The following is a 222,566-nucleotide window of genomic DNA, read 5'->3' on the forward strand; positions in this document are numbered from 1 at the left end:
TGTAGGTTAAGCACCATCAAAACGACAAGACCCAGATAGCACACGTACGTCTGCAAGATGTCTGTTAAAGATCACGTGGTCTGGAAAGCATCTGCTGTGTACAAACACCTGACAGATGTCTGTAAGATGTCAGTTTTACATACGTTTTTAATCATAAACATCTTAAAGACATCTAATAGACGTCTATTTGACATCTGATAGGGACCGTCCTATAGACGTGCTGCAGATTACACTGTAAAAAACAATTTGTTGAGTCAATTTAAAATAATTTGTAACCTGGCTGCCTTAAAATTTTAAATTCAGTCAACTCAAAAAAAGTTTATGCAACTTGAAATGTTAAATTATACTGAGTGACAAATTAGATATTTGAGTTGAATCAACTTCAAATTTTAAGGCAGCTGGGTTACTTACCCATCTGTTAAGTTTAGCAAACACAAATATCTAAGTTGTTACTTAGTACAACTTAACATTTCAAGTTGAATAAACTTATTTTAGTTGACTGAACTTAAAATTTTAAGGCAGCAGGGTAACAAATTAGTTTAAGCTGACTCAACAAATTGTGTTTTTTATTTTTTACAGTGTAGCAACACGTCTTCCAGTCGGCGCCGATAGCCTTGCGGGTAGCACGCCCAACATACAGCGCCTTTGCGCTACGGGCGTCCCGTGTTCGAATCCTGATTCGAGGACCTTTCCCGATCCCACCCCCCCCCTTTCTTTCTCCCACTTCATATCTGATCTGTCCTATACAATAAAGGCAAAAATGCCAAAAAAAAAATACATCTAAAAAAAAAATTAATAATAATAAAAAATACATCTTCCAGATGTAAATGCATACGTCAAATAGATGTCTCTGTGACGTATGTGTGCTATTAGGGGAGCTTCGGACCTTCCAGTGTTTCTCTATAGCGCTGAAATCTAAAGATGTCTGAGTTCCAGTCTCTGTGCAGCTTATACTCAACTGGCATTGGCTCATCTGCGTTCGAGGGGAGGGGCTTACCAATAGGTCAGTTCCTTACACATAATTGAACCTAAAATAATCATTCATAAAGCTCGAAAAGGTTAAAGCGAATTACAAGGATGTTCACAGTGGGTTGTGTTTACATTAATCTCGCATCGTAAAAGCATTCTGAGCCGAGGTGCAATTATATGACGCTAAAGAAACACGTATTCACTATTAATTATGACTTTTCCCTCAATAAATTCCTAATTTGCTGCTTATTAATAGTTAGAAAGGTAAAAGTTTAGGTATTGGGTAGGATTAGGGCTGTAGAATGAGGTCATGTAGAATAAGGCATTAATATGCGTTTAATTAGTATTAATAATTGGCTAATATTGAAGTAATATGCATGCTAATAAGCAACTAGTTAAGAGACCGTAAAATAAAGTGTTACCGAGACTTTATATATCTTATTATATTATACTGTTTTCATTCAGTGCATCCAGTGGATGTTTTACACAAGGTATCTGAGGTCATGCTATAAAATATATCCTCTCTTACCTTATTGCTTAAATGTAATCTGTACAGGATTATATTTTTTACAAGATTAAATAAGTAATCGATTTTCTTTTTCTGTCCCTTTTCCTTTGAGAAAATAGTGGAAGACTTTGAATATGAATTCTCTCTCCCTTCCTCTGTGTAACTGTGTGCTTTGTCAGTCTCTCACAAGTCCATCACTATTCCTCCCCTCTGCCGATCTCAGATGAAATCTTGCCCTTTGTTCCTCCATCTATCAGTCCATCATCCTTTTTCTCTTCTTCCTCCTATCATTCTTCCAGTCTGTTGTTGCTGACTTCAGGCATATGTTAAATTTATGCGCGTCGACTGAACTCACGGGAATAAAGATCTACACACACACTCGCACACTTGGCCTTACGAGAGATCAACTGCATGCATCTAAATGCATCTGCCCCCCAAAACAGCTGGATGAAAGAATACACTTCATCCTCTATCCGTCCGTTCATCTGCTCGCTCAGCTTTTTGACCCCTGCGGCGATATGCCGAAGTGAGGCTGCACTGACGTTAGCGTTGCCATTGTCGGTTGATACGTTGACAATGGAGGCTTTTGATTGGTGGTTTAGTTGAACTCAAGAGAGCTTCTTGTGTGTTGGGTTTATCACATGACGCAAGCCTAACATTCCTCGCAATAGTCCGATTCATATTCATTCACCTCGCAGTGCTTGTTAACTGCTGGATTCTTTCAGTTGGCCTTATTTTTTTTTTTTCTGATTACCCTCTGTTTTCCCTTTTCCTCCATTTTTTATGTCCTCCAGCTGGGCTTGGCCCAGACCCCAACATGCTCTCCCTATCTATAACTCTCTGAGTTTTTTCAAGGTTCTGCCCGACTGACTCATCCGCTCTAGCAGGGCAACCCTGTGCTGTCATATGTTGGCGCGGTCCGCTGCCCTACATGACTTGGCTCAAGAGGGACCAGGCAGTGTGTTGAGGGGTGGACAGCACGGATGTTACTGTTAACTGACCCCATGTGGTAACAGTACCCCCTTTGCCATCTAAATCCACTTGGAATTTAAAGAAACCCTATTATGCCCCTCTTTTCAAGATGTAATAAAGTCTCAGATGTCTGCAGAGTGTATCTGTGAAGTTTCAGCTTAACAGATCATTTATTACACCATGCTGTATATGCATTTTTTTGAGTGGAATCAAAAACGCACTGAAGTTGTAAATGTAAAAAAAGCATGGGATGCCTTTAGAGCTTAAATTTTACTCACCCTCATTCCAAAACTGTATGGATTTCTGTGGAAGGTGGCTATGAAAATAAATCTGGAAGGTTTGTCCTTTTGATCTTTCATTCAACAAATTCACAAAGTTCTAACCTATCATTGAAGTAAAACAATGAAAAGTGGGTCATTATGAAATAAATGTTTTTCTCTAGTTCACATTGGCCATAATTGGCCATAAACAGCTCTGAGTTTTCTCCTATAATGCCTAGTGAGTTTGGAGAACATCTGACAAGAGATCAGAGACCATTCCTTGATACAGAGTCACTCCAGATCCTTTAGATTCACAGCTCCATGTTGGTGCTTCTCCTCTTCAGTTCAGCCCACTCATTTTCTATATGGTTCAGGTCAGGGAACTGGGATGGCCATGGCAGTGACACCTTTTCGCTGTTTGTTTAGCATCTTTGTCCTGATTGAAGATCCAGCCATGGCCATTTACAAGATCTCTTACAGAGGCAGTCAGGTTTAGATTTGTCATTCTGGTATTTGATAGAATCCATGATGCCATGCATCTGAACAACATATTTAATCATGGGCATGGAGTACTTTTTATCCCTCTTTGAACCAAATCCATCTGGTGGGTTTGCTGCCAAAAAGCTTTTTTTTAGTTTCATCTGACCATAGAATCCAGTGCCGTTTGAAGTTCTAGTCATGTCTGACAACAAAATATGCGTTTGTTTTTAAAAGAGCGAGGAGGATTTTTTCTTTAAACCCTCCCGAACAACATGAGGTGATATAGGGGCTGTTGGATAAATATATTTTGGGATTTTCTGACCCCAAGACTCAACTAATCTCTGGAATTCTCCAGCTGTGATCCTTGGAGAGTCTTTCGCTACTCAAACTCTTAAATGATAGACACACATCCTCTTCCAGGCAGATTTGTAACATTTTTAGTTGAATGGAACTTTGTAATTATTGCCCTGATGATGGAAATGAGGATCTTCAGTGCTTTAGCTGTTGTCTTAAAGCTACTTTCTAGTTTGTGAAGCTCAAAAATCTTGTTCTGCACATCAGAACTATATTCTTTACTCCTTGTGATGGATTATTAATGGAATTTGGCCTTTGTGTTCCTCATATATTTATAATCCTGTGGAACAGGAAGTCATGGCTGGACAGTTTCATGCTCCTAGTCACCCTGGTGCGCTAAAAAATTTAAATATGAATATACTTCAGACATATTTTATTCAGAAGAATCTTTAGGGGTGCCAATAATTGTGGCAAACATGCATTGGAGAAAAATATTTATTTTGTAATGTTTCTTCCCACTTTCAGTTGTTTTCCTTCAATGAAAGGTTGGAATTTTGTTTTTTTTTTTTTTTTTAAATGAATGAATAAACAATGCAGATTATTTCCTCAGCCAGCTTTGCTTATATTTACCAAGGGTGCTAATATTAGTGGAGGGCACTGTAGATTGTACATTGACATATTTTTTGTCATGCGATGAAAGTTAATGGGGAAAAAATTGCACAGAATGAAAAGGGGTTTGCTGGTCTTAGCTGGTCTCTCAGTCTAGCCAAGCTGAATTAGTTGGCCGGCTGGCTGGTCTCCCAGTCTGAGCAGCTGAAAAGTGACTAAAACCTCTTTAAAACCATTAAAAAAGACCAACTTGGCCAGCCTGAGAAGCTGTGGTGTGTGTGTATGTATGGATGGATTTACAACTAAATAATTCTACTTTCCCTCAAACTGGTTCCCAAGAGTGCAATGAACAAACAGCTTATCTGTCAAACAGGAAATATAAAATCTGCAACGCTTTGGGGAAAATGCTTTTGTGGTTGATTCGATCATAAGTGAACAGTGCTAAAAAAAAAAAAAGTATGTGTAAACAGAGTCCAATATGTCTTGTGATCAAATCACTCAAACACCATTCAGAGTTGGTCAGGGATTGTAACCACATTGTATTCAGAGTAAAAAGGCCAAAGTCTACTCACATTAGCAGACAACAGCAAAGGAATGTCTACTAACATATCACACTATCATTATTTTTAGCAGTTCAAGTGCATAGCGCTGAAACCCTATTGTAGTTGTTAAAACTACAAATCATAAGTCGTAGTCGGCCTGACTCACTACAGCAATCAAGAGTGCAAAATCACTCATAACTCTTAAATCGTTTGTCATAAGGCTCAAGACACAAAACAGATTCGTCTGCCACCTGACAAAATTTCTGGTATTTTGCATTTTTTGAAAAACCTACTTTTGCAAACTAGTCCTAGGTTTTTCACCTGATCAGAACCTAACCAATGCAAGATGATTCTCTGGAGAGTGAATATCAATAATTATCAAAAAAAGTTGAACTTTCAAACCATCTGTCGCAAAGGGACACCAAAACATTTGAAAGGGACAGGACTGCCTTTATTAACATGGCTATAACTTTTGATCGGGAATGAGATATTTTCACCAAACTCACAACTAGTATGTAAGAGCTGAATCTGAGGCCATGTGAGAAAAGTTGCGGAGCTTGGACACTTAATGGGGAAAAAAAACAACAACATAAAAATGGCCATAACCTTGCAATTGTTTGTCCTATCAACATTAAAATCAGTACACACGGTCTTGGTCCAAAGTGCCACAAGTGGCTTTGAGAACATATGCATATCTCAAAAAACATGGCTGCCATAGGCTGATGAACTTTGAGCACATGTTAGATTGGAATGAAACTTGGTGGGCCTGTTTGACTCACAATTCTAAAGGTCTGTGAGAAATGTGAAATAAATCACCCACTGGTGGGGCGATATCGCGTTTTTTAAGGGCGTAATTGTAAATGATTGTATATTGCATATTGCAATATTGCCATCATACAATAGACCTCTTCATTCCAAACAACTTTGCCTACTGCTGTTAATCAAATCGTTTGTTAAATGATTGAGGAAAAAATAAATACTTCTGCAAACTAGTTTTGTGGGTTTTTCACCCAATCTGGAAAAAAACACTGCAGTGCAATTCTCTGGACTCTCTAGGTCAATAATTATCAAAAAAATAAAATAAAAAAAGTAGAAGTTTACCCTTGGGAAGTTAAAACAGGGTTGTTTAGAAAAGGGGCCTGTCCAAATATACCCAAAAGCCTATAAAGCCTAAACAAAAACTCAAAACTTCACAAAACTTGGTGAGTACATGCAACAGGTAATTCTGAACAAGCATGCAGATTTAGGGAGATCAGACCACAGCTGGCGGTATAACAGTCATAAATGTTAAAAAACATCCTATGAATGACTTGTATTTGCCAAAAATGCTTTTTTAAATCAATGATTTAGGTGGTTAAATAATGTTTTTTTATATGTGCTTACATGCCTTAAAGCGTTTGAACCCCGATAATTGCTGCTTGCAGATATATAAATATTTGAACAGTAGTATCCACCTTATTTTTCCCATAAGAGTGGGTGCAGCCATTTGTAATTTTTTTGTGTCTGGTTTCCGGTCTCATCCACTTCCAGCTATTTTTAGCTGCACAAAAAGCTCATTTTGCTGCTTGATATTGCAAACTGGTGTGTCTTACCATATTATTTTAATGTATTATCTTAATTATGAACACACTGGTTTGTAGTGCATACTGTTTTACCGTTTACTGCACTTCGATATTCTTCTCGTTATTTCCCTATGGCGGATTATGAACTGGATGTCTAACACATTACCAGAAAACAGCTTACTTCCGCACTGAAAAATAAGGTGGATATATACACATATATACACTCTCCAGAATAGCAATTTTACAGTCTATGGTTAATAATACTTGAAGAAAGTTTCAGATTTTGTTTGATAACATGCTAAATTAAATACAGTCACAGCTCAAACCAGAATTCCAATACTTGTTTTGAGCTTTAATAACATAAGTTGCTAAAATGTTGCTACATAAGGACTGCAGCGGGTGTTCGATTAATCTGGGACTTTAGTACACGCTCTTGAGGGAGTTGTAGTTTATTTGTACTGTAATTTACTTGTTAGCAACATCTTCAAAATTCACATTTGTGGTGCAGCAGTATGCAATTAATGTTGTAGAGCAAAACAAATTCATCAAGAAATGTCAGCTATATCATTATTTTACTTGCAAATTGTTAGCCTAGCCATTGCGAATTAGCCTTCCGGGTTGGCCTAAACTGACGTTATGACTGAAGAGCTCTAAACATCTCATGTCTGGTTGATAAACGAAAAAAATGAATGAAAGGAAAACACCTGTAAGGAAGAAATGTTACAATAGGATGCAAGGTTGAAAGAGAACAAGGATCTCTTTCTCTCTCTATCATTCTCACTCATCCTCTCAGAAGAATTCTCATCATTATCCTGGTATCTAAAAATACCACTCTGTCTTTCTACCTCTTTTTTCTGCTTTCTGGGTCACCCTCTTCTTGCCTGCGCTGCTCCTGTCAGCATCTCACCAGCTGAGCCTCATACACGCAGCCTTCAGCAGCACACACACATAAACGCTTCCACGCCTCATCGTCTTCATAAGTCGAATCCTCACACCTAAGCACCCTGGTTTTGTACAGAAATGTGTGTGAGAGAGCATTATAGAGCGAATGCTGTCATTTTATCAGCAGGATATTCTCAAAGGAAGGAGCATGAACTTTATTTGTAGTAGACAAAGTATTACGTTCATCCATCCTCAAATATCAGATTAGGATATCAGAAAAGGTTACCTATCTCCTCTCTCGAAGCGAACAACAGCAGGCTGCTTTACTTAAAGGTTACTCGCATCGGAAAAAATTACACGTGATCTGTTCTTCTGCAGGAATATACTTTAATTGGTGCTGTTGTGGTTTTATTGCAGTCAGTGCTCTTTAAAGGTGAAAAGTGTGTTATTTTTTATTTTTTTATTTATTTTTTTTTTTTTATGTTAAAATTCTTTCTTTTATAAGTAAACCATTTTTAAGTTTTTTATCCCAAAACTGTATCTCAGCACTATCAAAGCTCTATTTGATGTTTGTTTTTCAAATTACACAGCAACAGTAACAACCAATGGTGTGCGTTTGGGTCGGGGCTATGACTTTATCTGACCAATGGCAGACAGAGGGTGTGCTCGTGAAACTGACATTTTTTTTGCTATTCTGTTTGATGACACTAGTGGTGGTACACACTTCAGCTGTAAGTATACTGGTGGAAAAGTTTTGCCTCTGGCAGCTAGGGGGCATTATGCATAGTTTATTGCTTTGTGGGAAGAGTTTATGCTGATTATACAGACTGGAGCACACATTTGTGAAAACAAGATGTGAAAATAAACTGCCAGTAAAATACATGTTTTTTTTTGTTTGTTTTTTTTTTAAAGGCAATAAAGAAGACCACATTAAAATGACAGAGTGAAAATGAAACGAACGGTTAAACTGCCATAGAAATTAGTGGAGTTTATTGACTGGAACATTTAACAGCAGAAATGTGGTAAATACTGTAACTTTTTAAACTAAATAGGCACACTATTTTGCTTAAATGTAATAAAAAAGCATAAGGAGGAAAAAAAAACATTTGGGCTACATCTTGGAAAATGTGTTGAAAGTGGCACGTCAGACAACTATTAATAGAATCTGACAAAAACTGACAAGAACATTCCTTTTTCCACCTAAAAAAATAAAAAATAAAATAACAATAATAATAATTAAATCATTAAAAATGAACTAAAATAATAATAATAATAAATAAATACTTTTTTGCATATAGTTAAGTCTATTTAGGCACCTTTTTTTTTTTTTTTTTTTTTTTTTTTTTTTTTTTTTGCATTGTTAATTAATCTTGATCATTCCTAATTTTTTATTAATTAAAAAAAAATGTTTTTTTTTTTTTTAATAATAAAAAAAAATGTTTTTAAAAAAAAAAAAAAAGATCCTTAATTTTCACAAAAATCCTAAATATGACCCTGGACCACAAAACCAGTCATAATGGTCTTTTTCTTTTTCTTTCTTTTTTTTTTTTTATTTTTAATTGAGATTTATACATCATAAATCATGAATAAATAAGCTTTCCACTGATGTCTGGTTTGTTATGATAAAACAATATTTGGCCGAGATACAACTATTTAAAAAATCTTAAATCTGAGTGTGCAAAAAAATCGAAATACTGAGAAAATCAAAAGTTGTATTACTAATCAAAAATTAAGTTTTGATATACTTACGGTAGGGAATTTCTCAAATATTTTCATGGAACATGATCTTTACTTAATATCCTAACAAGAATTATCATTTTAACCCATACAATGTATTGTTGGCCATTGCTACAAATATACATGTGCTTCTTACAACTGGTTTTGTGGTCACAAATTAGGTTTTATTATTAATTTTTGATCATTTTCATTATTTTTAGTGACATGTGATCTGTACATTTCACTGTGAGATTCACCTGGTTAGAGCATTTCGTAATGCTACACTATATTTATAACAAATGACTTCATCACTGCAAATATTAGAATAGAAATAAGTATTTTAGCATTAATACTTACACTTATCAGCTTTAACAACACTGCATTTATATGTACAGAATTCTAGTTTTCAGGCTGAAATGGTGAAAAAAATAAAGCTAAGAGAGACAGTAAGAGCAGTTATATGGTAGTTCTTTGTAAGAGGTGAAATACAGTGTGTACGCCTGTGTGTGTTAACAAGCTGAAAGTGTGTGTGACTCACAGCCCTCACTTTGTTCATCAGTGTAAAGCACGTCTGAAGAGCTGTGCGCACAAGTGTGCTCACCTGGCCAACAGCACACTCTAACCAGTGAGAGACAGAGAGAGAGGTTAGTTGGAAAATCAGAGCTTTTATAAAGTCCATTACGCGAAGAGAGAATCTGAAGCTGATTTCCACATGCGGACCGCAGTGCCAGACCCCTGTCTTTTATTTTTGCACTCCGAAAAATCTGCAATTAAGCTGTCAGCACCTTTGAAAATCTGTGATGTGACATCATGTTTTCAGAAAACACCGGATGCATTAAGATACCTAAAGTTAATTCATTGTTTGTTACCCCCAGTTCAGGGTTAGTCATTCTTACTGCAGAAAAGCCACCTACACAGATCAGGCATAACATTATGACCACTGATAGGTGAAGTGATTAACACTGATTATCTCTTCATCACGGCACCTGTTAGTGGGTTGGATATATTAGGCAGCATGTGAACATTTCATCCTTAAAGCTGATGTGTTAGAAGCAGGAAAAATAGGCAAGCGAAAGGATTTGAGTGAGTTTGACAAGGGCCAAATTGTGATGACTAGACGACTAGGTCAGAGCATTTCCAAAACTGCAGCTCTTATGGAGTGTTCCCAGTCTGCAGTGGTCCAAGGAAGAAACAGTGGTGAACCAGCGATAGGGTCATGGGCGGGTAAGGCTCATTGATGCATGTGGGGAGCGAAGGCTGGCCCACGTGGTCCGATCCAACAGTCGAGCTGAATTGCTCAAGAAGTTAATGCTGGTTCTGATGGAAAGGAGTATACACAGTGCATTACAGTTTGTTGCTTTCAGCGCCAACAGTGGGCAAGTGAGCATCAGAACTGGACTATAGAGCAATGGAGGAAGGAGCCTTGTCTGATGAATCACATATTCTTTTACAGCACATGGATGGCCAGGTGCGTGTGTGTCGCTTACCTAGGGAACACATGGCATCAGGGTCCACTATGGGAAGCTTTGGGCAATGTTATGCTGGGAAATCTTGGATTCTGCCATTTATGTGGATGTTACTTTGACACATACCACCAACCTAAGCATTGTTGCAGACCATGTACACCCTTTCATGGAAACGATATTCCCTGGTGGCTGTGGCCTCTTTCAGCAGGATAATGCACCCTGCCACATGGTTCAGGAATGGTTTGAGGAGCACAACAATGAGTCTGAGGTGTTGACTTGCCCTCCAAATTCCCCAGTTCTCAATTTAATCGAGCATCTGTGGGATGTGCTGAACAAACATGTCCAATCCATGGAGGCCCCGCCTCGCAATTTACAGGACTTAAAGGATCTGCTGCTAACATCATAGTGCCAGGTACAACAGCACACCTTCAGCGGTCTAGTGGAGTCCATGCCTCGATGGGTCAGGGCTGTTTTGGCAGCAAAATGGGGACAAACCCAATATTAGGAAGGTGGTCATAATGTCATAATGTTGTGCCTGATAATAATTCTTTGTGGCATTAAGTCAAAAAGGTGCTGGAAACATTCCTCAGATATTTCAGTCCATATACCTGCTACAGATTTGTTGGCTGCACATCCATGATGTGAATCTCCCATTACTCAATTCTCAATTTCCAAATTCTTGAGTATGCGGAACTCAGCACTGAACAGATCTTCTGTGTTTTGAGTGGTGAGTGTATTCTGTCTTGATTGGACATTGTTTTAAGAAATCAACAGATATGTCTGTGACCAGGTCTGTGACCAGGCCTATGACCAGTCGAGATAATAATATGAAAAGCACCTGCCCCACAAGTAGACGAGATTAGTAATGAGAAGTCTAGTTTTTAAAACTTTTCTCTTTTTTTGTGTAAAGTTTGTTTTAATGCATCAGTTACCAAAAAAAGCTTCACCAGTTCTTTTATGTCCTCACATTATGATGGCATTCGCAATGGCATAATGACATCAATTCTATCATCCCGGTGGATGAAAATACACATTTAAATATAGTTAGTAACCATAGATTCCTAAGTAAGGAATAACTGACTCCGGGCCGTTGAATTATTAGAAAATAATGCACACCCGAGGTAGTAATACATTATTTTCTTATAATTCAATGGACCGGAGTCAATTATTCCACTTATGCGATGGTTACCACACCTTCCAGTACAACATTGTTCAATGTTGTATTTAAAGACATTCGTCAGTCAGACATCTTGTGAGCAGGATTATTTTTTTATGCATCTCATCCAACGCCTTTGTTGCTAATTTCAAAACGTCATTTTATACCTATTAACAGATGTTTAAGCCATTGCTCGTAGGCTAATGCAGTTATTAATGCTAACTTCTGTCATGAAACTCTAGATGGGCAGGCTGATGGGTCCTTAACGCAAACTGATGGTATTCAAATCGTTAAACTACTTGGCACAAGCTGATTGGTTCTTGTTGCATACACAGCCAATGAACTTGCTGCTTTAGATATAAATGGGTGGTTAGCATTTACTAGAGCATTTTGCAGCGCAAGTTCCTTTGAAACCCTCCACCTCCCCAGCTCCACCTGTATAGATCTGCTACAGGTTATATGCAAGTGCATGTCTTAAATAATCTTAGTATCGTATCTGCTATGTATTGTCAGTAATAAGTTCCTGTACTTGCTTTGCAGCAGCTGCTTAGCAGATCTATTGTGCCAAGACCAAATACATTAACATGTAACTTTTACCATGCTAAAATCTTACCATAAAAGAAGTTACTACCTGAGCCTGTGTGTCTTTCAACAGTAATCGGCAGCAGCGTGTCTGCTTATAGTAATCTGTAAGTTGATCTGTTTCAAGAACAGCGACAAATTTACCTCGCTTGTGAGAAATGACATCTAGTTTTGAAGTTATTGAGCTATTTTATTGATAATGCCATCAGAGTAGCACAACACGTTTCTGTGCATGTGTATGTTTCCGTATGTGAGTGTTTGACCATATCGTATGTGCCTGTGTTTGTAAGGAAGAGAGAGTGGGAGAAATAAAGTATGTGCTTTCCTTACATAATGAAACGTAAGTTTATGGCAAAAACATGGAAAAATTTTGTTGTGTGGATATTTTACATATTAAAGATATAAAGTGGATAAAGTAGTCATCAACTTTTTACAGAAACCAAGATCTACATGACCGGATTGGTTTCTCTGGTAGTGAAATGTGTGTTTTTTGTTTTGTTTTTTCAAAATGAAAAAAATTGATTTTTAAAATGTGAAGCTTTTCATATTACGCATCCGTTTTGACAGCATGCCTTTGCTATCTAGGAAGGTAATACACAGCTAGCATCACAGTGTTACTTCGAGCATTTTGTAGCAAACGTCTTTACTCCAGATGCTGATGTGCCGTTTTGGCTCTGTACAATTTTGTCGAGATTGATTTGGGGTTTGCCTTGTGCTGTTTCTTTCTGTCGTGATGTTTCGTGCTTTGTTTTGGTTAGCAGGATATTTCTCCAGAGAGCTAGCGTGAGGTTTCCTCCAGCTAAGTTTTAGATCAAAGTTTTATGAGGGGTGGTGGAGTGACTGGTCAACTGTGTGTAAATGTGTGTGTGTGTGTGTGTGTGCCGGATCCGATCAGTGGTTGTTGGAGTCTGTCATTAGAATGTGAAGATATGTATCACAGCACCTTGCACTAACACCAGCTCCACAGGTAAACATATCCTTAATAGGATTCCTGTGAGACAGCCATATGTGTGTGACTGTGTGAGGAAAGAATGAGGGAGATGGGGTTAGGGTGAAGTTTACCGTAACCTCAATCTCACTCCTAATCCTTCCTAAAGGGAACATGACGGAACATGATTCCAATTCCAAAACCCAACTCTAAACAAAACCACACAGAGCACTGACCCCTCTCTCTCTCTGTCTTTCTCTTCCTCTTATCTTCTGAAACAGGGCGCCACGTTAAGTTGTTATAATAGCCAAACTGACAGCTCAGTGAGGTCTGAGTACCATTTCTAGAACCTAAACTTGTTTTATTCTTCTTGAATGTAGACATGGTAGGTTGATGCCATGGCAGATGTATATGAACTAAAGTGACTGTGTCCTAGGCGAGATGCTATAAAAATGATAAAAGCAATTTTTTCCTTGTTAATTTAAGTAATGAATCACATTGCATTACAGAGATTTGAACAGGTTTCACTCCCCACGTCCATCAGGTTTGAACAAAGTTTTTTTTTTTTAAAGCTATGATGCAAATTGATGCAAGAGATTCTTATAATTTGGAATAGCTAATAGCTAATTGGAATAGCTACAGTTGCAGTGGCACAAATAGGAAACAACACTCTTTAACTTTGTTTTAACTATGTGACTATGCTTTTTAATTTTAATTAAAGACACATATGCCTAGTAAAGTAGTTTATTATATTTAATAGTTATTATAGTTGTATTTTACAATGGGAAAACAAAGCCAAAACCCAGACACTTTAGGTAATTTAGAAAATACACCCATGACCACAAGAAGCAATGCATGGTCACTTGGTTCTTATTCTTGCCAATGATTTTTCATAATAAATTAAGCAATAAATGTGTTCTGATTGGCTGAGATATTACTGTAAAAACATTTTTGATCAAGTACAGTTTTATGCGAAAGTTTGGGAACCCCTTGCAGAATCTGTGAAAATGTGAATAATTTTAACAAAATAAGAGAAGTGCATGTGTTTTTTTATTTTTTTTTTATTTAGTACTGTCCTGAGTGAGAGATTTTACATAAAAGATATTTACATATTTACATGCTCCAGAAGGAAACACGATGCATTAAGAGCCGGGGGGTGAAAACTTTTGAACAGGATGAAGATGTCCAAATTTTTCTTATTTTGTTGAAATATGTATTTTTTTTCTTTTAGTACTGCCCTTCGGAAGCAACAGAAGATACTTGCATGTTTCCCGGAAGACAAATTATATACAATACCTTGATCTTCAAATTCCAAAAGTTTTCACCCCCCGGCTCTTACTGCATCGTGTTTCCCTTTGGAGCATCAGTAAATGTTTGAACCTTTTTAAATAGATGTGTTGAAGTCCCTCAATTGTCCTCAGTGTAAAAAAATGGATCTCAAAACCATACAGTCACTACTGGAAAGGGTTCAGATATGCAAAAGATGCTGGAAACCTGAAGAATCTGCAGGACCTGGAGGATTTTTCTGAAGAACAGTTGAGTTTAACTGTTCAGAACAAACAAGGGACTCGTGAACAACCATCACAAAACAAACAAAAAAACAGTTGTAGATCATCCAGGTAACCACGCACAGTATTAAAAACCAAGGGTTCCCAAACTTTTGGTAATTTCAGCTATTTTTTGGTCTTGTCGACTATATGTACATCTTTTATGTAAAATATCTTCCTCAGGACAGTACTAAATAAAAAAATAACATGCATTTTGTATGATCTCTCTTATTTTGTTAAATTATTTACATTTTCGCAGATTCTGCAAGGGTTTCCCAAACTTTTGCACAAAACTATACATGTAGCCTTGGTGAGCATATAAGACTTTTTTGGATTAGTATTCTACTGTATATGTATAATGTTATTATACACTGTGTATGTGTGTGTGTGTGTTTAGAGTATTTGAATTAGGATCTGTTTATAGTATTTACAAGTAGCTTTAAATAAAAACAATACTAGACCATTGTATGCCATCATTCAGATTGCAAGGTAAATGGGTGGGTGGATGGATAGGAGTGTGTGGGAGTGAGTCAACCTAGCTTACATGCCAAGGGCTGTTAAAACTAGTATGTTTGCATTTGAACCTTGAACTCTTGTCGTCCTAGCTCTGCTATGCGCCGAACATCTCTCTATCTCTGCTGTCAGTCTGCTCCTATATACAGTGCTAAAAATGAGAGAGCCAGACTGAGAGAAAGAATGGAAAGACGACTGACGCACAGTTTAAACACTCTCACAGCGAAACTCTACATTTATAGAGGCACTTAAATCAAGTCACGGTGACCTAAAACACACCGCCAAATACTGCAAAACATGCTTTGTGTGTGAGTGTGTGTGTGTGAGTGTCAAACACAGGAACTGTTCCAAATGCTCACAAGCTCAGAAAAGATGATGGGAAGGATTCCACGCTGTAATGAGAAACAGATGACCACTTACATCAGTCCGTGTGTGTGTGTTTTGGCTTAGTTCTCACACATCATTATTACGGCCATTTTATTGAACTGAAAAATGTGTAACTGAATGTACTCATGGTTATTCTACCCTCGGTCCCCGCTCGGTTTTTCTTGTCTTTTTTTTTTCTCCCACAACACCCCCTCCTCCTGCCTTCTGTCTCTCGTCTGGCCTCTGATTGAACTTACATAAGCTTAAGTGTTTTGTGTCTTTCTGTCACTCTCCCCAATCGGTTTAGTCTTACTTAGGCCTGAAGCATATGCAAACACAAATGTTTCTAGATACACAAATCCAATTTGTGACGTTCACTTAAATGTTTGAAGATATGTGAAATTTTTAATTGTTAATCAATTTCAGTGTCGTTTTCGCATGCATTTAATTTAACATAATTGTTTCATTTGGAACATTTAGAGGTGATTAGATCAGATTGTGAATAAAAGCTACAAAATTAGTATCTTCCAAGTTGATTAAAGCAGTAAGTGACTTAAAGCTGTTTGTTACAACTGCATTACCATCGTTAATGTTTATTCTTATGTGTAACATGAATCAGAGTGTATAAACATATAGAAGATAGATAGAAAGAGAAGAGAAAAATGAAAATTACCCCATGATTTACTCACCCTGTACACTGTAAAAAATAAAAAACACAATTTGTTGAGTCAGCTTAAAATAATTTGTTACCCTGCTGCCTTAAAATTTTAAGTTCAGTCAACTAAAATAAGTTTAGTCAACTTGAAATGTTAAGTTCAAGTTGACTAAGATGGGTATGTAACACAGCTGCCTTAAAGTTTTAAGTTGTCACTTAGTATAATTTAACATTTCAAGCTGAATAAACGTTTTTTTTGAGTTGACTGAACTTAAAATTTTAAGGCAGCCAGGTTACAAATTATTTTAAGTTGTCTCAACAAATTGTCTTAGCCATCCTATGTATATGTCTTTTTTCTTTCAAATGAAAACAATTGGAGTTATATTAAAATATATCCTGACTCTTCCAAGCTTTATAATGGCAGTGAATGGTGGTCAAGATTTTGAAGCATTTTGTAACGCATCCATCCATCATAAAAAACACTCCACATACCTCCGAGGGATTAATAAAGGCCTTCTGCAGTGAATCAGTGCATTTGAGTAAGAAAAAATATCCATATTTAAAACGTTATAAACTCAAATTTCTAGCTTTCACTAACTATCGTACACACGTTCACGAGAGTGACGTTCCAGTGGATAATGTAGGATGTTTGTCACTTTAATGACAAAAAACCTGGTGAAAAGATAATCCTGCCCCAAACTAACACCATTGGTTGAGAAAATGTTGCTATTGGGGTGGTCAGAAAGCTGCAGTTTTTGTACAAATTCCATTAAAAAAGTCATGTCGTGGACATCTGAAGGTAATGTCATCACCCCTAGAGTATTGGAGGTTTCACCTATTTTTAATTCACAGAGTTCATCATCGTTTCACTATATGAGACTCTTCTTCCTCTGCTGGGGTCATTTAGAGCCTGCTGCATTTAAACTGCATTTTCGACGCTCAAACTCACAGGGCACCATTGAAGTCCACTATATGGAGATAATTCCATGTTTTCCTCAAAAAACGACTGAAGAAAGGCATTAACTTCTTGGATGACAATGGGGTTGAGTACATTATTTGTACATTTTTGTTCTGGAAGTGAACTAGTTTAATGCCTCAGTAATACTATAACACATGTAAAGAGGTATAACGTAAAGTTTCTAAAACCCTCTTAAAAGTAACAAACACTTCTCCATCTGCTGTTGGACATCCAATAAAAAAAATAATTCTGACCCAAACTGACACCATTCACTAATGTTGACATGCTGGGACGGTCAGAAAGCTTGTGAATACAGCTATTTTGATAGCACAACAAACACTTTTCATGCAAATTGACCATATGCGCAGAGTGTTCTTCAGAACTTCCCCATAATGATAAGCCAGCTCGTAAACTTTCGGTGAAGCTGATTTTATATATGCTATATATAAGTGGAGACTCTTGAGACTCCTCTCCTGCCTCATTCTTATCAGAAACTGAGAAAAAATAATAACTGCAACATTGTAAATAATGATAGCGGCATGAACGTTCAGTTTCATGTTATTTAACAACATATAAATAGCCTGGAAATCCCAAAGGAGTACCTAGACACATAGTTGTACATTTAAATTCTGACAGCTAAACACTATCATAACTGTTTAGGCTAATGTTACGTAACTAACGATGCTTCTCTTCAGTGACATCTTAATAGTATTCTTAATAATCAATAACTTTCCTTCATAGTCATGAACACATTTTTAAAATCTTGTAGTATTTTAAAGCCTTTTTCAACTCCACAGCTGTGCAGTAATATTCACTTCAAAGATTCACTTTTCATTCATAAAGACGAGATGAAAAAATGTATTTTCGTGGAAAACAACGACTTTTTAAGATGAAAATTATATGAAATTACCCTTATAACTAGAAGATGGCAGTAGAGGATCACTCATTGGCTGCAGCTGCCATTTTAACTTCGTAGTTTTTTCAGTCCTGCTTTTCGATTTATTATAAAATTACTAGTATAACCAATTTCAGTACTTTTACTGCTCTTAGGTATATTGTATAGCAAGTGCAGAAGGTCAATAAATAAATAAATAAGTTCAGACACAAACAGACTATAAGGGTGAATTATTTGAATACTTCAATTCACTACAAATTAAATAAGTTAAATATTAATGGTATAAGAATTAAATACTGCATTCAATATGAATCAATATAAATTTGAAATATTTCATTTAATTTAATAACTACATTTTTTAAGTTTCATCTTAAACTGTAAAAGCTATTAAATAGCCTATATTTAACCAACACACACTTGTTACTGCTATAGTTTTGTTACTCTGAATTTAGTCTGAATCATTTAATGCACATCTCTGTTTTTTGATTGTTTGGTTATTGTTGTCAATCATAGCAATGACTCACGCATATTTAGTGGATTTACTTGCATGATTTGTTACACTCGCGTTTGTCATTCTTGAAACTGAATACATGAACGTTTGGTCCTCTTAGACAAACAAAACCTTTCTTCGAATTGTGATTGGATTATATAGAGAAAACAAGCAAAAGACACTCCTATTACACCACAGTACAGTTGACTGGAAATGACTGTGCTGGCTTGTCTAAAACAAGGAAGTAATTCGTGCATATGGTCAATTGTCATACGAATGGCTTAAATATAAGTGAGATAGCAGTGTTTAAACTTTTTAAACTGCATCAGCCTGACATCTGAAATGAACTCTATCACCCCCTTGAGTATTGGAGGTTTGTTAATGCTTCAGTAATACCGGAACACACATGACTAGGTATAAAGTAGGGATGCACGATATTATTGCACCGATATCGGAATCGGCCGATAATGGCTTTAAATGTAAATATTGGCATTGGCTGGATATGAAAAATTATGCCGATAAGAGGAACTCACATGTGCTCATTGGGTATGCTACCGATTAGATCACGTCAGCAGTGTGGATCATTCTTGAAGCAAAGTTTTGCCTGAATGATGATTAGATTCACTGTTTTGGATCGCTGCATTTAATCTGGGAATGCACGGACAGAATGACACATTAGGTGTGTGATAGAGGAAACAGTAATAGCACATGGATTGGCAAGCCTCGGCAGCCTCCCCTTGGGTCCTAATGCCCGTTTGGTAAATAGTTTTAATTCTGTAGGGGGCACTGTGTTTCTGATGAGTATATTTTGATTTTAACATCAGAAGCTATAGCTTACATGTATAAAAAAATCACAAACATGACATTTTATGTACACTGCTCTCCAAAAGTTTGGAGACCCCTGGTGAAAAAATGTTTTGATGCTGGTTTAAGCTGGTCCTTTGCTGGTTTATGCTGGTCCTTTGCTGGTGTATGCTGGTCCTTTGCTGGTTCATGGTGGTCCTTGACCAGCAACATGACCAGCAAAAACCAGCAAAGGACCAGCTTAAACCAGCTTTTCACCAGGGACGCCCTAGAAAAGTGGGGTTTTGGACAATATTGGCATGAATCCTTTTTAATTTGTGATCATTTTTGTACTGATAAGAGACAACACAAACTACGAAAACATATTTTATTACATAAACAGTTTATACATAGAAAAAGCGTAACTTTTCGATTCATCAAAATATCCACCATTAGCAGCTACTGCAACTCTGCATAATCTGGGCCTAAATTCATTGTATTCTAAACTTAACTGGCAATCAATTGTTGACGCTATTAAGGTGTACTGACCCAAAAATCTTTTAAAAACCTGGGCCAAGTTTAAACCAGTAACCAGGCATCACAGCTGGCAAAGGGGCATGTCTGACTTTGACATGTATATATTGCCATTATTATGTAATCAAAATGAAAATTATTATTGCTGGTCTTCAATGATAATGTCAAGTTACTTTAATGTATTTGCACCAAAAAATGATAAGGATTTATGCTGATATCGTCCAAAACCACACTTTGCCAGGGGTGTTTCCAAAATTTTGGAGGGCAGTATATACTGATTTATTCATTGATGTAAAATTATGAGCTCTAAAAGATTTGCAGTGTAAATGCAGCTATTGATAAATAGTTTATTTGTTGTTATATATAGTTATTTATAGTTACTATAAACAGTTATTTATAGTTATTTTCAAAGCTTCAATGTACTGTCATTATAAATTAACTTCATTATTGTTTATTAAATTCTAACAAATAAGTTCTTGTTAAAAGCTAACCAAAATTAAAAAATAATTTGTTAATAATTTCCCCACAGAAGAGACAGTATCGGTATCGGCATCGGCTATTAGCCAAAATGAGTTGAAAAATATCGGCATATCGGATATCGGCAAAAATTCAATATCATGCACCCCTAGTATAAAGCAACATTGCTGAAGCCCTCTTAAAATAACAAACAATTCCCATTCTGCCATTGGCCAAGCATAAATAAATACTGACCCAAACTGACAGTATTTGTTCCGCCAGTGTTGCTATGCTGAGCCAGTCAGACAGCATGCAAACAGAGCTGTTTTGATAACGTGACAGGCATTTTTCGTACAAATTATCATATGAATTACCTAATTATTGTTGTTTCTGCATATTAAACTGAAAAGTGTAATGTATTGCAATTCAGCTTATAGCCAATGTCACTGACATCTTAAGGGAACTCTATCGCCCCCTTAAGTTCTGGAGGTTTGTTACGGCCACAATAATACTAGAAAAGTACAAAAGTACTTTAATTTTGCATTTGCGTACTTACAAAACGTATGTTTCAGGCCTTATCCATCTAATTTACTCTCTCTCTATCTTTTTCTCTGTCTCTCTATGAGGGGATTAGACCCTGAAATGTCATTACTATATAACACCACTGAGAGGAGAGCTTTGTGAGCATGACCTGAAAAAAAAAAAAAAAAAAAAACAACAATCACACACACATCATATCAAATATATCCATTCCTCTTTTCCACTACAGCTAAAACATCCCATTTCTCCCAGAGCAGAATATAGAGGTTTACCTCCAAACCTTAACCTCTGACCCCCGAACAAATATGTGTGTGTGTGTGTGTGTGTGTGTGTGTGTGTGTATTCGTTGTGTGTATGTGTTGGATCATTTTGAAAGATATGAGATTGTTATTATTGCTTGTGATGCCCCGGAGTGATAGGGCAGAGGATATTTGCTGCACACAGAGTGTTGGCATGTCTTATTGTTTGTGTGTGGGTAAGTGTTTGCAACACCCGCGGGGTAGAGATCTTGTATGGTGACTCAAGTGTTTCCTGTTTGGGCCTTTCACATGGCATCTTAACTGGTTTTAATAATGACACACGGAGCAATCCCCAGTGAACTTTTGTCCCTCAAGCAATATAGATACCCTGCTGCATACAATCCATTTTATAAAGTGGGCGATTGTCCAAAAAACGTTAAAAACATTTATCTTTTGCTTCTCAAAACACTTTCTAATAACAGTAACCACCTCCGTGACTGTGTCCCATTTTGCATTAAAAGTGTTTGGTAATAGTTTCATATCTTATTTTAGAGTTCTATTTAAGCAGTGTGTTTTATCTGATCACAAACTTCCATAATCCATTTTATAGAGAGGAATAACATGAGTTCAGGGGGCTGAAACGACATGATATGAAACTTCCCTGCTGAGGGTGAGATGAGCTAAGACTGACAAATTGTTTCTCTCCAAAACAGGAAGTGAGAAAAAAATTCACTTCCTGCTTAGGAGACAGTTGGGTGCATAAAACCCACTGAGACAATAGAGTATCAAATTCCTAGTTTTTACATCTGTTTTACAGTCTTTCACTCCCTGGATCTTCTTTTATTCAGTTATGTAGAACAGAAGCACTTTTTTTTTCATTAATTTGTCACGTAATACTTCAAAGACTGTTGTTACACCATCTATCTTTGTCTTAAGTTCTTCTTCATCATTGCACCATCCTTCACTTGTTATTGGTATTTGCTACTTTTTTTCAGAAAATCTCTTCCTTTTCTTGATGGTTTCCTTTGTTCATTCATCACCACACTTTTCAAATAAGATTGTTATTAAGCACGCAGTGGCTGATATTGATACGCGTAATACCAAAAACTGGAAAAAAGACAAATCTGAGACAGCAGTAATCATACTTTTAATGTTAGTACGTCCTCTGCTAATCAAAACTGTCGTTCAAATCTGTAAGCGATTACACGTTAACAAGACACTATGCACCCTACACTGTAAAAAATAATTTGTTGAGTCAACTTAAAATAATTTGTAACCTGGCTGCCTTAAAATTTTAAGTTCAGTCAACTCAAAAAAAAAATGTACTCAACTTGAAATGTTAAATTATACTAAGTGACAACTTTGAATTGAGTTGAATCAACTTCAAATTTTAAGGCAGCTGGGTTACTTACCCATCTGTTAAGTTTAGCAAACACAAATATCTAAGTTGTTACTTAGTCCAACTTAACATTTCAAGTTGACTAAACGTATTTTAGTTGACTGAACTTAAAATTTTAAGGCAGCAGGGTAACAAATTATTTTAAGCTGACTCAACAAATTGTGTTTTTTAGTTTTTACAGTGTAGAAAAATAGTCTTTATTATTTATGTATTCCACACTTTGAGGTTAGGGTGAAGTATTTGAAATGTGGGAAGTTTCATTTTAGCTAAAACAAAACTTTTCTCTAAGAGTGTGGGAATAAGATGTTTATCATAAATGTTATTTCTTAATCATTTCTTTTTTGTACGATAACAGTAGACTAGATTTCAGTTTCTAAAGCTAAATTCAGACAAAGCTAAATGCAAATATTAATATTTAATTAGTTATAAGATGCCTAAATAGCCTTATCAACTCTAAATGAATGAAAAACACATTTCGTGTATGAAACTTGTTTCAAATTTTAGATTTAATTACCACAACTTTTTTTTCTGTGTTTGACTGCCATTGTAAAATATGGATCCTGGAGCAAAACTAGTCGAGAATTGTAAGACTAAATAATGGCCTGAATAAAAAATCTTAGAGATGGAATACTGCCCCTGTTGTTTGTTTGGTTAATATTAGTCTGGTGCAGTTTATGTACTTCATTAGTTTGTAATAACGGTAGTAAAAACACAATTCATTCTCTCCTTCGCTCCGGCCAGCTCTGTTATTGATTATTTTCTCCATATGTTCCATAACCTCTAATTTCCCAACAATTGGCTTAACACAAGAACATCAGAGGTCTAATTCAACCTGCAAACGATCAATAGCTGTGATTACACAGAGAAAGAGCTGAAGGAGGATGATTTTTGGCAAAAGGAATGACTGGAGAAGTCTTACTGTCAACAACAACACTTGCATATATCCAGGAGACATTTTTCTTATGTTTTTTTGATTTATGTGTGTGTTTTCTATTTAAAGGAAGACATGTGGCTCAGATAATATGTAATAAAGGCAATAAAACTTGCAGTATGAATTAGTGTAAATACAGATCACACAAACCACAAAAGTTATTTAGCTGGAATCGCACAGATATTGACTAATCTCTGAACTGCAAAGCCAGACTAAACCAGCTCAGTATTACTGCAGTCGAGTTGCATCTGGCTTTGTTTGATGTGTCTGTGCAGCAGATTTGATGTGATACGCAATAAAATAAAAATAAATCAAGTTTTAACATTATTACTTCAGATTTTAAGTATATAAACCTGGTGTGATAACAAGAGGATTTTAACGTCATCAGAATATAATTAGATGAGGGTGGCAACGACATTTGTACAATTAAGGTTTGTCCCAAAAACAGTATTTTTATTATTAACTTAAAAATAGCAGTATTTTCTTAGCACTGTTTTTTAGATGCTACTAAGTGAAAATAGTGGTAGATTCTATTTACACTTTGTAAAAATAGCAGTATTTTCTTAGCACTGTTTTTTACACTAAGTGAAAATAGTGGTAGATTCTATTTACAATAAGTGTATTTACACTTTGTAAAAATAGCAATATTTTCTTATCAATAGATATTTACAAAAGTGGAAATAGCAATACATATTTACACTTTGTAAAAATAGCAATATTTTCTTAGCGCTATGCTATTTACAAAAGTGGAAATAGCAATAGATTCTATTTACACTATTAAAAAATAGTATTTTTTTAGAGCTATACTATTTACACTTAAGTGAAAATAGTGATAGATTCTATTTACACTATCTAAAAAATAGTAGTTTTTTTAGAGCTATGCTATTTACACTAAATGAAAATAGTGAAAATAGCAATAGATTCTTTTTACACCATGTAAAAATGGCAGTATTCTATTTATACGATGTAAAAATAGTATTTTCTTAGCACAATGCTATTTACACTAAGTGAAAATAGTGGCAGATTTATTTACAGTAAGTGTGAATAGCAATTAGATGCTGTTTACACTTTTCTAGTGACAGAGGCTTCTAGAAAATAGTGATAGATTCTATTTACGCTATTTAAAAGAAACACTATTTTCTTAGCGCTGTGCTATTTTTAACACAAAGTGAAAATAGTGATAGATTCTATTTACACTATGTAAAAATAGCAGTATTTTTATAGCGCTGTGCTATTTACACTATGTAAAAAAAAAAAAAAATGCGACACATTCTGTTTACACTATGTAAATTTTATTTAATTTATTTTTTATTTTATTTTATTTATTTTTTATTTTTTGCCAATAGTGTTAGTTAGATGCTATTTATAATATTTATGCAACTGGAAGATATTTGCACCTCAGTGTTGTAAATTATCATTTTTATTCAAATTATTAAATGGACGCTGCCTTTTTGGGACAATAGAGCCCTCCCTACACTTTGTTTCCACTTTTTGATTATTTCCTTCAATTTATTGAAAATAAATGCCTTTCCAATCTGATATGTGATGTAAAAAGAGAAAAAAACTAATTTGGCAAATGGCAGATTCAAACTCGGGTCGATCACGTCAAAAAGTCACTACTACGCGCTTTACCAGTTCTGCAACTACAGCTGTTGTTTCCCAGCCGTCTTTTCTAATGTCGTCTGGCCCAAGCACACATTGGTGGGTGGAGTTAGTGTAAATATTTGCACTTAAACAGAACTGCACTTTGTTGGTAGTGGACAAGCTTTTTTGTTCGTTTTTGTTGTAGACAAGGCGTAGAGTTTAGTACAGAGTTTTCTTGAGAAGTTTCTGCTTACAAGCTGTAACGTGTTATACAGTGTGTTGTGCATTCAAGTGGTTTTTGTTCATATAAAATGGAAGCAATGGCAATTTCATATTTTCACTTCCCAACGAAGACAGGAAATGAAGAGCAGAGGTTGTGCATTAGCTGTGTAACTAATGCTAATCTGTATATTTTAGCATGTATGTTCTGCCACAAAGAACATTGAGAAATGTAGACACATTCCACAAGTCTGTTGCTTCAGAAATGAAGACTAAATGAGTATAATTTCTAGAAGCTTTATTGTTGTTCTTCCTAAAATGAAACCAACAGGCTTGCACAATGAAACTTATTTATTAGCATTACCAATTAGCCAACACCATGATGCTTTAATTCACATGCCCTCCACTTGTAAAGTCTGGGCTCAAAGAAAATCCAGAGCTTCCCACTGATAATTACAACCTTGGCGGCATTCATGTTTGCTCATCATCTAAATGTGATCATACCGACATGACTTGAAGGCAGCATTAGACAACTGTCGTTGAGAGCAGCACACAGGGTGCTTAAGAAAGACAAAAAACAACAAGTGCAATATACCCTCAAAAGCCACTTTTTCAAATGTAAGCTAATCTTTCAGGCTGTTTATTCACTCTGTCACCTTTTGTCTCTTTGTTTTCTCCTTTCTGTTTTGTGCTTTACAGACACAGTAACAGACCTGTTGGCTTACCGTGATGAATGTGGCCAATAACAGCACATGCGGCTCCTCTACCATTCTAATGTTACATTTACATATGCTTACCCGCAAGGCCAAAACACTTTCTCTTCCTCTCTGTGTGTTTCTCAGTATCTTGTTTGCATCTAACAAAACTCTCAACTGCAATGTAGTGGTAATTATTATTAGCCTAATTACAACAAACTAGCAACTGATACACCTATGCTCTGTTTTTCTTTTCACATGAAGGGAAAAAAATAGGTGTGAATTCATTAGTTATTCTATTTTTGAACGCTGTAATTGAGTGCAGATATGTGCTTCTTATTAACTAACCACCCGCAGTCCAGTAGCAAACTAGCTGCTAAATTTGCAGAAAATAGTAGGCCTAATGCTGTGTTTCATTTACCTCAGAAGTCGGATGTCGGAGCTGGGAATGATGTCACACCCAATTGGACTGTGTTCCAGTAAAGAAGTCAAGAAAGCAAAATGGACGTGTCCATTGTTAGCAACACCAGTAAATTCAAAAAACATAAAAGGCTGTATTTTCCACAGATAATGCCAAAGTATCATGTCTACAAATAGAGATTGGATAGTTCTGTGTGCACTACTGAGACATAGACAAACATAAGTGCTAATAAACAACATATTACTAGCCCTGGTAGCACACATACATCTCAGAGACATCTATTTGACATCTGCATGACGTATTTTTTAGAGTGTTTGCTCATCTGCAGTACGTCTATAGGACGTTCCTATCAGATGTCAAATAGATGTCTATTAGATGTCTTTAAGATGTTTATGATTTAGAATGTATGTAAAACTGGCATCTTACAGACGTCTGTCAGATGTTTGTACACAGCAGATGCTTTTCAGATCAAGTGATCTATAACAGACATCTTGCAGACATACTTGTGCTATCTGGGACAGTTTTTCTTCTGATAAAGCACTGGGCAGCCATATTGGATTCTGAGGTTGAAGTTGTTGCGATTCCTGACTTGAGAGGGTGTTCTAGTTAAAAGTTCATACTGTGGGAACTTGGAATTTGCAACTTTAGCTTACGACGAAAGCAGCATAATTGTTGTTCCGTTTTTGTACTTTTGGCTTTTTGTAGATTCAGAAAAAAAAACATAAGTCTCATTATTACCACCCACATTTTCTGTTGGTCATGGAAGCAAATGATCATCAATGTCTCATGCATTTGAGTAAAATTGCTTATGTTTATTCAGTGGTAAATTGATACTGTAAAGTATGTCAGATTGCAGTAGTCTGCTGTGTCTTCTACAACACAGCAGTCAGAAATCCACAAATTTGGGAATTGCTTCATTTTTTTTTTTTTTGTGGTCAGTGTTGACTATACCATTAACTGAATTGTGTAATTCTTGAAGTAAACTGTATGTTTTATCACCTTTTAGTTCCATAATATGACATATATCAAGTAATTATTTATTTTTCACAAAAATTGGTTCTTCAGTGGTACTTTGGAGAAGTTGAGATGCTATATAGCGTCATTACCATAATAAAGAAACTTTTAAGCCCTGTAAAGTTCTTTAGCGGTTCTTTGGAGCAGTTGAGGCGCTATGTATCACCGCTGCCATAATAAAGATCCTTATTAGCCCAGCATGGGTTTTCAGTAGTTCTTCAGCAGTTCTTTGGAGCAATTGAGGTGCTATATAGCGCCTCTACCTTAATTAAAAAAAAAAAAAAAAACTTTTAAGCCCAGTATGGTTGTTTAGTGTTTCTTTGGAGCAGTTGAGGTGCTACATAGCACCGCTACCATAATAAAGAACATTTTTAGCCCAGTATTGTTCTTCAGCGGTTCTTCAGAAGTGGCTGTGGTGTCGAAATTAGTGCGTTAATGCAGCTGATTAATTTTTAAATTTTAAATGGGTTAAAAATATTTAACGCAATTAATGCAGGGGCGGTGCCAGGTATGGCCACCCCACCCACACTTTATTATTTGAGTCACATTTAAAGGAGAAGTCCACTTCCAAAACAAAGATTCACATATAATGTACTCACCCACTTGTCATCCAAGATGTTCATGTCTTTCTTTCTTCAGTCATAAAGAAATTATGTTTTTTGAGGAAAACATTTCAGGATTTTTCTCCATATAATGGACTGGTATGGTGCCCCGATTTTAAACTTCCAAAATGCAGTTTAAATGCGGCTTCAAATGATCCCAAATGTGGTTGTAAACAATCCCAGCCGAGGAAGAAGGGTCTTATCTAGCGAAATTCATAAAAATAATACACTTTATGTACTTTTTTATTCTCAAACGCTTGTCTTGCCTTGCTTTTCTTGAACTCTGTATTCTGGCTCAAGACAGTTAGGGTATGTTGAAAAACTCTGATCGTATTTTCTCCCTCAACTTCAAAAATTAATTTCAAAAATCATCCTACATCGCTGCAGAAGTACTGACCCAGTCTTTGCAAAGTAAACATGCAAAGAAGATCAAACACCCTCAACAAAAAAGGTAAAACAGCGATATAGGATGATTTTGAAGTTAAGGGAGAACATGAGATGGAAGTTTTTCGACATACCCTAACTGTCATGAACCGGAGAAAAACAATCCAGGCAGAGTAAGACAAGACGAGCATTTGACACTAAAAAGTATATAAATAATATTATTTTTATGAAAATAACCAATCGTTTTGCTAGATAAGACCTTTCTTTCTTGAAAGGTTTACAACCGCATTTGAGATCGTTTGAAGCCGCATTTAAACTGCATTTTGGAAGTTCAAAATCGGGGCACCATATCAGTCCGTTATATGGAGAAAAAAGGCTGAAATGTTTTCCTCAAAAAACATTTATTTTTTATGACTGAAGAAAGAAAGACGTGAACATCTTGGATGACAAGAGGGTGAGTGCATTATATGTGAATCTTTGTTTTGGAAGTGGACTTCTCCTTTAAAGCAGTGTCAGATTCGCTTCATGTTCAGCAGCGGCAGCTTTTAAAGTAACAGCAGCCAAAATATCCTAATAACCAGCTGCTGTGACGTCTGTTAATCAAAGAACCAAATTTAAAACGAGGAAATCAGTAACTTCTGTAGTTTTAAGCTTTATCTTTTTTTTATTTAGATTTTTGTGTTTGATAACTTTAAACTATTAAACTATTAAATTTGGCTATATTTTCTTGTTGAAGGGCACAGGTTATCATGACAGCTATTGTAATGGGTTTATGTGAAAATTGATTTAAGTTCACTTAAATTACAAGTCTAATAAGTGTTAAAATTGAAAGCTCTCAATTATACTGCAATGTTGAATGGCTGTAGTCAATGGTTAAATGGACATCAGTTGGTATCAGTAATACTTGCCTTCAGTCATAAAACAAAGATAGCATTACATATCAAAAATATACTTAATTTACGTTGCTTCTACATTAATTTGAATTTTGAATGTGAAATTATTGCAATATAAAAGTATAATTAAAAAATGTTAGGTTCAGAAAAATGTGCGATTAATTAGTTAATACTGATATATTAACTAATATATTAATATAATATGAAAAGCATTAATTGTGTGCAATAGGACCAGAAATGTGCTTCATTTTCATTATTAACAGGTCATTGTTTTCTTCTTTTTCAGATGATCCATTCCAGACAAGGTCATCCGTCCACACCTCATCCGCCAGGTATGTTTAACAACATATTCATTGATCTTCATCATATTACAAAAGAGATAAGGACATACATTTTATAATTACATTCAAAAGCTCTCCAATCTCTGTTATTCCTGTCCTCCCTGGACGAGCGGCTTTATGAAGCTTTGACTGCGAACAGAGGCAGCACTTTATTTCTGCCTGGTTAGGCAGAATAGATCCTCATCAAATCGTTCTTTTTAAGACAATGTGCACGTGGGCGTATGGCTTTGGGCTTATTTGACAGCATCAAATGGATTTCAGAAGAAAGGAAATATCGTAGTTTATGAAATAATCCCCTCATAGTTATTTCATCCTTGCGCTTGTGTGCGTGCCGTCGTTTTGCGCCTTTCTGTGTCCTTTTCTCTTTTTATTTAGGCTGAATAGATGCTGACAGAGGAAGAGAGGAAGGAATAGACTTTGAAAAGGATGATGTTATACATACTTTATTTAGATTAGACGTGCAGATGATAGGAGTTGTGAATTATGGCTGATGTCTCAGGTCAGTGTCTCTTATTCTGGCGGAGGAGATGACGAGAAAGCGTCCTTTTCTGGTTTTCTGTCTTCGTCTGTCTCGCACACACATCTCCGTGGCTTGAAAAGGAGCCTGAGAGGTGTGTGTGAATGTGTGTAAATATGGTCGCTAACAAGATTACAGGCCGCAAGTGAGTGGATGATGGGTGGAAAAGGAACATGTTGCACATGTTTTAAGAAGCTATGTTTAAGAATAACACTCTCACTCCCACACAAACCCACCGCTTTCCAGAAACCAGGATTCTGCTTTCTTGTGGGTTTGTTAAACAGACCTCTTTGCTTGTTATTTAGCATGATTGGTCGGTGTGGTTGCAAATGTTTTTTAGCTGCTTGTAGCCAAACACTGTGAGCCAAAGCGGTGGACATGTGGCTTTACGGGTGGTTTATGTGCATGACGTAGAAGTAGTCTTCCCTCGTGAAGACGCGACTACGGCACTAACAATTGTGCAACTGAAAAATGTTGTGTAACTGCTAGTAGTGCTAACCACTCAATAGGAATCAACATGCTCAGGAACTACACATGAGGGTCGAAAAATTTCCTCACACAGATTTCACACATAGCAATAAAAAGCTGCTCTGTTTGAAAGTCACTTCTGTGTGAGTTGTGCTTCATTTATTGTTACACTATTGATAATTTAGCAGAAATAGCTGCTTTGAAACAATCTATATTGTAGAAAGTGCTTAGAAATAAAGGTGATAGGAATATATGCATAAAATACCATCTATGTTTGCGAATGTCCACTGTGTTACCTTTACTGGGTAACACAGTTGACAGGTAACTTAGTTGACGTTTTTAGTGTTCTGGGCCTATACTCAACATGGAAACCTAGAACTATTGAGCATATTGTATGTTTAGACATACATTTTCATAAAGAAAACATACGTTTTAATAAAATTGTCTTGTTGAAATGGTCATTCTATAATTAGGGGTACATTTAGAATTTGACAATGTGAAGAAAAAAGTTTTCCTGTTTCCCAAACACCCAAACATGACCTTACATAGCTGCTTTGAAACAATCTATATTGTAGAAAGTACTTTATAAATAAAGGTGATAGGAATATATGCATAAAATACCATTTATGTTTGCTAATGTCCACCGTGTTACCTTTAGTGGGTAACACAGCTGACAAGTAACTTAGTTGATGTTTTTAGTGTTTTGGGCCTATACTCAACATGGAAGCCTAGAGCTACTGAGCATATTGTATGTTTAGACATATATTTTCATAAACAAAACATACGTTTTAATAAAATTGTCTTGTTGAAATGGTCATTCTATAATTAGGGGTACATTTAGAATTTGACAATGTGAAGAAAAAAGTTTTCCTGTTTCCCAAACATGACCTTACATAGCTGCTTTGAAACAATCTATATTGTAGAAAGTGCTTTATAAATGAAGGTGATCTGTAGGAATATATGCATAAAATACCATCTATGTTTGTTAATGTCCACTATGTTACCTTTACTGGGTAACACAGTTGACAGGTAACTTAGTTGACGTTTTTAGTGTTCTGGGCCTATACTCAACATAGAAGCGTAGAGCTACTGAGCGTATCGTATGTTTAGAAATATATTCTCATAAACAAAACATAAGTTTTAGTAAAACTGAAATGTGCAGCAATAATACTTGGGTAACACTGTTGACAGTCAATTAATCCACTCTTGACACAGGGTTGCTAGTTTAACCAATATTAGAGGAAAGAGAGAGAACATAACTTCTAGTGTTTCATCCATGTGTTTCTAGAGGAAATATCATCATACTGTGCAAATTATGCCAGAATGGGAAAAACCATTCCTTTTTGAGGGGGGTTAGTTTGTAACCTAGTTGACAATGGTTTTTCGGACACAAATAAAACAGTTATATCACAATAAACATTTATTATTTTTGAAGCGCACACACAAATGTCTTGATAACCTAATCTAACTAAAAACGAAATGAAATTTGCTTAAATGCAGAGGAGAATGAGCAACTTTACAAAATCAGAAAACAAGGGTTGTATGTGACATCATTTTGAACAAAAGATATGGCTTTTTCAACATATAGTAGTGTGATTGGGAAAAATTTAATTGTGTACTACAAAATTAAGCATCGGGGCTTTATATTGATAAAAAATATATATTAAAAATATACTTCACGGACATGAGATGTACCCACAATTACAGAATGACCCTAATGCTAACCAGTAACATTGCTTTAGCAAACTCACATTTAGGTCTTACTCCATTGTCCTAAAATATGTAACATTAAAAGTAAAATGGGTTGCAGATGCTGTTTTAGTATTGAATTTTAAGATGCAAGAAGTCTTTTGTTTGTTTGCTTGGCTAATGCAACTATAGTCTCCGATTTTATACTGGCGTCTGTTGGCGTAGATGTAGCATGTGCATTTTAGTTATTAATACCATTCAGCCCCTTCAAGATTTCACATTATTTTACTGAATATGCAGTTGTAGTTTTTTTTATTATTTCAAATGTAATTTCAGTATTCAAAAACAATATCCCTGCTTAAAAAAAAAAGGAATAGACACCATCACAAAATTTGTAATGGCCTTACTAGTTACAATGGGTCTTGTATCGCACTGTTCCGGGTGTGTGTTCACGGTGTGTGTGTGCGCGTGTTTGTTCGCTACTCACTACTGTGTGTGTGCACTTGGATGGGTTAAATGCAGAGCACAAATTCTGAGTATGGGTCACCATACTTGGCCACACGTCACGTCCTTTTTACTCCTTTCCTTTGTCCTTTGTATTGGTGTTAATAGAAACTGTGTTAACCAATACAAACTTTAACTGTGTGGTTAAAGGTTCCCTTCTATTGGTGAACGCTACAGAAAAACATTTTTTAATAGTTTTAATGGTTAAAAGTTGATGGTTTGTAATGTCTGTAATGGTATTTGCAGTGGAAAACATAATAGAACAAAAAATCTATTTAAATAATTCAAAATTTACATTAATGTAATCCGTCACCATGTGCAAGCATTTGTCTCACACACTTCTGTATTTTCAGCAACTATGATTGTTTCTATGCCGGTGTCACCATTGGCATGTGATTTCAACTGATTTCAGTAAATATGTGCAAAAATATTTACAGATGACTGTATTATTTTCTGTCACTAACGCTAATTGCATAAGTACATAATGGTTATTGATGGGTTTTCACTACGCAGTGCTGCAAATATCAGCACAATGCAATAGTCAGTCATTTCAGGCTGCATTAATTGTAAAAAAGTCCTGTGAAATCCTGGTGGGACTGACCACTGCAGAAATAGCCTATTTGTCACCTACTGTATGATTTATTCATTCCATAACTGATGTATGATTAATATGGGGGTTAAACTACATAGTTATATATAGTTTGGCTAGTCATGATATCTAAAATCACCCAACGTATGTAAAAAAAAATTGACTTATCTTTATCTTTTAACATAATTTCAAACTTACACATCAAACATACAAAAAGAAATTCTGATCTTTCACTTTTTACAGTTGAAAACATATGTATAGCAGCTAAGTTGTTGGTTCTTATTTTATTGTTGATGTTTCCTACTGTATGTTCTTATATTATTGTGTTTGCCCTTCTCTCCCGCTGCAGTAAAAACAAACCAGAAGGAGTACTCTGACCTAATGATATTGAGTAAGATACACAGGAAACTCAAGCTTCATGCATGTACTCATTTGATCTCTTTATTTACCTCACTTTTATAAACATGCACAAAATGTACAAGGAAACTGACCAGGTATTACATTGTAATGCACACCGCAAGTAGTTTTACTTTCATAAACCTGAATTAGCACACTTCATGTGTGGTAAATATCTGCAGTTAAAGCGCAGACAAGGTGGTAGCCCTAAAACAGGATGTGGTGATGTGTCAAACAGGAAGTAAGTCTTGTTAGATACAATAATGTCACGTGGAATGGGTGTCTGTCTTTTCATTTGACTCACAGACCTAACCGTTTTCTCCCCCCCTTCTTCTTCTTCTCCTCATAACAGTTTGTGACAAAACAACATTTGTATTTTAAGATGGCCATCGGTATAGTTTGCAACAAAATATTTCAAACTCTACCTGTGTTATAAAGTACTAAATGAACTATAATTCAGTTAGTCTTTAGCTGAGTGTCCACAGCAATGGACAGTATCAAGGACATTATGAATGATTATTACAAAACTATTTACTTTGACTAAACATTTAGTTCATATTTTAAAGCACTCTTGTATGTAGCCTAATAAATGCTACAACTGAATGTATAATATTGTGAATAACATGCATTTACTTTGTCATTAGGCCTTTTAGCATTGTTGTCATTATTATTAAATAATTATTAAATATAGATTTTTATTTATATCCCATATTAGATGTCTTATTTGTTATTGTGTTGTGACATTTCAGTTACGTTTTAAACAAATATAAGATGCACATTTATTTATTTAACATTATATTTATATGCCTTCCCTGGTGAAAAAAACAGCATATGCTGGTAGGTATGTTTTGATGCTGGAATGCTGGTTAGGTAGGTTCAGGGGCGTAGCAACCGGGGGGGACGGGGGGGACACGTCCCCCTCACTTTTAGAAACAGGTGATTCTGTCCCCCGCACTTTTTTTGACCTAGCGCCAATATTTCCGCCCGTGTTCTCTGATTTGTTAATTAGATTTGAGTGAACTAACATTTAGCCAATCACAGCGCGAATCTCTTGGGCGTCTGCCATGAGCTTCAAATGTTGTTGCTCTTGTGAATTTTTGTTCGTTCACCCACTTGGCTGTCTGGAGTAAAATGCACCCTAGAAAAAAGCAGAGGATGGTTACATCCTTTTTTCAAACACACAGGGTGAGTATGTGTTACAGAATGTCGCGATAACACAAATCACACGTTTCCATGTTATGATTTAACGTCGAAAGTTAATGGAGAAAATGTTAAAACCTTGTAAATACATTGATTTAGGTTTTATTGATATATTTTGAAAGAATATAGGTGCAATTTGTATACTCATTTAACACTTTTTTTTTCCCCAACTGTTAAGTAGTAAGATAAACATTGTTCAAGTGTAGTGTAAATTAAATATTGTAAATATCATAAAATAACTTTTTCATATAATTTTCTACTTCATAAAAATTAAAGTATAGATTTCCACAGTGGTCTTAAAGTCCGAGTCCTGCAATTTTTTATTTATTTATTTATGTATTTTTATGAGTATGATTTCACAGAAATAGCTTCATGTAAGTTATCCTGGCATGTTCCTCAAATTGCCACTTTGATGCTGTAAAATGCCCATTGTTCTTCTATTTAGAATTTATTATACTGTATGAACACCCTTGGGTCACATCACCATACTGTCCCCCCCACTTTTAATTTGGCTGCTATGTCCCTGGGTAGGTTTTGATGCTGGTTTAAGCTGGTCCTTTGCTGGTTTTTGCTGGTCATGTTGCTGGTCAAGGACCAGCATGAACCAGCTAAGGACCAGCATAAACCAGCAAAGAACCAGCTTAAACCAGTATCAAAACATACCTACCAGCATATGCTAGTTTTTTCACCAGGGTTGAGAGAACTGTGGGGAGTAATGGTGACTAATGGTTCTGCAAAATGTGCAAAGAATTATAATGTACATTTATCCGAGGTCTTGCAGTGACTTTATAACACTAGCCATAACTAGTTTTGCAAAACAGTTACACTGTATTAAAATAACTTAAGTACGCCTAATATGAAGCGTAACCGCGTAAAGTGTTGCTGATAGGCCTGCTTAGCTATTTTAACTGTGGGAATCAGACTTTAAAATGGAGATCAGTGTTTCATTTTCATTTCGTTGGCACTTGGTATCATAACACAGAGTTGTAGAGATCCGCCTCTATAAAAACCTCTTTTAAAATTTCACAAGAAAAGCGCCAGGTATTCATTCGACGGTCTACGGTAAAGGTTGCATACGTTGAGTCGGATATTACACAGAAGAGCTTCGTATAGAGATGAGGCGGTGAGAGAGAGAGAGCGAGAGACAGAGGCAGAGCTGGAGTGATTGTGAGGGGCGGAGGAAAGAGAGCCTGTTCTCAGCGCTTATCACACTCAGAGCAGTGCAGAGAGACAGTCGGAGTAACAGCGCTCACTCACTCACTCAATCAACCGCATTCTGTCCGAGCAAAGCCCGAGCTGCCCGAGCCGCAAGCATGGTCTCTATAATCTCAGACCTGGACCCTCTCAAGAGCTGGAACGTGTTAAGGTAAGACCCGACCCGAACATGCATGCGGAGAGCGCCGAGAGTCTCCATCTCGCCCCGCTCACGCTGAGGACTCGCTCTTTCCCTCCGCTCGACTCCAACACGAAATGTTGTGAGAATTACGTACGGCTGCGTGTGCCATTTCGGCTCGAAAAAGTGTGTGGGGGACTTTTTTTTCTTTGAGTTCGCACATATACTGTCATGTGTCTGACGCATGGAGTGTCTTATTAACCCCTTGAGCGACCAAACCCTCCCCCGAACACACCGGGAATGAGGAGTCTTATCGGACCGGGCGCGTCTCATCTCATCTGTGATGCGGGATGATGGTGCTGATGCTGAGAAGATGCAGTCCGCATCGCTGCGAGATTCATATACAATACTTCATTTATGCACTTTAAGTCGATTAACTTGACATTTTGGGCTGGTACTGTTTTTTCAGTTTCTTTTTTTTAAGTCCCCCCAGGCTTTTAATACGACACATGGTGTGGCGCATCTACAACAAACGCGCGTCTTTGAAGTTGTTTTGCTTTCTTTTTCTTTAGTTTAAACACTTTTGGATATTTATGAGCTGTGTCTTATAACTGAGCTACAAAGACTGGGCATATAAACAGCTGACCCTAAACCTAACCATTATCTTTGGAGATTTATCATCATTTTTTAAGCATCACTGCTGCAAGTGCCTAAAATGTTAAATACGCAACTCGCTAGGGTTTGAGACAGCCATTGTGTTAACTCAGTTTTGAGTTTTTTTTTTTTTTGAGGAAGTATAGAAGGGCAACTGAAACCACAGAAAGCATGTCATGATGTCAAATCGTTCCGCTTTAGTTCTCGGAAATACTTTTAGAGGACAGCATTATGACCCCAAATTGGTATTATGTTAAATTAGTTTTTACAAAAGTTGTTTTTGTGATAATCTGCATGATATAATAAATATTTGACTCGTTTGTTGAATGTCAAGCTCCATCCCTGATGTTCTAGACAAATATAGAGGTTCACTCAGAATTACTAATAGCACTTTAAGCGTCCATGAACATATATTTGTAATGAGGGTATGAAGAGCGAACTATAAATACTCTGGATCTTCATATATAGTTCAGGATTCTGGGTTGTTGTAAATTGGGGCGCCGCTGTATTCCACACTGAATTATGAAAATAGATCAAGGGTATAAAGATGACACGCTGTGCTCTCTTAGAAGAAGTGTTATTTTTGGTCAATTATTTATTCCGATAAGCAGGTCACGGCTCAGATTGCACCAAACTGCATATGTACGTCCTCAAACATCTACATGCAAAAACGCACATTCTGTTGGATTTTTTTTAAAACGTGCAAATCCCATATTGATACATACTAGAATACACACACACACACGTGTGTGCTGTTTTAATAGCCTTACTGTTTAGGTGACAGACTACTGCTGCATTTAAGTAGACATTTCCCGATCGATGTAGCACTATTAGTCAGTATGTTCCTTTTCTTTCTCTCTGACTGACACTCACAATCACGGTTCCACCCCAGAGCCGTCCGGTGCATAATCTTCTGTTCAAAGCGAGCGAAAAGAGGCTGATGGGGGATGTGTGATGGATCGCTATTTGTCTTTTTCTCCTTTATTAGTGTAGAGGCTCTATATTAGCCAGAGGAGCAGCTGCCGGACGGCCTTAATAAAGACCAGCTTAAGTTTCCCTGTCTTTCTTTTGCTTCTCTTTACGTTTCTCTCTTTCTTATGTGGCTCTAGGGTACTCAGTGGCATTCTTTACAGCCTAATGAAGCCACCAGACGACCCAGAACACTGTTGTCTAATGAGCACACACTCAAGAGTGTGTGTGTTTGCGTTGCATCCGATTAACTTTCTCATTATCTCTGCTTTGGTTCAAACCCCTTTCTTCTGTCGTGCTTTATTTGAGTAAAGTCTGGGAAAACGGCTGATGATATGGATCCAGAAATAACTTTGCTATCTATTAAGTTGATTTTTCCAAGCGCAACTTTGACATGCTGCGCAAACAAAAACTCCAGCATCTGCGTTTTCCTCAAGTTTCTACCGAATCGACACCTCTGAGCATCTCGCCGTCAGCTCGCAATAATTTCTGCCTGGTTCAAATACATCATCTTGGATTGCATCTGAATATGACGCATTGTAATGATATCGCATTTTTCTTATGATCCGTGCAGTGGAAATTTCCGACGTGCTTCATTTCTTTTTAGGGCTCAGCTCTCTGCGGGATCACTCTGTCATGATCCCACTTTTCCCTCAGAAGGGTTTGATGCATCTGTAACGCGGATGTCGTTTGAACGACAGACTTGCAGATTTATTTCGGCTGATTTTGCATTCAGTGCATTTTTGCACTTACAAAAGAATGTAATTTGCTACATGCAAATGTCAAATAATATATTAGGATAACAGTGTTCTATCTATGCAATTCTCCATTAATCTAAAAGAATATTCGCCTCGTGTTCACCTCTGCAACTTCTTTACCTTTCTCTAACTTTTGCGTGAACGTCTTGCACGAAAACGAAGCCAAGAGATGCAACTCCGTTCTGTCACTGCAAGCAACAAGAACAAAAATACCATGGAACTCATGTCCGCCCACACAGACACACACACAATGAGTCATAAGCACATGCATAATGTTCTAACACACACATACAGGCACACAACAGCCTCTCTGTCACGCTGACACGCACACACTGCGCTCTGCGCGCTTCGGAAGGCAGGTTGAGTCGGTAATGAGAGGCAGCATGCTTATTAATACCACTTGATTACATTGAAAATTACTTTAAATAACAATGACAAGTTGTTGCCTTTATTGAATTAGCAGAGAGGCAGGCGGGGGAGATGATTTGATTAGAGGCATATTTAAACACGAGACTTGCGTGTTGTTGCGGCCGATGGCAGCTAAACTTGGTATTTTTACATGCTTCTGTCTTTCACTCGTTTTAGCAGCTCGAGAAATCAACTTGTTTTTAGGCCAGAGAGAGAGAGAGAAGCGCTAGTTGAGAGGCAATGGAGTGGCAAGCATCCGTCTTTAGCAGTGGGTGACCTCTGACCTTTGCAGTGTTGGTTTTAATGAACGCTGTTAGCGGCAACGGCTCCGAGTGTGTGTTTAAGCCTCTGCCCAGGACGCATCCGTAATTATCTGGCTGAGTGGCTTTTCTGTGCACGTGTGTGTGGGTGGGCGGCTCATGCCGTTAGCCTGTCCCTTATCCCCGGCATTAGCGGCTGGCTGCAGACAGTGGCGCACAGACGGGCAGCGCAGATGAACGGCATTCCATGCTGATCTCTGCACCTGTACCAGCCTCAGACGCACACGGCAGTGCACGTCACTCCTACCCAACAGGTCTGGGCACTGCACGGGAATGAAAAGGACAAGATCCTTAACTGAGGAAACACATCTAGAATAAATAACGTTCTATATGTCTATTTATCTATCTCTGACAGTCTGTATGGCTGTCTGTCCATCTATGTATCAGTCTATCTCTTTCTGTCTCTTTCTGTCTGTTGAGATAGTCTGATAGTCTGTGATCAGACAGGCAGATAGATAGATAGATAGATAGATAGACAGACAGACAGACAAAAAGACAGTCACAAATACTGAGAGATGGACCATTAGATGAGACTATACAAGTATGCCTGGATAGATAAAATGAAAGAATGAATGCAGAGAGACAGATAGACAGACTGTCATTCACAAATACTGAGAGACAGACCGATATATGAGACTATACTGATTTTTGTATGTGTGGATAGACAGAATAAAAGCACAGTTGCAGAGAAACAGATAGATGGACAGGCGGAATGACGGACAGACAGACAGACTTATAGACAAACAGCCACAAATAGTAAAAAACTGACCGTTAAATGAGACTGTACAAATTTCTGTATGCCTGGATAGATAGAATAAAATAACGAATGCAGAGAGACATACAGATAGATAGATAGATAGATAGATAGATAGATAGATAGATAGATAGATAGACACTCATAAATACTGAGAGACAGACCAAAAGACTTTACCGATTTCTGTATGTCTGAAAAGGCAGAATGAAAGAATCAGTGCAGATAGATAGACAGATGGATGGATGGACGGACGGACGGATGGACAGACATTCACAAATACAGAAAGACAGACACATACATAAGACTATACAGATTTCTGTATGACTGGATAGACAGAACAAAAGAACAAATGCAGAGAGACAGATAGACAGATAGACAGACAGATAGATAGATAGATAGATAGATAGACAGACAGACATTCACAAATACTGGGAGACAGACCGATATATCAGACAGATTTATGTATGCCTGGATAGACAAAAGATAGATGGACGGACGGACGGATGGACAGACATTCACAAATACAGAAAGACAGACAGATACATAAGACTATACAGATTTCTGTATGACTGGATAGACAGGACAAAAGAACAAATGCAGAAAGACAGACAGACAGACAGACAGATGGACAGACGGACAGACATTCACAAATACTGGAAGACAGACAGATATATTAGACAGATTTACGTATGCCTGGATAGACAAAAGATAGATATATTAGACAGACAGACAGATGGTGAAAGACAGACAGATACATAAGACTATACAGCCTAGATAGACAGAACAAAAGAAAAAATGCAGAGAGACAGAGACAGACAGACAGATAGACAGAGAGACAGACTGACAGATAGATAGATAGATAGATAGATAGATAGATAGATAGATAGATAGATAAATAGATAGATAGATAGATAGATAGATAGATAGATAGATAAATAGATAGATAGATTTAGCAAAATTTAATATATATTTATTTTTATATATATATAAAGAAAAATGTGTTCTGTATATTTGTTTTTTGGTTCGTTAGTTGTGTACTCTGGTCTTGTGAAAGCTCAGGGTAATGAGGAAGAGGTGGAGGAAGCGATGTGGCAGTGCAGGCTGGAGGTGAAGACAACATTTGATGAGTGTGTGTGCTGGATCCGCCGCTCTCCACTAGAGTTCTGTATTATTGGCTCGAGTCAGTGTGGCGATGCACTGCCCTCCGCCGTCTAGTCAGTGTACCCATTATACTGTCTGTGTATGTGCGTCTCTGTGTGTGTGACCAATATTGTTCCACAGTCTGACATTTTCGGAGCCTGCATGAGCTACCCAGATGGGTCTGCACCCCTTGAAGTTAAACCCCCCACCCCTCACACACACACTCTCTACCTAGAGAACGTAATTACAATTATCAGCTCACCCATCACAATTACAGCTGAAGGAGAGAGAGAGACAGGGAAATGAATGCAGGCAGAACAATAGATGCTCGAAAGAATGAGACTGCGAGAGATAAAAGTGGAAAGAAGATGGATGGGGACAGAGAAATTGTACTACTTTTTTATATAGATCTTCTGCCGTACCTTCCGTGCCCTAAATAACAGTATCCTTGAAACACATAATCGCCATGCATATCCTGTAAAAAGAATAATATCTTAAAATCCGAATAGTTTCTCACAGACAGCAATGAGATTCAATGGAAAGCAAACTGAAAGTACTATTAGGAGAGAAAAACAATACATTTGTAAAGTTTCAATATGATTCCCATCCAAGTTCTTTGAAGATCCGAAGTATGATATCCACATCATTTATATGTCCAATGTTCGTTCTATATGTCTCATTAGTTGGCTCACATTTGTACAGTTTCAAAAGTATCACCAGATATAACAAAAATTGAGATCTCCATTTGAATTTAGTTATTTGTCAAGTTCTATGAGGATCCACTTTGATGATATCCACTTTTTTATTTTAATTTACTTGGTCTTGTATTTCGTATTTTTTAACATCTTTTTAGAGCTCAACCTCCTGAGCAATAAAAGAGCAACCTTTGAGGCATAGAATTTACTGGTGTTTCTTAATATGGTGCTTTCATATTTCTAGTTATTCTGAATTTGTCCCCCCCACCAGTTGGCTGTTTGACGCAATTGGGAAATGGTCACAGGGTTTTAATGAGAATCTGAATGTGTGTGTATGTGTGCAGTGCATTGTTTAAGTCGTAGGAGAGCACAGGGCTCAGGACAGAGACTCTTTTCAGGCCGCACTGAATGTCCGTGATTAAAACTGGCCTGAACGTCTGACTGTCTGAGAGAGAGACAGAGCCTATTGTCATCTATCTCTCCCTCTCTCTCTCTCTCGCTCTCTCCCTCTCTCTCTCTCTCGTTCTGTGTGTGTAGGCAGTTTTCTATGATAAGGTTGAAATCCAGAGAGGCATATCAGTGCTGGTTTCCTCCTACGCTAGCTCTGAGAGACGAGAATGTGCTGCAGCTATGTTTGAGGAGAGCACTTCAGGAACCATTCATAGAGCTTTCACACACACACACACACACACACACACACACAGATACACACATTTCTACCCATGTAACTAGCACACGGATGTCTCACCTTGCTGTCAAAAGTAGCACTATTTCTCTTCTCAAACACATACATACACACACATGCATTTACATACCAGACTTCAACTGCTTTTAAATGAAGTTATTTATAATGAATACATTTGAGGTTTACACCTTGCAGAATCTGCAAAATGAATAAGAATACAAAATGCATGTTATTTTTTTATTTAGTGACTGACGCTCACTGATGCGTCAAAAGGAAACATAATGCATTAAGAGCCGGGGGGTGAAAACTTTTAGAATTTGTAGATTAGGGAAAATTTAACTTATTTTGTCTTCTGGGAAACATGTAAGTATCTTCTGTAGCTTCTGAAGTGCAGTGCTAAATGAAAAACATAAGATATTTAGGCAAAATAAGAAAAATGTAGACATTCTGTTCAAAAGTTTTCACCCCCCAGCTCTTAGTGCATGTTTTTTTTTTTTTTTTCTTTTGAGCATCAGTGAGCATTTGAAACCTTCTGTAATAGTTGCATATGAGTCCCTAAGTGTGAAAAGATGGATCTCTAAATCATACAGTCATTGTCAGAAAGGGTTCGAATATACAAAAAAATCAAAAAATTGGTCTGACCTGAAGGATTGTTCTGAAGAACAACAGGCAGTTTAACTGTTCAGGACAAACAAGGGACTAACAACTATCCCTTAACGAAAAAACACAGCTTTACTATATGTAAACGTCTTTTATGTGAAATATCTTATTAAAGTCAGTCAGTATAAAAAAAATAACATGCATTTTGTATCGTATTTTGGTAAAATAATTAACATTTTGCATATTCTGCAAGGTGTATGTAAACTTTTGACCTCAACTGTACATGCTAAAGCTAACTGCTAAGGCCTTGTTTTGATGCTGTCTAGCTGCTAAATGCTAAAGTCACTTAAGATTTATATGGCAGTCCCACATTGACCATCCCGCTAAGTTTGGTTCAGAAAATGTTAATTTGACGTTTTCCAAAACAATCCAGTCAGATTTTAAGCACATAGGCTACTGTAAGTATGGCTACATAAACCCACATACACACTCTGTGCTAACATTGTATGCTAATACTTTCAATCAAAACCTTGAATGAAACTTTTATAGTTTTAGCTTAGCATGTAGCATCTGGGAACTTGGAATATTACATTATAAGTGTGCTGGGGGAAATATATTTTGACACTTTTGGCTGCGTATGAACACACCATGCTGTTTATATGTGAGTGTGTGTTGCTTTATAAAATTCCCGGTTAACAGTAAAGCAGGATTATTGTTGAACTGCCTGGATTTCTGTAGCCTCATGCATATTTACAGAGAAACACTCCTCATGTTCACTGCACTCCTTTATTAAAAAGAGCGAAGCGTCTTTCCAGACGCTTTGCTCTGGGAGAGAGAAATGGCAGATACACGCAAGACGGAAACAATCTCTGTCTTGGGCCACACGCTGATATCATTTGTTATGATTTTACGGCACAGTTTTAACAGCTTTGTGGGATGAGGCACGTTAATAGGAAGAGGATGACCTCTATTTTACTGTGACACACAGAAGCCGACATGTTCAAAACAAGTGGTAAATAAGACTGGAAATTAATAGACAGGGGACAAATATAATAAATACTTTTTTTTTTACTGTTCTCTTTACAGAGCGCTAAAATGCGTGACAAATTTATACACATGCTTAATGTGTTTCATATCTCAAACCTCATGAAATGGTCAGACAGTTGACGCATTGCCATTTGAACACAGAGTTCACGTTTTACCACAAGCGTTTTGTTCGTCTTCAGGCTGACACTGATAGCTGAGCTAAGCTAAACATGCTAGCATCCAGTATTTTTTTTCCTCTCTTGTCTCTTTTCTTTCCTTTTATCTTTCGTTGTTCTGCCTCACTGGCTGTCTCCAAACTCCTCTATCCCTTAACCCCAGCTGAGAACACACTTTTTGTGTGTGTGGGTGAGTGTACAATGTTACATTAGCTAGCGCTCACACAGGAAGTTCTCAACTCCAGCTGTGTTGTGTGTGTGTTTAATCTTAATTGTAGCTGTCTTTCTGTACTGTGTCTTATGTTTCACTCCACTGCTGAGAGAAAAACGGGCCTTACGCTTGTTAAAGGGATCACACACACACATACACACTGTCCCCTGGCATGGCCCAGTAACTTTGAGTCCCTCAAGATTAAAAATCCAGCTTGTGGTCCAGTGTGAGAGGCCAGCTATGTGTGTGTGCACGTGTGTATTCATCTAGGTGAAGTTGGCTTACCACATGTGAGAGAGGATTACGGCTGTAATGATCAAATAATTATTTTACCAAATTAAGAGGGATCATACAAAATACATGTTATTTTTTTTTTATTTAGTACTGACCTGAATAAGAGTTTAAAAGTTTACATAAGCTTGATTCTTAATGCTGTGTTGTTACCTGAATGATCCACAGCTGTTTCATTTATTTATTTGTTTATTATTATTATATATTTTTTAGTGATAGTTGTTCACGAGTCCCTTGTTTGTCCTGAACAGTTAAACTGCCTGCTGTTCTTGAGAAAAATCTTTCAGGTCCCACAAATTCTTTGGTTTTCCAGCAATTTTGTATATTTAAACCTTTTCCAGCAATGACTGTATAAAAACTGGAAACTGAGGGACTATAATAAAACTATTACAGAATGTTCAAACACTCACTGATGCTTCAGAAGGAAAAAAAGATGCATTAAGAGCCAGGGGTGAAAACTTTTGAACAGAATGAAGATGTGTACATATTTCTTATTTTGACTAAATATCTTTTTTTTTTTTCATTTAGTACTGCCCTTCAAAAGCTACAGAAGATACTTACATGTTTCCCAGAAGGCAAAATAAGTGAAATTTACCTTAATCTTCAAATTCAAAAAGTTTTCACCCCCCGGCTCTTAATGCATCATATTTCCTTCTGGAGAATCAGTGAGCATTTGAACCTTCTGTCATTGTTGGAAAGGGTTCAAATACACAAAAAAAATGCTGGAAAAAAACAAAGAAATTGTGGGACCTAAAGGATTTTTCTGAAGAACAGTGGGCATTTAACTGTTCAGGACAAAAAAGTGACTCATGAACAACTAAAAAAACACACACAAACACAGAGGATCATTCAGGTGACAACACAGTATTAAAAATCAAGTGTATGTAAACTTTTGAACAGGGTCATTTTTAAAAATTCAACCACATTTTTTTCTCTTGTGGATATGTAAACATCTTTTATGTAAAATATCTTATTCAGGGTAGTACTAAATAAAAAAAAAATAACTCTTATTTTGGTCAAATAATTAACATTTTGCAGATTCTGCAAGGTGTATGTAAAAGTTTGACCTCAATTGTGTTTATATTCACTAAAATCCCTTTATTTGAGTGGCAATATGTGCTTGTGGTTATCTGAAATAATTGTGATCAGTGGATTATGCAACAAGGCTAGAGTAGACTGAGTGTGATCAGTAATGGAACTATTTTTACTTGTCTTTCTGGTTAAAACTGAGACTCTGGTGAAAGTGGGAAGTGTGTGTGAGAGTGTGTTTTGCCAGATGTGCTGAGCTTAGGTTGTATGACGGTTAAGAGGAGTCTTAGGTCTGATTAAAGTCAGGCGACTGAGTTTAGGCCGTGTGTGTGTGTGTGTGTGGTATTTTTTACAGCGTACACTTAAACTTTCCCTTTTTTCTGTTTCCACAGGAAGACAAGTATGTCTGTTTCCTGTCGTCTCTAAGCACTAATGAGCACGCTGTGTGCACACGCTCACACACGCGCACAGCTGGAATCTAGGCAACACCCTGCCATATTTTTACTCTTTTAATTTCTGCTTCTTCGCTCTTCTGTGTTTTTCTCGCTTTGATATAATCCCCGTGTGTGTTTCCGTGGTTACGCTGGCTTAATGTCGTACTGATGTGACTGTATCAGCTACGCATGGCCAACCTCATCAACAAACTTTAGCAAAATATGTTTCTCTTCTTCCTGTCTTCGCCCCACTCTTTCCGCCTTTAATCTGCTTCCCCATAATTCTGCAGCAGCCTGGGGAGCTCTCGCTGTCTTCATCCCCAGGGGTCATCATCATCATCATTAGCATCAGCATCATCAGAATAATTGTTATTGCTGAGCACTTGTAATGATTGAAACACATTTGTATGTGTGAGAGATACCCATGTGTAAAAAGGCCTTGGCGGGAGCCTCAGACGGCACGTCCAAGGACCATTCGCTGGCTGTCTGATGCATATAACGCACAAAAATATCAAGCTTCAGTCTGATTAAATGACTTTACGCAAGTCCTGGGAGACCATGTCAAGCTGGGACGAAAAGTAGTACAAATTCCTAGGTTAGAACTGGTTGCCAGATTTACAACTAAGATTTATTATAACCAATATCACCAATTTAAGATTTACCTGCCCCTAACTATCATGTAAAAAAGTACTGCTGTTTGTTGCTTTGGGGTACATATTTGTTTTCAAGATGGAGAGAATGGAGCAAAACACAATGTTTTCCAAAAAGTAAGATGTAACTTTTAAACAAAATGTGTCTTCTGATACATTTACATAAATCAAAATTATCTCGTCTGAATGTGCAGAATTTCTGTAAATGTCTTAGGTCAATCATTTGCTTTAATTGTCCATTTGTCCCTATGTTGCATGCACAGATTTCAACATGTGCTGTTTCTACTGAACACATCTTCTATGCATATGCCTGGAATTGCCTGCACTGATCGGTGGGTCCACTAGGTGGCAACACTCAGAGTTGGAATGTTGCTTTCAAGAGCTTTTCCAAAATTTTTGGCCCTTGAGGTCCACAGTCCCCTATCAAATGGACCAAACTGAATTTTCAAATAATACTGAATCTTGTATAGTTTAAGAGGACAGCCATTTGTAGTGGTGTCTTAAACTACAGTGGACATTTTCGAGTGGATGCATTCAATCCCATAACGCACTTTAATAAAGAATGTACAACTAATGTACACTCAGCATCTAACCACTACGGTCTTCAACCCTGCTTCTGAATACCCACAGTCATGAAAATGTATTTCTAACCTGCTTTAACAAACCTGTCTGTGATTTTCAAATGACCCTGAAGACTTTGATTAGGATTCGTGAGTGTTTGATTAGAGTTTGAGGTAAACTCTGCAGGACAGCGGCTTTCCAGGAACAGGGTTCAAGACCTCTCTGTAAGAGAATACCCATGCACTCTGCCAAATGAATTCCAGAAGATGTCCAAAGCCTAGTAAATGAGGGTATGGGGTGATTTCAGATACAGCCTGTGATTATCATGTTTGGGCGTGTTTGTGCGGGGTTGGAAACTCCTAACTTTGCAGGGCAGTGGACCTTGAGAAATCATGAACTAGTCAAAGAAAAAGATGGAAAATGATATTCACAAAAGATATTCACGTCTGAGTGACTTAAGTTTGAAAGAGTTTAAAATGACAACTCTGAACTGTAAGTTAAACGTCAAGAAAGATGTTATAGTGTGTGCCGAATATGTCCCTACAAGTTCAAAGGCCAACAAAAAATGCTCAGAAAGACAATACAGCATATGTAACGGAGGCCAGCTGTAGGTGCTGTGCAAGTAAACCTTACTCCCCTGATCTCAAGAGGTGCAAGAGTGACTGGCGCTAGTGGCTGCACTCTTTAGTCTCCTTGTTAGTACGCCCACCTACCATGCCGGAGACCTGGGTTTGAGTATGATTCGGAGCGGGTGCAAGTAGGACCGGGGGGGTTGGATTGGTGCCATGACCCGGATGGGAGTGAGTGTAACAGAGGCCAACAGTAGGTGCTGTGCAGGTAAACCTCACTCCCCTGATCTCAAGAGGCGCATTAGCGACTGACCTTATTGGCTGCAGTTTTTAGCCTCCTTGTTAGTGTGTCCGCCTCCCATGCCGGAGACTCTTGTTCGAGTAGGACCCAGGGGGGTTATATTGGTGCCATGACCCGGATGGGGGTGAATGTAACAGAGGCTAGCAGTAGGTGCTGTGCAGGTAAACCTCACTCCCCTGATCTCAAGAGGCACACAAGCGACTGACCCTAGTGGCTGCAGTCTTTAGCCTCCTTGTTAGTATGCCCGCCTCCCATGCTGGAGACCCGTGTTCTATGAGTAGGACCCGGGGGGGGTTACACTGGTGCAGTGACCTGGATGGGGGAGAGTGTAACGGAGGCCAGTGTTAGGTGCTGTGCAAGTAAACCTCACTCCCCTGATCTCAAGAGGCGCACTAGCAACTGACACTAGTGGCTGCAGTCTTTAGCCTCCTTGCTAGTGCGTCTGCCTCCCAAGTCGTAGACCTAGGTTCGAGTACCGCTCGGAACGAATGCCGGGGGTGGGGGGGTGGGGGTGGGGGGGGGGGGTGTGGGGGTGGGGGTGTGGGGGGTGGGGGTGTGGGGGGTGGGGGTGTGGGGGGGGTGTGGGGTGGGGGGGGGGGGGGAGGGGGGTTACACATGCAGAGAAACAAAGCCTGCCCCAGGCTTAAGTGGTCCTTCTTATCCAGAACGAGCTGCAGTGTGGACCAGACTTTATACCGATAGTCACAAATCTGGCTCTATAAGACTCCCTTGGTGGTAGCAGAACTGTTTACCTTGTCATTTCCAATTTTCTCCAGTCAATCGTTTATACCTTTCCACTGCCACAAGCGAACGATCAAATGCCCTCTGCAGCATATGTACAAGCCTTTGCCAACATTCTGCCAGCAGCCTTGCCAAAACTCAGATAACGCCACTGATTCGATCTTCTCCACAGTTGCCAACGCTTCCCTCTCCGTGCTTCCAAGATCTGGTTAAGTGTGAACACATCTGCGTTCACCCACCCTTGTACCTCCTATCACAGCACAGTTACGCACAGCAAGCACCCATCTTTCCTGTTAATGCCTTCCCAAACATCCCCATAAAAATTACGAGCAGAAACACATTACTGGCAGCGCGCCCCATGTCTGCGTTTATTAGCCTATCAGGCTGGGTTTATATCTGATCACGCCTTTGTTCTAATGAGATCTCTTTATAGCCAATCAGAAGCGCATCTCTTATGTGGCAATGGCCTGATCAAATTTATGGTCAATAACCAGCCTTTTAACGATGATGAGATGTGGAGTGTGGGAGAAATCGGTTTTATTCCTTCACTATTTGCTCTCAGATAGGCGGAAATCAGTGCGTGTAGCGGCCAGGTGCTCGGTCGGATGACTCGCCCTGGCTGAATGTGTTTCTGGCCCTCTCCGAGGGCTACGCGCTGACCTGCGTGCCCAGAGCGAGGTCTCTTATCTGAGGCAGAGCGAGTGAGACGGCCCCAGGAGGCTGGACATTACCAGGCCTTCTCAGATCCTAATTATGGGGGGAAGGTGTGGAATGAAAGTGGAGGGCCACCGAGGCAGCCAAAACCAGACCTCTTGAGTCCCATTACAATTACTGCTACGAGACACACATAGACATGCTCCCGCACACACACACACAACAACAAATGTACACAACCCTTTCGCCCTGACGTGCTCATGTACACACCAAATCACAGCATGTTTCTACACTCTCATTCTCTCTTGTAATTGCAAAAGCGTTGACGCCCGCTCCCCCGTGGCCTAAGCAGTGCACTTCCATCTTTTCTGATAGTCAATGATGCACACATACAAAGTCTATCGATTTCTCTTTTTGTTCTGTGTGCTTTGCCTGCATAGGTACCACACACGTATAATCTCTTGTATTCCAGAAAGGGTTCAGTAAGAGGGAAAACAGATGGAGAACTAACCTTGGATGACATCATAGCATTTGTCACGCAACATGTCCAAATCTGCAAAACCACAATGACCTACACATACAAAGACATACACGTACATCTAAAGACCAGGTGACAATTCTTTCTTTGCCATTGCTCGTAAAGACCTGATCTCCAGCATGACACGCTGACCTAAGGAAAGGCCGTGTGAGAATGAAAGACAGTGGGGGAGAGGATGAAAGGAGTGGAGAAACAGAAAGATAGATGCTCTTTGATGAAAAATGGGTTTATGTAATCGCTATCATGTATGTTCTGTGTCGTGTTACTTTCAGGGACTCAGGAGCTCAAGAGCTCTACAGTTTGTGTGTGAGAGTGTGTGTGTTTCATGGCCATGAAAATCCCTTTCTGTTTACAATATCAGCACTCCCAACGTCAATGTATGTGTCTGGACTGCTATAAGTATAAAGGTAACTCATACGGCATGGGTTCTTTTGCAGACACATTAAAAGTGAAAGAAATTTCTTTTCAAACAATTAATGCTTGGGAAAAGAACTAAAGTAGAAGCGACTACAGGTGTTTGGCAGTAAATAACCAAAGAAGTAGTGCTGTACTAACTACATATTCCAGGTGCGTAGCAGCTCCGCTAGCTTCAGTAACTTAGATTGTACTTTTGTTTCACAAGGGTAATTTGAATTTACTTCAAATTATGAATAGCTTGCAGTTTGTGATGCTACGTACCCAAGTAGCTTCCCCAACACTTCCAAAAACACTCTGAGGAACCATGAATTGCAACTTGTTATTGCTAGTTGAAGCCAGGTGGTATTTATACTTTAAGGAAATGGGATGTTCTCATTCTAGTGAGCGTTTTATTAGACAAAGGTGCACTGCAAAAGATGAGTCATCAGTATTTTGATCTCTACTAAAACTTTTAGGTGCTTTTAGATATACACTAGCGTACAGATTAGCCTCAGAGCGAACAGACCAGACTAAAAGCCACAAATGTTGATTTTATTGGGTCTTGAAAAGGGATTGTTGACCCAAAAATGAAAATTATGTGATTAATTACACGTTTATTACACGACTGACACGTTTAAGGCCAAGTAACTAACTTAGGGTGAGTAACTAATGAAAGAATTTTCATTTTTGGTTGAACTATCTTTTTAAAGATGGTTTGGACATGAATAATTAAAGGATTATGTTAAGAGCAAGATGTTAAAACCTCATAAGGTTTCAGCTTATAAACAACTGGATTTCCCACACACCGCAACATAGCGCTATATTAGATTCCTTTCCCCCGTTCACCATAAAGTGAGTAAAAAAGCGCGCATCCTCACACGTGCGTGTGTGCATGTCCGCCAAGCCTCAGGGTACTGGCACACCGTTCTCTTCGCTGCCACACTCCTTTCATCTCTCTTTTTGAAAGAAGACAGAGAGGCCAAGCATCCGTGCGGCGTTTAGGATGTGTATGTGCGTTCTGGCTTTAAATACATTCTCATGTTAGGCCCAAAAGCACCCTCATTAATTCCTTTGATGCTGTCTGATTGGCCGGGCATTACTAAGTCGCATTAAGAAATGTATTTCCTCGCTTTTACTTAATGATGCTTTTCCAGCCACTGCAATTAACCAGGTCTGTGTGTGTGTCTTTATATATCGCTTCGTGTGGGCCTGTTTGTGTGTTTAGGTGCTCTTAAGTGCAACAGAAAACTAGTTAGACTACAAAGTGTCTAACCGTCGACAGAAAATTGCCCTCTGATAAGTGCAGACCCTTTTAATAGGTCTGAAACTAATGGAATATGTTTCTGCAACATTGGCGGAATATTTTCGGCATGATAAACTCATTTGCCAGTTCTGCCGTAAGTCGTTTAGTTATTTGATGGACGTTTAATGATACGGTTCGATTTAATTTCCCTCTTTATCTACATGTCAGCCAGTATTTACTCCACAAATGCCAAAATGAAAGCTGTGCCCCCCCAAGTTTATGATATGGGTTGGTTGGAAACATTGTGGCTAGACAAGGACATATACCCACAGTTCATTGGCTGACCATCTGATGCATATTGCATACAAAAATGGCAAGTTCTTTGTCAATCTGGCAAGCTCTGATCTGATTGGCTGGCTTTTTTGCGGCTTCTAAGTGTCAAGGCACACCAGCCTGATCTCACGGCAATTCATATGTATTTTACGAGGTGGCGATCTTGTACGAATTTGTACGAACTCACTCGTACAAATTCATATGATTTTAGCTAAGTTGCACAATTCGTATGAATGAATGACCTACATTTAACTGGGGTCACTGGGGTCTATTCAAATCATACAAAATTGTACAAGTGAGGTCATACGAATTCGAACAAATTAGCCACCTCGTAAAATACATACAACTGGTCATGAGATGTGTTGAGGCACACAGGTTTTATTCAGTCTGTTTTTTTTGTGTGTGTGTGTGTGTATTACTGGTAAACTGGCTCCTAAATGGCACATAAAGACAAAACAAGCTGTGGTTGGTCATTTTACATGTCAGTCAGATAGCCGCTTCCTCTCTAAGTGGGCGTATGTTAGCCAGAAAGAAACTGTAAAGTAGACCAGCCTTTACGCCTATAGTCAAAAGGAAATGAGATTGCATTCTCATTCTTGCGAATAGCTCATTACGCAGCTTCTGCAGAGTGTCTCACATAAACATTCGCATACGCCGAACCACCATTAGACATTCTTTGTCTATAGTGAGACACATTCCTGTATGCTCATGTAGACATTTTATACATGTACACACATGTCCTCCAACACGTTGGAAATACAGACATAAATACACACTTGTTGTAACACATGCTGACACAAATCATGTTCTGTCCATGTGAATGTGTGTCTATGCGTAAGCTACACAGGGATGCTGTAACATTTGGTTTCAGTCGGGTCTCATGTGACCTTTAAAACCGCAGATGCCACAATCCATCCTATCACTTCACTTTATGGATGTGTTTGTTGTGTCTAATGTTGCTTCAGAGACCTGCAAGTACATATTTTTAATATTAAATAGTGTTGGTTTGTCATTTTAATTGTAAAATGTAATTACATTTAATTAATGTTGTATACATCCCGTAGTGCCGTGTCAAAAAAATCATGATAATTTCATTGTAGTTAAAGGGAAAGTCTGAGGGAAATTTTAGCTGAAAGAATGTAGAATAATCAGTTTCCATTAACTGTGTACAAATGAGTATTGTGCAAAGATGCTAACACATAAACACACCCTGATCATATATCTAAGCATGGTATGGACTCGCAGCTGGAAGCGTTTTTACGAGGATGTCCCATATGTGCCTTATAAAACCATCACAACTTTTCTAAAGTGTGTGTGTGTTATTACTGTAGGGACAACTGTGTGCTTTTAAGAGAAGGGCTTATTTTTCTGCAATACAATACTGTTGCTGCAATATATAAATAATATATTTTTGTCAGAACACTTGGCGGCTGATATAACATAGTATTTATCGGCGTGTAGGGGGATTGTGGGTGTGTGTGTGGGTGAAAGCGGGTTTAAACAAGTCTGGGGAAATTTATGAGTGTGTCATGAGTTTAGGGCTTTCAAACTCTATCAGAGAGGAAAGCAGATAGCCACAACGCAGCTGGAGTTTAACACCACGGTAAATTTTCTCTGACAGAATTCATCCCTCCAATCTTCCTACAGAGACAGAGGCGGCGGTCACCTGATCTTGACAGAGGCATGTGACCACTAAAGCAGTACTGTAGATGTGTTCAAGATGTGTGTGTGTGAGGGGATGTTTGTGTCTCCATGTCTGTAACATGAGAGGGGGGACCTCTTTTTCCCAGATTTCCTCATTTTGTTGTCATAGCAATAACAAAAACACTGGACTGCTCATGCCTAGAGCTAAGTGTCGTCACTCTGGTTGACTTAATAACACCATTACTAAGATCATTACAGCGTTACAGCCTTTGTTGTGTGTATATGAGAGTCTAAAACAAAATGTTCACTTAACATGGTGCACTGAACATATGTAACTCACTCAACAAGAAAGTCTGTACTCTGAAAAAGACTCCTTAAGGTTACTATGTATTATTTCATGTGAAAATAAAGAATTAGTTTACTCCAGAATTAAAATTTCCTGATAATTTGCTCAACCCAATGTCATCCAGGATGCTCATGTTTTTGTTTCTTCAGTCGTAAAGAAATTAAGGGTTTTGAGGAAAACATTCCGTGATTTTTCTCCATATAGTGGACTTCAATTGGGATCAAAGGGTTAAAGCTTCAAAGCACTCTACATGATACCAGCTGAGGAATAAAGGTCTTATCTAGCGAAACGGTCTGCCATTTAAAAAAAAAAAAAAAAAGTAAAAATTAATATAATTTTTAACCACAAGTGCTCCTCTACGGCTTCATGCATTACGTAATCATGTTGGATAGTTCTTGCGCGATTAGTTCAAAAAGGTAGGGTAGGGCAAAAAACCCTATCATTTTCTCCTCCAACTTAAAAATTGTCCAACATCATTGTTTTACCTTTTTTGTAACGGGTGTTTGACTTTCTTTACACATTCGCTTTGTAAACACTGGGTTGGTAGTTCCGCCTACGTTACGCATGACCTTTCCAATACGACTACATAATGCTAGTGTAAGACAAGTGTTTGTGGTTAAAAACTATTTAATTTTCTTTCTTTTTTTTTAGAAAATTACCAATCGTTTTCGCTAGATTAGAGCCTTATTCCTCTCCTGGGATCTTGTAGAGCCCTTTGAAGCTGCATTGAAACTGCAATTTTAACCTTCAACCCGTTCATTGGTCCCCTGAATGTGGACAAATTCTGGAATGTTTTCCTCAAAAACCTTAATTTCTTTTCGATTGAAGAAAGAAGGACATGAGCATCCTGGATGACATGAGGGTGAGTGCATTTTAATTCTGGAGTGTACTATTCCTTTAAAAAAAGACTGTAATACGTGCATATTTCTTACCAGAGTAAGCAAAATACACACGTGCATCTGCACACTTAAACACACATATGTTCCTCTCAACTGAGAACAAAGCTCTGGGAGAATAATCAGATCTTTATTCCCCTGACCCTCAACACTGCCATTTCCATAACAACACACTGTCGGGGGTAACGCCGTCGTTTCCGGTCACCATCCCGAGAGCTTAGTCTGCTAACTTGATTTAGAAATGATCCGGTCAACTTCGTACACTGACAGAAGCGAGTTGTTATATTCTGTTGACAACACTGAATTTGTTTTCTTGGCAGTTCAGTTGAGTATTATAAGATTTATTATAATTAGAATGAAAACTGCTGTGTTTTGGACGTGGTCTGTCTTTTCGCTGATTCATGAGAACACGCAAGTGCAGGTTTTCCGACTGGAAAATCCAGCTAAAGCCAACTGAAACTCAATGTGAATCACAGTTTGTAAGCTATCCTACCATAACGTAGTATATTTACATGGAAAACATTACATTCAACAGGTATTGAATTGATTGGGTCATAAAAATGTGGACGTCATGAACCAGAATGAAGCAAAACTTGAATGTGTTATCTGGTTATTGATTAACAGTATCCAATTGCTAATGTCACCCAAATGTCATCAGTAGAAAAGTTGTTTTAGAAAAAGAGCAGCAATACATTTTGATTGAACCAGTGAATCGTCCATGTGTAAAAATGTGGCATTGGTAGGTGGTTTTATTTGGTTTGTAGCTAGTTTAGGTGGGGTAGCTGGAGGAGACTTGGACAAGCAATGCACATCCATTCCCCATATTCTAAAGTTAACCTAACCACCTCAAAATGGCGTAATCTGACATTTTCAGCAGCATTTGTTAATTATCTCAGAGCAGAGAGAAAAGCAAGAACAACAAGACACGGAAAAGAGCAGGGCATTAGGTCAGGTGGACAAAAGAATAGCCAAAATGATCCCTACACAACAAAAACCAATAAAATAATGAAACCTGATGAATATTTAACACTCTTTCTTCATCCTTTGGTCTTCAAACTCACCCTGACAAGAGAAAAGAGCAATCAACGCTTTACACTAACATGATTTGGTGCTTCCGGGCCCCCAAGGGCCAGCAAAGGAATCCCTGGGTGAAGGCATTAAAGTCATTACAGGGCATTGTGTTTCTGTCTCCTTCATTAACTTCTCCCAGAGCCATGCAGATCGGCCTGAACGCAAGCACCCCGACCCCATCTGTCTGAAATGTGATCTGGCTTATGAAATCTGCAGCCTACGGCAGCTGTGCAATCACATTACATCCGCGAGATTAAAAATATATTGAATTTTTTTCCACTCCCTCCTCGCGCTCTTGCCCTGATTTTGTTCAGCTCAACGATGTGTTTCCAGTTTTCTTGCTGCTGAGGTTCCGTTAGCTTTCTCTCTGATGTTCTGCATTCCTCTGGATATCCTCTTCTGTTTCCCCTACCGGCTAACTGCCTTAAAGGAATCATTCGGAAAATTCTGTCATGTACATGCCCTAATGTACTATAGTTCCAAGCCTTTTTTTTGTGGAGCACAAAAATAGGTGTTTTGCAGAAAGTCCAAGCTGCTTGTTTCCATTCAGTAATAGTCAATTGCAACCAACGGCTGTCAAGCTCCAAACAGCATATAAAAGTGGTCCATCTGACTCTTGCACAATATTCCAAGCCCAAAAAAACCTGTGTTTGAATAACAAACCAACATTTTTGTTACCCATTTTGAAACCTAGTGCATTCCCGAAAGATTACTGTGAGAGCTTGTTGTGGATTAGTGTCTTTTTAGTCCAACCTATCTACCAAAAAGAGTGGTTTTAAGGTTAGTGAACAATGTAGCTATAGGGAAGGGGTGTTCAATCCTGCTTGTGGAAGGCCGCTGTCCCACAGAGTTCATAATCTGCTTTAAGACTAATTAAATACACCTGAACCAGCTAGTCAAGGTTAGGGCTGCGACGATAAACAAATAGGGTTGGAACAGTTCTTTCAAAAGTTCTTGATCCAGAAACTTGAGATGCCCTACTTGGAAATGCCTTCGATGGCTCAGCTTAGGATAGTTGCCAGTAAACAGTATGGGATGATGTTCTTGAGGTTCCCTCAACCAAAGTAATTTTTTTAATTAATTCCCATCACTATGCTGGAGTGTTAGGGACCCACACAAACCACAAGGTGAGCACCCCCTGCTGGCCTCACTAACACCTCTTCCAGCTTTTCCCAGGAGGTCTCCCATCCAGGTACTGACTAGGCTCAACCCTGCTTAGCTTCAGTGGGTGACTAGTCTTGGGCTGCAGGGTGATATGGCTGCCAGCATTGTCAGGATAACATTTTCCTGTAGCTCCAGAGTCTCTTAGCAGCTACCTCTCAGGTGATTGACCCAAAAATGCAAGAAAAGATGGCAGCATGTAGATTGCGTACATCCGGGGGACAAAATCCAAGCTGAGCAACTGCCTTTGAAATACTTAGGCCCTGTCCCAAATGGCATACTTCATGTGCACTTGCAACTTACAATGGCCGCTGTGTACATGTGTCCATTAAGTCCACAAGTCCTTAGGGCAGCGATAGGCAACGTTGTTCCTGGAGTGCCGACGTCCTGCAGAGTTTAGTTCCAACCCAAAACCTCACTTGCCTGTAGCCCTAGTAATTCTGAAGCCCTTGATTAGCTTGTTCAGGTGTGTTTGATTAGGGTTGGAGCTAAACTCTGCAGGACAGCGGCACTCCAGGATCGACGTTGCCTATCCCTGGAGTAGGGTGTCCCATTCAAAATTTTAGTATTCGAAAGGGTGTTCACGAGCGTCCCCTTTGAGCCCCTTCAGAGCCTGTTAGGTCCGCAACAGACTTCTACAATGTAAAAAATTACAGTGAATTTAACGGTAAAAACTGTAAAAATGCTATAGTAAAAAACGGTTAAATGGTTAACTGTAAAAGACCATAAAATTTACAGTGAATAACTGTAATTGACATTGCCAGAATAATTTTTTACATTTTTAAAAATGTTTTTATGTTGAAATAACTCTTATTATTAGAGTTATTTCAACATGTAAATTAGAGTAAAAAACCATAAAACATACAACGTCGCTACTGTCCAAACCATAAAACATACAACGTCGCTACTGTCGTGTACAGTGTACACAACAGTCTAAGCGGCATCGCATCACGAAAGTGCGGTCTAAAAGAAAGACCGTGAGGTTTTAGGGTGCCATTTGGGAGAGGGGCGTAGAAATACTAATGAAAACTTTCTCCAGGAACAGGTTGAACAATGACAGACGAGGTCCATCTTAGAAACCTGTTTAAAATAGTAATTATTTTTGCAGGTGAGTGTTTCTGTCTGTGTTTCTGGTGGAATATCAATCCTAGTGAACACACCACAGAATTCTCACTGCGTGGAAAGGTAAACCTATGTGTAATCTCACGTTTATTTTTCCAGCGACCCTCTTTCACTCCGTCATCCACCTGTTATCTCCAATCTCCACCTGCTATTCAGATGATGATGTTTATCATGTGTATGTTGTGTATCAGTGCGAGGCACCAACGGTGTAGCGGGCACACATTCACACATGTGTCGTCACTTGCATTTTGGATCTTGGGGGAACAGGGTGATGGCAATTGCATGTAGCGATGCTGATAGGATATGACGTCTGTGTGTGTGTGTTGGAGACGAAGCTCGATATGGATGGCCAATTACTGTCCAGTGCAGGAGAGGACAGCCATCACCTCTTTCTCTCCTGATGCTGTCACCACAACGACCAGACAGAAATCTGCTCCCACTGGGAGTTATTACTACAGCACTCTACAACACACACACACATTTCAATTCCACAACAGTACACACACAGAGACACACAAACACCTCCTTAAGACCTCCCAGCTGCTTAGCAAAACCATAGCGATGATTCTCGCTCGCATTGTTCGGTCAATTTGCTGGAGTGTGTTGACATTTTTCCAAGCTATTAAAAACTCTTCAGTCTGAACGCTAAGTTATGGCATTATAGGTTCACTTTAAGACAAACTTAATAGGCACGTAGTGAAAACTGAACTTTCAGAGCTTATAGATTTGCTCTTCTAATGGCTTAAATGAAATGTCACTCGCTTTATTTCGCACTGTGCTTCGTTTCAACTCTAAGCCACTTGACCAAAGTCTACGGTCCAATACACATCCCACTCAAATTGGAAACGAGCGGTTCAAATACCGAGTACATGAATAAACCACAACTGTACATTCTAATTTATTTGTATTTCACAATCATTTTGCTTAATTAAAAAGTGTGCAGAAAGGCATGACGGCAGCACCTGTTCCTGTCGTTTACTAAGATTGGGTGCTTGCTAGGTAGTACAGCAATCTCTGCTCTGTATTACATGAGGCTTATTATTTAAAACAATGTTTTTAGGGATATAGGAGCAAAAACGTTATAGTAATTGTGACAATCTTTTTTCATCCGTTTTGCAGATACTGTAATAGAATGATAAGGTTGTTATTAGTTTGCAAATTGTTTAGGAATTGAAGGAATAGTTCAAATTCTGTCATTAATTATTCACTCTCATGTTGTTTCAAACTCATAAGACCTTCGTTCATCTTCAGAACACAAATTAAGATATTATGAATGACATCTAACAGATTTCGAGGCCCAGGAAGCTATTAAGGACTTTAAAATAGTCCATCAGTAGTTTAACCTCAATTTTAGGTTAATTAAATAGTTGTTCAATTAGATTTTAGGTTTAGTTCTTAGAGTTAGATTTGCCTAGTCTACATTTACCATTATAGGAAGTAGGCCAGTTTATATTTACAGAAATAGTGCACCTGTACTGAGGTTCCTCTTTGCCTGTGGGGTAAACCGTGGTGTTTGGATCAGCTTTCTCATGAATACTTTACAATACAGATCACCGGCGATGTAGAAAATCTGACCCTAGATCAGCGTGAGTGTTAAAGAAGTGTCATCAGTGGTAAAGGGAAGTGAGTGTTGGCTGTAGACCCGAGATAAGCTGCGATAAGATGCAGCTACACACATTGTCAGTGATGTCTAGAGTTGTTGTGCCAAAATCCATTGAACCGTGATGTAAACTTTCCCAAGGGTGAGGATTCCTGCATGTGTGTGTGCGTGTGTGAGCGTGCTTATCTAAAGGCATCTCCATCTGAAGAGGGCAGATATCTTCAATTCTACCTGCCGTAATTCAGTTCAGACCATGTGCATGTGCAACAAAGCGTATTTGTGTGTGGGTGAGGGTAAGGAGAGGTGTTTGTTTCATTTGCATTATTGTGTGCTGAAGTGTGCAATGCAAAAATTAAGGTTTATGCACTAGTTTGCTAGATGCACAATGCACAAAAGATAAAAAAGACTGCATTAGTGACACTAAGGTTATAGGTGTCAAATCGCAGGGGACACTTATACTAATGCATCTTGAATGCATTTTAATTTGCTTTGACCTTTAAAATGTGTATAAATATGTCATAGATGTGACCTGGTGGGTAGTGCGTACAGTATGTGCCTATATGGTATCTGTGTTTGCCACCTTAAATTGAATGTTCCTGGGAAGATTAATCTCACCTAGATACATTTCTCCTCAAAATCTAAATATATATTATGACATTATGATTTTGTTTTCTTACTAGCTCAACTATGACCATTGCATTACCAAGGTTATGGGTTCAAATCCCATTCCCACACATATGATGAAATGTATATCCAGATTGTACTGTAAGTCAGTTCGGTCTTCCAAATCTGCATAAATATGCATGGTAATATGTCACAGATGTGACCTGGTGGGTGTGCCAACATGGTTTCTGTGTGGGCAATCCTGGTTCAAAACAAAAACATGTCTGGGACACATTTCTGCCCAAAATCTAAAAAAAAGCAATATAATGCACATATTTTGTGCATCTATATATATATAACCAGTCAAAATTTTTTGAACAGTAAGATTTGTAATGTTTTTTAAAGAAGTCTCTTCTGCTCACCAAGCCTGCTTTTATTTGAACCAAAATACAGCAAAAACAGTAAAAAATTTGAAATGTTTTGACGATTTGAAATAACTGCTTTCTATTTGAATATGTTTTAAAATGTAATTTATTATGAAAGCTACATTCTCAGTATCATTACTCCAGTCTTCAGTGTTACATGATCCTTCAAAAATTATTCTAATATGCTGATTTGCTGTTCAAGAAACATTTTATTATTATTATTATTATTATTATTGTTATTATTATTATTATTATTATTATTATCAATATTTAAAACAGTTAATGTTTTTTTCAGGATTCTTTGATGAATGGAAAGATCCAAAGATCAGCATCTAAAATAAAAGCTTAACATTATAAACTATAGCAGGTTTTTGGAGAGATAAATTATATAAATTAATACATTTATTTAGCAAGGATGCTTTAAATTGACCAAAAGTGATGATAAAGACATTTATAATGTTACAAAAGATTTCTGTTTCAGATAAATGTTGTTCTTATGAACTTTCTATTTATCGAAAAAAACCTGAAAAAATTCTACTCTGCTATTTTTAACATAATAATAATAATAATAATAATAATAAATGTTTTTTGGACCAGCAAATCTGAATATTAGAATGATTTCTGAAGGATCACGTGACTGGAGTAATGATGCTAAAAATTCAGCTTTGAAATCACAGGAATAAATTACATTTTAAAGTGTATTCATATAGAAAGCAGTTATTTTAAATAGTAATAATATCTAACAATATTACTGCTTTCACTGCATTTCATTTTCAGACTTAAAAAACATTAAAAATCTTACTGTTCAAAACCTTTTAACTGGTAGTGTATATATAGTGTATATATAACATATATCAATTTGCATGTAAATATATATACCAGTGTGTAATTATGTCATAAAATTGGTCTGGTATATAGTGTATGAGTAGAAATGTTTTCTGTTCAGGAAACTTTAGTATTAGACCCCTAGAAGTGTGAATCTCCCAAAAAAAAAAAAATCTGGGTCATTTTTTTCCCCTCAAACTCTTAAGAAAAAAAATGAAATAATATTTTGAGAGAACTCACTTCTTTACCACTGCTTTTTTTTCACACAGCTGTAAAAGAGAAAAAAAGTTCTGGATGTCATTATGTTATATACCGGTTGACGATAATGTAATGACATCATTGTGTTAACCGCCCGTCCACCTATCATAGCGACTCTTTGGCGTGCATCCCGAAAACATGTGTCTGGTTCTCATAAAGACTTTGAGTGTGTTTGTGCGTATGGAAGGGCCGTGTAATGTTTCGGATTGAGCCAGTTGTATGCTTGCCGATTCTTCCTTGTTATTCATACTTATTTCTCCTGCTTTCTATCATCTTCCTCTTCTCGTTTGTCATTCAGCCTGCATAGTATGTAGATGAGGAGATATCACCCAGCAGCACTGATGGTTGTGTAAGACTCCGTGCTGTGTGTGTGTCAGCAGCATAACTTTATTTTATTACAGACTTACATCAAAATCATCATTAATGATGTATATGCTCAGCCCTCCTGCAGGGAGTGTGTGTTGTGTGTGTGACACATGAAAGTTTGTTTTCTTGTGCACTGGTGTCCCATTTTGGGCCGCTCTACGTGGACTATTTATCACAATCCTGAATGTTTACTTGGGTTATTGCGCTCAAGTCAGAGTGTGTGTGTATGTATGTTTTCCTGGTTGCTATGCGCCTCAGTTGGTGGATTCTCGGCAGACTTCATTAGTTAAAACAAAGCAAGATGTCCATTTTGTCTGCTACTCCACCTTAATTGATATTGATTTGTTCGCGCATCTCGCGGGATTAAAAGTGTGTTTTGTCCCGTCGCCAACGGTTTTTCCTCCTCCTCGCCAGGGAAGTCAGTCAGTGCTTGTTTCTGCGGCTTTTCTCTTCTTAAAACGCAATCCGTTGTCAATCCCATCCTCATTAAAACACCATTAAAATGGTGCAGGTAGTTTATGGATGCCTGTGGCTTCTGCCAAACACATATCTGCAAGAAAACCAAGTCTTGCTGAGTGTTTTAATTGGCAATACAGGAAGATGGGTTGGTAATAAATAGGGTTATTTTATCGTTTTGAATGGCTGGGAAAGTTGGCATGGTGGATTGCTAGCTGTTGGTGCCATTCAAGCCAGAATCACTAGCTCTGTTGCAAACCCTAGTAAGCTGTTTCTGCCATCTGCATAGGTAGTTACCCTCTAAATTAGCATCCTAAACTAAATCAAAGCTCATAAGTAACAGATTTGAAACACTTCCAAAAATATAATGTTAGCATGTTGCAAAGCCAGCAACACAATACTCCAAAATTCCGTTTTTACAACACATTGATTTGTTTCTAAAAGTTTAAATTTTTATGCTGGTCCTTTGCTGGTTTATGCTGGTCTTTGACCAGCAACATGACCAGCATAAACCAGCAAAGGACCAGCAAAAACCAGCAAAGGACCAGCTTAAACCAGCATCAAAACATACCTACCAGCATATGCTGTTTTTTTCACCAGGGTACTGTTTGTATAACTACAGTCTTACTACAAATACTATGGTTAGTAACCATAGTTTTTAGGCTTTATTTGAAGTAAAACAATGGTTAATTTTGGGTTAGCATACTGAATACACAGTTGCTGCCTAATTCTAAATATCTGTGACAAATTTTACAATGCCTTACAAGTGCTGTCTAGTTACACTCTAAAAACTGCTGGGTTAAAAACAACCCAACTTGGGTTATTTGGCAACCCAACGCTGGGTAAATATTGGACAGAACACATGCTGGGTTATTTTGGGTTAAATGTTTTTACCAAACATGCTGGGTTATTTTATTTAAGTCAACTATTGTTTAAAAATGATTATATTGCTGGTTTAAAATGGACTTGAACTTAAAAACACACAGAATTACTAGAGGCAACAGCAATAGTCAAAAGATGAACATTTATTGTTAAGCAAAAACACATGGACAAAATACAAGACAAATGGAATTTATTTGGGTGAATACAGCGTAGTTTACAATAATACATACATTTAAAGTTGTTTAACAAGCATTTTAGACATAAAGAATGTAACGTTCAAAAGTAGAATTTTAATTTTAGTGTATTCAACAGTTCTCTATAATCGTTTTTTACCGAAATAGCGTTAATTCTCATGCCGGCGTGTCGCCGAAATCTGAGCCAGTGGTGGGCTGCTGTTCGCCGGGTTAACTGCGAACTTCAGACCACGGCCTTGCATTTCACTCGTAGCTGAAAGATGCCACGACTGACTCCAAAAACTACCCATAAAAAAGCAGTACTGACATGTTGCGAAACAACCGCTGCTGACCGCTGTTTCGTTAGAGACAGGCTCAACCCAGCGGTTGGGTGTTAAAAATGACCCAACAACTTGGTTACAGAAAACCTACCCAGCACCTGGGTAAAAATATTAAAAATAACCCAATAAAATGACCTAAGAAGTTGAACCCAGCATTTGAGTTAAGAAAATAAACCAGCACCTGGGTAAAAATATTAAAAATAACCCAATAAAGTGACCCAATGCAGCATTTGGGTTAAAAAAAAATAACCCAGCTTTTTTTAGAGTGTAGGAAGTCCACTAAGTTTTGGAATAGAGATAATGTATGTGCTCTTAAATCAATGTGTGATGAGTGTGTGTGATAGAGCAGTCCTTCCGCGCATGCTGATAATACACTAGCCCGTCTGAGGCGTTAGCGGGCTTTTCATCATCATGATTGATGGCGTGCCGACCCGGATCTCGAGCGGTTATGATCATATCAATTTGCCGCCAACCTCATTGACATCTCTTTACAAGCCCGTTATCTTCCATTCTTGCCATAATGACGTCTCGCAGAACGACCGCACGGCTCATCGCCCCCGGTCCTCGGCGGAGTGGGCCGGGATTATGCCGTCAATATGAGGGCCAGATTAAGTGGTAATGTGAGATTAACGCATGGCACGAGTTTATTAAATGGGATTAGCGCTGACATTTCACCCCAGTGGGATACCTCTGACATTCACAATCATGCTCATTTACGCTCTCATTCGGAGAGAGATGACAAAACCGTTACCAAGGCAGCTGTGTGTAACCCCATGAACCGGTGAGACCTTTTGAAGACTGCGTTAACATGCTGTATTGTTTAAATGTTTTTCTTTTCAACTTTGATATCTAAGAGAAACACTACATTTAGAGCCATGTTTAGTAGCAATGAGCTGTATATATATATATATATATATATATATGTAACACTCAGAAACATCCTAATAACATAGGGATCATCAACATTTCCGTCCACATTATACAGTGTTTTGGAGTAATATGGGGAAAAGAGGTTTGAAATGAGTGTTAACTGGAGGAAATGAGTGGAAAATAGACTAAATTTAGGAGGTGACGTATGTAGAAAGGGCGAAAGTGCAAGGTTTTGATCTGGTGAATTGGGAACCACAAAGCCTTGATTGTTTCTAATTATAACAAGAAATCATTTTCTACAATTACATGACACATCAGTCAAACTGGGTGAACGTGTTTGCGCTAGTAGTAATAGTAGTCAGTGTGTGTGTGTAGAGAATGGAACTTTTAGCATTTTTAAGTAATTTTGGTAACACCTTAGAATAGGGTACACTTAATCACTATTAACTACAGCTTTTCCCTAATTTTCTGCTTATTAATATTTAATAAGGTAGTTGTTAAATTTAGATATTGGGTAGGATTAGGGATGTAGAATAAGGTCACGTAGAATAAGGCATTAATATTTGCTTAATTAGTACTAATAAATGGCTAATATTCTGGCAATATGCATGCTAATAAGCAACTATTTAAGAGACCGTAAAATAAAGTGTTACCATAATTTTTAAAAGGCATGTACTGCATATATACAGTTGAGGTCAAAAGTTTACATACACCCTGGAGAATCTGCAAAATGTTAATTATTTTACCAAAATAAAAGGGATCATGCAAAATAGATGCTATTTTTTTTATTTAGTACTGACATAAACATGTTTCCATATAGTCCACAAGAGAAAATAATAGTTGAAATCATAAAAATGACCTTGTTCAAAAGTTTGGATGATTTTTTGTTTGTCTGTTTTTTTTTTTTTGTTTGTTTGTTTGTTTGTTTTAGTGATAGTTGTTTGTGAGTCTCTTGTTTGTCCTGAACAGTTAAACTGTCCGGTGTTCTTCAGAAAAAATTTTCAGGTCCCACAGATTCTTTGGTTTTTCAGCATTTTTGTGTATTGTTGCATAGGGTTCAAATACACTTGTGAACAACTATCACTTCATAAATTCAACTATTATTTACTCTACTACATAAAACTACATAAAAAAATAACATGCATTTTGTATTAACGCTCTTATTTTGCTAAAATAATTTTGCAGATTCTGCAAGGTGTGTGTAAACTGTATATATCAGTGCTGTGAAATCGAATAATTGTGATTAATCGCATGCAAAAAAATAGTTTGTATTTACATAATATGTGTTTGTACTGTGTACAATAAAATGTATATATAAATGCACACACATACATGTATGTATTAAATAAATACACACGATTAATGCGATTCATCTGGATTAAACGATTTGACAGCACTAACACACACACACACACACACACACAGGATGTGATTAATCATGATTAATCGATATACATATCCTTTTTTTTTCAACTATCCCGTTACAACAAGTTTTTGTCTCTGTGACCTGAGTGTGCATTACTCATGCAACACTTTTCATTACAAAACTGAAAGAGAATATTCAGCAGGACATAATGTACTTGAACTGATCGGGTGCAGACATGTTAGGTATATATGATATTATTGGTTAATAATGACAGTTAGGTAGACAACCAAATCTGTCAGGCCGCTAAATACACAGTTTATAAAGTCTGAGCCAATAGACACATCCTATTATCCATAAGTTGTGTTAATAAGGTGTGAGAGCAGTTTGTTGAACTTGTTGCATTTAGAGGTGAAGACTGAAGCTGGGCTTTACAACACCAGCATGACTGAATACAGACCGCTGTGGCAGTTAATGAAATCTTGGAATTTCTGTGGACCTCCTCTCCATTCGTTCCACAGCTCTCCTGTTACACCGCACAGCTGTGGAGTGTGTATATGTGTGTGTCCTGTTCCATTTCAACAAACTCTTATTGCTCAAGTGCTTTAGTTCCAGTGTGGATGAATCTTTATAACACAATTCTCACACGCACACACCTAGAGGAAAGGAAAATCTAAAATTAGATGTCTTTAATATCTCATTTGATTCTCCTAGGCAGCAGTGGGAGCAAATGGAGACTTTTGCTTCAAATGTTTATTGGAGAAAAATATATATATATATCTAGAAACAGGGTCCCACATTGGGCCTTAAATATAGGCCTCGCGCACATCCCATGTTAAGATGTTACTTCCATAAATCCAGCCTACAACAGTAAATCGTTAAATTAGTGATTGTAAAGTAATGTTAAAGTTTATGCTTTTCATTTGATATTTCTGTCATTTTGTATTTGCTTTATTTCATTTAACAAAAACTGTTTTGACTAGTTTAACTATAACAACACTGGTCCTGAGGAATTTTATGAGACGCTAAGTTTATACTTAATTGAACATAACTGAGGGCTCCATGAAATCTCTTGAGCTATGAAAGTGCTAGCTTCGAGTAATCAGATTTAGCGAGTTATTAAGTATTGGATATTAGCATTGCTCTGTCGGTGGCTAGTGCATACATTAAAGAAGAACTAGGACAGTTAATGTAGTGCTCAAACTGTGCGATGTTAACGGCAGCTCCCAAAGGCTCAGCTTCTTTATAACTACACACACACACTTCATCTAGGGCAGATGCTCGAGGCTGCTCAACTCACTGTCATTGATAGTCAGAACAAAGAGGTCAAAACAAAATGTATCACATATGGTGGGTGCGTACATATGTTTTGTGTGTTTTTCCGTAGCAGCATAAGAATTGGTATGTTATTCTGCCGGGTCATTATTTGGCGGAGACACTTTTTGGCAGGAGTGGTGTTTGGCGCCATACCAGCTTTCTGCCATCAGGTGATACACTGCCGTGTGTGTGTGAGTGTGTGTGAGTGTGTGTGAGTGTGTGTGTGCCAGAGCATCTAGAACAGCTGCTGGGGCACATCTGTCTACCAAGCAATACATTCAGACACACACACACAGTGCTGCACTGTATGGCGAACCCATTTCCAAGCATCCAGGGCACTGTTAGAGCCCTTTCACTCAGGATGGGTTCTTGTGGTCCTTCTGTTCTGTTTTTTAATTGTTGATCTGAGTAAACATGCACTAGACAGACGTCTCGGAACCTTGTGATGTGCCACACTGTGTTTTGCACCATGACTACTGTTGTGTTAAGATGCCCTGTCAACTTTCATGTCGAGACCCCTGCATTCTTTCCCACTGTGCTGTGTTGTGTCTAGCTGCTTTGAGTGTAAGAATGCGTCCTGTGTACACTTCTTGAATAAGCTCTGAGCCCTAATTTTCTTTAGAACTTGGACACAGCATTTGCAACATAGACATGAATGATACCTTAAGTCATGCAGATTTTAGAGAGGTGTGGTATAATTTTCATAGCAACCCCATTTACATTTGGCAAGTGAAACAGACAAAAATTCCTAAAGACTTACATAGGACCAGAAAATCATATGGTGCTTTTTCACTGCATGGTATGACTTAGTATGGCTTGGTACAGCTCCCTTTTGGGGGGGTTTCCACCAAGCGAGCCATACGATACCAAAATGTGATGTGTAAATACTGGAAATCACCGATTGGTCACAGAAAATTGTCACTATCAGCGTCATTGGATTTGCAATGAGACAACAAACCCACTAGATTTAAAGTCAGCAACAGCAACAGCAACAGCCATCACAGTATTATTTGTTTTCACAACTTAAACAACTTGCTTTAAACTTTAAAAAAGAAATGGCTGTATCGTGGTCAGTTGACAAGGTGGCAGCACAACTATAGCAATCAGTCTATATCCCACCCGGTTTTAAGCGGTACTAAATTGCAGTGGAAAAGCAAACCTAGCTAAAGTAAAGCTGAGCCGAGTCGTACCACGCAGTGGAGATGCAGATATAGAAACTTTAGAATTGGCTCTTTTGACATGGTCTAGTAAATAATCAATTAACAACCATCATCCAGAACACTTGAGCAACTATTCTGAACACCCAAGAAACCAACTACAATTACCCAAGCAATCAGCTGAATTGACAGTAAACTGATTCCCTGTTCCCCACTCCATGCAGTTGTGCTACTTCCACCAACAGGACAAAATGAATTTGTAATACTGATTTTAACGTGTATAAACACAGTGTCAGAACACTCTAGCAACCACTTAGAAGCTACATATTAATTTACAAAAAACAGAGTAACTACTTTAAAGGGAACCCCAGGTATTAAGATTTGGATACAGTAGCTTAATATAACATAAATGATGTCTCTTACTGAAATATATAGTAGAAAACCATGTAGAAACACTCTAGGAATACTTAGATCATACTAGCAACCAGTGCCTTAAAACTCTAAGAATACAAAAGCATACTAGCAACCAGTGCCTTAAAAACTACTCGGGACACCCTGACAACTACCCGGAACAGCCAAAACAACGCTATAAAACACTTTCGCAATTCTCTAGAGCAGGGTTAGGCAACGTCGATCCTGGAGTACTAATGTCCAGCTGAGTTTAGCTCCAACCCTAAAAAAAAACCTCACCTGCCTGTAGCCCAAGTAATCCTGAAGACCTTTATTAGCTTGTTCAGGTGTGTTTGATTGGGGTTGGAGCTAAACTCTGCAGGACAGCGACACTCGAGGACCGACGTTGCCTATCCCTGCTCTAGAGAGTAGAATAGTTTAGTAACTACCTAAAAACATGGTAGCAACCACAGTCACTACTTAGAACACTCAAGCAGTCACCCTAGCAAGAATACTACAGCCAGACAAAGTCAGCAACTGCTTAGCAATGTGCTAAAACACCTTAGTAACCACGAAGGAATGCTCTAGCAACCACTTAGAACCCCATAAACCACTTAGCAGCACTCTAAAACACACGCAAAACAGCCCAGCAACCACTTAGAAGCACCTTAGCAACTAAATCCCACTCAGAACATCTGGACAACTACCCAGGAGTGTGTTTCCCAAAAGCAACTATGGTCGCAAAGTCCGTCATTGCCAATAGAGTTCGGTGAAGCTTGCGACCTTAAGGAGCTTTCACACTATTTAGTTCTAGAAACTAGCCAGAAGGGTTTCCCAGATTTTTCCCTCAGGACATTTTCCTGGTTGCATTCGCACTGGCAGCAAGAACTCTGAAAGAACTCAATGACGACGACGTCTTTATGCGCAGCATTTACAAACGTCAACAATCGGTGAATGGAGGACGGCGTGATCGGAGCTATTTTTGTTGTGTGTTATGGGTTTTGTGATAACGGAGGTGGAATGCTAACACGCGATTTACATCAAGGGTGCCCAAACTCAGTCCTAGAGGGTCGGTGTCCTACAGCATTTAGCTCCAACCCCAATTAAACACACCTGAACCAGCTAATCAAGCTCTTACAATGCATACTAGAAACTTCCTGGCAGGTATGTTGAGGCAAGTTGGAGCTAAACTCCAGGACTTTTTAAGTGTGTAGCCAGTGTTTCGTATGCGTTTGGCCAATCAGCGTACACTTATGTCACTGGTAGTTCCTATAGAACTGTTTTAGACCCTATTCTGAATTAGGATCTGATGTAGTTCCTCCAAAACCGTTTCTAGTTCCTGCAGTGCGAACAGGCCAAAAAGCACATTCATCCGCCAATGGTTCTAGGAACTATGAAAAGGTACTATAGTTAGTTAACAATGCTTTTGGGAAATGACAGAACATCCAAACAACTACCTCAAAAACATCGTAGCAACCAGCCAAATACTATTCGAACTGACTAAGAACTGCTAGAGAACCATTCATAACACCCGGACAACTACACCCTGTAGCAACCAAATAGCAACACCCTGGCAACCACCTACAATACACATAGCATTATGACAACGTCTTTGGCATGAGCAAGCACCTTTAATTTAAATGTCATAATCATAATTAGGTTGGTGTGTGGGTCTGTCTCTATCTCTATCTCTCTCTGGAGAGATGAATTGATATTGTAGCCAGTTTCTCATTAGCCATGTGTCCTGGGACAGTTTGACTTTATGTATGCCAGTCTCATAAACCAGCTGAGACGACTGTTCTATAGCCACACTGTGTAAGCGTCTGTTCTTCCTCTTGCAGTTCTTTATAAGGTGTACGGCTTCATTTTTAAGTGGTACACATACTGCGTTTATGTTTATGGATTTTTAGCAACAGACTTTAATAGCTCATAATGCCTCATAAACCGAGATCTGTGAGGGCTTGTGGGTAATGGAGCTTATGAGAAAGGGAGGGTGCGGATGATTGATGAATGGTGTTGTCTAATCTGTTGCTTAAGGTTATGTAACCCGCTGTATAACTCCGATGTGTGTAGGATTGATAGGGTCTAGGCTTAGAACAGTAAATTCACCCTTTGAGCAATTCTTGTCAAATGAAGCCTAGCATTGAACTTCCTAGACAAGTTTGTTGTCTGTCCTCTTTCTTGTTTTTTTGTTGTACACTTTCAGACAAACAAATAAAATGAGTAAGGCATGGGAAAAGGAAAGGGGTTTAGACTCTTGGCAGTGATGGACGGTGCTGTCTGAAATGTCTGCATAATCAGAACAACAAAGCAGTCATCATATTACACCAAAACCTCCAGAGTGGGTGATGATATTGTAGATTTCTTTTGTCTTTTTTACGGTTATCATGTGTAAATTTCCCTTTTCACCACCCAAACTAGACCCGTTCCAATCGTTTCCAGCAAGCGATTCTGAGCTGGAAAAAAATGGTTCTGCACTCATTCCAACAGTGAGGGTGTGAGGGTAAAAGATCTCGTTTGAATATATGCAACGTCGTCTTGTGTTTTGAGGATGAAATATTGGGAGAACTTATTGGGAGAGACAGAGTTTAAATCCTGTCAGAAGAGATGAGGGTGAAGTCGTGGGTCAGTGACTTCCTTCCTCCCAAGAGGTTAAATGAGTTTCTCTTGAGTGCCAGTCACCCAGAAAGAGTATCAGCTTCGGTCTACCTAACTCAAATCGGAAAGACATAGCAACCTGAGGCTCGACTGACCACAAAACATACACTTTAAAGACCCCAAAAGAGTGTTTAAGCAGTTTTCAAGTTCACCAACAAGATGTCCAGGTTTGTTCAGTTTGTTCCAATATGAAATTCTTTGTTCATTTGGTTCAGTGGTTCCCAGTCCTTGTCCTGGAGAACCTCCAACACTGCACATTTTCGATGTCTCCCTAATCAAACACACCTGATTCAACTCATCAGCTCAATAGTAAAGACTCCAGACCTCAAACATAAGAGAGACATCAAAAGCATTCAGTGTAGGGGGTTCTCCAGGACCAGGATTGGGAACATCTGTCCCAGATTTTTCAATTTGTCCACTAGCCATAAAGCTTGGTCCTTCATTTCTGTTATTTCACAATGTTCAGAGCCACTCAAAGTGAAGTGAAAACATCCATTCAGTAGGTCCAATGAAATGTGCCTTTACTCTGCTGTTAAATGGTCTTTGCAGACCTCAGTGAACGAAAAAATTGGTAAGTCAATAGAAGTGAACAAGATTGTTTTGTTCATGTTATAGATTTGTTCAAAAAAATGCTGATTCATTCACAAATGAAACAACACTGCAAGGTGTCATGTTATGGCTGGTTCAAAAAAATAATAATTATTAGTTTCTGTTTTCACTGTATCATGCAAGTTCAGCCTACCACTTAGAAATCTCACTGGTCCAAAATAATTTAATATGTCCAATAATTGTATAATAAACATTCATATTCTAATGGGGTGTAACTGTATTTTGTTAATGACGTGAAAACTTAACGCAGTCACTTGCTCCATATGGACGCAAGTCACTTGCTCCATATGGACGCAAGTGGTGCGACACAATTGAGAACCCATTCTAGTCAAAAATAGAGTCTACACTGGATGCAATGCTACAAGACACCAACAGTAAACTAATGCCCCATTGTATTCCTGATATACTCCGTGCACTTGTGCTACTTTCGCCAACAGTACAAATGGATTTGGAACATTCATTTTGACGTGGTGTACCCTAGACATGGTGTTACTCATAAATATGAATTCGCAAGAGGTTGCAGGACATTTTGTCATTCAGGGTGACTTTTTTTCTTGCATTATGCTACGTAGCCCCACTCACATCGTCCAAAACTGTACATACAGTGGAGATCATCGCTCAAAATTTGACGGAATATTAGCTATAGGTTTACCACTGTTCTACTAATATGTTTGACCTAATATTCAAGGCATTTAAAAAAAAAAATTAGAGAACAGTAACCACTGATGAAAAGTTTGGTCACTGCAGAGTGTGCATTCAGTCCGACTTCTCTTAAACATGCCGAGACAGATCCTTATCCTGTTCAGCACTGAACTGGCAAGCAATTCCAGCTGCAGTGTTGAACCCATTCCCCATTGAGATTATCTGTATTATCCTGTCTTTTAGTGCATTTTCACCCCCTTGTTATCCAAGATGATCATGTCTTTCTTTCTGTCTTCAGCCATAAAGAAATTGTTTTTTGAGGAAAACATTTCAGGATTTCTCTGCATATAATGGACTTCTATGCTGCCCTGAGTCTGAACTTCCAAAAGGCAGCTTAAGTGCAGGTTCAAAGGGCTCTAAACGATCCCAGCCGAGAAACAAGGGACTTATCTAGCAAAACAATTGGTTATTTTCTAAAAAATGTACAATTTATATACTTTTTAACCTCAGACGCTCATCTAGCTCTGTGTGAACTCTGTGATGTAGGACGATTTTGAAGTTGGAGGAGAAAATGAAATGAGAAAATGAGTTTTTCGACATACCCTAACTGTCATGTCCGGAATACACAGAGTTCATGCAGAGCTAGACAAGACGAGTGTTTGAGGTTAAAAAGTGTATAATTTATATTTTTTCCTAGAAAATAACCGATCGCTTTGCTAGATAAGACCCTTTTTCCTTGGCTGGGGTCCTTTAGAGCCCTTTGAAGCTACATTTAAACTGCATTTTGGAAGTTCAAACTCGGGGGCACCATAGAAGTCCATTATATGGAGAGAAATCCTAAAAACATAATTTCTTTACGACTGAAGTAAGAAAGACATGACCATCTTGGATGACAAGTGTCATTGTTTAGCTGCAATATTCAAGAAATCATAGACTTGGAATGACCAGCTTCTCTTGCAGTAGCTGAAAGAGTCATCCCTTGGCCTTCATCTAGACAACTTCCTGTCACCCTAGAGCAGCCCGACATTTAACAGGCTCAGTGAAAATTGAAGGAATGCTGCCAGTTAAATAGGGTTTGTTACATATAATTAAATAAGTTAGCACCAGGTGCCAAATTAACACCGATAACTTGGAAGTATCAGTAAGTGTTCTCCAATTTTAATCAGAGTTCTTTTTCAAATACCTCAATTTGAAGTTTTTCTACTGTGCTTCAGAATACAATTTATGAAAACGAACTTCAAATAGGACTAAGCAGTGACCTTGAAATTGAGAAAATTATAGGTTGTTTTCTAATTTTGATGTTTAGCACACTGTGTTAGGAAAAAACATTGAAATTTGAAAAGGCAAATAATCAGAAAAACACCCTCTTATTCCAGGAAGAAACAAGTTCAGTGACTGCTGTCAGCTGTAGTCTAGTCAGGAGTATTTTAAAACACTCCACCTGTCTAAACTAGTGAATTATCACTCAAAAAAACATGATGAATTTCTCAAGCAAGCAAAACACATACTGCAAAACACACTCTGTTGCACAAGAGCCTTGATAAGAGAGAGGATGTGCGTATGTTTGTGTGAGAGACAGATAGATAGACGGAGAAGTAAAGCGCAGAATGAGTAAAAGAGACGCCGGCACACAGATGGTGGGCTGTTGGAGAAAAAGAGATAATGATTACAGATGAGAGGAGATGGAAACCGCACAGTTAGAAAGAAAGAATGATAGATAGAGGCAGAGAAGGAAAGGAGATGTTTCATTTCCATCTACCACCCTCCATTTTTTTTAATAAGGTAATTTTCTGTTGGAATCCGGTGCCATATTAAAGGAGCAAAGTGTTTTCAGACACGTATTTTGCAATGCCAAATAGATACCAAGTTTGTTTATTTATTTTATTGGCTAAGTAGTTCCGCTTGGACCTCCCCATGTCTTTTAGATTACGTTTTATGACACATTCTTGTAATATGTTCCGCCTTGGTGCTCTGGTGGGTAATGCAGGTTCGTGCCCAGCCTGCAACATGCTCTGATTCCAGTGCTGTAAATTTATACAGGGCAGAAAGGCCCCAAAAATACAATAATGAAAGCAAATGTCAGTTCAGAGTGGAACAGGAGCTTTCAAATATATTATCTGTGGTTTCTTAACCCCAATTTCTTAACCTCAATTTCACCTCAGTTTATGTGTATAAGACAGAAAGAAAGATGTTTGTGTGTGCAAACACATCTGGGTTAAGGCCTTGCATAATTCATCCCAGTCAGACTCAATGCGAAAGTATATACGGCAGAAAGCGCGGACAGACCTCTCGCTGCGTGGCTCTTTGAAATGGAAAGTAACCTCCAGCCCACCTTTGCTCTGATCACCAGAGCCGGCATATGCTATCCCTCTGCATCCCTCTCATTTGGGCCGGAATAAAGGAATAATTCACCATTAATAAGTGCATAGCTGGCGTCCTGTTATTCGACAGCGCTGACGGCAGCTGTTATCAAACAGCGGCCGTTTCACCGGAAGCTTTCAGAATCATGACCGCACACCTCCACCCCATTGTCCACAGGGGACCAATTTATTAACATGCCGTGGGAAGCACAGTCTCTTTCTTCACACACACACACACACACACACACACATATACGCACAGCAGGAGCTCCGCGGTTGTGGGACGGAGGGATGAGAAGAAAAAAAAGGACAAAAAAAGAAAAGAAAACAATTTGGAGTGGGCTGTTTGGTGCTAACAAGAGCGGGGAGTTCATTTTGATTACCTGAGCTCGGGTGCCATGTTGAATGAGGGCCAAAATTAGCCGCGGTGAATTGGCCGCAATTGATTTGCTCTTTGAATACAGCATTCCGCCTTTTCACGCCAGTTTTTGAAATGGTACTGGATGTTTTTTCAGGGTGTTTTTCCTGCAAAAAGGCAATTGGAAAGGTCGCACAAAGTGATTGCTGGTTTTTATTTCAGTTGATTTATTCCCAAAAACAGAAGGGGATGCACGTTACCGCAAACGCACGCATACGTGGACGATTCTCATATTTTACCATAAAATCAAAAGCAAAATAAAACTGTATTTTGGATGAATGATGTTATGTGATGTTCGTAAGTATTACCCATTTGAATCCACTTCTTATATTTTGTGGATATTTTCTCTTCAGTATTACACTTTAATCGTTTACAGCGCAAAACCATTTGCCTCCGTCGGTGTAATGTGCAAATTATGATTCATACAGGAACCGGTTGCTAATGAAGTGCTGTATTAGCCATTTGTAATTGTCACCGGGGATGAATTTGAGTTTTCTTGGTGAAATATGTCAAGAGGAGGCTGAAAGAGGTGCTCACAATGTACCATTCCTCCTCTCTCTCTCTCTCTCTCTCTCTCTCTCTCTCTCTCTCTCTTTCTGTCCATTTTTTCATCTCCACTTCTCTTGGGCTCAGTGGCTTGTGACGCTCCATATGTCCGTCTGGTTCTCCTCAGAGAGAGAGAGAGAGCGAGAGACGTTAATACAGGCGCCCCTCGCTTCGTACATTCAACACTCATGTTTTCCCAAAAGCCGAACGAAATGACAGGAGAATGGAGGGATGGGAAAGAGAGAGAGGGTGTGGATGATTGGAGTGAGAGAAAATGTGTGTGTGTGTGTGTGTGTGTGTGTGTGTAATGTAGACAGCAGTGAAGTAAATGTTATCTTACAGACGTTGAATGCACCTGCAGCTAAAAGCATGCATGAGAACTCCCTGCAGAAATAAACACATACACTTGAGTACTATCACACACACACACACACACTCATCTCATTATAGCTGTATTATCACAAACCAAAAAGATGTACAAGCACATACACACACATGCACCTGGGCATATTTGATCAAAATTAAAAATGTGCGGATAGATGGAATGTCAATATTTTCGTTGTATCATGCCTGTAAATAATATGGACACAGAATGAATTTGTTTAAAAATCATAATTATTAAAATTGACTTACTGTTCTTTTAATTTAAAAATGTATTTTAAATATAATAATAAATAGCTACACTTGTCCATTTATTGTTTAGACTCATTTATTTATTTATTTGTTGGGGTGTGTGTGTGCAACAGTTCAGTTCGCAGGGAAGTGTTGAAAGAATCAAAAAGAAATTTATGTCTTGAATGCAATTAGTCAATTTGGACTGTCGAATGCATAAATGTAAATGTAATCGCATAATACTTTCTGGTTGTGTATATGACTTTCACTGAGCTAATGAATTCATTTTCTCTTTTTCTCTCACAGGCAGGACGCAAGTGATCTGACTGGAACTATACAGAGGTAAGACTGTGTCTCACTCTCTTTCTTTCTTTGTTAATCATTTCTACTGAGTTCTGGCTGTTCAGTAGTGTGTTAACTGCTATACTGGTGTGATGATTTTTCTGTTTCACACACATAAAGCTCTATAAACTGAGACCTTGAGATGTATGCTAGATTGTGTACCTGACAGACACACAACACTCAGATATTATAAAGCTTCATAGCTTTGTCCATGTATCATCTCAATAATGTTTAATATAACCTCCCTATATAATAGCAGATGGTCTGATATAAAAACTTAGTGAGCTAAACCTTAGGTTTACTTCCAAGTTCCATTCCAAGAGGTTGGCAATTGGTATGCCATCCCAGAATGCACTGCAGTACACTTAATAAATAAATAAATAAGCTGAGGGACGTCCCTTACGAAAATTAACCATGGTTTTACTACAAATTAAACTAAAAAAAAAACATAGTTACTATAGTTAAACTGTGGTAACCACACATCAACCATGGTTTTGTTACACTAGCCATAGTTTACCAAGGTATTTGTAGTAAAACTGTTTATATAAATGGTAAACAATACGCCAAAAAAACATGGTTACTACACTTTTACTATAGTAAAACCATGGTTAATTTTCATGTTCCATAGTGAGATAGCATCTGTAATGTTAAATCTAATTATGAATGTGCTATTTTCCCCAATATTCATGTATGTTATCTTTATTTGTGTATAATGCTGTTAGCTTAGCAACATGCTAACACAAACCTTTAAAAATTAACCATGGCTTTATTGTAGTAAAAGTATAGTAACCATGGCTTTCGTGTATTACTTACCATTTGTATAACCACAGTTTTACTACAAATGCCATGGTTAAACTATCATTAATGTAGCAAAACCATGATTAATTTATGGTTACCATAGTTTTACTATAGTAACCATGGTTTTTTGGTTTTATTTGAGGTAAAAACCATGGTTAATTTTTGTAACTCTGTTGAAATCAAATCTCTTGTCAAGACTTCTGTGTATTTTATTGCTGCCTACCTAGACTGCTTGAATTCAGTCATTATGAGGATCCATTTTAGGTAGGATGCAGCTGTTTAATCCAAAATGGTGGATGGATTAAGATAACTGTTGACGGTAACATTGTGTACAATTCCAAAATCTTACAAAAGGTAAATCTGACTAAAAAGACCACTTTGTTTGTTCTTCCATGAAGATTTATGCTTAATACAGTTTTGTTTTTAGCTTAGCAACATCCTAACGTCAAACTCTGTGGTAATTAAGAAGTTTCCGCAGTGCTTTTTTTGTATAGGACTGCCTTGTACAATTGTACAGACCATTTTAAAACAATAATTTGTGCGATACCAAAGCTCAAACAGCATCCCTTATGAAAGGAACCATGGTTTTATTGTAGTAAAATTGTAGTAACCATGTTTTTGTTGTATTGATTTGTATATAACCACAGTTTTACTACAAATACCATGGTTAAACTATGGTTAATGTAGCAAAACCATGGTTTATTTGTGGTTACCATGGTTTAACTATAGCAACCATGTTTTTTTAGTTTTATTTGTAGTAAAACCATAGTTAATTTTCATAACTCAATTGAAATCGAATCTCCTGTCAAGACTCTTGTACGTTTTATTGCTGCCTACCTAGACTGCTTGTATTCGGTCATTATGAGGATCCATTTTAGGTAGGATACTGCTGTTGAATCCAAAATGGCGCATCAATTGAGAGAATCGTTGACGATAAATCTGTTCATATTGTGTACAATTCCAAAATATAGTAGCTTACAGTAGGTTAATCTTACTAAAAAAGCCCATTTTGTTTGTTCTATGAAGATTTATGCTTAATAAGGTTTTGTTTTTAGCTTAGCAACATGCTAACGTCAAGCTCTGTGGTAATTAATAAAGACCTGAGTTTCTGAGGTGCTCTTTTTGTATAGAACTGCATATGTAGACCATTCTAAATCAATAATTTGTGCAGTTCCAAAGGCATCCCTTATGAAAATTAACCATGGTTTTATTGTAGTAAAAGTGTAGTAACCATGTTTTTGTTGTATTAATTACCATTTGTATAACCACAGTTTTACTACAAATGCCATGGTTAAACTATCGTTAATGTAGCAAAACCATGATTAATTTGTGGATACCATAGTTTTACTATAGTAACCATGGTTTTTTGGTTTTATTTGAGGTAAAAACCATGGTTAATTTTTATAACTCTGTTGAAATCAAATCTCTTGTCAAGACTTCTGTGTATTTTATTGCTGCCTACCTAGACTGCTTGAATTCAGTCATTATGAGGATCCATTTTAGGTAGGATGCAGCTGTTTAATCCAAAATGGCGGATGGATTGAGAGAATCGTTGACGATAAATCTATTCATATTGTGTACAATTCCAAAATACAGTAGGTTACATTAGGTTAATCTTACTAAAAAGCCCATTTTGTTTGTTGTTCTATGAAGTTTTATTGTTTTTAGCTTAGCAACATGCTAACGTCAAACTCTGTGGTAATTAATAATGACCTGAGTTTCTGAGGTACTCTTTTTGTATAGAACTGCATATGTAGACCATTCTGAATCAATTTATGCAGTTCCAAAGTTCAAGCATCCCTTATGAAAATTAACCATGGTTTTATTGTAGTAAAAGTGTGGTAACCATGTTTTTTGTCGTATTTATTTGTATATAACCATGGTTTTACTACAAATACCATCCCTGGTGAAAAAACCAGCATATGCTGGTAGGTATGTTTTGATGCTAGTTTAAGCTGGTCCTTAGCTGGTTTATGCTGGTCTTTAGCTGGTTTATGCTGGTCTTTAGCTGGTTTATGCTGGTCCTTTGCTGGTTTATGCTGGTCCTTGACCAGCAACATGACCAGCATAAACCAGCAAAGGACCAGCTTAAACCAGCATCAAAACATACCTACCAGCATATGCTGTTTTTTTCACCAGGGATGATTAAACTATGTTCATTTGTGGTTACCATGGTTTAACTATAGTAACAATGTTTTTTTGGTTTTATTTGTAATAATAGGGATATAAAGTACAGTCCAAAGCCTGATATGTCTGTTATGTCTGACATCTCTAAGTCAGCGTCCAATATAAGGACGGCAGCAGCAGGGGATGATGGGATTTTTGGAAAGAAGAAAGAGCAAGCTCAGATTTTGCTGATTTTAACATAGCCTTTTCTGAATTTTTGATTATGAGAGGAGAGCGAGATGACAGGGAAGAGAAATAAAAGAGAAAAAGGTGTTCTCATAGAGTCAAGGGTGCAGAGTTGAAGCTGGTAAAGATCTGTGACTGAGGGCCATTAAACCCAGCCCCACGGCTATGAGACGACACATCGAAAGAGTGAGAGAGAGCGGCTGAGAGTTTTTTGATAAACTGCTGATCCTGAAATAGCTACACCTATTTTTCATCGGGAATTCTGTTAAGAATAAATTGTCACGTCTCATCTGGAGAGGAGCTTTCTTCCTCAGGGCGGCACACACAAACTCAAAGCCACTGCCGGAGTTCGCCACCCTCTCTGTCGTTACAGCGATGCACTGTGGGTTACCGCCGGCTAACGGCTGATTGACAGACAGCCTGCGAGTTTTCAAGGGCACTCGCAAAAAAGGAAAAAATATGTCACTCTGGGAAAATGCTGTGGACGTTACAGTAAAATGAATGAATATGACATGACAAAATACTAAATTTTAAAGGACATTTTTCTCAAAAGTCAACAACTGACTAAAAGTTAAAGGGATATTTCACCCAGAAATGAGCATTCGCTCATCTTTTACACACCCTCGTGTTGTTCTTTTGTGTCTAACATCTGAAAGAAGCTCATAAAGCTTTGAAACAGCTTAAGGTTGATTAATAATAACAGAAATTTTCATTTTTGGGTGGACTATCTCTTTAACTGTAAGTATAGCCCTCATATCATTGTCAAAATTAAATATGCTGTTATTGGCCCTTGACTCCTAGAAAATTGTGAACATGGACTATTTCACCATCAAGATCTGTGTTTTCCAGCTACACAATGATGTAATTGGCATCATGTGTTCCTCAAGTGCGCATATGGGTTTAATTTGCCAAATATTGTTAATCGAATCCCCCAACTTTTCTCTTGTGCACCACACCCAGAATTACCTCAGCGTTCATCTGTGCACCAAAAGTTGTGTGTGTGTTCGCAGCAATTTTAGTGTGACTTTATATGCAGATGAAGTGCAAAGGAACAGTGAAATTCACAAGAATAACAAAACACCTCAGGAGCGAGAGGAAATGAACTAGAGATACAGAGCTGAGGAAATGAGAGGAAAGGGGATTTGGTATTGGTATATTAGCAAAAATTATTAGGGGAAAATATTTTTGTTTGTGTGTAAATTCACAGTCATAAAAATGCTTTATGATAATGGAGATGCGAAGGCTTGGGAGAATGCGTAATACTTAATGTAGTAATGCCTCAGAATGTCAGACAGCAGTTGACCTGAAATGGCAAACTTACAGTAGATGCATATATATATATGCTAATCAGAGCTCTAGCACTCCTTGTGGTAATGCTGAGAATGCAGGTTATGAATAACACTCTGACACATTCAGTCGAAAACTAAAAACGATTGTGTTCATGTACGTGTGTAAAGTATGTTTCAGGCCTAAGGGGAAAAATATATCCCTGAGGAAAATTTTACTGTGCAGACTTTGAGAACAAGGTGCAATCTATAATAAGCCTAATTTACATATAAAGGAGGCGTATTTGTGCTGAAAAGAAAGACAATGACTTAAATTCCCATGGCGCGGTGCAATACTAGTCTCAGGAGACTTGAGGTAGAAGTCTTCATTTGTTCTCCATTTAATATCTAAAAAATATTTAATATTTCTAAAAAATAACAATAGTATTTTGAAGTATAGATTCTCTTAATTTTCTTTTGAATTTGAATTATTTTGAATTTGTATTATAAATAAAATAAAATAAAATAAAAAAAAAATCTGAGACCCAAAATAATTTTTATTTTTTATTTATTTTATTTTTTTTTATGGAAGGCATTTGAAGCATGTTATTTGTTGAATTTTGAGTTATTATAAAATGTGTTGTTAAATTAAATAATGAACATGGCCGTGCTAATTATTAATATTAATTTATTTAATATTATATTAAGATATAAAAAAAAAAATAAATAAATAAATAAAATAAAATAAAATAAAATCTGAGACTGTGACAAAAATGTGTAATTTTTATGGAAGGCATTTGAAGCATGTTATTTGTTGAATTTAAAGTTATTATAAAATGAATTGTTATATTAAATAATGAGCATGATTGTGCTAATTATTAATATTAACTTATTTAATATTATGTGAAGATATTGCAAATAATAAAATAATAAAATAAAATATAGCCAAATATTTATATTTGGAGTCTCTGAGACCCCAAGCAATTGTAATTTTTTTATAGTAAGCCTGTTATTTGTTAAATAAAGCTGAATATTGAGTAAAGGATATAAAGTTATTATAATATGTAAATATCTACAATTACAATATGTATCATTACAGTATAAAATATTAATATATTTACCATTACATTTAGTTACTGTTGAAACCCACTGTAGAAAAATAAAATAAAATAAAATAAAATAAAATAAAATAAAATAAAATAAAATTTAATTATAGATAAAATAAAAAAGTGTTTTATATGTGCCTATATTTGAAGCATGTTATTTATTGAATAAATCTGAATGTTGACTAAAGAATATAAAGAATTGAATTCTCTTTATAATCAAATCTCATAAGATTCGAAAAAGTTACAACCTGAAAAGTTAAGTATGTCTGGGGCCTTTGTGTCTCTGAACAGAAGAACAAGAGGGTTAAAGAGATCTCCTATGTGCTTTTCCTTTCCTGTGGGCTACCATCCGAAATACAGTTGTCAACTTAGATGCAGAGATACTCTAATCTCTCTTTTTATCTTCTTCTTTCAACATCCATGGCATAACAAAAAGAAAAGGAAGTGAAAGAAAGGGTGGCATAAAAGAACGTGTGACTGTGTAATTAGCTCCTGTGTGCAATCACTGATTCCCTCATGCTGAATGACTGACTGCCTCTTAGCTAGCTGCATCAAAACCATTTCTTTCTTTTTCGCTCCCTTTTTTCCGGTACCGGGGGTCTTAACAGCAGCGGGGGGGCCGGGAGGAAAGGGGGGGCGGGGGCGGAATCGGTTGTCAGCTAATTGCATCTCTCCGTGGCGATTATGTTCTCATAGAGAAAACAACCGATAATTATGGGAGCCGGGATGGCAGCGCAAGAGAGCGGTTGCCGAACCGTCATGGCGGCCGTGTGGGACCCGGCCTCATTATCACCACGGAGACTGACCCGCCCCCTTCACCCCAGCAACCGTTCTAATTACCATCCAACCAGACCTGTCAATCAACACTATTTATAATCCAACTCTGAGAGAGGGAGGGAAAAGAGCGAGAGAAGAAACATTATGAAAAAGTCCCTGGGTATCACAAATGTAAACCTTCACCGTTTATTACAAGTATTCAGGTTCGTCCCTTGTGTGGATTGATGTGTTCTGTGAATGTGAATAGGCCTGTTTTTCTCCTTTGTCCTCTGTTTTTCTGTAGATTGATTATTAGACCTTTCGTGTAAGAACCTTTTTAAAAGGTTCACGTTGGAGCAGATCACAGAAAGTCAATTGTACTGAGTAGACTATAGGCCTTAGTCAGGCTAGATGCCATATTTAATGAAAATAGATAGACGTAGCGTTCGTTCAATATGTCATTCCGTTGTTTACCTTGGCATTGATCGTTCAGCTGACAAAACACTGAAAACACATTTTCCAAAAAAAATTCCAGCGGACCAGAAACCTTAGGAATTAACACAGTACTTATTGAATGGATTTTACGTCTACTACTCACAGACTCGTTTTCATTTGGCACACGCAATTTGTGGTTTTGGTTTGTACATCTGCAATATGTTGCTGAAACATTATCAGTGTGTTGTTTTTTAATTTGATTAAATATAGTTGTGAATTTTATGTATATAGTTATAAATGCTAAACGCATTGTGCGAAACTGAGAAGAAAGTTTTAAATCTTGATTATACCATTTTTAAATCAAAATATATTTTAGAAATCTTAACATTGTGTAATAAATATTATTAATTTAATATTTTTTATGATGTACACCCTTAAAAATAAAGTTGCTTTAAAAGGTTCTTCACAGCGATGTCATAGAAGAACCATTTTTGGTTGCACAAAGAACCATTCAGTCAAAGGTTCTTCAAAGAACCATCTTTTTCTTACCTTTTTATAATCTGAAGAACCTCCTTTCGCCACAAAGAAACTTTTGTGAAACACAAAGGTTCTTCAGATGTTAAAGGTTCCTTATGAAACCGTTTAGACAAAAAAGGTTCTTCTATGGCATCGTGAAGCACCTTTATTATTAAGAGTGTAGTTGTAAATTTAAGATGTTACTTTGATTAATTATTACTTTGATTAATTATAGAACATGTAATAAATCTGTGTAATAAAGGTGATATTTGTTCTTTTTTAAAATTGTAAGTGGTAGAAGTTGTGAGTGATAGCTGCCGTTCCAAAAACATACGCTTGTAAAACTTGATTACATAGTTGTAAATTCCGAGTATGTAGTTAAAAATTCTAAATGTATTGTGTAAATATGAGCATATAGTTTAAAATTTTGATTATATGTTTTTTAAATGTAAGCAGATAGTAAGAAATGCATAAAATCTAAAAATAAAATTTTAAATGATTATATAGTTTGCATGTATGTATATATGATCATATCGTTGTAAATTCTAAATATGAATATGTGTAAATATGAATATACATATATACAACAATTTGCATTTATACAACATGATTATATAGTTGTAAATTCTGAGTATGTAGTTTGAAATTCTAAATGTATTGTGTAAATATGAATATATAATTTGAAATTGTGATTATATAGTTTTTATATCCAAGCATATAGTACAAAATGTATAAAATATGGTGTAAATATGTCATTAATTTACAGAATAAATGTAGACATAGTTTTGATTATATACAACATGATTATAGAGTTGTAAATTCTGAATATGTCATTAGAAATTCAAATTGTATTGTGTAAATATGAATGTATAGTTTTATATTGTGATTGTGTAGTTTTTAAATCCAAGCATATAAATATATTTTAAATTGTGAGTATATCATTTGCAAATATATATATATATATATATATATATATATATATATATATATATATATATATATAAACATCTGTGTACATCATATAGTAAAAATTTTAATTGTTGTCATTAATTTGCAATATAGAGGATAAATGTAGGTATACATTTTTTAAATTGTGATTATATAGATTGTGTATATATACATATGCAAACTATATAATCATAATTTAAAAACTATATATAACATGATTATATAGTTGTAAATTCTAAAAATGTAGTTAGAAATTCTAAATGTATTGTTTAAATATAAATATACAGTTTTAAATTGTGATTATATATATATATATATATATATATATATATTTTTTTTTTTTTTTTTTCTTTCCAAGCATATAGTAAGAAATTCTTAATATACTGTGCAAATCTAAATATATACTAAATTAATTAATTTGCAATATACTGGATAAATGTAGATATATAGTCTTTAAATTGTGATTATATGGTTTTTAAATCCAAGTATATAGATAAAAACTTGTAAATTTGTGTAAATATTGTATGAATGTATGTAGCTGCAATTTTTGAGCATGTCCGTTTTAAATTCCGACTATATTGTGTAAATCTGAATATATAGTTTTAAATCCAAGTATATAATTAAAAACTCTTAATATGTTGTGCAAATCTGAATATATATTGAATATATATTTAAGCCTTAACTCAGGGGTGTCAAACTCAGTTCCTGAAGGGCCGTAGCCCTGCAGAGTTTTGTTCTGTGATTAGTTGGATCAGGTGTGTTTAATTAGGGTTGCATCTAAATTCTGCAGGGCTGCTGCCCACCAGGACCGGAGTTTGACACCCCTGCCTTAACTGATGTGGTCATTTTAAAGCTAAGTATATAATTGTAAATTGTTAATATTTTTTGTGAAACCGAATAAATAGTTAGAAACCTTGATAATAAGTTAAAACTCTGAATACACAGTTGCAAATCATAATATTTAATTGTAAATACTGATCCATACTGTATATAGCTGCAAATATATACACAAATGAATGCAGTTACATGAATTACTGAGCCAGACTGTTTCTCGACTTTCTCTTTTTTTCGTAACCATTGTTATTTCACAATAACAATTCCACATTTCACAATAGCCAGCTAGTGTTTGTTTCCACTAAAGAGCATTTTTAGTCATCTGAATGAGCCACCCGAGGTGAGGCCTTGTGAAAGGTTCGTTAGGCAGCCCTCTGAACGAGCTGCACCACAGCACCCCATCTCCGTCTTTAGGGGGAGGCACCTGGACGAGCTCCACGGTGAGGCCTGGTGTAGGCTGAGTGATATGAGGCGTGAGACCTTGGAGTGCTGCCCTACTGTTACTCACAATCCTAATACCTCACAGATGTTCTGGATCGAGAAACAGCTGTCTAACATTACGTACGCACACAAAAACGCTAGTGGCCCCCAACAGCCGGTGGAACGTTGCGTAGAAGCCCCCAAACACAATGTAAATTTACAAGCGTAATACTGGAAAGCCAACAACACCACATCCTACCTACAACGAGAACATCCTTCTATTTTAAGCCGTTAATACCGGCATCTAAAACGCGTAATACTTTTAAACAAACGCTACGTCACAGCACTAATACCCTCACAGCCTCATATTTGCATTCATTCATTGTGTATTTTTGTGCGTTTCACTAAAATATTTGCATTTGTTGTTCATCTACCCCAGTTCAGACACTTTTCTCGAATAAACCAAAGCTTCTAATCAGAAAAACCATGAAAGAGTCTGAATGCTCTGCTTAATTACACATTCGCACACAAAGTCCCGTCCCTCATCCCTGATTGGGTTATTGTCTCCGATTTTTCTCCACTAACGACCGCTGGGCCCCCCCTCGCTCTGAATATTCATGAGAGGAAGTGTCTCACTAGATGGCAGTGCAGCTCAGCGTGGCCATGCTAATGAGCACACAGGGGATTAATATTTATGAGATCTGGGAGGAGGATACTGGAGATGTGACTTGTGCGAGTGTATGCGTACGGTGACTCAGACCTTAATAGCTAAATAAGTCAGACAGCACAGAGTGGCCTGTCACATACACGCAGACATAAAGAAGAAAAGAGACTGCTATTTTACTTGATTTGAGTGTATTTGTGGAGGAAAGCAAGGCTTAGGTGGTTCACAGGAAGATGAGAGACGACAAACACAAAGCATGTGCACCGTATATTACAATCATTTCACATTTGAAGGGATGGTTCAGGCAAAAATGAAAATTCAGTCAGTATTTACTCACCGTCATGTTCCATTTTTATTTCTTCCATGGCACAGCTTTTAAGTATTATATTATATAATATATAAAAATTTAAAACAACAATAGTAATAATTACCTGTAAAACTTACAATTATGAAGTTACATGTTAAATTAAACTTAAGCATTTTATGTGTACTTTTTTGTTAGTTTGTTTGTTTTTGGTTTGGTTTGGTCTTTGGAAGAAACAAGTAACATGATAAATTAAACATGAGCATTATGTGTAAATTTGTTTAGTTTGTTTGTTTTGTTTTGCATTACTTTGTTTTTCTATTTTGTTTAGATTTTTGTAGTCGTGTTTTTCAGTTTTTCAGGCAAAAATGAAAATTTGGTCAGTATTTACTCACTGTCATGTTCCATTTTTATTTATTATGTGGCACAGGTTTTAAGTTTTATATTACATAATTTATAAAAATTTAAAACAACACAAAAATACTGTAGTAATAATAGTAATATTAGTAATGATTGCTAGTAAAATTCACAGTTATGACATCGTTAAATTATACAAGCATTTTAAGTGTAAAGTTTTGTTTTGTGTTTTGTTTTGGTTTGGTTTTTGGAAGAAATAAGTAACACATTAAATTAAACAAACTTTTAAGTGTAAATTTGTTGTTTGTTTGTTTTTTTTTTGTTTTTTGTTGGGTTTTGTTTGGTTTCGTTTTGTTTTGTTGGGTTAGTGTTTTGGAAGAAACAAGTAACGTCAAATTAAACAAACATTTTAAGTGTAAATGTGTTTTGTTTATTTTAGTTTTTGATTGTTTGTTTTGTTTTGCATTACTTTGTTTTTCTATTTTGTTTAGATTTTTGTAGTCAAAAATGAAAATTTGGTCAGTATTTACTCACTGTCATGTTCCATTTTTATTTCTTCTGTGGTGCAGGTTTTAACTTTTAAATTTGGTTTGGTTTTTGGAAGAAACAAGTAACACATTAAATTAAACTTTTAAGTCTAAATTTGTTTTGTTTTGTTGGGTTAGGTTTTTGGAAGAAACAAATAACATGTCAGAATAAACCTGAACATTTTAAGTGTTTGTTTTGTTTTGTTTTGTTTATTTGATTTGTTTTGCATTACTTTGATTTTCTATTTTGTTTTGATATTTTGTCATCTTTGTAGTTTTTTGTAGTCAAATTTTGTCTGTATTTACCCACTGTCATGTTCCATTTTTATTTTTTCTGTAGCCCAGGTTTTAGGTTTTATATAATATATTAAAATTTAAACACTAAAACATTGTAGTAATAGTAGTAGTAATTGCTAATAAAATTCACAATTATGAAAACAAGTAATATGTTAAACATTTTAGTTGTAAATTTGTTTTGTTTTGTTTTGTTTTGTTTTGTGTTTTGTCATTTGTTTGTTTTTGGAAGAAACAAGAAACATTAAATTAAACATGAACATTTTAAGTTTAAATTTGTTTTGTTTTTTGTTTTGTGTTGTTTTGTTTTGTGTTTTTTTTTTTTTTTTTTTTGCTTTGATGGTTCAGGCCAAAAACCCGTCATGTTCCATTTTTATTACTTTTATGGCACAGGTTTTAGGTTTTATAATATATAATATTTTAAAATTTAAAATGACACTAAATGAAATTGTAGTAATAATAGTAGTTATTGCTAGTAAAGTTCACAATTATAAAGAAACAAGTAACATTAAATTAAGCATGAACATTTTAAAAGTAAATGTTTGTTTGTTTGTTTTGGTTTGGTTTTGTGCATTCATATTTTGAAATTTGTTTTATTTTGTACTGGGTTTTTTTTTGTTTGTTTGTTTGTTTTTGTTTTTTTGTGATAGCCTTAAAAATGATATAAATATTTGTAGCTTTCCCCATTTGTTTTTACTTTAAAATGTTTTCATTTTTACGATAATAACATAATTTACAGTCGTCACTAGACACGTCACCAATGACATTCAAAGTCATGACGCATCATGTTTGGACTGCAAGCTCAAAATGAGACTCGAGAACCGTGTGAGGAAATAATTTAATTTGGAATGACATGCTGGTGAGTTATGAATTTTCATTCCCATAACTACATTTCAAGTTTGATATTAAACCAATATTAAAATATAAGTTTTAATTGAAGCTTCCTGTTGCAGTGTCATGACCTGTGGCATTTGCGACTCATTTTAGTAATTGCAGCAGTTAGGTGGTGTGTATATATGGGGGAGCAGAGTTTGTGTAAGAGTGTGTGTGCCCATGTTACATAAGATGTAACTGGAAGTCAAGAGGATGTAGTGTCACAATGAGTGTGTGTGTGTGTGTGTGTGTGTGTGTGTGTGTGCAAAAACATCATCAGTTAAGAAAGACAATGGAGGAAGAGGTCTCTCTAGCTCAGCTACCTCGAAATTACACACACACATACACGCTGTCCAGACAGGTCCATCAATCGTCAAACACCCCTATTGGGTTTGACCAGTCACCGACTAAGCCATTAACCTCTCTCTCACACACACAGACACACACACTTACACAGCATATAGGTACATAGTCCCTAGAATGGTTGCATATTGAAATACACACACAAGGTTTTAAATGTATTCCAAGTGGTTGATCCCAAAAATAGAGCAGGGTATAGTAGGATTTGAGCTATTTTAGTGCATCCCAGACACACGACACACACATATAGACACAGAGCAGATGAACTAGTCCAGACATGAGTGTCAGGTTGACAGCCTCATACCCAGAGGAATGCTTCCTTCAAGCTGAAGAGAGAGAATCGCTCATTCGTTTGTGAGGTACTGGTGAAAGAAATGTGCAATCTCCCTTAGGGTTGAGCCTCTGGCCTCCGCCATCATTGTCATGCATGTGTGCATGCGTTTGTGGAGATGAATTTGACGGTTGTCAAAAAAACTTGTTGGCAAATTGAAATCACTTTCTGACCTTTAACACCGGACACTCAGGCAAAGCACGTACGCCCACGATGTAAATTGTCACCTCATTTTACTCATTGAAAGAAACTAAGTAGCAAAATCTACTGTAGGCTCACCAGACATTTCATTTCCAAACTGTTGTAATAGTAAAACAACCAAGGTAATAAAATATGGCTTCACATTCATCTCCATTCACTGGACTAAATGTTGTAAAACAGCCTAATATCATTTTTCAGAGATTTTGACACAATCACACTTTTCAAATGAGTTAAAAATTCATGATTATGTCATAATAGCTTTTTGACATATGGCCCATATATTTACATATATATATTTAGTATTCAGCAAAGTAGCCTTGTGAAAGCTACCTAAAGGTACTACGATAACTTTAAAATATCGAGTGCTTATGAGCAAAACGATGAATGGGAATGCTAACAGCTAGACTCTAAAAACTGCAGGGTTAAAAACAACCCAACTTGGGTTATTTGGCAACCCAGCGCTGGGTAAATATTGGACAGAACACATGTTGGGTTATTTTAGGTTAAATGTTTTTACCAAATATTCTGGGTTGTTTTATTTAAATCAACTATTGTTTAAAAATTATTATATTGCTGGTTTAAAATGGACTGGAACTTATAAAAACACACACAGAATTACTAGAGACAACAGCAATAATCAAAAAAATGAACATTTATTTTGGACAACACATGGACAAAATATAAGACAAATATAAGACAAACTGAATTTATTTGGGTGAATACAGCATAGTTTACAATATAACATACATTTCAACTCATTTAACAAGCATTTTAAAAAATGTAACATTTAAAAGTAGAATTTAAATTTTAGTGTATTCAACCGTTTTAATTCTCATGCCGATGTGTCGCCGAAATCTGAGTCGGTGAAGGGCTGCTGTTCACCGGGTTAACTGCGAAATTCAGACCACGGCCTCACGTTTCACTCATAGCTGAAAGATGCCATGACTGACTTCAAAAACTGCCCGTAAACAAACAGTACTGACATTAGATAGCTTATTTTAAGATTAAACTCAGTACAATAATGAATAAAATCCATTTATTTTATGCAAGGCAAAAGGAGTTTCCATCCTGCGAAACAACCTGATATTTCATCCTTATGTTGTCTTGCATAAAATAATACAATTTACAGCACAGTAAAGACTTTATAAATGAAATAAAATGTATACAAGCCTTTATTTCGCTGAAGAAGTGCAAATTGTCAGCTCTGAGAACCACTCTCTTCTGTAGAGCACTCAAAAAGCCTGCGGTCTTATTGACTGTAAATCAGCAGCTGAATTATTTCGTCAGAGACAGGCTCAACCCAGCGGTTGGGTAGAAAAAAATAACCCAGTGTTAAAAATGACCCAGCAACCTAGTTACAGAAAAACTACCCAGCTACTAGGTAAAAAAATATCAAAAATAACCAAATAAAATGACCCAAAAAGTTGAACTCAGTGTTTGGATTAAAAAAATAGCCCAGCACCTGGGTAAACATATTAAAAATAACCCAATAAAATGATCCAACGGTTTGAAAAAAAACAAATAGCCCAGCATCTTTTCGAGTGCAGGCAGTTCCTTTAGCTATAAACAACGGTTTAAACTAGTATATCAAATTCCAGAGCATGTGTTTTTGACAAAACCCAGAATAACCAACTTCCTGTTGGGATTAGCTAGTGACATAGAGTGGGAAAGTTGTTCAGCTTGATGAGTTCTATATGTGTACCGAGTTTCATATGTGTAAGTGCAAGTATGTGTGATATATGGCCCTCCAAATTTCAGGGGGCGCTGTAGAGTCCCCTTGCCACGCCCGTGTACCAGTCTCTGCCCGGCCCTAATGGCCACAGATTCCAAGGTGTGTGCCAAGAGTTTTTGAGCATGTTAAGGGCCCCCAGAACCTTGACAAAAAATAAGAATAAGAATAAGAATTAGAATAATCCTAAGAAAAACAATAGGGCCTTCGCCCTTTTTAGGCTTCGGGCCCTAATAACACTAACTAACTAGCTTAGCAAGATTCTCTTCAAACTGATACATTGCGTGATATGAACTTTCCTCTGACGCATTTTGAAATGCAATGACGTGAGGCTTGAAATGTTTGTATTTACATATTTCTGTATAGAGAAAGTGGAAATGGTCATTATGTTGGTTACTAGCATTAAAGATGGACTTCAGAGAATAAAATGGTACAAAAGGGAAGAATTTAGCCTGTTTAACATTTATTGTCATAGTTTTATGATAATTCAGTGCTATGACATTGAAGATGATATTTCATGGCAAAAAAATCCACTGTTGACAGCTTTTTACAGAGAAGGAAATATTTAGATTATTTTGATGCTTCTCAATAGCCAAAAATACCCAGAAAGAAGAAGAAAACACTGTATTTTCTGTCTCTCATTAGCATCCTAATGAACAGATTCTCTACCTTTTCTGTTTTTCTGTCATTCTTAGAGAGAGTGTGCTGGCTTTGAAGTGTCTACACAGACATTTTTGCATCCAAAAGCACAATAGTCCTTATTTCGCTTTGGAAACGCATACATACACACTTACACAAACACACAGACACAGAGTTCAGTCAAGAGCAAATATGGACCTGAATACAATGACAGCATAGAAAAAAAAACACCTATCCAAGCAAAACATTTTCCATATAAATAGTAGGGACAAATGGCTTTTGCTGTGCGTATGTGTGTGTTGGGGAAATAATTGAGGAGACAGAACTCCAGAATCAGGCCTCTAATGGAAGGTGACAAATTAATTTCTGTCTGCTAATAGCTCAAAATAGAACATGCCCGACTGGCTGTCTTATTCTACGTGCCGCTTGGAAGTTCAAGCACGTGTGCATGTGTGAATGGGAGGACAAGGAGAACAAAATCCTCACTGCTATGGCTTAAACTGTTTGTGTGTACAAGCTCTGTGGTTAGATGGACACCCATTATGGGTTAAACCACACACTACCAGTACCAGGTTTTGGCCTGTGTTTAATTACGGATTCAGATTTTTAAAATTAAATTATTGATGTTTAGTTGATGTTTTAAATTGAATAAATCACAAGCATATATCAATATCTGCAAAGAAAAGACAAGCATATTTATCTTTTGCGTTACGCCTTGTTTTTCAGCGCCTTACGCCATGAGCACTTTGCTTTTAAACATACGTTAAAAGAAGTTCAAATTTTAAAAATGCACCTCCCAATTCAGGTACCAACTATTAGCTGTCCAACTTTTTCTTCAACACTGGAAGTAAGCCTATGGGTGAGACTTCCGGTTCAATATCCATTATATGTAAATAACGAAAAGAACAAGTGCAGTAAACTGTAAAACTGTTTGCACTACAAACCAGTGTGCTCATAATTAAGATAATACATTAAAATAATATGGTAAGACACAAATTTGCAATATCAAGCAGTAAAACAAGCTGTTTTTATAGTTAAAATTTGCTGGACGCAGATAAGATCGGAAGCCAGACCCATAAAATGTACAAATGGCCGTGTCCATTCTCACAGGAAAAAAAAGGGGGGGTAAATGACAGCTTAAATACAATTAACTAGCTAGCTTAGCAAGATTCTTATCAAACTGTTGTGACATAATACACTATAAAAAAAAAAAGTTGTTTCAACTTAAAAAAAGTTTGTTTGTGCCGCCTTAAAATTTTAAGTTTAGTCAACATGAAATGTTAAGTTGTACTATGTGAAAACGTGGATGTTTAAGTTGAGTAAACTTAAAATGTTAAGGAAGCACAAACAATTACTTTTTTAAGTTGAAACTACTTTCTTTGGTAACACTTTATTTTGATAGTCCACTTTAGACATTCTACTAACAGTAAGAAATTCTGCAACTGCATGTCAACTAGCCATTAGAGTATTAGTAGACTCTCTGCTTAACACTAGAACCGCCACGGGGTCAATTTTACCCGTTAATGTTATTTAAATGTACATAACAGATTTTCAATAAAACACTCAAGTCTCCCAGTCATTGACTTTTACTAAAATTGTGTAATTTAAAATCCCCTGGTGTTAAAAAGTGTTTAGATAATACCAGCGCGGGTCAAATTTACCCACTATATAATGCGTGTGTTTTCGCACTGTCGTAATCTTGCCGGTTATGTATTTACATTGTACATTGCTAGGCAGCGTCTTTTACTCACTGAATTAGTGGTTATCAGTTTCATAAACAAAGTCAATATGAGTAAAAGAAGGCAGTTTATTGATGCCGAAGAGGTATTAGAAACACTAAATACCATGATTATTGGAGAGTCTGTTATGCGTCCCGGGTCGGCTCAGCATCTCACGGCTCATCTAACTGCAATCTCATATTTAGATGTTTTAGCCTAACGTTACACATATTGTTAAAACTTTGGATTATTTATTTAATTTTTGTTTTGCAATTTTTTATTGTTTATTGTTCGCTACTGTGTTGCTATTTATTCTAGTCTGGCCGTTTCCTGATAAAAAAGAAATCCGATCTATGTAATGAATACAACCTTTTTTTTTTTTTTTTTTTGATTACCCTAAATTTATTTGTGTTGTTCTCTTATTCAAATTATAAATTATATAAGTAAACAAATTAATTATTCATTAGGTGAAGCTGTGCTCTTGAATTTGTCATCGCATCATCATATGCAGTGTGCGCAAGTTATTATTACACATTGTTGTCTATGGGCTATTTTTGTAATTTAAATAACATGAATTGTCTTAATTTATTGAATAATGACAATGAATTCTAATATTACACCACACAATTATGTAGTTACTTCCTTTTAATTCCCTTTGTCAGCGCAGTCTTGTTTATGTTAAATTGGCTGTTATGAAAACGGACTGTAGCCTGCATAAAAATCTATAAACATAAAACAACAGGGCAAAAATATAAGTTGATGACTAGACAATCATTTTTTTATGACACTAGACACTTCTTTATCAAGGCAGTGGCATAATACAGTGAAATAAACTCTTCTTAAGCCATATCAAAACGCTTGTTTGCGCGTGGGTAAAATTTACCCGCATGGCGGTTTTAGGTATACAGCGACCTCTGGCGGTTCTAGTGTTAATATCTTCTAACACAGTTCTAAACTTTGCAAGTATATGCCAACTTATTCTACTAACCCTAAACCTAACCTAACAGTCTGCTCTGAGAGTTAGTAGACATGTACACTGTAAAAAACAATTTGTTGAGTCAACTTAAAATAATTTGTTACCTGGCTGCCTTCAAATTTTAAGTTCAGTCGACTCCGAAAAAGTTTATTTTACTTGAAATGTTAAGTTATGCTAAGTGACAACTTAGATATTTGAGTTGATTCAACTTAAAATTTTAAGGAAGCTTTTAAGTTTAACAAACACAAATATCTAAGTTGTTATTTAGTACAGCTTAACATTTCAAGTTGACTAAACTTATTTGAGTTGACTGAACTTAAAATTTTAAGTCAGCAGGGTAACAAATTATTTTAAGATGACTCAACAAATGGTGTTTTTTTGTTTTTTACAGTGTTGTTGCAAATTCATGAGAATTAGTTGACATGTAGTTGCAAAGTTACTTATAGTTAGCAGACTATCATGAAAAAGTGTAACTTTTTTTTAATAGTGTAGTTAACCTGATAATGAAAACCGGTTATGCTAATGCTCACTATAGCATGTTTACACGTGATGTGAACGTCTTCTGACACATTTTGAAATGCAAAGTGAGATTGTTCTTTCTTAGCTGGAAATGTTTGAAAAAGTTGCGTTACACCTCGTTGTTTTTCAGCGCCTTACGCCATGAGCACTTTGCTTTTAAACATGAGTTTAAAGAAGTTGAATAAAAGAATCCACATAACAATTCCAGAGTTCGCTTCCAAGCAACCTGAAGTTCTTTTTCTAATATTCAGTTGTTCTGTCTCATTTTTGAAAGCAAGAATTTCTGTGTGAACAGCTTGAATTGCTATATTAAACATCCAATGGTAAGAAAATTTCTTATGAAATGGCGCTCAGGTTGAATAAATACGTTCATTTTTTCTCACAATTGTTTACGTTAAACCTATATAGTAATATTAATTTGTCATTTAATTAATCATTTTGATTAATTAATGCTTATAAAAGTAATTTAATTTAACTTGTTTTGCCTACACATGCTTCATTCTTAAGTTCAGTTTTTCAGGAGTTGTTTAGATCCAGTCAAAGGATCTCTTTTTTTCTGTAGCCTCTACTATATGTCTATAAGACACGCACCAACTTTCAAAGATTAACAAGCTTTTCACTTTCTTATGAGCTTCTTTCTTCTCCTTACACACACACATACACACACAGTTCCTGCCAAACCTTTGATCTGCCGGCAACAGCATCATGAATAGTCACGCTGACATTAACGCTCATCGAGCGCTTCACTCTAACTGCCATTCATGGATTGGGCCTTTGTGTCTTTAATCTCTGGTGATTGGTTGTCTTAAAATTAAAAAGGGGCACTGTTTGTATTTGATTGGCCATAATAACATTGTCACAGGAACAAAAGGAGATCTATCTCAGCTCATCCCCGTAATAGGGTTATCCGAACGCCACAAATTTAAGAACAATTCACCGCCTTGCTTTCATGTGGTCCTGTCGTGTGTTTTAAAGATAAGATTAATTCTTCATATCAGCAATCTGATTGTGGACTCGTGTATCTCATGCATGTTTTATAGCAGCTCTTTCTTCCAAACTGCTGCGTCAAACCTTTTCTTTGGGAAAAAAAAAATCTAAATTATTCATCTGTGTTTTGGTGCATTCCTCCTGCAGAACGAGCGAGAGAGGGGGAATGAATTGAGGGTCTTCCTTTTTTCTGAGGGTCCCACGTGGGCTGCATTCTGAGAGGTTTTTTGGCCTGAGAGAAAGACAAAAAGGAGGTAAAATAATCTTGAGAGTGCTGGTCAAAGAGAGCCAAATGCTGTTTTGAATAGGTGAAATGGCACAGAGCTGACGTCAGGTAATCCTTATTTTATTAATGTTAGCTCAAGAACTCTCATATTCCGACAAAACACCTTACATTTCACTCTCGTTGTCCCTCTCTGCACCCGCTGGGATATTCCTTTGATATTCCATCTTTTTAAGGCTCGATAACATTTAATAATAAAGGCAGAACCTCTGTGAATTGCGTCAGCCTGACCTGCTTAAGGAAACAGACGCACACGCACGCACACTTGCAAAGTCTCATTGTTACTGGTGCCACAAATGGCATTGCAGGTCCAGTGCCTGTCATGCACAATATGCCAAAACTGCATCTTTCAGCTGTTCTCAAAGGGAAGGTCATTAGTTTCAGGGCTGTTTATGTCAAGGATGATAATTGTAACTATAAAGGTTTAATAATCATTCCAGATCTATGAGAATACAAAAATCCAGAGCCCTGTTATGATGATACCATGGTTAGAGATATCATTCTTGGTATGAGCAACCCTTTTTTTTTTTTTGCCCTACTGTCATTGGTCTTTCAAATCTTGATTCTGATTGGTCAGTCATGACTTTCAGTCAGATATTTTCTAATATTCACCATCACCCATGACAACTTTGTATAATAGACCACTTATCCGGGTAACTGAAACTGGTGCTACTTTCTTGTCTCTCGACTGTTGTTAAGATCATTTTCAGGTGTTTAGATGTGTTTATTTTTCAATAATGACCAGCTGAAAGTATGTTAACCCTTACATAACTTTGCAGCTTGCCTTTGGACAGTACCGATTACAGCATATTTTGGCCAGAGCAATAATAGTACAGGGCAGATAACATAACTGCAGCGTTCACTTTTAATAAATAGAATGTTATCATCTGTTGGTGTGAATGCTGATATGATAATATATATATCAGTTTTGGTGAGAACAGCCCTATACTACTCTAACACTTTTTAAATACTTGATCCTGATTGGTCAGTCATGGTTTTCTTAATATTCACCATCACCCATGACAGCTTTGTATATTGGACCACTCATTCGGGTAACTGTAACTGGTCTTTCTTTCTTGTCTCGCAACTATTTTGTCTTAGCAGAAGCTTTAAGGTCAACTTTGGGTAAAAAAATACTCAATTTTTGGGTCCTGGTCACCCCACATGTGTTTATTTTTCAATAATGACCAGCTTGCCATTGGACACTACCTATTACAGAATATTTTGGCCAGAGCAATAATAGTATAAGGCAGATAACAATATGCCGGAAAACATAACTGCAACGTTCATTTATAATAAATAGAACATTATTGTCTGTTGGTGTCAATGCTGATATGGTTATAGATATCATTTTTGGTATGAACAGCCCTATACTACTGTTGGTCTTTCAAATACTTGATCCTGATTGGTCAGGCGGGGCTTTCAGTCAGATATTTCTTAATATTTCTTAACATCCATGACAACTTTGTATGTTAGACCACTCTTCCGGGTAACTGAAACTGGTGCTACTTTCTTGTCTCTTGACTATTTTTGTCTTAGCAGAAGCTTTAAGATCATTTTCAGGTAAAATTACTCCATGTTAGGGACCTGATCACCTGATATGTGTTTATTTCTCAATAATGACCTGCTGAAAGTATGTTACCACTTACATAACTTTCAGCTCAGCATTGTACAGTACAAATTATAGCTTATTCTGGCCAGCTTAAAAGATGTAAAGCGACAAATCACAGTCGGTTTTACTTGTTTTTACTGCTTATTACACTATTATTATCATGCAATGATAGATGAATGACTTCAAATATTGCTGCATTTAGGAAACAGAGTCTGAATGAGGCTACGACTATGTTAAAATTGATCTTGTGTCACTGTGCCATTGTAAAAATGTCTTATGTCTTTTTAATATCGTACTTATCAATAACTGGCAACAAGCCTAGTTGTTAAAAACACATCTCAAACCCCTTGTGTTCGGTTGTGTTGTGTTAAAACTGTTTCTGAATTTGAGTATGTGCCCTGTGTGTCTGCTAAGACTGTATTTGGAAGCTCCTGAGGGGACAATAAACCTAGTTTTTACCTGGACATTCCAGGACTATTTTCAGAAGAAATACCCAAAAGTCCAGCTTAGTAACTAGTCGCAATACAGACAGCTATTCAAGACAGTTTGTCATGGGTAGGAGTGATTGGACATTGACCTTTTAATCGCCATTATAGACAAGACAATTAGGCAGAACAGAGTGAGAGTGGGTATTAAACATAAGAGGAAAATAACAATAACGTGTTATGCGGATAAAATGGAATAGAGGATTGAGAGAGTGGGAATAATGCAGGAAAGTGCAGAGGAAGGAGAAGGCAGGAAGATACTCTAACTAGGTCATTTCATTAAACTGTAAATGCAATACAACTACTTGACAGAGAACGTTATGTTTGTGCGATGGACTGTACATGATTTTATAATCGGCCTGCTTTGGCTTTGTGTGTGTGAGTGTGTGTGTGTCGACACACTTTGTCCCAGGGCATTGTCTATACATGCAAAGATCTCATCTCTCTCACCACACTTTTTTTCTGCATAGTTTTTTTTGTCTTGCCTTGTCACTTCGCTATTCTTTTTGTCTTCTCTGAGCTTGTCACTCCTCTGTTCTTCTCTTACTGTTTACTTATCCTTTTATTCCTCTTATCATTTCATTTGTCTTGTCTTGTGTTTTCTTCTTATTTGATCTCATCTCATCTTATCTCATCCTTTTTTCTATATTCTTATCACTTCGTTTTTCATCTTATCTATTCTTTTTTTGATTTTGTCTCATATTGTCTCATCTTTGTCCTATTGGTTTTCTTCGTCTTGTCTCAACTCAACTTATTTTGTCTCCCATCCCATCTTTTTTACTTCCTTATTATATCATTTTGTCTCATATCGTCTCTTTTCTTTTGATCTCATCTTGTCTTAATCCTTTTCTATTCTGTTCTCATCTCATGCATCTGTTCTTTTCTTGTCTTTTGCCAAAATCTAATCTCTCCTCGTTCTAATCTAATTTCTATCTATCAATTTTCTCATTTTGTCTCATTTCGTCTTCTCTCTTCTCAGATCTATTTTTCTTCTTGTCTCATCTAATTTAAACTCATTCCTTTTTCATTCTCTCAACTTATATATACCCTTATATAACTTTGCAGCTTGCAAGATTGGACAGTATACAGCATATTTTGGACAGAGCACTAATAGTATACGGCAGATAACAAAACAGCAGAAAACAAAACTGTAGCGTACACTAAATAGAATGTTATCATCTGTTGCTGTGAATGCCGACATGGTAATCAATATAATTTTTTTGGTAAAAACAGCCCTATTCTATTATTGCTCTTTCAAATACTTGATCCTGATTGGTCAGTCGTGACTTTCAGTCAGATATATCCTAATATTCACCATCATCCATGACAATTTTATATATTAGACCACTCATCCGGGTAACTGAAACTGGTGCTACTTTCTATCTTTTCTGTTCACATCTTTTTACTTCTTTTCTTACCATTTTGTTTTGTCTCTTCTCATTTTATCTCATCTTGTCTCATCTCTTGTCATGTCTTCTTTATTATTTCCTTCACTTGCCTCACCTCATCTTTTCCCTTTTGCCCGGTTTCTTTCATCATGCCTCACCTCTTTTTTTCTTGACTTATTTAATCACTTCCCCACTTTTCATCTTGTCTAATTTCATACGGTTTCTTAGCTTCTTACATTTTTTTTTTATTTTATTTTTGTTTTCCTTATTTCATCATCTCTGTTATTGTCTGCCCTCGTCTTGTCTTTCCCCGTCTAGTCACATCTCTTGTCATTTTGTTTTATCTTGTCTCATCCTGTTTCGTCTCATCTAGATACTTTTTCTTTTCTTTTCTTTTCTCTTCTTTCTCTTCTCTTCTCTTCTCTTCTCTTCTCTTCTCTTCTCTTCTCTTCTCTTCTCTTATATTGCACTAATCACTCGAAATGGGCCCTATGGACTCAACCACTTAAGTGTGATCAGGCAGCTGCCTCAGACTCATCCAATCAAATGCCATTGCCAGAGATCATAAGAAATCAGTTATCACCCCTGGCATATATTTTCTTTTTGGCTGTCTGTAACAGCTTGACTTCAACCCTCATACAGACAGACACGTAGATTTTTCAGTTGCAAAACAATTGCCAAAAAAATACCCCCTGGTACAGGGCTTTCGCGAATTGATTGCTAATACATTTGGCGTTTCGTCTAGCCGTTAAGTTCCCTGCCCACATCTGACTATATGCCTGCCACTCAGAAACACTCGCTGCTGGACAAGCATTACATTTACACTGACTAGCTCATGTGAGACTGGCAGAGGGGCTAACGATAGAGAAAGACAGACAGAGAGAAAGAAAAGGGGGTGGCAGATGGAGCAGAGAGACATTTGGAACTGGTTATTTTACGCTCCTAACCAATTTTATTTGCATGACATCTGCAGTCGGAATCACTACAGTCAGTTTAATGCAGATTCCAGATCAACGGCGAAGAAAAATCTTTTTTAAAGTAATCGGCATCTATTTCAGTAGGTACAGTTATAGGACATTAATGGGGCACCTCAGGATCGCAGGTGTTTGGTAAACAAATTAATTTGGCAATTATTGCAAGTGTTATGAATAATCGTAGCCAAGTGTTGCAAGGTGCAACACAAAATTTTTGTCCTTTAATGAATCGGTGCCCTTGATCCTCTGATGTGTTTTTCTCGCGATGAAACTTTCATGAGCCGTAATAAACACAATGCATTTTTAAACAGGCAGATCTGGAAGACATTTGGAAAAGAGAGAGGGAGTGAGAAACTTGTGAAAGGAGGAGACATTTAAAGAGAGAGGAGAGGTAAATATGTTTTTCTAGAATAGAGAGACTGAGAGAGAGATGGAGGGGTAGGAACAGATGGTGAAAAGAAAGAGCAATGACAAGAGGTTATTTTCAGATGAGTGTGACTCTTTAACAAAATGTGCCCATTGGGAGGAAAAATGGGCTTCTTAGAATTGCACATACAACACTCGCACTCAGAAACCTCGTTTAAACTAATCCACGTCCCTGGTGATTTTCTGCTTTCCCACCGCAGGACTAATTTATCAAAACAATGGTCCTCAGAAAGCCTCTGGTGTTGTCTCAGAAAGAGAACCGCTCTGATGCGAAAACCTAACCCGGAGTCATTGAACTGTTTAAAAACTTGGCGCATTAAATGGAATAAACCACTCAGACCAAGAGAAGACAAGTCCAGTTTACTCTATAACCTTTTCAAAATTGTACCCTAATTTCATTGCCGTGGTAAAGTTTTTAAAGGACAACTTCTTGTTACCCACGCCTAATTTGCGTCATCTGGGTGACTTTTGCAAACAACTCTATAGGGGATGTCTGGGTGCAGATAACATTTACGTATACTACAAACATTGTAGCAATACAAACAATACAAGCAAAGTTATTCTTTAAGTGGACCACCCAGTACGTCCACTCAGTTGCTTCACTTCTCTTTCAGTTCTTCAGCATTGATAAATTATCCAAAGAAGTCTCTATGTTGACAAATAATGTTAGGACAAAGATGGACGCTCTTGAAAGAGACCAGACCAGGGTAGAGTCTTGCCTACTCCTATAAGGTGCTTCTTTAGTTGTTATTCTTGTACAGATTCGAGATACGAGCTGTCCTAAGGGGTGTTGGGCATCCTGGACAACAGCAGGCTTCTCAAAGCTAGCCAGCACCAGGCTAACAGCACTAGCTCTGGCCCAAAAACAACATGAGCTGTCAGAAAGGGTTATCACAGCCCAGTGAATCAGACGGGAGGAGGGAGGGACAAGGGGAAGGAGGAGGGAGCCGGCGAGGGTGGATGGGTGGGAGTGTTACTGCGAGAGAGAGAGAGAGGATTCAGACGCTAGAGAAAGGGCCAGCGTACACCCGCCACAACTGAAAGCACAAGGATCGTGTGCGTGTGTAGTGCGTGCTTGCGTTCGGAGTAACGGCGATGTTGGAGCACTCGTCTGAGCTGGGCTTTGTGCCGAGTGTGTGTGTGGACAGCATGCGATACCCATCCACCGCGAACAGCGCTGTCTCCATGAGGAGCACAGAGGAACTGCTGCTGAGGTAAAGCTGTCCCTGGACAGCACACAAAGACATGCATGCACACACATACACAGAGAACCGAAAGCTTTGCCGTTCATAGCTGCAGGCATGCGGCGAGCCGTTTCAGGAATGTTTGGTTGACGGCAGCCCTGCGGTTTTGTTGGCACGGTACGTTGACATGCCGTTTGTAGGCCGGTGCGTGCATGCAGTTGTGTTTTTGTCAAATTGCGGGACCCTGCCTGAGCTGTACCGCCTGCACTTGTCTTGCCAGCCGTAAAAATGCGCAGCTTGCGACGTTCCCCTCTCTTGTTTCTCTTCCCTACGGTTCGTTCGGAGCCTCTTAAAAGACTGAAGAGTTGATACAGCTATAGAGAAGTGTTTGAAGATGCGCGTGCATGCGTGCGTGTGTGCGCAAGGGAAACGGAGTGACAGAGTGAGGCATTGCATCCTCGATAATAAAACTGTGCTTGGGTGCTCACTTATTGCAGTCGCGTTTCCGCGGAAGCGGTGTTAATCTCTATTAACGCATGCTGTAAAGTGTGCTAGTGTATTTGCATACATTTAAGTGTGCAAACACACTTGCGAGGACCTAAATTCAGAGTTTGTTTGGATGTAATAATCGCATTAAACAAAGAGAGGGACGAGCAGGAGGGGTTAAGCCCCGTCCCGCCGCTAGAAAGATGTCTGCTTTTGTTTGCACGCCTCTCTGACGATTGGATTTAGAAGGGTGGGGGGGTCTGGAGAGGAGTGGAGGGGGGCACTCGGTGCAGAGATGTAGGGAGCGTAGCGCTGAAAGCATTCTCAACAATGGGACGCCCCGACAATGAGGCTGTCACTCACTTCGTGGCTTGTTTTCTACCTCTGTCTCTCTGTCTCTTCTTTAAAAGTGGAGAAGAGTGCTAATCAGGCCGTGTCGGGTTGGTTTTTCTCCCAGGGTTATGGGCGGTTAATAACGCAGGCGTTTAATGTGCAGAGTGTAATGGGGTGTGAGGGCATTAGTTGGGCCAGAGAGGCAGCCATGTTGGTTTAAAGAGTAGATTTATGGCCTTTTACTCATTCATTGTGCTTGTGCTCAATGGCTTTTAAAATAGCCCCCGAGGAACATGAATCTCTCCAATGACTGCGGTCAGGTCTTCTGGTGTAACACACATACACACACACACCTTGGCCATAACTTAAGCTCCTCCAATAAAGAAATGTCAAATGGAACTGTGCCGTACAGGTGTGTAACCATCACACGTGTGCATAGGCAAGCTCATTAGAGAAATATGTCCATATGTTAACAAACGCGGGGCTGAATCTACGGTCTTGAGAATGCTTATCGTTATTTGATGAAAAAATGATTTATGGCGCTACATACATGCCGGGACTGTAAATAAATCTATTGCACGTGCCTCTGGCAGTTGATGTAATGTGTCGTTCGCTGAGGACTCGCATCGATTTATGCCGCTGTGCCTAACTTCAATCCATCTGATGCTGAACGTACTGTAACGATGGCTAGAAATGCAATGACTTTATTTAAGATTGATCGTTAGGTGTAATATTACTGATATCGAACATCTCTGAAATGTCTTTTGTGGTGCCATTTATGTTCCGAAACCTAGTGGGCTGCCTACCTAGACATCAATTTGCACACTACCTACAAATCATTTTTAGTCCTCGTAGATATTCATCAGATCGTCACGAGATTGTCAAGCACAGCCTGCCTGAGTGTTCTTTTGAAGACGCTATTTAAATGCTTTAGCAAAGGCTGAATGTGTTTCTCACAGGAAGTTGAAGGGTTAAGCAATCACGGATGACACCAGGTCAGTTTGCGCTTCACAGGCCATCATAAAAGCTTACACTTTCCTCCTAAAACCGCTTGTACAGCACTGCCGACTTTCCGCTATAAACACAAGAGTTTGTACTCTGCAATTAGTGGCTTGGAAAGCCTTTCATTGCGGTAAAACAAGGCGATGGCGGTTATGTCTGTGTGTGGCTGTGGCGACGGGCTGCTGTCACTGTGCATTCTGGGATATGTGTGCGAACGTGCTGCAGAAATGTGTGGTTTTGTGTTATAGGAGAATGACCTGTCCCTAGGTGCCTACCGTCGAGCTGTGGCTCAGCGAAGCTGTGCGAGTTTCAAATGAAAATAAATGAGAAGCAGTGACCAGCACTCTCAGGGTCCCGCTTTAATGAGGGGAACGGGGGGAGGGATGTTGAAACAAAGGAAGGGGGTGAGATGGATAGAGAAAGGAAAGGGGAAAAAGGCTCCTTAATGAATGTAGGACTTGGAGAGAAATGGCAAATTTATTTAAACTCCAATTTCGCTACCCAAGACCTGTTCAATTAAACCAGTAAGGTTCATTGCACTTGGTAAAAATCACTCTGAGGTTGGCATTCTGGGATAGTGGGAGGCAAAAATGGGCCCGTACTTTCGAATGTTAAACGGTTTTATGATTTAGGAAGCAGATTTAGTTCTGCATCAATATAAGTAGCTTGTGAAATTAATATTTGGGAGTCTAGAGTGACTGCAATGTGATATGATATGCTGTTGATGTTCTGTGATGTCATAATAGCATTACTGCTGGTTGGCATGGTGAAGATGTAAACAACAGGGGTCGAGTTGATGTAGTAGATTAGACAGGCCACTGATCCCAGATTACACTGACAAGCTTACACATATGTACTAGCAAACCACAGCTCTCAAGGGGGTGATAGAGTTACCATTAAATGTGTCATTAAACCGCACCTGTTATTAGGTAGTTAGAACCATGTTGACAGTACAAATTGGCCATAATACTGTACCAATGCAGACTTTGGTCTTCCATTGAGCAAAAAAGTTTACTTTTGAAGAATAACCTGTCTGAAGACTAAGGCTTTCAAGCTTCAATACAGAAGATACCATAGAAGTAGGCCTACCATAAATGTATACAATAGCTTTATTTGAAGAACAGATCAAATTTAAGTCATTTCCCCCTCCATTAAGCTTTTAATCGTTGAATTATTGAGTCACTAGGTTAAACTTTAAAACCACATCAGTCCAATTCACAATCAAATCATTCAGACCTGTTTTCTGAATTGGATCAATGATTCATTGAAAATAACTCAGAGGCCTTAAGCCACCTTTCCCTTATCTCTGACATTGCTTATGATTCTCGACTCCCAAGTGGAAGTTGCACAGAACTTTCAAATTAGTCATAAAGCAGTAATTACCTTCTGCTTATTCACTATGGTAAAACGAATGAATAATAGACGTACAAGTATATATCGGTTTCTCTGATGTTTGGCTTATACTTAAAACATTGTGCGTGTAGTTTAGTTCTTCTGATGTGTAATGACAAATTCATTACATCATCTGTGTATATATGAGCGTGTTTATTTGAAAACAGTATGTTACCCGAGGCAAAGTATCTATAGTATGCAACATAGCGTAACTAAGACTATGCGTATGTATGTGTGTGCTTTCACCCAAATGAGCACGTTCACTGCTTTACATAATCCATGAGTTAATCAAATATTCATGAGCCCAAACAGACTCTTCTGACAGACCGCTGACAGCCCGTCTGTCCGTCTACATGCACAAAACTATATGCTAGGGATGATGTATATACTGTGCAACAATGAAAATGCGTCAAAACATGGCGATTTTGTTATGTACACATAGGACTGACATTAGTTGTTTATATAGTCAAGCATAGTGCAAGTTTCTGCATGGATTTAACTGATACTTGGTGCGCATATACTGGATATTGTTCATCCAATCAAAATTTGGAGTTGGAACGATACGTTTTACAATAAGTATCACTTCTACCAACTCAGACTCATTTATTACGTTGTTTATTGCAAGTTTTGCAACATTCTCAAAGTGAAATGTCTAGGGATTGGTGCTAAGAGAACGGATCCAAAACGCATATGCATGAATCAGGCGATGTTTTATCATTGGTTGTTGTATGTTTCGCCGCTGATTTTCCCGCGAGTGGTGCTAAAAGGTGCACCCACACTAAACCTGACCCTCTAAAACGTGAGATAAAAACACATTTGCTAAAGCAACCTTGCTGTTTTAGCTTGCTTACAACCCAAGCAAGCTAACCCACGTACCCAAACTCTCCGTATGGCAAGTGTACCACCCGTACCGGGTGAGGTACCAAGCAAGTTTACTATGTAACTGGGCACATGTTAGTTACATATGTAAACATATTCGTTTTTTTTAAGGAACAGCTCACCCAAAAATGAATATTTTGTTATTAATTACTCACCCTCATGTCATTCCAAAGCTGTAAGACCTGTAAGGAACACAAATTGAGATATTTTTGTTGAAATCCAAGAGATTTATGATCCTGCACAGACAGTAATAGTACTACCATGTTCAAGGCCCAGAAAGGTTGTGAGGCTACTGATAAATGTGTCCATGAACAAAGGTCTTATGGGTTTGTAATGACATGAGGGGGTGAACTTAAATTAGAACCTTAAAACATTCCTCAAATATGCTTATGTTGACTTCTACAGCTGTTTTGTTTATCGCTCTAAGCGATAGCAGTTATTAGTTCTGGAATTTACACTGGGCTTAGCTGCTCAATTCTAAAAAGCTACCTTACAAAAATACCACAGAGACCAGCGATGGATATATAGAGCATTTGTCATTTTAACTTTATGTATGGTTCCCACAAGTTCCTTCCTTTCCAGCTTCCTCGTTTTTTTTTAAGACCACCCTTAATACACACAGTCTTTTTTCCCGCCCCATATCTGCCATCTTTAACGTGTTCTCCTTTTTCTTATCCCTCATCTATCTACCTTCCCTGCCCCCACCCCTTTCTCTTTCTCTCTCTCTCTCCGTTCGGTTTGAACTCCTGGTGTACTATTTTTGTCTCTGTGCATTGCAGCCTGCCGGGCCTGCCTTTCTCTCTTTCTCTCTTTCTCTCTTGTCTCCTTGCTCTCCTCCTACGTGGTCAATCAATACGTGTTATAGGCCAGCTGGGTCCAGACCCAAGGGGGAGAAGCATAGAGAGAGAGAGAAGGTGTGAGAAAGAGAGAGAGAGAAAGAACACAAAGAACAAGGACCCCAAGAAAATGAGACAGAACAGGGGCGTAACTAGGATGCGAGGACATGGGGAGCTCAACCCAGGGCATTTATGCTGAAATAATAAAGATTTGCTAGAGGTTATCGATGTAATGCACCATGATATGAATCTTAAACTATAAGGATTTTTACATTCAGATATGTCATGTGAGTCTACATGAGGGTATTTGTATTTGGGGCTGTGTATGTTCGCAATGGCAAAATGTTCTACTGTCATTAAAATTACCGCTGTCAGCTCTCTACTCACAATAATGCAAGGCAACAGTAATGCAGTAAGCAGGTTCAAGGCAAGAGAAAATATTCAGGTTATACCCCCGAAACCCCTGGGGAGAAGGTGAGGAAAAAAAGAACAAAAAATGACAATAAAAGAACAGAAAGAGGTAAAAGGCTAACAATAACAACTGCAGAAGGAAGAACAGGGAAACCTTTGACCTGAGAGTGTGAGAGAGAGTGAGAGACAGCGAGGAAGAGACGAGCCCATATGAAAGACGTCTTGTGGCTAAATTCCATTATCTTCTGTGAGAGAGAATTATATCAGCCCTTAAGTGCTTTCATCAGACTTCTTAACCCCAAGAGAAGGACACAGAAGAGGAAGCTAGAAAGATTGAAGGATGTTCGGGGGGCGACATGAAGGTCTGTGGCGTGAGTTCTTGTTCCGAACTGCTTAAGCCGCTTAATACCACACGTAAATTGTCCCCGCTACCTGCCAGATATCAGTAAAATGGGTATCCTGAGAAATCACTCTATCTCTGTTGCCTCTTTTCCACAGACGGGGTGCCAAAGCTCAATCCAGGTGTTTCTACTGCAGTTTTGGGATTGAAAATTGGCTTTGCGTTTGCCCCTAAAAGCTCCTGGGTTTTAGCTCCTTAAAACTAAGTAAGATTTATAGCAAGGCTATAAACAAAGTGTGCTATGTGCTGTTTACTCATAAACAAGTTATCTAGCAATGGGCTTATTCGCGTCATCGGTTAGCTCTCAAGTCAGTTTGGGTTTATTTACATCGTGTTGGCTGCCATGTCTTCCGAGGGCTTAGTTTTGAAGAAACAGAGAAGTTAGCAGAGGCTTGAAAAATATTTGTACGGTATGGAAATGTACCTTATTAAGCAAAAATATTCTCTATTTCACATTCAAGAAGACTGCTTGTGTTAGCACTGTGTGTTAGCAGACTACAATAGCCTTTTCCTTCACGTTCACCTCTATTTCTTTCGTCTAAGCTTTAGCTGTCTTTGGGTTTACTGCTGAGTTTTCTCTCCAAACAGAAGCCCATTTAGTGAATTCATCATCTCCATAACATGCGTAACAGCAATGCCGAGCATTCGTAAATTGCTTCTTTATTGCACAATCCATTATTTAATGGTATATTTGCTCAAGGTAGTAGATATGGCATTGTGCGAGAACAGCGGCATGTTTATAAACCTGTCTAGAACTCAAAAAGTATTTCTTTTTCTGGTTTTTCTCAGTGTAATTGATGCACAAATTGATATTTTAGGGTTGTATAAGTACTTTGTGTTGGTGGTTTAATGCCTACATATATTGACTTGAATAATGCAATGTAATGTTGGAAATTATTGTATATTAACTGCTTGTTTGTTTATTTATGAGTCACCTTTGCTCCACTGTCCAAGCTGGAGGCGGTATTTACAAGTGTTTCTTAGAAGGAAAGATGACCCCAGCGGCTCAGTTTTTGCGTATTATAATAATTTGTGTACAATCATTACAGAAATCTTAGTCTATATCTAAACTGTCTCTAAGGATCTGGCTCTAGGGTTAGTTTTGTCTTCTGTTTTCTCATAAATGTTACAGTTAGAAGGAAATATTGATTGTGCATCCTTGCATACACAAACACCGTCTTTGAGCACTATAGCTCATTGTTGGCTACAACTCCTAACAGACCACAACACGTTTTGTTTATCGCAAATTGCCAAAACTGTTTTCTATGGGTTTAATTTGACTGTTTGTTGCTGGTTATAGCACTTTAATTCTGCACAACTGCTTTTTAATGGCAGTTGAAATCCTTCATTGCACTTGGTCTTTAAAGACAAGCGTGGCCCATTATGGATTTTTGTTTTGTTTTGAGGCTTTTGGCTGAATATGTTGTTATCTAATTACCATGGACAATTTAAACGCATAAACTGCAACGCAATGCAATTTTTTAATGGTTCCTAATTCAGGCTGTATATCCCCAGATCTCTTTATTTTATGTGAGGCACAACGTCTCTTCCCCATCATTTGTGTGTGCGTGTATATATGCATTAAGCATGAGTGTGTTTCCCATGACCTAGTTCCTGCACGTGCTCTGTAGAGCCGCGGCTCGAGACCCCCTTCCCCTGGGGGCACGCGAGGGGAAAACAAAAAGAAAACGCGCTCTTTCATACGCATGAACGGATGAGCGCAGTAAAATGGGGATGCGCCTCGTATTGCATTCATCATTCGATGCAGTAAATACACTGATGCAATAAATCTTCAATACCTAGAGGTTTGTTTATCATCTCTCAACCTCATTTTGATCTACGGATGTTTATACCACGGTAATCTCAATAATTTGGAACAATGCATGTTTCTCCAAGGTTGCTTTTATGGAGAAAGTATAGTTTGCCCTCAGAGATGAAAAACACAGGGTTGTTCATAATCAAGTATGTTCTTCTTTCTTCTGCTGAACACAAAATAAATATTTTGCTCCGTTTATTTCGTCTTGGCTACAATGAAAATAAAAGGGGTTGGAGATGTTTAAAAGGATAGTTTACTCAAAAATGAGAATTCTGTCATCATTTACTCACCCTCGAGATGTTCCAAAGCTGTGTGAGTTTCTTTCTTCTGTTAAACACTAAAGAATATATTTTGAAGAATGTTAGTAATCAAATAGTTGTCGGTAGCCATTGTTTTTCTTAGGATTTTCTCTTTTTTATGCTTTGTAAGTAACTGGTTGCAAGTTTTTGTGTAAACTATCCCTTTAACAAATAAAATAACATCCACATTATCCAATATTCTTTTTTTTTTCAAGTGGCCACAGCCATTTGTAAATTTTATGGGTTTAGCTTCTGGTCTCATCCGCATCCAGCTATTTTTAGATGTACAAAACAGCTTGTTTTGCTGCTTGATATTGCAAAAAGTGTTTTTTAATGTATTATTTTAATTATGAGCAAACTGGTTTGTAGTGCAAACAGTTTGACCGTTTACAGCATGCTGTTATTCTTCTCGTTATTTCCCTATAGCGGTTAATGAAGCGGAAGTCTCATCCATAGGCTTACTTCCACGTTAAAGAATGTACATTTTAGAGCTATTGTGGAGGGCCATATTTTTATGCAAATTCATAATGGACCACTTTTGTGGCATCCCCATCCACTTCCATTGTATGGATAAGAGCTGCTTGAACGTTCCTCAGAAAATCTGTTTTTGTGGTTCTTTAAAGTAAAGAAGGTCTTACCGCTTTGGATACTTTTATTCACCCGTCCATTTATATAAAACCGACCGGCTGATATAGCTCAGGGATGCATTGGTTAAAAACTCGCTGCAGCAGCAGCTCCAGCAGCCACGCCTCTCCCTTCCCGGCGCTTGACGCTCCGGAGCGCTAGTTGTCTGAGAAGAAGGGTTTTTGAGGGGATTGTAGAGGAAAAACACTCTAATGGGTGAGCGGAAAAGAATGTGACAAGCGCAGTGAGTGTGTGCGTGTCCAGTGCCGCTCGCGCTGCTGCACCTGTCCCTCTCCGTCTCCCGCGCCCAAACTCGGCAGGCAGGCAGGCTCGCTCGGAAGGCGGGCGTTATCCAGTCAGCGGCGCACAACACGGTCAGCCTGAACATGACTTCGTCGTACAATTTGGATTTTCTACCCGAGATGATGGTGGAGGGGCGATTGTTGAGCGCCGGAGAAAGGATGTAAGCGTTTAGCTGTTTATCTCATTGCTTCCTCAGCTCTCTTCTGTCATCTTGTTCGGCGAGAGCGTGTTGACAAATAGGGCACGCGGTGGTGTGTTTGCGCCGCGCGTTGTGTTATCAGCAATCAGATAACGGGGCTGATGGTGCTAATGTTGTTTTTGCTTTTAACTGCACTTATTGTGCCGCTGCTCAAACGCATCCTTGAAATAAACACGTCGTGTTTAGTGCTCCGTAATCGGACAGTCCGAATCATGTTTCAGAGTTTTGTTATATTACGTAGACTGATCTGCGCACTGCATGGGCGAAACTGTAGCAGTGAATAGTCAGTGTACTGTGCGAGAAGATGCAGTTCAATGAAATAGTCCACTGATATCACATCTGATTAAAAGTGAATGCAATATAAAGAACTCGGGTTACTTTGATACTCGCTAAACGGAACGTTTATGGCTTTTTAAAGGTAGATTCGATTATAGAACGCAACACAGTTTCAGTTGATTTGCTTGTTTATTTAAGACTCATTCATATTTTATCAGGATCAACTTTAAAACGCGTCTGTTGCTACAAAAGTAGGCTGTGTGTGTGTGTGTGTGTGTACTTGTTTTTGCTACATTGTGGGGACCAAATGTCCCCACAAGGATAGTAAAACCTGAAATTTTTCCTGCGGTGCCCACAATGTTAAAAAATGATTAAAAATAGTAAATGATGTTTATCTGAAAGTGTAACGATGCAAACATGTTTTCTGTCAGGGCTACGTGTAGGGTTAGAGTTAGGTTAGGGGATAGACAATATCGTTTGGTCAGTATAAAATCTATAGAAGTCTATGGAAAGTCCCCACAATTCACAAAAACAAATATGTGTGTGTGTGTATATATATATATATATATATGTATATATATATAAACTGGTTAAATAAACATTAATTACACTATCAGAAAAATAATGGAAAACATCTATTTTATAGCTTTCCATTAACAATATAATATAATATTGTATTTATTCCAAAATGATAACTCAAGGCAGTAACTATTTAAACAACATATTTTATTTATGCACTTATGTTCAGCTATTCTTTTATATCCGATTTTTTGGATCATCAGTCATCAGAATTCTGTGAATATTGTTCACAGACACTGAGATTTCACCAGGCTGATTACTCACTAAAAAATTCCTACAGATAATATTTTCAGTCAGCTTTAAATGTTATTTTGACTTAACAAAGTGGTTATATCTAAGTGAGTTGTTTGTTTATTTATTTGTTTTTATTTTTTAAGTAGTCTTCCCATTTGTAATATTCATTCAGACTGGTATCTGAATGCAGAATGACAGCCGATCATGACCAGTCATATCCAATCATATTGCGATGGAGGCATTGCCTCCCCTCGCGTGAGTTTTCCTCATTCATTCTCAATTACCCCCCAAAAAACTCAAGACACTTTAGTGGGTCTGTTAAAATGCAATGGGCTCAGGGGAGGCGAGGGATACGTTGACTCCCGCTGAAACTTTATTTGTTGGTGTCGCTCTCGGACAATGTTTCTTTAGAGAAACAAGTGATTTATACACTTCTGAATGTTATATTTTGTAATATTGGAGTTGTTTTATTTTTGTAGTGCATTTTTTTTTTCCTTTTGTAGTGCAAAATATTTTGAGACACTGTCTGCCTTGCCTCTGAAAAAATACATAGGGAAAAAAAAATATATATATATATATATATATATATATATATATATATATATATATAGTATATTTAATTATATATTATATTGTATATTGTACTGTAATCATATATTATTAGATAATATATTGTAAATGGCCCATTGGTATAGTTTTTTCCCCTCCATTATATAATAGTTCATGCATCATAGCGATAAATAATGGCTTTACATTTAACGCACATGATCCGCAGCGCAGTGTCAGCTCATGCATGAATAGGAGACATGTGACTGAAATGGCTCGAGCTCGGTGTTGAAAACATGCGCCGCTCCGTCTCTGCTTTTAAACCATCGGAATGCGCAATGACTGACTCCCCTTCTCTCTCACCCCCTCTCTCTCTGTATCTGGGTTGTTTCAAATTTGATTTGTTACGTGGCATGTGTTGCCGAAATCAGATTAGAGCACGCGCAGGACACGTAATTCACTTAAAGTGCAGTGTTGCTGGGCGCGAGGGATAGTTTGATGCAGCGCGGGCTCTTCACAGACGCTGCCGCTGTCCCACTTACGTCCGCTCGCCTTTAACTACCAACGCTTGATGAGCGCTTGTTTTCTGGTGAGAATTTCGCCCCGTTCCGTCTTTTTGCTCCACATTTTCCTCACTATTCCCATCTACGGGCTATTTACAGTTGATAGAGTGTGTGACAGTCAGCTATTTGTTTATGTCTAACGACACTTTTGGGAACAATTTGAGACAGAACGTTCTGAGAGAAAAAACGCCCGCGAAATTACAAACAGCTTATGAGGAGACTAAATAATGACTTCACTCTCTTATAAAAACGTCAAAATAAGTACTTTGGAATATGGGGTGGGGTTACTTTGTTGTAATTAGATTAATTTAAAGACAGAAACCAATATTGATCAATTTATTTGCTTGCTGCTAGTTTACAGTGACCCAGTTCACGTTTATATGTAGTTAAATGGACACAGTCTTAAATAAAAACGCTAAAAACAATAACATTACACATGTATAGCATTAAACAGACATCATATTTGTGATCCTGAACCACAAAACCAGTCTTAAATAGCAGTAGCCAAAAATACATTGTATGGGTCAAAATGATCAGTTTTTCTTTTATTCCAAAAATCAAGTAAAGATATGAAGATATGTTGTCAATTTCCTACTGTAAATATATCAAAACTTAATTTTTGATTAGTAATATGCATTACTAAGAACTTTATTTGGACAACTTCTCAATATTTAGATTTTTATGCACCCTCAGATTCCAGCTTTTTAAATGGTTGTATCTTGTCCAAATATTGTCCTATCCTAACAAACCGTACATCAATGGAAAGCTTGTTTCTTTAGCTATCATGATGTAAATTTACCCTTATAACTGGTTTTGTGGTCCAGGGTCACATTTTTTGTTATTTTTGTTATAAAAAAGTACATATCTATTTAGGAGGGCTGAACGGTTCAGAATTACTGGTGATTTTGACTCATGTGGACATATATATAGATAGATATGTGCTTTATCACAACTAGTTGGTTAAAATCTTGCACCAGGCCTCATCTGTTTATTTCGTTCTGTTATGGTGGGTAATATCTGAATAGGTCTTGTTTATTTTTCCAGTTATACCATGTGATTGCTATCAAAAGGTCTTTTTTTCGCTCATGAATGTTTCTCTTTGTGTAGGGGCCTTTCTGTTGTGTTCAGCTCCCAGGTTTATTCATTTGTATTCCTGCTGTCCCCACGTGCCTCTTTTCTCACATTGAGACTTGTAGGTGAATTCGCTGACGGGCGAGTTCACCATAAGCATGGACTAGCACTTCTGTGACAAGGTGTTGCTATCACTCTCCCATTACACACACACACACACACGTAAGAAGGTGGACGGGCAGCATCCAGCTGGCCCGTGTTCCAGAGAGTGAATACTTGCTAATCTCTCTCTTCACTACGTGATAAGCCGCTCACCTCTCTGCCAGAAAAACATTACACACACTCGAGTGAGAATATAAAACACCTGTCCTTTAAATCCCCAACTGCGCAGTCTACATTTTTGCCTGTCGTAAGCTACTTCAACTGCCAACTTTGTTGTTGATTCTCAATTCTGGCTTTTTGTTTTGCAGTAAAGTGAAGTCATTTGACAGGCTAACTTAATTTTAGATCTGAGAACACTCCAGCGGTCCTCCAGGACACAAAGAAGCTCTTATTGTGTGAGAGAAAGGGGCTGATCAGAGTTCCGGTGTGGGGTTCACTGAACTTGTTTTCCATCCCACTGGAGGATGTGTTGGAGGATCGGTGGGAGGGGACGCTGGCGATTCAGTTATGTTTTTGCAAATGTGATGCAAATTTCAGAAAATAACTAGGTTTTTTCATTTCTTGCTCATCCAGAACTCACCGCCGCAACTTTATATTTCACAATAGGGACTGTATCTCACAATTGACTGTTATTTTAATCTTTATCTCGCAATTACTTTTTGGTAAACGCCGAAAGGGGTTTCCATACTGACATACAAGTCTTTTCCAAGAATGAAAATAAAAATAAATTACACAAATAAGCACAAAAAGAAATTTGTGTCAAGTGAATGTAAGTTATAATTTAGTTTTGTATGTCGGAAAATTACATCGCCAGTAGCTGATTTGATTTCTGAAACACTTACATTGTTTGGCGAGATTGACTTTCTTTTTTTTTTCTCTTCAGCAGACAAGTTATTTTTTTCCACAATTATCCTCACAAAACTCTGGGAAGTCCGTAACCTTTGACTCATGACCTGTTTGAGTGGTTCCTCACATCTGCTGTTAACCTAGAGCATGAGACATAAATGGAAGGGAAGGAAGACAGGAAAGACAGAGGGAGGGTAAAGATGCCTCCAGCGCTTACAGGGTGCAGTTTCATTCCTGAAATCACTGGAAGATAAAGGGATGATTAACGAGTGTAAGGAGCTGTGGCACACACACACACAGTCAGCCAAGCTTAAAGTCATCGTGTAATCAAAATTGACCCTATTTACTTTCTTAATATGCGTTCCTGGTCTTATTGTGCACGATTCATCAGTGCATGTTATTAATATGTTTGTCTTCGTAATCTTTCATCAAAATGCAATAACTTCCTTCTTAAACAGCTGACGTCCCAGTCAAAAAGCCTCATCAAAAATGGGTGGCAATTGTAGTCCTAAACATCCAGAAAGTGAATGCGTGAGTTTTTAAACTCAAGGCCAGCGTTTTTCTTTTAGCGCTATAAAGCGCTTGTGTTTCAGGGTCAGATGTATATGTGCTAGAGGTACTGCATCACTCATGTCTGTGGTTTTTCCGGCCCATATGTGTGAAAGTGACGGATGAGGAGACGATTGATGCCTCCTTCCTCAAGTCTGTAAATCTGCTACAATTGTTAATGTTAACAACAAAACAAGAAGTGCGTTCGGATTCCTTTTAAAAGTAGATTGTTTTTATTTTGCTATTCAGTGCATGATTATAGTTGCATTTTATGATTTGCATTTTGTGTTTGCTTTTTAAGACCCAATCAGAACAGATCTGTGACCCACCAGCTGCGAAACACTTATTTAGAGGACTAAATCTTTTTTTTTATTTTTTACTGTATTTGCCGACTGTTTTGTTGCTGTTCCTCATTTCTCTCGTTTACTCAGTCTCTTCATCTTATGCACACTCTACTCTCTGATTTCACTGAGAGACAAGCGTGTTTCGCTTTCTGTCTATGGTCACGCGTGCACTCGTGACGATGGCTTTTAGTTGCTGAAAAGCTGACTCCAGTCAAGGCAGGAGTGTTTGTCTAGTTCTTTATACCTGACGAATAACATTCTCCCCTGTGGCCTTGGAACCATAGAAATCTCTTGCTTCCTTTCTCACACACAAACTGGAAACAGACGTGTTTATTGGCCTTTCAGTTTTTTTCTGGTCGCTTTGAAAAAAGAAACCCTTTTTTGTCAGTTCAATTTCAGCTGTTCCACAGAGTCAGTTCCAATCTCTGCTATTTGATCATATATTCTGCATTTTTTGCTGTTATAAACCGATAGTTCAGACTCTGATATCTGATTGAATGTTCTGCTTTGAGGTGTTGTAAAATAACTGATAATCAATAGGTTAATGTGGTTTATTTATTACAATTAATGTTTTTTAATAAAACACAAGATTATTTACTACTACTACTACTACTACTAATAATGATGATGACGATGATGATGATGATTATTATTATTATTATATTAATGTGTCAAGGGAACATATTTGCATCACGTACAATTAGGCTAATGAGCTAAATGGTTTGCTAAGGAAAACGTCGGACAAAGTCACATTTACCATCACGCTACAAAATTTTGTGGGCGAATTTAAGTCATTGGTAACCCATGTGATCTGCAATTTTGCATTTAAGTGAAACTGATTTCTGTGTGAACGGTGCCATTTGTCAATGGACCAGTTTTGATAGCGAAACTTTGTTTAAATTTTGCTAAAGTGGCTGTATCCTTATCATTGCTCGTAACTAGGGTAAGTGATGTCAAAAAAAAACAGTAAACTCAAGCAGTTTGGTAGATAAATCATCCTGCAATGTTTGTGACATGACACTCCTGCTTAGGCTAAATAGTTAGGCTTTAGGGTGTTGTTAGTCATTAATTGTAAATGGGAAAGGTTTAGCATTACAGTCGATAAGTCCAGCATGCGGAACACATTAGTCATTTATAGTTGATTTGGTGGCTCGAATGATCAGCAGTCTGGACTTGCTTGTGTATGCTGATGTCTTTTGCATTGGATCGTTCTTTTGTTTTCCCTTTCGATTCTTCAGTTTCTCAATACCCCCTCTCCCCGCCCCATTTTCTCTGTAAGTGATGTGAGATCCCTGTCCAATATTTATTCACTCCATCTGCGTGGCTGTATTTGCCAAAGTCAAGGCTTACCTCAATGAGTCTCCGTGGACCTTTTCCCTCTGTCTTTCCCTGCCTTTCCCCAGCCTTCCTTTTCTTGCTCATTCTGCCGCTTTATGTTTTTCCCTTTTTTCTGTCCTCAACGTTCCATAATCTTTACATCCTCTCTCTGCTTCTTTTCATACCAAACATTGTCATGTCTTCCCTCTCTCTCCCTCTCCCTTTCCCTCAAATGTTTTACTTGTTTGATTGGGCTCTTCAGAAGGAGAGCTCATTATTTGCAGCTAGAGGGAGCGGAATGCAGGATTATGGGAAACATTTGAGGACTTATTTCTGCTGCGTGTTTAAAAGGCAGCCATCACTGCACTAAAAGTCACACAAATACACTTACGCACACAGACAGGGACTCAACAATCTGGCAATCCTCAGCAAAAGCCTTCCAGCTCGGCTCTTGCATTCTAACAGGCTAATCCACACCTCACACCTGTGTGTAAATGTGCGTGGGTTTGTTGGTGTCCAATCCCTTTATGTGGGTTTGTCCTATGTCTCATCAAAAGTATGCTAATAGCGTCAGATGGTTTACTGACTGTCTGATGCATACTAAACACAAAGCAAGAACTTGCTCAAAATGGCAAGTTCCAGTCTGATTGGCTCACAGTATTTTGTTGACCAGTGTTGGCCGTCATTGAGCATCTGTCTGCCCGTTTTGGGGGTATGTTCTGAACTGTTTGTATATGTGCAGTCTAGATATTCCGGAGGCTACTGCCACGTGCTGGTTTGGAGAGTAATTCCTCCTATGCAGGCACAAAATCAAGCTCTTACTAGGCATACTAGAAAATTCCAGGTAGGTGTGTTGAGGCAAGTTGGAGCTAAACTATGCAGGACACCGGCCCTCCAGGACTGAGTTTGGGCGCCCCTGGGTTAGAAAGTTGGATTTGTAACCCAAAGATCACAGGTTCGAATCTCGGTACTGGCAAGGATTGTAAGTGGGGGAGTCTTTCACTTGCAATGCCACAAATGGGTTGAGACCACATTTGTGTCCCCAGTTGTGGCCACTTGTGCCTGGGGCCCATATTTGAGGGTATGTTCTGCACTGTTTGTATATGTGCAGTCTTAGGTCTTTCGCTGACTAGTGCCACCTGCTGTGCCACCTGCTGGACCTTCAATTGGAATGATTTAAACTGATGAGTCTTTTTACCAAATCATACTGTAAGTCATTTGTTTGTGAATCAGGCTACACTGACAAAACTGACAAAATATGTGGAACGGGAATTTGTATGATTGAGATTTACCCAGTAAGGCCCTGCACAGTCAGGTGCAGTTGTGGCCTAATGGCTAGAGTGCCCAAACCTGGTCCTGGAGGGCCAGTGTCCTGCAGAGTTTAACTCCAACCCCAACTAGACACACCCGAACCAGCTTATCAAGCTCTTACTAGGCACTACTTACTTGAAACTTCCCGGAAGGTGTGTTAAGGTAAGTTGGAGCTAAACTCTGCAGAACACCGGCCCTCCAGGACTGAGTTTGGGCATCCCTGGGCTAGAGAGTTAGACTTGTAACCCGGAGGTTGAGGGTTTGAGTCTTTGTACCGGCAGGGATTGTGGGTGGGAGGAGTAAATGCACAGCGCACTCTTTTACATTCAATGCCACAGATGGGTTGAGACCCTTGAGCAAGGGACCACAAACTGCTCCCCAGTTGTGGTAACTTGTGCCTGGGGTCCATTTTGTATGTGCAGTCCTAGGTCTTCTGGTGACTTCTGCCACCTGATGGTTTGGAGAGTAATACCTCCTATGCAGACTCTTGATCAAGGGGCCACAAACTGCACCCCAGGCGCCACAGAAAAAAAAAAAAAGTTTCCCACTGCTCTGGGTGTGTGTTCACAGTGTGTGTGTGCACTTGGATGGGATAGATGCAGAGCACAATTTCTAAGTATGGGACACCATACTTGGCTACAGGTCACGTCACTAAATTAGGGGTGTCCAATCCTGTTCCTGGAGGGCCCAAGTCCTGCAGAGGTTAGCTCCAACAGGGTTATAAAACCAGCCCAATTGCTATTCAAAACTAGCCTAAAACTATTTTCCAATCCTTCAGGGGTCCCCTGTATCAAAATCGTGTTCCGGAGGTTTAGGAGGACTAGACTACAAAGCAACCCTTGGAGACAGTGTATAAGTAGCCCAATTCCACGAGAAAACCACAGACTTGGCAACATTGATCTACAACCTGCTGCAACACACCTGCCTAGAAGTTTATAGTGATCTTGAAGACCTTAACTAGCTGGTTCAGGTGTGTTTAATTAGGGTTCGAGCTAAACTCTATAGGACAGAAGCCCTCCAGGAGCAGAACTGGAAACCAAACAAACGTTATGGTGTGAAATTCACATTTAAAAAGTGTGGTTAGTCTCTTTGCATGTCAGTCAGTCTACCTCTTCCTGTTAAAGTGGACGTTTTTTGGCTAGAATACATCTGCTACACTTTGCAGCTCAATCCCGATAGTCAAAATTCTGACTGTCTGAGACTTCCATGCTAATTAAGCTTAATATTCATGAATCATTTTTCATGTCCCATCACTGGGACCCCCAGCACGCCTTTGCAGTTCTCCTAAATCACATCAGGCCATCAACCTTGGCTGCCGCATAGCCCCCAAACCCTTCAGCCAGCTTCCCAGATGGGCAAACAGCCCGTGGGGCTCCATGCCAGGAGATGCTGTGGGCACAGCGGTAGATCTCAGAGCTGGAACAGGAGACAGACCTCACCTCCTCTGGACAGTTCCGGTACTGACGCCTCTCCAAAGCTCAACCGAGTGTAGCAGTGTATGACACCGATCCCACCTTGCGCTCGCTTCCACTGCGCCTCTCTCTGTTTCTCTTACCCTGAAGAAACTAGGCCACTGCATATGAAGAGACTTTTGGGAGAGCGCTGTCACGGCCAACCTTGACTCTGACCGGAAAATGCATTCTGATGTGAAGGAGGAAAAATACAAGATCTGTGCAAGTGTGCATGCCTGCTTTTCTTCTTTTTTGCTCCCGTTCACTCATCAAACACTTCTGTTATATAAGAATGCAAAAGTGTTTGCTGTGGGGACTATGATGATAGAGTAATGAGACAAAGATAAATGTGTGTGTTATATTAGGTTATAGAATTTGCAGGGTGCAGGGTGGAGGCTCAGTTAAAGTTTGCGCCTGTAAAGTAGGCCTGACTGTTTTATTGCAACGCTTGATCTACTGCAAGCTTGCAGGCCTCTGTATGCTGTTAAGGGCAAAATGGAGCGATTCTGTCTGTGCCTACCCTCGGGCTGTGTCTGAGTGAGAATGTGCTCACTGTATACCGCTGCCCTCTGAAAACAGACACACTGGGTATGTTCTGAATGGAGTTCTACCGTACTACACCAGTACATGCAGTATGGATGCAATACGCAGGTAACCTGCTGCGTTTGCTGAAATTTCCATGTCACAGCACTCAGTGCAGTTTGCTTGACTTAACCATTTTGAGTGTGTCGATTCAACTGACAGTGGAATCCTCCTATTTAGTGAATTTGATAATGAATTAACTTGCATTAATTGGAAGGGGTGGGCAGTACAGCATATATCACAATATTCTGAAACTGCTTTGATAATTTTTATATTGTGATTTGTTTCTTTTTATATATGTATGCATTTATTTGTTTATTTAACATCATTAAAATAACCAAAAATAAATAAATAAATAAATAAATTCAGTTAAAATAAAAAATATAAAATGAATCATATACCATATAAAGTATTTTTTCAAAAATAAATGGTTGGCAAAATCCAGTAAATAATCAAGTAAATGGTGTATGCGTTTAACAAAAAGACTGGAGGAAAATAACAGATTTTTCAGAATCAGCATAATTAACATGGACAAACTGGTAATTTAGTTTGTACCTCATTTGTTTCTTTTTTTGTCATTTGTCTTTCCAATTTTCTTTTCTGTTTAGGATAATGATGTACGTAAGAGACGCGAACACACACACATAAGCCCAGCTGGATAATAGCTCTGCTTTCACATTTAAATGGAGGATCCCTCATTGTTCTGCTACGCTTATCACTGATTGGCTGAGGTCACCATGTGTTGCTGGTTAACCAATCGGCATGCAGCGTTCATTCTCCCTGTGATCCATGGCCATGCACAGAGACACAAATTCATGTGTATGAAAGAGATCGTGCGCGCCGGAAAAGCTGAGCCAGTCTCACTTGGACGCGAACGAGTGAGATTACACGGCTAACATCTGCTGGTGGTTAGGGCTGAAGTTGATTATGTAATGCATCCAGGGAATGCACGTCGTGGGTTCGTTTTCCAGCAAAGTGGAAAAAAAGCCCTCAGAACGTTTAGATCCCTCAAGGCATATCATATCACCCAGCAACTGCCATTGTTTTATTTTCATAACCCGTTTCACAGAAAGAGTTCTCTGATAGCTTTGTGCTGAGCAATATACAAAGGAACTCTGTGGAGACAGAGATAAAGATGGAAAACAGGTGAATGTTGAAGTAAATGAGGATGTCAACGCAGTTAGAAGAACATCTTTAGATGTAGCATAACAGCATAATGACATGTTGGGGTTTTTTGTTGTTGTTTTTGCTTCACTGACCCATCAACTGACTGATTTGTTGAGTATAACTTTTCAGAGTCCCAGAACTGGACGTATGACACATGCACATATTGGATCTGACACATCTAGTGATTTGATACACATATTGATGCATCACAGTATTATAATTGGAAATATGATTGTTGCTGCTCAAGCCATTTTAAAATAATGTTATGGTTTAATTTTAATTAACGGTGAAATGTAATGAAATCCTGTCAGCAAGATAGAATGAAATAGCGGCAAACAGGCAAGGCGCATCATATCCAAAATGCATTGAATGAAAGTATGCAATATGTTTAGTATTTCTTGTTTGCGTTTGTACAAGAAATTAAGAGTTCATTTGCAAAAACAGATAACTCCATTTTTAACAATTTTTAGAAATCATGTTTTTTTCTTATTGTGCATTCCAATTATTCTTAATTAAACTGCAATTAACTAACACAATAAAAACATGATTTATAATAAATTAATATTATAAATTTACAGGAGTTATGTTTTTGCAAATATAGAAGTTTCAGTAACCTGAGAAATGCAGTTTTCATTATTTAGATTAGTAAATTATTGTAAATTATTTATTTTTTTAAAAAAGAAAAACTATAGAAAATTATATAAATATCATATGGATAAATAAAATGTAATTATTAAAAGTAAAAACATTTATTTTTATAAAAAATGTATTGTATGATAGTAAAGTAAAATAAACAAAAACATTAATATACATTTTAAATTCTCAAAACTATACAATACTGTGAGAAATAGAATTGCTGTGTATAGGTCAAAGAAAAAAAAAAAGGGGTTTTCAAGCAGCTAAATATTAAAAGTTTAATACCCTTTTATGCATTTTTCCTACATTAGAGTATGACCTGTATAATTTTATTTATTCTGAGCAAAAAATAATGACTATCATACATTTTTACCATGATTTACAGAAAATGTCATTTAGTGTGTTTAGTTTTCATTCAACTATTTGAAAATCTGGAAACTGAGGTTGCAAGAAAATCAAAATACTGAGAAAATAGGCTTTAAAGTTGTCCAGATGAATGGTTCAGGGTCACATATGTTTATCCACACACAGCCTATTTAAAAGTGAATAAAAATGAAGCAGAAATCCACTGTCAAATTCTGGCCTCATACAACCAATCAATGGACCAGAGAGGTTGGCGAGGGCCATGCAGCCATGGTGACGTGTCGTTTTGCTTTTGCTTCACTGACCTGACAGCTAAACAACACACAGAAGTGAACCACAGAGCAGGACATATGACATATACACACATCACAGGCGGTTTCCTGTATTTATCTGAAGCACTCGACCAGTGAATAATGCAGTAGAGGTGGTTATTGTGCTGGTAGGGACAGTTAGAGAATGTATGCGGCTGCGGACTGATATGACTGAAGCTATGATAATGCTTTACAGCGCAAGGGTGGCTGAAGTGTGTGGGTATTTTGATTGAGAGTGCCGTGCTTGTAGATTTAGTTACTCTAGTAGATGTGGTTGCCTCTCCGTGGGGAATCATGACACATTGCTGTCTGGCTGTTTATGTTGATCGATGTCTGCATCTCATACACACACAAACATTCGCACACTGTTACTCTAGGAAATCGTATTGCTTTTTTAAAGCTCATGGGACTTAAGTTATATCAGTTATGTTACATTAAAGTATCAACTTTGTCTGATGTTTCTCCTAAAATGCCTTAGGAAAAATAAGAATAGCACAAATGAGACAGTTGTTGATGTGCTGTAGGAGTATACAGTTTTAAGTTAATGTAGATATTCCTGAAACTTTGGTTTCATGATGAGAAATTTTTATTTTGAGATTTGGACTTTTGATTGCAGATTTTGGTTTCTTGCCACATCTATCTGAGCAGTTTGATATACAGAACAGACCCATAGCAGTTGTATTCTACATGCTTGAACTCTTCATCAGTCAGTGTGTGTGTGTGAGAGTGAGTTTGTGTGTATTGACTCGTTTTCACTTCATTAGTGGTATAGTTAATCAATGCACTCCATTGTTGTTCCACCATTAAGGCTTGACTGGGTCAACCCAGGGGATGCACAAAGAGAAAAGAGGTGTTGAATGTGACCTAAAAACCCTCAGCACACTTCTGCTTTCATATGATTTAAGTGCCGTTCAGATCCAGAATGCACTGCTTCTACCTTGTCAACAAGATTGTAAATACTTGCTCTTGCTTATATTATTATATAGTTAAAATAAAACATTCAAGTTTGATAGGAACACCACAGTTATAATAACATAAAGAGATAATGTAGTTGGAATAGTTGTTGAATAAAAAAAAAAAAACATTGTCATTTAAGAAGTGCAAGCATTTTAAGTGACAGACCGATGTTGGTATCATAAACTAAAACTATTTAACACTTGCTTAGATTATTGAACTCTATTATGACTGGCTGACGGTACATTATTTCTCTTATTACTTAAGAAATAAATACATCAGTGGACATGAAATACTAATTTATGCAACATTATGTGTTAGTAAAGGGATTCCGGAGTGAAGCAACTGACATGTAAGAAAGGGGGATGCCTTAGACCAGCGGTCAAGTATACAGTATAGCAAGGCAAAAAAGATGGACAATTTCACCAAGAAGCACCTTTGAACACTCATCTCAGGGGTGACATACCATAGACTGCTATTATTTTTATATAAAAGCAAGGAAATGTGTGTGTGTGTGCTCGACTGTATAGATTTAATTCCGGCACCTTTGACTGATTCACTTGTAGCCATGAGGACAAATGCACTACAGAAGAAAGGGAGGCACAGACTGAATAGAAAGATCTGGAAGAGTCAAGGATAAAAATGGGGTGAAGGATGCTATTGAGAGAGAGAGAGAAAGCCAGCCTGTGTAATGTGCGAGTTTGCCTGTAGAGAGAGTAAATGGCACTGTTCAGTGTGCGGTTACACAGAGACCCGTTCATTTAACTCACCACCTCTCCTGACTGATTATACCACTCCAGCAGCCTGCTCCCTCCCTTTATCTTTATCTTCAGCTCTCTCCGTGTCTTCCTGTTTGTCTCCGTCCAGCTGCAAAACCCTAGTTAGCTGCCTACCCAGACAAGGTGACATAGAAATGCTGTGGAAGCAAAGTATATTCCAACAATATGCTGTCTCAAAATGCATTGCACATTGAAGACTGACACGGCAGAGAAGAAATTGTCCAATAAAGTCATTGTTTTAGTTTTCTTTGCACACAAAATGCTTGTAGTTGCAAAACATTATGGTTGAACCACTGATGTCAAATGGACTTTTACAGGTAGTAACAATGTCCTTACTACCTGTAAGTAGGTAAGTGGTAGTTACGTCAAAAAGCTTTCAGTTTTCATCAAGAATATCTCAATTTGTGTTCTGAAGATGAACGAAGGTCTCACAGGTTTGGAACGATATGAGGGTGAGTAATCAATGACAGAATTTTCATTTTTGGGTGAACTATCTCTTTAGTTTTGTGGCTGGCTCGGTGTGTGTTAGCTGACATATCTCTAATGACTCCTCACTGCTGCATTTGCAGTTTTAAATTCTTGCTGAATCACGTCTGACCTCTTTAATGAGCGTGTGTGTAGTGCTCTTATGATGTAACATTCACCGGTTCGTTTTCTGGGTTTTATATGACATAAAAGGCTGTTGCTGTGCAAGTGTGTGTGTGTGTGTGTGTGTGTGTGTGTTGTCGCTCAGTCCCCCAGTGAGTTGATAGCTCATTTCTTGCTGTTATAATTGCCGCCTCTTCTCTGATGCTGGATAATTTGTGTGGCTTGATTAATGTTGAAGCCATGTTTAAAAAATGTCAAATTTACACTTCAAAACTTCACATCAGCACTCACACAAATGCCCCCTAAACACACTCATTTAAAAACTGGCTTGTCATGTTGCCTGGAATTTCTTTGTCAGAATATTGATATTGTCCAGATTTGGGTGTTGTAGAGTTGCAGGAAAATCTTTTAAAGTTGTTTTTCATCAGATCATCATCTTGCTAGGTTTTGACAGTGGTGATGTTATACTTTGCTATGATTGGCAGTAATGCAGTTGTGGTTGGTTGTTATGTTTTAAGGAAGATAACTATTTCACAGCTGTGAGTATTAGTGTGTGCTTTCATACTTCTGTTTTGTTTAGGGGTGTAAATGTCAGAAACTTAATGTTTGTAAGGTTTCCGATTCCACATAAGTGGTTCCAAAGATTCTTTTAGTACTTTTTTTCTTTAGTAATTTTTTTTTTCTTTCTCATCAGTTCTCACTAGCTATGTTTTCATCCAAAGTAGCGAATTTCGGAATGGAATTTCACATAAACATTTGCGAATACAGAACTGTCTCCATTCAGCGAGAAAGAAAACAAAAGTGCCACTTCCTGATAAACTGGTGCCAAATATCACTTCGAAAAGTTAATTTGCAGCAGTAGGGGAAGCCACTGTGGGTCTTTTTTCGTATTTAATAAATTATTTGCGCCTAAACACAATAAACACAGTAATTTTTTGCTGTTTGGGAGTGTAAGTATAATTATATAGTATGAAAATACTTTGACAACAAACTTTGCTCGGGCATTTAGGAATGACAAAAACAACATTTCAGATGCTGTGTAACGAGATTGGTCCACTGGTTAGTCCAATTATGGTGTCCACGTCATGCACAAGGAATTTATTCAGTAAATGATTTTCCATCTTAGTTAATTACCATTTTTCTTATCGGATGAAAAACGTATCCAACTCAGTTAAGTGCTTAAGTTTTTAATGCGGATTTTAGAATTTATGTGCATCTTGGCATTTCCATAGTTTTTTTTTTAATGCAATATCCCAAAATTAGCATGAAAACAGATGGATGGAAACATAGCTACTGTAAACTCCTACCTGATCTCATGACAAAAACATACCTGTGGGAACTTTTTGGCAAGAAACGAAATATGTACCAATAAGTACATATCACTGCAGTTTCCAACATAAATTAACACTAGAGGCGGTAAAACAGCTAGCACTTGTAGTTGTTTTCGTACACTGTTTTGATATGTTTTACTTTCCAGACATTAACAGGTTTGCTCGGTAGCTCAACCGACACGGAATTTGACTTAGGAAGCAGAATCCTTAGCTACGAATCCTGTGAAAAACATGACTGACGATGAAAGAGCTGAAAAATGAGAGATCAAAAAACAAGCTAAAATGGCATGCTTGCAATTGTGTTTTAACCCCACATTCACCTTTGTTCATACTATAGGTTTCGGTGTAGTGCAGATGGTACGTTATTTTAATTGCACTCACTGAAAGCGCTTTAGAAACCGTGTCTCCTCCATGGCTCAGTATGCTTACAACTCGTTTTTTAGTCTCAAGCAAGAGACTATACAACATTCATGTTACATGATTTGACCGGTTTTTTTTACGTAGAAAGGGCAACAGCGCACGGCATTAAACGAAATAAACGTTGATGTTTTCATATCCACTGGCCAAATTTAAAAACAAAACTTTCAGGGGCTAATGATTTGCATCATTATTTTTTTTTCAGAAACTAAAAACAGAACATATATGTGTGGGAAGAAAAAAAAAAACTGTCAGCACTCAGCAGGATTTTTAACCTTTCCATGACCTGTCAGTCATCTGCACAGGAAGACTACCCTCTCCCTTCTTGTTGAATAAAACAGGAATATCATGGAACATTAAACAGTGTTTTAATGAAAATACTTCTGTCTGGTACAGAGGAAAATTACAAAACCTTTCTATTGACTAAAAAAGTGTAACCTTTCCTCCTGGCAGAAGTTGTGCTTAAGTCAAGCCCCCTGTAGAGTGGCAGTTTTAGGACACTGACCTTTTGCATGAACACACACTCACGTAAACTCCCATACATATATGCAACCCAGCAGGTTTGTGACCTTTCCACATACTCACACATAAGTAGACAGTAAAAGGGGCGGACGGCCCCCCAGCCCTCTGTCAAATTATGTGCATGTATCTTTGTGCATTTGCGAGTCTGGGTTTGGTCACGTAAACATGTTGTAGTAAGTGCAAATTTTCACACAAGCTAGTATTTGCATCCCGCAGCAATATTTTAAAGGAACAGTTCATCCAAAATTAACAGTTATCATTATTTAGTCATTCCAAACCTCTATGCATTTCTTTTGTCTGCTGTGAAAGTGAATAGGGTCCAAATCAACATTGAACTCCATGGACAAAACAAACAAACACTGAAAACTTATTCAAAATATCTTGTTTTGTGTTCCACTGAAGAAAGTGTGGAATGACACAAGGGCCAAAAACTGTCCCTTTAAAGACATGTATGGAAGCTTTACTATGAAGATTCTGCAGTAACGCAGCTTTAAAATACGCTTGTGCCATTATTTAGCAGTTCAGTGTTCGGATAGGTCTGTAGATAAATTAAATTTTAATTGTAATCATGATTTTGGCTTTTCTCGGTTTATTAAGCATAAAACTTGGAGTATCACACTGTTAACATAGCAAGATGCTAACATCACACTCCATTGGAATCAATTGTGTGCTGCTTCTCTCTTGCAGTTTTAGTAAGTAGCGCTGTTTTGTTGCCGCCCATGTAGAGCGTTTTAGTCTATGATGAGGTTCCCCTGAGGTTTTTTGAGCCTACAGCTGTTGCTATAGCATAACCCATTCCGTTTTTACCATGCAGAGAACCCAGATACTTGAGAGGGTTGGTAATTGAGTGGAGACACTTAGCATTATTCAATTTTAGGGGTGACAGAACGCATCTGTCGTTATGGTGCCGGTATGTTACCCACAGGCTCGAGAAAGCGCACACATGTGGAGCAAATGTTCTTAACCTTGAAGATCTGTGGCATTCAGAACAGCCTTCCACATCTGGTTAATCACTTCGTCAATCTCCGTCCCACTCGGTTTTTCTTTTTCTCCGGCCTCCTTCGCTGATCTGAAAGTCAAAGCTGATGTACTGGACTGGAGCTCTCTTTGTCTCAGACTGTAGATGCTTCTGTCATTCTGAGCTGAGGTGGAGACACTCAGGGGAAATGTAGCTATTGATTGACGGTGGTGTGAAGTTCAGGGCGGAGGTCAATTTAATGTGGCAGAACTCAGGGAGGAGATGGACAGATCGATGCTTCACGCTGATTGGCCGGAGAGACCGGAGAGGCTCGCGGGTATTGTCTGCTCAGAATGTTTACAGGTGCCGACCTGTGAAGCGACTCTGTTCGAAGAGCATCTTGGAAAAAGTCTTGCCCGATCAGTTGTATTATATGTGAATAAAACAAATTAAAATATAACATTAAAATACAAATATAATAATGATAGTAGTAGTAGTAGTAGTAGTAATATAACTTATTAAGAATTATCTTTCTATCTATCTATCTATCTATCTATCTATCTATCTATCATCGTTTCATATATTATATTATATTATATATGTAAATAATGATGCTAGAATTAATAAAACAATTAATTAATTAATAGAACAATATTATTATATTAATATTATTATACATTATCATACATTATTCATCTATAGACCTGTATATTAATTGCATGATTATTATACCTAACTAAACTAAAAATAAAACCATTAAAAAAAAACAAAAATGAAATAAAATGTATGTTAACTTAAATATAATAAATTTATAGTTACACATATTTTTTCAGCTAGTTGCCCAGGCGACATTTTTCATTTTCATTTAGTTTAACTTGATGTACCAAAATAACGAAAACTTAAATATAAAGACTACTACTACTAATAATAATAATGATAATATACCACACAATAAAACTAAAAATTTAACTGAAATAAAAGGAAAATGGAACATTTAAAAATAAAAGCTAATTTAAAAATATTATTAAAAAACCTATACTAATAGTGTTTTGTTGATTTATTTACTTCCAGTAAATGCCTGGTTGTTTTAAAATAAAAATAAAAATAAAATAAAATAAAATAAAATAATTTATTATTATTTATTTATTTAATTTTTTTTAAATTAACATACCATACAGTAAAGCTAAAACTTTAACTAAAATTAAAATACAAAGGGAAAATATAAAAAATAAAATTAATTAAAAATATTGTAAAATAGTGTTTAAACATTGTAAATGCACAGTTGTTTTTATAATAATAATAATAATAATAATAATAATAATACATTTATAATTTAAAATTAAAAATGTAATAATAATAATAAAAATAACCATGTATTATTAAAAAACCTAAACAAAAACAGTGTTTTGTTGATTTATTGACTGCCAGTAAATGCCTGGTTGTTAATAATAATAATAATAATAATAATAATAATAATAGCCATGTATTATTAAAACTGCCACTAAATGTTTTTAATTTTTATATATATATATATATATATATAATATTATGCCATATTTAAGTACTCTGTAATATCAATAATCAGTAATATCATAGCCTAACTTCCAAAGTCTAACTGAATCCAGATGGGGGAAAAAAATTATATCCTGCTAAATATTTTGTTTTATTGTAATCTGTCACATTACTGAAATTGTAAACGTTCTGCAAATCACATTATATGTTGCCTTTGAGGTAGAATACAAACCAAAATTATAGGTTTTGCGAAATGCAAAACACAGGAGAGAGAGTGGCCTTTTTACATATAGCCCGTGGCGAGATTTCTAGTTAACTACTTTTAACAAAGTGCTCTCCAGTCGATCCCATTGATCCATGTATGTGCCGCTCCACCGGAGTCACTCCATCTTTTCCCACGCTCATCTGCTCTCTAACACACATCTGTCTAAAAAGATCTGTCTTTTTACCCCTCTTTTAGGCCCATCTGTCCAGGGCTCATCCACATCTGCTTTTCTTCTCTGCCTTTAGTTTGTCTCTCTGTCCCGACATGCAGGTGTTTGTGTGTGTGAGATGCTAAATAATTGCCTGCAGCCCTTTTAAACTGAAACCTCATTAATCGAGACCCTGCTTCGTCATCAACAGCCACGCGTGCCGAACACCGTTTTGAGCCAGCTGCCAGCGTTGTATTTACATGTATGTTTGTAATTCAGTACCGTCCGCGAAAACAGTTTGATCCCAATCAGTACCGCCGCCATACAGGTGTCTGACCTTAAGCCCAGGGCCAAGATGCCAATTTATAGACCTCCAATTAGCACACAGCACGCTTAATTATGAGCACATCGAACAGGCCAGAGAGCACGCAGCTACAAACGCACTCCCAGAAATATTTGCATGCTTCACTTTGATGTCGTATGTGCTACAAGCACGAATAACCGTGAGATTTGTGGGCACTCTGTGGAGAAATGATTCAGTCTAATAGAGATCTCTCTGCGGATCCCACACATACACACACACAGAATAAGGTTTATGAAACATTTAGCAGGAGAGAGCCGACAGGAACAGAGGTGCTGTGATCTGTCTGCTGGATTAATCCATGAATGCTTCTTCTCATCTTTCTTTTCTTCTCTTTTTCTTCTTTTCATTCCCTGCTCCCTCCCGGCCCACTGCAGTTCCATTATATATAGCTCACGCTTAACTTACACTAAACAACGTAAAATCAAAATCAACTGTTTACTTCATTACTAAATGTTAAAATGATTAATCATCTTTCTTTTTCAAAGTTTTGTGCTGATGTAATCAGGTATATGTGGGCAGGGAACAATAGCATTAACTAATAATATCCTGGTAAATGATTCATTCCAGTGGATAAAACCAAGTCTTGTCCTACGTTTTTTTTTTGTTTTTTTTTTCACTGAAAATTCATCGTATTATGTAAGTTATAGCTGTTTCATAATGTTTTCGACTGTTACACCTACTCACTATTGTTCAGCAGTTTTTCCACTTCCACCCGATTTGCTGTCAAACCCAATACACAAAGCTGTTTTTATGAGATTCGAACTGATTCATGACTGATTCATTAAAAAAGATCCAGCTCTAAAGACTGTTAAAGTCTTGAAGTATTGTTAAAATGCTCAGTAATCTTTGATTAAAAAAGATTGTTCATTACTGATGAAATCAAGACAGTTTGTGAGGGGAAGAATATAAATAACCAGTAATATTCTGGTAAATGATTCAATAAGATCCCATTAAATCAAAATGAAGATCCCAGATAAAGTCAAGTTCTGTCTTAAAGAGATAGTTCATCCAAAAATGAAAATTCTATCATTAATTACTCACCCTCATGTCGTTCCAAACTTGTAGTACCTTCGTTCAGCTTCACAACACAAATTAAGATATTTTTTGATGAAATCTGACAGTTTTTTAACCCTCCATAGACACGTTCAAGTCCCAGAAAGGTAGTAAGGACATTGTTAAAATAGTCCATGAGGTTCAACTGTAATTTTACGAAGCTACAAGAATACTTTTGTGTGCAAAGAAAGCAAAAATAAGCTTTATTCAACAATTTCTTCTCTTCCATGTCAGTCTTCGTCTTTTTAAGCAAGTTAAACTTGTTGCCAGACGTTCCTCTTCGTCTAATTGTTCTCTTTTTCAAACAGCTCTGATTTTCCATTCTGAAAGACTCATGATTTGATGTCAAAATCTAATGCATGTTTAATGTTTTTCAAATGATATTTGTGACCCTGGACCACAAAACCAGTCATAAGGGTCCATTTTTGAGAACCTGAGAAATTTAAAAACTGAAAGCTGAATAAATAAGTGTTCCATTGATGTATGGTTTGTTAGGATTGGACAATATTTGGCAAAGATCTGAAAATCTTGAATCTGAAGGTGCAGAAAAATCTAAATATTGTGAAAATCACCTTTAAAGTGTCCAAATGAACTTCTTAGCAATGCATATTACTAATCAGAAATTAAGTTTTGATATATTTACGGTAGGAAATCTTCATGGAACATGATCTTTACCTAATATCCTAATGATTTTGGCATGAAAGAATGATAAATAATTAATAATTTTGACCCATACAATGTTTTGTTGGCCACTGCTACAAATATACCCATGCTGTTATATACATACTACTGGTTTTGTGGTCCATGGTCACACATGTTTTTATAATCTGTAAGTATGACTGATTCAGGAATCATTAAAAAGTCCCACCTCAGAAGAGCAAATCTAAAGTCTTACCCCATCTTAAATATATTTATAATAGCAGCCGTGGTGCGGCAAACACTGGTACGGATGTGTATGTGTGTAAGATATAGTGTAAGATATGTTTAGTCTGCTGATACTGTCTGTTGTTCGCTCTGTTAACGAGATAATGGGATTATAATGGAATACATTTCTATATTTAGAGCCTGCAGGTCCACATCACACGCACATACTTACTCGTGCACGCGCGCCGTCAGCGGCTGTAATCTGCAGTCTGTGTTCAGTGCCGTCTCTGATGTCGAATTCTAATGCGGTTGTCTGAATTCTCCGAGCGAAAGATCAATGTGGCGTTTAGACGAGTGCGTGGTCTTTCTCCTCTCTTCCTTTCAAACGCGCTGGGCCATGGATAAAGAGGCACAAACACAAGCAACACGCACCTGTACCACACACACTTATCACAGATCTCAGATACAGCTACGGGCACCAACGCACGCCGTTATGGAGTGTCAGACACTTGAGTGTCAGATAAAAGTGTGGGAGCTAGGGTTATCACGTAACAAAAATGCATACATTTTAGTAGTGATACAGATAGCAAAGAAATATGTGACCCTGGACTACAAAACCAGTCTTAAGTAGCATGGGTATATTTGTAGCAATAGCTAACAATGCACTGTATGGGTCAAAATGATCGATTTTTCTTTTATGCCAAAAAATCATTAGGGGGTTAGGTACAGATCATGTTTCATGAAAATGTTTAGTAAATTTCCTATCATAAATACATAAAAATGTAATTTTTGATTAGTAATATGCATTGCTAAGAACTTCATTTGGACAACTTAAAGGTGATTTTCTCAACATTTAGATTCCCTCAGGTTCCAGATTTTTAAATAGTTGTATCCCAGCCAAATATTGTCTATAAATCTCATGCCCTTATGACCGGTTTTGTGGTCCAGGGTCACATTTATTCCAAAATAACTTTACCCGCTGGTGTTGCTGTTGGACATTGATTCTTTGGACATTTTTGTACTATGAATGTTTTTTCTCATCCAATGTTTTGAGGAGGCACTGCTTCCCTTGTCTCCTCAGAGTAAACACCCCTGATTTTCCCAACCCAGGCTCATTAGAAATACATGCCTATACATACATTTCTGCAACACCGTAATTACGTACCTTACTGCACATTTCGCGGCTGTTTCAAAGTGAAATGTCCATACAGTGGCGCTAAAACACATGTTAAATACGCGACTGTGGCACATTTTTATGACGTGTTCAGAATTCATTTTTATGACATACGTATTCAGAATTCTGTCGGTGCTAATAGCCTTGTGGGCAGCGCGCAACATATAGCGCTGTTGCGTTACGGGTGTCCCAAGTTCAAATCCCGGCTTGAGGACCTTTCCCGATCCTGCCCACTTCGCTTCCTGTCAGCTATGATCTGTTCTATCATAATACAGGCCAAAAGGCCAAAAATAAATCTTTAAAAAAAGAAAACAGAATTCAAATATCCGGGGGAGTGTCGCTAAAGGTAATACTCTGTGGTATCGGAAATATCCCCTACACCAAACCCAACACTAAACGCTAGAAGTGATATAAAAACGCATTTGTTGATGCAGCCATGCTATTTGAACTTTTTTATGCGGATTTGAGCTGTTCTGTCAAACTGTAGTTTCACAGGGTTCGTACCGGAGCTCTTCATCACTCAAGTGCAACGCCGTATCATGTGAGCGACCAAGCAAACCTACTGAATTAAAAAACTCATGCATAGCTGTAAATGTGACGACAGCGTTCAAAAGTATCAGTTTTCAAATCGCACAGGATGTTAAAATTGATTCTGCAAGTAACTGTGTGAAAATTAGGCTTTAGTAATTAAAACTCTGTGTAAATAAAAGGATTAAAAATCCCTGCTGAAAAAACCCCCAAAAACAAACAAAAACCAGCCTAAGCTGGTTGGCTGGTTTTAGCTGGTCATCCAGCCTGGTCTTAGCTGGTCAGCAGGATGGCTTTAGAGGGGTTTAGGCCACTTTCTTAGCTTAAAACAGCTAAGACCAGCCAATCAGCCTAGGCTGGTTTTAGCTGGGGTTTTTTTTCAGCAGGGGTTATCAGCGTTTTACTGCCTCTAGTGTTCATTTCAACTGAAAACTGCAGTGATTCGTACATATACGTACGTTTTTTCAGTTTCGCATTAATGTTTTTCCCTTTTTTTTTACGTTTTGTTTGGTGCATAGGCATCGGTGCTTATAACATCACTACTGGAGAGATAAGATGATAGGAGAGATTAGATGAATTTTGTGTGTGTGCTCGGTTCCCCTCTGACATATTGTCAGCATATGGTGCTTTTCGGGCTACGGCCTCTGAAGCCAAATGTTCAGAGTGTTTCATTCTCTTCGGGTCATAGCATTGTGTTGTGTGTGTGATGCTGCGGTCCTCGCCGGAGTAATTTGGCCAGCTCATGCACACCAGAGCTCAATCACGTCAAGCTCGCTTGCCGCTGTTTATTTTATTGACTCTCGTGTTTTCTTTTCTTTTTCGCCCTGCGTGTGCGTTTATCCCTTCCCTTTTCCCTCTACTTCCTCTTCTCTGCCAGTACCGCTCCATTTCTCGCAGACGAGCGTGAAAGCACGGAGGTGGTTCGTGCGAAGGAGAACTTGAGAGATAGACACCTAGTCTAGTCTCCGCCATCTGTTCAGATGTTAATTGCGACGCATGACGGTGTTTTTCCGTCCCATAAACGGTAATGAAAACGTACACCTCCCCTAATGCGCCCTAATGAAACATTTTCACACACCTCCCTAATAAACAGCATTACGGGGGAAACGTGTTTGTTTATAAAGCTAGTCGCTTCTGAAAGTTCGACACAGATGCTGACTGGCAGTTAGAGCCCATCTTGTTGTGGCTATTTTGTTTTTGATAAACCGAGATGCGAAATTTGCGACGCGGCTCGGCACTGATGACAGACGAGGGGAATTAAAAGCGGAGGGTGGAAGAACAAAAGGGCCGTGAAAGACTAGCTCGCGGCGTTGGCTAATCCTGCCGTGACTCACCGGCCTGATACAGCTACGACGCCCGGGGAAATACGTGCTACTGCACAGCATGTGCGCAGCTTTGTTCATTTCGTTTATTGACGTTTTGAATTAAACCAACATGCTTGAGTCCGTTCCCATTCGCTTTTTAAATGATCGCTCTAGCTGTGTGTTGTATTTGGCTGGGCATGATGAAGTTGGGCCCGGTCTAATTAAGGCATCTGGAGGGGTCTGAATGTCCTAAGAATCAGAGCACCTGCGGAGAGGAAGACATGACCGAACGGAGGGAGGGTGGCACACTCTTCCTCGGAGGAAAGACAGCTCATCTGTTCTGCGTTTTGCAGACGATTGAAGGCATGCATTGTGGTTTCGTTCACAAGCAGGAGTAATTTAACTCCACGTGTCACTGGAGCAAATCAAATGTTTTCTTTTGTGCTCGGCAATCAGCAGAGTTTTCTGCAAATAATCTTCACTCTGTTTAGAGAAGAGCTGTTTAGAGAGGAGTAAACCGAGAACTGTGGGGTGAACGGCATTATTTGTACGAATCACATGGGTCACTGACATGACGCTCGTTTTGTTTGTTTGAACTTATTAATTTGTTCAAAAACAGATTAAAAATGCACATACAATTAATTGAATACACGTTTGGAATGAAAATACATGGAACTGTCATAACAAATCATAACAAAAATTGCAATGAAAGTTTTAGTTTTATTATAATACCTGGGCAATTTCATAAATTTTCATTCAAAATGTGCATTCAAGTAATTGGGGAGAAAATGTAGTTTGGAAAATTAAATTAAATTTAATTAAATTTAATTTAATTAATAAAAGCTGTTTTTATGTTTTATGCTTGATAATATTTTAAATAATTAAAAAAATATTAAATAATAAAATTAAAAATTAATTAAATTTAATTAAATTAATAAATAAAAGCTGTTTTTATGTTTTATGCTTGATAATATTTTAAATAATTAAAAACAATTAAATAATACAATTAAAAATAATAAAATTAAATTAAATAAATAAAAGCTCCTTGTTTTTAATGTTATGCTTGATAATATTTTAAATAATATTTAAAAACGTTTTTATAACCTTTTTATAACAAGGTGAGGTTAGGTATGATTAGAAAAATAATTATAACATGCAGAATTTAATAATTAACAATATTTGTGTAAAAAAAATACTTTTCGAGCTATCATAACAAAATAATTCATTGTAATTAATTATTATTATTATTATTATTATTATGTTATAAATTATTATTATTTATAACATAATATAATATAATATAATATAATATATTATAATATTATAATAATATAATATAATTATATAATATATAATTATAATAATATAATATAATAATAATATTATTATTATTATATTATAAAAATGTTGTTTGGAAACATATTGTCAACTATAATAATATAAAAAACAGCTTAATTAAATTAAATTAAATTAAATTAATAAAATATTTTTTAATGTTATGCTTGATAATATTTTAATAATATTTAAAAAACGTTTGCCTTTTTATAACAGGGCGAGGTTAGGTATGATTAGAAAAATAATTATAACATGCAGAATTTAATAATTAGCAATATTTGTGGAAAAAATACTTTTCTAGCTATCATAAAGTAATTCATTGGAATGAATTATTATTATTATTATTATGTTTGGGGGGAATTGGGGGGAAAAATGTTTGGAAAAATATTATCAACTATAATAATATAAAAAAATCAGCTTAATTAAATTAAATGAAACTAAATTAAGCTGTTTTTTATATTATTATAGTTGATAATATTTTCAATAATTTAAAAACTTTTGCCTTTCTATAACATGGTGGAGTTAGGTGCAACTCCCTAAAATGATTATAACATATAGAATATAATAATTAACAATATTTGTGTAAAAAAAAAAAAAAAAAAAACTTCACACTTTTTTTACCTTGAAAAAAATTTAAAAACTTTTTTTTTATTAAGAATAATAATTAAGATGTTTAAGATTTCCAAAATGAATAAAAAGATTTTTTAAAGATCTTTCTGTGTGTTTTAAACTAGATTTTTTAAAAGATTTGTCCTTTCTTTTATCTTAATCACTGTTATTTGTCATTGACCCACATACTGTAGAAAACAATACTATTATCTGTAGCAAATTTTAATTAAAATGCCATTTATTTCAACAAAAAGGTCTTTTATGAATGTATCTGTAAGGGTGAAGTGTGTAATATTCGCAGCACTGGGAACGCCAAATTGAAGTGTATAAATAATAACTGTTTTAAAAAGGTTTCCTGAACTGAAAATAACGCTCTCCGTTAGCCGATATGACAATTTGAGTGGTGCTTACAAGCTTCCAGCGGTAAAAATGCATCCCGCATTTGACGTTTCAGATGTTATATAAAGGATTTACGGACTGTAAAGGAAACGAAAGGGCGATAGAGAAGAATTAAGAGTGAAACAGTTGAGCAGATGGGGTGTTGTCAGATGAAGGACCTGCCGTCCAGATGCTCACACACGCATACACAGGTGAGCCGCGGGCCAGGATGTGCTGACCTGTGGAAGTTTGATGGTGGTCCAACTCCTGGTCATTATGATTGCTCCTGATGTTTGATATACTCCACCTTCTGCACCTGCTGTCTGCCTGCCAGCGACACACATACACAGCTCGACATGCATGCTGATACCCGAGTCAAACCCCTCTAGTACTGGATGACAGCCCGTAACACAGCATCCTCTTCCTCTGTGTGTGTCATTTGGAGCTGTACGGACGGCCCGACTCAGCCATTCGCAGCATCATCAGTCGCTCGTCCCCAGCTCCACCCGGTTTCCATAGCAACAGGGAGGCAATAAAAAACAGGGCTGTGTTGGCAGGATTTTGGCAATCCTGTCACACTGTTGCCTCAGATTTCCACTCAAGCCGCTTTCAGCAGCAAAAGTGCGTGGAGCTGCGAGTTTAAGTGCGCAGTGTGTAGTGTCATTTGAGGAGCACTTTTCCTCTTAAGCACTTCAGTCCATAAACATCCGCGAGGAAACGCGGCTGCTTTGTTTCAGCACTCCTAAGAGGATGGGACTCCTGTGTACTTTAAGACGGACTGAGTTTGTGTGATGAAAAGACTGGGAAAAAAACACAGCATTAGAATGAACAAGATATACAGTAGCCCTTCCAAACCTGTAAGACCTTCATTTATCTGAAGAACACAAATTAAGATATTTTTGATGAAATCCAAAAGCTTTTTGACCCTGCATAGACAGCAATGTAACTTCCACGTTCAAGGCCCGGAAAGGTTGTAAGGACATTGTTAAAATAGTCCGTGTTGAAACAAAAATATCTAAATTTGTGTTCTGAAGATGAACAAAGGTCGTCTCACAGGTTTGGAACGATATGAGGGTGAGTAATTAATGACAGAATTTTCATTTTTTGTAAACTGTCCCTTTAACAGTGAATCACAATTTTCATAATCCAGTGAGTTATATTGATATGACTTTCGAATATTCAATACAATATTAGTTTGGTAAAGGAGACCATTCACATTCTAATTGTAGCGATTCATTATTTAGTTAATATTTTGTCACAAGCATAAACTTCTAGCATTTTTTCTTTTCTTTTTGCGGCACTTTTCTGATTGAAATAGATGATGGATTGTTGCGTAAACTTGATTGTGTGCATCACTGAAGCTTAAATGAAATAGATTTTGCAATATATGTATTTTTTATGAAATATTACACATTCAAATCAAACGTAATAGTAGTAATTAGTGCTCTCAGTCGATTAAAAAATCAACTCACACATTTTTTTTTAAATTAATCTTGATTAATTGTGATTAATCGTAATTAATTCCACTTAACATCTACTTTTATATTTGAATAATTATACATTCAATCTTCAAATTATTGCAGAAACAGCATAAATATTTACTATGTAACAATATAACAACATAGTATATTTTTAATATTTGTTAAATATATTTATGACTGAAGGGTGAGTATCACTGATACGAATACTATTGATGTATCTAGGAAATTATTTTTGTTCCTAATATTTATCCATTGACTATAGCCATTCAACATTACAGTATAATTGAAAACTATCAATTTTAACATTTATTAGACTTCTAAAAATAGCAACTTCTAATTTAAGTGAACTTAAAACAATCTTCACGTAAACCATTATTTACCTGTGCCCTTCAGCAAGTAGGAAATATACAGAAATTGAATTAAATATGAATCTTTAAAGCTACAAAATGTATTGATTTGAGTAAATAAAGTCATTTTTACTGACATATGGCCTGACTGCCTCTCATCTGACCGCATGTAGTTCCACTAAACGTGTTACCTGTACTTTTCCCGCACTTGTTTGACTACCGTCTGGCGCTGAAGTGAAGTTGGAGTTTGCCTTTGAAAAGTCTTCCATTTGATATGGTCGTAAATAAGTTCTGCGACTAAATAAACACACTTCTTGTCAAGAACAAAAAAAGATGGAAGCAGCAGTTGTGAGTGGGGTGGTCAACCCTAACCCAGTCCCTGCGAGCCATTTTTAACGCCGTTAAACTGATGAAATGAATCACCTAACATAATAATAATGTAAGATGTGGCTTGATGTTATGCATCACAAATTTAATTGGCTCATGAATGTTAGGCTATGATATTATATTGCTATTTTACTGCATTTAATTGCATCAACAGAAATTTTTAGACAGAGGAGAATGTTTCAGAACAACTTTTGTTCTTCAAAACATTACTCATTGATGAAATGTGCAGAATAAGATGAGGAACATTTATCAAGGAAGTAAATAAGGTGAGTTTTGATTTCTTGTCATTTTTAAGATTTACCACCAATGAAAAAGTCAATAAAACTCTTGAGAACCCAGTGTTTATTTTTTGATTTCAGCTTGTCCATTTAGAAATAATGTATATATATCAGTATAGTGCTCTGGTGGGCTTGTCTTTTAAATTGAAGTAATGTAGTTTTTATGGAGCGAGTTAAAAATGTTTCTGGATAAAACGAGGCTGTTATTATTGTTTTTATGGCTTGTGTGTGTGTGCGTGCGTCTCGTTAGCGCCGAAAGACGGCATCTCTCCAGCTCGCTGCTTCATTAGCAAGTGTGACATTTATCACATCGGCGCCTCGCGTTTCAAGAGTTACCATGGAAACTTCTATAGCACCCACCTCCCCTTCACACTTTTAACAAGTGGAGTGATTAACAGAACAGTTTTGTACATCTCACACATGCGCTCGCGCTCGCGCACACGCGCCGATGCCTGTCATTCTTCGCAGTTAAGCTGGCATGTTTTTTCGGCTGTGTGTTTTTGACTGGTTGGAAATATCTCCGCTCAGACCTTGAAAAATGATTCTCTTTTCATTTCATAGATTTTCTTTGTTGTCAACTGACTTTGTATGTGATGTTTACAGGAAGCAGTTTGTCCTAGGTGATATTTTGTCTAAATATAGTCGGGAGTTTGACATCTCTCTGACGGTTGACGAACGTGATGACAGGAAATATCTTCCTGGAGTCACACTGCCTGTCTGACCTTGATGTGTGAGATTTGTGTGCGTGTGTGTGGGTAAGTCTACCTATCTTGGTCAGGACATATGAAAGGACAAATGCTCATCATTGGCTGTTTCAGATCCTGTGAGCTGCCTACTTAAACAGCATTCTTGGAATTCATAAGCGAGTGTGAAGATTGACAGGTTTGAAAGCAGTTTGAACATACTGATGATGTCAAATAATGCAAAAAATACATATTTACAAGTATACCCAACAGTTTTACGATTTTGAAATTCAAGACTTGTATGGCTTAATATAACAGAAATGATGTCTCTTACTGAAATATGTAGTAGAAAACCCATTAAAGATTTACGTTATTTTTCATTTTAAATTCGGAAAATAAAATACTGATACGATGACCTCAGCTACTGAAAGAGCTTACAGGTTGCAGTGGATATAAGCATAGGCTGAAACCATCGATTTTTCCCCACAAGGAGTCTAAACACCCCTGGATATCGAGTGAAATCCATGCTGAGAAAATCTTTCAGTGGCTGCGGCGTCATGACAAGCATTGGCATGTTTACATCCTGCCAGGATGGCATCTAGCGTTTCTTGTCTCTGCCGTTTGTAAGCTCTTTTAGTAGCTGTGGTCTACTAAAAGCCTAAAAGGCATCAGAGCTAAAGTGGAGAGAACAAAGACGCAGATCTGTTGGAAGTTTTATTCGTCCACAGGCATCTTCCCATTCTTTTCTCCTGTTCTTATTGCTAGGAAAAGCAGTGAAGACTTATATCGCTTCTCTTGAAAATTACAACTAAAAAGTGCACAATGTGGCATCGTATTAGTATTTTATTTTACGAATCGTGCATGGCGTCCTCCATAGTCCAAAATATTTTTAAAACTATGTGGATTTCTTAAATAACATAAATCGTTCAAGGGTTTTCTACTACATATTTCAGCAAAAGACATAATTTACGTTATATTAAACTATACAATTCTTACAGGAGAAGTTCACTTCCAGAACACGAATTTACAGATAATTTACTCAGCCCCTTGTTATCCAAGATGTTCATGTCTTTCGTTCTTCAGTCGATAAGAAATCATGTTTCTTGAGGAAAACATTTCAGGAATGTTCTCCATATGGTGGACTTCATTGGTGCCCCCTTGAACTTCGAAAATGTAGTTTAAATGCTGCTTCTAATGGCTCTAACCGATCCCAGCCGAGGAAGAAGGGTCTTATCTAGCAAAACAATCGGTCATTTTCAAAACAAATTGACAGTTTATATACTTTTAATCTACTTCTGCGTGAACTCTGCTTTTTTACCGGTTCAAGAGAGTTAGGGTATGTTGAAAAACTCCCGTCTCATTTTCTCCCCCAACTTCAAAATCGTCCTACATCACTGCAGAAGAACTGACGCAGTGTTTATAAAGTGAACATGCTAAGAAGATCAAACGCCTTTTACTAAAAACAAAAAGGTAAAACTGCGACGTAGAATGATTTTGAAGTTGAAGAAGAAAACGAGATGGGAGTTTTTCGACATACCCTAACTGTATTGACCCGGATTACACAGACTATGCATGTGCATCGCAGAAAAGAGACAAGACGAGCGTTTAAGGTTAAAAAGTATATAAATTGTCAATTTGTTTCGAAAATGACAGATCGTTTCGGTAGATAAGATCCTTCATCTTCGGCTGGGATCGTTTAGAGCCATTTGAAGCTGCATTTAAACTGCATTTTGGAAGTTCCTACTTTGGGACACCACTGAAGTCCACTATATGGAGAGAAATCCTGAAATGTTTTCCTCAAGAAACATAATTTCTTTACGAGTGAAGAAAGAAAGACATAAACATCTTGGATGACAAAGGGGTGAGTACATTATATGTAAATTTTTGTTCTTGAAGTGAACTTTCAAGGGGTTTCGTTTAACATTCGCACAACAAAATGTCTAAAATCTGTACTCTTTGCATGTTGTTACATTCGTTTGTTTCCCAAAAATCATAGAGTTTAAACATTCATGCCTATGCTATGGTGCCCAAAAATGCATACGTTCATGGTGTTCAGATGTACCTGTGAACCAAAAAAAGCATTCAGTATGAATCTTTGTAGATGAAATTTCACATTTGTACAGTTTGACCATTTGTATGTACTTGCTTTGGCAGCTCACTAGGTTCTGAGACAAAGCCATTATGTCCTAAAACCAAATTGCAGAACGAACAGTCTCAGTCATAAATACAAGATTCTAGCACAAATTTGACAGCAAATGGGACATTGAACGTACGGGGTCACTGAACGGATGGTTTCCCCATCATAAATGTGACTGACAAGCCCCGAATGATGACACGATAAAAGAAAGACAGAGAAATAAAGCAGTAGATGAACCATGGAGAAACAGAGATAAATCTTCCCTATTAAGTGTGGATGGATTGAGTATTTTTCAGCGCTCTGAGCAGAACGCCTTGTTTTTATGACCAATGAGATTAATTAGGATCATAAAGCTTAACTGATGAGTGGAATTAAAGCATCACCTGTCGCCAGCGAGAGAGAGATACGACAGCGCAGCTGTCAGACAGGCGGTGTTAACTTCTAGTGATGATTGGAAAAATAAATAAAAATCACTTTTTCGTACTCTTTCTCAGCCTCTCCTGCTTACATACACATACGCACACTTGTCAGCTGTGCGCTTTTTTTAAACCGAGGAAATTACAGGTTTGCGACTTCCCCCCCAGCTGCCTGTCAACTAATGTGTGTGGAATTGGTGGAAGAGGGATTTTGTATCCAAATTAGTTTCATTTTCAGAGTCTACTTGCATTTTATTCTCTCTTTTCGCTCCTTACTTTTTATTTACACACTGTATTTTTATATATCTGTTACGGTAGATGTGTAGGTCCACATACTTGCAGTGTTATTGTGTTTGTTTGTAAGTACATGAGTGAGTGTGTGTGTGTATGTGTGTGAGCCTGCGGACTATCAGAGTTCCTTACATCAGCAATCCTCACACACACACGCCTTAAGAGCAGCCCAGGCTGATGGAAGGTCTAGTTAAGCCATTAAGGCAGACAATTGACTTAAATTGAGAGGGAAGTGGATAGAAAGAAAGCGAGAGAGAGAGAAAGAATGCTATGGCAGGAGTGGATCCACTTGACAACTTAATCTGAGCCTCAGGACTTACATTCAGACAGAAAAAACACACACACATAGACACACAAACACTTTATTTTCACCTTGTGTCTGTTTTTTTTCTCTTTCTACCTTGTCAGCACAGAAGAGTGAGAGAAAGATGGTCCAAATAAAGGACAATGTATTTAAACTGTCACTGGCTGCTCTCCTTAGGCCTTTGCAGGGAACTGTAAGGAATTTAATGATTGTGATTCTACGTAGTGAGTCTGGTTCCTTAAGGATGCATTTTGGCACCACTGTAACTGTGTTATATTATTTTTAGTCTACTTTTATTTTGTGTGTATATTATAAACAAGATCAGAGAGTATGTAAGTGTGTTTGAGGGTCATTTAGGTAATTTCATTAAAAATAAGCAGTTTGTAATAATCATTTTAAAGTCAAAGCAGTAATATTGTGAAATAGTATTACAGTTTAAAAAAGAACTGTTTTCTGTTTTATTCCTTTGATGCAAAGCTGTGATTTTTAATATTTTTTATGGAAACCATGATATATTTTGTCGTGATTCCTTGAAAAAAAATAGGTAAATAATAGAACAAGAAATATTTTGCGGCATTAAAAATGCTTTTACTGTCAATTTTGATCAGTTTAATGCATCCTCTTTTAATCTTAAAAAAAAGTAATTAAAAAAGTGATTTTTTCTAATATATATATATATATATTTGTGAAAACCGTCATATGTTTTTGTCATGATTCTTTGAAAAATAGTTTATTCATAGAAATATAAATAATTTGTAATATTAAAAATATTTTTTACTGTCAGTTTTGATCAATTTAATGCATGCTTTGTTTTTAAAATATTGCTTAAAAAATAAACAGTGATTAAAATACAGTGATTTTTAATATCTTTGTGGAAACCGTGATACATTTTTGTCATGATTCTTTCAAAAATAGTTTATTAATGGAAATATAAATAATTTGCAACATTAAAAATTGTTTTTACTGTCACTTTTGATTAATTTAATCAATTCCTTTTTTTAAATAGTAGAAAAAAATATATAAAATAAAAATAAAAAACTAATTTAAAAACAAAAAAATGTATGATTTTTTTATTATTTTGTGGAAACGGTGATACATTTTTGTCATCATGCTTTGAAAATAGTTGAATAATAGAAACAAATATTTTGTAACAATGAAAATGTTTGTAAATGTCTGATTAATTGAATGCACCCATTTTTAATTTTTTTTTTTAAATAAATGGTAATTAAAAAACTGTGATATATATATAAACATATCAATCTAGATAGATACATAGATATATAAACAAGGTCTTTAAAAGTTTTTTTTTTTTTTTTTTTTTTTATATATATTTTTGTGGAATCCGTCATACGTTTTTGTCATGATTCTTTGAAAAATAGTTTAATAATAGAAATAGAAATAACACTGAAAACACTTGTAACACTGAAAAATGTTTTTACTGTCACTTACAGACAATTTAATGCATCCTTGCTTACTACAATGATTCATTTCTTGAAAAATGTATTCCGTCTTCATTTGAGAAAGAATGTGAACGTTCAGTAACCACAAACGGAAACCAAACGTCATGAAATTCATTCGATTCCAGCATTTTTTTTTTTTTTTTAAAAATGGATCTGTTTCAGAACTGTTTCTTGATTCCCAACCCCAGGCCAGTGTGTGCGAGTGTCCTCCAGCACACTGTTACAGGCTTCCTGTGACTTGTGCCTTTGTATTCCTGCAGTCGGGCCTTGTCGAACGAAACAATTACTAATTGTGACACACACAAGCGCACACATACACGCACAACACCCTGACACTCGCAGTCCCATCCCTCTCTCTGTATCAGAGTCAGTTTCTGGCTCTTGGCCTCTGTGCCTGTGTCATGCTCGCTTTTTTCGCCATTATTGCTTTTTGATCGGCGGAGAGGGGCACCCTTATCACTGCGGTAACTGCCGGGGGATTTATTGGGGTGGGGGTTGAGCTGAGCAGCCGTTGCCGTGGGGACCCGAGAGGGCGGCTTTCCCGCCGCGCATGCAGAAATGTCCTTTAAATCGCTCAAAGACTTGGGCGTCTCCGCGGAGAGAATAGGGTCCTTCTGCAAGAGATGGATGAATCGTGTCCAGAGGTCTGTGTGTCTTCTCTTCTCTACCTCCAACCTTTTCTCTTTATCGCTGCTCTTTAAATCTAGGCCTTGTTCCTTTGAACAGAATGACAAATCACTTCATCGGTTTAAAGAGAAAATTAGGCTTTGTGAATGACTGAGTTAGTGAGTTAGTTCTTTATGCCTGTTTTTTTCACTTCTAGTCTGTAAATGTGTAGTGCATCATGTTTATATACAGTATGTGTGTGTGCGTGTGTGTGTGTGTGTGTGTGTGTGTGTGTGTTTATATAGATATATATAAACACACACAACTGTCCAAAAGGAACGATTCAAAATCTATATACAGGCCTCAGGATGGGTTCAGTTTATTTGTGTGCTGAGTAACTGTTATAGTCACCATATTCTACACTTTTGTATCTTGACTTTAAGTTACAAAAATGTTGTTTTTAAGTACATTTACAGTGTAATTTTAGGTTTCTAAATCTAAAAATAGTCAAATAGTCACTTTCTAAGTCTACTTTTGTTGCTTCAGTTGATCAGTGACTCTTTTTTTTTTAATTTACAATTATTTATGAATTATTTTCTTTTAAATTACAATTATTTATGAATTCAATTAACAATTTGAAATGTCTTTTGTCAGCTTGAAAAGGGATTAACATTTTATATTTTAAGTATTTTAAGTATTACATTCATAAATATTTTTCTTTCTTTCTTTTTTCTTTCAGCCTTTTTTGCAGTTTAGTTTCTCTTAAAATTGTATAATGAGGAGACAAAGTATTTTAAGTAAATTTTAATTCTTTCTTTCTTTCTTTCTTTCTTTCTTTTGGCCTATTTTCTTCAGTTTAGTTTCTCTTAAAATATTATAATGAGGAGACAAAGTCCTTTTCTTTCTTTCTTTCTTTCTTTCTTTCTTTCTTTCTTTCTTTCTTTCCTTTCCTTTCTTTTGGCCTTTTTTGCAGTATTTTGCAAAGTATTTTAAGTATTTCATTCAGAAAATATATATATATATTTTTAAATATTTTAAGTATTTTAAGTAAATTTTAATTCTTTCTTTCTTTCTTTCTTTCTTTCTTTCTTTCTTTTGGCCTATTTTCTTCAGTTTAGTTTCTCTTAAAATATTATAATGAGGAGACAAAGTCCTTTTCTTTCTTTCTTTCTTTCTTCAGCCTTTCTTTTTGCCATTTTTGCTGTTTAGTTTCTCTTAAAATTGTATAATGAGGAGGCAAAGTATTTTAACTATTTCATTCAAAAATATCTTATTTTTCTTTCTTTCTTTCTTTCTTTCTTTCTTTCTTTCTGCCATTTTTGCTGTTTAGTTTCTCTTAAAATTGTATAATTAGGAGACAAAGTATTTTAAGTATTTCATTCAAAAATATTTTCTTTTTCTTTCTTTCTTTCTTTCTTTCTTTCTTTCTTTCTTTCCTTCTGCCTTTTTTGCAGTTTAGTTTCTCTTAAAATCGTATAATTAGGAGACAAAGTATTTTAATTATGTCATTCAAAAATATTTTTCTTTCTTTCTTTCTTTCTTTCTTTCTTTCTTTCTTTCTTTCTTTCTTTCTTTCATTCTTTTATTCTTTCTTTCTTTCTTTCTTTCTTCTGGCCTATTTTTTCAGTTTAGTTTCTCTTACAATATTATAATGAGGAGACAAAGTCCTTTCTTTCTTTCTTTCTTTTTCTTTCTTTCTTTCCGTTCCAGTCACATTTTCTTGGTTAATAAACATTACTTACATTACCAAAATAAAAATATATTGTATTTTTTACATTAACAATGCAATTAATAGGCTGTTCTGTACATTAAAACCAAGTATAAATCTCATCAGCTTAGTGTTTTAAAGAATTTTACATTTATTCCAAAATAATACATCAAGGCAGTAACAATTTAAACAATAACATTTTGTTTTTACAATTCTATATTCTATTTATGACTTGATGTTCAGCTGTTATTTTTCATAATAAACTTATTTTTGGATCATCAAAGCTTGGTAAACATTGGTCACAAACGTGGAGATGTACCTTTAATTTCAACAAGCTGATTACTCACTAAAATAAAAAACCCACAAATTGTGTTTTCATGCCATTTTAAGTCTTATTTTGACTTGACAATATAACAATGTTATATCTAAGTGTGTGAGTTGTTGACTTACTTTTATAATTAGCCTTCCCACATATTATATTGTTCATTCAGAGTGATTCGCAAACACGGATCACGCACAAATACAAGAGGCGGGATTTAGCGCATGAACCAATCACAGCTGAACATAACCAGTCATATCCAATCATATCGCAATAGAAGCATTGTCTCCTCTCACTTGACTTCCCCCTATTCATTCTCAGTTACCCCCCAGCAAACGCACCACATGCTTTAGGGGGTCTGTTAAAACTCAGTGGGCTCAGGGGAGGCCTATTTTCTAATGATTGTGTTGTTTTATATTTGTACTGTTATTTTTTTTTTCTCCAATTTTACGAGGAGACACTGCCTCCCTTACCTCCTCGGAGGAAACACCTTTATTTTGTATTATCTTTTCCTTTTAAGGGTGTGCCAGTGAGATATTTTAATCCCTCAAATCTGAACAGACCAGCACAGTATACAGAGAAAAGAAATCATTTCTCCTTTGTGCAGAGAATAGCGCTTAATTCATGTCAAAATGTCCTTGGAGTGATCCACGTTTCGAAGGGAAGAAATTTGAACGGTTATCTTGAAACAGGCGGAGAAGGCTTACTCACAGAATGCTTAGTGCGATAATTAGTCTCACGAGGAAATGATTATGCTTCTTCACTGAGGATAGAAGTATTTATTTACTTAGTTTTTTATTTATTTTCATATCAGTTGAAGGGCAACAGGCAGGTTGGCCTTCGATCAGCAAAACTGAACTAAAATTAAATCGAGTAGCCACTCAATGATTTTTGAGTTTGTTTAGGCTTGTTTGTTATTTGTAAGCTGGTAAAAAAGGAAATGTGAGTGTGGGGGTCGATAGCTCTCTCTCTGAGTGCTTTCATCTGGAACTGAAACAAGCGCCTGAAATTCCTCATGAACTCAGTGAACCAGCAACATGGGCGTCTAGGGGTCACACCGATCCGTTTCGCCACTTTTATCATGTCACGATTTGTTTCACTGAGAACTCTTCGTTCAGTTCATGTTGAAGCTGTATGAACATTGTGTTTTCAGTTCCACTTACAATGAAAGTCTGTGGAGCGAAAGCAGACATTTGAAGCTTGTATTTGTGGTTAAGCACTTACTCTATTCAAAAATGTATTGTTATTAATGTATTTGATCTATTAGAGGTGTTAAACTCAAAAGTTTGATTTGTTTTTAATGAAAAAAACATTATAGGTGAATTCAGCTTTACATGGCAATGCCATGAGTTGACAAATTGTGTATAATGAAGTTTCTTCACAGTAATCTCATGGTAACACGAATAATACGCAAATGATATTTGCAGAACTGTGTGTATCTTTTTATCATTTTATGACAATTGCCGTATTGTAAATTGCTGTAAATATGCGTTTTCTTTGTTTTTATGAACTGAGGAACAAATTACAGTTATTTTATGTGATAATAGAGCTTATTGAACCCGAAACAGAGTCTGAATTGTACCTGCTCAGGACTGTAGACACAACCTCAACACACATGATACAGCACACACGCTGAGTGTAATAACACTGTTGTGATTTTAATCAGGGTTTGTGTCTCAGTGTCTTCCTGCTTTAATGAGGAGCAGTTGTCGATCTGTCCGGCCCAAATTTGCTCTCGCTGTGAGCCTGGAGACCAACCCGTCTCACTTTACATCTTCCAGTGTTTTCAGACAATGATGTATCCAGTTTACACTTCATGACGCTTGGTTTCTGTTTCTTTTCAGTAACGGTACAGCTGGGAAGATGAACGGCGCCCTGGAACACTCGGACCAGCCTGATCCGGACGCCATTAAGATGTTCGTGGGTCAGATCCCTCGCTCCTGGTCCGAGAAAGAGTTAAAGGAGCTTTTTGAGCCGTACGGAGCCGTCTACCAGATCAACATACTGCGAGATCGCAGTCAGAACCCACCACAGAGCAAAGGTAGAGTGCGTTTCTTGTCTTTAGATATTACACACACCATCGCCATGTTACACACACTCTCACAGTGTTGTGCTGCGTCATGTAAAACTGCACGTGTGATGTGTTAGCTTGAGACACAGACTTCCTGTGTTTGCTTCTTCATTTCCTGTCTGTTTCCGCCTTGCATCTTCCATCCATATCTTTCTCTTTCGCCAACTCTCAAAAGCTTTTCAAATGCTTACTAAAGGAGACACTGGATGCAAGATTCACTTTTACATAGTGTTTGCGTATAAATGTATCTTCTTTAATGCCAAAAAACTATGTAGCCTAAATTATCAAGCCATTTTGATTTGAGAGTATGACATCGTACTGCTCAGGCCCCGCCCACGACGGCTGACGACTGTCCTGTATTAGCATATTTCCGCCATTTTTTTTTTTGCAGCTGTAGCAACAATGTCTCGTAACCAATGCAGGTGTTTTGTATTTGGATGTAAAAGTGAACACAGAGTCTTCATTTTTCTCCCGACATCAGACCAACTGAGGACGCAGTGGATTTGTTTTGTCTTCGATGGTAACACGGCACCAAATACACAAAAAAATGGAAGAGAGGGGTGGAGTGAGCTGTAGCTCATTATCATTTAAAGAGACGTGCACCAAAATGGCTGTAAACAGAACTGTTTTTAACCAGGTAAAAAGGGTGCTGTTTTACCTGACCGTTTAGGAATATTTAGGGTTGGTTCACACTTGTAGTTTGGTTTGTTTGGGTCATTTGGTCCGGACCAAAAAGGAAAATGATACATTTGGTCCTGGTCCATTTAGCGTTCACACTGGCATTTTTGACAGCGAACCTAAAGATACCGAAATTAAAGGCATAGAGATACATTCACAACCTGATTGGTCAGGTTGAATGACGTATATTTCTTGACGAGCGTCACATCTTGTCATTACTTCCTGTTTTTGGTTCGTTTAGAAGTATTTGGTCCGTGTTGCGTTCATATTTCATTTAAACCGCACCAGAGTTCGTTTGAAAGCGGACGGAGACCCATCTTTTTAGCCGTCTCGGTCCGCTTGTTTGGTCCACACCAGGGTTTGGATGGCAGTTCGCGCTTACTCAAATGAATCGCACTAACAGAGCAGTTGCACCAGAGTTTGTTTTAATTGAACCAAATGACAAGTGTCAACACAGCCTTAGCCAAAGTTTTTTGTATTTTACGTTTCATGAAGAGCCTAAAGAATTATACCAACTTTGGAAAATCGACATTCGATGTCTCCTTTAAGCCATTGCCAGAATGCTTTGCAACAGGCTCAGTGAAAACAATCGCTCAACATGGCAGACAGAATTGAAAAACCTTTGGCTCATAAATATTCCATTTTGTAAACATATCATAATCAATTTTTAATTCAAACATTGGTGCCAATGGCCTTGTGGGCAGCGCGTTGACATGTAGCACTGTTGTGCTTCGGCCGTCCCGAGATTGCGGACCTTTCCCGATCCCACCCCCTCACTCTCTCTCTCACTTCATGTCCTGTCTGAAAGATTGTTCTGTCCTAATAAAAAAGGCAAAAATGGCAAAAGTAAATCTTAAAAAAGTAGGGCAGTGGAATGAAAGAAAAAAACAGGGTCTTGAGATGCATTTGCGCAATAAGATGCAAAAGACGATCAAAGATTGACATTAGCATATTACGATCAAAGATTACGATCAAAGATTAACATTAGCATATTAAAGGGATAGTTCACCTGAAAATGAAAATTACCCCATGATGTACCCTCAAGCTATCCTAGGTGCATATGACTTTCTTCTTTCAGACGAATACAATCGGAGTTATATTAAAAAATGTCCTGGCTTTTCCAAGCTTTATAATGGTAGTGAATGGCTGTTGAGATTTTGAAGTGCAATAAAGTGCATCCATCCATCGTAAAAAGTACTCCACATGGCTCCGAGGGATTAAAAAAATATCTTCTGAAGCGAATTGATGTATTTGTGTAAGAAAACTATCCATATTTAAAACTTTATAAACTGTAATCTCTAGCTTCCGCCAACTGTCGTAGACGCATTCTTGATATAGTGGCGTTCCAGCGGATGATGTAGGTGTAGCATTTGCTCTGGTGAGAATATGGTAGGTTTACGAGAGTCAAGTTTTGATCACAGCAAAGGTAAACCAGTGTCCTCTTGGCTTATATCGAAATCTTCCAGCATTTTCTTTACAAATTCTCACGTTCGCCTACACCCTACGTCATCCGTTAGAGCGCGACTCTCTCGTGAACAGGTATACGTCAGTTAGCGAAAGGTAGAGATTAGGTTTAAAGTTTTAAATATGGATATTTTTCTTACACAAAAGCATCGACTTATCTCAGAAGGCCTTTATTAACCCCCTGGAGTGTGGAGTACTTTTTATGATGGATGGATGTACTTTACTAGACTTCAAAATCTCAACAGCCATTCACTGCCATTATAAAGCTTGGAAGAGTGAAGACATTTTTTAATATAACTCTGACTGGATGCGTCTGAAAGAAGAAAGTCATATACACCTAGAATGGCTTGAGGGTGAGAAAATCATGGGGTAATTTTCAGTTCTGGGTGAAGTATCCCTTTAACACATATAGGAAAACAATGGAAACCCAGTAGAATTTAAAAAAAAAATGTTCTGTGTTATTGGCCTCTATGTGTGTGATTAATATTGTAATGTATTGCAAATGTTCTTGTGCTGCTACCGAGCATGATGGGTATCTGGCATGGTCGCACTATCCTGATACCTCGTAAAGGAGGTGTGTTTTTTTGGTTTAGCCTCAGCATATTCATCGAACAGTTCATTAAATGCATTCAAACTATTAATCATCGACAATAATAATTAAAATGTAGCTTTCACCTTGTTTCTCTAATTTACACACCCTCAACTTAGAAAGTCTGAACTTACGAGTTTTACACTCATAATTACGACATTGTGTTGGCATTCATGTCCGCTCGTCTTGTAAATATGATCCTTTCAGCATGACTTGAATGCAGTAATGATCCAAATCAGTCGCTTATGAGGTTTAGTTTTGGTTCCGATGCCGCCTATGTAGGCGGTAGACAGCGAAGTAGCTCTCTGGGTTTCAGAATAGCGCTAAAGCGTAGGCGTTAACCTCGGTTCTGCGGAGTTGTTAACACTCAGACAGGAAGATGGCATGTACGCGTTCGCAGTGCCGCCCATCCTCTCACTCTTATGGAGGATGAGTCAGGGCCGAGTGGGAGAGCATTACTCAAGTCCTGTACTCTCTCGCGCGCACACACAGCCATTGCGGCGGGTATCTCCGCCAGAGCCGAGGTGTGTGATTGGCTTTCAAACGGGGTGATGAGTGCTCCTGTAGTTCAGTTAGCTGCAGTTAGAGTGCCTCTCTCAGGTCCAGCTTCATCAAGGCCTCTGACACAGCCGTGGGGCCATAATGGCCGCCACAAGCCTTCAGCTTCACTCTAACCCATTTTCATTTAGGAAAAGGTCGTCTGCTCGCGACTCCGGCTGTTAAATTAGACCGTATTGAAAGATTTCTCCACCAACAAAGTCGCAAGGTGAGCGTTAACTTCCCGCTTGTCTCTCTGGCGCTGTCTTTCCCTGTGGCGTCCGCCAATTAGAACTGATTTTCTCTAAAAAAGGATTTGGTTTTCCATTTTTTTCTCCCATAAGGACAGTTTTCCACCTTTTGAAATTACCAGTTAATGGGCAGATTATATTAAGAAAAGTGTGCCAGTTAACAGGACTCAATTTGAAGTGTCCTGAAGCAACATAAACACACAGTATTAGATAACCTGAGATCTTACTCAAGTTCGCACACACTTACTTAAGTTTCCGTGAATTTCCACCGACGCAATCGACTAGTTTAATACATAACCTGCCCACAAACTAACATGACACGTTGTAGTTTATATTTAGTTTTCAAGAGTTTTACACTTATTTATGGGAAGTAACAAATTTAAAGAATTAGTTCACTTCCAGAATAAAAATGTCCTGATCATTTAATCACCCCCATGTCATCCAAGATGTTCATGTCTTTCTTTTTTCAGTCGAAAAGAAATTAAGGTTTTTTGAGGGAAATTTTCTCCATATAGTGGACTTCAATGGGGATCAACGGGTTCAAGGTTCAAATTGCAGTTTCAGTGCAGCTTTAAAGGGCTCTACACGTCCCAGACGAGAAATAATGGTCTTATCTATTGAAATGATCTGTCATTTTCTAAAAAAATGTAAATTTGTATACTTTTTAACCACAAATGCTCATCTTGCACTAGCTCTGCGATGCGCGTCTACAGTGTTTTTGCATGGTTCTTCGTCTGTGTACTTCGGTTCAAAAAGGTAGGATAGAGCGAAAACCTCCATCTCATTTTTTTCCCCCAACTTCAAAATCGTCCGACATCGTTGTTTCACCTTTTTTGTAAAGGGTGTTTGACTTTGCACGTTTGCTTTGTAAACACTGGGTCGGTACTTCTGCCTACGTCATGCGTGACTTATATCAATTTTTTTTTTTTTAGAAAATGACTGAGTTTTAGACCATTTTTAGAAGATTTTTCGAAAATGACTGATTGTTTCGCTAGATAAGACCCTTATTCCTCAGCTGGGTTTGTGTAGAGCCCTTTGAAGCTGCACTGAAACTGCAACTTGGACCTTCAACCCACTGGCTCCCACTGAAGTACACTATATCAAGAAAAATGCTGGAATGTTTTCCTCAAGAACCTTAGTTTCTTTTTGACTGAAGAAAGAAAGACATGAACATCTTGGATGACATGGGGGGGAGTAAATCAGGAAGTTTTAATTCTGGATGTAAACCAATCATTTAAGTATTTTTTTTTAAATGGTTAACAATTAAAATTTTACCATTTTTAACAATTTTGCACATTTTATGTAATATTATCGTAAATTAAACAAATAATAATAATTTAATGTTTCACACTGTCTGTCAGATGTTGCATCCTTCCCACAAGCAAACACAGAATTATAATAAATAATGTTTTTAAATAACAATTTAAATACATTTTTACTCAAATATATTAACCTTCTGGGGTCTGAGGGTGTTAAATATTGATAAATATTTAGAATACATTAGATGTTTTTATTAAACATATACAGCAGAATCTGCAAAATGTGAATTATTTTACCAAAATTAGAGGGATCATACAAAATTAATGCTATTTTTTATTTAGTAATGACCTGAATAAGATATTTCACGCTAAAGACATTTACATATAGTCTACAAGAGAAAATAATAGTCATATTTCTAAAAATTATACTGTGTTACTTAATACTTTGTTCTTACCCGAATGATACACAGCTGTGTTTTTTTGTTTAGTGATAGTTGTTCATGAGTCAATTGTTTGTCCTGAACAGTTAAATTGCCCACTGTTCTTCAGAAAAATCCTTCAGGTCACACAAAATCTTTGGTTTTTCAGCAATTTTGTGTGTTTGAACCCTTTCCAACAATGACTGTGTGATTTTGAGGTCCATCTTTTCACACTAAGGACAACTGAGGGACTCATATGCAACTATTACAAAAGGTTCAAACGCTCACTGATGCTTCAGAAGGAAACACGACACATTAAGAGCTGGGGGGTGAAAACTTTTGAACAGAATGAAGATGTGTACATTTTTCTTATTTTGCCTAAATATCATATTTTTTTCATTTAGTACTGCCCTTCAACAGCTACAGAAGATATTTACATGTTCCCCAGAAGACAAAATAAATAAAATTTACCCTGATCTTCACACTCCAAAAGTTTTCACCCCCGGCTCTAAATGCATTTTGTTACCTTATTTTGCAAGTGGCTTTGCTTTTGCTGCACTCCCCATCAAGTTTTGCATCACTTCATGCTGCACCACAACAGTGTAGACAACTAGATTATAATGGAAGCAATCTAGTTTTGCATCTTGACTTGTTGTTTTATTAGCTTCACGCAGTGAAGACAATATTCCGCACCCTTGGCTGCTGACGTTAGTGCTACGCTGTAGGTTTTAAGCGACCAGTGTGATATTCCGTCAACCCAGATCCAGCCTTTTTATGGTGGAAATGTACCAGTCTATTACAGATTGGGCACCGGCACCCAGCCGAAAAGTAGTCACACTTGCACACATCCCAGCAAGGGTGCGTAACTGCGCTGAGTTGCGGTCTCAGCGGTTTAATCTACGATCACGCGCCCACTGTGCCGATTCAGCGCGGGATGTCGCGTCCTGTGCCCCGCGTGTGTCCCTGCCTGGCCGCCATAGCCCGAGCATCAGCGGGGAGGTGCTTCCGAACAGACGGCCTCACAGAACGCCTGCCTCGCATGTGCGCGTGTGTGCGCGAGACCAGAACGAAGGCGTAGAATATAAATGCACCCAGAGGTGAAGAGCAGGAATTGTTTATCAGAGCCAGGCTGCAATTTAGAACGGTCTGCACACGCGCACACACACATCGAAACAGACTGTCCCTTGTTGATTGAGTGATGCGAGAGCGGTCCAGGGCTAAATGGCCCTGAGCAGCTGGGGTTCTTTAGTAAAGATGTATTCCTGTCTGCCTTTGAAGTCCGTCACACACACACATACGCACGCCTACACGCTCACAAGATGAATGGATGCGTTTGTGTGTGCATCCTTTTCAGTTCCTGGACACGTAGCACAGCCACAGAACGAAACAAGCGTGTGTGTGTGTGTGTCCTCTAAGGCCAAATGCAGACGTGCTATGCTAATGTATTGAAATGTATTCGAACAGATATGTGTGTGTTCATGGGATTAAGTCCATAACTTTAGGGCTTTGGACGGTCTGTCTCATATAACGGATCAAAAACTGAATCTGGGAATAATTGGCATTCAAGTCGTTTTCATTTACAGTCAACACGAAAACGGGATTCGCAACCTGTTATATCTCCATAATGTGACACATTTTCGAGTGAAACGAGATGTGAAATGCTTAGGGCGATTCGTTTTATCCTTGGGGAATTGATTGGATCGAGAAAAGCGACAGTTTTGGGCATGAATTCACAGTTGTGAAAGACTTTCTTTCCATTGGATCCTGTTGATTTAAAATGAAAAGGAGAAAAATAGAATCGGAGAAGAGGTGGAACTTTTTTTTTCTTTTTTACAAATATATACAGTGGCTTCAGAAAGTATTTGAACACTTGATTTATAGTCAAAATTTTTATTAAAATATATTAAATTCAATATAGCTTGAATTATATGACAAAATATCAAAACAAGTAGCTTTTTACACTTATATGTTTTATCGGAGAATGAGGTTTACAAGGGAATTAATCTGTTTTTCAACAAATCCATATAGAATTTGTAGGATTCGTAGGAAGTAGAGCAAATGTAAATTTTGATAAAATGTTTACCAAAAAAAATTTAAAGGGATAGTTCACTCAAAAATGAAAATTCTGTCATTAATTTTGCACCCTCATCTTGTTCCAAACCCGTAAGACCTTCGTTCATTTTCGGACCACAAATTAAGATGTTTTTAATGACATCCGAGAGCTTTCTGATCCCAGATAGCCAGTACGTTTAAGGCCCAGAAGACACGGAAGAGAAGAAATGTTGAATAAAATCGTTATTTTGGTTTTCTTTGTGGACAAAAAGTATTCTCGTAATTATAAAACTAGGGTTACACCGCTGATGTCGCATGGACTATTTTATCGATGTCTTTACTACCTTTCCGGGCCTTGAACGTGTCAGAAAGCGCTCGGATTTCATCAAAAATATCTTAATTTGTGTTCTGAAGATGAACTATGCTCTTAGCAATATTCATTTTTAGGTGCACTGTCTCTTTAAAAACATCTTTCTGCTACTTTTACATGTGCCCCAATACCCCAACACCCCAACATGAGCCCTGGGTTTGTAAGCATGCACTTGTGCTGTATGATATTATGGAATCGGTCCGTCAGCGAGTCTCAGCACGAGTGCGAACGGTCACGGAGCTCTTGAGGCGGTTGTACGCCTCATGGTTTCATCCTGTCTTATCCGTCTCAGGTGAGGCATGGGCTTTCAGAGCGTACGTCAGCAGTCCTGCCACGTACGGATGTGGAAAACACTTTGAGGACGGCTGTTCTGACCTCCCTGCCTGGGATTGTCAAAAGTTTCTAGTGTCGCAACACGATTAAACACGAACTGCTGTCAGCAGCCAAGGAATGAGTTGCTGGCAGAGTCGAGAAAGCCTGCATTTCCTTCTCTTTTGCTGACAACACAAGAATGAACAAGATCTTATTGGCTGACTGTTTCATGTTAGCTTATTAGCACTGTTTCGAAGGCAGCATGTTAATGTGTTTTGGATATCTCTGTTTTCTAGAAGGAACGGGAAAAGGAGAATGATATGCAAAACCAATGAGACAATTTGAAGTGGCCTTTCACATTAGACATGGGAAAATCAGTGACAGTAATATCATAAATGACAACACTCGTCAGTTAGAAAGAAAATAAAAATTAGTTGTTCAGTCCGTTAGCACAGAAGTTTTTAATTTTGTTGATGACATGGAGATAAACTAAGAAAAAAAAGATTTTATAAAAAAAATAATAATAATAATGATTATTAAGAGTCTCCATAGTACAGTACATAGTATGACATTATCATAATTAATTGTGTTTTCTTTGAAAATTGTATATAAAACATTAAAATAATAATAATAATAATAATAATGTTATTAAATATTATTAATTATTATTTTCATTACAAATTTATTTATTTATTTATTTACTTATTATTATTTGAATAATGTTTTATGTTGAAATGATATGAAGATGAACAAAGACATTATTATTATTATTATTATTATTATTGTTATTATTATTATTATTATTATTATTATTATTATTATTATTATTATTTGCATTTTAAAATCTGGTAAAATCTTGCAATAGTTCAGTATAAAATTACCAAAGCTTTTCAGGTATTTAAAAAGCAATACAACTGTACTGTTTGTACAGTACTGTTTGTATATGTGTGTGTGTGTGTGTGTGTGTATATATATATATATATATATATATATATATATATATATATATAGTATAATAATAATAATAATAATAATAATAATAATAATTTGAATAACCTAATATATAACTTTTAATATGTACAAACAGTATGGTTACCTTAATAATAATAATAATAATAATTTATTATTATTATTATTATTATTATTATTATTATTATTATTATTATTATTATTATTATAATACTATAATAATAATAATAATAATAATAATATGTTATATATTTAATGTTTGCACATATTAAAAATAATATACAAAAACATTTCTAATAATAATAATAATAATAATAATAATAGTATGTGTTATTAAATGTAATGTAATATTTTTATGATGTTTATTTAATTAATATTTAATATATACAATCAGTATGGTTTCCTTCATAATAATAATAATAATAATAATAATAATAATAATAATAATAATAATAATAATAATAATAATAATAATAATAATAATAATAATCATAATGTGTTTTATGTGTGTTATTAAATAGTATTAATTAAATATTATTTGAATAATCTTATATATAATATTTAATACGTACAAACAGTAGGGTTTTCTTAATAAAAAATAATAATAATAATAATAATAATAATAATAATAATAATAATATGTGTTTTATGTGTTATTAAATACTATGTAATATTTTTTAATGTTGAATTAATTAATATTACCAACTTTTAATACGTACAATCTATATGGTTTCCTTCATAATAATAATAATAATAATAACAACAATAATAATAAATAATAATAATATTAAATAATAATAATAATAATAATAATAATAGTATGTGTTATCAAATGTAATGTAATATTTTTATGATGTTTATTTAATTAATATTTAATATATACAATCAGTATGGTTTCCTTCATAATAATAATAATAATAATAATAATAATGTGTTTTATGTGTGTTATTAAATAGTATTAATTAAATATTATTTGAATAATCTTATATATAATGTTTAATACGTACAAACAGTAGGGTTTTCTTAATAAAAAATAATAATAATAATAATAATAATAATAATATGTGTTTTATGTGTTATTAAATATTATGTACTATTTTTTTATGTTTAATTAATTAATATTACCAACTTTTAATACGTACAATCTATATGGTTTCCTTCATAATAATAATAATAATAATATAGTGGTGTGTGTGTGTGTATTTTTAAATATTATTAATTACATTAAATATTATTTAATGTAAAATTTACTATTACTAAATTTACTATACTATTTAAATTTTAAATAGTATTTGAATAATCTTTTATAATAACTTTTAATCAGTATGGTTTCCTTCATATTATTATTATTATTATTATTATATAACTAAACAACATAGTAAATTGGCATATTAATTGGTCCACTACGGTGAGGTTGTGCGTATAGCTCTTCACAGCAAGTTTAAACATGGCTAATAAGCCAAAACATTCATCAGGTTTCTTAACCTTATTCTTATCTTTACCTTCACTGGTCTTGCGCAAGTATGCGGTGCCTTCCAAGTCTTGATGTAGTGGAGTGTTACTTAATACTACTGGAGTATTATGAGCTCATGTAGCATTACTGCTAGAGTAGCGGTGGAGTGTTTAGGCTCATGTGGTATTAACTCAAATCTCTGTACACAAAACACTCATGAACACTCCCCCATATCAAATGTTTCACAATTGTTTCATACAAACGTTTGTTTATCTTATACATAACCGTAAATGTACACCACAAACTCTGGTCCACACCAAAGCTCATTTTAGCCAGGAACCGCCCACTTAGACAAAAAGCGACCAACCACTGATTTTATTTTTAAACCAACCAATCAGATTTAAGCTGACAGTTCTGAGAAAGCTCTTGGACAGTCTCAAATATAGACTACATGTCTATTTAGTGTACCTATGGTACATTAATTCTAGATACAGTCCTTTGGGACCCCTGGGGTCAGTTTTTTTTTTTTTGGTTCAGGCACAATGGTGATTGATCAGAACTGGGATCTCATTAACACTTCAGTTCCTGGGTCACATTTAATTGCAACCTTTGTGTTAATGGCCCAGAACCTTCAAGCCCCCCAACCAGGACCAATGTCAATGCTGACTGATGGATGTTTCAGGCATGTTGGGAGTTTAAATGTGTATGATCACTTACTGGTGTCTGGTGTGGGTGTGTGTGTGTAACACTGGGAACAGGGTTGTTTTGGCCATGGACTGGACTGCACCGTTGCCAGGGACGAGTGAGTCCTTAGTTCATCCTGCCAAAATTCTCCTTGGCAGTAAAAGGGGATTCAGTTCACTCATTTTTTTTTCTTGTTCCTCTTCTCTTTTCTCTCTAAATAAAACATGCCAGCACTCTCAGCTTGCTTTAGCTGCACACACACACACACACACACGCACACACACATACATACAAAGGTCCCCAGCTGATTCTTTCTGTCAGTGCTCTCTGGTGATCTCTGCCTGTTTGTGTGTTTGTGTGCTTCTGTGCTCCAATGCCCAGTCAAGGACAGTGATGTGTGTGCATACATTCTGTACATACACTCGTTTTTTTATTTTTCTGATGAAGGACAGCCTTTTGGTCGATCTGTTTTGGTGACCTCAAAAAGTATCGGGACATTTTGCGGTTGTCAGATTTGTGGAGCTTGTCCATTAAATGTTACATATTTAATTTGAGTCTTAAGTGAGTTTTCAGTCTGAATTGAATGTGATGAGGTACAATCTATGTTATTTTTGTCATATTTATTTACTGTTTTAGTATTTATTAATATTTGTACATTTTCAGTTGTATTAAATTTTTTGTTCGTTTTAGTCGTTTTACATGTATTTGTAGTTTTTATTTGTTTTTATTTCTATTTTTAATTTTAGAAATTGTAATATTTAATGTTAATATTCATTAATATTAATATTAATATTAATATTGTAATATTCAGGTAGTTGTCAAGGCAGCATTTTTTAAGCTTTTCATCTAATGTTTAATTTCAGATTTATTTCAATTAACGAAATTTTAATAGTTTTAGTTTTTAGTCTTTTAGTCTAGCATTATGTGACGAGCATAGTCTGATTAATAAGCACATTAATCTTATGACCATTTTTTAAAATATATAAACTAATAAATATATAATTATAATATATAAATGAAAATATAAATATAAAATATAGTAATTAAAATATATAGATTAAATATATTACTTAATTTTAACATTTATTTATTTATTTATTTATTTATTTATTTTATTTTATTTCATTTAGTTTAGTTTATTTATTCATATATGTTCTGATTGAAATCAGTGTAGTCTGTAAACAGTGTAGTCTGATTCATAAGCAATTTTATTTATTTATTTATTTTATTTATATCTACATTTTTAAATATTTAGATAAAATATTTTCTGTATACATGAATAATTGTATTAGTAAAATGAAAAAATAATAAATATAAAATAAAAAAAAATAATAATAATTTAAAATATTTTTATGAATAAATAAATACATGTAACTTTTTTTAACTTACTGAAATCTCATTGGCCCAAAATTTTATTTTATTTTATTTTATTTTATTTTATTTTATTTTATTTTATTTTTAAACCAAATTGAAACCTGATTGAAATACATTACGTGACCAGTGTAGACTGATTCATAAGCAAATGACTCTTATGAGCATTTTTTAAAATTTGAATTATTCAAAAAGATTCACACAAACACTAGTATTCATTCATTCATTCATTCATTCATTCATTCATTTAATAAACAAAAAAATCTACATTTTAAATATTAGATAAGATATTGTCTTACATGAATATTATTAAAATGTAAAAATAAATAAATAATTATAAACAAATGGATAATAATTTTATTATTAAAATGTAAAAATATTGTAAATAAATATATAAATATATACATTTTAAATAAATTAATAAATCATTTTAACTGTTTACATTTTTTTAAATCCTGTTTTATTTTATTTTATTTTTTTTATTTTAATTTTTTGTTTTATAAATTAAATATGTTCTGATTAACTGCCATTGTGCCGCAATGCAGTGTTTTCTCTTTCAACAAGTACAAATGATTTGCTGCTCGAGTTGTCACACATGATCGGAGTTTTTACCTTAGTCATGCTTGCAACACCACGTTGGTCACCTGGTTTTTCTGTCTGAGGCATCAAGCTGGGTAGCCCCGCCCACGGTGAAATCTCATTGGTCCAAAATCCCACTCCATATGGCTGTTTATTAAGCATCAAACATTAGCCTCTTTCCTCTCATTGTCGTTGTCTCTCTCTTTCTCCCTCGTCCCTTATCTTCTCTGTGGTGTAGTTTGGCAGAGATCTGTATGACAGCAGTGAGATTGTTTTCTCTCTCAGCAGGTAGTGAGACGAAAAGAAAAAGATCAAATCCACTTGGCTTATTGCATGCTTAAAATGCTTACCTCTCTTTTTCTCTCTCTCTGTCTCTGTCTGTTTTCCCAGGGTGCTGTTTTGTCACATTCTACACACGGAAAGCTGCCCTGGAGGCCCAGAATGCACTGCACAACATAAAGACCTTAACTGGGGTGAGTGTTTGTTTATCTGCTCATGTCTGTCTCTCTCTGAAAGCTAGCGAGGCAGAGAATTTCTTATTCAAATGATGATAGTTTCGAGTTTTTAATCTGGTTTCCTTTGTTGGAGGTTGTAATTCAGGAAAATGTGTGAAGTCGGGTTGAGGAGACAGGCTTATGGTGCTTTTTGTCTCAAGTCAAAGAGCGATTTTAATGAGTTTATGATTTGCGCTTTCTGACAGAGCGGGTAATGGTTGTTGTTACGAAATCAAAGCCCTTGTTCTCCAAATTCAAAAAAACAAATGGTCATGGGAGAGATCTGAGCTGTACACTAAAGCTCAAAAATCTGGGGTCCGTAAGATTGGTTTTTTTTTTTTTTTTAAGCAATTAAATTGATCAAATGTTAAAGAATTTTTTTTTAAAGATTTTTTTAATAATACAAAAAAAAAGCAACAGATAAATGCTGTTCTTTAAACTTTGTTCATCAAAAAAAATCTACTAAAAGTATTAGTTCCCACAAAATATTTAGCAAAAAAAAAAAAAATAAATAAATAAATAAATGTAAAAGTATTACAATTTCCACAAAATATTTAGCAAAATTAAATTAAACATTAAGCAAAAATCCAGATAAATGTTGTGCTTTCAATTTTATCTTTAGCAAAAATAAAGAAATAAATGTTAAAAATCAGATAAATGCTGTTCTTTTAATTTAATCAAAATATAAGTATTACAGTTTCCACAAAATATTAAGCAATAAATAAATAAAATCCAGATAAATGTTGTGCTTTCAACTGTTTATTAAAAAGTATTACAGTTCCCACAAAATATTTAGCAACAATAAATAAGTAAATAAAAAAGTAAATAAATACATAAATAAAAAATTATACATTCTGTGCTTTTAACTTTGTTCATCAAAACATCTAGAAGTGTTACAGTTCCCACAAAATATTTAGCAACAATAAATAAATAAAAATAAAAAATAAAAAACGTTCCAATAAATGCTGTTTTTAACTTTATTGATCAAACAAATTTTAGTGTTACAGTTTCCACAAAATATTTAGCAGCAATACATAAATAAATAAATAAAAAAAAAAATAATAATAAAAAAAATCCAATAAATGCGGTGCTTTTAACTTTGCTTGTCAAAAAATATTAGTGTTACAGTTTCCACAAAATATTTAGCAACAATACATAAATAACTTAATAAATAAAAATAGATAAAAAATTTTAAATATTCCAGTAAATGCTGTGCTTTTAACTTTGTTCATTAAACATATTAAAGTGTTAGTTTCCACAAAGTATTTAGCAATAACAAATAAATAAATAAATAAATAAAAGTTCAGATAAGTTCAGATGTTCTTTTAACTTTGTTTGTATTGCAGTTTCCACAAAATATTACACAAATAAATAAATAAATAGATAAATAAATAACTGCTTTCAACTTTGTTTATCAAAAAATATTAAAGTATTACAGTTTCCACAAAATATTTAGCAACAATAAATAAATAAATACATAAATAAAAATTCAGATACATTCTTTTTAACACTGTTAATCACTACTGAAAATTCAGCTTTGCCATCACAAGAAGAAATTACTTCAAAAATATTTAAATAAAATATTCAAAATTGTGCTAATTACATTTTTACTGTATTTTTGAATTAATAAATGCAACCTTGGTGAGCATAAGAGTCTTAAACAAACAAACAAAAAAATTCTACACACCACAAAATTTTGAATGTTACTGTATTTTATAGGAATGCATTAATATTAAAATTCTATCCGAGAGCAGTTAAGCCAATAATTATTCATATAAACAATAAATGCCACTCTTAAGTTCGACTCCAGTACATTCAACCAAATAAATTCAATAAATTATATATATTTCTACAAGTGATTTTAAGCATTAGAACATATGCAATACAAAAAAAAAAAAAATGAATTGAGATTTTAAATGCATGATTTACTGTAACAGTGTTATTAAATTATTAGTATTTTTAAAAATGTTATATCTCAAAAATAGGACAGTAATTAATATAGTACCATATCGCAATATTTTACTACAAGTTTCTCCATATCACTTATATTTGAACCACCCAAAACATTTGTGAAATAAGTTTTTGTATATAAAACAGTAACAAAGGTTACTGTCAGATGTAATAAAATGAAACGTAAGGTTGTCCATACAGTCAAAACAAGATTTATTTTATGAAAACATAAAATTGTGCTGTTAAAAACCTGACAGATAAACTGTTTTCTTGCTTTTAGTATCTGTGTATTACTGTCATTGTTTTCAAATCATCTTTTAGTGTAGTTAGAAATGTTGTTTTTCCTACTCCGAACCCTTTAGCCTACGGCAGACCTAGAGATGTCACATACGATTATCATATCAATTGCTGCCATAATCAGACCGTCTCTGAAGCGGCGTGTGTGTGTGTGTGTGTGTGTGTGTGTGTGCGTGTGTGTGTGTGTGTGAGAGGACGATTGAAGGCTAATGTAGGACATGTCTGTTAAAGTATCCTCCAGCTGTGAACGGATTCATCTCTATCTCTCTTTCATAATGTGATTGTAGATTAATTCAGTTCACTGAAGCCTGCTTATACACTGCAAGATCAGTTGAGTCTTGTGAATATGCTTGTTGTGGAGTTTTTGGGCAGAAGACATTCATTTACAGTAATTACAGTCGCAAATGAGCAGGCCCAAATGAAATCTGAAGACTTTATGCTTATTTTGAAGGAAAAATGCAGAACTCTGTGGAATGGATTTGAAAATTTTAGCTAAGGGGGTTAATAACACTGTAGATGAAAGTAAAATCAAAATATTTAATAAGAAAACATATTTGCAAATGTAATAAACAAGCTGGGTATTGCATTTGTAGAAATCTGCAGCGTTATGTGATGGATGTCTATCTGTCTGTCTATCTATCTGTCTGTCTGTCTGTCTATCTATCTATCTATCTATCTGTTGTTTTATCTGTCATTCTGTCGTTCTATCGTTCTATCTGTCATACGTTCTGTCTATCATTTGTTCTGTCCATCTATCGTTCTGTGGTTCAGTGGTTATCTATCTATCTATCAATATATATATCATCCATTGTTCTTTCTATCATTTTTTTTGAGGTTCCATCTATCGTTCTATCTTTCTATCGCTCTATCTATCTATCTATCTATCTATCTATCTATCTATCTATCTATCTATCGTTCAACCTTCTCTCATTCTTTCTGTCGTTCTTTGTCATTCTATCGTTCAATCTATCTATCTATCTATCGTTCTATCGTTCTATGTCATTCTATCGTTCAATCTATCTATCTATCTATCTATCTATCATTCTGCCATTCTTTCTATCATTCTTTCTATCATTCTATTTATCTATGGTTGTTCTATCTATCTATCTATCTATCTATCTATCTATCAACCTTCTCTCGTTCTTTCTGTCGTTTTTGTCATTCTATCGTTCAATCTATCTATCTATCTATCTATCTATCTATCGTTCTATCGTTCTATGTCATTCTATCGTTCAATCTATCTATCTATCTATCTATCATTCTGCCATTCTTTCTATCATTCTTTCTATCATTCTATTTATCTATGGTTGTTCTATCTATCTATCTATCTATCTATCTATCTATTTTGTCAACCTTCTATCTATCTATCTATCTTTCTGTCGTTCTTTTTGTCATTCTATCGTTCAATCTATCTATCTATCTATCTATTCTGCCATTCTTTCTATCTATCTATCTATCTATCTATCTATCTATCGTTCTATATATCGTTCTATGTCATTCTATCGTTCAATCTATCTATCTATCTATCTATCATTCTGCCATTCTATCATTCTATTTATCTATGGTTGTTCTATCTATCTATCTATCTATCGTTCAACCTTCTCTCGTTCTTTCTGTTGTTCTTTGTCATTCTATCGTTCTATCTATCTATCTATCTATCTATCGTTCTATCTATTGTTCTATCTATCTATCTATCTATCTATCTATCTATCTGTCATTCTATTGTTCAATCTATCTATCTATCTATCTATCGTTCTATCTATCTATCTATCTATGTCATTCTATTGTTCAATCTATCTATCTGTCTATCTATCTATCTATCCATCTATCGTTCTGTCATTCTATCGTTCAATCTATCTATCTATCGTTCTGTCGATCTATCTATCTATCTATCTATCTATCTATCTATCTATCTATCTATCTATCTATCTATCTATCATTCTGCCATTCTTTCTATCATTCTTTCTATCATTCCATTGTTCTATTTATCTATGGTTTTATGGTTCTAAGTTCTATCTGTCTATCTGTCTGTCTCTCTGTCTATCTGTCTAATATCTATCGTTCTATCTGTCATTCTATCTATTCTTTGTATCATTCTTTCTGACGTTCTATCTTTCTATCGTTCTGTCTGTCTATCTGTCCATCCATTCATCGTTCTATCATTTTATCTATCATTCTATCTATCGTTCTGTCATTCTGTCGTTCTATTTATGTATCATTATATGGTTCTGTCGTTCTATCTGTCATTCTATCTGTCTATTTATCTATCTGTCTATCATCTATCTATCTATCTTTATATCTATCTGTCTATCGTTCTATCATTCTGTTGTTCTATCCATCTATCATCTGTCTGTCATTCTATCTATCTGTCATCTATCATTCTATCGTTCTGTTGTTTTATCTATCTATCGTCCTATCTATCTATAATCTATCTATCGATCTATCGTTCAATCTATCTGTTATCTTGCTGCTCTGTTAGATTGAGTTGATTAAAAGATTTCCACCTGTGAGTGTGAGTGTGTGTCAGTAGGTTATCTGTTTATAGCTTATGACAGATGTTATCAATTTCTCTGTCTGAACTGGTTTAAAGAAGGTCTGTGTGCGTGCTCTAATAAAGGTAGCTGCAATCTTTTTTAAATATGTTTTTAATTACATATCACTTACTGCTAGTGTTTATGCCACTGTGTGTGAGTGTGTGTTCAGGAGAGTGTGGCAGCTTATAAAATCCCCACTGTGTGCCCATCTGTCTGACTCCTGTGATCTTTTACCCAAACACACACATTGTGTGTCCTCAAACCACTGGACCACACACACCCACACACACAAGCTAATTTTCTAAAAACATGTAAACCTCCTACAACATCTAAATATATATTTTTAATTGTAAAAACAAAAATGATATACAGTCTGTGTCCAAAGAGAGCAAACAACAGAAAACAAACCTTGGCTTTTAAAACCTTTACGTATTCTATCCATGGTCAGAAAGAGCATGTGTGTCCTACAGGATCAGATGCCAAACCATCTCGTGACCGTGTGTGTGGGTGTGTGTTGAAGGTCAAAGGTCAGAGTTGAAATGAAGTAAACAGATACCTTCAGTTATTTCTGACTGCTTTTATAATTCGATCCAACCCAAGAGTTATGGAGCTGTCATTCTGTCTTCAGCCGCAGATGTTGACTTCTTTCAGGTGTCTGTATGTGTGTGTTGTGAGAGCAAGCATGTATATTTCATGAGAAACTGCTATCAGACCATGATCTCTGTAATTAGTGTCACGCCCTTTAATGGGAGAGAATGAGAACGCTCACGTCCACAAGCTTTATGGCAGAACACATGAATATTGGGAGACAGATGCCGAACAGAGTTTTGTGTGTGAGATTTGGACAGATCTGGTCTCTGGCAGTATACCAAAGCTGGACTCAGTCTTGTGGAGTTGACCATGAAGCTGAAGGTGTTACAAGAGGAGGAGAGATTTAGAAAATAGACAAGCAACCAAAAGTGAAAGTGTAGGTTTAGCAGATGTTCACACAGAATAGTTCGCTCTTGCTTTCTTAGACAGTGAGCACAACAGATTTGAACAGAATGGAGGGGTTTCAAGGCTCATGTTTTGGGTTTTTAATGCGAATGTCATAATGGTTTTAAGGCATCTAATTTGGCTATTAAGTTTCATAAAGATTGTGGTAGGAAACTAGTTTCACACGTCCTTGTGTCGCAATTTTTGAGTATTTGAGCACTAAGATAAAGGTAATTGAATAGAATCTCTGATTTTAAAGCTTATAACCAAAAATGACAAATGGGGAAGTTGTATTTATTCGCACAAATCAGTTCTAGGCCAAAATGTTCAATGCAATAAATTTGTTTCAAAATTGTTTTATATTTTAATAGACAAAACAGAATGGAATATATAAATAATAGACAAAAGTATTAATTCATTCATTTATTATGTTTAGATTAAATATTTGGTCAAAATGATTTTTTTTATAATACATATATGGTAATTGGGTGATAAATATTGATAAATATTGTTATTTGTCAAAATTATTAGTTTTTAATTATATATTTTTAATAAATTGTTTTATATTTTAATAGAAAGATATAAAAATAGATACATATAAAAATAAATACCCTTTATATATTTGTGTTTGTTTGGTCATCTGTTTGGTCAATTGTTTTTTTTTTTTTTTTTTTTTTTTTTTTATGTATTTATTTTTTTATATAATACATAATTGTATAAATACATAATTATGGTGATAAGTAGTGATAATATTGATATTTGTAATGACGATTTATTTATTTATTTATGTTTAGATTAAGTATTTGTTTTGTCATCTGTTTGGTCAAAATCCTTTAGTTTTTTTGTAATACATAATTGTGTACATACATAATTATGGTGATAAATAGTGATAATATTAATATTTATAATGATGCATTTTTATTTATTTATTTATGAAATATTTGTTTGGTCAAAATGTTTTTTTTATAATACATAATTGTGCAAATACATAATTATGGTGATAAATAGTGATAGTATTGATATTTAGATTATATATTTGTTTGGTCATCTGTTTGATCTAAATGTTTTTGTTTGTTTGTTTGTTTTTTAAACAATACATACTTGTGTAAATGCATAATTATGGTGATAAATATAGATAAATATTTATATTTATTTATGTTTAGATAAAATATTTGTTTAGTGATCGGTTTATTTATTATAGTTTTTTTAATCTGTTATTTTAGAACAAAGACATAATTATGGTAATATTGATATTTGGGAATATTGATATTTGTCAAAAATCTGGGTCAGTATATAATTTTAATAAATATTTTCCTTAATAGGTTTTATACGCAATATTATATGAAGTATTATATTAACGCTATTTCTAATTTATTAATTTTATAGTGTGTGTGATATATAATTTGTTTTGTTTTGTTTTGTCAATCAACTCTCATTTGTTTGTTCATAATGTTTTTCTCCAAATACATAAATATAGTAATAGATGGATGGTTTTTAGACCAAATACACAAATTATATTTATAAAAAAAATTGTCTATTGTCAAAACGTTGGGGAAGTTGTCAAAAACCTTACATGACACAACGCCTTAAAAACACAATGCTGAAAATACAGTATTACTCAATGAAATCCTCTCCAAAGACATTTGACAGGTTTGTACATAGACTGGCAATTGAAAAACTGTGCAGACGAAATGGCAAAATGTGTACAGAAAATTATTCAAAAAATCATTTGCTAGAGATTAAGAGAACAAGTGTGCGCGAAAGAAAGATGGAACGCAATAAACATTTCATCGGCAAAGTGCTGACAAATCACCTTCATCAAACCCCCGACACGCGTACGTCTTCATTCCGCTAGAGTCTATCGAGATGAAGAATAGAGTCAGCGGAAAAAATGACGACACATTAACAAGATTACAGCGATAATGTAGAACATCAGTGCGGCAGCGAGACGAGGTTGATTATGTGCTGGCGTGAGCGTTAATGAGTGCGTTGTAGTAAATGTGCCGTGTTTGTGTAAATGTAACCCCGTGTGTGTCCTGTGTTTCAGATGCACCATCCCATACAGATGAAGCCCGCAGACAGTGAGAAATCAAATGGTGAGTGTCTGTATGCGTCTCTCTTATTTTTCGCAGGTCGCCTGACCGTACGTTTGTTCTGGGGGTTTGTCTCTGTGTTTGGGAGATGGATGAATTATTGAAACCCGGGAGAGCCGCGGGTCAAGAATAGTTTAAGTATCTGCCCTGGCAGTGACCCAAACAGATATACACACACTCACATAAGCCATATCGCTCACAAAAAGATTTTATTGATGTGGTTAGGAAGTCCACTGGAAGAGAGCTGGTGTTTGGCCAGGGGCCCACATTTCCAGAGACTTGAGAGCAGAATGATGTAACTCTGACACCTGTGTTACTACATAACCTAAAAAAATCCATGATATAGTCTTAATGTAGTACAAAGTTTGCTTTGCCACCGTTCAAAAGTTTGGGTTTCGATTTGTTTTGTTTTTTTTCTCTCCATTTATTTAGTCAAAATTACAGTGAGAACAGTAATAATGTGAAATATTTTTACAATTTCAAATAAATATTTTCGATTTTATTATATTTAAAATGTATTTTATTCCTGTGATGCAAAACCTAATTTTCAGCCGTCTTTACTCCAATCTTCAGTGTCGTGATACGTAATCATTTTAAAATGCTGATTTGATTTCAGTGCCAGTGTGGAAATCAGGATTTTTTTTTTTTTCTCAAGAATTTTTGGGATGAAAAGAAACTTAAAAAGTTAAGGCAGTATTCATTTCTTTAAGAAAATAAATCCCTCAAATTTTATTAACAGTTGTAGAATTATAAATAATTTTGTGCAATAAAATTATATGAATATTTATTAAACATCTATTGTAAAATAATAATAATCATTTAACATGTATTTGTAAATAAAATCATAAAATATTACGTTATGCGTGGTCTGCGATTAATTCACAAGCTAGAAATTTTTTTACATCTATTGTAAAACAATAATCATTTAATATGTATTTATACGTCAATAAAATTTTACATCATTGGTGGTCTGTGATTAATAGACAAGCTAAAATAAGCTAGAAATTGCTTTTGTTTGCTTTTGTGTAAATTAAAATATTTTGTATTTATGTAAATATTTATTAAACATGTATTTGTCAATTAAATCATAAAATATGACATCATAAGTGGTATGTGATTAATACACAAGCTAAATTAACTAGAAATTGCTTGTGTTGAGTTTGCTTGTGAGTAAATTAAAATATTTAGTATTTCTAGGAATATTTCTTAAACATCTATTATAAAATAATAATCATTTAACATGTATTTGTAAATAAAATAATAAAATATGACATCATAGTTGGTCTGTGATTAATACACAAGCTAAAATTGCTCTTGTGTAGAGTTTACTTGTGTGTAAATTTAAATATTTTGTATTTCTATTAATATTTATTAAACATCTATTATAAAATAATAATCATTTAACATGTATTTGTAAATAAAATAATAAAATATAATGTCACAGTTGGTATGTGATTAATACACAAGCTAGAATCAACTAGACATTGCTCTTGTGTAGAGTTTACTTGTGTGTAAATTTAAATATTTTGTATTTATATGAATATTTATTAAACATCTATTGTAAAATGATAATCATTTAACATATATTTGTAAATAAAATCATAAAATATTACATCATAGGTGGTCTGTGATCAAAACTCATGCTAAAATTGTTGCTGTTATGTAAAGCTCGCTCTTGTGTACATTTAAATATTTTTTTATTTCTATGCATATTTATTAAACATCTATTGTAAAATGATAATCATGTAACATGTATTTGTAAATAAAATCATAAAGCATTACATTGTGGATCTGCGATTACTACACAAGAAATTGCTCTTGTGTAGAGTTTGGTCTTGTGCAAAAAAAAAAAAAACATGTTTTATTTGTATGAATATTTATTAAACATCTATTGTAAAATAATAATAACTAAACATGTATTGTACACAAGCTAAAATCAGCCAAAAATTAATCTTGTGTAGACTAAAACTTGCTTGCAAGTCATATTAATGTTGATTGCTCAGACTGGTTCACAAATCAGTCTGGATGATTGATTCTTGAATTCCTTTGAAACAGAATTATCTGCAAAAATTTGTATCCAGTCAATGGATAATAACTTTTGTAACACTAGTTATTGGTCTTATTGTATTTGATTTGCTGCATGTTATTCCAAAGAAAAATATTTGTTGTAATATTTCATCAAAATGTAATAACTCGTTCTGCCTCTAAAATGACTTCTTATGGAAATAAATTAGTGTGCGAATAGCATTTAATGTTTTTTCTTCAGAGTCAGACTGGGCTCTGCTGCTTGTCTGTGTAAAAGGATCCATGTCTGTCTGCCTCTCTGAGTGACAGTAATGTTATAGATGCGACCCTGCATAAAGCGTCTCACATAGATGATATTATATCAAATGTTCACTGTAAGCACAACTGTAATGCATTTATTCTGCTTATTAGTGAAGACTGTAACCCATCAAACTGAGAACACTGCTCCCGTGTGTGTGTGCGCGGTTAATCTTCTGATATGACACTGTGCGCGTGTAAAGGCGAAGCCTTTGAAACAGCACTTATCGCAGGCTCATCCTGTTGCTGTTAAATGCACAAACAATTCAAACAGCAAAATAAACAAGTGAGCTATCGATTTCCCAGAGTGCAGCGGCTTGCTTATCGGCCGCCCAGCGGTAAGAGCTGACACATTCTTCATTAAAAAAAATTGGATTACAGTTGCCTCTCTCTTGCTCTCTCTCACTTTCTCTCTCACACACTCAAGCATACGCAAACACACAACTGCAAACTGTCTCCAAATGTATGATTTCACAGTTTTGTCTGCGTATTTTTAATATTTCCTTCATGTTCGGTCCTCTTCCCATTATGCCGATCATTTCAGATAAGAAACATCTAAAGGTTTGCATTTTCTCTCACTGGTAAGTTGTCGGAAGGGTATTTATTGTATGGAAACCTGTTTCTATCTCTAAAAATTTAATTGTAAAATAATAATGTTAAAAAAATAATACTTTAACATTGTAAGATTAAAAGTCACATACGTATTTTATTTTATTTTATTATTATTATTATTATTATTATTTTTTATTTACACTGACCAAAATTATAAACGCAACACTTTTGTTTTTGCCCCCATTTTTCATGAGCTCAACTCAAAGATCTAAAACTTTTTCACAAACCTGTCTAAATCTGTGTTAGTGAGCACTAATCCATCTACCTCACAGGTGTGGCATATCAAGATGCTGATTTGACAGCATGATTATTGCACAGGTGTGCCTTAGGCTGGCCACAATAAAAGGCCACTCTAAAATGTGCAGTTTTATCACACAATTCCACAGATGTCGCAAGTTTTAAGGGAGCGTGCAATTGGCATGCTGACTACAGGAAAGTCCACGAGCTGTTGCCCGTGAATTGAATGTTAATTTCTCTACCATAAGCCGTCTCCAAAGGCGTTTCAGAGAATTTGGCAGTACATCCAACCGGCTTCACAACCTCAGACCACGTGTAACCACACCAGCCCAGGACCTCCATATCCAGCATCTTCACCTCCAAGATCACCTCCAAGATCAGACCAACCACCCAGACAGCTGCTGCAACAATCGGTTTGCATAACCAAAGAATTTCTGTACATACTGTCAGAAACCTTCTCAGGGAAGCTCATCTGCATGCTCGTCGTCCTCATCAGGGTCTCGATCTGACTGCAGTTCGTCGTAACCGACTTGAGAGGGCAAATGCTCACATTCGATGGCATCTTGCACTTTGGAGAGGTGTTCTCTTCACGGATGAATCACGGTTTTCACTATACAGGGCAGATGGCAGACAACGTGTATGGCGTCGTGTGGGAGAGCGGTTTGCTGATGTCAACGTTGTAGATCGAGTGGCCCATGGTGGCGGTGGGGTTATGGTATGGGCAGGCGTATGTTATGGACAACCAACACAGTTGCATTTTACTGATGGCATTTTGAATGCACAGAGATACCATGACGAGATCTTGAGGCCCATTGTTGTGCCATTCATCCACGACCATCACCTCATGTTGCAGCATGATAATGCACTGCCCCATGTTGCAAGGATCTGTACACAATTCCTGGAAGCTGAAAACATCCCAGTACTTGCATGGCCAGCATACTCACTGGACATGTCACCCATTAAGCATTTTTGGGATGCTCTGGATCAGCGTATACGACAGCGTGTTCCAGTTCCTGCCAATATCCAGCAACTTCGCAAAGCCATTGAAGAGGAGTGGAACAACATTCCACAGGCCACAATCAACAACGTGATCAACTCTACGCGAAGGAGATGTGTTGCACTGTGTGAGGCAAATGGTGGTCACACCAGATACTGATTGGTTTTTGGACCCCCCCACTGCAGTAAAACTGCACATTTTAGAGTGGCCTTTTATTGTGGCCAGCCTAAGGCACACCTGTGCATTAATCATGCTGTCTAATCAGCATCTTGATATGCAACACCTGTGAGGTGGATGGATTATCTCGGTAAAGGAGAAGTGCTCACTAACACAGATTTAGACAGATTTGTGAACAATATTTGAGAGAAATAGAGAAATTGTGTACATAGAAAAAGTCTTAGATCTTTGAGTTCAGCTCATGAAAAATGGAGGCAAAAACAAAAGTGTTGTGTTTACAATTTTGGTCAATATATATATTTATAATTTATGTATTTATAATTTATTTATGGATATTCGTGCAGTATTCCATATGGGCTCAACATTTGTCAAAAATCACACATATATTTGTAAATAAATTCATCATGTTGTAAAAGTCTTTGAAATTAGTCTTATGTTTCATTATAGAAGGTCTATGATTAATACACAAAGTCATATTATAAGATTTAAATTTTACGTATTACAATAGGGTTATGAAGTTGTGATTTATTTAAGGAGGAAATGCATTTTCATACATGTTCCAAGATTATATTGTAATGTTAAATTGAGTTTTATAGTCTTACAAGCAACTCAATGCTAAATCAACATAAATTCCAATGATATTTGTGGATTATTTTATCTACTGTTGATGAAAAATAGCAATATAGCTTGCCAGAAAACACTGCTCATTTAGCCGGTTAATGAGGTGAGCAATAAAACTTCATTTCCCATCATTCTCTGTGGCAGCACAAGAATGATAAAATACATAAATAAAGCATCAATTACACACCTAATGCACTTTTCCCTCTTCATTTTGGTGCATTAGCGCTAAAGAGCTCCCTGTCTTTATGGTGAACTGAAAAGGAGAGAAATAAAAATAAAATTGCCCTACGCATCCATTTTATTTTGAACATAAACACACATCACATCATAATTACGGCCTCGGAGCTCGTAAATAGGATCTTCCCTGGAGGACTAGAAGGCAGCAGAGACAGATTACGGGCAAAAGAGAGCGCTCGGGTCATTGAAAGAAAAGATCAAAGAGAACCAAGTGAAAATTTGCAGTTGTGTGTGTCTGGGCTTGATGTGCTAATGAGACATTGATCACGTGTAGCCGTAACGTCTTTTTTTTTTTTACCACACATTGCTCACATTTGTTTTCTACACCCTTTTTAGCGGTGGAGGACAGAAAGCTGTTTATTGGCATGGTGTCGAAGAAATGCAACGAGAACGACATCCGGGTCATGTTCTCTCCTTTCGGACAGATCGAGGAGTGTCGCATCTTGAGGGGACCAGACGGACTCAGCCGAGGTGAGACACGTGCACATACTGTATTCATTTTTACCTTTTTTAAGGAAACATGATGGAAAACAGATTTTTTTCTTGCTCTCTCAAGCCTAGTCCACACATACATGGTATTTTCATAGACAGTTTTTCCTCTTTCGTTTAAATAGGGTGACTATACATGCTAGTTTCCTGTACACTTCCTGGCCAGATTTTCTATATTGCCTAAAATATCTAGGCTTTGGCTTTGTTTGCGCTGATCTTACACCGATCGGTGTATGACATCAAAGTACCGTAAGAGCTATAGAGAGCAGACGACTTGCAGTACTTTGATGTCAAACACTGATCGGTCTGCGCAGCACCACTTCAAGTCAAACACACCTAATATGTGCACTCTAAAAAATGTTAAAAACAACCCAACTTGGGTTATTTGGCAACCCAGTGCTGAGTAAATATTGGACAGAACACATGCTGGGTTATTTTCTGTTAAATGTTTTTACAATAACATGCTGGGTTATTTTATTTAAGTCAACTATTGTTTCAAAATTATATTGCTGGCTTAAAATGGACTGGAAGTTTTAAAATACACACAGTATTAGTAGAGGCAACAACAATAATCAAAAGATGAACGTTTATTATTTAGCAAGAATACATGGACAAACAGAATTTATTTGGGTGAATACAACATTTTAGTGAATGTAAGGCAAAAGGTGTTTCCATCATGCGAAGTGACCGCTGCTGACGCAGCTGACTGCCATCCCGTCCTTATGTAGTGTTGCGTAAAATAATATAATTTACAGCACAGTAAAGACTTTATAAACAAAATAAAATGTATACAAACTTTTATTTCACTGAAGATGTGCACCAAATCGGCAGCGCTGAGAACCGCTCTTTCCTGGAGGACTCAAAAGGCCCGTGCCCTGACTTTTTGGGTTAAAAAAAATAACCTAGCATTTTTTAGAGTGTATGCATATTTGCATCGCTTGACCATTCTCTGTAGATCTCACCTTCTCATGACCCACAATTGGTCGAATTATTTACAATGCCTGCATGCTACTTTTCGATCATTACCTTCAGCAAGTATAAAAACAAGAAAATAAAGCCAAAACAAATCCTGGCCAGGATGTGTCGGGGATAAAAGGCTTACATAGTCACCCTAGTTAAAAAAAAAAAAAAAATCTGAAAATGCAAAAACACGCTATGAAGTGTTAAAGTGTTCAAGAACATGCCAAACCAACAGGTGGTGTTATAACTCTAACCATAAAGCCATGTTGGCCAAACAAAAGCCTGAAAAAGCACACACTCTATACTTTTCAAAAAAGTTAGTTTTCATTGACCTGATACTGAGTCTGCATGTGGACGAACTGCCAAACTGCTTAGAATACCTGCGGTTTTACCCATGTTTGTATGGACAGGGCCTTAAAATAAGGTTGTTTACTCTGAAAATTTTCAGCGCGAATGTGAAACACTGTGAGCTAACCAGGTAACACTGTGTAGCCACGCCCACATTGAAACCTCATTGGTCCAATAACGCTTTCCATGTAGCTAAATAGTAAACAAAAAATTGTTCTGACTGGTGGTGATTATTTCGCATCACATAGAATTTCACTTTTTATGTGAACAGACTGAACATCACAACTGTGACATCACAACCATAAGCTCATTAACATATGACCGCCCATCAGTATTTTTTTTACATTTTTAAGGGAACATGTGAGGGAAAACAGGATTTTTCTTTCTCTTTTAAAATAAGAATGTTTAATTCAAAATTTTCAGCGCGAATGTGAAACTAACACTCCGAGCTAACCAGGTAATACTGTGTAGCCACGCCCACACTGAAACCTCATTAGTCCAATAAAGCTTTCGCTGTAGCTAAATAGTAAACAAAAAAGTTGGATCTAACTGGTGGTGATTATTTTGGTTCACGCAGAATTGTACTTTTTATGTGAATGGACTGGACATCACAACTGTGACATCACAGCTATAAGCTCATTAACATATGTCCGCCCACCAAGCACAAGCTGCTTAATTATTCAGCAGCTTGTGCTGCCCTCACAAACAACAGTGTGAACTCTTAGGGCAGTTCGTAACTATTGTATGTTTTGGCGAATTGTTACGTAATTTATACGACTTTGTATAATCTCATTTTTTACTATCGTACTGATGTTTTTGTTTAGGGGTGGGGTTATGGGTGATTTTTTTCCCCCATAAAAAGCATGTGACAGGAAACTAAGTAGGACAGAGAGAGGGGGGCGGGATCGGGACAGGGATTCGAACTCGGGACGCCGTAGCAGTCGGCACTGACGAAATCGTATGTTTCTCACATTATCGGGTTGGAACTATAGCAGTTTGACATTTAGCCAATCATAGTCTCAGCCTCAGACGTCACACCCACAAACCGCTGGCTGAATTTCTAATGCATATGGCATACAAAATTAAAAACGCTATAGGAGTTTCGAAGTCATCATCGGATTGGTTTATCTTTCTTTACAACTGTTACAATGAGCGCTTATCAGGATCAACTAAATGTTGGATTTTCAAAAATATGTGAAATATGTAATGTTTTACACACTAGTCTGTTGTTGTGGGGGCATTTCCACGCCACTAAACAAGACGCGACACAAAACGAAACGTGATTGGTTGTTTTAGCTGTCAGTCATATGGCCTCTTGGGCGGTCCTTGGCCATTCAAAGCATTTAGTCTGGCTACGTAAGCTAATCATAAAGGTTTATTTAAAAATAGAGGTCTTAAAAGTGTCAAATCAGCCTGTTTAGTTACAAAGGATGTGGAAAATGTTTATAAAAACTAATTTTATATGTGGACTTGCAAAGAAATCTAATAAAAGAGTAGAATACAACCGTTTGGAGCATGTTTGATATATTACAATGCTTGTTTGCTTTTTGTACTTCATTAAAGGGATATTCAAGTTAAGATCCATTGCGGATTCACACTGAACATTAATATTTACCTCACCGAAAAATGATTTAATTACACTTACAGTAGAAATCTATGGAGCAACTGAGAGATACTAGTTAATGGTTTTACCATCTAGCCATTAAGATCTGTTATTTAGCAAAGTCAGTCTTTCACAGTTTGTGTGAGGATGTTCAGTTTCCTCCAGAATCATGGGAATATGTGTGCTACATGATTACGCTCTACCTCCATCTTCCCACAATGCCCTGCTTTCGCACACAGCCGTCTTTATCACTCGTTTATCCTACTCATCCACTCCTCTAGTCGTCCCTCCATCCTCCGTTACTCCTCCGCAGTCCTTATTTTCCGTCTTCTCCTCCTGTCCTCATGAATATTTTAATTCCACAGGAGATTAACTTTATTCCCTGAGCTCGTGGTTGGAGATATATTTGAAAAGCTTCTATGAGAGAAACTACCACCCCCTCCCATAAAAAAGGATTGGATGAATAAATAGAGGAGCAAATGTGTACGCAAAGAAGGTGTACGGTAAATCCCACAGACTAGGATGACTTTAAAAGAGCTCGCGTGCTGCTATTAAAGCGGTCTATCAATCATCATTGAACTTCACTATTAATAAAATATAGATCAGGCCACATGTGAGCGCGGTGCCCTGGGAGCTACCCCACTTTCTTCAAAAAACTTTCATCTTTTACGCTCTCTATCCCTTCATATCGCACCGTCTCCCTCGTTTATTCCCTTTCGGTGACACTGACAGGTAATTGCATTGTTTTTTGCCACAACTTTGACATATTTGAGGTAAAAAGTACTCATTCGTTTAAGAAAAATAAGAAACTAGCAGAGGAAATCGGTTGACTAGAACAATTCTGCTGTTTTGCACTCATTACGCCAAAAGAAATTGACCCCAGAATGCTGCGATTGACCAATCGCCGTCAAGTATTCCTCAGGGCTGCGTAATAAGAATAATTAATCGCTTTCCTTGGAAATTCTTTCATTCGGTCTCCTCGTTAACAGCTTCTTCTCTCAACAGATCATAGTTGGTTCGAACCGTGAACGAACTGTGCAGTCGCAGGTCAGCAAAAACGAGGACTTCGAGAGTTGAAAGAGAAAGTTTTTTCCGCGTTTCTCCCCCACGAGACGCTTTCTCCAGAGTTTCGCACCCTGCCAGTGCCCACAAATATCACCCTCAGAGTGTCCAAAACTGCTTTAATGATGAGGCTAATTAAACAACTCTAAAAATAAACAGCCTTTCATTCGCTTTCACTCGTGGCGATGCTCCGGTTCGCCGGGGCCACATTCACCCGCTCTGAAGACAGAAAGGAGGTTGTATCAGACCGATAGTGAAGAGAAAGATGCTAATGAGAAAGAGAGAAGAAAGGTATGGCCGCCTGAGCAGGTAGACGGTGCCAGCAGATATATAGCGCAACCGTGTGGTCGTAACTCCGCATTGCAGGGTGGAATTATTGCTGACTTTAAGTCAAGTAAAATGATATGATGCTCCTTTTTTTGCATTCATTTGATTTTAGTTAGAAATACATTACTAAATATGCAGTGAATACATTTCTTCTGTGTGGGGCGTCTTTTCATTTCTAAATGTAATTTTTTTTTTTTTTTTAAATATTAAATGCATTAAATGTTAGAACATCAAATTATAATTAAATATAAAAATATAAATTATTTGACCTTTTATGACAGAACATGGTTAGTTCATATTGTGAAATGTCATTTGGTGCGACTCCCCAAAAACAAAAATAATATTTGTGAATTTTGATTAGTGTTGGTATTTGTAAAAGAAATAGTGTTTACCTTTTTTCAATGATTAATATAGGAAAAATGTTATGTTACTTGGTTACACCACGTTACACCACGTTACACCATGTGACACATGACATATAAAAGTCAACTCTAAGAACTTCTTAAGTGTGCAACTGGATTATTTCATTTTATGTTTTATTTATTTTTGAATGTCATTGACCATTTATAAGATGAACAACAACTATGTACTCATTTCTAATGGGACATTTAAGATTTTCTTAAAGAATCAAGGTGGAAATATGGTGGTGCTTATCATATGTAATTATGAATGTTGATTGTACTGTATTTTGTACGCAAATCATGTACCGTGGATGACAAATAACGATAAAGCCAGTTTAAGATCTTACAGGTTGTGTGAAAACTCCATTTCCCATCATCCTCTATGGCAGCTTGAGAATGCCACAGTAAGAAAAGAGAGATAGTAATATGAAATTGCCCAGCATGTCCATGTTATCCTGGCCAACAACACTTGGACACACATCACATTGTAAATAGAGTTTCCAAATTTAAAAGGAGCCATTTACGAAAAGCCAGGACGCCAAGTCTTTTGTTCTTTCCTCTCCTCCATTCTTTCCCTCCTATCTCAGCGTATCCGCTTATGTAGACGTGTGAGAAGTAGTTAACCCATTAACTAGACTGTCCATGCATGCGAGCATGTGTGTGTCCTCCATATGTATAAATGTGCTGGACTGCACAGTAGAGTAGAGCTCTTCAAACAGGGCTGCGTTTTCCCCCAGCATGCCTCCATATGGCCTGTTCTTCTGGCTCCCGCTTGCATCGCTTCGGTTCCAAGACTTCTTGTCCCAGATGCCATTGCAAGCTCTCCCGAAACGCACACTTTTCCCCCTCCAGGGATTGTTCGCCTTGATTACAGTTGTTTAAAAAGCAAGAAATTGGGTGTGTTTGTACATATTTATGAACAGACGGAATATTAATGAATCAGGGTTGGTGGGGATATCAATAATACAGATACTTCAGCGTGAAGTTAGTATTAAAATACTTTTGGATGAAAATATTGTGCCTTGCAGTTTAAATTCTGTAAAGCTTATGAGATGTGCCACTGTTTTGCTAATATTACTAAACAGTAATAATGATAAGGGGAAAAAAAGAGAAAATCACTCACTGCTCTTGATTTGTTTCTTTGTTTGCCTTTTGCATTAATAATTTGAAGAGTTAAAGAAACAGATCATCCAAAAAATTAAAATTACCCCATCATTTACTCAACCTCAAACCATCCTAGGTCTAATGACTTTCTTCTTTCAGAAAAATACAATTGGAGTTATATTAAAAAAATGTCTTGGGTCTTCCAAACTTTATAATGGCAGTGAATGGCTGTTGAGATTTTAAAATAAAATAAAGTGCATCCATCCATCATAAAAAGAGATTCACATGGCTCCAAGGGGTAAATAAAGGCCTTCTGATGTGAATGCTACATATATGTCATCCGCTGCAACACCACTCTCTCATGAACATGCGTGTGATAGTTAGCGGATGCTAGATTATGGTTTATAAAGCTTTAAATATGGATAATTTTCTTACACAAATGCATCGATTACACTCAGAAGGTCTTTATTAACACCTGGAGTCATGCGGAGTACTTTTTATGATGGGTGGATGCACTTTTTTGGGCTTCAAAGTCTCAACACCCATTCACTGCCATTATAAAGCTTGGAAGAGCCAGGATATTTTTTATTATAACTCAGATTGTATTCATCTGAAAGAAGAAAGTCAGATACACCTAGGATGGCTTGAAGGTGAGTAAATCATGAGGTATTTTTTTTATTTTTAGGTGAGCTATGTTTTAATTTAATTCATTTTAATTTATTTTAATCATTGTTTTAGTTTAAAAGCAATGAAAACTGCCATCATTTACTCAAACTTTTGTCTTTCAGACTTTCGTTCATCTTCGATAAACAAATGACAGCATTTTTTCAATGAAACCTAACAGAACTTTCAAGTTTAAATTTTTAATGTATTATTTATATTAGTGCTTAAGTTTTTAAATAAATAATGGTGAGTTATCATGTTAGTTTTTGTTGTGGTTTCAAAATTGAAACTGAGAATTGTGAAATTTCACTGGAATTGGTATTAACTATTACAGTCACACTACAGTGTGTGTGTGTTTGTGTGTGTGATGAAACTAGCCACACACTCTAACCCCATACTGTAGTTTCCAAGTCATCACACCGAACAAAACTAAAGAACTGATTCCATTGCTGACATTTTGTTGAGTGTGTATTTTGAGATGTTGAATGTTGAATGTTTATCTGAAGCTGAATGTTGAATGTTGATTGTTCTATTCTAGCAACTGTATAGCACTGTTGTCTGCTGTGTTCTTTGTACGATCTTTGTTTTTTGGCTTTATAACAACCTGTCCAACCCTTTTGTCTTGTTTTGTTTCTCTCTCGTCTCTCCTCCTTCCTCTCCTCTCCTCCCTCCCACCCACGTCCCTCCCCTCCCTCCTGCAGGATGTGCGTTTGTCACGTTTTCTACCAGGGCTATGGCACAGAATGCAATCAAAGCCATGCATCAGTCTCAAACCATGGAGGTACTGTACCCTTGTCTTCTCTCTCTCTCTCTCTCTCTCTCTCTCTCTCAGTCTCACTCTTCCTCTCTCTATCTCTGCTCTGTTCCAAAACATAGTGAGCTGCCTATGTAGGGTGCAGTCCTGCTGCAAAAGTTGTTCCAAAAGATGATTTCTAATAGTCGTCCTTAACTTTCTGAGAAGACGACAATTTCATAATGCATTGTGTCAAACTCAGTGAAAAAATCCTTCCAAGATCACTTACGAAAATGAACCAAAAGTGTAGTAACCATGTTTTTTTAGTGTATTGATTACCATTTGTAAAACCAGGGTTATACTACAAATACCATGCTTAAACTATGGTTAGAATAACAAAACCATGGTTAATTTGTAGTATGTATTGTTTTTGGTTTTATTTGTAGTAAAACCATGGTTAATTTTCATAAGGGATGGCGTACAATGCAGTAAGAAATGTCTGTTCTAAATATAATTCATCACATAGCATTAATAAAAATAGTTATGTCTAATTAAAAGCAACCATTTTTGCTTACTTGTTGGAGTAAGCAAAAATGATACGAAAATATTTCATTCAGTACCACTAAGTATCTAAATAAATAGTTCTGTCTGATTAAATGAACAATTTTACTTAGTTTTTGTTTTTTGTTTTTGTTTTGTTCATTAGCGTTGTGCTGTTAGCTTAATTAGCATCACGCTAATGTACAAGTCAGCAAAATGTTGAAAGATATGATGTTGATACAAAAATATTTGATTCAGTACCACAAAGTATCTATATAAACGGTCCTAATTAAAATGTACTATTTTACCCAGTTTTTGTGTTTTTTTGTTTTGTTCGTTAGTTTGTGCTGTTAGCTTAGCATGCTAATGTAAAAATGATAGTCAAATGTAAGTTGAGTCTGGGTATCGCATCAAATTCCGGTTTGTTAAACTTTGAACGTACAAATTTGACGTTAACCACTATAAAGCTCCTTAGTTTGGAACTGAACTAGTTGATTATGAAAATTAACCATGGTTTTACTATAGTAAAAGTGTGTTAACCATGTTTTTAAGCATATTTATTACCATTTGTATAGCTACAGTCTTACTACAAATACCAAGGTTAAACTATATGGTTAGTGTAGCAAAACCATGGTTAATTTGTAGTTATCAAGGTTTAACTATAGTAAACATGTTTTTGGGGTTTATTTGTAGTGAAACCATAGTTACCCTGGTGAAAAAACCAGCTTATGCTGGTAGGTAGGTTTTGATGCTGGTTTAAGCTGGTCCTTTGCTGGTTCATGCTGGTCCTTGACCAGCAACATGACCAGCAAAAACCAGCAAAGGACCAGCTAAAACCAGCATAAACCAGCAAAGGACCAGCTTAAACCAGCATCAAAACCTACCTAACCAGCATATGCTGGTTTTTTCACCAAGGTAATTTTCATAAGGGAACTTAGCTGCTGCCTTACAAAAATTAACTTTGGTTTTACTATAGTAAAAGTGTAGTAACCATGTTTTTTTAGTCATATTAATTACCATTTGTATAGCCACAGTCTTACAACAAATACCATGGTTAAACTATATGATTAGTATAGCAAAACCATGGTTAATTTGTAGTTTTACTACAAATACCATGGTTAAACTATGGTTAGTGTAGCAAAACCATGAATAATTTGTAGTTACCATGGTTTAACTATGGTAACCATGTTTTTTAGAGTTCATTTGTAGTAAAACCTTGGTAAATTATTGATTGATAATGGACAATAGACCTTTTGTTGGCCACAAAATTGCACCTGAGACTTCTTATAAAAGTGTTGTTGTTAGCTTAGCAGAATGCTAATGTGTCCACATTTACCATTGTATTATGTTCTGGATTCTCTGCTTAGAAAATGGCTGTTATCTTAACAATATGCTAATGTTAAGTTTACTTAAGATGCTTAGCTCACTAGATTTAAGAACAGAGCCTCTCTTGCTCTCTCTGTCTTTCTCTCTCTCTTTCTGTTTGAATTGGCGGCCAGTATTATTACACATTGTACAGATTCTAATATTTTCCCTATGAAGTTCTAAGTTGAAACAAGATGAAACTTTTTTTAAACAGAATTTTCCCTCAGTCACTCACTTTCCTGCAGAACTTTCAACACCATATTAAGTGGCTCTTCGCTCCCTGTTATTACTGTCAGGCGTTGCCAAAACCACCCCTGGCCAAACGGGTCAAACTAAGAAGGACCCCCCGCACCCACCACGCAACCAGTCTGCCATTAGCAGACGGGTCTAACGGTGACGATGTCACAGACGCTTTAATAACAGACCTCCGACGGGCCCTCGCATTGTGATTGCCCTGTAGAATGCCGGCGTGCTGCTCTCAGAGTTTAGCAGTCCGTCTCAGTGCCTGTCAAAATGTCAAAGCTCTGACACACCAAATCAGAGGGTGCTGACAGCTGTCTAATACAGGGCCCTAACTATTCGCCTGTGTGTGTGCGACTTCGGGTTTGCGCATGCATGTCACCACTCTCTCGCATGTTAACCCTTGCATACGCTCGATTTTTACCACCGACGCCTGATTTTAAAGACCACCCATTAACCAATCAGAAATCACTGACACTAATGGATTTAAGCTGTTTTGTCATGCCTCTGAAGGTCTGTAATTTCGAATTCATGGCTAAATTTACAAATATATTCATCCTTCATCCAGCTGACCATGTATAAACGATCCACGATTCGCTTCAGGGCGCCTTTCGCACAGTATGTGTCCAAATAGGCGTTTTTTCCCCCCCGTAAGCCACGTCTTTTTTGCATAGGGAAAGTAATTATCCGCTTTAGATGAGAGTGAGTAAATTGTGTCGGGTTGTTGTTTGTTTTCGGCCATCTCTCCGCCAACCCCTCCCACCGAGGAATTTGTGGCCTTTCTGAATGTCATGACTTAATGAAAACGGATATGACAGAGGGTGGTCATGCATGCGCCTGGATACTCGCGCACAGTTGCGAGTGGCCTTGCTCCTTTAGTTTCGTCTCAAAGGGTTGTTTTCAGTGCTGTTGTTTGCAGTAGTCTCCCTGGACATTCATCTCGTTTGATATGTTTGTCTCTTTTTATCTCTGTGATGGCGTTACTGTGTTTTTGTGGCGTGTGTGTATGTGTGTCTCTCCACAGATGCACGCTCGTTTACACCTGTATTTTACTTTATGGGGGTGTGTACATGGCAGCCCAGATCATAAATCTCACTAAAATATGACAAAATATTAAAAAAGAATATATATATATATATATATATATATATATATATACAGTTGAGGTCAAAAGTTTACATACACCTTGCAGAATCTACGAAATGTTAATTATTTTACCAAAATAAGAGGGATCATACAAAATGCATGGCATTTTTTATTTAGTACTGACCTGAATAAGATATTTCACATAAAAGATATTTACATATAGTCCACTAAAGACAAAAATTGAATTTATAAAAATGTCCCCATTCAAAAGTTTACATACACTTGATTGTTAATACTTTGTTGTTACCTGAATGATCCACAGCTTCTTTTTGTTTGTTTGTTTGTTTGTTTTTTTTGGTTTAGTTTAGTTGTTAATGAGTCCCTTGTTTGTCCTGAACAGTTAAACTGCCCGCTGTTCTTCAGAAAAATCCTTCAGGTCCCAACAATTGTTTTTTTAGCATTTTTGTGTATTTGAACCCTTTCACACTGAGGACAACTGAGGGACTCATGTGCAACTATTACAGAAGGTTCAAACGCTCACTGATGCTTTAGAACGAAACACAATGCATTAAGAGCCGGGGGGTGAAAACTTTTGAAATTTGAAGATCAGGGTAAATTTAACTTATTTTGTCTTCTGGGAAACATGTAGGTATCTTCTGTAGCTTCCGAAGGGCAGTACTAAATTAAAACAAATATGATATTTAGGCAAAATAAAAAAAAAAGTACACTTCTTCGTTCTGTTCAAAAGTTTACACCCCTGGCTCTTAATGCATCATTTTTCCTTCTGGAGCATCACTGAGCGTTTGAACCTTCTGTATAGAGGAAAAATCTATGATTAATTCAATGCGTAAAGTGTATTATTTTATTCAAATTTATTTATTTGTTTTATTTTCATTTTATTTATTTATTTTATTCTGTTGCTTACAACTTTACATTTCTTTATTTATAAAATGTATTACTTCTATACTTGTATAACTAACACACACACACACAAAAAAAAAAAAAAAAAAAAAAAAAAAGAAGAAGAAAAAACAAAACATAAAACAAGAACCCAAAGGATCAACTAAAACACACAATTTATCCCTTAAAAAAGTCTAAAGGATTTTATCCCAGACTCCCAGACTAAAAAGAAAGAATGAAGGTTAATAAACACATTTACTTACTCCATTTCTTACTACAATAATGAATGGGGAAAATAAATATAATAAATATATACATAAATAAATAAATAAATAAAAACAACAAGAACAAAAAAACAAGAACCAAAGGGATCAACTAAAACACTCCTTAAAAAAAATCTAAAGGATTTCATTCCAGACTAAAAGAACGAATAAAAGGTTTTTTCTTTTGAAACAAAAAAGTTTATTAAACACATTTGTTTACCCCAATTATTATTACCATAATAAAAAATAAATGTATAAATTTGTTAAGTAAATAATTAAATAAAACAAGAACTCAAGAGATGAACTTAAACACTCAATCTATCCTTAAAAATAAAAAAAATAAAACTAAAGGATTTTATCCCAGACTATGAAGAAAAAATATTTTTTTGAATCGTGTAAAAAAAAAAAAAAAAAAAAAAAAAAAAACTTCTTACCACTTCTTATTACCATAATGAAAAAAAAATAAACCAAGGGGATAAAGAACACAGGGGATCTACTAAAATGCACTAATTTGACTCATTTTAAGTTTTTTTTCCCTTCTGTTCATTTAAGGGGGAAATGTGAACTGGGCATGTTTTTGTGAGATTAACCAAAGTCAAGTGTTACCGATTTTAACAGTGTTAACTTTATCTAACATTTTAGCTTCATTCTACTTCATTCACATTAGTCAAAGCCTGTAGAGAGCATGTGTGTGTGTGTAGGAGAGAAAGACTGAGACCGAGCCAGTGAGTAATGAGATTTTTAGGTCTCTTGAGATGTTCACTCGGCGATGGCACCACTCGATTGACAGCTTGAGTTAAATCTCATCTTCCCCCCCTTACAAGTTTTATTTTTACCTCCTCTCCGTCTGAGAGCAGAAATAAGAAAATCAGCTCTCCGAATGGAAGGAACACCGCAGAACGCTCCGGGTGGATGTGAGGCGCTACACCTCCAAAAAACGTTCTCTCTCACACACACTTGCATTCTAGAGGGTCTGTGATCTTTCATCTTTTTTTGTCAAGACTGTGGTTTGCAGTTCAGAGAGAGCACAATAAAAGCGGCAGAGCGATTTATCAGAGTGAATCAGCACCTGTAAGCTAGAGACAAGAGACAGAGATGTAGAATAATTGCCTTGAAGCACTCGTCTCAATCTTTCGTCCTCTTGTGGTTCCATATGGCTGCCCTGCGTTAGCTGCCGTTGCCTGAGGAACAGCTTTGATATTAATACATGTAATGGTGTTGCTGAATGTTCGCACTGAACACCATTCACAAAGTCTGTCTTCTGCAACGTGCGCGCTTATGTGTTTGCGTCAGAGAAGGAGAAAATTCTGTTATCTTTTGCTCAACTTCGTGCAAGTTACATTTTGATCTGTTCCTTACACAAAGCAGTCAAAGTGTCTTTGGTTGAATCTCATGCCCAGCTCAGATTTCATCCTAGTTCATTAAACACATTTCCTTACCCCACTTCTTGTTACCATTTAAATTAAAGGGATAGTTCACCCAAAAATGAAGATTCTGTCATTAATTACTCACCCTCATGTCATTCCAAATATGTAAGATTTATCTTCGGAAATCCAAGAGCTTTCTGACCCGTAGCTTTATAGAATTAAGGTTGAACAACTGATGTCACATGCACTATTTTAACAATGTCCTTACTACCTTTCTAGGCCTTGAACGTGTCAGTTGTGTTGCTGTCTATGCAGGGTCAGAAAGCTCTCGGGTTTCATAAAAAATATCTTAATTTGTGTTCCGAAGATGTGCGAAGGTCTTACGGGTTTGGAACAACATGTGGTACATAAATGACAGTATAAATAAGTAATTAATGATAGAATTTTAATTTTTGAGTGAATTATCACTTTAACTGATTTGTTTGTTCTGTCTTCAATTTATGCAAATTTTATATTACAATAAATTATTGCGTTATAGTAATTGGAGTCTAATTAGAATCACCATTGAGAATAAAATGGATACATTTAAGTATTGTGTTAGAATTAATTGTTGTATTGCAGTAATTAAAATCTAATGAGAATCAACAATGACAATAATAGGGATTACAACATAAAAATAGATAAATAATTTAAAAAGATTAATTATGGTAATAGGAATTTGGGGGAGAATGTGCTTAATTCTCATCGTCACAATGCCAAAAATGAAAAATGTCTTAATGACTATGTTGTCACTGTCTTTATGCATAATACTCCTTTTGAGTGAATGGAGTACAATAGAGATTTTTGTAGTCAAAATTTTGCTCAGCCTTTGTGAAGAAAAAAAAAACTGTTTACTTTAAGTAGATCATGAGGAAATATGTGACCCTGGACAACAAAACCAGTCAGAAGGGTAAATTTTTTTTAAAATTGAGATTTATAAATCATCTGAAAGCTGAATAAAAAAGCTTTCCTTTGATATATTTTGAGATAGGACAATATTTGGCAGAGAACAACTAAAATCTGGAATCTGAGAGTGGAAAAAATTCAAACTGCTGCGACAATTGCCTTTGAATTGTGCAGATGTTCTTAGCAATGCATGTTACTAATCAAAAAATAAGATTTAATACATTCACGGTAGGAAATGTACTAAATATCTTCATGGAACATGATCTTTATTTAATATCCTAATGATTTTTGGCATAATTTTGCACCATACAGTGTATTTTTGGCTATTGCTACAAATATACAGATGCTACTTATGACTGGTTCCTGGGTCACATATTAGATTTTGGTTGCATAACCCCTTCAAAAACGAACCCATCACTTGCTATGCACACACACCCTTCCCTCAGTGTTTTCTAACCCTCAGGACTTTAGTTAAACGGGCAACACGGGTCAGCCCCATGATGTTTAGGTTTGTTTGCTTTCGTCGGCGAGAGAGAGACAGAACGCGCCAGAGATTAGCAGAAATGCGGCAGGTCTGTAGGGTGCAGTGAGGGCTGTGGGGTGGGAGATCTCGCTCGCTCTCTCAGACAGATGATGAAATAGTTTTATAAAGCAGGAAATCGCTTTCCTGGGAAATAAAATCAGCAGCACAGCACAGAACTCTCATTTCACCAAGAACTCCCGTCGCTCCAGCGGTTGTGTGTGTGTTTGTGTGCCATTATCGGTTTATGCAGTACCACTGCACAAGATCATTGCTCTTCTAGATATTTAGCTTTTTTTTACCCCTCTCCCTCTTCCACTTTCCTCCTCTCTCTTTCAATCTGTCCACACAGGGCTGCTCCTCCCCCATGGTGGTCAAGTTTGCCGACACGCAGAAGGATAAGGAACAGCGGCGGCTGCAGCAGCAGTTGGCGCAGCAGATGCAGCAGTTGAACAGCGCGTCTGCCTGGGGCAGCCTGACCGGCCTGACTGGCCTCACCCCGCAGTATCTGGCAGTAAGAGGACACACCCACGCAGCCACGCCCACCAGCAGCACAGCCAGCGCAGCCGCCGCAGTCAGTCACTGTCTCCGCCCACCTGCCCCGCCCCCACCTCTCTTGCTCTCTCTGAGCCAGCCTTAACCCTTTCCAAATCTCTCATCTGTTGAACTTCGATCGCGCCTTGATCGAAACCAGTCCCCATACTCAATTGTGAAAGGTGGCGCTGCCATTTAGAACCGTTAGGACGGTGGCTCTTAAAATGGAAATTCTGTCTTTAATTACTCACCCTCATGTCATTCCAAACCTGTAAGACCTTTGTTCGTCTTTGGAACACAAATTAAGATATTTCTGATGAAATCCAAAAGCTTTTTGACCCTGCATAGACAGCAGCACAACTACCACGTTCAAGGTCCAGAAAGGTAACATCAGTAGTTCAACCGTAATTTTATGAAGCTACTGAAGAATACTTTTTTGTATGCAAAGAAAACAAAAATGACAATTAACAATTTCCTCTTTGATAATACCCAAAAAACATAAAGAAGTTCACTTCCAGAACAAAAGTTTACAGATAATGTACTTACCCCCTTGTCATCCAAGATATTCATGTCTTTATTTCTTCAGTTGTAAAGAAATTATTTTTTGAGGACAACATTTCAGGATTTTTCTCCATATAATGGACTGCTATGGTGCCCCGAGTTTGAACTTCCAAAATGCAGTTTAAATGCGGCTTCAAACGATCCCAAATGTGATTGTAAACGATCCCAGCTGAGAAAGAAGGATCTTATCTAGCGTCACGATTGGTTATTTTCATTAAAAAAATACAGTTTAAATACTTTTTAATCTCAAACGCTCGTCTTGTCTTGCTCTGCCTGAACTCTGTGTATTCTGGCTCTAGACAGTTAGGGTATGTCGAAAACATAATTTCTTTACGACTGAAGAAATAGAGACATGAACATCTTGGATGACAAGGGGGTGAGTATATTATCTGTAAATTTAAATATAGGAACATATACTGGGCTTTAACAATCATGGTAGGTCTGTCTTAAAAGGTTTATGCGATATTACTAAATATCTTATTCTCTGAATGAAAGAGATTTTTACTTCCAGAACCCGGCTTGGGTTCTGTTGTGTAATTGGATTGGGATGAGGACAATGCATAAATTCCCTGTTTCGCTTTCACCCGTCTTCATCCTCCTAAATATAAAGAGGATACAACATGGTGGTGACATTTACTTGCGTTTAGTCCATGAGGACAGTGGGTGAGGATTAAAGGACTATGCAAGAGCATTGGGACAGGGCCATCTCTCCCACCATTCCGCTTCTCCTTTTTCTGCCTTTTTCCGCCTGTTTTCACTTCCCTGTCATTTCGAGGTTACGTTCAGCTTTTAAGCAGTCTGAGGGGTATAGTTCAATGTCATCCTAATCCTCTAGAGTCATTTAGAGTCTGCTTTCCTCTACCCTTTCATGTGCAGAAACTGCCCAGGACAGCAACACACTGCCAGCAGAACTGACGGGCGACTCTTAGCATGACAGTTTTCACTGGCAACGATGTCTGAGGCTAATACCTTGAAGTGGTCCTCAAGTCTTTTAGGATTTTGTTCCTCTAAATATTTTACATGGTTTATCACACATTAGTGTTTTAAGAAACCACAGAGTCCATAGTTATCATTATTTCTTGACTGTATTAATCAACCTGGCCTCATGGCGAAAACGTACCTGTGGGAACTTTTCTGCGAGATGCGAAATACGTACCAATAAGTACATATCACTGCAGTTACCAACAGAAACAAGGCATTTGCGACTGAAAACTACTGTGTGTGACTATTAAAAAATAATTAGGAGCACCAGCATATTTGTGTTTGCGCTGAGGGGAGCGTCAAAGGTTTCTATCTGTTTTATCAACTTTGGGTAATTTATCATATTTCATATTTCACGAATCCTTTCATAAACAAAGTGTAGAGAGAGTTTAAATAATAGATTCATTATGCAGTACTTCATTGATTATAATGAACTAAGATGAGTGACAACTTTTAATATTTTTAAGGAAGTTTGTAAATGAGATATTGATTTAATACAACAGTTAAATAAACAAGAAGTTAAAATTAAGTGACCTACACTGTCTGACTATAACACTATTAACTGATTTTGCTCTATTTTGTCATCAAAAATAGTTTGAAACTAGTCACAACTGAGCCGCTGCGCATCTCTAACAGTGGTGTTTTGTTTATGAAAGATTGGCATTTTTAAATGAATCTAGTGAGTCAATGATTCAATTTCCCATTCATAAAGACAGTTACTTGCTTTATTCCAGAATGAATCAGCTGTTTGAACGAATCAAATGAATGAATAATTCAGTAATTAAATCAGTGACTTGCCGCCACCTACTGGCAGTTTTGGTTTAATTTTTAAAGTATTTTCAGTTATTTAAATCACTTATTTGTACGTATTTTGCATCTCGCGAAAAAGTTCCCACAGGTATGTTTTCGTCATGAGACCAGATTGGTATGAATTTATTTAGCTTGATAACCTTTCTAACAGTTTTTGTCCTAGCCAGCATTGCAATAATGTGCCATGCCACAAGCCGTTTTGTTGGTAACTTTTAGTTGTAGGATTGGACTTATTACACTTACATATTTTGGTAAATGCAAAACTAGAGCGGGCCAAATCCTAATACTTGAGGAACACCAGTGGCTAAAAACTCGCTATAACAGATAAAGGCTTTTGTGTTGCTTTACTGTTGACAGACTGCTCTATAGTGTCACTCCAGACAACATGGAACATGGAAACAAACCACAATGTTTCATCTGCTGTATATTTAGCTAACACTAGCTCCTTCAAACATTATCCTTATATATCCATCACCATAAATAAGCCAATACATAATAGTGATTATACATTAATTGTGTTTTTTTCTCTCTTTCTCCCAGTTGCTCCAACAAGCAACCTCCTCCAGTAACCTAGGAGCGTTCAGTGGTATTCAACAAATGGCAGGTGAGATATTGATCTCAGATCTGTGTTAACCCAACTAGCCCCATTGTAACTCCTCAACTAAACTTCCATCCCCCCCTACTAAACCATTCAACCCAGCTATGGATTGCATTAAAAACCCAATGGTTGCAGATCCAGGATCATCAGAGTTCTTGGCTTTATACAATGTGTAGCACACCTGGACACTTTGTAATGTTTGTAAGTGGGTGTGTGTTTGTCAGAATTTGATGATGAACTGAGACTTGATTGATCACATAAAAGCCATTCTTTTTCCGCCTGTTCCGATGTGCATCAAACACGTTTTGTTTCTTGGAAGAGGAGTTTGTCTCATTATCCAATCACATCTTCTTGCCTGAGCTCTGTGAGGCTTATGAGAGACCAAATCATGATGATATGCCCCATCAACTCTCAGATGTCTTCAGCTTTCTACATTTTCACTTTAGCAATTCTCAAAGAAGAGGAAAAATGAGAGTACCCTTATCCAAATAGGCCACTTATCACAGTTTGTTCATGCCACGAATACTGTCAAATTCAGCAGAAACCCACAGAGAATTCAGCAACACAAGATGGATTCCTCGTCGAAGCAACATGATGTGTTATTCTATCTTCATGCTGACTTGGTTTAGCGCTCTGGAATATGATTAGTGTTTTACAACATCTGCCAATGAGCTCCTGCTTACTCCGGCTGTTAGACAGGTGCATGTTGTTCTCTCTTTGACAGTTTTTATGCCTCCGACATCGCTAGATGCAACAAAAAAAATGAAAGTTCCTCTTTGCTCACTTTCCTTCTTTTTTCCATTTTCAGTGTTTTTTTGCTGTCTTGTGCGTTACATTCCCAGTGTGCGTCTCTGTTCTTGTCAGGTCTTAATTGTGGTCTGTTTATCAAGCTGCCAGGCCTTCAAGGAAAGTGAAATATTTATAGCACGCGCTCTTGCCTAATTGCAGCTGCTAAGGATGAAAGAAAGAGAACGTATTAGCATCCAAAATGGCTTACAGTGTGTGTAGGATGAGTGCCTTTATCTCCTAAAGCCTTCCCCCCCTGACAACAGTTTTGCACACCAGAGAGTGGCTTCCTCATTAATGTAGGCTCTTGTGGAGAGGGTGAACAGGACTGTGGTGTTTTTGTTTACCATTATGAAGAGTTCTGGAAGCTCTCGTTTAAGTTCAGTGGTACATCTGTGACAGCCTCTCAGCGAGAATGAAGTTCACATCGAGCCAAACCAGCAGCAGCTGCCACCACGCAATTAAAGAGCGAGAAATTCCCACATTACCATAACAATTGAATTTTCTGGACCTCATTTTTTAACGCAATATATTCTTCCAAAACAGCTTAGTTTAGACTTTTAATCGAACTGGTTTATTTGCAGAAATGAATGGCAGTTGGTCAAGCATGATGGACAAAGTAGTTTGTTATTATACATACAGATTATATACAGCAAAGTGTCAGTGCTGGATTAAAGGAACCATTCAACCAGAAATGAAAATTCTGTCATTTGCTCAAGAGCTGTTTTAAATGTTTTTGACTTATTTCTTTTGTGGAACAGAAACCAATGACGTTTGACTATGTTGATGCTAAACGTGGTGCGACACGTCTTGGTTTGATAGATTTGAATTTGCACAAATGAGCCAAATTCTTTGGCTTACAAGTATAAAGTAGCCATGGCCTTGGCATACATCAGGGGTGTCCAACCCTGCTCCTGGATGCAGAGTTTAGCTCTAATCCTAATCAAAACACAATTAATTGGTATAAATGCATTTATTACACCTAAATATTTTGTTTGTTGCAAAACTAGAGCGGGCCCAATCCTAATACTTGAGGAACACCAGTAGATAAAAAAACTTGCCCTATAAGATAGACCACTATCCTGCAGAGTTTATCTCTAATCCTAATTAAACACAATTAATTGGTAAGAACGCATTAATTACACCTAAATATTCTGTTTAATGCAAAACTTAAGCGGGCCCAATCCTGATACTTGGGGAACGCCAGTAGCCAAAAAACACACCCTACATGATAGACCATTGCAGATAGACCACTGTCCTGCAGAGTTTAGCTCTAATCCTAATTAAACACAATTAATTGGTAAGAACGCATTAATTACACCTAAATATTCTGTTTAATGCAAAACTTAAGCGGGCCCAATCCTGATACTTGGGGAACGCCAGTAGCCAAAAAACTTACCCTACATGATAGACCATTGCAGATAGACCACTGTCCTGCAGAGTTTAGCTCTAATCCTAATTAAACACAATTCATTGGCATGAATGCATTAATTACACACATATTTTGTTTAATGCAAAACTAGAGTGGGCCCAATCCTAATACTTGAGGAACACCAGTAGCTAAAAAACACACCCTATAAGATAGACCACTGCAGCTAGACCACTATCCTGCAGAGTTTAGCTCTAATCCTAATTAAACACAATTAATTGGTATGGATGCATTTGTTTACACTTAAGTATTTAGTTTAATGGAAAACTATAGCGAGTCCAATCCTAATACTTGAGGAACACCAGTAGCTAAAAAACTTGCCCTATTAGATAGACCACTATCCTGCAGAGTTTAACTCTAATCGTAATTAAACACAATTAATTGGTGTGAATGCATTTATTATACCTAAATATTTAGTTCAGTGCAAAACCAGAGTGGGCCCAATCCTAATACTTGGGGAACGCCAGTAGCTAAAAAACACACCCTATAAGACAGACCACTGCAGACACACCTGAACCAAATAGAAACGTCTAGGCAAGTGTGTTGAAGCAGGTTGAGGGTAAACTCTGCAGGACATTGACCCACCAGGTGCAGGGTTGTACACTCCTGGCATGCTGACATGTTGAGCTATGAAGCTTGAGCAAAAGATTGGTTTAAATCCAATCTGCCTCGTCCCTCATCTCTCCCACTATACTTTTTTGTCCCTTTCTACTGTCTGTTCAAGTGGAACAACAAGTAAATGTAAAAACTTCAAAGTAGACCATTGCATAAACCCAAGCCAAAAACCTGCTCAATATGACCAGATAAACATATCAGTCTGTTTGAGACACTACTTGAAGTGCGAATCGACAGGAGCTCTCAAACTCAACAGGATTTGAAGGCTTTTCTCGGCTGAATTGTGAGATCTTTGGGCCCCTCCATCTGTCGCCTGGCAACCATCTATGATTGGCAGACGATATATACAGCTGACATCTGCTGTGTCTGTGCTGTGGGTGGAGTTACGAGCCATAAGGAGCTCCATTACACATGATGAACATTCAGCGAGAGCCAGCATCACCTCTTTCTTGACACCTCTCTCTCCGCTCAGTGCACGGAGAGTGTGAACATACTGCATGGATGGATCTCTCTTTTTCTCGATCTCTCTCACACACTAGCAGAAGTGCCCTTCTCAACCACAGAACTCACATTGTGCCAAATACTCAATGCCCATTTTTTTACACTTGAGTGCCAAAAACTCAAAATGGTTCCTTTTCCGCTTTATTCAGAAGCACAAAGGCGGTCACAAAGCCCTCAATTTCAGAGTCCATTTCTGTCGTAACCTCCCTTTTTGACCTCCCAACACTGCACTTTCTCATCCAATGAAAGCTTTTTCTAGCTTCTTTTATATTATATACTATTCAGGGTTGAAGTCTTGCGCCATGCAGTCAGAAATGACCTATTTATAATCGACCTTTAACATTCCTTATTGTGAACAGTTACTCAAAAGAATTACAAATGTTTGCCTTCATAACATTTCTTCATAATGTATAACTAAAACTGCTTTAGTTTATGGGTTCCCGGTTATATTGTTTGTTCAGACTGATTCAGACTGAATGTGCACGAACACAAGAGGCGGGATTTATCGTATGAACCAGTCACAGCCGAACATAACCAATCATATCCAGTCATATCGCGATGGAGGCATTGCGTCCTCTCACGTGATCTCCCCCATTTATTCTCAGTTACCTCTGCACTCATTAGGGGGTCTGTTAAAACTCAACGGGCTCAGGGGAGGCGGTAGAGACGCACTGTATCTTTACCTGCTGGCGTCGCTGTTGGCGTCGCTTTAGAAAAATGACTGATTTATACACTTTTTAATGTTATTGGCATTGTTGTACTACAATAGTTTTCTCGTCCAATATTTTGAGGAGGCAACTCCCCTGATTGAACCACTTTTTGCAAGTCCTGCCCAACTTTTTCCTTTCTCTTTCTTGTTGAATATTCAGTTTCTTTCGTAAATGCCACATTACGGAAGTGGAGTAGGTCTTAAGAGCCATTTCATGCTGATTTTAAACCTGCTGTTCAAGATCTGTAACACATTATGGAATCGGCTCTGCTCTTATGTCTTGACCTGGGCTTTGTTTTGCAATTAGAGGTAGATTTCCTGTCTCTAATCACCTTCTGTGATGTGCTAATTAGACTCTTAATGCACTTCTCTTGCTTGCTCGGTGGATCGGGAGGGCAGACAACCGTGGCGTCCCCAGAGCACTGTCTGACCAATCCAAATTACACGCTAGTGCAGTCTAAAGGGATAAGGCTGGAAAAACAAAGCCATTTTTTTCCAGATGGCTTCGGATCCTGAATTTGAGTCTTTGCTTTCAGTCTCAGTTGACAAACACTGATGTGTACTTGTCGTCTTTCAAGTTGTCTGTGAAGTCCATGATACTTTTTCATTTGGCAAATGGGCTTGCACACTTTCATCGAGCCAACACTTGGGATGACCACCAGACCATCATAGGGCACTGGTCACCAAATTGTGGACTTGTAGGAGCTTGGCATTTGGGACAGGGCCTATAATTCCTCAACAATCCAAATACTGTAATTCTGAAGTTTTGTGTGTCTCTTGTGCATTTTTTTTTTTTTTTTTCTCTGTGTGTGCGTCCTCATAGTGTTGAGTATATACATTTTACGTGTATATACGACACATGCTGTGCATTTTCCTGTTGTACCACTTCCAATCTCTGTCCTTCTTGGCTGCGAGCCACTTCCCGCAGTGTGTTGGCGTCATGGCCACTGCATGTAGCCGTGCCCCAAACACGCAAATCTAGAGTCGCCTTTGGAGTAGATGCACCCGAGCTCACTCATAGAATCGGATCTTCTGAACGAAAGGCCTCTACTAACTCTTGTTCACAAAGACCTGCTCGTGTAGAGCATTCTGTAGCACATGTGAGTCCTTTAGTTTAACATCGGCAAAACACACATTGACGCTTTCTCTTTCTTCAGGTATGAATGCTCTGCAGTTGCAGAATCTGGCCACTCTAGCAGCAGCAGCGGCTGCAGCACAGAGCTCGGCCAGCCCGTCCACCGCTAGCGCCCTGACCTCCAGCACAGGGTCCCTGGGAGCCCTGGCCAGCCCAGGTAACCAGAGGCCGTCCCATCATCATTGTCATCTTCGGTATCGGTATCATTTCCACCATAGCGTCGTTGTCCGTTCATTTGTTGTAGTAGAGTTCACTCTTTGATGTCCTTCGAGTTTTCATGTTGTGTTTATGTGTGTTCCTTGATACCGTCCATCATGGTTCACGTTCATCATCATCATGACCATCATTGTGTTTGGAAGAGTGTGTCTGTATGTGTGGCATTTAGCAGTTGTGCTATTTGGCTTAAACCGTGCTCCCACTCATTTAGGAAAAGAAGAAATGTGAAATCAGAATACACTTATAAGTGTGACACGTGGTTCTCTGGTTAGATTAGCATCTCTTTGTATTGCTTTGAAACTCGACAGTTTCTTTCAAACTTGCATAAATGCAAATGAAGCAGAGGGAAAAGCTTTTATATGCTTCGGAGTTCTTTTGTTTTTATCTTATTGCTCTTTTCTGAAAACATTGTCTTTGTCATCATGTTCATGATTGCAGTAATCTTCATTGTTGTTGATGTCTCTATCTGGTAAATTTTCTGCAATTTTAACCGATTCCCTTTAGGGATTAATAAGTACGATGCATGCATCCATCGATCTTATCCACTTTATTAGGACTGCATCATATAGCAAACAAATTCCATTAATTTCTAGTTCCTTGATGATATTCTATGCTATTACAATAGTATATAAAATTTGCATATATTGAATCACAAGTTTTGACAGCATCTATCAGTGAATCAATCAATCCATGCATCCTTCCCTCTGTGTACCTCCACCAAAGCTTTTATGTGTATCTTTAACCATTTCAGTATCATCTGCGAATGTATGTGTACGTTCAAACATCTCTCTTTTTCTCTCTTCCATTTCTCCACCTGTCTCTCCTTCCTGCTCTGTCTGTCTTTCCCCACAGCAGGTTCCACGGCTAACTCCAGCGCGGGTGCGATGGGTTCCCTGGGTTCTCTGGGGACACTGCAGGGTCTGGCCGGGGCCACCGTGGGCCTCAATAACATAAATGCACTAGCAGGTAGCGTCAACAGTGAGTACTACCGTCCATCGGCCTTTCCATCCCAATCCATACAACATCACCTCATACCAGCCTCCCACTGCTCATAGAGATGCCTGCTGTCTTTCAAACACACACATAGTGAATGTTTTTTAATCGATTTACTGTAAACTTCCACCAGCTAAAGCAAGGGCATCTCTCTGGGCTTCAGCCAGAATTTGTTAAGTGAATTTCTCACACTGAGTCCTGCTGATATATTGAAACTGTGTGTGTGTAATTTGTAAAATGCCTCGTTATTGAATCAAATCAGATCAGATCAAATCCATTTGCTAAGTCGGAACAAATGTAGCTCATCTCTTGTAGTCATGAGTGTGTTTGCACCAATCGGCCACATCTCCACACATTCAGACATGCTAACACACCGCTAAATCATTGCTCTGGGTGTTTCTATAGACGTGTTTTGTCGCTATTGTGTGTGCGTGTGTGTGTGTGTTGTGTATACATGTCTGTTTTACTTAGGCACATGGGGTTTGAATGATTTTAGTCTAATATTTTAGTCTAATATCTAATAAAGGGATAGTTCACTCCTGGTTCACCCAGAATGGTAATTTTTAAGGGATACTGTAGCCAAAAAATGTAAATTTTATCACTATTTAATCACCCTCACGCAGGGTTAGAAATGAACTTTTCCATTAAGGGACAATATTTGCACCCTGGAATTGATTTCAAAAAGCATTTTTTTTTTTTTTACATTTGTAAGGTCTGTTTTTAAAATCACTTTATTAGTTTTATCTTTTTTTGACTTTAATGTTAAATACTTAAATTTATCCAATTACTTTAATTAGTCAAAATATTTCAAATTGTTCTCAATAAACTGTTGCCTGTTTAAAATTGTATCTAAAAACAGAAGCTCATAGGGCTGCTATATTATGACAGAAATCATTTTTATAGATTATTGCTCTTTATATTGTAATAATGATTATTAATATGAATATAGAATATAATATATAAATGTTTTGTGTTTAGTGTCTGCATTTCGGGCACGTCACATTCTGGCTTCACAGACAAACATGCTGGTCCACAACGTTAATCTAGTCTTATGCAAAAACTCTGAACACTGAAGCTGCAATATTAATATTTTATTTACATTTTATCTGCTCTGTGTTGTTTATGCTGAGGGAATTTGCGAGTGTGCAAACTCAACACAGCTCTGGCTTTTTCGCCACTGACTATCTAAACGGCTCTGATTGGTGCGTTTTCAGGTCAGACTAATCCGAGCGCCTCTGATTGGTGCGTTTTCAGAGTTGACTATTCTAATCTAAGGTCCTCTATTTACCGCATTTTTAGCGCTGACGAATCTAAATGCTTCTGTTTGTTGCATTTTCTGTGCTGACTATCTAAGCGCCTCTAATTGGCTCATTTTCAGTGCTAATGTAATCTAAGCACCTCTGATTGGTGCATTTTCAATGCTGACTTTAATCTAAGTGCCTCTAATTGGTGTATTTTCATTGCTGACCAATCTAAGTGCCTCTGGTGCGTTTTCTGCGCTGACTAATCTAAGCGACTCCGATTGGTGTGTTTTCAGCACTGACTAATCTAATCGCCTCTGATTGGTGTGTTTTCGGCACTGACTAATCTAACCCCTTAGCGTTCCTGTCAAATTTAACTCAATGCATAACGTCCCACGGGTGGAACGTTGGAATGCTTAGAGGCTAATCTACGCCACTGATTGAAGCGTTTTTGGTGCTGACTAAATAAAGCAATTTTGATTGGTGCATTTTCAGTGCTGACTAATCTAATCTATGCCTCTGATTGGCCCCTTTTTCAGAGCTGACTAATCTAAACACCTCTGATTGGCACATTTTCAGCATGAAATAATCTAAGTTGCCTCTGATTGGCGTGTTTTCAGTGCTGACTAATCTAAGTGCTTCTGATTGGTGTGTTTTCGGTGCTGAGTCTGACTAATCTAATATATGCCTCTGATTGGCACGTTTTCAGCGCTGACCAATCTAAATGCCTCTGGTGAGTTTTCAACGCTGACTAATCTAAGTGCCTCTGATCGGTGCGTTTTCAGCACTGACTAATCTAAGTGCCTCTGATTGGTGCATTTTTAGCTTCCGTGAATTTACACTTTTTATTAATTTTCACAAATTTTATTTTAATCACTGCAAAACATTGTTTAATTGTGCTGGGGAAATATTTACCCCTTTGTCTGGAATTTATGTGGCATTTTTGTTCATTTTGGTGGCATTTTTGCCACAAACCCTCGTTAGTTTCTGACTTTGGCCTCATGTCATTCTAAACCCACAAGATTTTAGTTTAAAACACAAATGTATTTTTAATGAAACCTGGAAGATTTCAGTCTCTCTTTTGACAGTCCATCCCTCCAAAACACTGCACTTCAGTATCAACATAAACAACTTAAAAGTAATCCATAAGAGTTTAATCCAAGCATTTTAAAGAAATATGTTAATTTTATTTAATGAACAGATGTATTCTCAAAGAAATATCATTCAATGCACATACAAAAAGAGTTCATCAAATATAGTAAGCAGAAGCTTAGCCGTATTTGTTTGTCTCAAGGGCGTTTGAGCTTGCTTTTACCAAATTGATGATTCATGATTCAAAAAAACAAAAAATCTTCATTTGTGTTTGGACAATGGGTTTGAAATGACAATCTTTCAGGGTTAATAGTTGGTTTCTGTGGTAGGAGTGATTTACACCAGTAGCTGCTAAACAGATGTTCGGCATTATAGCTGTTACCACATTGTGTATTTTAGCACGACTGGAATGCTGTATTGACAAATCAGCATTCAAGGCCAGAACTACTCATCTTATAATAGAATGTACCTAATGGGCGTTGCAGAATGTAATTAGTATGAATAGACGAGCTAAAGATCACCGCGGCCTGTGCATGTGTATATGTCAGTGTGTCGGCACGCGGGCAAAATCTCTATCTCCACCAGTGACCTTTCAGCCAGGTTTCTAGTTTTATAAATCAAGCTCTCTCTAACAGAACGCCTCCAATTTAAATTCATTCAAATGACTCTCTCTCTCTCACTCCCAGTGCTCATTTAAGAGGCTGTATAGTGTAATTGAATATAAAAGGTCAGTATTGTAATTATTGCTGGATAAATGAGGGAGCTGGCCATCCAAGCACTTCGCTCATCATTTATTGTTTCCAGGCCGTCAAGCCAAAAGGCCAGTCAGTAAATACTCATGAATCAGTCTTTATAAACACACACACACACACACTCACACTGACTAAGACATAAAACATATTCTGTACACAGTACATGAACACAACTGCTTCTACGGTAGCACGATTTGATGTGTTGTTTTACATTTCGTATATGCGTTGCCACAATGGATTCTCTAGTTTAATTGTTTAATTAACTCTATACTGTAATAATGTATCTCATGCATTATATAGACCATCATTTGCACAAGGAGAGTTTTGAACAAGATCCGGTTAATCAGTTAATTGAAGAAATAATTGACAGATTATATGATAATCACATTGATAAACTAATATCCATTTAATGACAAGGATTTGAACTCTATCACCCCCGCTTAAAGGAATAGTTCCTCCAAAAAATGAATATTCTGTCATTAATTACTCACCCTTATGTCGTTCCAAACCTGTAAGACCTTAATTCATCTTCTGAACACAAATTAAGATATTTTTGATGAAATCTGAGCTTTCTGACCCTGCATAGACAGCAACACAACTACCCAGAAGGCCCAGAAAGGCAGTAAGGTCATCATTAAAATAGTCCATATGGTTCAGCCGTGTCTATGCAGGGTCAGAAAGCTCTCGGATTTCATCAAAAATATCTCAATTTGCCTTCCAAAGATGAATGAAGGTCTTTACTGACAGCATTTTCATTTTTGGGTGAACTATCCCTTTAAGTACCGAGGTTTGTTACCACTGAAAGTAAAGGCAGTGTATAGGAAATCAATAATGATAATATTCAATAATTATATTTAAAGTAATTTAATTATGATTATATAATTCTTTTCAGGAGGGATGCTGAATACAGGCTTTTTCAAAACCGTTTAATCTTAACAGCCCCAGACCTTTGAACAGTAATTTGTGTGTGTTTACATATACATTCGCATAGACTGTGCTTATGCCGCTCATATGTTTACAGGAGTTACTCCCTGAAGCACATATGCATCTGTTTTAGCAGTCAGGGGTTCTGCCTTTAATGCATCCAAGGATGCATTTGTATTTTATTAGATGACTTTAATGTTTTCCCCACAACCCCTTTAATACAGCTGAGATCGCTGACACGAATAATGAGATAATTAGATGTAGATTTCCGCTGTGTGAGGTTAAAAAGGTGATTGGTCAGATGTTTCTGTGTGTCTGAGGGTCGCCGTGGTGATCGTTTCGTGCTGCTATTGTGACATTAGTGTGCATGTGTAGGCCGCGCTCCTCATTTGCATACACCGGTCAGTATATTATGTATCTTCTCTATCTTGTGTTTGTGTGTATATGTGTGTGAGTGGGTGCCGTTTATGATGTGATGTCCAGCGTGACGTTTGTGATTCTGCTGTATACGTTTACTGTTTTACTTTTGTTGTTGGGTTTTCGTCTTTTGTCTGTTTTTGTGCGTGTCGTGTTGTGCTTTGTTGTAGAAACACACCCTGAGTCCAAATGCTAACGAGTAAGAGCACTTCTTTTTTCTTTATTGTTGGGTTTTATGTAAAGTTGCTCACATGCTCTCAGGTATGGCAGCTCTGAACGGCGGGCTGGGCAGCACGGGCCTGAGTAACGGGTCGGCCGGGCCCATGGACGCTCTCACACAGGCCTACTCAGGGATCCAACAGTACGCGGCTGCCGCCCTGCCCACCCTCTACAGCCAGTCCCTACTGCAGCAACAGAGCGCTGCGGGCAGCCAGAAAGAGGGTATGGATACACACACTGGACATTTAGCTTAACTTCATTTAAATAGCACAGTGAATATGGAGGTATATCAATGTCAAAATTAAAAAAAAAAAAAAAAAAAAAAAAAAGTTTGCATTTATGAGGCTACAATGTAACATGGTTGAATAATTATGCAGTGAATGTGTTCCAAAGTAGGAACTTTTTTGTCTTTAGAAGTGCAGCTTCTTGTAAATGTTTTTGTCATTAATATACATCCATAACCAAATCAGTTTTGGAGCACGGTGCAGTTTTTTTCAATATATTAAATATAATGACAGTTTCAATTTGAAACAGTGTCTATATTTTCGTATATTGTCCTTAAGATCCTTTAACGCATCATCGCAGTTGTGGTTTCTTCTCTAAACGTGGACAAATGCATGTTTTGTGTGTGCGAAACAGGACCTGAAGGAGCCAACCTGTTCATCTACCACCTGCCACAGGAGTTTGGGGACCAGGACATCCTACAGATGTTCATGCCTTTCGGAAACGTGGTGTCTGCCAAAGTCTTTATCGACAAACAGACCAATCTGAGCAAATGCTTCGGTATGAACTGACATTTAAACACTCATGCGAAAGACAACACAGAATTTAAGAGTAAAAGAGTAAAAGTTATTCATATACGGCTTTGACATATTAATGTCATATTCATGCCATTTTATATTGTGGCTGTCAAGTCGATTAATCGCGATTAATCGCATCTAAAATAAAGTTTGTGTTTATGTAATACGTGTGTGTACTGTGTATAATATATACATGTATGTGCGTGTATTTATTTATACAGTACACACACCTACAGTATATTATGTAAACACAAACTTTTATTTCGGATGCGATTAATTGCAATTAATCGATTTGACTGCCCTGCTACTTTACATTTAAATCTTTATGGACAAACAGACCAATCTGAGCAAGTGCTTCTGTATAAACTGACATACAGACACTCGTGTGGAAAAACAACACAGAATTTAGGAGTAACTTATGGCTTACAATATGTAGACATATTTAATTTGACATTAAACTGCTCAGTAGACTGCATGAAAATCAAACATCTTTTTTTAATAATCTTTTTTTTTTTTTTGCCACCATATTAATGCAATTATATTTAAATATTTATATTAGTGCTGTCAAATTGATTAATTGTGATTAATCACATCCAAAATAAAAGTTTGTGTTTACGTAATAGATGTGTGTGTACAGTGTATAATATATACATGTATGTGTGTGTAATTATATATCCAGTACACACACATACAGTATACTATGTAAAAACAAACTTTTATTGGATGCAATTAACTAATCGCAATTAATCGATTTGACTGTACGGTTATTCGGTTATAACTTACAGTATGTAGACATATTCAATTTGACATTAAACTAGTCATTAGACTACATCAAACATCATATTTTTAACAATACTAAATAATAGTGACTATTTTGCTGTCATATTAATGCTATTGTATTTAAATATTTATATTAGGACTGTCAAAACGATTAATCGCGATTAATCAATCGCATCCAAAATAAAAGTTTATGTTTACGTAATAGTTGTGTGTGTACAGTGTATAATATATACATGCATGTGTGTGTATTTATATATACAGTACACACATACAGTATATTATGTAAAAACAAAGTTTTATTGGATGCGATTAATCGCAATTAATCGATTTGACTGTCCTGAAATTTGACAGCCTTTACATTTAAGTCTTTATTGACAAACAGACAAATCTCAAGTGCTTCGGTATGAACTGACATAGAAACACTTATGCAAATGAAAACAGAATTTACACGTAAACGGTTATTCGGTTATAACTTACAGTATGTAGACATATTCAATTTAACATTAAACTAGTCATTAGACTACATCAAACATTATATTTTTAACAATAATAAATAATAATGACTATTTTGCTATATATTATAAATATTTATAATATATTTTTAATATTATAATCAAAACGATTAATCGCGATTAATCAATCGCATCCAAAATAAAAGTTTGTGTTTACGTAATACATGTGTGTGTATAATATATACATGTATGTGTTTGTATTTATATATACAGTACATACACGTATATAATGTAAACACAAACTTTTATTTTGGATGCGATTAATTGCAATTAATCGATTTGACTGCGCTAATTTACATTTAAGTTGTTTCGCAAATTAGTTTTTCATAAAAATGCGTTTATGAGGCCTTTCTTGCTTAGTCTGTAATACAGTTTTTCATTTTTAAATTAAATTTTATGTTGTATTTCATACTGTCATTTAATTTATTGGAGCAGTTGTTTTGCTGCCAAACATGACTCGATTACAATCGAAAGACATTGTGTGTGTTCCTCTCTCCTTTTCCATTATCACAGGTTTCGTCAGTTATGACAATCCTGTGTCAGCGCAGGCCGCCATTCAGGCGATGAACGGGTTTCAGATCGGCATGAAGCGTCTCAAAGTCCAGCTCAAGCGCTCGAAGAACGACAGCAAACCGTACTGATCTTAGCACTAGGGCCTCTCTCATGTTACACTGCTAGGGTAAGTCCCCACTGCTGCCACGGTTACCAAACTGGGACTCTGGGGGGAGGGGGTGCACGAGGGGGAGTTTCACCCTTTGACCACCAGAGGGAGCCACTCTCCCATAACATTCTTTTCAGCTTTTTTTTTTAAATTAATAACAGTATTATTTTGTCTTTTTTTTTCACATGAACGCTTCCATTTCCGCCATTTTTTGTATGACTTGCGATGGATGAACAGCTTTTATTTGTCAACTATTTTTTTTTCGTTTAAGTCATGTGTAAACTATTTGAGTTTTTTTTTTTTTCTTTTTAAAGTAAATATTTATACAATGGCTATTTCATTCTATGATGATAACAACAGCAGAAAGAAACGATGTATAAAGTATTATTTGTTTCTCTTTGTGAACCTGAGGCTTGTAAGGACAAGTAGAGAAGGTTCCGATATGATTAAAGCACCAATATGCACATTAACCTTTGCCCTTTGGCCTCTGGTGTCGGTTCAGGGCTTTGCTGCTCCTTCGAACCCTTGGCCCACTGGCACTAGAGAGGAAAGGGTTAAACCCGCTGTGGCCTCTCTGTAGTCAACGGCAACAACTGCCTAAACAGCTTCCTCAACAAATACTTGCCGTCAAATGTTCAGTGAATTTCTTTTTTTTTTTTTTTAGTTTTTTTTTTTCCGTCATTTTCTGTCAGTAAGGGTTTTTCGTTATTGTTGTTATTTTCGTTTATGTTTGTTTTTTTGTTTTTTTTGAAGAAAAAAAATGAGTCCGAATTTTATGCGTCAGATGATTGTGGTCTTTGTCCAACAGAATTTGTGTAGAGCATTAAAAAAAAGATTTTGATCTGTCGATGGTTAAAAAGAATAAAGCATTCTAGGTTCTATGTGGAAGGGCGGGGAACTGAAAACTTGATGTTTATCGAAAGAAAAAAAACTTAAATTACAGAAAGCCACAGGCCTGTAAATTTTATTTGTAAAAAAATGCAGTTCTATTTTTATACAAAATTTCTACTGCCTCTGAAGTAAAGGACTTTATTTATTATCGTTTAAGTTATTGGGTTTGGAAAGTCGTGCTCTCTCTATCCTGAGCCTCGTCCGGTAGTCTTCTTAAACCACACGCTGTGTGACGAGAACACAGAATCACGTACAAAACCCCTCTTTTTCTTTCTTTCTTTCTTTCTTTCTCTCTCTCACCTTCCCTCTCGCCATTTCCCACAATCCCATCCGTCACGTCCCCATCATATCTGTCTCGACTCTCTCTTCCTCTTCTCTCTTTCGTCATAAGTAGTGGCACTTCATAAGTAAAATCTCTCTTTTTCGTTTCATTTCGTTTGGTTTTTGTTCGTACTCTCCAAAAAAAAAAAAAAGAATAGTTTCTCCCAAACGGCGATCCATCAGCGGTCTCGGATCGGGAGATCGGACCAGGATGGATACTTTTGGGTGTATGTCTCTATGGAGGAGATCGAGTGTGTGTTCGTATTCTCTGTGTGAGCGAGTGCCTCATTCACGTGTACATGTTGCCAATTTATTCAAAATTTGTGTACTGTACGAAAAAAAAAATGCTAATGTGATGTTGGTGAAACGCTGGTTAATAGCACTGCTGCTGTTGTTTGTTTGTTCGTTTGTTTTGTTTGTTCGTTTGTTGTTCTCATGGTTTAATGATGTTAGTTGTGTGCCGGAGCTGTGTGTGTAACTCTCCTCTCCCGTTTTCTTCCCTAGAACTCATCTCCATGACTCTATGCTCATCGTTTGCCTAGCATGTCTACGTGGCGTACAAAAAAAAAAGTCTCATCGTCCCGTCATTGTTTCTGATGTCTTTCTGAGTTCTCCTGCTCATAATCTGGTCTCCTTTACTGATCTTTGTACTTTAGCCTGATCTTTTTGGAAAGTTTTCGCATGTGACCTCATTTTGACCTTTTTTTTTTTTTTTTTTTTTTTTTTGGTTTGTTTTGTTTTGTTTTTTGTTTGTTTAGATTAACTGGTGAGGGAGGGAGCGAGGGAGGGAAGGAAGGGAGGAAAGACAAAAAAAAAAACAAAAAAACACAATAATAATAATGTGAAAACGCTGCATTCACACTCTAGAGACAGAGTATATTTACTAACATAACCAGAGCATCATTTTAAGAAAACAGACAAAAAAGAAAAAAAAAAAAAAAAAAAAATCCTGTGGCAAAACAATTACGAATATTTGCGTTTGACTTTTGTTTGTTCTTTTTTATTTGTCCGATTGTTTCTCTCTCTCTCTCTTTACGTTGTTTTTTTTTTTTGTTTTTCATTCATTTAAAGTAAACTTGAACGTTCAATACAGGGATTGGCGTTGGGACTTACTGTCGGCGATACTCTTAATTTGAGGCCTGCCGTAAGAAACCCACGCTGGTTTCTAAACGAATAGACTACTTCCACGCAGTTTTAATAAAAAATAAAAAAAAGCTGTCTGATCGATATTAGAATCTCTCAGAGCTTGCTCGTGGTTTTTACATTTTTCAGGCAGTGTAAAGTTTTTTGATAAGGCCATTTTAAGTGGCTTGATTTCTCATTAAAGTCTATATAAAACCACTTTTTTCTAGAGTAGTAAAGGTATTAAAAAACACACACATACACACACACACACACACACACACACACAAGATTGCCCTGTTTGGGGGGGAAATGCTACCTACGTGTCACACCTTTTGCTGAACTGACTTACAGTTAGACAATCCGTGGTTTAAATGCACATGAAATGACCTATATTTTATACTGTTTAAATGTATAGAGGAAAAAAAAACAGAGTTTGTGTAACCCGCGGTCCCGTCGGTGCTTTTCGTGGATAAAGTCGTGGTTTCATCAAGTCTAACAGTCTTATTTGTCTCATGTTTTTAAAGAGAAGACTAAAAATCAATTTACTTGAACAATAGACAAAGCCTTTCATAAGTACTATTACTACTACTTTTGTTTTGTTTGTTTGTTTTTTTCCTTGTTTTTTGTTCTTTTTTTGTTTTTTTCTTTCTTTTTTTTTAATAGGAGTCCCTCTTTGCTAAATTTCTTGTTGGGTAATTAGCTATATAAAATTCTTAAAAGTTACAGTGTCGGCTTGTGAAGCATCTATGTCATTATATTATTTTATTTCTATTGTGGGAAACAATATTTAGATGTGTTATGTTGTTCAGCAAAATGTGATTTTTTTTTTTCTTATAAAGAAAAAACAAGATGAGTGGAATTTAGTGCCAAATTCTGACGGTACATCCTGCCTACAGCTTCAGTGTTTTACTTGTGAAATTATTTGATAACATGGGTATTTTATTACGTAAGTGTTTTGTATGGAACCCTCATATTTAAAGATATAGATTTAAAAAAGGTTGTTAACTTGCTCTTCTGTGGTCTTGTTGCCTGAAACTGTTCATGTTTTTGCTTTCTTTTTCTTTATTTGTAAAGATGTAAAAAGTGCCCATGTGTCATTATCGCTCTCACAAGCACACACACACACACACACACGCATACATTCACAGGTAAGCACATACACACACACATGCACGCATACACACACCTGTGCTAAAGGTTGACCTCACAACCCTCTTTTCTTTGACGGTGTGTGTATGTGAGCCCCTGAGCTTGAGTCTCAGCAGTTCTCCTTATACACACACACACTCACACATTTGCACCACAGAAGGCCCAAATTTGAAAGGTTCATCTGATACATCATGTTTGTCAGTTTGATGGGACAAAATATTGACGTATTTATGTGAATTGTGAATCAGGCGTTGAACTTTTGACCATCATTCTATAATACAGGGCCAGCCACACGATCTGTTTCTCTACTGTTTAGTCTCGCTTTCTGCTGCCTTTATCAGGACTATTTTACGTTCGTAGGACAACCAAAACTCTGTCCTGATGCCAAAGTAGTTCAGCGTGATCCGCAGTGTTCGCTAGCGCCTGTAGCACTTTGCTGTAAACGTTTACACATCGTTCGAACGGCCCGTAAAAATCTTGTTTACAAACGTAGTTTACAGGCAGCCCCCTCAAAACCAGTTTACTTCACTCTATAGCACTATTTTATACCCAAGCTCTGCCGTTGCCTTAACACGTCAATCAGTATTAATGGGCTGGAATACATTGCTGCACATTTAAAATGTGTGCCAAGGTTGTGTGTGTGTTTCGTGTGACTGCGTACAGATGTGTTGTCTGTTCGTCTACGTTATATATCTTTAATCTTTAGCCAAAACTGGATCTGCCAAACTTTGTGCCAGTTGAAAAACAACGGGACTCATTCATGAAACAAGAACAAATTTGCGTAAATCGTGTGTAACCATTCTTGTTTAATTTTTCGTACGAGCAGAACAAATTTCTGTAAATTTGTGTAAACTGTTTGTAAATGTTTTCTTAAATTGTGCGTAAGCGAACAAATTTCCATATCATACGTAAACCACTTGTCCATAAATTGTCATATAAATCATTCTCGCTTGAACTACATGTAACTGTTTTAAGTAAATTTGTGCACGAGACTTGAATTGCGAGAATAGAATTGTAACTTAACACCATTCTTACGTAAACTGTCGCACACGCAGAAAGAATTTGCGTGCGTTGTCCGTAAAAAAACATGTAAATCAAATGTCATTTCTTAAAGACTTGAATTGCGTGAATTGTAACTTAACACCATTCTTACGTAAACTGTAACATACGCAAAATTTGATGTTGTTCGTAAAAAAACATGTAAATTAAACGTCCTTTCTTAAAGACTTGAATTGCGTGAATTGTAATCTAAGACCATTCTTACGTAAACTGTTGCACACACGTCGAAAGGGTGTGTACATTGTTCGCAAAAACACATGTAAATCAAATGTCTTTTGTTAGACTTGGTAAATTGCATGAATTGTAACCTACAGCCATTCTTACGTAAACTGTCGCACACACGCAGAACGAATTTGTGTACGTTGTCCGCAAAAAACATAAATCAAATGTCTTTGCTTGAAGATTTGAATTGCGTGAATTGTAACGTAAGACCATTTTTACATAAACTGTCACATACGCCAAAATATTTTTTTTAGATGTTTGCAAAAAATCATGCAAATCAAATATCTTTACTTAAAAACATGAATTGCGTGAATTGTAACCTAAGACCATTCTTACGTAAACTGACGCAAACACAGCAAAAGAATTTGTGTATGTTGTTCACAAAAAAACATAACTAAAATGTCTTTTCTAAAACTTAATTTGTGAGAATTGTAACTTAAGACCATTCGTACGTAAACTGTCACGCACACACCAAAAGCATTTGCGTGTTTTGTTCGAAAAAAAACGTATATAAAATGTAATTTCTTAAAGACTTGAATTGCGTGAATTGTAACTTAAGACCATTTTTACGTAAACTGTCACGCACACACCGAAAAAATTTGTGTACGTTATTCGCAAAAAAGTCAATAAATTTATTTTCTTAAAAACTTAGCGTGAATTGAACCTACGACCATTCTCACATAAATTGTCGCACACGCAGAAAGAATTTGTGTACGTTGTTCGCAAAAAAAACATGCACATCTAATATCTTTTCTTGAAAACAAACTGAACTGTTACCTGCGCACGATAAAATACGAATGGTTTATACAAAAATACGTTCTACTTCTCTTTCATGAAAGAGGCCCAAAAATGGAAATGTTTTTCTATAATTTACCCCTTAATAAGCAAGTTTCGTATTGGGATGTCGAGTCGGTCAGTTTATGATATACTGTTCTCTTTGCCAAATCGTATAACCACTAGCACAAACACAAAAGCACATGCGCACTAGCACAGCGTTAAAACGCGCAGTATTAAAATTGACGACTCTGCTTAACCCGCCCAGAAAGTTGTTGAAAATTTGTTTTATGTGGCACATAAGGAATTATATTCATGCTAAATTTTTCACGAATGCATCTTTGTTTGACCTCATTTGATTCGTTGGACACTCTGTAACGAACCGTAGTTCGGCGTAAGTGTTTTTACCTCAGCACAGTGCCGTATGGGGGCTTCTGAAATATCGGTAGTTAGCGTTCTATTTCATTTAGCGCACTTCATCACAATCAACTTCAGACAAACAGGGTAAGCTTTCACGGCCAGCGCAATTTCACACACACCTTTGTTAGATGTTTAGTAAAGCACAAACTCACAGGAGTTCTCGCTGAGACTCTTCACTCAGGGGTTTTTGCACCACACGCATCTGAAATGTTTGTTGTTTCTTTTGTTTCTTTCTTTCTCTTAAGTGCTATTTAACAAGTGTATTTTAAAGAAAAAAAGATGTGTAGTTTCTTTGCATTTTGGCTTATGTCAAGTTTTTTGGAAATGTATGTGTTTATCTAACGTGCCGTAACAAAAGCTTGTCGTCTGTAGATTAATATCATTTCGTTTGATTCTAAAAAGATTTAAATAGTTTTAAGTATTGTCTTGAGAAAAGCCAAAGTCAATGCATTTCAGTGGATTATGTAAGCGTGATACATGTTTGTTTGACAACACTTTGAAAATCTGTCATTGGATGGGAATTTAAAAAGTACAAAAAAAAGCAGGCTTTCCTATTTCTATCACTGATTGTACTTATGCCTTTTGTACCAGTGGAACTTTTTATACTGGCAATTAAAGGAAAAAAAAAAAAAAAAAACTATCCGACAGGCTGCGCGGCCCCAGCCAGGGGCCGACAGCGACTGGTTCCCGAGTTTGATTTCTAGTTGGCGTCCAGAACGATAGGTTTTGATATAAAGATTTTCTAGAAGAACTTTGGCTTGGTATCTTTAGCCTCCTCTTCTTTATTCTTCACATCAATATTTGCTTTCCCTTTTTCCTTTCGTTCGTTTCCTTTTCTCGGAAAGAGGGTCGAGGAGTTTTCCTTTTGGCTTATAAATACGTAATGCCGTTTGTCTTTACAAAGAGTCTTTACAACAGCGGTAAGTTTCATTTAGTTAAGTATTGTGCAGTCACCATGATAAAGACGATTAGACGATTTAGAAGTATTTAGTCACCTTCAGTGGATAAATGTATTAGTTTGACAAACAAGATAAAAGTAATTTGAGGACTTTGCTTTTAGCTGTTTAGATTTTTCTGGTTTCTCTGTCTTTGCTGTTAACCTAACTGTGTAGCTGGAACAGTCAGACTTATTTTTGTAAATGTATGTTCTTGTGTGATGCAGTTTTTTGCCTCTGTCTCCGATATTAAACCATTTTTCCTAATACTCGTCTCTTTCTCTGTGGCGTGGTGTTCCAGTACCTGTCCGATGTTGTACAAATGTTCACGCAACCCTCCGGTGTTTCACGTCTCTCTTCTATCTCCCTTCTCACTTTTTTCTGTACCGTTTGTCGGATTGTTTCTTGGTTATTTGGTTCCCTTCTTTCGTTTATTTACGTTGCGATTAATTTCAGTCTCATCACCAAACATGGTAAATATACATACAGATTTATATATGTATATTTCTGTGCAGCCCAACTTGCTGTAACAGTAGATGGACAGCCGTTTATCAAACACCCCTCTGCGAGGCCCCGGCCTTTTGAGAACCTGAATTGTTACTTATTTTTAAAAACTGACCCATTTTTGATTTCAAATGTAACGTAATTAATAGGTCACACTGTTCTGTACTGTACCGCTGCTCTGGGCGAGGCCCCCGTCTGTCCTTCTGTCTGTGTCCCTATCCACTATGTGCTGTCCATGTGTCCACTGCATCCCTACAGAGATACCAGAGAGTCCCAAATCAATTTACTACCATTATAAAGCATTACAAATGAGACTTAAGTGTTCCAGTGCTTTGGAAACTCCAGTTAGAGCAGGTGCCAGGGATTTAGCGCTTGGTTTTTTTCGCCTAATCACGCAGAAGGGATAGTGCACACAACAATAAATATTCTGTCATCATTTTTTCACCCTCATGTCACTTGAAATGTGTACGATATGCTTTCCTCAAACACAAAAGGAGATATTTTGCAGAATGCACCATTTTTGCAAAAAATATGGATGGGGACTTCAACTGTCAGACTCCAAACGGGACATAAAAATAGTCATATTTCATATCTTTTGTGTGAGGTGCAGATTTGATAGCAAAATTTGTATTTTTGGGTGCACTGTCCCTTTAATTACAAGACTCTACCAAAACCTGTGGTTCTATTGAGAAAAAAACAGGATAGCATTTTGCTCTTGTTAAAGAAATGAAGAGGTTTTTGTTGCAGGAATATTTTACCACAAACACACATCTTAGGACAAACTTTTTCTTTTTTTTTTTACTTTACCAAAGGTACAAAGCATAAAAGTGTGAGTCACAATAGTTATCCTTCAAAGTTCCATGTTGGTGTGTTTTCAGATATGACGCTGTCAAAACATGTTACATCAGATTCACTTCAGAAAAACAGAACTAAGAGGGTTTGTGTCACTGTGTGTGAAAACTGAACTTAAGGCTATATACGAAATCAGAAAACTTTATCAAAGACATCTGCTGCGGGAACACAGAAGCATCGCATCAGACAGGTACAAAAGACTTTGCTCTGGCTCTGAGCTAAAGAAAGAGTGTCTTTTATGGAGAAAGGAGAGGGGGAAAATGGATCTGACCAATCTTGAGCATATGGCTGCAGGTAAGACTAAACTAACTTGAAAGAAGCGTTTTACGTTATACATAATTCAACTATATGGTCTACATTCTAGTTAAGATAAAGTGAAATATATTAGTAACACACAAACACGCACAAAACTTACGGAATATGCAACGGATGGATGGTGTTTGTTTACATTTAAAGTACCGCTGAAGTGATAAAACAAGGTAACAAGGAATGGCGGAAATTATATATAATAGCTTACTAATGTGCCAGAATGTAATTTTCAAAGCAGTGACCCTGGTGAAAAAACCAGCATATGCTGGTAGGTATTGTTTTGATGCTGGAATGCTGGTTAGGTAAGTTTTGATGCTGGTTTAAGCTGGTCCTTTGTTGGTTTTTGCTGGTCATGTTGCTGGTCAAGGACCAGCATGGACCAACAAAGGACCAGCATAAACCAGCTAAGGACCAGCATAATCCAGCAAAGGACCAGCTTAAACCAGCATCAAAACATACCTACCAGCATATGCTGGTTTTTTCACCAGGGGAGGAAACAGCTGATCATTTTTAAGGTGTTTGAGGGTGAATTCCGCCTCATCAATTATGAACATATTCCTAAAATCATACGTTCAAAGGAAGTAAAACATCCGTGAGGTGACACCCTTACGAAAATTACCCGTAGTTTTACTACAAATAAAACCAAAAAACATGTTTTTTGTAGTTAAACCATGCTTGTCACATGTTTACCATGGTTTTGCAACACTAACCATAGTTTAACCATCGAATCTGTAGTAAAACTGTGGTTAAATGGTTACTGCACATTCATTATAATAGGGCAGGTATTTAAAGTGAATATTTTTAAAGCAACTAAAGCAAGGAGAGAACAAAACACTCCCATGATGTATATGGTGTTATATGAATGTGTTAGTACCACGGTTTCTTTTAAAAAATTAATATAGCGAATGAAAATAAACATTTTCAACACACAGTGTTTGCTGCCCTTTAGTGGTCACCCAGTGCAAGTGCATTTGTACAAGGTCACATGGTCATATCGTCTCATAATCTGGTATTATAGGCCTATATACACTTAAAGTGTTTAATGGTTTTCAGGGAACAACTTTGTGACTGTATTACAAACCCTGCTGAAAAAAAATCTAATGATTTCCACTCTAAATACCATAACAAACATTACAAACCATTAATCATTAAAACCATTAAAAAATGATTTCCTGCTGTGTTTTGAGATTCCATTAGGATTTAGAGGTTTTAACAAGCCACCAATAGAAGGTGACAAATTACCAGTAGAGACCCACAGGTATCATTACAATTGCTATTAAAACCAGTACAATTCCCTTCATTACCAATTAATCCATTATAAATTCTGTGATGGTTATAACAGGGATGTAGAACTTAGCATACCATTTGTGTTCGTTAATGTATCTTGGTCTCACCCTAATGCTTTGGCATAGGCATATCAGTTCATTCACTACCGCAGTGCATATCAAAGTATTATAAGAGGCATTACCTTCCTAACTTTAAGCTTAAAGTAACTACATGTAATACAAAAGCAAACAATACAAGCGCAACACACAACCAATGAGAAGACATTTGGAGACAATGACTTCATCGCTGGATTTTTCTAACGTACAGTAAGTACTGCAGTAACAAATAGTCCATGAAATGATTTCAAAATTATGGATTGTGCATTACTTGCTCATGAAGTATGAAAACGCTGATATAATACTATATGATTCTACAAATCTATACACACAGCCACAAAAAACTGTTTAAGGTGACACTTTATATAGATTCACTATTTTATAGTGTACTTGTTACACATTACATGTACTTAGTAAACCGTAAAAAATGCTTGATTTTTAGCAACCAACCTAAACCAAACACTATCCTTATTGTAAGTTAGTGTTAATTAATATTCCTCAGTACTTACTTGAGTAATTACACACTAACATGAGTGTTTTAAAGGGATAGTTCACCCAAAAATGAAAATTCTGTCATTAATTACTCAACCTCATGTTGTTCCAAACCTTTAAGACCTTTATTCATCACACAAATTAAGATATGTTTAATGAAATCCAAGAGCTTTCTGACCCTGCATAGACAGCAACGCAACTGACACATTCAAGGCCCAGAAAGGTGGTAAGGATATCAATAAAATAGTCCATGTGACATCAGTTCCCAAATAGCACACATCCCAGATAGCACACGTACGTCTGCAAGATGTCTGTTAAAGAGCACTTGATCTGGAAAGCATCTGCTGTGTACAGACATCTGACAGACATCTGTAAGATGTCAGTTTTACATGCATTCTTAATCATAAACATCTTAAAGACATCTAATAGACGTCTATTTCACATCTGATAGGAAACATCCTATAGACGTATTGCAGATGAGCAAACACTCTAAAAAATATGTCTTGCAGATGTAAATGCCGATGTCAGATGTCTCAGAGATGTACGTGTGCTACCAGGGATACATATTTTTTAGAGTGTTTTGCTCATCTGCAATACATCCATAGGACGTTTTCTATCAGATGTCA

The 222,566-nt window shown here is 36.8% G+C and overlaps 1 protein-coding gene across 25 annotated transcripts; it reads left to right on the forward strand.

Annotated features, from left to right (window-relative positions):
- Positions 1 to 35,930: 35,930 nt before the first annotated feature.
- On the forward strand, positions 35,931 to 218,103 carry celf2 (cugbp, Elav-like family member 2). 25 transcript variants are annotated; one of them, XM_051107446.1, is made up of 14 exons: positions 35,931 to 36,114; positions 77,635 to 77,670; positions 152,564 to 152,760; positions 166,168 to 166,250; positions 174,075 to 174,123; positions 179,660 to 179,794; positions 186,982 to 187,061; positions 194,592 to 194,813; positions 197,666 to 197,729; positions 202,921 to 203,055; positions 203,967 to 204,092; positions 208,777 to 208,974; positions 209,392 to 209,535; positions 211,358 to 218,103. In XM_051107446.1, the coding sequence occupies exons 1-14, from the start codon at positions 36,062 to 36,064 to the stop codon at positions 211,483 to 211,485; spliced, it is 1,650 nt and encodes a 549-aa protein (XP_050963403.1). In that variant the 5' UTR covers positions 35,931 to 36,061; the 3' UTR covers positions 211,486 to 218,103. The 25 variants fall into 25 exon arrangements, with proteins under 25 accessions (XP_050963403.1, XP_050963399.1, XP_050963397.1 ...); XM_051107442.1 differs by lacking the exons at positions 35,931 to 36,114; positions 77,635 to 77,670 and adding an exon at positions 103,737 to 103,961 and having other exon boundaries at positions 211,358 to 211,523; positions 213,222 to 218,103; XM_051107440.1 differs by lacking the exons at positions 35,931 to 36,114; positions 77,635 to 77,670 and adding an exon at positions 103,737 to 103,961.
- Positions 218,104 to 222,566: the final 4,463 nt, after the last annotated feature.

Source organism: Labeo rohita, chromosome 4 (assembly GCF_022985175.1).
Source record: "Labeo rohita strain BAU-BD-2019 chromosome 4, IGBB_LRoh.1.0, whole genome shotgun sequence".
NCBI lineage: Eukaryota > Metazoa > Chordata > Actinopteri > Cypriniformes > Cyprinidae > Labeo > Labeo rohita.

Excerpts from the sequence above, each read along its gene's own strand:
- celf2 (XM_051107440.1), top strand. The coding sequence starts at position 103,843 with ATGTTGGAGCACTCGTCTGAGCTGGGCTTTGTGCCGAGTGTGTGTGTG. Across the intron at positions 103,962-152,563 it reads ACAGAGGAACTGCTGCTGAG|TAACGGTACAGCTGGGAAGA; the intron begins GTAAAGCTGTCC and ends GTTTCTTTTCAG. Across the intron at positions 209,536-211,357 it reads CAATCTGAGCAAATGCTTCG|GTTTCGTCAGTTATGACAAT; the intron begins GTATGAACTGAC and ends CCATTATCACAG.